This window comes from Fundulus heteroclitus, chromosome 7 (assembly GCF_011125445.2).
Source record: "Fundulus heteroclitus isolate FHET01 chromosome 7, MU-UCD_Fhet_4.1, whole genome shotgun sequence".
In the NCBI taxonomy this organism is placed as follows: domain Eukaryota; kingdom Metazoa; phylum Chordata; class Actinopteri; order Cyprinodontiformes; family Fundulidae; genus Fundulus; species Fundulus heteroclitus.
This window is the reverse complement of record NC_046367.1, coordinates 40,116,075-40,383,980: the sequence shown is the minus strand read 5'-3', so window position 1 is coordinate 40,383,980 and position 267,906 is coordinate 40,116,075. Positions and strand designations below refer to the sequence as shown.

The window sequence follows — 267,906 nt, the reverse complement described above, 5'->3', positions numbered from 1 at the left end:
ATCAATTAATAACTGCATAGTATTTTTTTGTCTTTCTGATAAGTCTTTTTGCTCTGCTGTACAGCTTAGTTTTAAACATAGCTTTTCTCACATGAATTAATCTTGTGTTTGAGTCTGCTGTCCTCTGCGTGCTCTTGCCACAGTCAAGCCTGAATTTACCCCTTGTGGGACAATAAAGGTATTTCTATTCTATTCTATTCTATTCTATTCTATTCTATTCTATTCTATTCTGTTCTATTCTATTCTATTCTGTTCTATTCTATTCTATTCTGTTCTATTCTATTCTATCCTAGCTTACTTTGTGCTAACAGACAGGTTCTGCAGGTGATTCCTTGATTCTACAGGTAGAAGAAACCTGTTTAACACAATTAAAAAAGTAGGAATCTTTAAGAGGGCGATACTTTTTCTGAGCACTTTAAATCTTTGGGAATCTCCTTAGTTTTAAACTATGATGACAATGAAAAGTGATGAAAAAGCTGCCAAAAAAAAGCTGTGAAAAACATTTAGAAAATGTGTCTAGAGTATTTTAAACTATTATCATAAAGTAGTTTTATGCAGAATCAAAGGAAAAGAAGAACAGTGCTGTATATAAAAGAGCTAGTCTGCTATCACACCACACCTATTGTTTCATTTCACTGACTGTCTAAGTGAGGGAAACAGCTTACAGGTGCGATTTCTTACACCACTGACAGCAATGGTGGCCCATGTGATCACAGGAAATGTAAAATACTCATGTTGTGAGCTACTTCTATTTTATTTTAGAAGTATTTTAAAAAAATATTGTCTTATATTTACTTGTGCACCTATTTGGTTAAACATGTATTGTTTTATAAAGTTCTTTATAATTAGTATAGTATAGTATATAATAGTATAGTATAGAATAGTATAATATAGTATGGAATATAATAGTATAGTATAGTATAGTATAGTATAGTATAGTATAGTATATTGTAGTACAGTATGGTATAGAATAGTATATCTAGAATAGTAAAGTATAGTATAATATAGTATAGAATGATGTAGTATTCTATAGTTTAGTATATTATACTATACAATATAATACTATAATATAGCATAGCATAGAATAGTATAGAATAGTAAAGATTAGTATACAATAGTATAGTATAATTTACTATAGAATACCATAATATAGTATAGTATAGTATAATATTGTATAGTATAGTATAGTATAGAATACTATAGTATAGTATAGTATAGTATAGTATAGTATAGTATACTATACTATCACTGAGCTACCACTGAGCGCCACAGGAAATCACTTCACTGGAATTCCCAAGTGAAGTGATTTCACTATTGTGATATGGTAATACCTTGTGTGGAATGTTGTAAATATATATATAACAATGTGATTATTCTGGAGCACGTAACAAAAGTAATTTCCCCCTGGGATCATTAAAGTATTTCTGAATCTGAATCTGAATATAGTATAGTATAGTATAGTATAGTATAGTATAGTATAGAATACTATAGTATAGTATAGTATATTATAGTATAGTATAGTATAGAATAGTATAGTATAACATGGTATAGTATAGTATAGTATAATATTGTATAGTATAGTATAGTATAGTATAGTATAGTATAGTATAGTATAGTATAGTATAGTATGGTAATTTTGCTTTAAAAGTCTGTTTTGATGGCTTGTGATTCCACAGTAATCCAGGCTTCACCTTCTTGCCCAGACTGGTATCTTTCACCGCCTCAGGCTTTGGTTGACAGAGACCCTCCACAGAGACTAATGGAAGCTCGGTGATAAAAGAAAAGACAGGTCTGGCTTTTCCTCTGAGCAGTGGGCTTTAAGAGAAATGCGGTTTTACGTCTCATGCTTTGAGATCAGTTGTCGACAGAAAAAGAGGCAACGGTTGTCTCTTTAAAGCTGTGGAAGCTCTCGGATGCTCATGCAGAAATGTTTTTATGTCGGTGTGACGACTCTAAGGTACTTTCATCGCCCGGGGGTCAGAAGTGAGCCAAGTGTCCCCTGTCTGCGTCTGGAAGGATTCTGCTATTGTGGCCTAATAAAACAAGGAGGGAATTAGGTAATTATGTTAAATGGATAATTGTGATTGGCCAAATGTCTTTTTTCTTGCACTTTGCAGAAAGTAAAGAAATTCTCTAGGAGCCAAAGATTGAAAAGCTGAAGCTTTTTGTGCCTGAGTAGCAGGTATTTGCATGAGAGGCTGTCTGCAGAATGATCTCAGCTTTGGAAAACCACAGGGCCGGCCCTCTGGGCGAGAAGGATGAAACTCTATCAGTCACTCTAAAACTGTCAAAAAGGGACAATTTGATTACAGCCATTAAAATAATGACAGCTCTGGACTTTCTCAAGATAACCTTCAAGCAGCGCAATCGAATAAGGAAGTGTTACAGGATATTTCAAGGCCCTTTTAAATACCACTGTTAACTTTCACCTGCTTCTTTCTTTGTCTCCTCTTATTTTACATTAAATCAAGATTTCTTGATCGGAGTAACGATCCCGGTCAAGTTTTAAAAAGCCACAGACATTACTCCGGGTTGTTGTAAAACAACACTTGAAAGTTAATTGAAGGAGCACTGTTTCCTCCTCATCCATCCCTGAGAAGAGGTGTGAGGATTTCAGGGAAGACCGGCCTGTTGCCTTGGCAGAGGATGCCAGAGACGGTGGCGATCTGGTCTCTGCTCTCGTCGTCTGGATTCTTGACTCAGAGCCAAACGGGTCCTGGTCCTCCATGGCTGCACCTCGTCACTGATCCTGTGTGGTTTCCCAGGACAGGATCACAAAGCGTAGTCAAAGGGAGGTGGCGTCTTGTTGGGAAGGCCAGGGTATGATTTCTGTTTTTTGTAAATAATGAGGCTATGTTGGCGTCTTTAAGACATGAGCTTCAGCGTGGACTGAACCACTTTTGAGCAAGTTTTAAACGGTCAAATCAAAATCTATAGCTTATTAAGACTGTGGGTGTCTCTCCGATTTCCTCACATCTTTAAACAGCTGAAAAACAAACATCCATCCGATGACTCGTCTAATGTATTTTGCGAATGTGGATTAATGCACATCGAAGCTCAGAGTGTTTTCACCTCCAGGCTTTTGGTTCCAAACAGGAAAACATCCTCAGCGGTGAAACGGTGCCTCTAACAGAGGACTTCAGTTGTCTTTGGCGATTGTTCTTTAGCGATGGAGCAGGAGATGCATGACTGGATCGGCACTTTATTTGCAGCAGAGAGGCAGGGGTCAAGTCTGCTGCGCTAAAGAAGGAGCAGAACTTAAGGGTGGAGTTCTCCATATCATCCCAAGCCTAGAACGGTTAAACTATACATGGAAACTCAAAGAACGTGGATCGTGTTCTTTGAGTTTCTGCAGCGCTTTCATCACTGTCCAACCGGATCGCCTCATTGGTCGACCGCAGTATGTAAGGAGGACACAGGGCTGTGGTTCTGACAGGTCAATCTGCCATTAAGACGTTTTTGATCCCTCCGTTAAAGATTATTTGAGCCTCTGCGACTGAAAGAAGACCTGAAGTTCTCCGTTAGGCCTGGGAGCTCCTGCGCATCCCTCAGTAGTAGCTGGAGAGTGTTGCTCTGATTTTCCTCCTGGAAATATTACCTCATGGTGGACTAAAGACAACCTAACAAAGAGCGGAGGAGTTTACAGACCTCTAAAATGTAGCAGAGAACAAAGAGAGGTGATTTAGCAGCAGTGATGAGCTGTTACTGGCAGGTTCACACCTAAATCAGCCATTTCTTGATTCACATGATCATGTTTGCCCCCCCATTTCCATCTAACACGGTGAATCCTCTCAGATGCAGCCAAAACCGAGGGAATCATCAGGGACGCCGTTATCGCTGATGACGGTAAAAACCAACCCGTTAATTCAGCAACGACAGGAAAAGAGATCAACTTTTCATACTTAGACGTGAGAAAATGTAGCAACCCGGGCATGGGTGGCCAAACATGCCTATTGTCAACTTGTCTGCAGTAATTGCCGTTTGGGAAAGAAAACACAAATTACATCGCGGGATGCTTGTACAGCCTCAGACTGAATCTTTTAGCACGTGTCATCTGCAGACATCAGACATGGAAGCCACTTTTAGAGTTTGTCAGAAATGTGTGGCTGTTTTCACCAGTTCTTTCATCTCTACTTCTGCCAATGAAGAGTCTCTATGAGGCCTGAAGAAGAAACGGCTGGAAGACTTCCTGTTTCAAAGAGACTGTTAATTACAGCACGGAGGGTTGAAAAGTTGGCCCTGTGTGTCTAAGGCTGAAAAGGAGACCAAATGAAGGGATGAGACAACCTGAAGCTTTCTAGGCCAGAGCAGGAAAAAACATGAAAATGGCGGCTTGTAAAGGTGCAGTAAACTACTGTCCTCCTAAGAGTCATGATGAGGAGGATTTACTACATGTACAGCTATAATACTTGGTTACAAGTTCTGGGGATGGTTCCTTTAAGTCGGCTTACAGCTGCTATTAAATTGTTTCCTTGTCCGGCGGTACCGACCTGCCGACCTGGTCCAGAACCAATATAAACAATCCAGGTTCTAGTTCATATTAGATATCTTAGCGCAGGCTTCCTCCAGTCCTTAAAAAGACAACGTTCAGAGGTAGCGCAGCTTCTTTTAGGTCTAACATCCCCTCTTTTCTTCTCGGATTTCCTCGCTTATGAGGACAACTTATCAGGACTACGAACTTTTGTTAATGAAACAAAATTAAACCAAGGCAGATAAAGTCCGCAGAAAAACTCTGAAAGGCTTTCAGAAAGCATTAAGATCACTTTAACAGACTAGAATAAAGCTTAGATCATTAAAAAAGGAAGACCTGGAGGAATGTGGAGTGGTTTAAAACTGTTCTATAGTAATGAATGTATTAGGTCTTTAGGTACTCCTGATGGAGCCTTTTGTGTGGCCGAAAATGGAAAAAGCAGAAGACGTCTCAAAAACCTAAGTGTAGATACCTAGACTAGAAATGTTTTCATGCTTATTGTCTCTCTCCCTTTTGCATCCAGAAGTCCACAAAAAGTGATTCAGAGCTGGAAAACAACCAGTGACAGTAAAGTCCCGTTCCTTGAACATCTGAGAAATCTTGAGATGAGATGAAATTCCAGCTCCGCCCCCCCGTGTCTGTCCTCACTAAACACAGACAAAAGGATGCAACCCTACCCCAAGAATGAGTCTGATGCCTGGGAGCATCAATGGGTAGGTGAATGATCGACTCATTCCAACACCAACAAAACCTCTTCAGAGGGCGGCGGCATCCAGTCATCCCTCCTCCGCTCAGGGGGAACGTCCTTCTGCACTCACTCCAATTCTCATATCACATTTCAGACCCTGAGGGCCGGTTTTAGCCCCTCTAAATTTAGCTTTACAGGCTAATTTAAGAATAAAACAGTTTTAAATAACAAATAAAACAAGAACAACACAAGAAAAGGCCCTTATAAGCTGGGAGGAACCATTTAAAGCAGCTAAGGGGTCCTCTGGTAGACAAGCTACCTTTGCATAATCCTTGAAAGCAGTTTCTGTGAGAGGAACTGCTACGTTCAAATACAAAATATATCTGATGGAGGTAATCAGGAAGTTACATCCTTCTGAAAATGATTCAATGGCACCGGGGCAGCATATTTAAAATCCCTTTTTCCCTCGTTCAGCTCTGACTCCAGGAACAAACATTTGAAGAACACCTTGACACCTCAGGCCATGATGGGTGCTATACACATACATTTACACAGATTTAAAGAACAACCTAAGTAGATATGTGGGTTTCAAAAATCACGTGTTGAAATAACTTTAATTTAATAATTTAAGCGTTAAATGAAATTTAATAAAAATTAAATTTAGTTAAACAGTGATGCACATCGTTTACAGAGCCAGGAAGAAAATGCAGATCTCAGTGGTAGGAAAGAATCCAATGTCCTGTCTGGCTGCCTAGCATTAAGGTTTGCTGTCTTAATGCCAAAGACAGTCCAACAGATTTTACTGTTTCGCCTGATATATATGCAAAAAAAAAATTCATTGCATCTTGTTTTGGGGTTATTTTTAATTCAAAGGACACAAAAACGGAAAGAAAGGAAGAGAAAGAGATGAGGCAAACCCTTAAAAGGCAAGTTTATTTACAAAGCAATTTTCAGTAGCCAGACGATTCAAAGTGCTGAAAAGGGAGAAAAGGCGACAGAAATGGAGCGGATGAAAACAAGAGTGTAAAGATAACATCTTTGACATCTGCTTCTATAGAGAAAGAACAGTCCTCAGTCTATGACAGACTGGTTGGAGTCCTGGCCCGTGGACCTTTGCCATGGGTCTTCCCCCTCTCTCTCAACCCTATTACCATCAAATAAAGGCCAGCAGTGCTACGAAAAGAAAACTAACCTGTAATTTCTGAATAAATTCAATGGTAGCAGGAGTCTGTACTTTCAGGATAGGTTCAAGAAAATAACTTTGAAGTTCCAATAATTTATTCTATAAAGTTTATGAAAGCAGTTTGTTCTGTAAAACCAGCCGCAGGTTCTATGAAAGTATTCTGGAAGTTTCGATACCTTTTAAGAAAGGAATATTAAAGTTTTAGGAAAGTACCTTGTAAATATAGGCAGAGTAACCTGTAAATTATAAGTTTTGAGAGCGACGATGCCTGGAGTTGTTTGTCTTTCTTTATAGTTTCAATTCAGTCTTCAACTTCTTTGAGTATTTTAGTATAAAAAAAAAGAAAAGAATGTGAGTCGGTTTAAAATAAGACGCATAAATCATGAGGTCTGATTCAGCCGTAAAGCTACGGGGAAGCAGCCGTTTTTTAGATTTATTTCGGGCATTTTCATCTTATATCGGGATTTAATTCATGTTTGGAAAAGCAGCCGAGCTTTGATCCAGCTACACGTGAATGTTTGGGTATACGTTGAAGATTGTATCTCGGTCAGAGGCGTTAAATGAAAATATTACCGTGGATCTTTTGTCTGGCAAGCAGAACACAGATCCAGCTCGTCTTGAAAAAAAAAACTTTTTCCTGGAAAGCACTGTGTAGGACCAAGGTAGAAGCCTTTACGCTTTAGGAAAATAACCTGAGAGATATGAGGAGGTGAACTCTCAGTTCTAAAAAAGTGCTTTAAATTTCCAGTAACTTACCTGTAAGTCCAGTAAAAGTATTCTATAATTCTGGGTAAACTGAATAAAGGGACAGTAACATAACCTGTGAGTTCTGGTAAAGCAGCCTGTAACGTCAGGTAACAGAAAGAAAAAGAGGAACCTTTAAATCAAAGTAACCTTCGATAAACTACAAGTTGTGGGTTAGTTTTGATGAAGAAGTTGGACGTTCACTTTAAGTCCGAACATAAGTTCTGGGCACAATAAAAAAAACATGTCATCAGTGTGAGTACCATGAAGTTGTGACTTCTCACATGGTAGCCTGTGCGTGAGCGAGCTGCGATGAATTAGTCGAATCATGAATGTCCAGTGAGACCAACGAGGACACCCACAGCTGGCCATGAAGAAGCCGATATACAGACCCATAAACACACCTGTGCTGCAGACGCCCTGCCTGTCAGACATCAACGGCAGAGTAAACAGCAAACTCTGCTGAAAACACAACTAATGTCCCCGTCCAAGCCTCCACCAGGTCCGGCTATTACCACCACCACCCCGCCCCGCCCTGCCCGTCACGTTCAAAGACCCTAATTTAAACGACATCTAGTCTTCCATCTCTCAGATCGCTGAGCAGTGAATGTGTATCGCTGAGTGTGTGAGACAGCCGGAGAATGAGGAGCGGGGGGGGGTTGTCTGACAGAATGGAGGTCACAGGGTCACAGTTATCGCGCTTGGAGGGAAAGGGTTCCTGTTTCCCACAGATTTAAGAGACTTATCAGGCCTGCAGGGGCAGGTTCTGACTGAGTGGCTCTGCCGGAGGGCTCGGTGCGGCCCGCTTAGACATTGGGCCATAAACGGTTAAAGTTTCTTAAGGAAAGTAAATGGAAGAAACGATGGAGAGAAACTCACACCAGTTCAACCCTTCATTTACCCCGGCGCACAGGACACAATGTTATAGCAGTAGTAGATGTTAAATTGTTAGAGCAAAGTGCTTTTTGCATATAAGAACCAGTTTTGTGTTTAATTTGTTAACATTGTATAAACCGCTAAGTACCGGCACTAACCACACAGGAAACACATCAATTGTGCATTACTCTCTGTAAAAGTTGGGATATTTACCACTTTCAATGTTACCTTTAATCCTCCCAAGCCTGTGATACCTTTCTGCCACTCAGGATACCGAGCCATGAAGAGTTTCAGGTGTTATTTTGGCATAAAATATTTCCTTAAACATGTCTTCAAGTGTTCATCAGCCCATTTCTGTTTTCTAAATCCTCCAATGATCTCGACTAGAGTCAGTTCAGGAGGGCAGGTAACCCAGGTGTGCAGCTCTGTCCTATTCCTGTCACACATATAATGGCCCCTTTGCCTGCTTCTCTTGAAAATATAGTGCTAAAAAGCAGGAATGGGTGAATGTTAACAAATGTTGATCACATAAAACATTCAATGTACTTTGGTTAAATCGTATAAAGGAAATACATCTAATTTTTAATGACATTTCTGTAAGCAAGTGTTTGCTTACAGAAATTGCAACAGATCAGATATAATAAAGTGTGTATAGATTTTTGAAAAACTGCAGGAAAATGCATCTGTTGCCCCTTTTAAAGTCCCCTCAGCTCCATCACTCATCCGATCGACTCAGGATCCTGCAGAAAGACGCAGACGGGCAGAGAGAGCCCTGCGGGGGTTCCTCCGTGTCGTGCTCAGGCGAGCACAAACAGCTTGGCTGTCACTCTCTATGAGACGCATTCCTGAACAACGGGGGGAAGATGTAGCCTGCGGCGCCTAAACAAAGATACAGTATCAAGACGAGCTGGATCTGTGTTCTGCACGCCAGACAAAAGATCCACGGTAATATTTTCATTTAACGCCTCTGACCGAGATACAATCTTCAACGTATACCCAAACATTCACGTGTAGCTGGATCAAAGCTCGGCTGCTTTTCCAAACATGAATTAAATCCCGATATACGATTAAAATGGCAGAAATAAATCTAAAAAAACAGCTGCTTCTTCGTAGCTTTACGGCTGAATCAGACCTCATGATTTATGGGTCTTATTTTAAACCGACTCACATTCTTTGTTTTATACTAAAATACTCAAAGAAGTTGAAGATTGAATTGAAACTTTAAAGAAAGACGAACAACTCCAGGCATCGTCGCTCTCACACATATGTTGGGTTTGCTGGATGTTTGGTTTCCATGATTTAAAATAAAAGGGATGTTCCTCTTATTTGCCTAAAGAAGAGAATAACGTGGATAATAAGGTTGCCACTCTTTCAATCTTTTACACATCAGTGTAGCGATCAGTAGGAGAGGCTGGACTTTCCCAAAACTTACAGCTTTCTTTCCAGATTGCTGTCAGTAACCTTAATCTGAAATATGCAAATTCTAGAAAATTAACCAATAAGGTCTCTGAAGGTAACTGGCAACTTCCAGTTCTATAACTTTTAGGGAATTTTGGGAAGTTGATCTGTACATTTAGTTATAGTACCCATGATTTTACTGATCCCAATCTATAAAGTGATGGTAACCTAGATTAGGGAATGCGATCAGTCAGATTCGGGACCGTAAACTGTACGTTTCCAAAAATTACCCCGTTTAGTGAATGTAAGCTACAGGTTCTGAGCAGGTTAACAAAAGAAACTTTGATTTCTGCCCTAATAATGGTCAAGTTCTTGATAAATAGGCTCTACGTTTAAGTTTAAGAAAGTAATATGTAGGTTCTGGTCAAGTTCAGGAAAGTAACCCCTTTGTTCTGTATAAATAAGAAAAATCTTCAAATCTAAAGAAAATCTTGTTACATCCGGGAACTGTGGTTTATAAACAAAGATAAACTCAGTTAACTCCTAGAAAGCACTTTTTAAATGTAGTCAGAGTAACCTGCAGGTATAGTGAATGTAATCTCTACATTTCATGAAAGTTATTTAAAATGTTTGGGCGAGTTTAGAAAAGTAGCCTTTAGGGTTCAGCTAAGTGAGCTGAATGTTCTGGAAGTTCAGGGAGACTAAACCTTAACCTACCTGTTTTGCTTTGCTTTTCATCTTTACAAAACAATTTCGCTTTTTTATTTAGATTATTAACTGCTCTTAAGTGATCAGTTTTATGTTAGATAAATGTTTTTAAGGGCTGCACAGTGATGCAGCTGGTAGCACTCCTGCCTTGCTGCAGGTCCAGGTCCTGATCCAGACCTGATGGAGCATGTTCTCCCTGTGGCTGCGTGGGTTCTCTCTGGGTACTCTGCCTTCCACCCACATTGCTAAAGCATGACTAGGAGTGCTTGGTGGTCTTTCCTGTGTGTCTCTGTGTCGCCCTGTGATGACCTGGTGACCTGTCCAGAGTGGACCCCGCCTCTTGCCCAATAACCGCTGGGGACATGAACCTTCGGACCTACCGTTGTACAATGAGATGTGCTGCAAAGACCAAAGCCAAGAGGCGATAAAAGGCAGCAGCAGCAACACATACTCTACTAATGAGCCCGATTAGAAGATCTTTAGCCGTCCTGGCTGTGATTGGCCCACAGCCTGAAAGCTGAGGAAGGATCTAATGACGTGAACGTGGCGAGGGCACCTCCTCCACCTCCTCCTGGCTGGAGGAGACGAGCTGATGCTCATCCTGCTCAGCAGAGCCTGACTTTGACAGTCAGAAAGTCGTGCTAGATGTTCTACAGAGGCCAGATGCCATCTACAGGACGTGAGCTGGAGAATGGCTCCCTCTGCTGTCTCACAACACAGCTTCACTTTGGTGCAGTAAAACGAACACCAACCAGAGCAACTTTCTGCCTTTCATCAGCTGCATTTGTAACCTAACCCACTTTTTACCTCCCATAAATACCATATCCTTCCCGTTAGCTGTGAGCTTTTCAGCACCAGCAACACGATCATGAACTAACACAACTGATCCTAAAAAAAAATCACCAAACGACATAAAGCAAACTTCCCCCCAGCAGGTGGCGCTCTGCTGACAAAAAAAAAAAAAAAAAGAAACACCTGGGGAAAATCCAACCCAGCAATCATGAAGCCTGTCAGCATCTGGGAACAGCTGCGGGGAGATAAGAGCCAATCAGGGATCCTCTGTCGGAAAACAGACGCTGTGTAGCTGGAAGGAAAGGCGGCGTGTTTATGTGTCATGTAAATGCTGGCTTATCCGATGCTCCTCCAGATAACGAAGTCATTACACGCTCCTTGTTTTCATCCGCAGCAAAGCTCTCCAAACACCGGCAGTGTTGATGCGACGGCACAACAAGGCAAACCGCAAACAGGCGCTCAGAGCGATGATGTTTCCTCGCTGATGGGATGGAAACATGTAAGCTCCGTGACGTTTACCAGCCCATAAATAGGGTTTCTACACCCTTACACCCATTATGCATGCTTTTCCAAACATCTCAGGTAACATGCTGCTCTCCATCACTAGCTGCATCATTAGCTTGACAGCGTTTGCAAGACAGACACACTTCCTGCAGCTCGGGCAGAAAACCCAAGCGATGCGAAGAACAAATTCATGCGTTGTTTAAAAACTGGGGGAAGACACGGCTTTTCTGTAAGCTTAATTTACTTTTTCTATAAAACAGAGCAAGAAAAGATGTAGAAGTTATTAAAATGATTTTATTTCCTGTACCTCTAAACATCTAAAGAATTGTTATATCTGTCCGGCTCTTGTAAAACTGCATAGGAGGCTTTAGTTGGCTTTTATGTAAGTATTTAGGAAATAGATCCTGATAGATAAATAGATCCTAATTCAGGTCTTCATTAAATCCCAGGGGGGGGTCAAAGCCCTCAGAGGTCACCTGTATGGCTGCAGCCGAGGCTGTCAGGCTGTTTATATGAATACAACTAGAGAGAAATGCCTCTTTATTTTAACAGGAGGACATAAGAATTTCCTTTAATCACAATCCTCCATTAATCATTCTAAAAAAAACTTCCATTTTCATATTTTTTAAATCCCTCAGGTCCGATAAAGACTCCAGAGAAACTCCAACCCTGCCTTCGAGTTTATTCCCTAACATCAAAACGTGCCATCAGCTTCAAAAGTTAACGTGTTAAAGGTTAAACAGAGAAACAAACGGCCAATCAAACCCAGGAGGACGTCTGGAGATGTGTGCCTGCACACATTTCCATATCAGGATCTGGTAATTGAGGTTTCCCAGAGGGGCAGCGCGGCTCGTCGTGTGTGAACTTGAAGCGGAGGGTCATCGCGCTCTGACAAATCATTTACCTGCCTTCCAGACCTGAGAAGAATGGAGAGCGGGACTCTCCCACTGCAGGAATCCAGGCCCTGCTTGTCTAAGACGGGCAGGGTTTCGGGGTCAGGGAGTTGAAAATGTCCCGCTGCCGTTTAGCTACACATTTACAGCGAAGCTGTCTGAAGCACGTTGGAACGGAACGCTGTTTGGGGGAAAAGGTTCACCGAAGCAGGTCTGTTGTAACCAGCTAAAGGCTGACCCAAATCTGCTGCCGTTCTCAGCTGCTTTATAATCTGAACTGGATTTAAAAAGGAAGGGATCAGCCGGCGGGACTAATTAATGCATTAATTAGCTGATCGTCATCAGTGTACCTCTATAATTGTGGCCGCTTTCAGCATGCAGGTTTGTGAAGACAGTGGTGTAAAAAAGAAAGTACACCCCTTATCTTTTATCTCTTTTTAGATCTTGTTCAATAGTTTTATGCCCTGATGCATGAAACTAATGAACAGGATGTAAAATTATTTCATTCTCAAATGCAGCAAAATGGGGGCTTTGACTGGGCCACTGGAGCGCTTTGATTCTTTTCTCTCTATTATCATTATATATCTATCAATCAATCAATCAATCAATCAATTTTATTGCCGACTACAATTTGCATTGCAATCGAAAATTCAGTTCCAGTACAACCGTCCATCGAATGATTGATTGAGGCCTTGCGTTGCCAAGGAACGCAAGGTAGTAGTTTGCTGCTTTGTTTGGGATTATTGTCCTGCTGATGACCCAGTTAGATGACCTCACATCAGACCCTGGAATACTTTAAATGGACCATTAACTCCTCTGCACTCCAATGACTGGAAAGTGCCCAGGTCCTTTGGCCAGAGACCGTGCTTCACAGTTATGAGGCGTCTGCACTGACCCTACTGTGCTTCGTTTTCTCCAACATGGTGCAGAGCATCATAGTCAAATATCTCCACTCACTTTGCTCTCATAAGTCCAAAGGTGCAGGAGTCCTGTGCTTCATTCAGATGCAGCTTTGCCAACCCAAGCGTTCTCCTTCAACCCCTCCTATCTTAATAATTTATATCTGTCCTGTCATGGACTTTAACGTTTAAAGTTAGAGTCTGATTTGGAGCTCTCAGATAGTTTGGAAACGGCCGTATAATCCTTCCTATGTTGATGTGCAGCAGCAGCTGCTTCTCGAAGGTCATTTCTGACCTTTACCTCATGTGAACACACACCTGTACGGTCAAAGCGGCTTCTTTCACAGAGGCTCCCACACTGCTAACGATCAGTTATTTAATGCATTAATTATCACCAGCCTTTTTAAACAGAAGCAGCATCATGGGTGCACCTTTTTCTTTTTCGCGTCATCTTAGCTTAATAAGCAACGACAGTGGCAAAAACCCCTAACATTGAGAGAGGCTGTACTTTCTACTTTACTCTGGCTGTATTTTCAACTGACAGGAAAGGTAAAGATGATGTATCGTCTTTTTCTGACACCTAAACAGCAGCTACGGTGAGTCCAGAGGTGCAGGAGTCGGCGCAGGAACTGCACATACCAGCTGTTAGCTTGTGCTCCAACAAGTCTAAACTTCTCCTTCCTCAGACATCCGACTCCCGAAAGGAGGTAAAAGGGTCCAGATGCCAAACTCTGTACTGTCACCCCATAAAACAATGTCAGGTTGCAGCCAAACTCATTTTACTTCGGGGAAAATCACCAGAACAAAAACGAACCGCTGCCGGTAGGAGATTAAAGATAGCCGCAGCGGCGGCGGCGCTAGGTTGTGCAACATCAAATCAAAGAGAAAATGCAACCGGCTGTTTGGCCACAGCGCAGAAGGTTTTCAGCAGCGGTGGCCGGCTGGAGATGACAACAATGTCACCCTCACTTCCCACAAAGACGAACCAACGTGGAGATCGGAAGCCTGGAATTAGTAGCGTTGACTCTGGGGATTAGCATCCATAAGCGAATGGGCAGGAAAGCATAAATTATCCAGACACTTATTTAAGTGAGGAAATGGAAAACGCATCAGAGATGTGGATGATTCTCCTGCTGACCTCTCAGAGTTTTTCTCTCTGAAACGTTGCAGCAACATGTCTGCTCTCGCTGTGGAGGAGCAGGGAAGCGCTCTCCTGGGGATCGGTCCCATGAGATATTTGTTTGTGTTTTTGGGTTTTAAGTCTCTTTCCCAAATGAGGAATGTTCTGGCCTTTCTTTATTGCTGCCCATAAAGTAAACTGAGAGAAGTGCCGTGTGAAGAAAAGGAAAAAAACTCAGATCCTCAACGAAGGAGTCAGACCCAAAGTTCAGCCGTGGTGATGTTTGTTGTGAAGAAATTAAATACAGGAAGCAATTATGGAAAACGAAAAAGCATAAAAATAGTTGGAGTTGCATCCTAAAATTCCCTGCCCCAGCATCCATCCATCCAACCCGTCCATCCAGCATTCATCCATCCCTTTATCAGACCATCCATCCTTCTATGAGACAAACCACCCATCTAGTCTGTGTTTACAGGTTGTTTATGGAAAATGTGACGCTGATAAAACAGAAATTCTAAAATGAAAAACCTGTGGGAACCCTCTGCAACATTAAACATGAACATGGGGATGTTTTTTTGGTGAATTAGCTCTCTTGAGAAGGAAAAAGCTGTAAAAAGATGGCAGAATGTTTAGCAGAAAAGGAAACATGTGGCAACATTAGTCACGCTCAGTGTTGAAAGAAAAGAACTGTTTATGTGGTCCTGGTTTGTCTTGAAATGGCTCATTTGCAGCTTGTTAAAGTTCTCTTGCTCTCCTGCAGCACAAACTGAAATCCGAGCCCTCCTGGTTTTATCTCTGGTAGAAATATGCAAAGCAGATCTGCTGAGACGTGACTATTCATCGGCGTTTCCTCCGCTGGCCGCGGTGCACCCGGGTTGGAGGTAGGGTTCATCGCCGTGTCGCGGCTGCAGCGGGACGACCCGGTGAAGAACCGATCCGCCTCTCAGGGCCTGGGTCGGTGTTTGTTTCCGCTCGCTGACTCACTCCCGAAGGAGCCAAAACAATGCTGCGCTGGTTTGTTACGAGCGTGAGTCAGGAACGTTTTTCTCCGACCGGCAAACAGACGGAGGGGAACTCCAGGCGCTGCGTGCCCCACAGAGAGGCTGTCTGTGCCAGAGCCGGCTGCCTTCATAAATATTTGGGTCGTTTTTTGAGGATCCGTACGAGTTCCCCGTTTTTACACAACGGGGAACTTTGAAGAGACGACACAAAGGGCATCCGACTGTTTACACCTGATAAACCTTCCAATCTCTGCACCATGTTGCATTTCCGTTTGGAGAGAAGCACAGCTGTGGTTTCTGCACTGAATAAGTCCTCCAGTGATTTAAGTCGGCGCTAAAGGGACAGAAAATGAACTGCAGGCTTCGGGAATCGCTGAGTGATTCAAAGGACATCAACCAAACAGTTTTCTTCAGCCATCCAAGCCAAAACACATGGTGCATGTGTGGTTGAGCTTTAGATGATCTGGAGTGAAAGGGTTTGTTTAACCCGGTCAACCAGGCCTGATGGGGAACAGTAAATCAGGAAGGCCACGCCCACTTCATCCTGGGTTTATTGCGGATCATCTGGGTGCAGAGCTGTGAAAAGCCGACCTGACACTATGTTAAAGTGGTTGACCAGAATTTCACGAGTCGCCACAATGCCTGATCGCTCCAAGATCTGTAAAATCAACAAACCCTTTAAACAGAACCTGTCTGACAACAGGAAGTAGGCTAAAAGACCTCAAACACTAACGCATCCTGACCCGATCTAAAGAAATCCAAGACTAGAGGAGAAAGAATCAGTCTGGAGAAGTTTTCCAACGTCCTTCATAAGGCCTTTGGACTCCAGAGAACCACAGAGAGAACCATTATCCACACATGGAGAAAGCAAAGAACTGTGGGGGAACCTTGCCAGGAGTTCTTCAATGCCAGGATTACGGCAAGAGAGCATCAATGTCTCATCCCAGAAACACAGGCCTCGTCTGTAAAATGCTTTTATTTGTCGTTTTTTCTCAGATTTTTCCTTCTTTTCTTTCTCCATTCAGCATGCAGAAGGTCAGTCTATCTATTCTGTCTGTTCATAAAAAAAAAAAACTAGGGTGTGTAGGAAGAGCTGGAATAAAGCCACGGAACATTTTTATAGGAACTTCATCTTCATAATCCGCCTGTAAGCGTTAAAGCTGCAGATGAAAGCCTCGGCGCTTCCTAAACAACAAGACGACACAGGTACGCAGGCAGACGCTGTGGAAATCTAAAGAGAAGAAAACCTTCTAAATAGTGCTGAGTCATGGATTATCAGACAGAACAGCACCAACAGCAGGATAACGTCTGTGGTTGCTGCTCCTTCAGGGACCTTCTACGCCCCCTTAATTAGCTCTTCTCATCAGCTCCGTGGAGACGGAGGCCTGGTTCTGGTGTTTTTGGTTCTCTCCTTTGTTTCCAGGCTAGAGTCTCACCACATCAATGTTCATTTCAAAGCGCATGTTGTGACATGAAGACTCATTTAATGAAAACCTCATCTAGGACTCAAAAAGATGAAAGTGTTTCCTTTATTAAATAAAAATGATCTGGATAATGAATCTGAATCTCAGCCAAAGAAGTCTTTATGACGATGCTTTGGTCTAATCCATACGGCGGGTTGTGTATTTAGGGTCGCTGCCCAGCTGGAAGAGTCGTTTAAATGTTTTTTTCCAGGATTGTCCTGCATTTAGCTCCTTCCATGACCTGCTTCTTCCTCCCTGCTGAAGAAAAGCATTCCCACAGCATGATGCTGCCACCACCATGTTTCACTGAGGGAACAGCTTGTTCAGGGCGCAGCGTCAGTTTTATATCCACTTATTTTGTTTTGCTTGTGAGCTCTGAAGTTCATTTTTAGTCTGATCTGATCAGAACACCTTCTTCCACATGTTTGCTTTGTCTCCTACATGCAGTGTCCGAAATTAACTTCCTGATTCACCGGCCAAGTTGTCAGGTAGATTTAAGAATCAACCGGCCAAGCATATTTTTTACCATCCAAAATATAAATTCTGACCCTAACCTCTGCTATATATCCCCACATAATCCCGCTACGTAATTAGCCTGAGCTAAACGCTAACTGTTAGCAAACAGGCATGACGTAGTTGCTTTAGTTCTCGAGTATGTGTGCGTATTTGTTGTCATTCAAGCTGATAGCAGAGCAAGATAAAGAAGCATTTTCCCAAAATAATGACTGAAAAACACGATTTATTTTGGTGCAAACATTTACTCGCCATGTTGCAGCTAGCTCTCTGACACCGACTGGCGTGAGAGAGCTAGCATTTGGCGTCTGGCGAGTGTTAATTTGGGACCCTGCCTACATGGTTGGTAGAAAACTGCAAACAGGACTGCCTCTGCTTCTCTTTTAACAACAACTTTCCTCTTGTCACTATTTTAAAATGATGGGATCGCTTCAGTGTGGAACTAACGACTATCTAATAGCTAGAACAGATCCAGAATGACAACTTTTATTTTAAAGATATCAGTTGCAGTGTCTAATTACTGAGGTCTTTGTGGAGGTAAACTGCAGGGAATGAAATCAAAAATCTCACAAAGTAAGGTACTGTGTCTAAGCTTCGATTTCACGCTCATCATTCCCAGCTCCGAAGCCTGACGACAAAACATTCCAAGTGAAATTATCCTGCAAGAACAAAAGAATCTGTTAACAAAAAAAAAAGGACAAAAGAGGGAAAGACGGCATTCCAGTCATGTTGGTTCAGGGTTTGCGATTACCTGCATGTGAAAGAAGAGCAGCAGGCAAAGTTTGTAGCCTCGGGGTGAGCGTTTTGTTTGGTCCTCCGGAGAGGGTGGAGCTGAAAACATGGCTGACCAACTGTTCGATCCCCGTTTTTTTTTCTTTTTAACCAAAACACGTTCTGCAAACTTCTTTCAGGCAGCCAAAGCCAAAGGAAATAGGTTCTGTCTCGCTGAGTTATGAAATCTAAAACGAAATGCAGGCCTCGGGGTGGGTGGGGGTTTTCGATCCACGAGTGATGCAGTTAACATCTGTCGGCCTTTAATGATGCTGTGTAGGAGGAGATCAACAGGCAGAAAGAGAAAGGGAGAGATTGTGGTCGAATTTGTCATCATCCCACTGGGTCGGTGTGGGCCTTGACTTCTTAAACGCTAGAGCAGGGATTTCCATCAGGATGGCTCTCCGTTTGTCCGCTCTTCAGATGGCTGCAGAATCGTTTTCTGCAGCTCCAGAAACGATTGGGAGGCAAACGAGCTGGGTCACGACTTAAATCTGAATCCTAAACTTCCTACAGCAATAAGACCGCAGAAATGTCTGAGGGTTTCTTAGCATTCATTCATTCATTAAAATGCATTAGATTCAGACCGTCTGTGTGTTTGTAAGGGGCAAAATTGGACTCTTAATGTTTTTTTCATCAATGGTAGCAAAGATCATTTGGGAAGATTTTATTGCCGTTAAAGAAATTGCATCCCTGCTGCAAAATTCTCCACGTCTTTTTAATAAAAGGGACTCACAAATGTGATATATCTGGTCTGGTTTGCAGTCAGCTTCACCTTCACCCACAGCTTCCTGTTTCCTGTGAGGTAACTTTATGATCTCCTACGCAGGGAAAACGCTGCAGGCGTGGAGGGCGCCTCCGCAGGCTGCCTGCACCCAGCAAGGCCTGAAAGGCTGCGTCCTTTCATCCCTCATCAAAGATTAGGCCGAACGCAGCGTCTCTAAAAGCGTCGCTCTTATTTACACTAGACTCGTTTAGCAGCAACAGAAGAAGGAGAGAACTGTGTTTAAACAGCGGCTGCGTTTTACTGTTGGTTTCATAAAGGCTGGCGTCCTGATAAAAAGTCCCGTTCAATATTTGGGTTTCAGCAACAGGGTTTATTTTAGAGTTAAAGCCATAGAAATAACTGAAATGGCTCACGTCAACCTAAATCAGATCACTTAAAGGCGAACGTAATGATTCAATTTAAGCAATTTAAGCAGAAAATCAATCAATAAAAAATATCTTGTACCCAAAACAACCATCAAAGTTTCAGAAACTAAATAAATAAATGTATAAAGAAGAGTAACTTTCAACAGTATATCGACACAAACACTTTCATTCATATAAGGAATTAAAGAGAAAACATGAGGCTGTTCCTTTCATTACACATTACACCAACACTCTTGTTTTTGTCTTTAAGATGCACGGCTGTCAGGAATCGTCCATCACATTCTCACTTGCTGTCGGGTTGCCAGGTCAGCAGGAAAAAATTATCAAAAATCCAGTAAATTAGCTTCTGCTTCTGGGTCTTACTTAGAGATGTGCTGTTGTAGCATTGTGTATCCGTTTGCAGCCATTTTCAGGTGTATAAAGTTTATAGGTTGAGGCAGGGGGTGTGGCCAGCTGCATCGTGTTTGCATAAAGTTGACAGAGCACAAAAACCAGCTAATTCTGAAAGGATATCAAAATAGGTGAAACTAGGGAGGTGAAATCTCACTATGTGGGAACTATTTTGTGTGAAAAATGTAATGAACATGTTTTGTATGGCCCTATCCCAAATGTTTAAAAGGAAGCATAATAAGTCCCCTTTAAAGCCCTTTAGGTTATCCACTTTCACCCAATCTGATGATCAACAAACGTGAATATTAGTACCTGATATGCAGATAGGTAGGCAGCGACATGTCACAGGAGGAAAATGGAATCAAACCCACAACTTTTGGGTTGCAAGACGGCCGATCTGCCATTGGATGCCATCAGTTACTGCTTCCTGGCTCTGTTTACCAAACCTGCATCCAAACCAGATAATTTCTCCTTCCTTTTAGAAGCTTAAACTGCTTCTTCACCGTGTTGTTGGTGAGTCTAAAGTCCTCCTCTGGATTCTGGATCCACCCTCTATGTGAGACATTTAATCGACAGGCGTCTTTATCAAATTATGAACCACTTGAAACCTGTTTGCAAAATAAGGCCAATTAAAGTCACCAACGATGCATCAGGGGTCGCTGATTTGTTCAAATCATTTTGCTGCTGCAGCCGTGCAAACAGCCTTGCACCGGGAGAGATGTGACTGAGTATGTTGCACATTTAAAGCTACACAAATACATTCTGTGAGCAGTAAGTACACCCTTGGTGCTGCTGCAGGACGTAGAAGGCTCTGCTGCTCAGAAGCAACTCATCATAATCAGTCTCACCGCTAGAAGTGGGAGATCTGTCGTTAAAATGACGCCAGGCTGTAAAGAGATTAGCGAAGACCTTAAAGAATCAAGTGTTTATGGAACCGGGAAGAATTATGAGCCCATTTTCCAAACTGTTTTGAAATCCATCTTTCTAAATAGGAACCCAAATTAAACGGTAAATGGAGACAGCAGATATGTGTCACGGCTGACTTTCTTTCCACCGACACATCCCTTCAGCATCATGTTCCCACTCCACGCACGTCACACTAAAGCACTTTGACTGAGCCGAGGAGATCTCCGGCACGGTCCTGCTGCGTTCCAGAGGGATGGCTGGAGAAGTTAAGTAAGGATACGGCGCTTTTGTCTGCGCTCAGGCATTCCCCCTGAGCTGCGACTATTCACCAGGGAGACTTCCCCTGTGTGTGTCACTCAGAGAGGGGATACCGACCCTGACTTCAGCCTCAGGGTCCACGGCTTACGGCTATTTGGACTCACTGAGGGAGAGCGCAGACAAAACTCAAGTCAGGACTCAGGGACGGGCTTAGCGAGGACGACGACGGGACCCTTTTATTGCGAATGAAATCTAGAAAGTTAGTGCAGTTGCACACATGCAGCTTAATGCTGAGGCATTCCTGGCAGCTCCTGTTAGAAAGAGGAGGAGGAAGAGGAGGAGGAGGAGGAGGTGGTGCGCCTGTTCGTATGTGTGTGGCCTCGTTTTCTCCTTCCAGACAAACAACGCACCATTCAGTGGACAACAGAAAGAACAAAAGCCTCGACAGCTGCAAACTGTTACAGGAAGGGCAATCAGAGGCTGGAGTTTATGAAATCACAGGAGATAAAAATGTATCAACGCGGATGGCGAGCTGGTTCTTCAGGCTGGTGAAGATTCTCACTCATCCAGGTCATGATCATTCCAAGTTAAAAAACAAAACAACTGGACTTTGTTACGGCTTATATATCCCTTTTTGGGCAATAATATAAAAATTTAAAGACTACTCCAGATATCTGAATCGAGAAAGCTTTCTGGATGAGAAGCGAAACGTCTTCAAAAGTCCAGTTGTTTTGTTTTTTAACTTTTTTTATCTGGTTCTTCAGGGGTTTTTTTGTGGCAGCATGTAAAGATGAACGCTGGAAGAACAAAAAGATGAAAATAAGCGGCTATAAGCAAATCCCTGTTAAGTTATAATGAGCAGTAATAATCTCGTGGCCCTGCGGCTGCATAAAGTCCAACAGCTCAGAGATTTACTTTGAAACGAATTTAAAGGTGCAGTCCCTAACAGCTTTGGGCTCCTCTGTCTGTAAACTTCAGAAAGCAAAGACGACAAATCTGTCATTTCAACTGACAAGGGAGGAAATCTTTCAGCTTTGCTGCTTTTTTAGCTCTGATCAGACCCGCTGGATACCTCAGAAGAAACTCCTTAGTGCTGAACGGCTGCATGGGGCTATGTGGTGGTGTGCAAGGCCAGAGAAAAAGCCCTACGAAGGTAAGAGGTAGGCAGAATAAAAGCAAAGCTGGGTCCCTCCAGGACCCGCCTCTCCAGCCTGTCAGCTCCCTGCTGAGTTTATCAAGGAGTAATTTGTTGCTTGTGGACTTTTCACCTCCTGCAGTGAATCTGCAGTGATATACTAAAGCTTGGAGAGCCGCCAAATTCTTCAGGTGTTTTTTTTTTTGTCCTCCTGACTTAAAGCACCCCTGAAGCCGAGGAGGTCTGACTTGACGTGCCCTCAGGTTAAACATGGAGTTGAAGGTTAAAAAGGGGGAAAAAATGAAATCATCCATCATGTCAGTGCAGCCAGAGCTCACATTTTCGCCTGTTCGACAGCTCCTGCTGCTTTTTTTCCCCCCTCTTGTACACAAAGGTAGCTCAGTATTTGAAGGCATTAGCAACCATGATAAACAGAAAACTTTGAGGATGTACGGCTCAGAGTCGGTTTCTGCAGCTGCAGGGAGCAGATGCATACCTGAAGCAGCAGAGCACTTTAACATGCACAGGTCTCTCAGTGGCTTTCAGAGCGAGTTGCAGCCTGTAAAATGACTCAGTCGGGTTATGTGTGTCTAAATGAGGTTCTGACAGGTAAAACCCTGCTCTGCTTTGTGTTTGTCTTCCAGCCTTTGCTGCTTGTTTCATCATGGTGCTGCATTAGGTCTGCCATCAGAGGATGCCAGGGAATAAACTCAAAGCTCAGTGTGTGGACAGGGTCTGATTGTAAGATAAAGCTGCATAAAGACAGAAACAGTGTTGCTTTACCATTAAAGATCTAAAGCTTTAATCTCAGGCAGGTGTTTTGAATAGGAGAGGTAAAAATTCCTTACAATTTACTGTGATTTTTTACATTGTTTACATTTCAATTGTTTACATAAACCGCTGCTGCATCTTTATCCTGAAATCTACTGCAATTCATTGTGATTTTTCAATCTGTATGCAAACGAAATTTCGTTCTGTACGCACTTTATGCATACAAAATGACAAATAAAGTTGTAAAAGTCTAAGTCTAAATAAAATCTAACTTAAATCTGAGACAGAATCGGGAACTAAAGATTAGAGGGACGGCAAAGAGGCCATCCAGCATGAAAGAATCGGAGCTCATCATCAAAGATAAATCCTCAAAATACATGAAAAAATTATCTAAAAACCTGCTCAGAATCAAGAATAATCGTTATTGTCAATAGTTGTTACCATAATGAAATTTTTAATGCACATAATAACCCATAACACGCAGACACAACCACTGTGAGGTCCTCACAATGCAAATTGGCTAACTCTGATGTTTATCTATTTTAGTATGGTGACCCTGAGTGTCCAGAAAGGCACCTTTTAAATAAAATGTATTATTATTATTATCATTATTGTTATTATTATTATTATTTAGGGCTAAGGTGTGAATTGAGTTCAGGTAAACTCCAGGGTTAGCTATGTGACCTTAGAGGCCCAAACCACATCAAATGACTCTTTTCGATGCGGAGAAGCAGCGACTCTGCTTTGAGCTCTCCAACAGGGCTCCCCCCCATCTCTACCGATGAGCCCATCATTTCAGCCGCTTCCATCCAGGATCTCGTTCTTTCAGTCCAGATCCAGACCTCATGACCACAGGTGAGGGTCGGAACGTAGACGGACAAGCCCAGGCCCGGTAATCATCACCCAGACAGGCATGCCTGGGCTTGTAGGTCAGGCATCGGTCAGACGGCGGCCCACAGCTAGGTAAAACTAAACCTTTTAACGTGGTCACCATTCAGACTGAACTGTTCTGTTAAATAAAATGCAGGTTCTCCTCTAACTTCATAAACTGCCGAACGTAAACCATGATCAGCCGAATCTGTGAGGAGACGCCGGATTTTATCGTCTAACCAAAAACCCGTTGTTGGCGGAGGAAGCAAAGAAAGCAGGAATCCTCTCCTCAGACTAACCCAAGGTGTGGCGGGCCGAGTAGCTGCTTTTATTATATGAACAGTACAAAGTCTGAGAAACTACAGGTTCAGACCTAAAACAGGTCTGGACCACTGAGCTGTGGATTGTTTGCTGCTCTTTAAAACATGACTTTGGGAGCTGCCAAAACCCTGAGAGAGGTTGGTGGATTTAATGAGCATTTCTCTTTTAAATCAGGAGCATCTGAGGAGAATAATTAGATCATCAGAGGAACAGAGACGCAATAAAAACCCAATTAAAAGCCACAACCTGACTCAGAGATGTTTAGTCAGAATGGATGCCCTGGAGTATAATTTACACATTTACAGTGAACTTCTCCACCCGACTCAGACAAGAGCTTTACTGGAGGGCTTTCTCCGTGAAGCGGCTGCACAAAGTGTTGATTAATGCGTCTGTGCAATTGTTAATCAAGTGCATCCAGCAAAGTAAGTCACCGCAGCTGCTTAAATCTGCAGCGTCGGAGCAAAACGGGGCAATTCCTGAACGTAACCATGAAAAAGGAGCAGAGGGAATGATAGCTGGGGGCTTCAGACCAACACAGACGTAACAGAACACCATGAGCCGAGAGGTAAAAAATGGCCAGATTCCAGGACCCGCTCTTATTTATTAAAACAGAGGCCCACCTCTTTTAGTCTGCGCTGTCCTTTGACAAATCTCCAAGGCATTCTTCAGATTCCCATGTGGCTTACACGGGACACTCTGATCACCAGCCTGATGTAAAGCAGTTAAAAAGGGGGATGCTAAATATTTATCGACTTTATATTTAAACGCTAAAGTCCATAACAAGTAAATTTGCTGCACAGCAACAATGTTTGAAGAATAAAAATGCTGTTAAATAATCCCCGAATAAATAAAACCAAGCGAGTTCTCATCCACCTGAAGAGTAAGAAAGGAAACATCATGGAGGGAAGATAAACTAATCACGGTTTAGTCAAGGCATGCGTCTGAGGAACGATTGGCCAGTTCCCAAACAGAAGATTCTAGCATTTTCTTCTCTGTTTCAGCTTCTGTCAAAGACCCAAAACAACTTTATTACCAGAAATGCTACCAGAAATGTTACCAGAAAGCATCACAACTAAATGGGATCAGCTAAAAAGGGAGTCGGTGTGTTAAAGCTGTGCTAAACCTGGGGATTTAAATTCTGACAGAGAATTTAATGTAGTAGCCATCAGCACAATGTCTATCAGTTAAATAATCAAACCCACTTATTCTTATTCTTGTACGCTACTACAGTGAAAACGAGGATATTTTGCTGTCATCACAATGTAGTTTCATGCTGTTGGCTTCGTCAGATCCATGTTACCATTTCTACCCAATTTTAACGTTTTATTTTTTCTGTATTGAGCCAGAAAAGACCTGCTGACATCCAGGGTGACCTGGACAAAATGGCACTAACAGACAATACACACACACAATTTTACAAATTATGAAACACCAGTGATCACCAAAATATAAAGAACAAGACAAAAACCGAATCCAATAACATATTCAGCTTTATAGCGTTAAAGTGTTAAAGGTACAGTTGCGTCATTCTGTGGTTCTGGTCTGAACTTTTACTGGCTTAGACATCTTATAAAGTCTTTGACATCTTATAAAGGTGAAAACCTTTGAAATGTTTACTCCAAGCAATAAATACCTGTCTTTGTTTTTGTTGTTGTTTTTTGACATTCAACCAGAAGGTTTCCACAGATTAGAGCCATTTCAGAGACTCACTGGAGATTTTTCTGGTTTTCGATCCATCATTCCTGCAGACGTGCTTCATGTCAACCTTCTGCCTGCCTTTACAGGCCTCTGCCTCTGCAAGCAGGGGGAAAAAATGCTGCTGCATGCACACCTGCATCTGCACAACCTCTCAGCGTTCAACTAAAGGTGCCTCTAGTTCCATTCCTGCTGCAGGAAAAGAAGATCCTGAAACCTTCATGTTTAGGGAATCAAACCTGGGGTTCTGCTTCACAAGCCATCAGGCTGTGGGATGAATGTTCTAGACCACTGCAGCATTTCTCTCCTCTCTACACATCCCTCCAGTTTCAGGTTTGAACTGCACTTGTAGTGTGAGTCCACGTCTCATCCAATCATCCATCTTTTGAAACATCCATTCATACATGATGTGGGAAATATCATGCTTCACCTTCAACTGACACCTAAATCCCCTGCAAAGAATGCAGACGCAGCTCGGAGGGGAATGATGTCATGCCTATGGCTACAATCAGCGGCCCCGAGGTGATACAGCAGATCCAGAGATATCACAAAGAAGGCTTTCATCCGCGAGACAATATCAGGGCGCTCAATTAGCGCGGGCCAGACCAGAGTCCAGGGTGCCAGCCTTTATTGTTCCCCCCACAGGCCACTTCAGCACAAAAAAGGTCCCGGGGTCACGGTTTTACTCTGCTTCAGCCGTGGCAAAGCATCCGCATTTATAATCCACGTGATGGGGATTTCGGTGAGCTGGTGCACCAGGCTGATTTCAAACTAGAGATGCCGCAGGGTAATAATCAACGTTTCCGACACCAAACTGAAATCTGATCTTTAGCAAAATAATTTGGAAACAACGCGAGAGACGAGAAAAAAACCCATCAGAGAGAATTCAGGTAATTAGGTCATCAGTACAGAGCTGCTGTCAGTTTTACAGCTGCAACAAGAAACACGTCAATTACTGAACTAAATGGGTTAATGGAAGAAAAAGTGGACTTTTCCTTTTTCCTGTAGCCTGCAGCTCAGCAGAGCCAAACGGAAAGGTCTGAAACCGAAGTCTAATCTGACTGAAACTTCTGTTTTATAATCCTGTCCTCCTTTTAGAAAATGTTCTCTAATACTGGCTCATTTCTACTGAGGGGGATTTACTGTAAAGTCCCAGTAAGTTCAGACTAAACTGCAATTATCTGCAAATAAGGCATGAGAAATTCAAATTGCTCAAAGCAAATGTGAGCAGGAACGCGGTGAAATGTTAAAGCTGAAAAGGCTTAAAGTACACCATTAAAAATACTTAGATTACAAGAAACACCAGGTATGTGGTGATGAAACCTTCCTCAATGACAAAATACACCTGCAACACCTATATGTGACAGAATATAGCCTGTGAAACTGAATTATAGTCAAATTCACTTGTGCTGCAGTGAATGTGTGCTAATTCTCACAGCATTAATTGAAACAGGGTTTCTCTGCTGTTCTCAGAGCATATTTTGCTTCTCCGTTTTTGAATTTGTTATACATTTTATCTCATGTTAGTTCCTGTTATATCAAATTGTATCTCATGTTAGTACCCAGTTAATTTTATCTCATTAGTACCTCATGTTAGTTCCTGTGAAATAGATATTTTGTTCTAGATCCCAGTCCAGAATGTCCGATATTACAAAAACCTGGGTTAATTTATCTAGTTTTTGTCCAGTTCTGTTCCAACTGGTTCGCAATTTTAGAGTTTTTGAGCCATATCAAAAAAATAAATAAAATAAGTAAACATATAAATAAATAAAAAACATCTGGAAAGGGCTTTAATGTAACTTCCAAACTATTTGAAGTCCATCGTTCTGCAGGCAGAAAAATTATTCCCAAGTGGAAAATATTTGCCAATCTTCCCAGGAGTGGAAGTCCCGGCCAAATTCACCCAAAAAAACAGGATTTTGTCCCAGGCCTCCGTTAGCAGGTTGAACATTAAAGCCAAGTCATGGAGGGACAATTAGAAAAACAGAGTGGCTGATTAGAGGGTTGAAGGAAAAAAGCCTCTTCACTCTAAAGGTCACATGATTTATGGCTGAAAAGCTGCATCTGAATCAGAATTAACTTTACTTGTGCACACCGGCTTTCACTTCCACTTTGCTCTCAGTGAAGACATTTTGAATATAAAATAGTAAAAAAGGAAATTAAATAAAAGTATTTTTTTAAATACAGTATGTATCTTTCCAGTGATTTTACTAAAGGGGAACACATAGTTGAATTAGTGCAGATATGCATGGTATTGATCTGTGTATAGTAGTGTTCCTCAGCCTGCCTGGGGAGAGACTGCCTCTCCGGTGGCTGGTTTATGCGCTCTGTACCGCCGACCTGAAGGTCAAAGTCTAAACACTTTGTATCCAGGATCTGTGGAGATTTTTTAGCTGTCCTTTTCCAGACCATAACCTCTACAAGTCCAAGATGGAAGGAAGGGAGGGAATTGGAGGGAATCAGGAATGTGAATGAAACACAAGACTTCTGGAACATGTCCCTTTGACACCTGAGACCAAAATAGACATGTTTGACTAATGTCACGTTTCCATCCACGTTTTTAAGTATACCATTAGAAGGGGTTGATGGAAACGGAAAAAATTAAATTAACTCATAAAATTTTGCAAAAAGCTGTTTTTAAGCTCGCTTCAGGTGGTTTTCGACTTTTTCGGAAAAAAAACAGTAAATACGCTAATGAGATAAAAACACATTTGTGGAATCGGTTCTGATGTAGCGAACATTTACCTCACATGACTGATCAGCTGTTTCTGCTGCCGGCGTCTTCTCGGATATTCCCATAACGCTAAAAAACTGGAAGCAACAGCAGGTACATGTGGACCGGCGAAGAGACGTGAGCATTCCTAAGTCTCATTCGTAAAAAAACAGATATATATAAAAAAAATAACTAAAACATCAGCACATTCATTAAACCGTTGCTACATTACTGATCTGTGGTTCGTAGTTAGCAACATCTACTTCCTGTTTATTGCAGCCAACATCAACGTATGATGACGTTACGCAGTGCGTCTCCTGGTTAATTCGCTACAAACTGGTAAATGGTTGCAATATTTGAAAAGTTCACTCAAAATTCACATGAAAATTGCATGGAAACACGACTTATGATGCACAGCACCATATGACATTGTATAATGTCATACTATAGTATCTGAATTGGATTTAAGTCCTGACTTTGGCTAGACCACTTCAAACATTGGATTCTTCTCATTATCCCGCAGGGTTTTCTGGTAGAGACCCATCTGTTGTGAGGGCTCCAGACCATTTCACCACCGCCATGCTTTACAGTCAGTAGGATGGTCTGTTTCTGAAACGCTGTGCTAGTTTTTGGTCAGATGCAACATGACCCACTTCCACCACTTTTGTTTTGACGGTCCACAGAATATTTTCCTTAAGTCTCGGGGTCATTTAGCTTTAAAAAATGTGAGACGGAATTGCTTTAATGGCTCAGCCTAGCAACTCCTTCATGGAGGACATTTTTGCCCAGTCTCTCTTTCTTGTTGTTGAAACATGAACTCTGCCCTTAAAAAAGGTAGTGAGGCCTGTAGAGCTTTAGATGCTAATCTGAGTTGTTTTGTGACCTCTTGGTTGAATTGCTGATGTGCTCTTGGAGTAATTTCGGTTGAGCTGTCTAACCTGTGAAGGTCCACCACTGCTCTTGTATTCTCCGGTTGTAGATTATGGCTCTCACTTTGTTTCACTGGCATTCCAAAGTCTAATATATTTTTACCCCAGACTGATACATAGCAATAATTTGGTTTCTCTACTGTTTTTTTTTTTTTTTTTCAGATGATGTGTCGCTTTCAGGGACTTTTAAGCTGTCAGAGAGGCTCTATTCAAAGTATTTATCTGTCATGGATTTGACTTTATTCACATATAATTTCTTAACAAGAGGGAATTACCTTTTTTACATAAGGTTGGTTTGGTTTGGATTGCTTTTTTGAATGTAAATTGAGAACTACGTTTTGTATTTATTCAAGGTATCATATTAATAATTTTGATCTGAAACAGCCCAATGTGACAAAAAAGGAACCATCTCTATAAGGGGGTGAATACTTTTTTCACAGAACTGCTTTTCTATCTTCTTTTCTCTATTGTAGTTATGGGGACAATATTCATAACAGGAACCCAGAGATTACAAAGATTTTCCAAAGCCCAACTAATACAGCTAAAAACTTTTTGAGACAATATGGTCCGTACTGGATTTTGCGAGTTTTTACAGACAATCAATGAGGATTCCAGCTCTGACCAATATTGGTATTGTCTGCTCAAATACTCAAGCAAATCTTTTATAGCACCTCTAAATGTTCCTAATACCATGGATAGCAAATGTTCCCCATTTCTAAGCTTGATGGCAGTGAGCCATATGAGCCACCTAGTCCAAAACAACATCACAAGCCATAAAGTGTAACCATAGGCCCTATTCCATTAGACCTCCAGAGCCCCAGGCTTTTGAAAAGCCCTCCTAGAGTTTCCACATGGGGGATTTCACTTTCCCCGCGCTTTACTTTCACAGGAAAAAGTCCCTACTTGATGTGTAGGACTTTTTAAAAAGCCCGGGGCTTTGCTCAATGGGCGGGGTTGTGTGCTGCAAGGCTAAACAGTCCGCCACAAGGGAGAGTAAGGAGCAGTAAGGAGATCACTAGTTTACGATCATATTAATTTTATAACCTTAATCTATCAGAAAATGTAGTTTTAAAATGTTTTTAGGTGAGAAAGTACACCTCCAAACTTCATCTGTGATTATGAGCCAATTTTAATTCTGCTCGGACTTGTCGGGACGGTAGAGACTTGCTGACAGGCTGGTGTCACCGGAGAGGCTGCAGGGGGAAACCCCGTTTTGGCTGCGTTTTGTCGGCCAGACTGTCTGTGATTTCCCCCCGACTGGATTTGTTCATCGCTGCTGAAAAAAGTTAATATAAAGCGTTTACTAAGTTTGTGGGGGATATGTGCATATACCAGATATCAATTGTGAAAATCTTGGCTGGATGATTTCTGCATTTTAAGTTAATTATAAACTGTTTTGCCACGGTTCTGTAATTACATTGATATTTTAGTACTAATGATAAAACAGAGCCCTTTCATTTTCCTTGTGCACACAAAACACACGTTTCCCAAAGACTGACTCTTCATCTAAACCTAAATTGATGGACTCTGAACTCTTTTATTATTTACAAACCACAGATGGGCACCCTGTATTTAATAACCTAAACCAGATCAGAACAAACTGAATCTGCCTTTCTTCAGGAGGAGTAGAGTATAACCTATCCTATAACCTATAAGGATAATTTAGCTTCCATCAAAACTCTGCGGTATTGTACTGAAAAATCCCCCTGGGTGTTCTTGCCATGATGAGGCCCCCTGGTTACTTCTCATAAAGCTATAACTTTTAACTGCGGTCCCCATGCACCCAGAGAGAAGCTGTGCTTTATTTTCATTTATTTATACCAATAGCAGAATAGGGTAGGATTAGTGTAAAAGGGGTTCAGGAGGTGTAACACCATGAGCAAAAGTTGTCCATCTTGTCTTGATGAGCAGCAGGAAGATACGGCTACAGCTTTTCAACAGCAGCCACTCACTGGTCCGGAGTGGTGCTGGAGTTTTCCTCACAATTTCTTCACACATCATTAACACGTTTTGCATAAATGGCCCTTAGCAAATAGAAAAACACAAACCCAAAAAGCCCCAGACTTTAGTTTACTCCGGAAAACTAAAAGCCTGGGGCTTTAAATCCTGGGTGTTGTAATGGAAAAGGGGCTCATTATTGTCAACGAGGCATTCATTCACACATCTATCAGCAGCTTTGAAGCTAAAAGGAACTAAATTATTGGTTTTGTGTAAAACAAGACGTAGCCAGGAGCCAAAATCCTTTCATTTAACTTTACTGTCAAGCATCGCCGAGCATGGAAATTAGAGAAGTTATCTTCACCAAGATGGTGTCTACCTGGTAAAAACCCGAAGCCCTTTCTGAGTCCGTCCTCTGTTCCATTACTTCTAAAGCTTAACACACCTGTACTAAATGCACCAGGTAGCTTCACTTCTAGTTTCCAGATGCTTACAGCGAAAACAGGTTGTGCCATTAAATTCCAAGCCCCCCAAAACCAAACCAAAGTCCAGGACTGGAGGCACGGGACTCAGCAAAATCCCCCTTTTGTCACAGGATCTCTGGCCTTGATAGTAATCTCCCTGTCCCATAGGATTCTCCTCAGTTCACACCCCCATGGTGTGAGATTTGTGAGGGTAAAAAAAGAAAGGTGCCTACAGAGACGAGATGGCAGCTCTTGAAGGACGGGTGAATGAGTGGAATTCAAGGATGTCCTGAAAAGCGGTGTGCACATCATGAGAGTCAATCAGAAGATAAGCAGACGTGGAGAGCAAAAAAAGAGGGATATAACGGCAAAGTGAGGTTGAGAATGCACAATGGCATTCCCGAGAGGGGCCTCGTGAAATGCTGAATGGTCTATTCATTCATTAAAAAGGGGAAAAAAAGGAGAAATGGGTGGTAGCTGGTGCTTGGGGTTGACAATCATCTTTTTGATAATGCTAAAAGGATCACATATCCAGAGACATAATGAAGTCTATATAACGTTGGAATCAGTCATAAATCATGGAGAGTGAAAAGCTAATGGTATACATTTCCTAGAACTGGAGAATGAAAATGCTGAGTGAAGGTGGGAGGTGGTGGGCTCTCTGGTTTCATGTCCCTCTGTGTTCAGCAGGCTGTCGAAGACTAGCGAACACGACCTGAAGCTGAAGACCGGGACAAAGTGCCAGGTACACAGATCCGGTTTCCCCCGCTGCAGCCAAATGCTTCTTTGTGGGGGAATAATCTGCACCTGGTCGCTGTGGAGACCAGTTCTCATCCAGGCTGACGATAGCAGACTAACACACCCTGCCTACATCTAATGAATCCTCAAAAGGCTGCGTGGGTTTCCACTTGGTCGGCAGCGTGCCACCCCAACTCCAGAAAAATACCTTTAACTTCTTAGAGATGATCTGTAACAGCCGATCACCCAAACATCGATAACAGGGCTCTGCAACCTGTGGCTGTAGAGCCACAAGTGGCCCCTTAATAACTTTGGTTATAAATTATACTTTTATTATGGTATTTAAATGTAATAATGATAATAAATGCAGGTTTTAGCAGTTTTTTGTCGGAATAATTGCTTTTAATTTTTTTCACAACAGAATGATGCTAAAAGTGCCAATAATATTTAATTTTAAATCAAAAATTTTTCATTATGTTGGAAACTATGATGATTTTTTTACAACATTATCCACAAATATCAATATCCCATTCATCCTCTTTTTTTAAACCCCAAAATAGACATAAAAGGGAATTTCTGTAACAATGACAATATATTTCCTACAGTAGTTCTTTCTAAAAAATTATAACCAAGCAACATTTGCGGCTCTGAACGAGTTTATTTCAAGTGGACTGTAGGCAAAATGGCTTTTTGGACTGTAAAGGTTGATCTGACCAGTCTACTCTCATTCCATTCTTGATTTTTACCGACAAAGCACGAGGAACCAGCAATTACAAATGACGGCTAGACTTCTAAGAGGTTTAACACCCCTTGTTGCAAATTCAGTTCCTACAAACCAATAGTTTCAATATGAATTTGCAAATTCATATTGAAATGATTTAAGAGTTTATTTGCATGAAATAAATGGAGGCCTGAGCAGACATTACGTTGAGTGTCTCACATCTAACGGGATTTCAGAAAAAAAATACTTTAGGAAATATAATAATTTAGGAAATTTTGCATCAATATTTTAGAGATTTAGAGATGTCAATCACTAGACATTCTCATATCTAGTGATTGGCTTTTCACAACCCTTTACAAGACAGTTTGGAAACATCCATTTTCTACACGTCTTATCCATGCAGGAGTAGGGATGGGAATCGAAAACCGGTTCCTGTTCAAAACCGGTTCCGTGTTTTCCAATTCCGTGGCACCGTTTGGCAGCTCGCTAAACGATTCTCTTTTCGATTCCGTCGTGCCGTGGCTCTTAGCAGCACAACGTTAGTACAACGTTTTTTTTTACGCAAGTTAAGTCACGTTTTATACGCAAGTTACGCACACGGCGTTCAGTAAGCACGTGTTCGTAACTTGTGCACGACGTGACCAGGCTTTAAAGCAAAACAAAAAAAATGCCGCCCCATCGGGGGAAGCGGTCGAAAGTTTGGTTTCATTTTAACGAAGAGAAAGATGTCAACGAGGCGCTTTTGCAATCATTGCAAAATGGCATATACATCCGCGGGAGGAAATAGATCCAACAGGCAGAAACACCTGCGCACACAACATGGCATACAATTTAATGAATGCCGTGTTTTTGATCCTTATCGGACAGAAGCTAAAGTTACGACCAGCAATAGTGAAAATCTTTTCAATTCCCAACCTTATGCAGGAGGGTGGGGCTGGTGTACTTATCTCCACTGGGTGAGAGGCGGGGTCCACTAACACAGAACAACCAACCATGCACACACCCTCACAGCTAAGGTAAGTTAGGAGAGAACATCTAACCTATGGGAGTAGTAACTTACCTATGGGAATAGTAAGCCTGCGTACCCAGACAGAACCCACACAGAACATGCAAACTCCTTGCAAAAAGACCCTAGGCTGGGATTCAAAACCAGGATCTTCTATCTGCAAGGCAAATGTGCTTCCAACCGCACCACAGAAACAGCTTTTAGAAATACTTCAGGTCAACTACATGTGCTGAGCGAATGAAGCTAACCGAGCAGCTCTGTTTACCAAAGCTACAGCCTTCAGCATAGAAAATGTTTTTAGGACGACGACCGACACCGAAAGGGTTTTAATGAATCTGACCGTTTTCAGTTTACAGATTACCCTTCCTATACATTTATGTGGAAAATATGAAAAGAAAAACTGATCTTCTGTTGCAGCAGGTGATTATACAATCAATAAACTACCCTGGAATACAAATGACATCTCAGATTCTTCTTCTGAGAACAACTAAAGAACTAAGGAGGAGTTAATGCAATGGCTGGATTCAGGAATGGAGCATCAGCCAAGAAGATCCAGAAAACCAAAGTAATACGTCCGATCAATCAGCATAGAACCGTGTTTAGCACAATTCCTCTGGCTATTCAGCTCTTCAATAGAAAACTTGTATATACAGAAGAGTCCTGTAAATTACAGAGCTTCACCCGGGAAAGACAAGCAAATAAGTGACGGTTTCACCTCAAACAGGAAAGAGGCGCTGAGTGGCGAGGCAGCACTCAGGGTGCCATTAGTTCTGGAGATGGTCGGTGCTCCTACAAATCCTCTTCTTTCAGTACACAGGCAGTAATTACTGTGTTCCTCTGTGTTTTACTGCTGTCAACCCAACATTTTGACAACAAGGACGACATGAGAGAAGATCTGAGAGCAGCTGAAACACCGAGTGCAGCCAGCACGTAAAATACAAATAACTGCTGTCAGCGACTTTCAAAAGGATGCTGTGAGGAGCAAGAAATAAACGAGGAGCAGAACAAATACCGACACGAGTCCTACTCTACGTACACTAGGAAAACTCCACATTCCGCTCAGGTCAGACGGTTCTTTTCCATCCAATGTGTTCATCAGTGTCATATCTGTTTTTTTTCCAGGGTGGAGGGATTATAAAACACTCAGCTGTAATGAATTTTAAAGACAAAAACTGTTTGCACGATTTTGAAAGTGTGGTGAATGTTCTCTATTCCAAGCAGAGTCAAAATCCTACATGTAGTTTCAAATATATCCACGTATTCACCTAAATAAAGCTAAACCTTTAAAGTGTTTTAGGGATTAGGGATCATGATTGACTGCAGCTGGTAGTTTCAGCAGAAAAACAATCTACTTCACAGCAGTTAATGGATCAACCAATAACGCAAGAATATGTATTTTAAGTTTTAATCTATTAAAAAATCCTATGGAGGGTTAGGATGCTTCCGAAGATCCAAAGTGTCCGGGACCACCAAAGCTGACCTTTGTGGTTCCTGGGTCTAGAGGATGCAGAGAAATAAAGAGACCCCAGCCAATGAAACAAACTCCTTCCAGCTGGACTGAAATCTGCAGCTGCCCACGTTCAACGGCCAAAGTTTTAGCTGTTTGAGCCCAATAAAAAGAATCATGTTTGGAGAAATCAAGGAGAGGCTTTTAAACCTAATAAACACAGTAGCAGCTGTCAGGCATGGCGGTGGCAGCATCATGGTGTGTGTGTGTGTGTGTGGGGGGGGGGGGTTCCACTGTGGTGGCACTGGTGCATCCCACAAACTGTGTGGAAAGATGAAGGAGAAGAACTAGCCTCAAATTCTTGAATTTCCTCTGGAATCTACAGAGGGAGCGTTGAGATGTTTGGGTGTTCCAACAGGACTACGATTCCAAAAACCCCTGAACCGTTTTAGGCGGGAATTAGGCAGAATAACAGCTGGAATCGGTTTCTCAAAGCTCCAACATCGATCCTGTTTTCTAGACAAAGTCGGATCTGAGCCAGAAAACCAAACAGTTTGTATAACCTCTTCTGCTGGGGAGACTAGTCGACCATCAGCCAGAGAGATGCCAGTGTGGTCAAGGTGCAGCTGGATAGCAGATATTTGTGAGGGCGTATGCATATATGTGATCCTATATATATGGTTTTATACGAAATCTACAATAGATTCAAACTCATCCAATCAATACTAGTTTTAAAATAGTATGTCGTAGAATCACTCCAACCCTTTTAATTATTCATCAGAAACCCAAAACTAACATGACCTTCAGGAGGAGCACAGGTGGGTGAAAGCTTGGGAGCAGAGCTGGGTGTGGGTTTATATGCAGTCGGACATAATGAAGCAGGGTTGAGTTCACGGGTAATGGACTACATGGGTGTGTTCCTTTTCGTGTAGGAGACATAACAAAAGCCTTGTGTGAAGTCATGCCCGGCTGATGGCTAGAATCCATACGGTTAACATTTTTGAATGAATGATTTGGGTCTTTCTCTGCGTGGGAGAGGACAGATCTGAGAAACTGCACTGACCTCTTACAGGAAGCACAGAAAGATAACAAAGCTATAGCCAAACTGGTTCTCGGGGCATTACAGTTCTATACTCCCCAATATTTTCAAAGAGGATGTGATCCACGACAAACATAACTAAATCAAACCAAAGGCAGCTGTGTCTACCTCATGTTTCCAGGTGTGCTAACATCGTAATACAAACAGCGTTTCCACTCCAACCAGGTCATGCCTTTTTCCATGTATGACTTGGATCTTCATATATAACTCTTCCTATGGCTTACATGACCCAGATGGGCTGAATTAGGTACTTAGAGGAGGAAATGACCCAAGTGATCCTCTTAGAAAAACATCTCCACGTGAACGTAAACTAAAGATCTACATTTCCTTTCTGGCTCTGGACTCTCCTTTGGCCTCTGAGCTCCTCATAGTTTTGCTACATTAGTACAGAGTTCCAGAAACATATACAGTTAAGTCCTAAAATATTCACACTCCTGATAGAACTAGATTTAAAGTTAACTTGCAACTTTTCTAACATGGTTTTTATCTGACTGGAAGTGATGTTAATGGTTTGGAAAGACCTAGGCACAGTCCTGACTTTTATATACATACATACACCAAGGATAAATACTCAAGGAAATACTCAGCAAAACGTGCAAAAAGTTGGTCAACAAACTAATACAACAAACAAAAGCTTTACTATTGACTGATTTTTCCCCTAAATGAGAGTCCTGAAACATTGTCTTGTGTTCTGGGAGATGCCACGTCCAATCAAAACTAAACAGCTTTAAATCTAAATCTGCCAGGCGTTTCAATCATTATGGAATTAACTGGACAAAATAGAAGACAAGATTCGTTCCAGTATGATGATCAGCTATCTGACCTTCTGTTGGTATAATACTGCTGTTTTCTAGCCACTGAAAAAGAAGATTGTGATGGTAATGGAGTGCTTTAAATAGTCTAATAGTTGTATATAAATATCAAAGGTAAAGGTAAATATCATTGGGTTTGTTCCACTTACAACACAATGCAACAACCCTCCCTGAGCAAGTTCTCTTGGGCAGCAGGAGCCATTCCTAGATACTCAAAGAACTCAACAAAACATATTTAAGAGCTAAAAAGTGAATCTTCCATTGCCGTATTTTTCAGGCACATTGGATTAAGCACCATTTAAGGATTTTAAGTGTGTCTTATAGTCCAGAAATACGGTATATGTCCCTTTTAAGGGGCACTTAATGGAACCAGTCCTTCAGGCACAAACACTTGACCTTATGCATCAAACTCCATCAGCTGGTATCGATGCTTTCCATTGCATGTAATAAGCAGCTTCTGGGTGTGTTGGCTTTCACTCAGGGTTCTGACTGACTGTCAGATGTTGCCTGTAACACCAATACTCACAATGGCCTCATTTGTTCCCTCTGGTGCCATATACTTAATCTGTCAGCTCACCTCACATCAAGTCATTTACCATCAACATAAAGACCGTCACTGCTCTGCATGTAAAGCAAATTACATTTGCTCCTTGGTGCTCAAGGATGTTTATCTGTGAGGGAATAACATCCCACCAACGTTACCACGGCATTCCAGTTCTTTGTCACGATACCTGACATTAGTGCTACCTTACTGACATGTTTTGATACCAAAAGTGCTTTGTGACATTTTACTGTGTTGATTGTCCTCTGATTGGTGTTTCCTGCACGTCTTACAACTGCAGATAATATAACTTAAAGCCTACCTCCAGATCAGTTGTAAAACAGCTGTTTTAATTAATGATGTATGAGAGATTGCTGCAAAGTTAAACAACTGTCCACTGTCATTACACGCTCGTCCAGGAGGAGGGATTGCTGCAAGACAGCGACACCATGCGGTCGACTGAGTTCCCTCTGATAGAAAGCTTTTTGCTAATTGGCTTAATAAACTGAACTTAACTGAAATGTTGCCATAAGGAAGTTTTGCTGAGACGTCGGCTCTGAATGCACCCATAACACACTGACACACGTTAAGAATGAGCATTCCTAGAGAAGGTGCTTTACACCACAAACAGATCCAAATTCTTTACAGAAACATAGTAAATACAAATTCAAAGTCATTTAAATATATTTTAATTCAGTCGTAGTTATACAGCTGCCAAATAACAATAAAGATGCTTTATTCAGATGATGTGAATCGGCTCTTTGGAAACAAAGTGAATTAAATTATAGTAAATTGAACGTCACGCGTTGGAAGCTGGCTATTACTCCCAGCTCTGACAACAAACACAGAAAAATCTGATTTTTCTTTGCTACAGTATTTTTTTCCCTTCGAGCGTCACTTGGACAAAACAAATGGGAAGAGTTTTTTTTGTAGTTGCTTAACTGTTTTAAGATTAAACACGGAATAAATAAATAAAAAGTTTAAATAAAGTGGAAAAAATCTCAAGAATGAAGTTGAAATGACTCCCTGCGTCTCGTGTAAATTATCAAATAATGCCCCTTTTCCACAGGCTCTACTTAGGCGGACTCCACTTTAGCCCGCTTTGCAAACGTTAGCCCCTTTTCTACTGCCACTCCGTACATATTTACACGGCTAATTTAACTTTCCTGGGGCTTTGGTCCTTCAAGCGACCCAGTACTTTGCTCTGCTTTCCCAGGGCTCGTTGAGGGGGTGGGGTCCAGCAAAAAAAAACTGTCTGCCACAAGGGGGAGTAATGAGCAGAAAGAAGTTGACGAACCTATCAATTTTATAAACTTCATTTATCACAAAAAGTTTGTTTAAAATGTTTTTTAGGCAAGAAAGTACATCTCCTTTCTTCCTCTGTGCATCAGGCTTATGAGCCAATTTTGCGCCCATTAAAAATCAGCGGTATTGTACTGAAAGATCCCCCTTTTATACCAACAGGAGTAGAATAGAATAAAGCCCGGCAGATCCAAGCGGGCACAATAAGGTAGGATCAGTGTAAAAGGTGCTAAAAAGGTGTAACGCCATCAGCAGAAGCGGTCCATCATTTTTTATCCAGAGTCCGGATGAGTGGCAGGATGATACTGATAACAGCTTCTCAATCTGACTTTGTCTGTTTGACTGCAGTTCTCCTCACAACTTCCCACCCATCTATCCATTTTCCGACAAGCTTATCCCTGTCGGGGTCGCGAGGGGTGCTGGTGCCTATCTTCAGCTGTCAATGGGCGAGAGGCGGGGTTCACCCTGGACAGGTCGCCAGTCTATCGCAGGGCAACACAGAGACAAACAGGGCAAACAATGATTCACACACACACTCACACCTAAGGAGAATTTACAGAGGCCAATTAACCGTCATGTTTTCTGATTGTGGGAGGAAGCCGGAGTACCCGGAGAGAACCCACGCATGCACAGGGAGAACATGCAAACTCCATGTAGAAAGACCCAGGGTTGAATTGGAACCCACAACCTTCTTGCTGCAAGGCAGCTGTTTGCATAAATGGCCCTTAGCAAATGGAAACACGAAAACCCCAGGAAACCAAAGCCTGGGGCTTTAAATGTTTTCCTTCCGGCAACTACTTTGTTTGTGCCTGCTCCTGAGCAGGTACAATGCTGACCAGATTTCCAGCTCAGATGTTATGGAAAAGTGTCACATTCACAAAGAGTTGTTTGGTTTTCTCTTCAGGTGATCACGCACCACCATCATGTCCTGGTTTTCCCAGAACTCTGGTAGATCTGGGTGGTCAGTCATCAGTGTGCAGAAGCAGACCTAAACTGCACATTTAACGTGACTCCCACCCAGAAACGCAGACAGAAATGCAGGCTTGCACCGAGTCCAGGCTACAATAAGTCCGCTGTCAGTCTGCAAACATCTACTTAGCTACAGTCTAATTAACTCTCTAAATGGCAGCAGCTGACACAATACAACAAAACAAACGCTCGACGGGACTTGAGACACTTCCAGGGAGGAAGATTACATGTAAGCAGGTCTAATGACTAGAAAATCCAGGAATTAGACATCACAAGGTTTCTCTGAGTGAACAGAATCTGAGCACACTGATCCAAACTGAAGCAGGAAATCTGCCAGAGAACCAGACATTATCCCTAAATGTGGCTGTTTTTGCTATTTAGTTTAGAACAATCTGTTTGTTTTTTTCTTTCCTAGTTACCCATTTTGATGCGACAGTGAAAGATTTACACCAGCGGGAACTGCAGCTCCAGCAATGCCAACCGTTTAAAAAGCAGATTTGTGCTCCATAATTAACAGATAAAATCCTGGATAGTTTCCCTCTTTTTCCAAACGTGCTGTCCCGCTGTTCTAGAAAAGAGAGGACACTGGGCCAGCAGGGGTTTTGTAATGTTGCATCTAATGCAGCCATTAAAAGCCACAGTTGGGGTCCCTCACAGCCGTCCCCCTCCCCCGGCGACGTCCCGCTGGGTGCATGTCAAAGAGCACATGACAATAGGGATTCCTGACCCAGCTCGGGAATGGGAAAGACTCAGACCTAATTCAAGCTGCGTCGCTCTTGAGACAGAGCTGCAGGTCTCTGCGACCCACGCAGACAGGACTGACGTTTCGCCCTGCAGGAGAGTTTCTTACACATCCAAAAGAAGCAGCCTCACCTGTTCTCATCCATACTGGAGGGAGACATTCAGATTCTGCAGTTTAAATGAGCACAAAAGATCCCAGACGTGTGGGTTTAATGTGGTTGAGTTTGCATTTTCAGAGAGGATAGTTTTTTTTTAAGGGCAGTAAAACCAATTTGTTACACTTCAAATCTTCTTTGAAAGTTCTGCCGCACCCCATCACTGATCGCAGCCAATCAAATATTAAACATATCCTCTCAGTTTCCCCCCGCTATCATCTGACAGCTACACGCTCATCAAACAGAACTTTGATGGACGTCCAACGCTTCAGGAAGAACCATTCAGAACCCTTTAAACAAGAAACGCATATATTAATATGGTTTCATCTGAAAACTGCAGCCAAGCATGCAAGTTTGGATTTCTGCTTGTTAGCAGCGCTTTGAGAGTGAGGGTCAGGGGGGTGGGGGGGAAGGGGGGGTCTGGTCAGATGCAGAGGAGGACAAAGAGGAAACACAGAACACCTGCCAGACGACCAGGACACAGTGCATGGTTTCCACAACAAGTCACGTTAAAACTGTGAAGCAGATACAACATGTTGCTGCCATTCAGGTTGCCAAAACCAAGAAGACAAGCAGCAAGCGTCCTGCTGGAGCGTAAAGGCAGCAATCCCTCAACCTGCTGCAGACTTTGAATGGAAACAAAAAGCTCTTGTTCCAGTTGCGTTTAAAACTTTGCATTGTTTAAACACACACTTTATACATATATATATATATATATATATATATATATATATATATATATATATATATATATATATATATATATATATATATATATATATATATATATATGTGTGTATATTCCATCCATCCATGTTGATTTTCTAGTAAGCATTGTTGGTGACTAAATTAAGTACAACAGTTATGCACAAACTTGATGGAGGTGCTTAAGATGCCGCCTGACGGCTCTGCATGAATGCGTCCTGCGGGTTTTCCTACCTGACCATTGGGACGCCGCCGGGAGGATGAGGATCAGGACGCAGCAGGAAAGGCGCTGCAGCCAAGGGGAACACCTGCGGAGCGTGGGGGGAAAAAAGCACATCCACAGCTTTACAACTTTTATTCTAACACCAACGGGTCAAAATGCTTTGGAGGAAACCCGGATCCAGCACCTCTGCTTCATCTTCTGTCTCAGTGCGCTCCGGTGGGGAAGCTACATGGACTTTCCTGGGGGAGGGAATGGGAGCAAAGAAGAGGCTCTGCGTCCGGCTCCGCTGCTGCACGCCGCCCGAACAGCTGATGAGGGAGAGGAGTTCTGCTGGAAGCAAAGCCTGGGAGGAGGGGGAAGTGGTGACCTGCAGGGGGCGCACATCTAGGACTTCCGCCAGGTCCTAAAGGGAACTCGGGTTGGAGCTGTGAGACACAGGAGAAAAACATTATAAATTAATAGCAGACGGTAAACAGTTTGGTAGACAGGAGGAAAAGAAAAACAATATTTCTCTGATGTTGATTTAAATATAACTGTTTAATCAATAGCAATAATATTTAAGTGAATAAACTACTGACACTAGAACTGGTACAACATTTGCTAATAATAATAATAATAATAATAATAATAATAATAATAATAATAATAATAATAATAATAATAATAATAATAATAATAATAATAAAGATGAATGTGGAAGCAGGTATAGACAGATGGATATTATCACTATTCCTGTAGCAGTAGTGTTTATAGTCGTAGTGATTGTAGTATTAACTTCATTAAAATCAAATTTTATATGGCATGTTGCAATTACAGAAGATGTCCAGCAGAGGGTGGAGTTGGTTTCCTTTTTAAAGAGTGGGTGACACATAAGCAGATTTTGTTTTCATCCATTTCAACAGAGACACTTTTAATGCTATTTCTTTTCTAAATGCTTGAACCTCTGACTGGGCTACCTGCAGAGGCCACCATTAACATCGATTTGTTGAGCAAACTGCAGCCACTAACAGTCCAAGACACCCTCTGCTGCTGTTTTGTGGTAAAACATGTGCAAAGGTGGGTCCTTGTTTCAGTGTGAGCTTTATTGAAGTTTTCACCACAACGGGCATTGCATTAGTCAGTCTGTCTGCAGGGAAGTGTCTGAACACGCACCCAGCTCTGTGGATGTCTGCTCCGCTCACATTCCAGCTTCAGGGAAAAGAAAGAGTAAGCTGCTGTTTAAGGTGGGAGGATAATCTTACACAGAGCAGGCTGCAGCTCTGTCAGCAGACACTCATATATAGTGCATGCTTCATCTCTATAAAGAGAACACAGCTTCACTAATTGCCCAGGGGTGATGTGTCACACCGGTGCGTTTGCTGTTTTAGGGCAGAAAAAAGAAGGCTTCCTGTGTAAGTTCAGACATCAGAGCCGTTTTTGTGTAATTAGGTGTGAAAGTGATTTTATTTGGGGTCTCAAGAGGTTTTGTATTACCTTGTTGTCTGAGCACAGCAACAGAAAAGAAACTGAAAGCATTAGTTGTCGAAAAAAAATTCCTCTGGGAACCTTATGGAATGCAAATTGAACATTTTGATACTATATTTGTAATGAATTAACTGTAACAGGTGCTTAATGCTAACAAAGCAGTTTAATATCTATGATTTTAAGTGTCCTATCAATTATTAACCCGTCAAAACAGCCCTAGATGGTAATCTTTGTTCAATAATTAGGAATATCCTGTCCTGGAGTGATGCAGAAAAACTGCTCCATGAATTTATTTCTAGGCTGAACTGTTGTGTCTTATAAAATCAAAATGTGTAAAAAGTTAACTAAAACACAGCAAATGTCTTCTGGTCAGATGAGGGTTCTGCCCTTCATGAAAAAGTCTATATGTGGGGGAAACTGTTGTCTCCACTGTGGAACATGGTGGTGGCAGCATCACGCTGTGGGAACAGAGAAGTTGGTCAGAGTTGATTGGAAGATGGATGAAGCTGAACTTTGACGTGGTTCTGAAGTGGAAGTTCACTTTCCAGCAGGACAATGACCCTAAACATACCACCAGAGCTACCATAGAGCAGTTTAAAGGGCCTACATCATGTAAAATCAACTTTTCTGAGCTTTTTTGATAGCATGCTGCATTGGCTCTAGGGTGACCCCACATGGGGAGAGTCGGCATTGCAGTAAAGTCAAACGTCTACAACTAATATTTGATAACACTTGAATAATTCATAATGCCAAAGGTAATATTTAACCATATAAATACCTGTAGTTGACTTTGGAAGGAATAAAACAATAGTAAAATGATATAGAACCATACAATTCAAAGCTATGCATGTGTAAGTATGGCCTAGTCAAAGTCCAGGCCTAAATACAACCGAGAATTTATTTTTTTCCTCATCTGTTCTTGAGTTTCTTTAGATTGTGGCATGATGAGTATCTTGCTTAGAAAGTCTTAGAGATGCTTTCAGCCCATAAGAACAGGAACACTGACCAACATATTTTATGTGTATTTATGTTTTCACCTGATACAATTTAATATGTGTTACTGGTCTCACAACCAGTGACTGTTTCGATGTGTTTACAATGTTTTTATGTTTTCAGGATGTAAAGCATTTTGAACTGCCTTGCTGTGGAAATGTGCTACAAATAAACTTGACTTGACTTCATGAAATCCACTAGTTTTATGAGATTAATTCCTACCTTTATTTAACCAGGTTGGACCTAGGGCTGGACAATTAATGGCATTTACAATATAATCACAATTTTAAAAGATGCAATTTCCAAATAGCAGAGGTCTGCAATTTTTGGCTATGTAACAATTAATGAATAAGACACGTCCTTTAGGTGTCAGTAATATGTTTAAAGTGGGTTTGCCTATTTGTTTTAGAGTTTATATAATCATATAAAATTGCCCTGTTGAGCACTTTATGCTCAACAAGGTTTAGATGTCCAACTCAACAAGATGCTCTCTTGAATAATAATATTCTGATGAATAACAAAAGTCAAATTTCTTGTTTTAAATAGTGCTTGTTTACAAAAATCTTCATTTACAGGCCATTTTTTTTGCTTGTGCTTAATGCAGACAAATGTCAAAGTTAAATTATGCTTGAAATAAATTGCAATTTACATCCCCAGTTTACATAATCACATTAAACAGCGACATAAAATATAATATACACTGACAATGTTAATAAATAAAGCTAATAAAGCTAAAATAAAACAATTGCACACATGTAACTTGGATATGATGGGATTCTGCTTGGTGCTCTGTGAATAAACACAACAGAATACTTTTATCTGCGTGTTTATCAGTAAAGACAACATAACAAGAAATGTTATGTCAGTTAAACACGTCTTTGAATTGCTTGTTTTTCTAAACAAGCAATTCATGACAAAGATATAGAGATGAATCACTAGTAAACACAACAGCCTTCAGTTCTGACTCAGTTCTGGGTACAAAACGTTTCCCAAGCCGTCGCAGAGGTCCGAGGCGTATCAAGTTACTTCCAACAGCTGAAATCGAGGAGGTGGGAGTGCCGAGTGTTGGGACACTAAACAGCTGAAGGGACGCTGCAGCCAGCGTTGAGGACACGGCTAACAACAGCCTTTCACAGGGAAAATCACAGGTCCGTGTTTTATACCATTGGGCCAGACAGCTACAATAATAAAGACTGGCCTGTTTATTTAACTCAGGAGTGAACTCCTCGTGTTTGTTTTAGTTTAACAACACACATTTTTCCCCCATTGAATTAAATATGTCTGGATGTCAGTGGATTCTAATGCATAAATCTAATTTTCAGGGTGGTGAAAACATATTCGATATTAGCGACAGGCTGATTTACTGTGGGACTGGGCACCGTTTGCTTTGCCCGTGTCAATCACAAAGGAAAATCTGCTGCTTGAGCTGCACTGCTGAGAAAATGGTTTATCTGCATTAAATAAGGCATTGCACATGCATTTAGAGGAATACAAGTCCAAATTCAAATGCAAGAGAGCAGAAAGATTGATTTTAAAACACCTACAGTGTTCCCGACACATCCTGAGCAGGAAATCCTACATACCGCCACCTGATAGCTGGTGGTAGGTGAACTACAGGAGAAGAATCTGGAAAAAAGCAACGTCAGTGCAGAGTTCACAAACTCTGTGAAATGGCAATTTCACAGAGTAACTCATATTCCCACCAAGTTAAAAAGTGGCCAATTAACAATGAATAAATAAATAAAAAAACAGGCCTTTCTTGGACTCAAGGTCTGGGATTTGTGTCTCATGAACAGATTTCGTATCGTGAAATCAGGTGTTAAAATTAAACGTTAAGTTGGCTTCCACCCACAGCTGTGACTGATGCACTTATTCTCCTGTGAAAGGTGCGCTTGATTTATCAGGCAGGGACGTGTGTTTAGGTGCCCCTTACTGAACCCCAAACTAAATGACATCAGATCCTTTCAGAGGAAAATAATTATAACCTGGCGATAAGACTGTTCTGCTTACCTAATGGCAAATACACAGAGGTGGGTAGAGTTGCCAGAAATTATACTTAAGTAAGAGTAGCTCTACTTCAACATGTTTTTACTCAAGTAAACGCAAAAAGTAGTCAGCCAAGAAATGACTCAAATAGGAGTAAAAACCTATTCTGTAAAAAGGGTACTCAAGTACTGAGTAACTAATCATAACAACTGATTTAATATTTAAATGTTATGTAATTGGATGGACAAAACTATAAGGTTACGTGCAAATTCTGGTATTTTAAAGACTAAAGATGCACTAACGGCATTAAAGACAAAAGAAACACTTTTTTGCAACATTAAACTTGAAAGCAATAGTTAATGTATATACAGTATGTTAAAACAGTGTAAAGTACTTCCAATGACAATATCTACTGTTTACTGTACGTTTATTTAACCTCCAAATGGCTCAATAAGCTCAGCAGATAGAAAACAGCATTAATATAACAAAGCTTGTGTACAAATAAGAAGTTTCACTTTGACATAAACTCTAGGTTTTTGCCTCTCTGGTCCATTTTTGGTTAAAACTAGTTTGTTCTTTATTCATTAATTTACTTGCAGTAAGTAGAGTAGCCAGACATTTTACTCAAGTAAGAGTAGTGATACTTGAGTAATATGACTCAAGTAAATGTAAAAACTACAGGGCAGGAAAACTACTCCTAAAAGTACATTTTGCTCAGAAAATTACTCAAGTAAATTTAACTAGTTACTACCCACCTCTGCAAGTATTCCTGGGGTTTTTCAAAACGAAAGCACTTCCTGTCACATTTCTTCAGATATTGGACATTAAAGTTGTCTATTGCCACTATTTGTCTTTGAACATAAAGTCATATCTAAATTTCTGATCAGGCAAACATTACATTTTCAAAATAAATAAAAAAGGACATAAATAAAGGAATATTTTTCTATGCTATTCTAATTAACTACAATTTATTTACGTGTGAAGAAGTGATCAGAAAAGAAAACTTTTGCGTTTTTGACCGACTGTCATCAAAGAGTGGAGACTTGAACCTGGAAAGAGGTGACTTATAAACATACGTTTGTCATTTATGTCTTAACTCTCAATGAAGATCACAAAATGGATCAGGGAGCAAATCAAACTGATGGGAGACGCCATCAGAGCAAAAGCTAAAAGAGAAAAAAAGGGAAACAAAAAATATTTCTGCCACTCTGAAGGCTTTAAGTGTAGAATGAGCTGAGGCCAACCCAGAACCTTCATTAAGGTTTGTTTGTTTTTATCCTGCAGAAGTAGATATTTTAGATTATTATTCTGCCGCATAACAGATAACAAAAAGATGACCGGACGTTCTCCTTCTGGATTTTCTGACAGAGAGCACACTACAAAAATAGAACTAAAAATAAGTCAAATTATCTTGAAATGAATGTGTTTGTCCTTTATTTGAGCACATAAATAAGATGATTTGCCAATGGAATGAGTATTTTGATCCCCAAAATAAGCTAATTAGATATTCTGCCCTCTAAATAAGATGATGGAGATGAGCCGTTCCTATTTTTTGTGCAAAAATCTCATTCCATTGGCAAATCATCTTATTTACCTACTCAAATAAAGGACAAACACATTCATTTCAAGATAATTTGACTTATTTTTAGTTCTATTTTTGCAGTGCAGAATTCAAGGATCCATCAATCACAGCATGTTGAGCGGAAGATATGGATGGATGGATGGATGGATGGATGGATGGATGGATGGATGAGAGCCAAAACACACCATTAACAGTAGCTTTTTACGTGTTTATCTATTGTTCTGAGTCCATTTGCTTTAAAAAGTAATAGCCTATAATATATTTAACAAAAAATAAATAAATTAAAAGAAAATAAACCGACTTGATTAGTCATCGTTAAAGATTGGAGCGAGCATAATTTATGAAAAGTGCATGTGTCATGGGGCGGTAAAATGTGTTAGAAAACAACTAAATGCTTGCTTCTGAAGGATTTCTTTTAATCACAGGGTTTGAAGTCAGCTAAGTGACCCGCTGTGGACTGGCCACTTAAACTAAGTTTAGCCCCTGCTGGCAACTGAATGGAAGTGCCTGACTTATCCACTCGGCTGTCATCAAGCCACGCAGTATTTTTAGGGGGCTGCAGCAGCTGCAAAAGCATTTAACAGCACTCCATGAACAATGACAGTTGCAGCGTCTCAGGCCAGAAGGTATCCAGAGACAGAAGGACGGCGCTGATCTGGTTCCCCGGGAAGCTGGAGTTTCTCTCTTAGAGTTCCTGCTGCTGGACAGAAAGTTCGGAGACAATGTAACTGAGCCTGGACCCTTCAGGATAGCATGTGCCTGAATGTAAAAGCTACTGGGGACACCGCTCAGCCTTCAGGAAACCGGTGGCCTTGCTTCCCAACTCGGGCTACGACCGCAGGCTCGGAATGTGTGCTGATGATCGTTCCCGGCGACTGAAGCGAGGTAGGGCATGCGAGGGGTGACCAGCTTCAGGGGAGAGGCCAGAGGTCATTCCAATTAAATAAGACAAGTAAACACAGGGGTTAATCTCCTCTCTTTAAATTTCCGCAGGGAATATTAAACACACTTAAAGCGCAATGCCTGAGCTTGTTGGAATGAAATAGCTTTCACTGTCATTTAAAGTCCTTTTTGAATGTTTAAGGACGCTGCCGTTTCAGGATTTCCTCATTATTTGTTCTGCTGACGCATTATTTTGTTCTGACTCCATGCACGTTTTAATGCATTTAGACTAAATGCTTCCAAAAATGAATTAATACATAAAAATCAGAACATCCACCGCATTGATCGGTGCCTGATTCATGCTCAGAGCAGGCTGCTAACAGGCTCTGTCATCCAGGGGGAGCTCGGAGTAGAGCCACTGTTTCTCCACATCGAAAGGAGTCAGTTGAGGTGGTTTGGACATCTGGTAAGGACGCCCCCTGAGCGCCTTCCTTTGGGGGTTTTCCAGGCATGTCCCAGTAGGAGGAAACCCTGAGGAGGGACTTTATATTCCGACTGGCCTGGGAACGCCGTGGGATACCCCAGAATGAGCTGGAGGATGTCATTGGGAGAGAGAATTCCACTTTTTTAGCCCTTAAATACATTTTGTTGTGTACTTGGAGTCTCTAGGAATGCAGAAAATCTGAATGTAGTCTCTCCAGGTCCTGCATAGATGTTTCTATATTTCTATCATATTTTTCTGTCATATTTTTCTAACCCTTTAGTTTTCTCTATTCTCTATTATGTTCTTTGAACAATGTCTCAGTATTTGCTCCAAAACTGTTAAACATTGTCATGGACTTTAAGCCTACCAGTTTCATGAAGCCCACATTTTTATTTCTCGCTGAGATTTTATAGTCCATGTTCAATTGTTGGGTGTATTAACCCACACAGTTCATCACACTGTTCCCTAACATACTACAAAAATGGTCGAACAGGGCGGTTGCTGAGCGTTCCTCTACTTCCTTCTTTGCATTTAAAGTGACAGAACCAACGCAAGTTGCTCTCAGACGCACCTCAAAATATAGTACGTCATTTTGGCCTTCACACCACTCAGCAACGCCAAAGGTTTCCACTCCGCGCACCTTGGAGCACTCCTAACTACATGTACAGTCCCGTGTGGAAAAACATGACGGACGAGCTAGCGTTCCTTCTGGTTTGTAAATATAGACATATTTATGATTTGACGTGATCAAAAAGATCACAGTGATCAACCAATTGTTAGTAATCCCTGGATTAAAATTGCGGTCAATCTTGGAAGAAAGTAAGAGGCTTTAAAATGTTGGAAACAACCATGTTTTCTACTTCTACGTGTAATGGGGTGTAGTATGCTTGGTGTAGGAGCACAACGCTGCCCTCTAGAGTCCAGGAGAATAGTGCTGCTTGGGGGGGAAAGCTACACTGAGCAAAAGCCGCAGGCGTTGGGTCCTCACGTCTTCGTGGAACGTACGTGCATCAAGCATAAACCAGCCTTCATGAGGGACTCAGACCAAAGTACTGCAGTTCCGCTTTATTTAGACCGCTACTGAATGAGGAGGTCATGCAATCATCTGATGCAGGTGAGGTGGAGCAGAGACACGTCTAAAACATGCAGGACAGTGGGTCGTGAGGGCCAGGTCTGAATACCCCTGCTCTAGACTGTAGATAGGATATAAAGTCAGGGAAGCCACGAGGAGAGTTAGTCCTGCAGGACTTGGTATGTTTCTGATAGAGTAGTGGACAAAACAAAACAATACAATTGGACTTTTTTCGAAGTTTGAAGACGTTTCGCTTCCTATCCAGAAAGCTTTCTCAATTCAAAATGTCTGAAAATGAAGCTTAAAGCTTCATGGATCCCAAGCTGTCCGCCTCAGACAGACAGGGAGGCATTGATTGAGGCACTGATTAAAGGCAGGAAACTGATCACTTTGGGGTGTGGTTTTAAAGAAAACAGCTGTAATCCACCAAGGATTAAAATATAAACTCACTAGCTACTTTATTACACACAAGTCTTCCTGCCCTCCGAGGTGTCAGTAACAATTCCTCAGTGATTTGTCTCCATATTAGCATAATAACTTCATGCTTTTGCTGCAAATTTGTCGGTAGCTCATAAGATTGGGACCTGGTGAGCTGCCATTACATTTTTATCGTTTGCAACCAGTCTGCCCATTCCCATCTGACCTCTGAGCCTAAGAAGGCATTTCCGTCCACACAGCTGCCACTCACTGGATGTTTAGTCTATTTGGAATGTTGTCTGTAAATCTGAGAGATGGTTCTGTGTGAAAACCCTGGTAGATCTACTGTTTCTGAAAAACTCAGACCAGCCGGTCAGGCACTAACTACCACGTCATGTTCTTAGATGCTGGGCTGTTCCACAGCTGAGCAGATGTCCTGGAAAAAAAGGGTTAATGCGTCTGATCTGACACATTAAAAGAGTCCTTGACTCAAACATTTTCAAAATATTTATAAAAAAACTGCGAGGATTTTTAAAAATGTATAGAACCAAGAAAAATAGTCTCACATTAGATTGATATCAGTAATTTACAGGCACCCAATATTAAAATCTACAGTCACTTTTCACTTTTAAGTCTTTGTTAAAAACCCACCTGTTTGCACTGGCTTTTAACTCAAGATGAGCAGATTATTTTGTCATATGTTTTTTTTTTTCTTGTAGTGGTTTTAATATTTTTAGTATTTGAACTTCATATTTTTTAACAATTCTCATTCTGTGTTGTGTATTTGTAATTGTGTATGTATATACATATTTATATGTTTTGTCGTCACTGTGTAGAGCACTTTGGACAGAGGCATAAGTATTAAACATGTCATAGAAATAAAGTTGACATTGACAAATCTAACTCATTATTACAAAATGTCAACACTGAACATGTCCAAAAAGATACATAAATAGATAAAATAAAACAGAGCTTTGAGGGATAAAATGCCAGAAATTATTACAAAGATGAAATCTATTCAATTTAGGTCAATTAAGTTTTTTTATATTGAGCTTATATATATGACAAATGTTGTCTCAAGGGATTTGAGTATACAAACAGATTCAGTTTACTTACAGAAAATATACAGTCAACTCAATCCAGCTGATTGCTATGAGTCTCTGACTTTGAAGCAATCCCTCCTACTTACAAGTCTGCAGCAATGGTGAGCTGGTGATTGCATCGAGTCGTTAACTTTGCATAAATCCTTCATGCAGAGCATAAATGTGGTGAGAGAGGATGTATTTACCTTTCAACAGGGAGAGCTGCCCTCTGCAGACACACAAAAACACAGAAACACTGTTCCATGAGTACTTTCTGTGTTAAAGCAATAGTAAAGATTTCAGGGCAGTAGAAGCTTATATGTTTGCTTCATCAAGGAGAGAAAAAGAGCTAAACATGAGCTATGAGTCTGCAAAACTAAAAAGAGATAAAAAGCAGAGAGATGCAGATGCTCCTTCCAACAGAGAAGCAAGTTTAAATGCAGAACATGAAGGGATTGGCAGCAATAGCTCAGCTGATAGCCCCCTCCAGGAAGGTGCAACAGCAAAACGAAAACACCAGGCCAGGGGTAACTTCTATGAAGAGATAAAGCAGAGAGGCTAAGCAAACTTATTTATAAAGCTTATCAAATGATTCAAAGTGCTGAGAGAGAACATAATGGTGCATGGCAGCAATAGCTGCAGATAGTGGAAAACTGGAGACACATTTTATCCACTTAAGATTCTAGAAAATTCCCCCTGAAACAAAAGATAATTTAAAAGGGCCATCGACTCTGTGCGGGAAAGCTCAACATATTTTTGTCAGGATCGGCAGGAGTTTGATGACTTATTATAGCTCCCTGGGGATCCTGCCGTCTGTTTATGTTGTTGCACGTTTGTATTGTTCATCCCTAGACTCTTGTTTTGGTCGTCTGTTTAGTTTCCTGTTCAGTTCGCATGTTAATAGTATATTCTGGTACCTGTTAGATTCTGTTCCTGCTACTCCTCCCGTTTCCCCTCCTATAAATATAGTCAGCCCAGTCGTTAGCGGCTTCATCCATCTATGCTGCCCTGTTCTGGTCTATCCCTGCGGTGTTCCTGGTTCCTGTATTCTGTAAGCCTGTTTCCTTTAACAAATTATCACTATCTTCAACATGCGCCTCTCGAGCTCTGATCTGCGTTTCGGTCCGTCCACAGCAAGCCTGACAATTCTAACAGTACGGTCTTTTTGATATTTGTTCTGGGATCTTATCTCTGCGTTAGCTTGCATGTTTCTGAGCTGTCTTTGTGATACCTGACACACACTCACGCAGGTCTTTATTTAGGGCCTTCTATATTAAGCACTTTCCCATTGAAATACAGCACCAGCTGTCCTGGCTGCGTGTTGTGGCTGCTGCTGCAACTGGACTGGGCTGTTCCTCCTCTCATTGCTGGGCTGAGTTTTCCCCCACGCAGACGGATCTAATTCAATTAACCCTAATATTCATGCCATGCGTTTGTGCTGAAACACATGCTCTTAAACGGGGCGAAGGGGGATCGCCGGAATGACAGAAGGTGTTCTTTTTATTCCAACTGATAAGCGTTCATTTCCCCTTGGGTATCTAAGATTATCCCTTGAAATACATGGCTAGTGTTTATAGGTTCTAATGTGCTTATTATTAATTATGTCTTCTAAAACCTAAGAACTGTATTCGGTCAAAGTAATCCATTCTTTTCTTTATTTCTTTAGAAACATATTGCAAAGAACTTGGATGGACTTGGTCCAGTGAATAGCCGTGCAGAACTCTCCTGAACGACCTGAAGGAAGCTGTCAAAGAAGAAATGGATGTCTTTGGTGGTGCACCGCGTTTCTTAGCCTATCCAAGACCTGTCATGGTCCAAAGCGGGACTGACGCAGTTCTTAAGTGTCAGATTGGTGGCGATCCACGACCCGCTGTTATCTGGGAGCGAAACAACGAAAAGATTGACCCTCAAGGACGATATAGGGTCTTTGAAGATGGCAATGTTTACAACCTCATCATTTCAGCTGTTACTATTGAGGACAGCGGCCAATACATTTGCAAAGCTAAGAACAGCATTGGGGAAACCTATGCCGCTGCCACCCTAAAGGTAGAAGGCGAGGCACAAGAGATGGAGCTCAGAGAGGAAAACAAGCCGCGATTCCTCATCAAGCCTCTTTCCACCCGTGTCGGTCGTGGGGAAGACGCTGTCTTCTCCTGCAAACTGTGGGGAAACCCACGACCAGAAGTGGTCTGGGAAAAGGATGGCAGAAAACTCAATGAAATATTTGAGAGCACACATTTCAGTGTGGGCTACCAGGATGGGGGATGGTTCCAGCTCAAGATCTTCAAGACTCGCGCTCCGGACGGAGGAGTGTACACGTGCAAAGCTCGAAACGAGTTTGGGGAAGCACTTGCAGGAGCAGTGTTGCTCGTCGATGCAGGTCCTGGACATGATGAGGAAGGAAACCGTAATGGCTACACTAATGGCCATTGGAAAGTCCATCAGGGAAAACAAAGGACTGGTAGACAAGTGCCACCCCGACTAAAGGATGACGCCATGACAAAGTCCACCAAAGTAAAAATGTTTGCTGTGACTGAGGGCAAACATGCCAAATTCCGCTGCTTTGTGACCGGAAAACCGAAACCAGAAATAATCTGGAGAAAAGATGGCAGACTTATACTGTCCGGAAGGCGTTACTTGTTGTACGAAGACAGGGAGGGCTACTTCACCCTCAAAGTTCTGTATTGCAAGCAAAAGGATAATGGAGTTTACGTATGTGCTGCATCAAATACCGCAGGGCAAACCCTCAGTGCTGTACATCTCTCTGTCAAGGGTAAGTCCATTATTTTTTCTTCAGTGATTTCTTTAGCCTGAAAATTAGAAAAATATAATGAAGCAGTGTTGATTAAGCAGTGTGTTGTCTGCTGTAGCAAGGAAAATAACTGAGTGGGGAGTGATGTGTCTCACATTTCTGTCCATTTGGTTCTAGGATGATGCAAGTGGGATAAATGGGTACACTGAGGTCATTTACTGGGGTAAAGCCAAAGAGTGAAAGGAAAAGTAGAAGTCAAGAAGTCTTACCAAGGCTGGCTGATGATCTGCTACACCATAAAACTAACATGACAATATCTTATTATAACTTTTGAAACCCACATATGGAACTTAATCGTTTAAATGCCTGAAATGTAGTTTTACATTAATATCGCCAGCTGCAAATTTAAAGCGCTGTCAAATTATTCAGAGTCCACTGGTGGAATCAATAAAATATATTAATAAACTGAACCCTAGCTGAGATGTCCAAACATGCTGGGTTCAGTAGCTCAGCATTAGCATAATGTCTGCAAACTTACTCAGCTTGCTCTAAGGGTGGTTGCCCATGTGGGGGGAGTCGTTTAGAGACGGTATTATGTTTCTCACGTGGCCTTAGGAACTCTAAACTAAGCGCACCACAGTATCAGTTTAAGATAGTAAATGCAACATTTGAGATCCAATTATCTGTCTGCTCTGGCAGCTAGTTAGAATGTGAAAGGCGGATAGATACATTTGCAATTGGTTTTAGCGAAGTATTAGTACGTCAAACAGTCTAAGATAAGGAAATGAAGGGCTTTGCACAAAGATGGCTAAATAAAGCCGACATTCTGCTGTTTACAACTGTCTGGTTCTGTCTGATGGTGTCAGTTGCAAACACTTTATTCCCTAACTAACACCTTAGAGTGTTTACAGCCTTCCCATTCCTCAACAAAATAAGTTCCCTGTCTTTTGATTTCTCATATGCTTGATTGGAATCTGTCGTAAAACAGATTTGAATTTATAGCGCTACTACAAGAACATAGCTGTGTTGTGAGATTCCGCTGGGTCAAATGATCAGAGAGCGGACAGTCTGACAAGAAAAGTGAAGCACTAAGTATCCAGCAGAAATTGAATTACTTTCATTAGTTGCACAGGCCAGTGATGGATATGTAAACATGGATATTTGATTTATTTGGCAGGAAACATCTACAGCATAACAGTGTCTCAAACTCAAATCCTCACAGCCAATGTCCATCTTTTAGATGTGCCTCTTGCCCGACACATCTGATTCTAATGGCTAAACTCGCTCACAAGCATCAGGCTTCACTGAGCTCTGCTAACTGAGCTAACATTTGAATCAAGGGCGCATCTAAACGTTGCAGGACATCCTTAAAGACCGGGGTTTAGGACCACTGAGGGCGTCGGAGGTGGTGTTACTTGAGCAATGTGTTAGAGGCATTTTCTAGAGCATCTGATAGTCAGGCAAAACACAGAGTGAAGGTCAGCAGACACAGACGATCCCTCACTGAAGTATTAGGCAGCGTCATTAGGCAGCACTTGATGGAGTTTGATTGGGGTCTTATTTTAGGTTTACGTGAGAGGAGGCGGTCGCATGATGCATCATCCTGGCATGTTGATGTGCAAAAGTGGCTTGACTGAAACACTTAGGCATCCAGCAGGAACGGTTCAAATTGGATGTAATTAGGTGTACAATGTGGACTGGCATGTCATGAGCACCGGTTGGTATAAGTGGACCATTCAGCAGTCAGTCAAATCACCAGATAGATGAGACCTCGTACATGTATTAAAAAGCATTAAGAGCACATAGCTTGTAGCCGTTGAACTTTGCTTCTGTGTCAGGCTTCTCTTTAGACATTATACAACTCTGTTACCTCTGACAGAGCCCGACTATCGGTCATTTCAAAGTTGCACATCGTTAGCTTTAATATTATCTGCATTGTGAAGATCACTCAACTCATTTGTAAATTGCTTTGGATAAAAGCATCTGCCAGATGCAAAAATATAAACATTTATAGGGATTGTTTCATTGCACAGTTCTGTATATGAATGTTTAAGAATATTGCACAAAATTTACTGCCTGCATGAATGTATCATCAGTTTGGAGTGAACAATTCATGCAACAACATAGTAATTCATGTCGTTCAACAAGGACTGACGTTCCCAACTCGGTATGAGCCTTAGCAGACCCTAAAGACTATTTTGTATATATGTATATATATATATATATATATATATATATATATATATATATATATATATATATATATATATATATATATATATTTCCATGTTTGTTGTGTCTACCTCAAAGCGACAATAAAAGATTCTTGATTCATAATCTTAATTGTCAGTGGGGGTTTTAAGATAGTTTTACTGCTTGTTATTTGGGAAATTGAATGCATGATACAGATTTTATACTGCATGCATAAATGTACATACAAGAGTTCATTTACAAAAACTCCGTTGTCCTGCAACTTTTAGAAGTCTCTCAGCTTCAACACACATGACTCCAATAAGAGTTCATTAGCAGAGCTCTGCAGCGTTTGATTCCATGCTAGTAGTTTATCCATTTGATTCAGGTGTGTAGGGCGTCTAAAAGGTTGAGGATACCATCCTTCAAAGATTTGAGTTTGAGACAATTAATTTAACAACTTTGTTAAACATTGCATTTTGCAAGTTGAGGACAGTTTTGCTCTAACTTGCCTTTGATTGCAGAACCTCCTGTCCGGTTTAAGCAACCTCTCTATGACCTTGAAGTTTGGGAACGGGATTTAGCTGTACTAGAGTGTGAAGTCCCAGAAGACTCTGTTCCCATCACATGGTATTTGGAGGACAGACGACTGCAGCCAGGGGCCAAATATGGGATGGAGGAGTGGGGAACGAAGCGAAGACTGACAATCAGAGACATTGGAGTTGATGACGACGGAATCTACCTCTGTGAGATGCCAGATGGGGGTAGAAGTATAGCTGAAGTAGCTGTAAAAGGTAAATACATGTTATTTTAATGACCTTACTTTGACTTACATGATACAATGTAGTGCATTGTTACAGTCTATGTGACAACCCTTTTCCTTTGATTTACATTTTCTTTTTTTTAATAAGGGACCAGGGGTACTAATTGTTTACCTGACTCCGCCAGATAGATTTGCTCCGCATATCCATCTGGAAACCTTCCGTTGAAGTAATTTTGGGAAGGGGCGAAAATACTGGTTAGCTGATTGGCCTATGTTGGTGATAGACGGGCCAAATGAACCAATCAGATTCGTCGTCGCTCTGTTACGAGCGACGACGAAAACACAACCACAAGCCAAGCTACTCTTGCTGCTGCAGGTAAAGGCTCGTTAGCTCAGCAAAGAAATACTCTGTAATTCCGATAAAACTTGCTCGATAGCCACGCTAATGCTAGTTTCATCGGCTGAAGCCGCCATGTTGTTTAGACTGAACTGACGCGCTTCCCGTTGCGTCACACCCCAAGCCGCCTCAAAGCCAACGCTGATTGGACGTTCGTTTGGTGAACGGCTCCAAATTTTCTTCAACGGAGAGTATCCAGACTGATCTGCGAGTGAAACCTTGAAAGCTCGCGAGATCAGGATGGTCTCACGAGGCTAACTAATTGTATCCTCATGCTAAAAACATCAGTATCTAATTTTGCCAATGTTGAAATTTGCATAGCCAGACAGCTGTTCTCTGATGTATCACCTGATACTGAAATGTGAAGAAAACCGACAGAACATAGTCCCAACACAAAACTCATATAAAGAGTGAATAAATATTCATTTTAGATGGATCACCATTCTTCCTCAACATGCTTCCTCAGGTACTTCAAAGCAGAAGTGGCTCTGTTATGAAGAGTGGAATTGTAGTTTCTCATGCAGCTCTTTCTACTGGTGTTAAGGTCAAACGTACTTTTAGGTTTACAGTTGGACCTAAACACAGAGCAAAATTTCCCCCTATTTCCAAATCCCTTAAACTTTCATGAGACATCTACTGTAGTTTCTGGCACAATCTGGTAAATCCCACTGCAACCTGAATCAGGAAGATTAAATGTGTAGCACACCGTGAGCAGCATTTCTCAGCACAATGTTATGAAACCAGATTACTAGAAAAGGAGTAGACAGGAACACCAGGCATTGTTAAGGTGCAGAAATTTCAGTCATGGGAAGCTAAGTTTAAAAATCCCACAATATGCCACGTTAAAATTACCTGAATACCATTACCTTTCCAATTATATTAAATTAAATTTTATTTATATAGCACCAATTCACAACATGTCATATCAATACACTGGGTGAATCATCTTTATAATGCCAAAATCCTCATAATCAGCCCATCCACAGACCCCAGCCATATCTTTAGAGTAACTTGTTGATTGCTTGAACAATAACCGAGACAACAGCATTGAAAGGATAATCTTTTAAGACAGTGACAGACAAAGAACCTATGAAAACATGCCTTTATCTATTATGCAAAGATAATATGCTCTGCTATTGTGTCAGTCTTTTCTTTATTCTTTAATAGACCACTTTGGGTTGTGAATGAAAAGTGCTGTATAAATAAACTAGCCTTGTTTTTAACTTTTACTATGTTTTTTTGAACTTATTAATTTCAGTTCAATCATACTTATGTAGCTCCAATTCACTACACATGTCATCTCAAGGCACTTGACAAAGTCAGATTCAATCAGATCCTCCAGGTTGGTGAGAAAGTTTCCTCTCTAAGGAAACCCAGCAGGTTGCATCAAGTCTCTCCACGCAGCATTCACTCCTCCTGAAAGAGCGTAGAGCCACAGTGGACAGTCGTCTGCATTGTTGATGGCTTTGCAGCAATCCCTCATACTGAGCATGCATGAAGCGACAGTGGAGAGGAAAACTCCCCTTTAACAGGGAGGAGAACCTCCACCAGAACCAGGCTCAGTGTGAACGCTCATCTGCCTCGACTCACTGGGGCTTGGAGAAGACAGAGCAGAGACACAGAAAGCTCAGAAGCTCACATTGACCCATGGGTGCTTTCTATGTTAGATGGTAATAGTGGATGATCTGCATCCCCTGGATGATGTCACAGCTAACAGAACACCAGACCAGGTGTACCTTCTATGAAGAGAAAAAAGACAAAGAGAACAAAAAGTTATGCAAACTGGAGAACCGTAGGAGAACTCAGCAGAGTGAGAAAAATAGACCCTGATGTCCTCCAGCAGCCTATAGCAGCATAACTATAGCTCAGGGTAACATAAGCCACTCTAACTATAAGCTTTGTCAAAAAGGAAAGTTTTAAGATTAGTCTTAAAAGTAGACGGGGTGTCTGCCACACGGATCAAAACTGGGAGTTGGTTCCACAGGAGAGGAGCCTGATAGCTAAAGGATCTGCCTCCCATTCTACTTTTAGAGACTCTAGGAACCACCAGCAGACCTGCAGTCTGAGAGCAAAGTGCTCTGTTAGGAACATACGGGGTAATCAGAGCTCTGATATATGATGGAGCTTGATTATTAAGGGCTTTATACGTTAGAAGAAGAATTTTAAATTCTATTCTTGATTTAACAGGAAGCCATTGAAGGGAAGCTAAAATTGTATAAATAGGATCTCTCTTGTTGATTTTCATCAGAACTCTTGTTAAGATAAGATAAGATAGTCTTTATTGATCTCACAATGGAGAAATTCACTCCATCAACAAAGCCATCAACAATGCAGACAATTGCAACAATTGCAGCATTATAGATCAGCTGAAGGCTTCAAACTGCATTTTGTGGACTTCCTGATAGTAAAGATTTACAATAGTCCAGCCTTGAAGTAACAAATGCATGGACTAGTTTTTCAGCATCACCCCTGGACAGAATATTTCTAATTTTAGCAATATTCCACAGAAGAAAACAGGAAACACTGGAAACCTATTTAATAAGGGATTTAAATGACATGTCTTGGTAAAAAATAACACCAAAGTTTTTTACTTTATTACCAGAGGCCAATTTAATGCCATCCAGATTAAGTGATTGATTAAAACGTTTTTTAAGACTTCTGTCATGTCAGAATTGAAAAGCAGAAAATTTAAGGTCATCCAGGTGTTGATTGAATCAAGACATGTCTGTAGTCAAAGTACTATATTTTTTTGTACTATAAGTCACACTTAAAATCTCTTAAGTCTTCTAAAAAATGTATGGTGCGCCTTATATATTGTTACAGTTGTTCTCAATGACCGATTTTATGTGGTACAATGGTCTCAGAAATCTGTTAAAATCAGTAAGTATGACTTTGGTTAGTAAGAAGCCTCTCCGCTCAATGAATATTTGGAGCATTATGATACACTGTCACTACCTGATTGGACCCCTGAGCATTCTACAAGACTGCCTGACTGTAATGTCAAAACTCAAAGTGCATTCATGTAAAGGCCCCCACATACTTGGGCGTACTTCACTCAGCGGAGGTCCATGCGTACTCGAGGTGTACTCAAGGCGGATTCCGCGCATACAGGTACGTGGTGTCACACTACAAACTACTCGGTAGCAAGAAGTCTTTACATCAAACTGTTTTATATGTGACACCGAGCTCGATACAATGAGCTGAAGGAAGTCGCAAAGACGTGCGGCATCACAGTCCCTCTCTGTTCTCACTGACAAGTGTGTGGTGGGATGAAAATGAAACGGCTCTAGGTGCTCAACTAGCTAATCATACATTTTACCATCCATTCCACTGCTTCGTCCCACTGGCAGAAAGTATGGCAATTGTAGGAATTTCTAGGCAATAGTACACTCGACTATGAAGGGTAAAACATCTGTGGAGAGTCAGTGTGAAGTCCGCCAAGCTCACAGTATGCCTAAGTAAGTAGGGGCCTTTAGGCAGCCCACACCCGGTGTACGCGCTAGCAACAATAAACCTAGTAAGTTAATTCAATATAAAAGTTAAATTTATTTTGCCCTTATGTTAGAAACAGGGCGGTCTAGTCCAACTACTCTGTCCTTCCAACAGAGATGGAAAGCTCTCCCACTCAGGAGAGAGCTGTGTACGTGAATGGGCAGAGTGATATTACACACTTAGGGAGAATATTTAGTGTTTGAAAAAGATTTATTATTAACTGACAAAGCTGGAATCTGTCAGACAGATGAGATTTAAACCAGCCTAATTCTTTCCCCTTAATCCCTATAGTATGTTCACGTATTTCCAGGAGAATATTATGATCAACTGTATCAAATGCAGCACTGAGATCAAACAGGACAAGTACAGACACAAGTCCATTATCTGAGGCCATGAGAATATCATTGGTGACCTTCACCAGAGCTGTTTCAGTGAGCTCTCAAGCCTGACCGAAACTTCAAATAGGTCTGTCAAAGTGAGAAAAGAGTGAGGCTAAAATGCTCAGTTTACTGATCTGTCACCATTCCTATCTTCACCTATAGTAAGGAGTTATAAATCAAGACTGAAAGAAGGTGATCCTAGACATGAGAGGTATTACAAATAGGGTGAGAAGCTGTATTCTCCAGGAGGAGCATGGAGCAGAGCTGTTGCTCTTCTCTATCCAAATGAGCTTGGCCTGGGATTGCCTGGGGAATTCTGTAATTAAACAGGAGTCTCACTGTGCTGTGACATGCCTTTGTTTCCCCCCTCCCTTCTGGATTCATTAATTAATGTGTGGATGGATGGACTGATGTCTATTTCTGTATTTTTTTTCTTCCAGGCACAATCTTGCGAAAGCTTCCAAGAAAAGTGGATGTCTTGGAAGGTGAAAATGCTGCCTTTTGTGTTGAAGTGGAGAAAGAAGAGATGGACATACATTGGTACAAGGATGGCATTGAGCTGCGTGAAACCCATCAGACCATTCTCAAGTCCTTTGGTCGAACTCATATCCTGGTTTTTGTCAATACAATGCCCCAAGACTCTGGCCTTGTGACCTTTCTTGTGGGCAGGTCCAAGACCTCATCTCAGTTAAGAGTAAAAGGTGCGTTCCAACACTGCGATTTGTTGCCACACAAGCTAGACTGTTTTAAAAAGGTCTACGTTTACTTGCCTAGTTTAAGCAAATAATGTTCCTTCCTTTTTAGCGGCCCGACATTGTCCCCCGAGTTGTCCAGTGGGAGTTCAGATCAACACAGAGCGTGCTAATGCAGCTCTTCTCTCGTGGGTTCCTGCTCCAGATTCTCGAAAGAACCCTCCATCTGGTTACGTGCTTGAACGACAAGAAGTAGGAACTGGTTCACAGGAGTGGCTGCAGTGTCTGACCACTGACTCTGCAACCTCAGTGGAGATCCTTGGCGACAGTGTCCCATGTGAAGCAGATTATCGTTTTCGCATTTGTAGTGTAAATAAATATGGAAAAAGCAATAATGTTGAGTTCCCAAGAACTGTTCACTTAGGTAAAATTGCTAAAATAAAAATCTAAACTTTTTGTCTGATCATTAAAAAGGCGTATTTCCTTTTAAAAACTTACCAAAGTTGTTTTTCATTTGCAGTTCCTGTAGCCAGAATTCAAGCTCCTTTACAGGATGCCCTGGTGCCAGAGGGACAAGATGCTCTTTTCACCATTGAGCTTTCCGCTTCAGTTATTGGTACATGGTTCCTAAATGGTACTCAGCTTCAAGACGATGAACGTTTCTCCCTCCGTAGATCAAGAACCCACCAGTCTCTTCGTATTCGAGGAGTACGTGACACAGACAATGGAGCAGAAATTACATTCATTGCTTATGGCATACGGGATTCAGCAGCACTGTACATCCAAGGTATGTATGGGTCAGTTTGCCAATTGACTGTAACGCATCAAAGGCCCTGCTAAGACTCCACAAGTACCTAATGCAATCCTGAAAATGGTAGTTAATGAGTGATTGGGAGGACAGGATTTAGGGTATTCAGGAAAAGATGGAAGAAGGAAGAAAGGGGTCTACGAAGTGTTGGAAATACCACTGACAGTAAAGCCATGGAGAGAGATTTGATGCAAGGCTAAATTTCAGGGGATTATGACTCCTTGACACCCTGGTTTATGTGAAAACAAACTGCAACAATGGTAGAAAGGAAAGTGGGGAGGCGGAAGGCCACAAGAACTGGAAAAGGCAAAATACAAAGAGGGAATTAAATGTCTATATTTGAAAAGTTGGTAATGACAAACATTTTGTTGCTCTTGAGCCTCACTCTTTCTTTAAAATTTCCAGCTCCCCTTGTCAAGTTTTCACCACTTTCCGAAATGGATCGAAACAAGTTTGTAGAGGTTGGAAACCCCATTGTGCTCTACTGTGAGCTCTCTGATAGTGCTGCTCCAGTGCACTGGTACAAGAACGGCATAGAATTACAAACCGTGGAAGGTCTTCATATTCAATCTGAGGGCACAATGAGACGAATTGTCATCCAATCGGCAGACTTCTCACATTCAGGAGTGTACTGCTGTGATGCCATTGATGATGTAATCAGGTTTAATGTGGAAGTGGAGGGTAAGATGCTTTTATAAACCCAACAATGTTTTTCGTTTTTTTGCAATCTACTCTTTCTTACACAAATATAAAAATGCACGTTTTTCTCTTTCTAAATCTGATAAAAATACAGCTTCTACCAATTAACCAATTATATCTAAATCTCCGTAGCCCCACCTGTGAGGTTTACAGCAATTCCAGATGCAGAAAGGAACAAAACCATCGAGGCTGGCCGGCCATTTGTTTTACAGTGTGAGCTCTCAGATCCTTCTGCCCAGGTGCACTGGTACAAAGACGGATCGAAGCTCAATCCTCAAAATGGAGTGGATGTCAAAGCTGAAGGCTTGGCGAGGAAACTGGTTGTCAGTTCAGCAGAAGCTGCGCACTCTGGCGTGTACTGCTGCAAGACAAAGGGTGACGCCATCACCTTCAGTGTGGAGATCACAGGTGATTTCTTTTCCTTTGGTGATGTGAAGAATTAACAAGCTCCTACTGCGCGAAGCAACTAACTGTTATGACACTCTTGTGTGTTGTCTGATGTTCTGTTGTCTCTCTTCTTGGCAGCCATTAAATGTGCAGCTACATTTTTTTCTTTCAGCATGTTACCAGTTAAGTTTTGAGGAATTAGATTATAAATAATAACCAAAATGGCAAACATGAGGTTTACTGAAGGTTGTCATGAATTCTAAACATATCTGTAGCTCCACCCAAGAAGTTCTCAGCTATTCCTGAAGATATGAAGAACAAGTTGATTGAAGCTGGCAGCCCTATAGTACTCCAGTGTGTGGTGTCGGATCCTGAGGGCCAGGTGTGCTGGTACAAGGATGAAATGAAGCTTATTCCCAGTTTTGGATTAGAAATCCACTCAGTGGGCAACACAAGAACATTAGTTATTCAGTCTGCCGAGCCGTCCCACTCTGGTTTGTACAGATGCGCCACACAGGATGATACCGTGGAATTTCAAGTGGAGATCAAAGGTGACTTTACACTTCTTTTCTTAAGTGTTAATATCGTAACCACCACCTCCTCTTTCAAGGCGCCACTAACTATCCCTGCTTAAGAATGAGATTTGATGGCTGCTTTATTCACACAAACGTAAAGAATTGCTAACGCGTTAGTTGATGACCTATTGCAACTGCTGTGGCTTTCTCTGAACTGAAAGTCTCAAAATATCTTTTCATCTTCTGCTCAGTAGTTATATATATATATTTGAAAGGTGTTTCCACAGCCTTGGGTTTATTTAGTTGTCCTGAATTCCCAATGCTAGCTCTACCTGTGGCATACTCTACTATCTTTGACGGTGAGAGAGCCGAGTCACTTGAAGTGAGGAACCCTTTGAAGCTGGAATATGAGGTTGCAGACTCTACAGTCCCAGTCTGCTGGAATAATGATGGTAAACAGATCCACCCACAAAAACGTTGGGATATACAAAGTAATGGCGCAACAACTGGACCCATTTTCCCACCCCCTGAGCTCTTGCACTCAGGAAAATACTGCAGCAAAACCATTGAGGCTACTATGCACTTCTCTGTGGATGATAAAGGTGATATTTTTCTTCTAGTTGTTTCACTATTAGAGCAAATCCTAAAGCTTCGTAGACACTGGAAATGACTAACATTAATATGCATTTCTGTAAATGTTTTGTGATGCTTTGTCTAAAGATGTGTGTCTGGAAGGTGTTGTAGAATTAATCTCTACCTAATATGTGTTTAGTACGTGAAAGCAATGGTATTTTACTTTGAGTCTGAGTTTACCCAGAGTCTTTGTGAAAGCTTCCAAAGGTCAGCCTTTTCGTTGGCGTGTAAATTTCCACTTTTTGTTCAGTCCAGTTATGTTATGTTATATTGAATCACTATCTCTAGCTCCAACATTGTCGCCCAACCGGGACGTTGGGCAGTTCCAGACACTCCAAGCAACCTGTCCAATTGAACAAGTTGGTGAAAGCCCAGACCCTGCAGACCAGGTGTCTTGGCAAAAGGATTCAGAATCCTATTCAAGCAAAAAATTTGATTTTGAAATGAGAGAGATCAAGGAGACTCTTGTGATTGAACCAACTCATCCTTCAAACTCTGGAGCATACTACTGTGCAACAGCAGATGATGTGGCCAAATTAATAGTAGAAAATCAAGGTGATTTTTTTTTCATTTGCAAATGTTTTTCTAACATGTTTCTGACTTATTATTAGCATTTGGTTCCAATTCTTTTTTGTTTATCTTTAAAAGATTGTCTTAAGGTTCATTTTCTAGAGATAAGGATGGTATGCACTGAACTTATTCCCTAACGATTGTTTGTAGTGTCCCCATCAACATATTTACCTGACCCTGACGAGAAGATCAAGTCAAGCGAAGAACCCTACCCAATTGTTCAGCAGTTTGAGATTTCAGATCCCATTGCTAAAGCTTGCTGGTACAAAGACGGAACCCAGATATATCCTAAAAGAGAAGCTGGCAGCGAAGAGCACAGCCAAATCTTGCCCCTTGAGTCCCAATACTTGTCTGATGATGGCAAGTTTGGCTGTGATGCATCTGATGGTGTACAGTTAAAAGAGGACATGAAAGGTGTTGTCCTTCGTTGTACTTGCACATTTAAGACTCAAGAATTTAGTTACATACGTGAAGCTTTCACCCACCTCATTGTTTTCTCTTTGGCTTTGTCCAAACAGCAGAGCAGTGTCACTCGGGTGATGAGATTGGTGAGATAGCTGATGCATCAGCCCAATACTCTGTGGAAGTCAAAGGTGATTTGATCTTTCAAAATCAGTCATCCATGTTAACCCAGCCCATAAATGCCACTAACAGTAGTGGTGTATTTCACTGTTAGCTCAATCATCTGAGCCATCTGTAAATCTTTTTTTTTCCTTCACAAAATAGTTTTGTATCACACTTTCATCCCTGATATCAGGTCATATTACTGATATTTTTTGCTCTTAATCAAATATGTGGTTTTTGTGCATATCTGTAGCTGCTTTTTCTACTAACGTTGTGTTATGTTTGTCACTTCATTCTTCATTTTAACAATCATCTTTGCTTAGTACTTGCAGCTCTTAAAATCCATCTTTTGTCCCATTCATCTCAAGATCCTTCCATTCACATTGCTGCCCTGAACCTCTGCCCGTTGCAATGACAACGAAGTCTTCTCCTAAGAGAATTAAATAGTTTTCTTCTAGTTTAAAGGGATTAGTATTGATGACGTCAGGAGTCATTGTAAGGGGGACATGTTGTTTACTTTAAGACCAGTCCTGGTCGATCTTCTTGATTGTCTTTGCAATGGATTGTCCCATAACTTCATGCTAACCCCCACTGCTGTAAAGTATGTTGTGAGAAGAAATAATGAGAACTCCAACAACTGAAAACCTTTCTCTGTGTACATCACAATGCTTATAGCTACATCGCCAAGGCTCTCTTCTGACCAAGAAAGGAACAAGTCTACAGAAGAGCCTCACTCTGACCAAGATATCCAGATGTCCCCACAATGCAATTCTGGCATCTTCACTGGAAATGGGAGAGATGAAGTCAATGCTGAGTATATGCCAACCTCTCAGCCAACATTTAATTTTACGGCCGACTGCAGTACCATTAAATCCCACCTCAAGTTTGTACAAACTGAACATAACTCAGACGACTCTGTTCCGTCAACACAGATAAATCACTCTCAGAAGAAGCCAACTGAGCAACTAGAGAGAGGTAACCTCCGTAAGACATTAGACACCATGACGGAGAGTTCAAGCATCTTACAGGCTTCAACGGCTGAACCACAAAGGTTTCGTGCAGCCTTAGAGAATGGAACTCATCAGCAAGAAGAATGGTTTGAACCCTTAAAAAGTTCAAACGTAACACGAGAAGAGTCCTCAAAATCCATACGGACAACTACTGTCCAGTCAGAAGGGGATTATGGGTCAATTGAAATACCAGCTGCTCTTCCAGAAAAGCTTCCAGATTGTTCGCTGTCTGGAAGCGCCCTCTTTTCAAGGCCAAATAACTGTGTAACGACATCAATTGACCAGTCAGAGGATCTAAAGCTGGCCAGGGACTCATCAGTTGCACTCTCAGGGAATTTTTCAAATGCAACATCATCACATTTATGTGCAAATAATGAGATAGAATCTCTCCAATCTGAACATCTTAAGTCAACGACCTATGTCAAATTGGATAACCTTAATTATATAGGACAGACGATATCCAAACTTCCAGAGATGCTATGTCTGTTAGATAAGGGGGAAACTGTACAACAAGTGCATCATCAGAACATGGAGCCTACAGAAGACCAAACGGACCAATCAAACGACTGTGGTGAAATTTCTACCACTTACTTTCCAGACAATTATGATGCCAAGCAGACATCTGAGGCACAATCAGAGACGATTTATCTATCAAGAACACATGACAGCCCCTGGAGTGACAGTGTTACTGCTAATAAGGTGGCTGTTGAAGGTGATTTGAATGGTTGGCATTAAACCAAAAATAGATGGATACAATGTTGACATTGTGTATGCTGACGATTGCTTTTTGCAATCTCTGAAATTTTGAAAACTTTGCATTTACTCACCTGATTTTGTCTGTACTAAAACTTAAGTAGTTAACGCTAAACAGAGCTTGGGTGATCTAGAAGGAATTGTAGAAACAGGAAAAAAAAAACTCAAATGGCTAGCTATAGTCTAACCAAGGGACGTTTCAATGACTAATATCCAAGAACAGATTTATGACTTTTTTTTAACTTCAGGTTATTTTTGGCACGACTAATCTTGTTATGAACTCATGCTCTTCATCTATTTCAAGGATATTTTGTTATAGTTGTTAATAATGATGACACTTTTTCTTGATGTTACCCCAAGCATCGCCAACTGTGCCTGTGAGAATCACAACTCTTCGTGAGGCTGAGAGGAACAAGACTGTTGAAGTTGGTGAACCCATTGAGCTACGATGTGAGATATCAGATCCTTTTGCTCCAGTAACTTGGTATAAGGATGGAATAAAACTATGCGAAGCAGCTGGGCACAATATGGTCACAGAGGGCTGCCTAAGAACACTGGCTGTCCAATCAGCGATGCTGTCTCATGCAGGGATTTACAGCTGCAAGACCTCAGATGATTCAGTAGAGTTTTATGTGGATGTTAAAGGTGAACATTCCTTTATTATGTTTATAGAGTGTTGATAGCAAGGTTACATTTGCTTTCATGTTGAATCACACCAACCTAAAAGAGCAGTCTTATTCTGTACTAGCTACATTGTTTTATATTATTATAATAGATTAATAGGAAATAATAGAACTGTGCCAATATTTTTCAACTTTTACATGCCTATTGCCTGCCACTAAAATAATATCAATAATATTATGAACAATAAATAACTGCAACAGCAGGTGAATGGGTGGCTAAGAAAAATGTTTAAAAAAAATACTGAGCAAAATATTTTGGGGTCTATATCATAAATTACATCACATATCAGTAAAACCATTTAAACAGTATGTTGAAAGTTAAAAGATGTAGGTCATTAGATAATATCATGTAATTATTAAATAAATCATCAGAAAGTTACAAGCCAGTATTTTAATACTGCAATGCAAATTTTTTGATTGCAATGCAAATTGCAGTTGACAAATAAGATTGATTGATTGATTGATTGATTGATTGATTGATTGATTGATTGATTGATTGATTGATTGATTGATTGATTGATTGATTGATTGATTGATTGACCAATCCATTAATTTTTTTACTTGTTTATATTTATTATTTGATTTTTGTAGGTCGGATGTCACCAGACACCAAAAACTATGACGTTTATTGTCCAAGCTAATTTGCCTTTCTTGTTCCAAGTTGGGCATTTGATTAACATTAAATTAATTGCAAATCGCCGTACACATAGAAGGGATCCAGGGAGATGTTAGTTCCAGATACATAAAGTCAACCTTCATCTCCCACTGTTTATTTAAAGAGATATGGAACCAGAAATGTTAACATTATTTTATTTTATAAAGAAGGAAACAGTTAGAAGTAGCTCTGATGGATGAAGTGGTAGTTATGTGCTGTAAGAGGAACCAAAAGGTCACTGAGGACCCAGTTTTACAATACAAGCATGTTAAAGTCAGTTTGAGGTATTCAATTTCCTAAGAACATGATACTGATGTGATTTAATAAGCTTCTTTTTTTGAGATCAGGTTACAAAGGTTTCAGATCCTGAAGTGTCTTCCAGACATTCCTCTGCCCAAAGGGATACGTCAGCCTATAATGGAGGATCCCTGTGGGGGCATAATTTGAGCCTTCAGTGAGTTTCCCCCTGGACCTTCTTCCAACTGGACTTGCCTGCAAAACCTCAAAAAGGGAGGTGTCCAGGGAGTGTTCTAATCAGATCCGTTTTGTTTTGGAGGAGCCGAACTTTAAGCCTCCCAACCGGATAACAGCACTCCTCACAGTTTAGCAGCCTTATGAAGGAAGCTCTTTTCAGCCACAGGAATCTGGAATGTTGTTTTTTGGATGATGATCAATAAGTAATCATCTTAGTGGCAGGTTAGAACGTAGGTGAGCCAGATCATGAAGAGTTTTGTCTTTTGGCTCAGAATCTTCTTAACCATTGTAGACCAAAGCAATACCAAAATTGGTCCTTTGTCATCTTCCAAATTCTTCCAGAATCAAAGTGGGAAAATCAACAATGTTTTTGGTCCCATACCTACACAAGAGGCAGTCATGGTTGTGTAATTTCCCTCAGCTGATTCAGGAGTCCTCAGGAAAAAACAAGCCTTAAGAACCCCCTTATTTGGCTTCAAAGATTTCATCACCAGTGGCCCTCTGATTGTTGCTGCAACAAGTGCTATTGACTGTCTGGCTGTTGGTATTCTAGTACCTAGTAAACTTACAGAGCAATTTATATCCAAACATCAAGTCACCTAAGGGGATCTGATTAGGATGCCTTCCCTGTGCATCCATTTGAGGATTTTCTGGGCCTTTACTTTTGGTACTAAACAGTTGGGAATACCAGGAACAAGCTGGAAGGATTGATTATTTCATCTGGCCTGGGGAAGACAGCTAGGGAGTGTTGCAGGGTGGAGGGATGTCTGGACTTTCCTCTGGGACCTGTTACCTCCCTGGGAAGGCATTAAATAAACAGTGAAGTATAGAGTGGTGGATCTGGATACTACAACAACTCTGATGTGTTTAAATTTGTAAATTCGATAACAATTTAATGTTTCCTTATTTTGTGAATATTATGAAACTTAACACAACTGTCACAACAATTTATGAGATTATTAGTGGTAGCAAAATCATGAATTTGATCTAATCTACTAGAAATATATTGATGGTAAAGGTAACTCTTTTCATTCGATCATGACAGTACACCATACTGATTCATTTTATTCAACATTCATTCCCGTAGCTCCTCCTCTGACATTTGCGACTCTGTCTGAGGCTGACCAGAGGATGACAGTCCTAGCTGGCTCGCCAATTGCTCTACAATGCGAACTGTCAGACCCCTCTGGACAAGTCAGTTGGTACAAGGACGGAAAGAAGCTCCTAGCTCAAAGCGGAGTAGACATCCAGTCACAGGGAAATTTGAGGAGTCTGGTAGTGCCATCGGCTGAGCGAGCTCATACCGGTGTGTACCGGTGCGAGTCAAAGGATGATGACATCCAGTTTTCTGTGGAAGTAAAAGGTGATGCATCAAAAAAACAATAAACCTTCCGCCGCTTTTGGTGTCTTGCGAAGCACTAACACCGAGTGCTTTCGTTAACTGAGACTTATCGCTTAACATAAAATTGTTTTATCATTCTGCTTCTTTAATACACATAACTTCTACACAAAAAAAGGAAGATGGCCTCATTGTTTGGTGACTAAATCTCACCTCTGTTGCATCTGATTACAAATGTATTTCTGAACTAAATGCCCATGAAATCTTCACAAAAAAACGAATAATTCAGGTGTTTTGTTTTTCTTTAATTCTTTCTAAACGTGCCACTTCTAAACAGTTTCTGAGTATGAATGCCTGCTGTATTAAAGAGGTCGCGTTTCTTGTTTCTTATTCTTTGACATTACTAAACTCACATGTGGAAGAAACGACTAAGCAGAAAACAAGTTCTTATTTGCAACTTACCTCTAATCGCTGTTGTTCTAAAAGAACTGTGTGACGTTGGAGGCTACGATGTCACATAATACGGCCTTCTTGCTTTTTCCTCTTCTTGACATTCTTTTGTTTTGTTTTTTTTGTCTCTTGCTGTGACCGATGTTTGTTCTGTCAAATATGCTGTTTGAGCCATGATGGCCTTCCCATCAACTTAAGATGAAGTTGAATGTTTAAAAAATCCTTTAATTGCTTTAGAAAAAAACATTAAGGCAGTTAGTTGAGCATTTACTCTTTTCTTTTGCAAAATCCCTGAAACATGTAGGCCTACCTGTGAAGTTCACGAAGCTGGAGGAGAAGGACAGGAACAGGTCCATCGAAAAGGGCGACCCTCTGGTCCTTTGCTGCGAACTCTCTCATGACCCTTCGGCTCATGTCGACTGGTATAAGGACGGAATGAGGCTTGGGTCTTTGGACCGGGCAGAAATTAAGTCGGATGGTCTGACAAGGACCCTACTCATCCCATCAGCTGAAAGCATCCATGCTGGAATCTATCAATGTTCAACATCAGATGACAGCATTACCTTTAAAGTGGACATAAAAGGTATTTTTTAAATTATTTATCCTTGGTAACTTTAAAGGATGTGCTTGGAAAAACTGTTTGAAATGGTCTTGAGAAAGTGACTCGCTGGAAAGTGTGTTGTCTAATGAATTTATCTCTTATTTATACTTTTCTGATTCGTCTCTAATAGACCACTCGCCAAGGATCACGGCAACCCCACTGTCAGAAAAATATGCGAAGATTAGGGTTGGTGCTCCGATAATCCTGCAGTGTGAGGTGTCAGACACTGCTGCTCAGGTTTCCTGGTTTAAAAACGAGGAGGAGCTGTTCTCCAGAACAGGCCTTGACATGAAAAGAGACGGCAGTCTGAGGAAGTTAACAATTCACTCAGCCAAGCTCTCTGATTCTGGCCTCTACAGCTGCAGCCTCGCTGATGAGGCTGTGGCCTTTCACGTGGACGTTGAAGGTGATTTTCTTGAATTTGTTTCTGACGGATTTGCCATGACGCTATTCATTTTGCCTAGTTACTTCTTTGCACAAGTTGAAGCTGATCAATTCCATCAATAAATGAACATAGTCTGCAAACAGAATGTGTGTTAAATAGCCAAGCCTTAATGTGCAAAACAACACCAAAAAAACTATGTATCTGATAATATCCACAGCTCCTCCTGTGAGGTTTTCAAAACTGCCAGAGGTTGCAAGAAACAAATGTGTAGGAGCAGGCTGCCCAATTAAGCTGCAGTGTGAAGTCTCAGAGCCCGCTGCTGAAGTTCACTGGCAAAAAGATGGAGAACGGCTTCTGCCAACAAGTGAATATGAAATCCAAACAAGTGAAAAGCTGAGAGCGCTGCTGATTCAGTCAGCTGAAGTCAGGCACTCTGGGCTGTACAGCTGTGAGGCTGCAGATAACCGTATACAATTCAAGGTGGATGTTGCAGGTGATCTAAGTATTTTCAGCTTTGTGAGAAATACTAACTCTCAGTTCTTGCCAGGACATTAGGCCAAATGGAGTTACAACTCTTCTTAACATGCACTAATGATTAATAACCCATGTTAAGAACAAAATAAAGGTTGGAACTGATTTCAGTCTAGCTTTGAGCACGATGAAGTATTTAAAGATGCAGAGGTTTGTTGCTCAGTCTGATCATTGTTCCCAAAAATGAAAACTGCTTGAATGTTATTTCAAGGCAGCTGACTAAAAAAGTTAGAATTCTGTTGTATTTTTTTCTTTTGAAATTGTTTCTACTAGTAAAAAGGATAAGCCCCAATAAGTGATGCTTCAATCTGAACATACAGCTGTAAGACCAGAAAGCTGAGTTAATTTGCAAGGAGCTGGGGTATTTAGAGGGAACACAGATGTGTCTATATATTTCTGCAGATACTGTGGTTTGGTCATGACCTTCAGAGTGCAGGGGAGTGGTTTTGTGGTTGAAGGTGAAATGGCCAGGTTGGGTCAGCTCCTCTATATCTGAAGCGATGATTTTCAACTGGGACGAGGATTGTTCCCTCCAGGCCAGGAGTGTGACTCTCTCTCAGGTGGAGGAGTTTAGATTTCCTGGTATTTTCTTCATGAATGATGTTGCTGTGCAGTGAGAGTTGGACCTCTGGGTTGGAGCAACATTAATGCGGACACGGCTCTGGTCTGCTGTGGGCGAAGACATTAAGCAAAGCTAAGTTTCAACCTCACTCATGGTTGTCAGGTACGGATCATGACAATTGAATACAAGTGACTGAAGTTAAGTTTCCTTTGCTGGGCTGCGGAGCTTGCCCTTAGGGGTACAAGGCAGGGTTCTGTCACCTAAAGGGAATATGAGTGTTGAGGTACTCCGCTGTATCGGATGGAGTAAACCGTGGAGAGGACTGCATCTGCTCAGGATGACTCCTGGGCGTCTCTTTTGGAGATTTTCTGAGCATATTCCATTCATAGGCATTTCTCTGGCACGCTCAGTAGTGCCATGGAGATACAAATATCCTCCAGGAACTTTATATCTCTTCTGGTCAAGAAACCGTTTTGGGATTGGTTCCAACATCACCCAACTGGATGGCCTGCATTCTATAGGAACACCCGGCTTCATGCAAACCCAGAATGCAAACCCTGTCAAATCTGTGCAATGCCGTCTAGAGCATCAAAGACATTTTCTATGTCTATTGACCTTCATGTCACTGTTTTTGCTGACTGTCAGTTACTGGTAACTACCGGTGGCCATGTGCTGGTGAAGATTCTCAGTCATTTAGATCATGGTCATTCCAAAAAAAGTAAAAAACAAAGCAACTGGACTTGTTTTCCGTAGTAGAAGACGTTTCGCTTCCTCTCCCGGAAGCTTTCTCAACTCAAAAAGTCCTGTTTCGATTGAATTTGCATGTTATCTAAGCCATTGCAAGGCCTTTGTTGGGCAATGGTATAAAGCTTGTTACTCCACATTACTCCAGACTTTTTGAGTTGAGAAAGCTTCCGGGAGAGGAAGCGAAACGTCTTCTACTACGGAAAACAAGTCTAGTTGCTTTGTTTTTTACTTTTTTTGGAAAACCGGTGGCCCTGTTTCCAGTATCATCCCACCACTTATAGCGCCCTGGAGCCTGTTCTAGACATGCCAGCTCCTTGCACTTTGAACAAGTTTTGTGGATATTCCTTCAGGAATGGTAAATCTGGGCACTTTACTCAATGCTTATTGTTTTGGTTGGTAGTTGATTAAATGTAAAAGGTGAATGATATGGGGAGAGAAAAGTCTGGCTCTTCAGCTGTCCTCGGATAGACCACTTGAAAATTGTAAATCAAAAATGGATAAACAGTTCCTTCCGAATGTGAGTTTGAACTTGTTGCTCTTGTTTTGAAAGAAAAAAAACTCTTTAATTTTCAGGGCGACATTTTTGATTTCCTGCATAGTAAAAACCTCCTGCAGTGCAAATGTTTAACCATTGGTTTGGTAAAAGTCAAATGTTGGGTGAATGTAAAGGTTCTGCTGTCGGTGTAGGGGATAAAAATTTTTTGTTCAAATTAAAGACTGCTGTTGCTAAAAGAAGTTAATTACATTCACATTTTACTGTCATATGTGGAAAACTGCTTTTAGACGATTGTCCTGCCCTTGACTACAGTGACAGTTGTTCATGTGGCCCTTTGGATTTGGGGCTTTTAGGATAATTATGTTTTAGTTTATGTTTCCAGTTACTTCGTGTCATCCACATTTGGCATTGTATGTAGTGCAGATTCAGTGACTTTAGTTTTTACCACTGTGATTACCTAGTAAATCTGCTGTCTGCCAGGTAGACAAGAGAAAGCTACATACCAACAAGTTTCTGAGAAGGAATTATTAACATTGGGCAATGTTGAAATAACACTTTCACTCTCTGACTTCTTACAAACCTTGTTCTCCTTGTCTTCTGATGCGTTTTACCCTTGGCCAAATAAACCCTATACGATACTTGGCCCGATAATGCACCTCAATTCTGTTTGCTATCTGGTTATTTCTCAATGGAATGAAAGTCCAATAGCATGGGTTTGATTCTCAGCTGTTCCAGAGGCTGAGAGGAGCACATCTGTTAAGGCAGGCAACCTGGTCAAAGTGCATTGTGAGATCTCAGACGATGCTGTCCAGACCTGCTGGTATGAGGACGGGATAGCACTCTTGCCACAATCGAATTTAGAGGTCCAATCAGACCCCGATAAGGGAACACGGGTGACGGAGTCGGACCCGTCGTCAGATTCTGAGGTCTATGAAAGTAAAGCTGATGACGATGATAACGATTTCAAGGTGAAAGGTGATATGCTAAGCTTTTTCTTGGCAAGTTATTTTCACTCTTCGGCTGTCTACACCTTCATGGCCTTTAATATAAAAGAAAGCAAATCATGATCATCTTCATATACACTGTAACAGTTTTTTTTCTTCTGAATGCTCTGGCGTCATTAAAGCTCTTAGGAAAAGAGTCCATGACCTTTTGGCCATTTAACCCCTCTTTTTTTACATCAATGCATTGCTTTAAAATGTGTTCAGTTTGCTTTAGAGGAAGATTAACACTCACTGATCAATACACTGTGTTATGAGCTGTTACACAGCAGGTCTTTAAATCAGCATGTTCAAGCTGTGTTAAGCTGGATTCATAGCAGTTGCATGTAAAAGAGAAACTATAGAATTTCACCTTCAAACAATAACTCACACCGCATATGTCCTGTTTTTTACAGCGCCACCAGTAACATTTGCCGAAGTCCCAGAGAAGGACCTTTTCCGTAGTGCTGTGGAACAGGAGCAGCTTGTTCTGTCGTGTGAAGTGTCAAGGGCTGACGGTGTTGTCCAGTGGTACAAAGATGGGACTGAAATACAACCAAGCAATAATGTTGTAATGGAAGCGGAGGGAGCCGAGAGAAATCTGATAATAAATTCAGCCCAACTGTCTGACACCGGCACGTACACGTGCCGTACGGGAGATAATATTTTAATATTCAAGGTCAACATAAGAGGTAACAAATGACATTGTCAGAAAAAGTGTGTTCCATTTTATTCTAGGGCAGAACACATAAACAATGACACCTTTATATCTTCTCTACATCCAAAGAGCCTCCTGTGATGATCGTCTACCCCAAGGAAGATGTCCACCTTGACCGTCATGTACCTGAGGAAATAATTCTCAGCTGTGAACTTTCTCGCCCCAACGGTGTTGTTGGCTGGTTCAAGGATGGCCAAAAGCTGCAAGAGAGTGAGAACATCAAGCTGAAGTCAGAAGGACCTTACAGAAGACTGAAGATCCTTTCTAGCAGAGTCGAAGACTCCGGGGAATACGTTTGTGACACAGCTGACGACTCGATATTCTTTCATCTTAACATCACGGGTAAATTCTTTGACTATGTACAGTTAGCAGCAGGGATGGTTGTTTCAAATTTCAGGTTGAAATGGAGCGCCATGTGGCAGAGAAGTGGAGCGTGTACCTGTTATTCCTCGATGCAGCCATCCTAATGCCCAGTTGATCTTCTATGGTTAACAACCAATTTTATTTTTATTCATTGATAATATACTTGCATAATTAACTTTTATTTATTAACATTTGGCTTTGGTAAGAGCTGGAGTCATAAAATTCCCTGTTGCTGCTTGTGTTTCCTATTGCTCGGCATCTCAGCCATTTGAGAGTCACGTACTGAACTGGAATTATACCAGTACCTTATTTTATTTAAATACTGCAGAGCACACAGTGCTTAGGATAATTCAGAGTTAATTTAAAAAAAAATGCACATACCCTGTCTGTCTCCATATACATTTCCAGAACCTCCGGTGCAAATTATATCGCCAAGTCAGTCCCAAATGGAGCTGTGTCAGCAGACCTCTGAGCGGATGGTACTGAGCTGTGAGATCTCACGGCCCAACGCAGTGGTACGGTGGTACCGAGACGGACTCGAGGTGGAGGAAAGTGAGAATCTTATACTAGAAGTGGACGGTGTCTACAGAAGACTCATTATACCCGAGACAACCGTCAAAGATTCTGCGGAATACGTTTGTGACACAGGAGATGATTCTGTGACATTTTTTGTGAACATAGCAGGTAAAGAAACGGCAAAGATCATCCTAGCGCATAGCTAGTATTAGTACCTTTCATCTTGCAGAAATGACCTGTTGTTTTTTTTTTATGCACAGAACCTCCAGTACGGTTTGTGCGCCCACGGAAGATGGCGAGCAAGGTGGAGAGAGTGGTTGGTGAGACTCTGGTTCTAGACTGCGAGGTTTCACGATCAAATGCTGAAGTGACCTGGAAGAAGAATGGAGAAGAGGTGGAGGACTCCAGAAAAGTCACAATCCTTGAAGATGGCATCACACGTCAGTTGACTATTCATTCAGTAACAGCGGAGGACGCCGGGCAGTATGTCTGTGACGCAAAAGATGATGTCATGGATTTCAACGTAAAAGTGCAAGGTGGGTAATGTTTCCGTTTCATTGTAGCAAAGTAATTAAAACCGTTTCCACTAAACATTCTCCACTTTTGTTCAAGAGACCCTATATAATAAATAAAATATAAACTCCATTTTTAAAGACGTTTTTAAAAGCCTAAGAAATAATAGATCAATTGATTTGTTTCATTTACAGAGCTGCCGGTCAAAATTCTGGGAAAAACAGACGCAAAGGCAGAAAAACAGTTTCTAGCTTCAGACGATATTATTCTAGTGTGTGAACTCTCGAAAGCCAATGCATCGGTCTGCTGGTACAAAGATGGTCAGCTTATTGATGACACCAGGAGATACTGTTGTGAAGAGCAAGACGTTTTCCGGTCCCTGGTTGTCCTAAATGCTGCACTCGAAGATTCAGGAGAGTATACCTGCGATGCAGGAGATGACAAGATGTCTTTTAACATCACTGTGAAAGGTAATCATACCAGCAGTCATCACCAAATAGATGCCGTACTTTTTTTCTAAACAGTAATTAACTCTTATTTTCAGAACCTCCTGTGCAGATTATTGGAAACTCAGGACACCCAGAGCATCACGTGATGGTAGCAGGAGATGATCTTATCCTGGAGTGTGAAGTGTCCAGACCGAACGCAGCAGTCGAGTGGATACGAAATGGCCAGATACTCAAACCAAGCGATCGGATAAATATTGACAGCTATGATGTTGTGAGGAAGCTTGTCCTCTCTGGACTTCAGGCCTCAGACTCAGGAGAATACGTCTGTGATGCCACCGATGACAAGTTAGTCACAGTTGTGGAAGTGCAAGGTAAGACTAAGATGATTGTGAAACAAACACTTCTTGAAAAAACAGAAATGAACCAGGTTAACCACCCAGATGAAGAGAGTATCACATCTATATATTGTTTCATGCATATAAAAATGCAATAAAAATCCCATCTCTGTCTATTAAGACATCATTTTTTTTCTAATCAACTCAAAACTTTTGCAAAGGTTTCCTGAGCCTTTAAACGGTCTCTCGCTCTGGGTCAGTAGACGACACCATCATGGGGAAGTCAGCTGGTTGTTCACAGAGTTCTGGATCCAAGCGTATTGACAGAAAATTAAGTGTAAGGAAAACGTGTTGCAGGAATATATGCAACAGGAAGAACAGCAGCCAGGAGAGGATTGTCAAGAGAAATCCATGCAAGAAGTTGGGGGAGCTTCACAAGGAGTTGACTGAGGCTGGAGTTGGTGCATCAAGACCTACCACGCACAGACGGATCCTTCACACGGACTACAAGCATCTTACCCGGGCTACTGAGAAAAGGAGCTGGACTGTTGCTTAATGGTCCAAAGTCCTGTCTCCAGATGAAAGTAAAGTCTGCATTTTATTTGGAAATCAAGGTCCCAGATTCTGGAGGAAGAGTGGAAAGGCAGAGAATCTGCTTATCTTAAAGTCCGGAGTGAAGTTTTCACAGTCAGTGATGGTTTGGGGTGCCATGTCATCTCCTGTTGTTGGTCCACTGGGTTTTTTTGAAGTCCACAGTCAATGCAGCCATCTACCAGGAATTTCTTGGCCACGCACTTCATGCTTCCCTCTGCTGACAAGCTGTATGGAGATGCTGGTTTTATTTTCCAGCTGGACTTGGCACCTGCCCACACTGCCAACGGTACCAAAAGCTGCTCCAATGACCATGGTGGTACTGTCCTTGATCGGTCAGCACACTCCCCTGACTTCAACTTCTTAGAAAATATCTGGGCTGTTGTCAAGAGTAAGATGAGAGACACCAGAGGCAACAAGGCAGATAATCTGAAGGCAACAATCTGGGCTTCCAGAACATCTCAGCAGAACCACAGGCTGATGGCCTCTATGCCACGGTGCACTGATGCAGTAGTTCATGAGGAGAGGCCCAACAGAGTATGGAGTGAAGAGAAATGCAAACACTTTTCACAAGCTTGACATTTGTGTTTAAAACATTCTATTTTGATTGCTCTAATGTGATAGTCATGTCACACATAATAAATTAAAACAAATAAAAGCTTGAAATATTTTTTACTCTGTGTGTAATTAATCTCTATTGAATAACAGTTTCACTTCACTTATAAATATGCTATGTTAACATAGCATATTTATTTTATATATATATATATATATATATATATATATATATATATATATATATATATATATATATATATGTGTGTGTGTGTGTGTGTGTGTGTTTGTGTGTGTGTGTGTGTGTTCATTATGATTTTCTTTCCACCTCCAGCTAATAATAAACACAGTTTTAAAGATTAAAATATTTTATCAGGCCAATAGAAAAGCAAAATTTTTCATGCAGACATTTGGGCTTAATGGAAAACATGTTTGATACTGGCTTAAAGGTTGTTAGGTTTTTTTGAAACTCTGACAGACAAGCATCTTAGAAATGCATATTATAATTCATGGAATAGTAAAAGTTTATGTGTTGTGTGTTTTTCTATCTTAAATTGAAACTTGAAACATCAAATTGTTGACAAAACGTATTTTTTCTCCTCAGACCCCCCAGCGAAGTTTCTTAATAAAAAAGCAGAGAACAACATCTCGGCTTGTGAAAATGAGAGCGTCACACTGTGTGCCATTGTGAGCGATGAAAGAGCTAATGTTCGTTGGCTGAAAGATGGCCAGCTGTTGAATAAAGACAACATTCATATCTCCAATGAGGGTAAAACTCATAAGCTCACCATTAATCCTCTGCAGCTGTCAGATTCTGGAGAATATGTCTGTGACGTGAGCACGGACGAAATGCATTTCACTCTTTTAGTCCAAGGTAAGAACAGGCTGTGCTGTGACTTTTATTCTCAAGCAGGGAATCCCTTGCTAGTTAGAAACGTACATTTTTACAATGTGTGATTCTTTATTTCCAGAAATGAAGGTGAAATTCACTAAACGTCTAGAGAGTGTGGTTTCTCAGAAAGGTAAAATTCTTACAATGCAATGTGAGGTCAACAAGCCCAAAGGAGACGTCCAGTGGCTCAAAGACGGCAAAGAGATAACGGCCAGTCGCCGCTGCACCATACGGGCACAGGGCAGAGAGCGGAGCTTGACCATCCACCACCTAGTGGACGAAGATGCTGGAGAGTACGTCTGTGAATCCACAGACGACCGAACAGTAGCCACGGTCAAGGTCGAAAGTAAGTCAACTTCATTTGCCAAACTCTGGAAGAGGAAGATATTAAAGTTATTTCCTAACAGATTCTGACTGAACGTGCCGACTTTCAGGCCCCCGTGTTGTCGAGTTCATTGCGGAGCTTCGTAACATCACCATCTGCGAAGGGGAAGATGCCGTTTTCAAGTGCATGGTCTCACCAGCCGACACCAAGTTGCTTTGGCGCTTGAACGGCAAGAAGGTGGCTCTGAACGAGCGCACGGTCATTTCCTGCAACGGACTGTGCCACATGCTCTGCATCAGCAACTGCCTGGTCTCAGATGGCGGCAGGGTGACAGCTGATGCAGAGGGGGTGGTGTCAGAAGCAGAGCTGCAGGTCCAAGGTGAGTTCTCTGTGTCTGACAAACACAACCGTCTCCTCAAACCTTTGCTTTTTCTCCTCGTATAAACTCCTCTGGCCCGTAGTGAGCAAACACGTTAGTCACAAATTATACAGTGGTGCACAATTTTGAAATCACAACTCGTTAGTTTTTCCTTCTTAGCACCCCGACCTGGTATTGTGATCGTCTGCAGTGGTCTTATTGACTATTTCTTTCTTTTTTTATTTCATGAAAGCCTTTTTATTTTGGCTTTCTATTTTTGCAGGTTTTCCCTCAGCTTTTGAACCTGACTGTGACGGTATATTGTGAAGCATGTGCTTAAAGCAACCAGAAACATTATTACGAGAGAAAAAAGCTCTATCCAGCAGGTGGCTAGCATCTGAAAGTCATTTATTTAAGAAAAAATGGGAAAAATCCAACATAGGCCTGAAACTAGGCCTGGAAGATGCATTTTAGTTCAGCTCATTTTCTACTGTGATTTTTCAGCTAGAATCTCATAAAATACTTGGGATGTAACAATAAATTCAGCTTGTGAGACAATAGATTGTACACTGGGTCCAAGAAACTATCTAAGAATGGCGGTTATTTTAATGGTTTTGACGACTGTATAGAGAATATTTCAGTCCAGCTTTAATTTCTCCAAATACATCAGCTTCCAACAAGAAGCTGAACTTTTAAATCCAATACCTTCATGTTATCTTTCTATAGTTGGTATAACTGTCCATAACTTTATGTGATTAATTTTGTCTTAATCCTAAAAAAAGCAATTGACGGAGGAGTTGCTGTGACTAACCACATCTAATTACTTTTTTTCATCCAGTTGATTTTACTGCTGGCTCTGAACTAAGATGTTTTCTCTTCTAGATGGAACTACTGCTGCCATTAACTCCTTATTTTTCTTTAACACAAAAAGTACCCCTGGATATAATATTCTGCTGTGTTCTTAAACACCCAGGCGGTCGTAGCAGATATCCACCAGAATTGAGCCAGGTTCTGCTTGAGATTTCTTCCTGTTAAAGGGGAGCTCATTCTATCATACAAAAGTAATAGTAATATAGTAATATAGTAATAGTAATACCCACATGAGAGGAGGATTGCTGCAGATACAAAGGATTGTCAATGATCATTGCATGCTTGTTCATTAGGAGGGATTGCTGCAAAGTTAACAAGTAGATACAACAGACTGTCAATGGCTATTGCACGCTTGTTCATTAGGAGGGATTGCGGTAAAGTCAGTCTCTTGATGCAATCTGCTGGGTCTCCTTGGATATCAGACATTTTACCAACTGTCAAAATATACTGAGCTTTACTGCCTTTATTATAACTACTCACACGACTAAAGCTGTCTACGTGGCAGATTGACTATATCCATCAGAGGACTCTGTGTTGTCTTTTAAAAGCCAGTTAAAACATATATTTTAAATCTGCTTTTTATTAATTTCTCTGGTTGTTTTATGCATTGTTGGCTCTCTATATTTCTGAATATAAATTGATTTGAATCAGCTCAATAAACATAACCTAAATTTAACTTGAAAAGATTAGAACGACTTCTGCCTCACAACAATAAATGATTATTTAAAAAAAAAAAGTATTTACTGCACTCATGGATTCTTGAAATAACAAGGGGCTGCTGTCTTGTAATTCTATTCTTTCTAAAGAGCAACAGGCGCTGTTCACAAAGAAAATGACAGCAGTTGTAGCTGAGGAGTACAGCGAGGCAACTCTGGAGGTGGAGGTGAGTCTAGAGGCAGCAGAGGTGCAGTGGATGAGGCAAGGGGTCCTGATCCATCCCGGCGCCAAGTACACCCTGAAACACAAGGGCCCAAAGCACACGCTCACCATTCACAAGGTGGCCCTATCCGACCGAGGCACCTACAGCTGCGAAACCCTCCACGACCGCACGCAGGCCCAGCTCGCCGTGGAGCGTGAGTGTCCGCGCGTTCTCACCATGCCCTGTTGTTGTTTGTTTACCGCCGTTACTGTCCTCTCCCCATTGGTGACGCCCGCCGTCCCGGCTTCTTGTGAGGGCAAACCTGAGTTAACTGCGTAGGAGTAATTTGAGTTTACTGGGCACGGAGGCGGTGTGGACTGGGGATGTGATGGTAACCAACAGGTGATATCATAACAAAACCCTGACGCAGAGCAGAGCAGACACACAATCAAATCCAAAGGTGCAACCATAAGTTACGACGGCTGTCAGCACCGAGACAGTAGGCTTGTGTTTTAAAGAGATCAATTTGTGAAGAAATAAATATTTTTCTACTTTTAAGATTTCTTGTTTAGTGAAGTTGAACTTCTAGTTTGATAAAACACTATTTTAGTTTGTCCTTGACTCCCCATCAAACGTCTTCAAGTAATTGAGATGTCCTGATTGTAGGGTTTCCTTTTGCTTATGTTTCTTAGCCCTGTGATCTAAAGGCAGTGGGTGAATTAAAGGCTTCTCTTTCAACACTTGTGCAGGTGGGAAGGAGAAAGTTAGGACTTCAGGCCGCTGTTGGCACATCCTGTGAATTTTGATCTTCTCTCACTGCATCTAAATTTACACCCTGGCCTTCAAAACTAAGGTTGTTGTCATCAGGTCTCCAAAATAAACACTCCTTTTTTTTTCCGCTGAGAATGTTTGTCTACGTTACAATTAGTGTGTGTGTGGGGGGGGGAGGGGGAAACTTTGCATTTTGTCTAAAGCTCAGTGCTTGAAATGGCTGAAATCAGCCTGGTATTGTTGCCAGCTTGCACTGATTAGCGTCTGCAGAACAGATTCCGGACTCGTTGCGTAAAAGAGAAGCACCACCATGGTTTTATCGAGGTTCTGCTCCAATAAAAACGTCCCGTTCTCCGAGGCATAACGTGTTTCCCATCTTTTGTGCCCTGTTGTCCCACAGCACGGAAAATCACTATCAAGAGAGGGCTAACAGACATTAAAACCACAGAGAGAGAAACGGCCTCCTTTGAAGTGGAGCTCTCCCATTCCAACGTCCCGGGAACCTGGATCAGAAACGGAATCCAGCTCAAGCCCACGAATCACTTCCGTATGAGCGCCAAGGGAGAAGTTCACAGCCTCACCATCTCCAACCTTTCAGTGGAAGACACGGGCACCTTTGTGTTCACTGTAGAGAATCTGAAAACATCTGCAAGGCTTGTTGTGAAGGGTAGGCAGCTTGGGAAAAAAAAGACAAACTAAATGCAATATTTAGATAACTAGCATTTATTTTTATCAAGCTTTTATTTACCTAGACAAAAGGGCCCATTGAGATCAAGACCTCTGGCCAAGAAAGGCAGCGACAAACGTAGCGGTGGACAAGACAGACAGCAATAACGAAACAACCACTTAAATAAATAAAGTGCGAGCAATTTGATGGAGAACTGCAGGAGTTATTGTTAAAGTAACAATAAAATAGTTTAAACAGTATCAATTTAAGATGTGAAACACAGGCACACAGGATTTCTCTTGTTGGTTTCGTAGAATCGAGCAGAAGGCTTCAGGTGAAGCAAGTTCTGGCCTCTTCGGTTCAGATTGGAGGAACTTTCCAGTATAATACACTGACAACAGAAGAGAAGAAAAGAGAGCTGCACATTTTCTTCTTTTATATAATGTTCTGATTTAGAGGTGACTTGGTTGTGGTAAAGCTGCTCAGGGTTTTGCCGGTGCTGATTTGACAGTCAGAACAGTAGATAGATGACGCCGGTAGATGCAATACAGTGTGAAGCTGAGAGGCCATCTTGCTTCTAAAGTGCGTAAATAGAAGGAAACTAGACATCTCTAGCTTCTTGAAGACAATTCATCTTCTCGGTTCTGATCATGGGGCGGGACACAAACTAAGCAGCTTGGTGTCTGCAGTTCAGTGCAGTCAGGAATGTCCAGACCTCTATACGGGCCAAACGCATGGCTCAACACAGGAGAGCGAGACTCAGCTGTGGACCCACGACTCAAGGATAAGGGACGTTCTTTTGAGGACCAAAGTGTTCAAATTCTAATAGACGGTTTGAGAGAAAAGGAAGCCAAATTTGCGCTATCAAAAACCTACAGTTCAGCGTTAAGCCCGATGCCAAGTCAGTTTCAGAAGGAGTCACACGTTTTTGCATTTGACCAGATATCTCTCAGAGAGCCAGGCTAACAGCGGGGCTAACGGCGGAGCTAACGGCGGGACTAACGGCGGGGCTAACGGCGGGGCTAACGGTGGGGCTAACGGCGGGGCTAACGGCGGGGCTAACAGCGCTCTGTTTTCAGGACAGGAAGAGCTGCACGTGACTTTAGATCTGCAGAACTTGAGCTCAGAAAACTCTTCGGATGAGAAGCAAAGCATCTGCAAGAACTGAAGTCCAGTTGTTGTTTATTAACCTTTATGGGATTCAACACATGACTTTTTCTGTTCCATGCCTCCAGGTGGTTGTAGAAACGCCCAGAGAGATGAGTCAAGGCTACACTGTAGCTAAAAGAATGCAGCAACATGGATCCTCTCTTTAATGTAGTCTTTTTTCATGTTTAATGGCTTCTTTAACTTCTCCTCCAAACCACCTGTCTTCTCTGTCCAGAATGTAGACAAGCCTGGCTGTAAAAGAGCTTCCCTTGTCCTTCAGACGTAAATGAGCCGTAGAGTCTGGACCCAACAGGCTGTCGTTCCATCGGTTTGTTTAGCTGCTGTTTTCTTTTGAGTGGTGGGTTGGGGTTAGAGCATTGCGCTTGTGTCCCGGAGGTTCTAGGTTCAACTCCCACAGACTGCGGCTCTGGGTCCCTAAACAAGATCCTCAACCCCAGACTGCTCCCCGGGCGCCGCACAGTGGCAGCCCACTGCTCCCCAAAGGGATGGGTTAAATGCAGAAAACAAATTTCATTGGAATGTATAAAGAGTATTATTATTATTTCTCAACATTCCTCACGGCACTGAACTGCATATACTACACTGCTAAGCTTGTGCTCGGGGTGAAATATTCTCTGAGAGCGTTTTTTTAGATTTAAAATATACAGTATTGTTGTGGTTGTAAAAAAACAAAACCTTCCAAGTTTCTCAGGAAAGTTATAAACTGAATGACAATCTAATTTTTTCGTGTTTTTCTTTTCTTCTCTGCTGGACTGGGTGAAGTGTTTGAGTTTTAACATTATTATTCTGAACATCAACCACAAACCTTTACTGTAAAAGGTTCTATCTCAGCACTACCTCAACCGGTGGGTAGAGCCCCTTCCATCGGTGTCTGGGGGTGGGATCATGCAGCTAACCAACATTATATCATAACCATGATTAAATCTGTGCAGCTTGTTTGCTCTTAATTTTCCAAATTCAAGTCAAATCAGCTTCTTTAAGACTGAGGCCATCATCGTCGACTGATTAAAAGTGAACTTTTCCCTCGTGCAGGGACTTTGATCCTCAAAAGAAAGTCAGAATACCACAAAGGCATGATGCAAACACGCAGCCACAGTCTGTCCAAGCAGTGCTTAACCTTTTGCTTTATGCACAATAGGTAAAACGTAACGAAAAACAAATCGTTTCACTGTAATAGTTTTGCTGTGGCCCCAGACTGGCAGCTAAAGTTGTCCACTCGATTGTGGCCAAATGGCAAGCATTGCCGGCACGATAATAGAAGCGAGTGACAGCTCTGCTACCGCTACCTTCATCCAGGCTCACGTTACAAACACAAAGAAAATAGCCTTCGGAGGCACAATGAAAAGCTTCGGTTACGCCGTCTTTCACTCAGGTACCAGTTTAAGCTCAACTGGTAGAATAATCCTCGCCATGCCTTTGTCATCCCTCCGAGCTGTCCATGAAATGCAGGGGATGACATTTGGATGAAAGCATCATCAGACCGGTCCGTATACGTTACACATAATTTGAACATAAGATCATGTCTTTGTTCTTTCCTGCAGAGCCTCCAGTCAGTATCATCAGGAAGCTGGAGGACCAGAAAGTTCCTGATGGCTCTGTTATCTCTTTTGATTGTGAGCTCTCGAGACACAACGTTGATGTGAAATGGATGAAGGTAGTGCTTTGGTTGTTTGTTTGCTATTATTCATGCTGACACTTTAGCTTATGAGAAAAGGCTTAGTTAATGTTCTGCACAACCTACAAACTTTTCAGAATATGAGGCTCCAGCCAATGGACATTAAAAAGTCTAGATGCTGTTGTGTTTCTGTGTGTGTTTGTGGGCAACCGCTTTTATTTCATGTTTTTTGGAATAAATTTAAGCTTAGAGGAGAAGTAAATGAATGCAGATAAATAACAAATAACTTGATTATAACAGCTTTTAACCTTTTCAGGATGGACTTGAAGTGAAGCCAAGCAAAGATCTACGCATTTATGCAATGGGAAGGAAGCGCTTTCTCCAGATAATGAAATGTCGCACCGCTGACTCTGGCACGTACACATGCGATGCTGGTGATGCCGTTACATCCTGCACAGTGGAGGTCTATGGTAAGCTGCAGTGTGTTTGGTTAATAATTTTCTTCTATGTACTTAAGTTTATTCTCTAACGAATGTAAACGGTGGTAGAGATTATTGAGGCAAAGAAGCAAAAAAGCCCACGTCAGAACAAAAACACAGTAGGGAATATCCTTAGCTGTGTTAAGTTGGTCAAACATTGTATTAACTACTTTAAATCAAGAGCAATATGTAAATTACTATCTAATTTTGGTGATAATTTTGGAATATATGATTGAAATGGCCTCTTAAGTCAAAACTCCAGGTTTCTAACCAATCCTGACCTCAAAATCCTGAATGGCTACAAGTGAAAACTGCAGTAATTCACTTTATGTATTTCAGTTTAAGTCGACTTGCCTCTCATTGTTATGTTATCGTAGAAATTAATATCATGCTGACATTATTTGCCAATATTCCAACGTCAGTTTGAGAAGCAATAATGTTGCCGCTCTTTCTAAGCTCGTTTCTTTCATCAGTCTTGGTGACGACTAGAACGGCACTAAAATCTGGGTGGACATCTACTGCAGTGACAGCATCCAAAAGGCTGAATATATTATTGGCATTCAAAGTGTGAATACATGACATTTGGGATATACTGCATTCCAAACAGTCCAGTGTGATATTAATATTGCAAACGATGGTATTTTAATGCTGATATATTATGTAGCCCTTCTACTACTCCAACGCTGCACTCACTGATGAAAATAGATTTTGGATTCTGGTTGAAAGGTAGGAGCGGCAGGTGTAAAAGAGAACAACCACATAGAGTGTCATTCTGCGCTGTGCTGTAAAGACGTTTGATCGCTGACTGTGTGGTCTCTGTGTGTGTGGACCTGTGTGTTGAATTGAACCATTCCTCCAGGGGGCTTTACTGGATGTTGAAAACCTTATTTTAGTGCTTTAACACATTGACTTATGGGTTCAACACTTAAAATTCAGAAAAACCCTTTGTTAGCATGGTTACTGGGGCCCCATAATCAACGAAACCCAACAGGTTCCGGACTATCCTAGGAGCAAAGTTAGCTCAGGGTTAGGGTTAGCCTAGGGTTGACACTGACCCTATCCAGATCTAAGCAGCATTCTTGTTTGTTTCTAGAACAACACAAATGCTTCAGCCTGATCAGGCCAACTGTTTAATAAGCTAACTTCTACAGAAGTCGGCCAGATCGTTATCTTGCAACCTATTTGGCCATTACATCTACGCTACCTAAGCTAAATGTAGCATCTTTCTCAAATGAGTCAATCATTTTCTGACCTTTTTTAATTTGGTCTTTACCTTGAACTAACCTGTAATACTGTGATTAAGATGATGGTAACTGTAGATTTATAAATGAGAAACTAAAGAAAATGGAAACAGTACACAAGTAACACCATTTTTTCCCATTTGTTTTAATCCCATTTTGAAAAATGCCCCGTGGTGATTGTGTGTAAGAATAGCAAAGATATATTTACTGAGATTACTTTCAAGGCATTGTGTCCTGTTGTTATTAAACTGGGTGGTTGATTTGGATTTTTAAAGCTAAGATTCATTCTTTTCTACAATGCAGCAGCAGATATATGACTTATGTAGAACTCACAATGCACTCATAATGCTCCACAAACACTGTGTTCCTTTATTGTTGCAGATTATCCATCATCAGCCACGCCTCAGTTAAACACTTCCATTATTTTCAGCTGTAGTTCAGCTTCCTCTGTTTGGGAATCTTTGATCTTACCTGTGCGAACGGTCGGCTAACATTCAGTGAACATTCAGTACTTTTCTTCACTCAGCTAGCCAGACGGAGAAAACAAAAGGAAACTGCTTTCTAAGCAGAACCCAGCTGATCCAAAAGAGACCTAGGCTTCAACAGCTGACTCCTTATAGGAGCTGAAACGTTTTTAGCCAGAATTATGTCCATGTTTCAAAGTAAATGCTGGTCAGAGCTTAACTGAAGAGCAACAGAATATTAATATCATCATCAATTTCATTTAAGAGAAAATGTGTTTGGGTTTACTTTAGTAACTTTTTTAACTGGGTAAATATATCCAATGTGAGATTATTTGAAGTTTGATATTAATTTATTATGTTAAGCACTGAAAACAGCAACAAGATAATTAAAAGCATGTTTCCTTTATTAGCTCCTACAGTAGAACAGTGAATGTTACGTTTCAATAGGGTGACTTTGAACCTTTGCATAGCACTGCCATCTACTGGCATTTATGAAGTACTGCAGCCTGAACTCATTTTTCATATCTAGAAATGTGTTTCTACCATAGAAAATGATAACAAAACTCAACCAGTAATTGTCATATATATATATATATATATATATATATATATATATATATATAGGCTTTTTTATAATATGCTTTTGAATTGTGCCTGTAGAGCGAGAGCTGTTGGTTCTGCAGGGCCTTGAAGATCTGGACATCCAGGAAGACCAGAATGCCGTCTTTGTTTGTGAGATCTCTGTAGAGGACGTTCCAGGTGAATGGTACAAAAACGGGGAACGCATACAACCCACCAGCACCGTCAAGATCCGGCAGGAAGGTACACATGAAAACCGACATTAGGTTTAATTTTTAAATGCTGTTAAAATAATATGACATCTGTAGAGGATATCTGTTAAATTTATCATGTTATCGTTGTGTTTTACTTGTTTCAGGAACAAAACATTTTCTTCTCATGTGTAATGTGCGACCAGAAGACTCCGGGGAGATCAAGTTTGTGGCAAGAAATGTTGAATCTGCTGCTTACCTGGAGGTGGAAGGTAAGAAATGAGAACGATTAATAACTTGCATAAAAGCAAATGGAAACACTTTGTCAAATAACTGTTTGCTTATTTAGTTTTTAGTTTTTGTGGCAACATATAAACAGCGCCTTAAAATGATTTTATGATAATTAAAGGAACAATAAGTAATGATGACACCTAGTGGTTAAAATCGGAACAACAGATACAAAATGCCTTTCACAGAGACCTGCCATTTACTCAACAGTCCTGCGGCTGTGAAACTCTACTGAATTTTTATTTCCACAGGACAGGTCTATAATGTTTTATTGTGTTATATTTCTGGTCCGCTTCTCTTACTGACTTCCATGTTAGTTTTTGCCAAGATAAAATACCAAATGCTGAGCTCTGTGTTGGGAACCCTGGGAACTGCCATATGATTGGCTCAGGAACCAGGAAGTAAACACGGGCTACACTCTGAACTGAAGTAGTTCTGGACCGAACCTCTAAGTTTGAAAAGAGAAAAACGTGACTAAAGACTGTTGATGGAGAGGATTGTTTTTAGGGAATGTGTTACTGCCATTCTGGCTGAGAAATGGCTGATTTTACAGTAAATATCTTACTTATAGCACCTTTAAGAAAGTCAATCCCAGAGATCCATATTATTTCCGTGTACTTGATCTGGTAATAAAAGAAGGAACCATCTGTTGAGAAATGGTGACCAAACACGACAGTGCAGGAAGTTTTAGGATGGACGTTCAACACGCATTAACACCAGATGAAGTCGGTGCTAGGTAGTAAAATAATTATTATTATTATCTTTGTCATTGCAGCAAACATTCCAATGAAATTTGTCCTTTGCTTTTAATCCATCCATCAGCGAGCAGTGGGCTCTCACTGTCCTGCTAATAGGGGACCACTGGCTCACCTTTATGCACTTGAATTTGAACACAGTGATTTCATTAAAGACCATCAACAAATCGCCAACTGACAGCAACCTTATTTCTTTTAGGTTATGATGCTTTGAATTATGAGCTCAGCTTTCTGAACGTGATTACAAAAGGCCTTTTGCATCACAGTTTAGCATAAAAGAATCTATAGGAACAACTTAGCTGATTAATATACTTATAGCAGGGAGTTGACCTAAAGAAAAGGCAGCTGATTACATAAACTAGCTGCTTCAACAAGTCCATTGGTACAGAAACTGTAGCTATAGAAATAACTTTAATGTCCCATAGTGGTGACATTCGGGACAAAGACATATGCCATGACTGATACCAAGGTTGGTTTAAATCCCATTCACCTCAAAGCAGACCCTGGGCTCAATCAGAGCCTTAATTACTGTGGTGTCTCTGCATTTGGGGCCACTGGGGTCTGACCCCACCAGATGTCGCTGTGGAGCTTTATGTTCACAATAATCAGCGAGACATGATCGTTCTTTATACAGTAATATTGTAAAAAAAGACCAATTCCCTTACTGACAAAATTATGTTATAAACATTAGTGTCTATATGTCTAAGTTCAGAAAGCTAAATCCTCTTGAGGAGCCTTGATATTGGGGCCGGCCCACCAACGTTTGTTTAAATAATGAACATCTGAAATAGCAGTAAGCATGACCAACACGCTGTCAGTAGACAGCCGTGGGGCACAAATCCTCTGGCCCCAAGCTAAGATTGTCCAATCAAAATACTGTAAATGCACACCTTACGTTTATGTTCTGCTGAAAAGTGTGCGACCATCTGGGCAAGGCAACTGTGATAGTTGTATCACAGTTCAGTACAAGAACAATGCAAAGTGCTTTACATGATTATTGTAAAATAAAGACAGAATGAAAGCAACCTAAAAAAAAAACTCTTGGAATAAAATGTTGGAAAATTTAAACTAAATAAAACAGAGGAAAATGTAAACTAAAAGCAAACATTAATCTAGTCTTGGTTGTTCTTGCTGGCTCATTGAAGGATTGCTGTGAATCTTTTCTGTTCAATAAATGAACAATATGAGTGAGCCTTTATTTATAATTTAATGTATAAAAATTAAATTACATTTAGCTAATATAAAATGGATAAAATGGATCTAGTGTGTTGGTTTATGGTCATTTATCTGTTTATTTTTATATTGATCAAAGTCAGGTTGTATGCATCACAACCAAAATTAGTTTCTTCTAATAGGTGTTGAGTTTTTGTGCCTCACTTTATTTATCATGTCTAAGATGCCACTGTTAATTACTACACATAACTTGGCATGGGTTCAAGTCTCAGTGTCACAGCTGGCTGCTTTTGTCTTGTGGGAAGAGAGAGATTCTCCAGCCTTAGAGCTGAAATATTATGGTGGTAGAAATGACATTTAATCAAATGATAATATGGCATTTTTAAAGGTTTTTCATCTGCTAAGTGCACAATAATTATGTATTTGAATACCTTTTAGTGTTGCTTGTTGTTGTAGGGTGGGGACGTCATTGATAGACAAACGTAGTCATTGAAGATCAGGATTTTATGTTATCATGAGCAGCGAAAGTGGAAAGCAGGAACACAGCAGAGCGAAGAACCGTTCATTCACTGACTGTTCCACACTTTAATCAGGAAATACACAGAAATGTGTTGAAGCAATTCACCTCCCATAAAAGGAAACATGTTTCTTAAACCAAGAATATGAAACTGGACCCACAACTAGAACATTTTGAAGCTGGTTCTGAGTTCTGAGACAATTAAAAGGAGAATGCACGTCTCTATAGAAGCAAAGCTGGGGAGCCTGATAAGTCTAACAGACTAAAAAAGCCGTTTTCTCATAACCAGAGTTATCCTGCTAGCTATAGTAGCATTAATACTGAATGTAGCCTTATCCTGAACTCACAAATTAATGAAAGGAGCCGTCAAAGATCATCTGACTGTTTTAAGGTTGTCATGGTTAAAAAAAAATCACAAATGTCATTTAGGACGGGTTCAACCATTTTCTACAAGTCATCTGCAAATGTGAACCTAAGATTGTACCGCACACTCATAAAGTACATAAATATTGACAACCATCTTTGTGTGAGACTATCCATTACTAGCCACATCTCTGAAAGATATGTCCATCATTTTAAACTGTAGGTTAACTGACTTTGTCCAGGACTTTATGATCAAGCTTATCCGAACTGCCAGTTAACATCAGTCAGTGTTTAATTAATTTCTTCACTCCATTAGCAAGATAAAAACATGAAGGTAAAAACAAGTGATAGCTCAGGAAATCCTCATCAGATACTTCATGCCTGAAGCTGAGGTTTCTTCTCTGGTGGCTGGGATCCGCTGAAACTAAAATGTTGGGTAACGATCTTCCTTTACAAGGTTTTATCTCTGCTTCTGTCAACATACATTCTTCAGCCATGTTCATGTTGATTCCTTTTCTGTCGGGACACCATGGAGACTGCGCCACACATCGTTGGAATAATCTGACGGAGCTTCTGGTGCATTTTCAACACGTGTTGGAGCCACAACAGGAGCTCTGTCTGTTGTAGCAGCAACAAGTAGAGGAGCTTTGCTGCGACACGTCTGTGAGCGAGCATGGTTGTCACAACAGACAAAGAAGAACCCCAGTGGCTGTCTACGTTTGGTTAGCTGCCAAAATAAACTGGTTTACTGTCACTTTCACAGCAGGTCCATCAGAATGGTGCCATGTCGGATGATCTGGCATCTCCAGGTTACTGCTGGATTATTTATAAAGACTGGAAAAATTAAACAAAGCCATGTGTTGTCCTACATTTTGCTTATATTATTGGGGAAAATTTTATTATTTTTAAAAAAGCTTACTGGATAATCTGCAGGATAATTTTATTATATACAACTAAAGTGTGTTTTTTTTTATCAGGGTATGGTTCAAGAAAAAAAAATAAGGTTAATCAAAATGCTAATTTTCCAGAACTGAACAGAGCTGTAGACACCTGTGGCTTGTTAAAAATGTCCATTTCTTCAGCTCTGTTTTTTTTTCTTTTCTTAAAATCTCTATATTTATTTTTGGCACCGGAGTGCAAATTGACAGCTCTAGAACCTTTGGCAAAAGTTATGAGGCAAAAAGACACAATTCAGCTAAATTTCTCTTCATTATATGGCTCTTATGTTGTGCATAATGGTACATTTTGACGATACAAATGCTTTATTATTAGCAAAAGGAGTCCTATGATGGAAATCAGCACTTTTATTTGACCAGATTCACTTTTATGAAGTGAAAAACACATTTGGCCCAGTATTGGCACATTTGGCTTAATTGTGCCAGCATCACAGCTCCACTCTGACACTCTGCCTACTAAAACCGTTATGCTTCAGCTGATTCAGTCCAGATTTGCAGCATTTATAGTTAATAAGTGAATTTATAAAGTCACATGCTTTTCCTATATTTTCAAAAGGGTTTTCATGGTGTGTTGCTATGTTTATTTGAAATTAAAATTAGGCAGTGCTCAAAAAATTGGATTTTTGCTGTGTTTAGTCACTTATCAATCAGACATATTATTGAATGCCTTGCCTTCACACAGATACCAAAAGTTTGCATTTATACTTTATAGCTGTGGAGCTGTACCTGATTTATATCATGTGTGTAATTTCAGGCGGAAATTGTTCCTAAACCCGTCTGGGCTTAAGGGGAGTTATATCTTTTCCCCCTGATCCTAAGATCCAGCAGAAATCTGAAACATCAGCCCTTCAGTAGTCAAATACCAAATTATTGTTTCGTTTTCCACAATTTCCCCTTTCAGAGCTTCCGGTCAACATCGTAAAACCCCTGCAGGATACGACCGCCCTGGAGAAAAGCCGTGTCCTCCTGGACTGCACGGTGTCTAACCCCAGATGCAGCATCCGCTGGTACAAAGGCTGTAACGTCATCCTGCCCTCTGAGCGCTTCGAGATCTGCAGCGAAGGCTGTTACCGCAAACTGATCATCCAGCAGGTGGCGCTGGAGGATGAAGGAACGTACAGTGTGCAGGTCGGAGATTATACATGCTCGGCCAAACTGAATGTGGAAGGTAGGAGTGTTTAATTTTCACTCTGTAGCACGCGTTTGTACGGAGCCCTAGAGGGATCATCGCAAAATGTTTTGCATGTTGACAGAATGTGTGCTCGTTTTACTAAATTGTGCTCTCGTTTTACTAAATGGAGCTCTCATTTTAAGCATAGTAAAACGAGGGCACAATTTATTAAACGAGTGCACTATTTACTCAAACGAGTGCACGATTTACTGAAACGTGGCCACAATATGTAAAACGTGCACTCAATATTGTATTGACACATGTAAACATGAGCACGTTATAGTATATTGGAGATCTCGATCTACCAAAACGCACCCATGAATAATTAAAACATGTGCTTGAATAAGTTGTATTAATTCGAGGACTCAATTAAAAGAAAACGTGTTCACGTTATATTAATTCGAGGGCTAAATTAAAGGAAACGTGCTTACAAATTATCACTACCTGAAAAAAAATATCACTTAAAGTGAGCTCTCTCCTGGTTTGGCTGAAATAGTTGGACATTTAAAGGAATGTTTTTCGTGTCATGTCAAATATTTTGGTCTTTGTGTAACTCATCCAATTCACAAAAACGTAGAGGTTTCATCAGTAAATGTCTCCCTTCGTCTTCTGTTCACCCACCAAGCCCAGTCTCCGCTGATGGTCCGGGAGCTGAAAGATGTGGAGGTGTCGGCCCACGGCGAAGCCTGCTTTGAGTGCGAGGTCTCGGTGCCGGTCCTCAGATCCCCGGCGTGGAGTCTGAACGGGGAGCCCCTGCAGCCGAGCTCTCGGGTTCTCCTGGAGAAGATGGGAACGGTGCACAGGCTGAGGCTGCGGCAGGCCACCCCTGACATGAGCGGCGTGGTGGAGTTCTCCTCCGGGAAAGCAAGAAGTCAAGCCCAGCTTCGAGTAGTGGGTAGGCAGAACGATTATTTCATTTCTCTTTATGTAGCTTTAGGTAAAACTACATCACCTTTCTGAGAGAGGATTTTCAGCAGACCTATACAACACGTCTTCAACCATGCCTCCTCCTTCCATTGAAGAAGCCAGACTATCTTTAAATATTTTAAAGTGATCTTAAGTCAGTAGTTCTCCAGACCTCCTGAAGGCCTCAGTTAAGTCTATGAAAAATTAATGAAACTGTTTTAATTAAACGACATGTTTTTTTTAGGGAAGGCAAAATGATTCCTCTGAGGAGGCCTGAGTTGAGTGAGAGGTCTTGATCCTGGTGCAGTCTGAACTGGGAGCCCCTGCAGCTGTTATGGGCTAAAAACTGGCATTCCTGCATAGTTTGTGGCAATGTAAAGAAATTCAGATGTTCTGGAAAGGCTTTTGGGCTGCACCGTTTCCTAGAAGGTACTGGCCCTGTGTTTGAATCCCAGCTGAGGCCGTTCTATGTGGAATAGGGATGTTCTTCTTGTACATGAAGGTTTTCTCTGGGTACTCCGTGGAGTCTCTGTGTTTCCCTGTGAAAATCTTTTGTTCATTTACTGCTGGAGATAGGTGCATTCATAGAAAATGCATGTATATACGGTAGCATTTATGAATGTCAGTACTCCTATGGACCAACAGATGTCAGCATGGCTACACAATGACTCAATGGGAAGGTCCATGACTCTTTTATGGTAAATGACCAGAGGCGCTTCCTTTTCAACAACTGTATTATAATTTAAAGAAAAAATCAACAGGATGAAAAATGTATTAAATTCCAATGCAACGTTTCTCAAAAATACAAAGTTTTCCAGCCTAAACAATGAAAACTGGAATCAACTCAAATGAGTGAAATTCAAGGTGATTTGTTGGGACTTTGCTGAATCAGCTATTTTAGATGGATTATGGCTCAGATTCTTAAACATTTTCCTTCAGTCAGATGGAGTTTTCTCTGAGGACTGAAACTCGGACAGAGGGGGTTCTCAGCTTCTAGGTTTGGCTCAGAATATGACTCCAATGACCTAGAAGCCAAGATGGGTGCTAACATCGATGATGGGGCAAAGATAATGAACTTCTTAAGCTCTTTAACTGTCATCAGTCTGTTTGTATTCTGTTTGAAGGATAACATGCAGGCCAAATGTTATGCACAACAAGCACTACAATGTTTTAGACGCATCCCTGGTTCAACACAGATTGGCATTAAGGTACATTTAAGACATTTAAGACGTGCAAGACTCTGGCTCTTGGGGACTGGAGTTCAGCAGCTCTGGTTTAGGTTTCACTATGGATGAAGACGGAGTCGGTGTGACTGGACCCAACATCCTTCTTTCTTCTTGCTCATCTTTCTTGGCCGTTGTGGTCGATGACGCAGCAGTACACCAGGATCACTGCTGCTCTGTCTTATCAAATGATGTGTTGTTAATTGACTCTGTATAAATAAACTGAATTGACTTGAATTGAGTTTGGCAGGGATAAGTGGGTATAGAGAACGGATAGACGGATGAGTTTGGCATGTACCTGATACATCGAAAGTTAAACCTGGTCATTCTTCTATGCCCTTGTCTTCACGCTCTGCCTCCATGTGTTTTAATGCCAAATTATAGACGTTGAAAGAGAACCAAAACAATGTAATTAATTAAAAGTACAGTTACAGTGATACATTTTTACTCAAATACAATTAAAGTTACCAGTATAAAATGTAACTCAAGTCAAAGTAAAAAAAAATACCCAATTACAATTTTACTTTGAGTAAAAGTTAAATTTTTACTTTTTATGAGCAAAAGAAAGTCCCTCTAAAGCAATTCCCAAAGAAGGGAAGATATTGGTCTCAAACTGTAGTTAACGAGGTTTAGCTAGCGCTACTAACGTCTGATTGACGTGCCCACTTGATGTTGGGATACGATGTTTTCTTTTACTCAATGTGGTTCAGAACGTAACTGAGTAAAACTGATAAAACCGTTTAGTGTGCTGACTTTGACGCAGTATTTAGGTGATCAACTGAAGGATGATGTGCCACTTAATGTATTAAGCCCACTTTAAAAGATTGTAAATGTCTGGTTGCTTTAAGCAGATACAGACTAAATCATGAATGCTTTAGAAATGTTGTACACTACTGTAAATTTAAGGGCATATATAAAAATGTGTTCCTACAAGTTGATCAGGTTTGATGGCAATTAAAGCTTGCTAAAAACTAAAATAATAATAATAATAATAATAATAATAATAATAATAATAATAATAATAATAATAATAATAATAATAATAATAATAACAATAATAATAATAATAATAATAATAATAGTAATAATAATAATGAAGTAAACCATTAGGTGGCGATAACAACCAAGGTTTGAGATTGCTTTCTTTGAAAGCAAAATATCTCAGGCTCAGTAAGGGGAAAAGGGAATTTTCAAGCAGCAAATGAAACAGGAACAAATTTACAGAAATATCCAACCAAATGAAAAGAATTACATAAAAATGTACTCAAACAATCAAGACAGCTTTAATCTTTCTGTCAGTGTGTTGGAGTTCAGAGCCTGACTTGGCGCTGCATGTGTAAGGCGCGTCAATAAATACATGACATGGTTAAGGGCCCAGGTGCCACATTCTGTAAATAATATAGGGTGTTTATGGTCCGACTATATCAGTGGGTATGTAGGTCAGGCAACACAGAGCAAGACGTCCAAGAAGCTGGTGTGCAGGAGAGCTGGGAACTATTTTTAGTTTTATTATGATGCCTTAAATTAAACTGAGTTGAGTTCTGTCATCTGACCCAGATCATGGAGGAGGTGATCAACCCAACCTAAAATACAAAAGGGTTAAATATTAAATTAAAACTCTGAGACGAGTAATGTGAATAAGAAGAATAGTTGTAGTTATTGGGTTTTTACCAATTAAAGCCACAAAAAAATAATTGTTTGCTGTTTTACTAAAATAAAACAGAAAATACTTCAGCTTTGCTGCTACTCAGGCAAAATGGTGAACGAATATTTTTTAAATCAATTATAAATTGATCATTTACAAAAAAAAGACATTAAAAAATTTAAAATTATTAATCAAACTTAAAAGTAAACCAGAAGGTCTAGCTATGTCATAAATGTATAAATAAATTATAAAGTCAAAGAACTGTTACGAAAAACTTACATTTAAATTGATTTATTTTGGACAAATAAACAACAAATGATTACGTTTTCTAAAGTTTTTTGTTAATGATGTCATTTATTAGAATTATTCACAAACATATTTACATTTGTAAAAGGTAAACAGGATATATATTAAAACATATATTTTTTACATCAGGGTCGATGTACTATTTTCTATTTAATCTCATGACATGCAATGAATTGTCATTCAATCAATTAACACCTTCTCAAAATCACAAGGGTCTACATTAATGATATGCATCTTGTTTGTAGTTTGGTTTTATTTCTAACAACTTCCCTTTTAAAATGTAACACTTCTGTATTTCATCTTCACAGGGAATCCCTGAAAGAGACGGCAAATCTGCACTCCTCCAAGATGGCTTGACCTACACGCTTTAACAACGCTCCGCTGACATCGCTTATTGATTGGGTGCCTTTAAAAGCAGCTTCAACAGGGTTGACTAATTGTTGAATTCAAATGTCCTGCTCTCTGAAACTTATCACAAGATTGTATTTCAAAGTGTATCTTTTATCATTGTAGAAACTCAAGCTGTCCCTGTAAATATCTCCGTTAAAGCGATTGGGCGGCAACCTGTTGGTTAAAGCTGACTCAAAATGTCTGTTATTATCCTTAAACAGCCATAAGTCTAAGAATATCTAAAAGACATGTTTATGGTTTGATTCCGGTGATCCAGCATGGGTGTGTTATCATTTTAAATGCTCAATGTTTTAATTTACAGCAGAACCGAACTTGACTGCATTGCTTAGAACTAGGATTGGAATGTATGTAATTAACTTTGGTTCTGTCAGTTTGATTGAATTGACGATACATTTCTGTATATAAACTGGATTTTCTTTCTTTCTTTTTTTTGTAAAGGGATTTGAAATGTTTGTTGTGATGTAGTGCTACTTAAACTGAAATGAACTGTATGGAATTAAATTAATATGCTATATTATATCTGAAACAAAACTAACTTAAAGCTGTTTACTGTTGTATGCGCCTGGATGTAGACACAGTGCTGTAATGTACTGACTGCTCATAATTACCCCACAAAAACCCACATCAAGAAAACGGAGGTAGGCGAAACCCTCTACAACTTTAATCCAATGTTTTTCAAACTGCTTATGAATTAAACAACCTGTGGTCTCAGACCTCATTTTTCTAAGTCCAAAACTGACATTTTTCCTCAATGTTTTATTTAATTCATTTTGTAGTAGAACTTCGGAACATAAACACATGTGCAAAATCTCTTCATATGCAACTTAGATCTTTAGACTACTACTTTGAACTATGTCTTTGCAAACAACATGGAGTCAATAAAACAAGTTTTAATTCTGTTCAAGAAAGATATTCTTAACACCCTTTTCAAGCCTCTGTGTTTATTAACAGAAGTATTACTTGTTTAAGCCATAAATCTTAGATTAATCATAAATCTTAGTATATCTTCTTACATAACAGTAAAAAAAATAGTTTATATCATGCACTTTGACATTCTGTGACTTTCTTTTGTTTAAACTAAAAGTAATACAGTTACTCAGTGATAAGATCCCACAAACAGACAAGTAAAAACATTCATTCTAGTTCCAGACTAAGTTCCAGTTCATCAGGCCTGAAACATTGCAGATCAAATAGCTTAGATTCAAGTCTCTCAACAGAAAACAACAAAAAAAAGAAATGCATTTATGGAGTTGTCAGTATCTTAGCTGCTGCAGACAGCAGAGAACAGAGAATTATTGAGAAATGTTCATACTCAGACAAAGCTAACTGCTATTCAAGCTAACAGATAATCAAAGACAAGCTAACAGCTAGTCTGCTTTCTTTGGCTAACTAGCAGTCAGAGTAAAATTAACAGCTACAAACCTAATGGCTGCTTAGAATAATGATAAATTTGACTCAGTTTAAAACTGACAACTAAATGAAGTTAACGAGGTTAGCTAACAGCAACGCAAAGTAACCTGATGGTTACTGAGAATAAATAGAAAACGCCATCTAAGCATTTCAAGTAGAGTGCTACTCAAACTAACTACTTAGACAGCATAAAAGCTGACAGGGTAAAGCTAATACCTTCTTATTTATGTAAACAGTTAAATAATAAAAAGCTAACACTTACTCAGAATAAAGCCTGTTTACTTACTACACAAGAACTGAGAAATTTGTTCTTGTCGATGTGGCAAAAATAATAAAAAAGTTTGTTTTGGCTCTAACTATTCATAAGAAACTCAGCTGCCAAACTCCTACTTTGTTCTTGTGGAGTGTGCAGTGGCCTTTAGGTTAAGGTGACCAGATTTCTAAAATCAAATCTGGGGACATTTCTTGCTCGTGGATAAAAATCAATACATCTAATCAAGATGAAATTAGGAAACGGGGACAGTAATGGTTTCATTTATTTTTACATGTTTATTAATATTTAAACAATAAAAATCAAGTGTAAAAGACAGGAATGTGCCTCTCCAGACCTTTAGTGCATCCTAAGATTAATAAAATCAATAAATAGTGTTATTAATAGAAACTAGAACTGTGTCTCTGGGTTGGGGCAAAGTGGTGGGAGTGGGAGTGGAGGGGTCCAGAGTGGTTAGCAGGGTTTTTCAATTTTGTGGGGCCCAAAGAGCTCTGCCACCCCCTAAGGGGAAAATGACATGAGGAAAAGAAAAACCAGTAAATACAAACATTTAGCCTGTGGCTGTCTGTGGAGACAGAGTCCCCCAAATTTCAAAAAACTGCAACAAATACTCATTCTGTTCACGTCTACATACCAATGAGAAATAGTTTTTTCTGCGTTAACATCAAAAAGTAGCAGTCAAGCCCGCTGGTAAAGGATGATATATGTTTCTTACTGTCAACTGACCACATAAGGGTTCTGTGCATCACAAAGCAGATTCATTTCTCCCATAATGGGCTATAAGCACATAGAGCACATAGTGCATAGAGCCTGTTTGGGACAAGACATTGTCCAATGGATTGTGGTGATGTGAGGTAAAACAAAGGCACAGACTTGGAAAACCCCTTGACATGAATGCAAGTGATTGTGTGTAGTGCAGCATGAGCATAAACTTACATAAAGTGTGTATAACTACATTATGTGTATGTGTATGGTAGTAGCTGATGTGTGAGTATATTGTTTGATCCTTTAAGGTGAGTTAACTCCGGTCAGGGAGTCAGCTAACATGAGATCATCTCTGGTTTCTTCAAGGCCTTCTGTGTCTGAAGAGCCATCAGCCACGGTATCCAAAGGTCTGGATAAAATAAGAGGAGAAGAGGATATATTATGTGCAGAACTGAAATTTTTAAAACACAAGAAAAAAAACAACAACTAAACTGCCTCTTTATTGTGCCACAGCTAGGGAAGTGCAGTGAAACTCATGTTCAGTGCAGAGACTCAGAAAGAGGCTATATCCTCAGACAATTGGGCTTCTCAGCTCAAACCTGAGTATATCATATCAGCACTTTATCACTTGAACTTTATTAATACTCTAAGTAAATATTTCTCCCTTCTCGTCAATCATTCTTTACATCAATATTCCTATTTTCCTCCACTCTCATTTAATCTCCTTTCTGTCTTCCTATTCTCTTCCTTTCACCTCTTGTATCAATCTTACATTATTCTAAAACAGAGACATTATATATTTAAAATCACTTCCAAAAACATTAGATTGTACAACATGAAAATGTCCAATTATTATTATTATTATTTCCTCTGATTAAATACAAAAAATGCTAATTACCACAATACTAGGAGATACAAGCAAAAACAACATAATAAATGAACCTTAAACAGGCAGTTATCTCTTCCTCCATCGTTCTCAGATCATGTAAATATTTTCTCATTCAGTTTTCCTGTTACTGACTCCTATTTTTTCATGAGGAACTTTCATAAATCCAAACTGAGCAGTAGAAAAGCTAAACCTAAGCCTGGAAGTCTATGCTCATAAATCACAACCATAAATCAGCAAAACAACGTGTAATAACTCTACTAATAACTAACTATCTGAAATATAAACTAATGGTCACCAATCAGTTCTAAAACATCTTTAGACGAACCCTTGTTGATCCCTGGAGAACCAGCGAACCAGATTAGCGCCTTACAAAGAGTTTCCAATCATTTTTTTACATTTTATCTGAGTGTCTTTTACTCATGTGAGCAGCAACTCGTGGTCTTGTCTTACTTTTTATTGATTATTTTTTAACCTGAACACAAACCAAACATTTATCACAGGATCAGCTTGATCCAACTAAAATGAATCGATTAACACACTTACCATAACACAGCAGCTCCCCATCAGTTGCCACCAGTTGACGACTTTTCACTTCTTCTTCTTCTGTTTTAAAAGTGTTGCGCTCGTCTTCTTCTTCTTCCTCTTCGTGTTTTAATGGCATCTGACATCCAAAAGGATCATTACCGCCATCTAGTGGTGCGCTCTGTTCCTCGTCTTTATATTATCAGCAGCGCAACCAGCTACCGCAACACATTTTCCCCCTCGGTAAAATCGGGGACATTTCCGGGGACAGCTTTAGCCGGGGACAGGTGGTCCAAAACGGGGACAGTCCCCGGAAAACGGGGACGTCTGGTCACCCTACTTTAGGTTGTGGAAATTTGGCAACACCTCAAATAAAAGAGGGCAGTTTTAAAATCGATGAAGGAAGAAGAAATGGAGAACAAAAGCGAAGCGGAAGAAGATTCCTTGTCGTTATTCATGGTTGCTGAAGGAATGGGGAGAGTTTAACAGTGCGAATACAGTGTCGTAGTGCGATAGATGTGCTTTTCCAAGTCAGCCACGGCATTCCAGATCCTGACCAAACCCGGCGAGAAAACGGTTCTACTCAGATGTGTCGAGAACAAGAAGCAAGAACACCCACAGCAGAACTGCGAGAACAAATCTCTTGCTTCTCGTGGAGTATGTAACGGCCTGTAGTCATTAGCAAACGTATTTCTCTCAAACTTAATTGACTCTCCCATGAGAATTTAGTTCTGAATCTCCAGAGATCTGACTGCTGTCTACTGCTGACAAGATCCTTACTGTGGATGCTGTGTAACTACTTTTTACAACCCAACTCAACAACGGAACTGTCCCTTTAAAGCTTCATTTTTTATTACAACAAACAGTTGACTTATTAAGAGACTACACACAGGGTTGATCATGCAGTTGTTAAGTGAGGGGTTGCTTATTCAGTTAACTATAGTCTGTGTACCAGATTGTATATAGCATAATAAAACAAATCTCTCCAGGCATGACTACAGGAACCTATAGGGGTTTAGTGGCACCATTTGCTTTTGCAAACATGTATTGAACGAGTGACATCAGTATTGGAAACAGCCAAATCAACGAGGGTCTATATTCTAAATATTATGAAGTGACTTTTTATTCTAAAGCATTAGATATTTTCTGCATATCTGTCCAAACAAAGTAAACGGAGCCTTCAACAGCAACAGATGCATTCAACGTTTGAGTGCACATTTCACAACATCTGTACCTCCACCAGAGTTATTTTTATGTACCACATTAAGACGATCACGGACACCCCTCTACGTGTTATTTTCTATGTGATGCTGTTTACAAATGCTACATTATACTGACATTAAAATGACTAATGGTAGTTCATTTGTCGAGGACTATTTGTAGGAGACTGAGCAACTGTTGACACAATCTAGTTTTGGTGCACACTTACAAAGGTCACAGCTGTCACATATTAGCGACACACACATTGCTAGCAAGTTATCTACAGAGGCCATGCCATTCCATGGTAAGTCTCTATCAGGCGTTCCGATGATAACGGGTGGATTTATTCAACACGCTGTAAGATTATGAGATTAAATAAGAGTTATGTTTTTTTTTAAGCTGGTTCTGAAGCATGGTCCTTTGTAATGGGAAGCGCGATGGAGCCTGCGGGCTCACCAGCCTCCGTGGCCCCACATCGACAGTCGCTGGTGATTTCCTACATCCAAATCTCCTGCCGCTATTAACTTGAAGTCTTCTGTTTCTTCAGAATGTCGTAGATGTCGTCCACTTTGCTGAGTCTCTCAAAGAAGGGGATAAGATCAAGAAGCTCAGTGTCCGACATGTCATTAAACCAGGACACGACGGGAACCTGAAGGTTTAAAGATGGGGGGAATAGATGGAATGAGAAGAAACTTTAGCTGATTCTAGTGAGTAATAATATCAGCTATTAGCTCTTTAATCACATAGTTGCAGAGAGGTTTATGTAAAAACCTACCGCGTTGTCCGGATGGAAGATGTAGGAGGCTGGGGAGTTGTCTATGATGATGACCCTTTTTAGGTCTCTTCCTAAACGGCTCAGGTCTTTAACGTAGTTCCCTTTGTGGTAGACACAAGCCTCACGAAACAGTCGACTCTGGAAGGCGCCGTCTTTATCCAGCAGGTCGGACACAGGATCTGCATACTGCAGAATGATGGAAAAAAAAGGCTGTCAGAATCCTTCTCAATAGAACAACCCAGAAAACTATAATTTATCCTGCTACAGTTCAGCCAGCATTAATGTAATATCTGACCTGCAGTTTTATTCCAACACACACGTATTCCTCCCTATAGCGGTGTCACTACAATACCTAGTGAAACATGTACTGATGTGCAAGTCTCACTTCTCTTTTACTTGTGGATTTTTACTGCTCTAGAATAATGCAGTTGTCAAACCGTTACGTTGGGGACAGAAAGAACTAATGTTACACATGGAGGTAAGAGGGGAATAGAAGCACGGTCGATTTTTTGACTCAGACATGGAAAATAAATCAGTCCGAGCTCAAGGTAAGCACACAAGCTAACTGAGAGGTTATTGATCTAACGGCATGTGCAGACGACAGCAGATGTTTCTTTGGACACAGGGCAAACGCAAAATACAAACATCTGGAAAAGGAATCGTTTTCTTATCTGGTAAACTTAATTCTAATAAACGACACCCACAGCCACAGTAGTTTGGCTGTGGGTAAAGCTAAAGCTGTATCTCACAGAAGATCTTCAGTAAAAGGAAGAGTGCTCACCCTGCACCTTTTTTGTCTTACTATTAAGCAAACATGTGTTTATTCATCATATACCCATTAAACGTGTTTTCTTTCATACAGCAAACAGTCTTTAGTTTATTAATATCGTGGATCCTGACGACTCCCAATCATCCATATCTACTGTACTCAAGACAAGTGGGGCAACAAATGCTTTTTGTCAAGTCAAAATGTGCCTTTAATCTCCTGTGAATAACAATGCAAAAGCTAAATATGATTTATTTATGTTTCATAATTCAATGTTAATATTTCCATGACTCAAAGCTATGATGAAATTTTAACTTTCAGATTAGGACAGTTTGAGCTAAACATTAGATGTTATACTGTAAAGGGAATTTTCCTCTTCAAGTAAGGGTAAGCTGCAATATTTTCTTTTCCAAAATGACAATATTCTTTGAAGAAGAAAGATAGCAAACCTTAGATAAGCTTGCAGTGAATAAAACGCATTCAAACATCTCCCCCATCCTCTTGAGGAACTCATCAACATGGGGTCTCTTGAGTACATGCACCTGAATACAGACACAAAAACCGTGAGATTCACTGGATTTAAACGCTAATTCAACTTTAGCAGGAGTCTGTGCAACTTTAAACACAGTTAGGCTGTTGTGTCATGTTTTTTTTTTCTTTCTTTTTACTTCCTTATGTTTAATTCTACCAAGATGCTGGCAGCCTTGTTTCTGAACCAAGTCATCCAGAATAGGCTTTCCCCACTTTTACAAGCCAATCCTGGAGTACTTGAAACAGACCCAGGCCCATTTAGTATTTTTTAGAGAAAATAAAGCATCTGTCTTCTAGAAGAACCAATCACAACAGACTGCAGCTAGCATTTAGTGCCTGCAAGGAGAAGTCCCTGCCGCTGAGCCCCTATGAGCCGGGTATAATATGCAATACAGATTGAGATTGATGGCCAGTATTTCTGAGAAGCCTCTCAGGCTCTCCTTATTTTATCGGGACACTGAAATAGAACCTGCTGCCTGGAGCCATCAAAATAAAGAGCTTCAGCTCTGCCGGACTAGTTGCACACAAACTTTCATCCCGTATTTTTTAATATATAAGGCTTTACGGAGCTCATATTAACATCTGGTAAATATCCCAGACTTAGATGTTCATCCTATAATTTAAGCAAAAATAGAAGTGGCACTCAAAATGGAGTTTAATCCATTTATTTATCTATAACCTCAAATTGTTTAACTGTTGCCATTGTGTTAAAACAGCGTGAAATGATTCAACGTCCTACCTGATGAACAATCCCTTCAATTTCCACTGGAATGATAAAATCTGCATTGTTCAAAGGCTGGTGAAACAGAAAAGAAAATACATGGTTACAAAACAATAATACAAAATACTTTACCAAAGAAATATTCAAAGGTGTAATGAAAAGAGAAATTGTAATGTACTCAATTTTAAAACATTAAAATGAAAAATTATTGTAGTCTTGTTAATAAATCAGTGAAAACACTCGTGATACAAAGTGACAAGGCTAAAAACCATGTCTGATTTACTGAGTGAGTTCTCAGAATCTGAAATATGCTTCTCAAATGTTAAATCTCTGGAAGCATGTGCTATATAAGGCTCAGGGCCTGCATTGTGATGCAGTGAGGTAATGCAAGAAAGAATGAGTTTCCGACCACTCTTAACTAGGGAAGTTCGTTATTAAGCAGGTTTTCATATTGGATGCTTTGTTGGGTTACGTTCTGCACTGCATTAAATTACTTTATCTGTTTATTACATGCTTTCCTGAATAATAACATGAACAACCTGTACACTATTTACTTCTTTCTTGTTTATTTTACTGCTGTTGCGTTTGCAAACGTGTTCAGCCATTTCATTCTTTAACATGACCCATATGTGTGACAACAGGGGTAAAAAATAACAGCATTGAATCCCAACAAACTTCCACAAACCAACCACAGATTCGACTGAACCGATACTCAAACTCCAGTTACTCAGAACAAGTTGAAATTAGTCAAAATAAATACATTAAAAAAACGTATTTTTTTTCGGTAGGTTGTTCATACCATAAAATACAGTTAATTGTTGTTTTGTCGTTAGCTTAACCTTTACACTTCCTGTCTCAAAAGTTACATATGCAAAATGTTATATTATGTAAACCTAATTAAAAAGAAACAAGTGAAAACAATTAAAATTTAGTTTTCTTTAGTTAGCGTGTGTGTGTGATTAAAAATTGGCAACAAATAAATGTTTTTTACAGAGGCACATTCCTTAATACTGCTGAGAGAAAGAAACAGCATTTTTAGAGATATAACAATATTCTGAAAACTTCTGGGTGTCAGAATTGGGTTTAAAGGAACATTTTCTGAAAGACAATCTCTGCATAAAACCACTTTGATACAAGAATCCGACTGGTGGCACTTGACTGGCCAGATCTTGGTTTATCATAAGGAGGTGAACCAAGCAACAATGTTGAGGGTCAGGAATGTAAAAAAATGGTAAACATTTCTCAATATCTTGTTAATCCAAGTGATAAAATTGAAACTTCAGTTTGCTTTTGTTTTCCAAATAAAGTCACCTGAATATTTAAATGCATAAGTAACAATTACAGAAAACAAAAATCATCATTTCTAAAATTTATATGTCCAACCTCCCTGCCATAGTCTACCATTCCAAGCAATCCTCATACTGAGGTGAGTAAATCTTCATCGGTGCAGACAGAGCGTCTGAACAATGTATCACAAAATTCCGTTAATATCGGGTCATTGCTGAGATATTTGAGCAGTTCTTACATACATTTCACAGCAATAGCTCCTTTGTGTGATTTAAATTGTGTCTATAAGTTGCATAAAAAGACGAGGCTGGAGAATATTTTGATCAAAACAGCATATCACAGAAATACTAAGCAGATATACATGAGCGTGATGCAGGCATTAAATCTTGTGTCGGCCAAGACTGGATAGATATATTTAAAAACTGCATTTGTTTCAATTCTAAGTAAAAGTAATTTATAGGATAAACTTTATAAAATATTGAACCATACAGCTGATTGTCGACACAATCTGCATCAACAATTATGACTTTTAACCAGGCTGTCTGTATGAATCGACTGAATCGACTTTGTGTAGTGCCTTGAGAAGACATCACGTCCATTTAGAACATTTTTAACACTAAAAAAAAAGCCACTCTGTACTTTCCGTGGCCCAATCTGTGGGAGTCCCTTGGTTTTGATGACTAATGATGTTTTGGATATTTTGATATTACTTTCTGACATATATCCAGGATGCCAGAACACATGCCTCCGTCAGAGAAACCTGGACAGGTAGTCCAGAAACATTGCAGCTGAGAAGGGCACATGTCATTTGGCTACTCCTCGAACTCTGCTCATGGTTGCCTGAGCTGAATTCAAGCCCTCGTGCTTACATGACGAGTGACTTTGGTTTCTGCAGACAGCCATCCGAGCTGAGTGAGACCCTCCTCTCTCCCTGCCACTGTGCTCCTTTAAGGGAGGAAGATTGATACAGTAACTGATACATGCAGGAGTGTTTCAGTCACAAGTGTTGGCAGGATGAGTTAACAGACATCTCTGTCCCTTCATGCATTCAAGAGCCAATGGGCGCCTTCTCTCTTAAATCCTTTTAAACTGCTGTGCACATCTCAGCACTCCTCTCTGGCCTCTGTTATTTAATTAGAGTCAATGAAATGCGTTTTTTTATTTCTTCGGGTTCATCTTTGACCACATTAACAAGTGTTTCTAACAGCTAGAAATATTTTTAAGTAGGTGTCTGTTGCCTTTTTTACTCACAACTAGCTCCTGTGCTGTGCCACCTGGTGCTTTTCTCGGTAACTGTGTCGAAGCAATAATGAGTTTAAATATATCTCTTCTGTTAAATGAGGACTTGGTAGAGTCTGACCTTCTCTACACACGGCTAATAGCGATATCCAGTGACACATTTTCAGGCGAGCCTTTGACTTGGCATTGAATTAACCTAGAAACATTGATTATTTAGTTAGTTTTCATTGGTTATTGTATTATTAAGTTATTTAGCTTTAAATTCTGATAGTAAGTCTATGTTTTCTCTTTTAATTAATTATATTGTTTATTAAAATTATTCCAAGAGGTTTTCTAGATTCTAATGATTTAATATTTTACAGTGAAATACAAATAGTCTATTCTGTTTTACAGTACATTACTGCATTTTATTCCACTTTGCACAATTTATTGTGGTTGCATTTATTTTTTTATTTAATTGTTTTAATGCATGACCTTATATTGCATTTTGCTTGATTTTGTATTTCATTAGTTAAACTTATGTTGTGTATTATATGTGTTTCAGTTGCATATATATTGTTACTTGAGTTTATTTTTACTTCACAGGTTTTTCTTGTAAAGCTATGCATTACTTTTAATGTTCATTTATTTAATCTAAATGCATGTTTTAACTGAAACAGCTGAAAAGAATGTGTCCCCGTTTTTGAATTCGAAATCTTAAAACAACTCCAATAAAAATTTAAAAAAAGAATCTACATCCATTCTAGCAAAAGAAGATTCAGCCGCACCGGACTACTTTAGTTCTCAGTGTGTGACTGAACTGTTTTATGGCTCAGTACGGTGTGGTAAAGTTAATACTGAGTTTTATTATCTGTCTTGTATCAAAATGGAGTTAACGGAGATTGATCTTGTTTACACATAGCTGATAGCGATATCCAATGACGTCCTGTAAGAACAGTCGGAGACCTGAGAAGGACCAGAACCACGTGGGATTCATTACATAATTTATCTCCAATACCGGAGAAATGACAACTTCCTCCGCTCACTGCTACCATTAAAGGAACAAAGCTGAGTGAAACATATCCATTTTAATTAAGTAACAGTGTAAAACCATCCTACTAATTAGTATGGCATTTACAAGATGTTGACATTATTTATTTATAGTTGAAGAACCTGTTTTTAAAATATTGAGGATCAGACTTTAGCTCTGGGGATTTCTGCTGTGTCGAATCAAAGCATCTGGATTAATAGTTCTTAAGTTTTTTTAATCCAAAATCAAACAATTATGAGGGAAATACCATATGGAACACTAGAAATAATTAAAAAAAACACAGTACAGTACGTTGCGAGTATGTACCCTGAGGCTCCCAGGTGGATCTGGTGGTTAAGACAGTTAGGTCCTTTTGCATGTGTAAAGCTGTTATTTGTGCCTTTGTTGGCCCTGTGAAGTACTGGTGACCTCTCCGGAATATACACAGCAAAAAGGGCACTAAAAGTAAGTAACATTTTCTTGAAATCACTTCATGTTCCCTTGATTTGAGCAGGTAAATAAGACCATTTAGTAATGGAATTAGTATTTTTAACTGTAAGATAAGATAATTAGATATCCTGCATTTGAAATAAGATAACAGAGATGAATTGTTCCTTTGTTAAGTTTAAAAATCTTATTCCATTAGCAAACAGTTTTATTTACCTGCTCATATCAAGGAAAAATATGCTAATTTCTAGAAATGACTTACTTACTTGTAGTTCCCTTTTTTGCAGTATGTCCTGCATCTTGTTCAGTGATTGCAGGAATAAGCACCATAATGTGATTCTGGTGCTTATTCTAATGCTTCTTCCAGGGGTGTCAAACTCAAGAGACACCCCTGGAGTGGACATAAGAAGACAGATGGTTTGAGAGACGGGTGAAGGAAGCCATTTACGTAAAGCGAGAAAAAAAAACCCAACTTTAAACAGATGTGGAGGGCTCAGGTTTCAACTTTCTAAAACTTACAACACAGCAATAGGTTTCATTTCTGCCAAGTTTCACTCCAAGTCACACCTCCATACATGTGACCACAACATTTCTCCTGGGAGCCGGGCTAACGATGAGCCTAACGACTCTCCATTGTAGGGATGATAAGTTCCAGGTGAATCTACAGGTGAATCTAAGCTCTAACGAGGCCTCGCCTGCAGGTCTATAAAGCCTGGAACTCCTCACTACTCCAGACATTTTGAACCGAAAAAGCTTCCTGGATGGGAAGCGAAAGCATCTACAGCTCTAGAATAGAAGTCCAGTTATTTATTTTTTTACCTTTTTTGAAAACATTTTTGAAAAAATGCAGAAATTTCAAGAAAGGGAACACGACTACATCCAGAAACAATATTTAAAACTCTGCAGCCTGGCTTAGAGGCACAGAAAACCCTGCAAGCCGTAGCAAACCTCTATTTTGACTAATTTTTGACATCAGTCAAAAGATGGCTGAACAACTGGTAAAACTATGATGCACCTGAGAAGAATGAAGGGATGAGGCCCAGTGGTACAAAAAATGACATAAAATATCACAATCCAATTAGATTCAATCAGTTAATTAAACAGCTGACCAGGTCGATCTGAAAATGAGACCTCGTGTGAATGAAGTGAAATAAAATACAAATGTAATGAATTACTTTGATCATTCACATTGAGTTAAACAACAAAGAGTCCATCCTGACACTAATGTGGTACAATATAAATATCAATCATAAGAATGTTCTCTATTAAACTACTACTACGACTTTAATGTGGTCCTGGGGAATCCAGATAAATGCAGAACGACCAGAGTCCTCAATAGCTTCATTCCAGACGTCATCAATCTGCTAAATTACCAATAATCCCCCCCCCACACACACACACACACACACACACACACACACACACACACATGCAACACTATTTTACATGGATACCATGAACTCTAATGCACTGAGTAACTGGACTGGCTGCACCAGTTCATAGTTGCTACACATCCTGTTTTTTGTTGTTGTTGTTGCTTGCAAACGGCAAACGGACCCTACTTATTTTTTTATAATGTTCCTTTTTTTGTTTTCTGAACGAGGAGAGACAGATGAGGGGAAAAAAAACTCTCAGACTTGTTCTCTGAATCATGAGAGCTGGAGTCTCTCTGACTCAACTCTTCCTCCTCTGAAGCTTCAGGAAAAAGTCTCACTGTTCCTGCACAGCTTCCTCAGAGCAACTTAGAGCGTTCAATGTAAACAAAACAAACAGCAAAAGGCATGTTCCAGAGTAAAAACCTCCACAGATCGCTACAGATCATTGCTTGTTCATTGTGCAGAACCTTTAGCCACCAATTTCATCAACATTTCATCAGCTAGTTGACGACCACCTGTTATAACTGGGTCACACTGGCCAGCTTACCTTAAAGGAGCTATGTACTAGTGTTTCATCCAAATCAATGACGACACAGATCTTTGCTGGATCATTGGATGCTAATTGTGAGAGCAGTGGTTTTGCTGGAACCTGCAGAGAAGCAGAAAGTTGAGGCCTAAAGCTCAAAAAATGCAAACGTGAACAAAAAGAGTTTGACTTTTAACATGGAAAAGTATCAAACAAGCATTGCTGGTGGAGCCTGTTTGGAGTACTTAATAGCCTTAGATGTGTTTTGGTGTTTTAGGTGAGTGGTTACAAGACACTGGATGCTGCAGCTGCTGCCATGTTGATGGAGAGCGTAAGTCTCATCATAACATATCTTCTCCTTCAACAAGTACTCAGTGATTCTGGATTCCTAATGTGTTTCTGCTGCTAAAAACAAACTGGTGTGACCAAACAGGCTGCCTATGACCTCATGCATGTGTTTGACCGAGCAGAGCGGCAGACTGACACACAAACACAGGGTATTTCTTTTCAAACTAAGACAGAATGAGAACGTTTGTTTCTAGAACCTTTTTTGAAAGGTTCTAGAAAGCAGTAATTGTGACACATAAGTACCTGCTCCGTTGGTGGGATGCAGTATTCACATTCACAGTGTTCAGAGGAGTCGTCGTCACTCTCCTCCTCTGAATCCCTGCTCTGTGTGGCCTCATGCTTGGAGACAACGCTGTGAATAATACCCAGAGGGGACGTCAGCTCTGAGATGTCCTCCGGCTCATGGTCAGGTTCTGAACCTTGTTCGTTGGGGAGTATTTTGACAACAGTAATTCCTAATCTGGTCGATGACTCCTCCTCTGGGTCGACTTCAGATGAAAGAGCGAGATCTTCCCTTTTATCCGCCAGATTACTTTCAACCTTTCCATCAGTAAATCTGCTATCCAGTATGAATCTGTTCAAGGGTTGTGTAGCTGAAGACTGAATGCATTTGATCTGGTATGCATAGTAATCCTCAACGCCTGAAAAGCAACACTCTCCAGTTTGCTCTTCATCGACGAGCGCCCAGTAAGGCTCCATCTCTGAACAGGCAGGAAAACCCTCCAGTTCAGGGTCTTGTTTGTCATTCTCGTCGTCTTTGAGATCAAAGGTCATCTCAGCAGCCGCTGTGGATGCAGCTTCACCAGCCGAGTCGTTGCTCTCAACGGCAGAGACTTTGTCTTCATAGACATCGCCCTCGATGGAGATTTCTCTGGCGCACGGTGCAAATGTGCCTTCCTCTGCGTATGAGTCAAGGTAGAACTCAGGTTCTTCATCGTAATAATCATAGACGTGCCCGTCAAATCCCCAGTCTTCCTCGTCATAATATTCTTCATCGTCCTCAGAGTCCTGGTAGTACTCTGGATAAGGACACGAGGTCTCAGATTCTTTGTCTTCAGCTTCATCTTTTGTTGAACTTGATTCAGATTTCAGGGTCCAGTCATCAGGCCGGTGCTCTGCACCACAAGAGCTGGAGTCTCTCTGACTTGACTCTTCCTCCTCTGAATCTTCAGAACGCTCATCACTTTCCTGGCTATTTATTCCAGCTGATTCTTCGGTGTGGACATCCTTCTCCGGTTGGTTGATGGCCTCACATGTCTCTTTCAGGTTGAGAGCTGTTTTGAAGCTTTGTTTCTGAGCCTCCTCTTCAAGATGGAGGTGGTGGTGAATATCGCCCCCGTCGAAGCAGGAGACGTAATGGCGCTCCCGTGTGAACACCTGCTTGGAGCAGTCTGCTCTGTCAAACAAATCAAAGTAATCCTCAATCACGGCTTCGACGGTGGGGGTTTTCTTTTTGTCCTCCTCGCTACTCTCGTCGACGCTCGGAGGTTGTTCCTCGCCGTTCTCTTCAAATGAGTCCCACTGCATCGGCTCATCGCTTGAATCATCCTGAGCTCCTTTGTCAGATTCCTCGGAGGAATCGAAACCGGGATCAGACGGGAAACCATTAATAACGAATTTAGAATCGTCTGAAGACAAGTCTTCCTCTACGCTGTCCTCAAGGTCGCAATGCTGACTTGGTTCTTCGTCAGAATCGTCTTCATGCAACTCCCCGGCGTCTACAGAGACGTCTGCCGCAGAAAGACGCTCACAGCTCGTTTCTGCAGCAGCGTCACGTTCGCAGGCGTCGTCAGAGGCGTCCTGCAATAACGCGGAAGACTCTTCATCACTGGCCTCCATCTCATTATGGTCATAGCGCTCATCCTCTTCATCGCCGTCATTGTCTGTGTATTCGGCTTCAGCCTGACTTTCGTCGTACTCAGAGAAGACTGCAGCGCAGGTTAGAGACTCCATCGAGTCAGAGATGGTTTGTGTGAAGTTTTGCTCTGAGTCCTCTGTTGACCGGTCCTGCTCTGAGTCCGAGTCCTCACACCGACGGTCCAGAGGTAACTCGAGGTTCTCCGCGCGCTCGGACACAAAAACAGGCATTTCTGATTCCCCAAAACTGTCGGAGGTCACTTCCAATTCATCCGGCTCATAATCAGAAGACTCTGACTGTTGATCAGAGGGCTTACATGGCTGAAATAACAACAGGTGTTCTGGAAAGTGTTCACAGCAAAGGTTACTTTTAGAGGCTAAGCTATGATTAGCACAATGCTCAGAGGACTTGCAAGCTTTAAAACACTCACAGGGTTGAAGACATTCATCATATAGTTGGCTTAACCCTGTGCACCCAGTCTCTGCCGGGGGGCAGTCCGATTCAAAAAGCCCATTGCTGGAAGAATATTCCTCAAAGCTCTCAGCGAGTCCTTTACAATCCGTGCAGGGTTCAGTCTGCTCTGTGTTCACGTTGCAACACTCCACACAAAGACGAGGAGGGTCCGCTCCTCCGCTGGCACTCTGCTCTGTGTATTCCACAAGGGCCTTTATGTCCAGCTCAGCACTTCCCTTTGAAGAGCTGCTTAAACCTGCAGCTCCCGTTACTTTAGAAACTGCACATTGTCCGGAGAGAATGGCTTCGGCGGAAAGCTCCCCCTCCCCGCCCACTTTCCCCTGCTCGGAGTTTTCCAGATACATTGCAAAATTAATTTCTCGGCCTGGACTTCGGCTCTCAAGAGTCTTTACTCCATGCAGCGCACAAACACCAGGTAGCGGTGAAGTCCATTAGGAGAGAAGATTCCCAAAGCTAATGGCACGTCTGGCTCGGCAGCGTAAGAGCAACAGGAGCAGCAGCCTTCAGGATGACATGACAGGCTGTCACAACCAAAACGGAGACTCGACCCTCCCTTTGCCAGACAGCGAGCAATTTATTTTTGGGTGCTTGGAAAGACGTGACAAATAACTTCTGGAATATCAAATCTCTATAAAAGGCTGAAGTAAGGCATAAATCTGAAACTGACACCTGAGAAGGCCTTAAGCACTTGATCTCCAGACTGAAGCTGACAGAAGGCATGTTGTTTTCCCCACAGAAAACTCGCTTCGACCAGAGCAATCGCTGCAATATGAAAGGGTCAGGGATCCATCATCGGCTCAACAAGCACCCAATCATGTCCATTTTCCAGCCAAATATCCATGCTGTGGATATTTAAGTTGCAGTTCTGTATTTCTGACTAGTTTGCAAGTATCTGCTGTCATTTCTGAAGCTGGACGACTCCTCAACAGGATCTGTTCTTAGATACCCGCACAGGTCTACCACTTCAGATATGCACCTCTGTAACATTTGTGCCATTTCCGTCCTTCTTGTAACTGCCTGATTGATGTCTGGACATGGAGTACTTTTCATCACTGCCATCCGTTACGCTCCAGGAGACATGCCTCAGGAAACATGAAAAGCTGCGAGCTGAGAAACTCATCAGACCACGGACAATCACATGCTGTTCAGAAGAGGGTGCGCAGGAAGACTCGGGAGAAAAGCTTTTCCCAAAGCAAAACTGAAACAGGATCTGGCTTTAAACAAACATGATTTTCTCCTACCTAGAGGGGGGGACGTTATTTTTGACCGAAGGAGTCTCTGTGTCTGTGACCGAGATGGCAGAGGAGACCGTTGTGAATACTTCTGCCACGACGCGTCTTTCAGGCACAGGAACCCAGCTTCGCCGAGATATCGGGAGTACAAAAAGCAGACATGGATCTAGATCGCACGTTTTAGTTTGTTAGTTTCATTCAGTTTCATCTCTAATAATAAGAGATATCTAGACAACTTTAAAAAATATATATCCAATCACATTTCCGACCCAAAATAGGAAGATGATGAAAGGATCGGTTTTATTTCACACGTAGGAGTTGTTTAAAAAAAGAGTAAACATAAACTTTCTGTGGGGGAAAAAATTAAAAAGATTAAGTGATAAATAAATGACATTGGTATAATATAGGCTTCATAAACAACATCTCAGCGCAATTATTTTAGCGGGCGTCTCCTCTGATCTCACCAACATAATACAACTGTTGTATGCATGCCACTGCAAAAAGGGAACTAAAAGTAAGTAAAATTTTCTTAAAATTAGTATATTTTTCCTTGATTTGAGCAGCTAAATAAGGCTATCTACCAATGGAATGACAATTTCCACCCCTAAAATAAGATAATTAGGCATCCTGCACTTGAAATAATATGACGAAGATGAATTGTTCTTATTTTAAGTGCAAAAATCTTATTCCATTGGCAAATAGTCTGATTTACTAACTCAAATCAATGAAAAATACACTAATTTCAAGAGGATTTTACCTACTTTGAGTTCCCTTTTTGCAGTGAATAAAATAAAAATTGTCATATGCATAACATTATGCCCTGCGATAGACTGCCGACCTGTCCTGCGTGGACCCCGTCTTTCGCTCTTTGACAGCTGGAGGTAGGCACCAGCACCCCTCACAACCCCACCAGGGATAAGCGTGTATAGATAATGGAAGGATGGATACATGGCTTTACATAATGTGTTTCAATGGTTCTTTTCAAATGTCCCGCAGATGGTTAGAGAAGATGTTCTCCCAGCACTTAAAGCAACCGTCCCAACATAAGAAGCTGAAACCACCAAGAATCAAGATAACTGAGATGTTTCCAATCTTTCAGCCTTACCAATTAGTCGCAATCACTGCATTAAAAAGCATAACTGGAAAGATGTATGAGGGAATCCACATTAAACAGAAACCTCTCTGATGTGATGTTTGTGGACAAATGTTTAGCCGGAAAGGAAATGTAAACACAGGAGAATCCATATTAAAGGCAAGGCAAGGCAAGGCAAATTTATTTATATAGCACAATTCAGTACAAAGACAATGCAAAGTGCTTTACATGATTAAAATATAGCAAAATAAAACAGAATAAAAGCAAGTAGGAATAAAATATAGATAGAAAATAGAACAAAAAAGTGGTGATTCAGTTAACTAGGACAGTTGAAGGCAATTTTAAACAAATGTGTTTTCAATCTTGATTTAAAGAAACTAAGGTTTTCCGCACCTTTACAGTTTTCTGGAAGTTTGTTCCAGATAATTGGAGCATAGGAACTAAATGCTGCTTCTCCATGTTTGGTTCTGGTTCTAGGTATGCAGAGCAGGCTGGAGCCAGAAGACCTTAGTGGTCTGGAGGGTTTATACGCTGATAACAAGTCTGTGATGTATTTAGGAGCTAAGCCATTTAAGGATTTATAGACTAACAGAAGTATTTTAAAGTCTATTCTCTGAGCTACAGGGAGCCAGTGTAAGGACTTTAGAACTGGGGTGATGTGCTCTACTTTCTTAGTCTTAGTGAGGACGTGGGCAGCAGCGTTCTGGATCAGCTGCAGCTGTCTGATCCACTTTTTAGGCAGGCCTGTGAAAACACCGTTGCAGTAATCAATTCGACTAAAAATAAACGCATGGATTAGTTTTTCTAGATCCTGCTGAGACATCAGTCCTTTAATCCTAGAAATGTTCTTCAGGTGATAGAAAGCCGACCTTGTAACTGTCTTTAGATGCAAAGAGGAAGCCAAGAGAGAGAAACAAAGACATAATACAAAATACATTTAAATACTCTTAAGCAATTATTCTTCTCTCTAGAGAAGTTAATTCCCATATTTTCCTTCACTCATCATGAGATTGAAATATGTAACGAATAGCTCTATTAATCTCTGTGAAATTGGTGGTTAAAGGTTCTGCACGATGAACAAGCCATGATCTGTAGCGATCTGTAGAGATTTTTTATTCTGGAACATGTCTTTTGCTGTTTGTTTTGTTTACATCGAATGCTCTAAGTTGCTCTGAGGAAGCTGTGCAAGAACATTGAGACTTTTTCCTGAAGATCCAGAGGAAGAAGAGTTGAGCCTCTTTGGGTTCAGAAATAAGTTTATTTTAATTAGACACAGTTAAATTTAATGTGAATCTCTATTGCAGAAACATGCCGTGCTGTTTCACTAAAAGTCATGAATTTAAGGAAACAGGAAGAGAGCCAATTCTTGTTTATTCTTGTGGTATGACAGGAATAATTATACATTCAGGCTCAAGCATGAGTAGAAAGTCCCTCTAATATTTGGTGAAAGGTCGCTGAGCAAGTTGCGCCTTCATCATTAACAGATTTTGAGCCTCCTTCCGACAGAAGTTCTCAGGTATGAAAGCCTCACCTTGACTTCTCCAAACGGGCTTCTTTCCTGCGAGGTTCAGCCTTTCAATCCTCAGACCATCAAACTTTTCTTCATTTAAGGAACTGCAAATTTTCGGTCAGATGAAAGGTGGCAGTTCACGACTTTCTTAATTGGTCTTTTTTCCGGTCAAACCATTTTAAGCTAATCAGTTTCCCTTTTATCTGAGATAGTTGCTGACTCTTCTTCCAGACCCTGCCAAAGTGATACATCTAATTGCAAAGTTGTTTGAATTGTTAGTTTTGGAATCTGCAGTCGGTCAGAAAAGGCTTTCCTGAGTTTTGGAAGGTTTTAGCTGAATGCATCGAGGTATTTGGGTCAATATGTACAATTCTGACCCTTTGAGGATAAGAGAAAATCCTCAATCAATCTAAAATTGTGCACCCAATTGTTGATTTAACAAATCCTTACAGTTTATGTTATTTCACTTCTCCAACCTGGAAAAAGAACGGCTTAAAGAAGTCGTTAAAAGCCCCACATTTCAGACATTTCTGGCAGTCATGAGTGGATGTAAAGTTCTGATCACTGCTGTAGTTAAACACATGGCCCTATGTTTAAAAAAGTGGCTTTATTTTAAACTAACAGCCATATTTGAAGCATAGCTTTGTTCACAATGCATATTCAAACCCTCGGGTAAGCATAAAATATGGGCTTAAAAGTAATAGTACTGATGACTCCCAAATTGTTTGGAAACCGTCTGACAGAATGATGCGTTTAAAGCTGTCAGGGCGGGCTTTTGCAAAATCCACAGTTACCATATTATCAACGGAAACTTCCATCTGCTTCAGCTGCAGATATAAGATACGGCCGATGTCGCGCGCGTAATTTATTACCTCCCACGTTACATCTCATACTCTGTTTGCCAACATCCCGAACACAAGTAAGAACAGCTACAGGCACGCAGCACAAAACAGCCCATCAGCTGCCGTCCGAGTGGTGAGAGCCAGTGTTTACAGAGAAAGGGAGAAAAACCGCAGACAAATTAGGTGAGCCGTGATGGCCGCTCAGAGCTGTCAACCCAAGCATTAGTGCCGCGCTCACACCGGACTAAATCTGTTTCCCTGGAACCGGGGCGGCTCATCGTGCCGGCTTGTGTTGGCGTGTAGATGTGAGAGGGGTGTGAGGGAACAGGCCGCGTTGTTGAGCTATGAATGAATGCAAACCTTTGTTGGACAGATGCTAGAAGTTTAACGTGGAAGGATGAAAGGTTAGTCCCTCGTCTCCGTATTCTGACCTACTTTGGGCGGATAAACCCGGCGGCTTCGCCTTGCTGACTGCTTCGTTCAGCCGGGGGAGGGGTCGAAGCAGCCTCCGATTATGAGGGGCGGTCATTTTGGTCAGGGCCGGCTTGTTGGGACATACCGCTGGTGTTCCTGAGATGAAAGAAATTTATGAGCATAATGCGTGTGAGGGAACCAGGCTGGGTGAAGCACGCAGCTCCAAGCTGGCGCAGGAAACATCACGATGCCCAGAGTAAGCTCGTATCTCAGATAACACTGATGAGCGCTTAAAATAGGCCGTCAGAGCAGCTCCTGAAAGTGGTGAACGATCAGATTCTATTAAAGGAAAGTGGACATCGATATACGTATAGATGTATACCTGCACCACAAACTTAGATTTGGTTGTAGTTTTGTTCTAATGCGGTGGTGGAAGTCTTTCTTTGTACCATCTGACGGCTCCTGGGTCTCGTTGATGCTTCTTCTTGCTCTTTTGGATCACTTGACTTGTGATAAGTCTGTGTAATATTCAAAACACACACTGAACAGGCATATCATTATGACCACCGACAGAAGTCACGAACATCGCACCGAAAATGGCCGATCCTGAGGATGCAGGTTCGATTTCCAGTATCAAAGATAGATACTGTTGCCAGTAGCGAACTGGCCACAGGGTCTATGAGGTGGGGAGCTGAGGCTGACCAGTGTGGTCCACTCCAGTAGATAAACCACTGGAGCTGAAATGGTTGCTGGTTGATGTGTCAGAGCATGTTTGTCGTGTAAAGAGGTGCCCATCCTGAAGATCATCCACCTAAACATACCATGTACACATGTACACCATTTACGGAAAAATGGTGCATGAAGTGATGAAAGACTATTCTGCAATCCTACGATTAGCCTCACATCGTTATCTAGTCTTCATCAAACTTTGTATGAGAAGATTTCTGCTTTACCTGGTTTCTATCTACGTTTTAAGGATTTAAGGGTTATCTCTGCCGCAGTCGTTCCTATTCAGTTCAAGATAAGTATAGTGTCTTTGAATTTATCTCACTTCATTTCCATTTGGAAAGAGTGGTTCTTTCTCTTGGGATCTCAGCTGCAACCAGGATAAATTGCTTTACCTCTCTTTACCTCTCTCAAAGCCCTTGTCACCAGTTACCGGTCTGGTTTGCTCTGAGTAAAGACAGGACTCCGTTCAACAGGCTTGAATATTTGGGTTAATTAAGTCCCTTGGATAACAGACAGGATTACGTATCCCTATAAAAGCGGGTAACAGGAAAGGGGTTCCATGCCAGCTTTTGCTACGGCACATTCCCAAAGAAGATCAAGGAAACGGTCTCTACACACAAAGGTAAATCTAACACAAGGAATGCTTGTAAAGACAAACGTTTCAGGACACTTGCAGAAATAAAATCTGGTATGACAAAGAGAAAAAGGCTCAGAAGTATTGCAGAGACGAACAGTCAGAGTAGGAACAGCTGATCGTGCTGGGCTGCGCTGATGCTCACGCATCTCTCTGACATTTTACTGCGCTGACCGGCTTTTAAGGAGCTTTCACACTTCCTGGATTTTCCTGCCGCGTCGGAAACTTTGCTGCAAAATAGAAGGGAAATAAAAAGACACACAATCACTGGCAGGCAGGCCTTCAGGTCAGATCAGGAGTGTGTTCTCAGGAAATCATTAGTGAAGCAGACAACATGATGATGGACATGTTTTAAATCCCCAATGCTGTTGAAATCAGAGAAACGGTACAGAGTTGTCCCTCATTAACAATTCAAATCAGTAAATCTGGGGAGTGGAGAAATGGCTGAATGCTAATGTTGTGGAAGATGTTCTATGATTTTTAGCTTTTTTTGTTCTGTGGTGCAGTGATGGTTTCCCTGCCCAGGAAGGATTTCTCCAAATAAAGATTCTTTACCTTCTTTAATAAAATTATGTGTAGGTCCAGAACCAGGGTGTGTTCAGGACAAGGAGGCAGAAAAATCTTCAAATCTTGCCAGTTCTGCAACATTACCAACTATAATAAACTAAAATGCTGCAAATACTCCAAATCCTTTGGCAGGCGACCAAGAAGGGGAAAAGCCATTGTTGTTAGAATGAGGGGCTCAAAGAAATCACAACAAAACAAGAGTGGGGTGCAGGGCTAAAGAATCAGACTCATTCTGTAGCCACAGGACATGGGCACCCTGCAGGCATTGAGTGGGTCATGAACTCCTCTGTTTACCAAAGTATTTTACACATGTTGCTCCACACTGGGTCATCGATGGGACAATGATCCCTAAATCAGCAGCTGATCTACAACAGAGTGACTGAAATAGAAAATGATCAAGGGGTTGGAGTGGCCTAGTCAAAGTCCAAACCTCAGTCTCATTGGTCTGGTGGGAGGGCTGAATGTCCGCACACCTTGCTGAACTGCAGGAACAAAGATTGAGATAAAATTGCTCCAAGGTTATTGACTTATTTGCACACACCTGGATATTTAAGATGGATTAAAACTCACAACCTTCCAATTTAGCGGACAATTGCTCGTCCCACTGAACCAAAGCTGCTCCACAGATATCCATATTTGCTTAACAGCTTTGAAACAACATGCTGTGGTGACTTTCAGAAATAAGATCAGTTATTTGAATCTACAGCTTATTGATTGGCCAAAACCAATTCATTTAGAGGGAACCATGAACGCCTGCGTCTACATCTTGAGCAACGCTTTTCACTAACCGCTGAAGTGTTTCATTCTGGATGAAAGCGGCTCAGGGACGTCTCAGCTGCCTGTCACTGACATCGCTAAAAATAACACGGAAACCCGATCTTTACCGACACTTCCTCGATGCATCAGAATGCCAGAGTTAACGACACTTAGAAGGACTGAAATATGCTTTTACAAAATAAGACGCAGAGTCCCTTGAACACATGAATGCCCACCCTGTTGGGAGCACAGGACAGGAGACCGGGGCTCCAACAGATTTACTAACTAATTAATACTCTCCTCCCACTAAATCTAAAAAGGATCCTGAACCTGAAGCAGATTCCAACAAAACTTGTCACGGCTGAGTGAGGTTTCCTGATCACCAGGTGGGTCAGACGTAACCTTTTCACACATGCCCAGTAAGGCTATCCTCTGCAATCATATATGAAAGGGGGAAGAAGTTTTCAGATGCCTTTCGGCTGAGCTGTTTTCCATTCATTATTAACCGCACACCTGCGAAGGCAGCTTATTTCCCTAGCGGCACCATCTCTAAATCAGCCACACATGTGCTTTAATTAGGTAGCAGGAACGCAAGAAGCAAACTCCGGAGCAACAATCCTCACACGTTCCAGTCCGGTGCTCTCAGTGACCGATAATGAGCTTACAGCATTTCCAGGAGGCAGCGGCTACCTTGCGCCATAACGGGATATTTCAGCCAGGGAGTGCAGAGAGTACAAGGGGTCCTTACGGCCGACTTTCTGCCACTCTGCCACTTGATCTTTGTTACGATCTGACAGATCTCTCCACAGCCCTTGCAGAGAAAACGCTCTGACCAATTAGAGCCAGAGTATAAACCTGTGTGTATCAGAAAGAAGTCATCTAACATCTAATTTTCTGCCCTCTGAAGTTCCAGTTAAACACGGTGAGCTGTTCTTTTGATGTAATGTGTAGCGTGTAAGGGATTATGGACAACTGGGCTCCTGATGACCTTAATAGCTGCAGCTACTTGTGAAGCTAAGCCCCCTCTTTCCTTTCTGGCCACTCACCCCTGGACGGCAGCCATGTTTGGTGCTCTCAGCTTTTCAGCTGTAAGAACATAAGCTCCTGTACTTGTTGGCTGAACCACACTGCCATCTTGTGACTTAAAGCTTGCTTTAGTTTGGTGGTTATTGTTTTTTCAAATTTAAAGCTGCAATATAAAGAAAGTACGCCCCAGAAGCCTTTTCAGTTTGACACATCCTGGACATTATGAAACCTATTTGGTCTGTTGCAGGTTCCAAAAAGATTTCAAATTAACCTAAAGACTAACCAGACATCACAACAGAACCTTTCACAGTTTAATTATTTAATAAAAAAAAAACACCAAATCTGTGTGTGAAAAACGAAGTGCATCCCTGTGATCCAGTAGCTTGCAGAACCCCCTTCAGCAGCAATAAGTCTCAGCTGTGGTTTTCTGTTTGACTGTCAGTTTGTGGAGTGATTTTGGAAATCAGTAACGTCAGTGTTGCTTTGGTGTGTAAGTTTGCTAAAACAATGTGGTAATTTTCTCTGGTCCCCTTCCTGATCTGACCAGTGATGACATGTTTAGCCGCATGTCATCCTTCAACTGCTGGTTGTCTAGGTGGTGTCCTGAAAACGACGTGGGCTACATTGATAACTGGGGAACTTTCTGGGGAAAACCCGGTCTGATCCGGAGAGACGGCATCCATCCCACTTTGGATTATTATTCATTTAATCTCACAGGAATCTGCCTGCAAGAGGACTGTGTTAGTAAAAAAAAAAAAGTAAAAAAAAAATGGTCAACTCCTTCTAATTATTTAAATTTCCACATTCCCAGAACTTCAGGATGAGGAGAAGGAGTAGCAAACATATTTTCAGTCTGAGTTATTAAATGGTCCCAACAATTAATAACAACAATTCTTTTGAACATTTAACCTTCAGTGTCCCTCATCCAAACGGCAAAGCAATAAAACCTCTTCTCTTTGTTTTGTATCATCCACCAGGTGTAATGCGCTGACAAGGAGGAGAACCTCGTATTTGAGCCAGAAACAGTGTTGCACTAAAAAAATGTTTATTAAAAAAAATTAAAAATCAAAGCCCTGGTGCAGAAAGGCAGAACATGCGCAACAGTCTGGCAAGGCCGACAGGGCTGAAGCTCCAGGCAGGTCCGCAAGGCTGGCGTGACATCTGACGGGCAGACAGATAAAGGGGCGTGGCAAAGACTGTGGTCGTGAGAACAGTCCACATTGTGTCCAAAACACAGAAGCCGATAGGATTTCCAAACGTGGGCAAGGTGAGACAAGGGGATTCCAGGAAAACAAGATCTTGGTCAAAAACAGCCTAGGCAGGCAAGGAATACTTGACGTCTACTAACAATGAAGCCTTCAATAATCTGCCAACTGCAGGAAGGGGAAGGCCCGTATATACAGGCAGAGAACAAGTGAAGGACAGGGATGTTCCTACCTCCCTGGTATAGATGTGGGACTTTTCAGATACACATTGAACTAAAGATGGAGCTTTGTTATGGGGGTTGCCAAACATCTCTTACTGGCTGAATGATCCCAGCATTTGTGGTTCAGTTTATCCTCCTAAGCAGTCTACGTTTCCTTTCAACTTTAGATGACACGGGTGTACATTTCTGTCATCATCTGGGACAGACAATAACGTCTAATACTATTCTATATACACAGTTAGTCTCTATATGTATTCATTTTCGAACAATCTCCCCTTTTTAGTGAGCCGTCTGATTTCTGCTGTTCATCAAAGTTTTGGCACCATTTGTCAGCAACTTATGAGGATGTAACAATGTAGTTAATGTCAAAGCTGACAATCACTCCCATGTTTTCCATGCTACTAATCCCTCCCCTTGTTTTGTCCTGGTTCTCTTGCTCTCCTCCCTGCTCCTGTAGTTCCGTTCATTCCCAAACTGGACCACTCCTCCCTAACCATTGCATTTCCTGTCTGAGAGTACCATCTCAGATGTCTATAGACACTGCATGAGTTAGCTCCCATAGCGTTTAGCCCCAACAACATGGCGCTGTGAATCCGCATGTTTCATCATATTTCCTTTATTTTTCGTAACTGTAACACCTGTCATGCCATTTCCATGCCAGACTCAGAGACTTCACAAATATAAAGCTGCAGCTGTGTCAACAAACACAGGCACTCGATAGATGAACAATCTTAGCCAAAACACACACGCAAAGCAGTCACGTTAAAAATAAAACAATTCATTCTTAAAACTGCAGTAATTTTACTCTCTGGGTTTAAGTTTCATAATGAGGCACTGCAACAAAATGTCTTCTGATTATACTACAAAATGTGGCAAAACCCTGTTGCTGCTTACAAACATGTGTCACTTCATCAAGGAATAAAGTTCTTGTACTGCACAGCACTTTAAATTAATGCAGACTCTTGCATGTTTTCATCCAAGCTGAAATATGTTTTCTGCATAGGAAAATGACAGCAATGAAAACAAAGAAAAGCTGAGGGGCACAATTAGCTGGCCAAAACAAACAGAATAAATAAACCAGTGGAACGACTTCACAGAATAATCAGAAACTTACTTTCTATTGGTAAACATATTTAAATACAACCAACCAGAAAACATGATGCAGCAACACCTTCCTGGTGATTTCTTAAAGTGATAGTTCTCTTCCTGAAGAGCTTTAAAATGTCCCTGATTGCAATTCATGTGGCCTCAACATCTGAAAAATGTTATGCTGCTCTTTAAATCAAATATGTGCCCAAATGGAAGAGCGAGATCCATTAAATGAAATCAGCTGATCCATTTATCTATAATTAAATGATGAAAATATGTAACTGTGAATCTACGAACTGCTGGGCTCAATGTTTTGTTACCTGTGAGTTTGAGTATGCTATATCTGGTAATGGCATTCAGCCAACAGTTTACAGTATGCTGTAAATATATGCGTTACCTTGGTGAATGTATTTTTTTTAGATGTAAGAGCTACCTGAATATGCCAGAAGAACTGTGCCTTTCAGAAACTGTATTGTACAAACAGCATTATAAAAACAGTCCCCCCCTTTCAAAGCATTGGCTGTTGGCAGTTGAAACTGAAAGCCAAAACAGGAACTAACAAACTCGGCTCTTTGTCAGCATCCTCTCTTACCAATTTATTTGTTGACTGCTGCTCCTAAAGGGCATTTAGTAGCAACCCAGACAGTCCATAAATGTATTCAGATCCAATTCCTGATCATTCGGCAACTCAGTGTCAAAACTTTGATCCAATTATGCAGTTACTGTCCTGTTCTGGTTAAATGAAACCAGTCTCAGTAGAGCTGCTTTTTGAAAAACTGTAAATATATCTGGATTAAATATTTCTCACTGGGTTGCCTGAAAGCGTTTAGATGAACTGGTGACGATAGGGCAGCTGGTTAGCTTTCTTTGTACCCAGAAGCCCTGCAGGCATTAGCATGGGCTAAGAGGGTATAGCAACTAAAAATTGTGCAGGAGGCATTGGCTAAGAAAACTTTTTTTTCACAGGTGATATGCTAACAAAAATGCTAATTGGACTAACTAATTAAAAGAAAAAAAGATAAAACTGATTGTTCACTTGTTTCTTTAACATACAAGTTAATAATGGGAAAACCACAACGTTATTAGCTTCAGGAAGTTTTAAAAATAGCAGTCGGAGTGTTTGGGACTGCAGCGATGCTAGCCTAGTCTCAGTGGGATCACTTTTATAATATTAGCTGTTAAAGAGAAGGACAGAAATAGAAAATAAAAAGCTGAATCTAAATCTCATGTTATTTCTATTTCGATACAGTTCAACATTAGCACTGTTGTGCAGCTTAGCTAGCAAGGAAGCTAAAAAAATAGCATTTCAAAACACCTTCAGTTTCACTGAAAGCAAAAACGTTGAAGACCGTTTATTATTATGTGTTATAACAGAACAATTTTTGTAAACGAGACACAAGCAAAATCCTGTTTCTGTTCCACGTATTAGCACTGCAACACAGCTAGCTAGCTGCGAAAGGAAGTTAGAGAATTAGCAGTTTAACAACTAAAAGGATTACTCCAATATTGCAACTAAGGCAGTTAGTTTATAGTGGGGGGGGTTTTAGGCATTGCTTAATATTTGCTAACTAATAGTAAGAAATGAACAAGACAATAAAAATTTGTCATACACTCCAAGTTTGAAACTAAAACTTTACCTCCTTGCTCAAAACATGTGTAGAAATGTGCTGTGGCTAATGGGCTTGTAAGTTGCTAAAGCAGCCTAAAGCCCCTCTAGATAGGTTGTTATCCTGCATTCTTGCCTGCAGGGAAACCCCTCTGCTGTCAACATCCCTGCTGGAAGAAATGAGTTTCATATGGAAGAGTAAAGATAATTACCATATCACAACAGTTTAAAAAACTAGCCAGCTTTCAAAAATTAGACAGTCAGATATATTCTTATTTGTATGATGAGCGGATGTACAGATCTACATCATTCTTTCCGTGCAGCCCTTGTGTGGAAGCCACTGATGTAACTTCTGAACTCAAGACATTGAACAAAAAAAAAACAAAAAAAAGGAAAGTAGTTAATTCTTGAACTGCTACATTCCTGATCTTCACTGAGGAGCTACAGCTATATCGGGGCACGTGTAGCACAGCAGAGACTTTCCAGAACTATATTAACCACTCTGGGTTGCTGTGAATGTGAGAAATTAAAAGAGATACGATAGAAAGGACTTTTATAGATTGTTATAAAATTAATTGTATTAATTCATTGACATCAAACCTTTTAAAATATGGATTCTGTTGCGGAGATATACTCCTTAATATGGGATTTGCTTCAGTTTAGTTTTCAATACGTCCAAACACCACCATGTTATTTACACTGACACGCTATGACTGCATCATGAAGCCGTCCATGACCAGCTAATGTGATGTGATTCTCTCATCATGGTAAATGTAATGGTAGGAAAATAAGTATTTCATTCAAAACCGATGTAAAAGTTGCTAACTTTGAGGTACTCGTTTGATGACAGCATCCTCTTCTGCCTGACGACGTTCATCCTGTAGTAATTAGCCCCTTTAAGCTTTACACAAAGTTCCCTTAGCTGTGAAGGCAAGCTTCTTAGATTCTCGCTTGGAACCACGAAAGACGGATCTCCCAGTCCAAAGTCTTGCCTCGATCCGAGAATGACCCTCTCCACCAGGAAAGTCCTGCCAGTGGATATCTGGAAGCCTGTTTTCACTGTGTGACAGGTGTGGAGGCTGGCACGGGCACAATTGGCGTGGTGGGGCTGGTGGGCGTTTGCGGCGAACTCTGGTAGGACCGAAGTAGGACTTTGTGCTTGGTCGCCGCCTCCTGCCGCCGCCGCTGCTGGTCAGCCAAGAATTCCTTGAGACGAGTGGTTGTAAAGGTGAGTGTCTGCCTGCGAAGGCGCATCAGGTAGGCATCTTGAAGCCAGGAGTTACTGAAGCAGTCCTTGATTGACGGACGGGCCCTGGTAAGGAAACACATGCACATCATTAGACGTTTAGAAATTTCATGGTCAGCTTTCTCAAGCTAATCGTTTTGCCTGCAGACAACAAATCTTGTGTTCAGCTTACCAGGGGTAGCTACAGAGGATCTTTTTTAGGAACAAGGAGGCACTTTGGGACACATTCTGGTAGAGTTTAGAGAGGTCAAACTTGGTTGCAAGGATCCTGGCTTCAGTCTCCTGAGGATCATTTTCCATGAAAGGCGACCTGCCACTCAACCTGGAAAACCAAGATGAACCGGGAGAATCAGTGTTCAGTTCTGTCACATGGCATAGACTGCGCCGTTAAGGAAGGCTGGAAATCAAGACTCTTCTAATGTAGCAAGCCATTTTAATCAGAATACTGCATTGTATCTGAGGAACGCATTTCTGTTTAAACACAGTTTACCAAGAGGAAAGCTGTGAAAGCGGTACTCACGTGATGAAAGTCAGTACTCCCACGCTCCAGATGTCAGCTGGAGGACCAACAACGTCCCCTTTCAACATCTCTGGAGCTGTGAATAGAAGTAAATTGGTCTTATCTACAAAGAACCGTGGAATTACACAAAGACTGATACATCAAAGTTAAACAAATTAGTAACAGTACAATGAGACAAAATCTAATCCTACACAGACAAACACCTGTTTGTTCATTGAGCACATATCTACGCCTGTAAAACATATTTCTTTTTTCTTTAGATGCATCAGGACATATTTTCTCTATTCATGCTTTGCTTCCAAGGAGCCAATTTGTAATCTTACTTCTAAAAGTGTTCTTGGTTTATAACCCTAAAGGTTTATTTGAAGGTCTTTTAAAGATCTTGCTTTTATAATCTGTTTCTTTTATTTCCCTGTCCAGTAGATGTTACACAAGATGTTCACATACACTTTATAAGCAGACAAGCTATTTTTCTCACTGTCAGGCAAATAGTTTTGGTAATCCTATTGGCTAAATGCCAGAATAATGAGATAAGGATTATTTTTTGACTATAATTTATTACTTTCTTCATATTCGGAAGTTTAGATGCACTAAGATCACTATGCCTTTAAACAATTTGGGAACGCCTAGATGATGATGTCATGTAGTTGGAAGCTTCTGACAGGTTAATTGACAACATTTGAGTTGATTTGAGATGCACCTGTGTATGCTTTAAAGGCAGACCTTAAACACTATTTGTGTAACATGATAAAAAAAGTCGAAAGAAATCACCAGGAAGAGAATTATGGACTTGCACAGGTCTGGTTCATCCTTGAGTATAATTTCTAAATGCCTGACGGTCCTGCATTCATCCGTTCAAACAATTATACACAAGTACAAACACCAGGAAGAAGCCGTAACTCCAAAAGAAACACATAGAAGCCAGATTACAGTTTGTAAATGCACACGGGGACAAGGAAATTTATTTTTTGTCTTAATGACCATTGTTAGGTTTGGAGAAAGAAGGGGGAAGCTTTCAAGCCTGAGAACAGCATCTCAACTGTGAAATACGGGGTCAGCAGCATCATGTTGTTGGCTGTTGAGCTGCAGGAGGGACTGGTGCACTTCACAAAATAGATGGTGTCATGAGAAACATCTCAAGATATCAGCAAGAAAGTGGAAGCTTGGGCGCAAATGAGTCTTCCAAATGGACAATGAAGCATACAGCTAAACTGGTTAAAAGTAGTTCAAGGATAACAAACCAATGTTTTGGAGTGGCCATCACACGGCCCTGATCTCAACATTACTAAACATTTATGGGCAGATCTGAAAAGGCATGAGTGAGCAAGGCAGCATACAAACTTGGCTCGGTTCCACCAGTTCTGTCAGGAGGAATGGGTCAAAGTTTCTAACAACTTATGTGAGAAACTCATGAAAAGAGATCCAAAATGTTTGACCAAGTCACAGTTTAAAGGCAAGGGCGAAAAATATTAACAAAAATGTATGCAAATGTCTGGCCTTCAACAAAGTGATAAAACAATGTCTAAAACATTATCACTCTCATTATTCTGGCATTTAGAAAATATAAATAATCCTAAAAGGACCTAAGACAGGAAATGTTTATTGAAATGTCATGCCTAGTGAGAAAGAAACACTTGTGTCTTTTTATTTGGCTGTATGTAAACTTCTGGTTTCAGCTGTATGTGCTCAAAAGGAGGGAAGTATACCAGTGGAGAAAGAAGTATCGAGCAATTCTGGGAGATAAGCGAGATATCTCTTCTGTTCTGTATAAAATATGGATTTTTGGTGTACCCAGAGAAAATATGGACTTACACATGTACTCCAATGTTCCAATAGGAGGGCTGAACTGCTTGAGGAAGAGAGGGTTGTATGATTGGGCACTTCCAAAGTCGATTATCTTAACTAGGTTCATGTGTGTGACGATGACATTCTCCGGCTTGATGTCCAGGTGCAGGATGCGGCGCGCATGGAGGTAGTCCAGACCCTGGAGGATCTGCACGATGTAAGTCACGACGTCATCCTCAGAGTACCGGAACCTGAGAGGAACCAGAAAACAGCTTATTAAAATCTCTCTGGGTGGGACGACTTAAGAAATGTCAGGTTTGATCAGGAGCCAGTTACTGGCCTTTCTATCAGGCTGTAGAGCAACTCCCTCCCACTGCAGTACTCAGAGATGAGCACCAGGTAGCGCGGTGTGACATAGGCCTCGTGTAGAGCCATTATCCTGTCATGATGAAGAGATTTGAGGATGTCGTACTCCTGAAGCACTGCCTGCTTGGTGTCTGCCTCATAGGGAACAATCTTTGCCATGAAGAGGTTGCCTGTGGCGTTCTCACGGCACTCCCTGATCACTCCAAACCGACCCCTGTGGAAGAAAGAGAGCTTATTAAAACCAGAAAGAGAAAAGCCAAAACGGCTTCGGTATGCTAGGTGCAGTTTTTCTAACATAATTTGACTCTTCATGATAAAAAGTCTTGCCTTGCTTTCTCATCCATAAAGGTGTAAGGTTTCTGTGGAACTCCCTGGCGCAAAGATCCCTCCCCAGGCTTGCCCAGCGGCGTCCTACGTCCAGAAGGCGTGAGCCGTCCGGATGGGGTGATCCGTCCAGAAGGGGTACTGCGACTGTCCCCTCCTTGTAGAACTGGGGTGAGGCTCTGCACTATCACAACGGGAGGGGAAATCGTCACAGTAGTGACCGATGGTGCTGGAGCCGCTGGAGCCGCTGGAGCGGGAGCAACTTGAGAAGGAGGGGTGGAACGAGCCGTCGCAGCTGGAACGTACATTGGCACAGAGGAAATGGGCTTTCCAATAGGAGGAGCAGATGTTGAGACAGGAGAAGGTGGTTTGTTGGTCATGGAGGGGAATGTAAGTACAGGACTCTGGGGTTTGGGTGGTACAACGGGTGGAGGTGCCAGCTTGGTCTGGGGTTTGCTCACACTGATGCTGATCGAGGTCTTGGCTTTGGGCGCTGTGACTGGGGCAGCTGTGGTCTGAACTGGAGCTGGTTCAACAGAGGCTGAGCTGATGGCCACAGTTCCTGCAGGATGACCAGCGCTTACCTGCACAACTGGCTTAACGGTTACAGGAGAGGGAGATTTAGCCACTGACGAAACAGGAGCTGGCACTGAATTCACGGTTGTGGATTTACTGGGAGCTGCTTTAATGGGAGGCACTTTCATGGACGACATCATTACCACAGCAGGTGGGGGACTTGTGGCAGGAACAGTCCTGACAACCGCAGAAGCGCTGGACTTTGCAGGTTCTAATGAAGATGATGAGAAGATGCACCTCATTAACTTGATTTATTTACAGAAAATATTTCTAAAACACCTAGAGCATGATATGGTGAGATACCTGCCAGATCCAGAGTCACAACCTCTGACAGGTTGCTGTAGGGGCCCTGACCAGCTTTGTTAACACAAGCCACCCTGAACCTGAAGGAGCCTCCTGCTGGCAGCTCCGTCACGTTGTAATAACAGTCTGCCACTCCGGTCGCAACTATTAGCCAGTTGCGCTCACCTGAAACAAGGAGCCATTGCAGTATTTAAACAACTTTAATATAATCCAAACATCTTTTTGGTAACATAGGTAACAAAGTTGGACTTATAAGTACCAAAGTAGCTAAATCTACTACTGACAGGTAGATTTTTCTTCACTTTTAAACTTACATAACATAAACATATAAATAAGGGCTTCCATGGGACTACTGTGATTCAAAATGAATTAGCTTGTTGTAAATATTTGTGAAACCTATTTCTTGAAAAATGTTAAAAACAATGTCAATCTTCAAGGAAACGTGCAAACTAGGACTAACATGGCAACCCAGGTTTCCAAAAAAGGAAATTGGCAAGGTAGCTGTATAGCAGCAGTGCTGCTGTAGTGAATGACACCAATAAAAACAGCTGAAATCAAATCTGTTGTTTCTGTTTGCAAACAAGTTGGCGGTAAAATTGCAGCACAGTTACAAGAAGTTGAAAACGTAGTAATTTCAACCTTCCCATATTTTCCCAATGTGGCGAATATTTAGGCATGAGAGTTATTCATATCTTCAGCTTAGGTATTGCTTAGGTTTTACTTCACTACTGACAACTAATACCCAGCATATTGTGAAGGCAATAGTTAGAATGACAATGGCTTTGTCTGAAAATGTCCTATTGGTAAGGACTTGTCAGCCAAAGCGGAACAGCGTCAGCGTTCGCCATGATAAGTGCTGTCTGAATAGTGCAGTCAGTAAGGAAGGAAGTAGGAAAAGGAGCCTGCATGCTTCCTATCATAGTTCCTTTACCATGGGGAGCTTGTGATGTCCCTCACTGGCGCTAAGGAGCCATAAGGAATCCCATAATCCTTTGCATAACATGACCACACGGAAATTAACAAAAATGTCCAGTGAGAAGAGAACGCATACTTTGCAGTTCTTGTTCAGAAGGCTGTAGGCCTGGATTAGACTAGAATCATTCATCTGCGTTTCCGCTACGTAATGACGTATTAAAGGCTGGCCAAACATCGGCAAAGCAGTCCAAAACTGGTCAAGGAACAGGAGTTAGGAGCTTTAATTAGAAGATTTCGGACGGAGCAGAAGACAAAGAAATGTATCATTTGGTAAAAAGGTTGTAATACTTTGCTCATATTTGTATGGTCCTGTAAAAATCAATAAAATAACTTCAGATAGGCCAATTGTTTGTTAAAGTATAAAATGGCTTCCAATATTGAACTAGGTTTTTCAGAAAAAGGTAAATTTTGTTAAGGGCCAAGCAGGTGTTGGCTTCTCAGAAGGTATCTTCTCTGTATACGTCAAGAGCAAATCTAACAAGCCTATTCCAAGACAACATTAATTTTGACTAGATTTACTATTTCTATGTTTAACAACCTTAAGAAATTGTTGTATTTATCTAAAAAATAAAAATAAGAATTTAATGAATCATGTAAGCTTAAAAAAAACCTTCTGCTCTTCTCTCAAGCGAATATGTGCAAGGGGCCACTGTGTCCGAGGGTCGCCACACCACCAAAGCCGTGTTGTTGTATTTCTGAGGAACCTCTGGGGTCCCAGGACGATTGGGTAGGCCTGTAAAGCATAAACACTGTTGTTATTATGAGATCGTGTACCAGTATGCAAGATGTACTTATGGCTGTGTCGGGTGCTCCGACTCAAATGTTGTGCATTCCTTCAGGAAGTAATCAACCGTTCTTACGAGCGAGGGATATGGTGCAAGAGCTGGACACGGAAGCCAGGGGGTTAGTAGCAACACATTCATAGACCCCGGCATCTTTTTTGGTGGTTTGCATGATCATCAGCAGCTGCCGGCCATCGGGGCAGGAAATCATATTCATTCTGGCATCGATTTCTAAAGGCTTTTTGTCTGGGAAAGAAAACGTGAAGAAATATATCAGGAGGACGATGAGGACGTGTGGTTCTGTTTTGAGTCACAAATTTACGGGAGTGTGTGGAAATATTTATTGGAATGTATATTCACATAGAGTCTAGGGTAATTACAACTTCTTATCAATGTTTTCATTGGATATTTGTGACCTTACCTTTCAACCAGGTGATGTGTGGGTGGGGGCTTCCAGCCGGCAGACAGCTGAGGGTCACAGGGTCCCCCTCCAGGAGGACATGATCTCTCAGCTTGATATGAAATACAGGAGGAAAATCTGGTCCAGAAGAAAGAACATCAATAAAATATTACCTTGACTGCAAAATGATATTCCAGCTGTAACGTGTAAGGTTCAATTTACCCTGACATTACAGGAGTCAAATCACAACTTTGAACAAAAACAAGAATTTATGCAGCGTGCAAGAAATCAAATTGTATCTTAATTGATGCTAATATAAACCAACAGGCATGCAAAATATACATATACTTGTTTTTTGACATCATAGCCATTACACAATTAGAAAACCCCTTCTACTTTTGTAACCCTGTGTATCTGTACATCTTTGCATTGTTTAATTTGGATGAAGAATGCTGTGCAACAGTTAAGTTGGCTGAAGTAACACTTTTCTCTGTCCACTCCAAGGATTTACCTTCACATATAGGAGTCTAGACTTTTAGAAACGATGGACATTTGATATTGTGGTTATCTTTTAGCCCTCAGTGCCATCTAACTGCAAAACCAGGATCTAATCTAATTGCCATTTTAATCTAGGAGCAAAGAAAGTCATTCATCTTCGAGGAAGGACATTTTAAATTTAAGGACATAGCATCCCCGTCTTACCAGAAGCTAATTTGGAGTACTGGCGTGAGCGTAAGGAACTGTTGTCTCGTGAGATTGCAGTGGGTATGTCAGGCTGTGACACGGTTTTGTCTCTTTTCCCTCTTGTCAAGCCCCATCGATCCCACCTGGATCTCCGCTCAACCTCAATGCCTTTGTTAACAACACAAATATAAAAAGCATAGATTAGCTTTGATTGATTGCTGTATGACATGATCTAATAAGTCTAAAAAAGCAACAACTACCACCCCATACCCTTAGATGTTTCTGATTTTAGGCTTGACATGGAGTCAAGTGACTCCGATGAGGCTCCGTTACTGGCCTGAGATGCCAGTTGGTTCTGAGGAACAGTGATGGGCTTCATGGCTCGACTCTCTGATGTTGACCGACGAAGCATTGAAAGAATCGGTGTCCTTTTTGTTTCCTTATCTTCCGAGGCTCGTCTCTCCTCCGAGTAGCTGCGAATTCTCGTGGAGATCCCAGCCACAGTTGATTCAATCTTCCTGCGCATCGCCAACACCGGCGATTCATTAGGCTTCTTCAGCTCCTTTTCTTCCGCAGGCCTGTCGCCTTCTCCATCCATCCTCGTCATCTCTACCTCTTTCTTCTCCTGAGAGCCCCGTCTGCCGAGAGTCCAAGAGAGCCTACGTCTTGAGCCAACCGAATCATCTTCCTTCACCACTTCATCAGTACGCTCTGTTGACGGAGTTCTCTTCAAGCGCATAGAGAGCCTTTTCATGAAGCCTTGATCCTTTTGGGCTTCACGAAGGTCCTGGACGGACTTGGACTTTTCCTCAAGTCTCCTGGATGCCAACTGTAATGGTGCACCAACAGGCCCAGGTCTGTATATCTCTTCAGAGGTATCTTCTGGAGCCTGGATGGTCACTGATCTATCTTCATCCTTTGACCTTGAGAGAAATTTCAGACTTCTTGAGAGGGAAGATTCACGTTTTTTGAAGCGGGCCTCGAAAACCTCTTCAGAGGTCATATCTTCCAAGTCAGCTCCAGCAGAAAGCTCTTGCTGGGGTGACGTTTGCGTAAAGGTCTTCGGTGGACTGGGTTCTTTGGTGATCATTTCTGGTGATGCTACCCTGGAGTAGACGGCAGGATGCTCTGTGGTGGACATGATGATCGACTTTGCTGATCCGGATGATGTGCTCTCTGGAAAAGATGTCTGAGCTGTAACTGAGGCTGAAGAGGTAACCTGAACATCAGCTGGGGTCGAGGGGGCTAGGGCTTCCTCGTTGGCAGGTTGAAGGGAAGGCACTAAGATGGTCTGCATTATACTGGCATAAGCTGACATTCTTCCATCTGGGAGGACAACTCGGGCCGGAAGTGAAGGTGTTATATATGTTGAAGCTACAGCTCCTGGAGGCTGATAAGGTTCCTGTGTTGGTTTTACCATAACCGAGCTTGTGCTTATGATCATCTCAGAAGACTTTGTCGGCGTACTTGTCTTCACCTCTCCATTTTCTTTAGCTTTTGATTCAACTGCAAACTCAACCCTTTCATCCTCTTCTTTTGCGAACTCTTCCTTTTCTTCTTGCACCTTTTTCTCTCTTTCTTTCTCCTCTTGCATTTTCTCTTCTGCTCCAGAGCTATGGGCCATATCAGGAGGTGTAGGCATTCTCTGGCCTACGTTATCTGTTTCAGTCAATGGCTCCTCTGAAATACTCATGTCCTTCTCTGAGAATCCACTTGTGCTCGACCTTTCATCAAAATTACTGTCTGCAGTCAGTCCATCCATCTTTTCATTTACAGTCTCGTCTGTTCGAATCTCTTTCTCCATCAGTGAATCCTGACTCTCTGTTTTGGATTGATTTTCTTGCACAACAGGGTCTGGGGTACGTGGCTTTGGGGAAGATTCCCTGGGAGTCTCTGGACGGGAGTCTAACCTTGTTTGCTCTGTCAGAGATGACATGGAAATGGCTTCTTTAAGCCGCCTTTCCTCTACTTGTGCAACAGGAATCTCCAGAGGTGCTCCTGACCTGCGATGTAAAGCTATTGGTTCTGAATCCCCCTGACTGAAAGAAGTGCTTTTACGTAGAACCTTAGGTTTGGGAACTTCGTCCCTTGCAAAGTCACTTGAGGCAGCTCTGGTAAGTGGAGGTGGGCCCACACGAGCTGTGCGAGAGTAGCGATCTGAGGGCATTGCTCGTTTTTCATCTCCCATCCCTAATGTTTCTAAAAGAGGTCCTCTCAGGCCACTCATCTTGTTGTCTGCAGAACCGCCACGGAGCAGTCGCTGCCTCATCAGCTCCAGTTTAAGAGCATAGTCTTCTTGGCTCATCTTTGCCGTTCCTGGACTGGCACTCCTCCTAGGTAGCTCCATGGAAACAGCTTTTTTCAGGACTCTCCGTCCTTCCTCTGGGTTTTCTTCTTCGGCTCCTTCCTCGGGTGTAATCCGGAGCAGCAAAGCGCTGTCAGCCGAACCACCGCGCCGAAGTTCCCCTCTTTTACGGCCTCCTTCTACCCTTTCAGACTCCATGCTTGATCCTCTTCGGAGGGGCTTTCTTGATAGTTCTGATTTTTGGATAGGTTCAGATGGTGATTCCTCAGAGAAACCCTTGTCGTTGTCTTCTGATGACCGTTTCCGGAGGCGGCCTTTCCCTCCTGGCTCTCCTCTTGGTGTTTCCTGCTCCTGAGAGTCGCACTCCATTGCCTCCTGGCCGTGGGTAGGTGGGCCAGACCATTGGCTTTTTTCATTCCCTTTTCCTGTTCCTTGCTCATTGGTCTGAATGTCATTCAGTGACATTCTTGATCCGGAGAAGTCCATGTTAAGTGGCATTGGAATAAAAGGAAGTTCATCGATGTCTTCGTCAGAGTCTGAAGACGACGACGGGAGAGGTGAGCCCTCTTTCTTGTGCCTCGGAACTGCAATGGAAGTGTGACTCGAGGAATCATTCAGCAACTCTGGTATGGATCTCATGACCATTTTTGATTTATAGTTGATTATGGAACGCTACAAAAGATAAGTAACAAAATATTACAACTTTAAAATATTGTCTGCAGGAAATGCAACACAAGAAAGAAAAATAACTTCCCTCACCTGCCATTTTCTGCGAGAAGCAAACTTCTTCAGCCCATCTGTGCTGATTGGTTTCCCCTTGCTTAGTATCTGTATAACCCATTGAATATAGGTTTTGAAGTAATTATTAATAAATGACAGAGGCCTAATATTGTCAGGTGGAACTCACAGGATGTATTATGGACTTTTTCTCACCTTGAACCAAGGATGTCGGAGGCATTCCTGAGTATCAGGTCTCCTAAAAGCAAATTATGTAAAATTATGTGAGAGTGCTCTATTTTCCTGCTAATTCCAATTTACTGTCTGAGCATAACATTACGTTTTAAAATAATAACAGAGCTATTTTGGTTTAGCGGTATCTGGGAAACGTGTAGGACATCTCAGAATTTGTTTATGTCAGTACCTTACCTGGAAAAAAAATTTGTTGCATGCTAGAAAACAGAAGTAAAGATTCACCAATTTGGTATTTCTAGATGGACACAGATTTCTAGTTTATTTCAAGCTCTCACCTGTCAATTCTGATTTTAGTTTTTAAAGCTTTTTAGACATTAAAAACATGCCTCATGTTTTGCTATAGAGGTAGTAGTTTTGTAACTTGCAAAAAATAAAGGAATTTTAAGACTCTGAGTAATTGGTTGTTTTGGTATTAGTATTAGTATTAGAAATAACTACAAAACTTTTGTCCTACTCTACTTGAAACATCTTTAGTTTAAGTTTGTCATCCAACTATTTTTAATATATGCTTTTAGTTTCCATTTCCCATGTTTTATTTTGTTTAATTTTTTCTAAATTTTCTTCCAACTTGCTTTTATTCTGTTTTTATTTTCCTATATTTTAATCATGTAAAGCATTGTCTTTGTACGGGAATGTGCTATACAAATATATTTGCCTTGCCTCATTTCACCTCATCGCTGGTTTAGTCGAACTCGCCTGGTGCAGCAGTCTGATTGTGAAATAAAGGTCGCTTTATCTCAACATGATCTTTTCTATCAGGATGTTTATGGTCATGTAGAGAAAATCTGAATCTCAAACAGCCTGTTAAAGTGTTATAATAGCAGTAGTACTGTTATGAGCTGCATCTCTCTTACTGTGCCAATCTACAGCTGTGGCGTGGGAACGAATGCACTTATCTTGCAGAATGTGTCTCTTGCAAAACAGCTCTCTGCTATTTATAGAACCAGAACCCAGTGACTATTTTCAACCTAACTTTAAATTATTCTGTTAAACCAGCATATCTGAGACAGCATATTTGTTAAAAAATAAGCTAGGCCAGGGGTCAAACTGTATTCCTGTCCTTAAAAACTACATACTTTAATCAGCGCCAGAACTATTTAATAGTTAAAACCTTAAATTACCTGAATGGTTAGGTTAAAGATTCACATTAAAAAGTCTTATGGATGAGAACAGCTTTTTAAAGAGCACAGCTATGTAGTGGAGTGAATTGTTAAAGGAAATAAAAAGTAATGATTAGAGTTATTTTAAACCCTTAAACCTATAAATATAGCTCTATGCCTCCAGTTGCTGAGAGTGAACTGTGGCTTTAATTTTAATATTTCTATGATTTGTGAATAACTTAAATGGTTGTTTCTATTCTTCTTACCGTTGCAATTTTCCATTACTTTTTAATCCGTATTGTTTTAGTTTTATTCTTGGATGTTAAAATTGGATGTTTGGTATCTTGATCAGAGAAGAAATAAGCTTTTGATGTTCTTGTGTTTTCATCCTCAGTGATCATACATGACTGTCGCCATGAAGTGTTCATATTGTGCTCATTCGTGAGCCATCGGCAAATAAATTCAATTCATCTGGTGTGCATGTAAACATCAAATGTGTTGTGTCTTTTTCCACATCCTCCCCATGTTTTATGACATAATCAATGCCCGTGTACATGATTCCCCTCTATTATGCATGAAAGCCCACGTCCCTCATAATTATCCAATTTTTAGTTCAGAAACACGCACCACAGTACATTCTGCTTGCTGCATTTACCAACCGAAAGAAAGGCTGGCTGAGTTAAAAAAAAATAAAAAATGGAGAAAAAACTGATGATATTTTCTATTGAACTGATCACCAGTCAGTCCTGAGCAATAGAACATTGATCTCAGCCTTGAAATAGCAGCAAAATGTTAAACTATTTTAAAATAAATGAATAACATTAAATGCTATATATAATAATAATAATTATTATTATTATTATTTTTATTATTATTATTATTATTATTATTATTATTATTATTATTATTATTATAAATTAGATTTGTTATGCACTTTATATTTATACAAATCCCAAAGTGCTACATAGTAAAACAGGTAAGTGCTAAATAAAAACACATGGAGAGCATGAAAAATAAAAAAGTGAAAAAGATAAAATAAACATACAATAAGTAAAAGGGCAAGAAATTAATTAAAAACAATTACAAGCGCCATTTATTGTTTGATAAAATATTCATGCTGCACTAAAATCAGCCTAATCTTTTTGGTGCATTCTATTAAGTTTTGCTCCTTTTTAATTGCTGCTGTACAACAATAAAGCAAAACCATAACACACAAGTATAGTTTGAGACAAAAGCTTCATCTGTTAGTGAAACTCACAGCCTGTCGGCTACCAGCAGCTTGATGATGAAGCCTCTGGCCTCTCGGCAAAGTTCAGCAAACATATTCTCCTCAAAAGCCACGTTGTAGTTCCTGATGTTCAGCACCGAGCTGCGATCGCTCTCCCCGGCAAACGGCGAGATGCCGGTCAGGCTGATAAGAGAGAAAGCTGCAGTAAATACTGGATATCAGGAGGTTGTGTGAAGAAGAGAGGCAGAAAAATAAAACCCAATTTAGTATTTACTCACCACAGGTACGTTACGACTCCTATAGGCCTGAGAAAATAAATCAAAGTTGTTGTTTTTAAAAGTCCAATGATGATAAAATAAAATGTTTTACGTTACAGAATCACTACCATATGTCAGTGGATTTTGAAACCGGCGTCTGGTTGACGATTTCAGGTGCAACAAATTCAGGTGTGCCATATTTGCAGTACTGAGCCTCATCGGGGGTGACCTCTACGGCGTTGCCGAAATCGCATAGACGGATCTGATCGCTCTGGAGGTCGGCCATGAGGATGTTATCAGGCTGAAAATAAATCACATGCATGAAATGACGCTCTGCTGGAAGAAATCAGTCAGTGAGCTCATTAAAAATGTTTTTTCTGTGGGAAGGTTGAAGATAATCTACCTTTATGTCGAGGTGAATGATGTTCAGGTGATGAAGGTAGTCCACTCCCTCCAGCAGCTGCCGTACACACGATCGCACCTGTTGGACACACACGGCTATTTATTACCTAATTCTGCTTCACACGGCCGCTGAGTGGGCAGGGCATTCAGATGCTGTCACTTCTTCATCTCTGCTCAGTTCTGCTCTTCTTTATCTTCAATGGAAAATTATCACAAAACAAGCAGCAACTGTCCAAAGACAAACTTTAAAGATTGGCAGGAAATTGCAGCCTGGTTTGGCAGGATATCAGTCTGGGCCATGATCCAGTGAGGTGGGGAATGAGTGCAAATCAGTAAATAAAAATATAATAAAAAGGAAACCTTGTCTTTTCATGACTGCTATTAAATCGGGGGTTTTTTGTTAAATGAATGGGAAAATATGAGGGAGGCAGGGAAGCTCACTGGGCGCTTTCTGCCCTCATTGTGACTCTGAGCCAAAGCTGAACGTCAGTGAATCAAATGAACAGAGTCAGGTTTAATAATGTCTGCAAATTAAGCCCCATCTGTTGGCTTGTTCTCTGACTATAAAGTTTGCATTCTGACCAATGAAAAAAAACTGAATTTTTAGACTCTGTATTCATCATCTGTTGATAAGAGAAATCCTCAGCATCAGTCGCTGTCAGTTGAGATAGAATCTAGCGTTAGTTAAATTCCTAACCCCTCAAAGTCTCTTTCTGTTGTTTCTTCTGCAAAGATAAATGACCTGCAGCTCTCATGAGATGGTAAATATTTAGTGCCAACCACACTTGCCATATTACCCTGGCCTCTCAGGATCAGAACCACTTTTTCATTGCTGTAACTCAACATAAATCCTGGTTTGCTCTGCACACATGCAGGATCGCTGGTATAAATGCTCAGAAACTCCATCAACAGGGACAGCTTTGACTTCCTGTCTGGGGATTTTGTGAAACAACCAGACTCAGAATCTCTGGTTGACAAGCTTATTGAACGGGCAGTCAGGACAATAAAGTTTTCTCACGCCTTTTTAAACAGTTAATTGCAGGAACAAATTTTAAACAGCGGTGCACTGCAAAAACAGAACGAAAAATAAGTACATTGTTCTTGAAATTAGTGTATTTGTACTTTATTGAGCAGGGAAATAAGATAATCTGCCAATGGAATAAGATTTTTGCACTTAAAAACTCATCTCCATCAACTTATTTCAAGTGCATTATATCTAATTATCTTATTTTAGGGGTAAAAATACTCTTTCCATTGGCAGATAATCTTATTTACCTGCTCAGATCAAGGAGAAATGCACTAATTTCAAGAAAATTTTATTTATTTTTAGTTCTGTTTTTGCAGTTAATGACCGACGCAGGACTTACATCTGACTCCAGGACGGTGGATTTCCTGGTAAATCGGTCCAACAGCTCCTCGTGGCATCTGTAGACATGATTTAAGGTTTGGTTGTGTTGCTCTTTGTGCCTTTTCCCATAAAGCAGATCTAACTGGCATTAAACAATCTTTGAATCTGTGTGTTTGGGCTCTTTAAAAAAAGATACAGCTCTGTGATGATGATCACTGCGTTCTTCTTCTCAAACGCGTCGTGGAAATAGAGGACCCTCTCGTGGTCCAGCTTGGACAGCAGCCTCATCTCTCGCAGAGCAGACGCCTTCTTCTTGGCTCGAGTCGAGATGAACTTCGCGGCGTACTCCGTTTTGGTCGCCTTCTGTTTCACCCTCTTCACGTAGGAAAAGGCTCCCCTGTGGCGAGAGACGGCCAGAGTGAAAACATCTCCCGCTTCGGGTCAAGACTTCTGTCTCAAACGCAGACGTGTCGTATGAAAAGCTCACTCTACCTTCCGATTTCCTTATGGATGTCATAGTAATCAGTCAGCCTGCGCATCTTCCTCAGAAGGCTCTCCTCATCATCCATGGGCTCCTCCTTCCTCTTAGCTGCAGATGCAATAATTCATGCCATCACTTCCAGACAACCTACAGGTGTGGTTTTTACAGGTGGTGTGCGTCTGGGCCGTTACCCTCATGAACTGTGAGCTCAGCTTTACAGGACACAGATCCCGCCAGGTTGCGGGCGGTACAGGTGTACACCCCCGAGTCTTCAGGGTGGGCGTTCAGGACCACCAGGGAGCATTCGTTGTCGTCATAGACGAAGGTGTAGTGACTGCTCTCCGACAGCAGGACGTCCCCCTGAAGTCAAAAGCTTTCATTTTAACGAAATCCTGAATAAAAACTAACACAGAGGAAGTATTTTTCTAGTTTAGGCTCCTATTTATCGATCAGAAATATGCAGATTCTAATATCCTGACATCACCAGCCACAATTAATGACTCCTCTGCTGAGCTGCTGTAAAAAGCTTTAAATATAACTCGACTTTTACTGCAGCAGCATCGTCTCATGCTAACAACAGGCGCGTCCAAAGTCCGGCCGACCTCAGGTCCAGAACGGTGACGATGTGGCCCTACAGATAACGAACCTGATGCATATGGACACTTTTTGTTCAGGGTCCGATTTTTAATGACAGCTTTTTATCTTTTTAAATCAGAAATGTCAGCATTTTCCATATATTAACCCTATTTTCTTTTAGTATCATAGAGGAGCCACAACCATTATGCACATTTTTACTCAAAAGCAGACTAAAAACATTTTCTATAACAAGTATTAAAAAATCAATAACGTTGTATTAAGGCTGAGATGCTTTTTCCGACCTAGAATAATTTCTACTTTTTTTTTTTTATTTAAACATTGAACGTTAAATTCATTGCTGAGCAGTTAAAAAGAAAACTTGCAATGAATTTATTTTGCATTTTTATTTGGGAAAAACACATGAGAGCTGCACAGTGGTACAGCAAGAAGTAGCAAGAAGGTCCTAGGTTCAAATCCCAGGCTGGGGTCTTGTGTACAGGGAGAACGCACCGCTTTGCTGAAATTTAAACGGATATTTCACTTTTTCAGGTGATCTCCAAGCTTCAGCACTTCTAAACAGTAACGTGTGACTTTCTATCGTATGACGGCACAAATGTCCGCTTTTCTTCACTGCCTCTAAAAACGGGAAAGCCAGAAGTAAAAACCTGCCCTGAACATCTTCTGTCGGAGCAACAAAAGAAAAGTTTAGACCAACAGGAAGCGTGACAAACTAGGCTGGATGAGGACCAAAGCTCTTCTTCCACCACGCACGGTGAGGAGGATGGTGATGGAGGTGAAAACATCTCTAAGGCTCACTGGTGGAGCTTATTTTAAGACATCTTTACCGGGAGAGCCAGCGACTGTGGAGGACGCTGTGACGGAACGAAGTTTGTCTTCATCTTCACGATCTGTTCCCAACCACTCGTGCAGCAGTTGTGCTTATTATTAACACGTTCGTTTATTAGATTATTTATATTTTACATTTTTCCAGCGTGACCTGAGAAACAGATTTACCCTACTGCTTCATTATTGTGTTAAGGCGTGATGTTTTGAGTCTTAAAAACAGGATAGTTGACCTTCAACACATTACATAACCTCATGGTAAAAACAAAATACCCCCCCCCCAGACACACTTTAAATTTTACCTACGCTGTTGCCACCAAAGGTTTTGTGATTTACTTATTATTTTATTTAAAAAAAAAAAAAACTCACGTTGGCATCATCTTTGCTTCAGAAACGATCACCATGTGGAATCTGTTGTTTTTCAACGCTGGCGGTTAGATTTAAATGAACTTTGCTGATAAAAACCAGATCATCGCTATGGGCAGACCATGAAATTAATAACATTTGCCTTTTGAAGTCTCTATTTGTAACTTAAGGCTGGACAAGTTGTGCAAATCTCTGCTGCAGTTTTTAAAGTCCAGGTCCATAAATGATCATAAATCCTCGTGGCTTGACTAAGAAAAGCCCCAAATCAAGACACTAACACCATCGACTTTCAGCAACAATAAAGGTTGTTATGTTCAGTTTCCAAATTAAAAAATAATCACATTATATACATAAATTTTACATTTTGTTGTATCCACCAAACATAAAAAATGAATGGATAAAAACCTTGAACCAGAGGATGTCAGGGACCGGTTTCCCCTCCACAACCACAGCAAAGCGAGGAGTCTCGCCTGAACAGATGTCCAGGTCCTCCATGATCGTCTCAAACGTTGGTGGAGCTGTGGACAGAGCGTCAAACTCAACGTTACAAATGACGCCGGGGGACGGAGGGCACAGAGAGCTCTACGGCCACACAGGTGGACGTCTTTCCTACCGGCCGTCTCCACGCTGAAGCTGCAGCTGTCGCTTCCAAACTCGTTGGTGGCCACGAAGGTCATCTCGCCCACGTCAGAACTCTTCACCTTCAGCAGCTTCAGGGTGTGCTGGTCGTCGTCTGGCATCCCCATCTCATACAGGCCGGGCTTGTTGGCCAGAGGCACTCCTTTCCTGGAGTCAAGTTTGTTTTCAGTCAGCATTAGGAGACTCAGACCTGCACTAGCACAGTCACTATGTATATTTTCCTGTCTGAATGACAGACGGTTTATGATTAAAAATGTGCAGAAAGCATGAAGGTGATTTCCCTGTAGTCTAAAAGAAAGTCAAGCATTAAACATTGGTTCTGGTGAAGATTTTCCTCCCTGTTAAAGGGGAGTTTTCCTCTCCACTGTCGCTTCATGCATGCTCAGTATGAGGGATTGCTGCAAAGCCATCAACAATGCAGACGACTGTCCACTGTGGCTCTACGCTCTTTCAGGAGGAGTGAATGCTGCTTGGAGAGACTTGATGCAACCTGCTGGGTTTCCTTAGAGAGGAAACTTTCTGACCAATCTAGAGGATTTGATTGAATTTGACTTTGTAAAGTGCCTTGAGATAACTGTATCATGAATTTGTGCTATATAAATAAAATGGAATTGAATTAAACTGATACCTTTTCCAGGTGACGGCAGTGTTGACATGATTCAGAGAGATGGAGATCGTCACTGACTGGTTTTCAATCGCATACACAACGTCCGGTTTGTCGATAATCACTGGAGCTTCCTGAAGGTACGGGCCTAAGAGGAACCACACAGAACATTTAAACCAGTACCGCTCACTGATGCATCAGCAGGTGCCGTGAGAGATGGACTCTACCTCTGTCCAAGAGCTGAACCGGATCGGTGGCGGGGGAGGGTTTGCTGAAGGCTTTTGAGGTGATGGTCAGGACCCTGAATGCGTAGCGCACACCCTTGGAGAGGGTAGAAATGGTGTAGGTGGTCTCCTTCAGGCCGGAGGCGATTATGATCCACTGGATGGAGCCGAGGGCTTGCTGTTGGATGGCATACATCAGGGAACCGGGATCTGGAAGTGAGCAAAACCTCAGTAGAACCTCGCTTTCTCCAGATTAAACAACAGGCACAGTTCCACCGGCTGGGATTTGCCTCGCACCGCACGGCTCCGCTCACTTTCGAGTGTTTCAGGAGCAGTTTTTGGGTTTTTTTCAGGGCCAGCCGGGGTCCCTGTGGATCTGCCGAAGAGCCGAAACAAACCGAGCTGACTCGAGAGGAGTTTTGGGTGAACACGAGGAGAAACGAGTTTTCTCTGACGAAGTCCAGAATAACTGAAGAGCGACAACATTGATATTGAGCACCACTATGGACAGAGTGGCTCAAACTGAAATATAATTTTTATTTTCAAACTATGAACCATGCCTGAAAGGTAAAAAAAGAAAAAGGACAGTTCAGTTTCCTATACCAAGACACACCACATCAGATCCGTGGCTTTATTGAGGCTTTCTCTCATTTCACACTCAAACCTGTTAAGTTTTGTCTCTGAAGTGTCCATCCATCCACCTCATGTGGCTCAAGGCGGTGGCTGTCTGCCTTTCCCTGCTGCCCGCCTCTGTTTCTGTATAAAGCACCAGGGGAGCAGCGGGGTGATTCTGCCGAGGTGGCCGCTGAAAGGAGCTCACATACGGTCGAGCTTCGCCCTCCCTCTGCTGACAGAGCAGCCTGCATCCTGGTGGTCAGCACGCAGTCAGACCGATGAAAATAATATTGGTTAAAAAACTTTTAACCGTGTACTCCTCGATCCTGCCATGGCTGAGGCAAAAAGATGACAGCCCACACCGCTGAGACTGCCAGGGAGTAAGCCCGAAAATTACAATTTCCCTGCGGTTAAAATCTTTTTGTACAAAAGAAACAAAAAAAAGAAAGAAAAAACAAAAAGAAAAAAGAAAGAAAGAAAAAAAATGAAAGAAAAAAAAAAAATAAATAAATAAATAAAATCTTTTTGTAAATACTAATTCTGTCGCTGAAAACAGCCTGAAGAAGGAGCGTTTTGCGCTCCAACACACAGTTTCAAAGCAGAGTTCAGACAGGCTTTATTTTATCATTAGATGCGTGATCCAGATATGTATCTCATTGGATTACTCCTTAAAAACATCTAAGACAATCCTGCATATGCAGCTATAGAAACAATATTTATATTTTTTCTTTTATTTATGTTTCATTTAAAATTATGTATTTTTATCATTTATCCATCTTTTACAGATTTCTTTAAAATGTCAACTGGGTGTGAGGCGTCGGGGGAACGGGGACTGAAGCAATGCCCAGCAGGCGTTACTATAATCCAGGCTTTTCTAGGCTGGTCGAATCACTAAACCGGGCGAAGATGATCCAACCAGGGAGGCGCAGAGTCAGCCGGGCGAAAACGAGTGTGCCAGTGGAACTGCGCCTAATGTAAGGTTGGCTGTAACTCAGGTCTGAAGTCATCTCATACGTACCAATGGAAGGGTCCAACCTTCTGGGTTTCTTCCAGCTCAAAGTGATGGTTCTCCCAGTGATGGACTCTATCACTGGAGTTCCATCGGGAGGATCAGGAAGAATATCTGCAAATGAAGACAGGTCAAGGCGTGGTTCCAGGGAGCAAATTACTGTGATGATAGAGGAAACCTGTCATCACAGTCTTAAGTGGTCTTCATCAACTGTTCTACACAGGTTCTGAAGGCCTGAAGGAGTTTTTCTTTAAATACCTCATGAGCGCCTTTGGTGGCTTTGGTTTGTTGAGAGACTTAATTCTGACCTCTGAACCATCCGAGTGTTTAAATTCTCCAAAGCCCCAGACATGTGCCGGCACAGTCAGCCAACTTAAAGAACTAGCATTAGATTGGAGCTTTAAAACCACAAAGACACAAAGAGTTCCTCTTTCATGACTCTATCAAACATAACATTGGATCTTTGCATCAACACATAAATTAACTGAAAATTGCACAGTATGAATCTCCATTGACTGATGAGGCATTGCCCAGATCTTAACGATAACTATTTCCTGTTTTTTTTTTTTAGATTTTACCGTGGTTTTTATCTGCTGGAGTTTTTAAGGCCTGAAACGTCTTCTGGTGGTTTGGTATGTGTCTAAAGCGCATGCAGCAAAACATAAAGTACACTGACTGGACCGACCTTCAGAAAGCCAGGACAACTATTAATGAAGACCACTTTCAAAGATCATAGAGACGTCAGGCGGCTTGGATTGAAAATATAAACCCAAGACAGTTTAGACAGGACTGTATTGAGCTCTTCCTGAGATTTCCTTCCTGAGCCAAAAGCAGAAGATGAACTTACCTGTAACATAGAGATGTGCATAACAGGTGGCCTTTCCCACTTTGTTGGAAATCACGCTCTTATAAACTCCACCGTGAGCGTGGCACACAGAGCGGATGACCAGGCTGTGCACGTCACGGACTGCAGAGGGAAGAACAAACCGGGGTGAGAAGGAGCTGAATAGTGGGTCCAGTTTCTATTGAAATGGTTCTTTAACAAAATGCATGATGCCCCAAATTAACTAGTCCTGTGTGGAGTCTCTGAAACTGCAAATTTCATATTGGGTGGCACTAATTTTCTACAAAAGCATTCACACTATTTAGCAGATTTTGTGAAATCACTATGGAGTAAATTTTGTTCCATTATTGTCGCAAGCAGAGAATACGTTTTGTAAATGGAAATTTGAAAAAAAAAAATTAAATCCAGAAATTAAACTTTGCAAAACTTCTGAATAAAAAAAAAGGTCTTCAGAGTAACTTTCATGTTTTTTTCAGATTTTATTTTTACAGATTTTATTCTTTTAAAATTTTTCTTTTTCAGATTGAATTCTGCGAATTGCATTCTTTTCAAGTCACGTTTTAAAGATTATGTTCTCTTCACTTCTCACTCTTGCTCATTAACGCTCATTAACAAAAAATGTTATTGCTAACGTCCGTGCGGACCAATAGAAATGCATCTTTGCTCCTCGCTTCAGAGGAAAGCCCGCCCCCAGAAGTGAAGAGAATGAGATCTGGAAAAGGCAATTTGAAAATACTGCAATTTGTAAAACTCAATCTGAAATAGAGGAATAAAAAAAAATTATTAATACATATTTAATCTGTAAATAAAAATGTGGTAAAATGTCATTAAAAACTTAAATGCGGAAAAAAGTATTACAATTTCATAAAATAAAATTAGAGAAAACAGTAAAGTTACTGTCAAAACCTTTTTTGTTTAAGAAGTTTTTCAAAGTTTAATTTACGAATTGCTTTTTTTTTATTCCATCTACAAAACATGCTCTTTGCTTGCAACCATATTGGAACAAACTTGACTCCATACATTACAAACTCCAGTTTAAGTTATTTAGATTTTATGAGATAAACCAACAGAATGTGGTGCGTAATGTTTGCATGAAAGGAACACGACTCAACATTTTTTCCAAATAAAAATCTGAAAAGTGCGGCTTACACTTGCATTAAGTCCTAGTTTGTTGCCACAAGCCATGGCAAACATGAGAAAGAAGGGGATCTGGTCAGATGAGACCAAAACTGCACATCACCCCTAAACTCCATCCCCAAATTAAAACATGGCAGGATCAGCATCATGTTAAGGGGACGGTTTTCTGCAGGATGGACAGGGGAGCTGGTCTGATGTGATAGCTGAGGTTGGATGGAGGTAAATGCAGGACCTTCCTTAGGCTGCAGAAGACTTGAGCCTAGGGTGGAGGTTCAGCTTCCAGCAGGACAACCATCCTGAACATGCAGCTAGAGAAACAGTGGGAGGCCTTGAATCAAAGCAGATCCATGAGTTAGAATGGCCTAGTCAAAGTCTGGACCTAAAGCCAACTGAGATTCAGTTTCACTTTTCAGCGAAAAGCGATTCTACAAAGTATTGGTTTGAGGTTTAAGACAAATGCAAGCCCCACTTTTCAGATTGCTATAACTGTAATTGTTATACTGATCAACTATTGGAAACCATTTTTCGTTTTTTCTTCACAGTAATGTCCCTTTTTGAGTTGGTCGTTCACATAAAAACCCAATGAAGGGGTTTTCCAGAAGCAACACAGCGTTGAGCCTCATGTTGGTCCGCCTACACTGTGTCATCTTCCTGTCCTCCGTGCTCTCTATCCTCTTGCCATTATGGAACCAGGCGATGGTCGGGTATGGCAACCCGGCCACTTTGCACTTCAACACGGCCTCTTTTCCCTCGATCACGTCCAGGTCGTAGAGAGGTTTGATGAAGTCGGGCATGGTGAAGCGCTCTACCTCGTTCTCTGGGACCTCAGGCTCCTCTGGGATGGACGGCATCTTCTCCAGTTTGGCCCTGAGCGGACGAAAAAACGCGTTTCACGGGAGAATATTCTCGGCTTTAAGAAAGGTTTGAATTCGAGGAAGATGTCCCCCTGTCTTACATCTGAGAGGAGATGGCTGGTCGCGGCTCTTGTATGTAGAGTTCAGCAGAGTCCTCGGCCTCTCCGTGACCGTTCCGAGCTCTGACGGTGTAGAAACCCTCGTCTTCGCTGGTCACGTGGGAAATAATGAGAGAATGGCGGCCGCCCTCCTGGACGATTCTGATGTCTTCACTTTCGATGAGCGGCTGGTCTGAAGAGAAAAGTCAGGAGGCATTCATACAAGAGATCACAGAGAGGGTTGGAAGGACAACATGGAGGCTGTGGCGGACAAAGCTATGAAAAAGTATTTACCCCCTCATAGATTCCTTCTGTTTTTGTCAAACTTAAACATTTCAGTTCACCAAACAGGTTTTATATCAGACACAGAAAACCTGAGTGAATTCAAAAATTGCTGCTGCTTTAGTTCACATCAGCCTGTTTAAGGCCATCCCACAACGTGTCAATCAAATTTAAGTCTGGACTTTGACTAGGCCACTATAAAACCTTGCTTTTTTTCAGGTGGACCTGCTGGTGTGTGCTGGATTGTTGCTGTGTTGTACAACACAAGAGAACCTTAGCTAAAGGTAACCAATTATTAGCCATTGATTCTCCATCAGCAGTTTCTGGTTGGGTCAGTTTTCCATCAAATGTAACCTTAAATGCAGACCTTAAAAAAAGTTCCGCTTGTTTCTTTTTTCTCCTAGAGGTCTTGGAGATCATCAAGATGTTTTGTTTTATTTCTTTGGGGGTTGTATAATTGAATTGACTAAGTCCATCAGAGGTCAAATTCAGGTGTACTAGCAGCAAAGAGCAGATTTACAGCACAAGAAAAAAAATGCTGTACACCTATAAGTTATAAATAATTGCATACTCAATTAAATAAGTGTAAAACTGAGTAGGGTGATTTAGAAAAGGCTTTGTAAACTATTCCAAGTGTCAGTTTCTTTATTCGACGTATGGTGTGTAACCTATGGATCAATTAGCCTACTTCATGTTGTCAGGTAGGTTCTGTTTGAGGGAATTATTATACAGTTTTCACAGAAATCATTATGGCTAAAGAGAATAACCTCAGTTTCGAAAAACCATTTTATTATTCTTTTTTTTTGTCTGATAATAAAGTTTCTTTAATGATCAGAAACATTTAAGTGTAACAAAAAAGTAAAAAGAAGTCTGGACTGGGGGGATAATGTTTCACATCACTAGTTCCTGCTATGGAGTCTGGTTGTACCAAAGTGGCTCCAGAGGACTTTAGGAGGCGGAGTCCCGCTGACTTTGCAGTCGAACCGAGCGTTTCGACCCTCGATCACTTCCAGAACATCCAGCTTCCGCGTGAACAGAGGCTCCAGTGATGGAATGACTTTCAGTTTCCCGCTTGTTGTCACTTCCTCTAAAAGAGAAAACACAACGACAGTAAGTACTTTTCTCCACCATCAGCCATTATATCATTAATATTCTTCTGATCCCCACCTTTGGCTGTGCTGAGCTTGCACGTGTACGTCCCGCTGTCGTCCTCATGCACAGAATTGAGCAGCAGTCTGCACTTCCTCCCGTCAAAGTGCATCTTACAGTTCAGCAACGCGGGCTGGATCAGTTTTCCATCCGCGAGCCAGTCTACATCAGTGTCCTTTGGTCCAATGACGTGACACTCGAATAAAACCGTCTCTCCGGCCTTTGCTGTGATGTCCCTCACCGGGCGGGTGACGGACAGACCCGGCTCAACTGGAGGAGCTGAACATAAATAAAAAAAAAGAATTTCACATGATAATCAAAGATCCAGCTGAAATCCCTGAAATCAATCTAATGATCAGACTGACCGTTGTTAAAGAAGAAATTAATTTTATTTCTATAGCACCAATTCACAACACATGTCCTCTCAAGGCTCTTTACAAAGTCAAATTCCTTAAAATCCTCCAGGTTGGTCAGAAAGTCTCCTCTCTAAGGAAACCCAGCAGGTTGCATCGAGTCTCTCCGAGCAGCGTTCTCTCCTCCTGAAAGAGCGTAGAGCCACAGTGGACAGTCGTCTGCATTGTTGATGGCTTTGCAGCAATCCCTCATACTGAGCATGCATGAAGCGACAGTGGAGAGGAAAACGCCCCTTTAACAGGGAGGAGAACCTCCAGCAGAACCAGAACCAGGCTCAGTGTGAACGCTCATCTGCCTCCACCCACTGGGGCTTAGAGAAGGCAGAGCAGAGACACAGAAAGCACAGAAGCTCACATTGACCCAGGAGTACTTTCTATGTTAGATGGTAATAGAGGATGATCTGCCTCTCCTGATGATGTCACAGCTAACAGAACACCAGACCAGGTGTACCTTCTATGAAGACAAACATGACAGAGAACAAAAAGTTAAAAGCTGAGATAACAAACAATGCAAATTGGAGAACAGTAGGAGAACTCAGCAGAGTGAGAGAAAAAGACCCTGATGACCTCCAGCAGCCTAAGCCTATAGCAGCATAACTACAGAGATAGCTCAGGGTAACATGAGCCACTCTAACTAGAAGCTTTATCAGAAAAGAAAGTTTTAAGATTAGTTTTAAAAGTAGACGGGGTGTCTGCCTCACGGACCAAAACTGGGAGTTGGTTCCACAGGAGATGAGCCTGATAGCTAAAGGATCTGCCTCCCATTCTACTTTTAGAATGGGAGGCATGGGAAATTATTTTGTTCATTTGTTACCTTTAAGAAAAGCTTCAGCTTTTCATTTCCTCCAGAGGACGGAGCTATAGAATCATGATGCCACCACTGCAGAGTTTGCTCAACAGTTGCAAACAAGAAGGGCAAGAAATCAAACCATTATGTCCAAGAAAACTATCAAGGATAGACTGAAATTCTGCAGAAAGCACATGGGTGGCCACCAGAAGAAGTCACACCTTCTCCTTCTGATTGCTTGGGACATCTAGAGAAGAAAGGCTGAGAGCTACCATGATCAATTCTGTTTGGAGTGTCTGGTTTTGGAAGGCAGGAAGTGGGGTTCCTCCCACTTCCTGCTTTATAATTCTGCCCTGGACAAAGAGAGGCTGAACTTCCAGCAGTGTGGTGGTGATCTGTGGATTTTCCAGCACGATGGAGCGAACTTAGTTTAAAGATCAGAACATTGACTTTTTGGACCTGTGGTCCCGATCAGAACCCCATTGGGAATATTTGGTTGGTTCTCTCCAAACACCCAGAAGGCAAGGATGGGTCACCACCACTCACCATCCATCACGTTCAATCCCAGCATTGTAAAAAGAAATAAAAGTTTTTGAAAGTTATCAAACGGTTTCAGTTATTGTTCAGGAAACTGGACACCATGGAAACGTTTACAAAGGATGAAAACATCGACCCTATCAAACTGCCTACAGTCTGACTCATTTTCACTTGAGCGAAATAAAAGTAACATCTAGCGCACCTTTCACATCCAGCCTCGCTTCGCACTGCTTTGTGCCGTACTCATTGATGATCCGACACGTGTAGACGCCAGAGTCCGATCTCACCGCAGACTTGATGGTCATCTCGAAGGTGCCGTCCGAGGTCTCACGTACGACGTGACGGGGGTCCGTTTTCACCGTGACTCTGTCCCTCAGCCTGCAGGGAGTCAACAGGTGGAACAAACCTTCATCTTAGAGATCAGAACCATTTTTTTCCCCCTTTTTATTAAATACATACACAGGACGTGAAAACAAGCTTCTCATATTTTCCTGATTTTGGGTTTGACAGATATGTGGTGGGTGGCATTCATTCGTCACTTCTTTATTTTCTGCCATTATGGTATTAAAATTCATGATGCGCTCTTCTGCAGAACCTACGTGCATGATTCAGCCTGTTCTGTTTATTCTGAGCACTGAGCTGATGTGACACGTTAAAAATGTTACAGCACTAATCATTACATAATGCTGGGAAAGAAGACAGAACAACGAGTGTCATTTTCTATTTGGAATCAACTTTTAGTTTCAATTTATAGTCTTTAGAGGGAAAAAAGGGCATTTGATACAATAGCTTTAATACAAAAATCTGAATATTAGTTTGTATTATTCCTCATTTGATGAAATATTGTGCAATAAATGCATTAGAAACATAAATACAGCTTCTGTAACCATGAATCCACACATTACCGAGGATGCTGTTCAGAAATTATTTGCACAAAAAACATATCAGCTAACAGCTAAGTTAGCTGATATAAAATGGTTATGTTTCCTAAACCTTTATACTGCTGTCCCCTTCTGTTAGAAAACGTTTGTAATGTTTACCATTTCTTTATAATGTTAGAACATAAAAACTGATCTATAACAGGCTCTAAAATAAATTAAAACTAACTTGAAGGGAGGAGTAACACTTTATTGCAGATTGACATCAGTTATTAAAATAGGTAAATTATTTCTGCTTCTACATGATTCAAAGGGGAAAGTATCAGCTACTGATCAGCCAATCAGATGCATTTATTAACTGATTGTCATCAGCAGGAGCTGCTCTGTAAACGAAGGTGTTTGGGAAGTTTGCTGCTGTTGGGCATGCAGCTGTGTGTTAACGCAACGCCGGAGCAGCAAAACTACAGCATTTATCTTAGAGAAGCAACTGCTGCTGCCCATCAATCTGGGAATAGTCATGGGGTCGTCTAAAAAAAAAAAACATCTGAAGACCATCATCCTGCAGGGAGGAGAACATCCCAGCCAGGAGTGGAGGTCCCGAGGTCAGAGACCTCCTACCATCTGTCAAGCATGGTGGTGGAGCAGTTATGATGTGGGGAACCTTGCAGCCATTAAGTGGACCATGAATTCCTTTCTAGAGTCTCTTGTGTCTGACAACAGAAGCTTGGCTCAAACCACATCAACAAAAATGTAATTAAAAATAAAGCTGTAGAAAGTTATGCCAGCGGCGAGTGGGTCTATAAGTTGGTGAAACATGGATCACATCTAGTTTTCCTGAAACATAATTTTGCCTTCATCTCTGTTTTACTACATAATAGTGATTTGTTTATTTCAGGTTATATTAAAAAACGTTCCCGGTAAAGGACACGGTAAAGCGTTGACCAGTTAAAGGTTAAAACTCTAGAGCTGAATGAGGGTGTACTTTCTTTTCATTATGGATCTTTGACACGGACACAAGCAAATCATCTTAATGGTACTTCTCAAATTCTGGGTCATCTGTAAAAGTTTTCAAAGGCAACAAATCATAAAAGAAACTTTCTGCCTATGTTTAGACCAGGAAGCCCAGAAAACATCTTAATCCTCCCTCTTAAAGACAATTCAAGCAAAACAAAGTATGAACTCACGTGACTCTGCGCTCTGGAGATTGTCTATGCAACCAGAGAGGATAAGTAATGTGATGAGCTTACCAGTAAAGCATGGGTTTGGGTTGTCCTGTAATGCGAACAGACATGGTGACTTCCTGTCCTTCAATCACGGCTTGATCTGTAATTGTTTCCTGTTGGAAATGTAATAAATAAATAAAATACAATGCCCATCACACAAAGACATGCTGCATTTTACGCAGTAGTTTTCCAACACGCTATTAAATGCAAATGATAAGAAATGTTTAAATTAAAAGTAAAACTAGCTTGAGTTCAGTTTCTTCCTCGATGGTCTAACCAGAAAAGCAGGAGGTTCCCTGAATCTCGTGTCGATTGTCCGTCTTGGCTCCTGAACTCCAAAGTCCATAACTTCCTCCAAAGGGCTGAGGTACTCTTCGTCAGACGTTATTGGGCTGCTGATTTCCATCGGCACACCCAGACTTCCCTTTGGCTCCTGCACAGAGTCTAAAACGTTGCAGTAAAATTGTGTTAGAATAAATTAAAGAAAATATCCATCCATCGCCTGCCTATTTGAGATCGTGCTGCAAGGGTTAAATGTCTTGGAGGGAAAATCAAACATCTCTTGCTCCTGCAACAGTTCCAAAGCTCATTCTTAAAACGTTCCCAGTGCAGAAAGGATACAAGTACATCTAAAAAAAAAAAAATCATCATCAGAATATTGAGTAAAAGTGCAATCATCTTTATCAGTCATTTCAGAAAGTGGAATTCATATTTTATATAGAATCTTTACACAAAGTGATATATCCCAGGCCTTTCTTTCTTGTAATTATGATGTTATTCCTGGTTAAATAAACATTTCCTGGCTTATTTATCCAGGAAAAGTCTCATTGAGATTAAAAACTCTCTTTTAAAAAAGAGTCCCGGGCCAAAACAGACAGGATGGTTACATGTCAGCTACAAACATTCATCCACACATACAAAACACTTCTGGAGTTCAGGAGAAAACTAAGATTGTGATTAAACTGATTAAACTTGCTTCTGCAAACAAAAGTGAAAGCTCGCTGCTTCCTGACAGACCTGTTTTATTTCCAGCCATCCAACCGGACAACAATAACCGTGCCTCATCACTTCAACACGTCCTGCTTTTCATTCTGTCTCAGTAAACATGGATTATTTGCTTTTTGCACCATTCTGTGACAACACAGGAGTTCAAGGGGTCTACAAGCTAACCCCCCCCCCCCACACACACACACACACACACACACACACACAGAGCCATAACTACCATCTGAAATAGAAAACGGTGCTGGATGAAAACAATGGCGGATTCACGGTGAGTGCAGCTACTGAGACTCGCTGGGCAATTTATAGGTTCTGCTTCCCCTCTTAGTTTCTATGGTGACTATAAGTGTGGTTGTTCAGCTGGAATATACGCCGCACACTTACACAAACACACGCACACTCATTTTGTTCAGGGCGCGAGCGTTGAGGTAGCGGCAGAGAAACACGATGTCGTGTGGGAAGACAAAGTACAGAACAATGGATTTTTATAACATCAACAGCACCGTCTGTAAACAGGTTATGTACACTGACCTGATTCACGTTTACTGTTTTTGAAAACAGTTACGGGGTTTTCTTTCATTTGTAATGAAAAACAAAAGGTCTGTATAGTGATATTTTGGAAATTGAGGAAGTTAAGTTGGCCGCAAAGTTTAGGTAAAGCTGCACCGATTTTCAGGCTAATGATCAAAACAAAACTTTTAGGGTCACGCCAATGGATTACACATAGATCCACCTATAGGGACAAAATGGATTTAGTTTAATTTTGTCTATGAATGGTAAAGATGATTGTTGGTGTTGATTTTGCTGCAGTGATTGTTTAGTTTGTCTCCCAGGTTCCCATTCCAAAGGCAAAGTTGCTTTAGTGACAAACTATCCTGGCACCTCTTAGGTCTAACAGACAAATCAAAGAAAAATAACTTGTTAAAACTTGTTTTAACTTAGTCTCCACTAAGACAACTTAGTGTCTACGGCAGGGGAAATACTGACAGCTCACAATCCAAATAAGCATCCAGTAAAATTCAAATACGGAGTTTAAACACGAGCCGTGATCAGGACACTCCTTAAAGTCTGACCGTACCTGCTTTGACTGTAAGAGTGGCGCTGCTGGTGGCTCTTCCCATCTGATTAACTGCAGTCACGCAGTATTTTCCACTGTCAGTGGTTTTTGCTGATTTTATCAGCAGACTATGTCGTTCACCCTCCACCTTGACAAGGTAGTTTGGCATGCCTGTGACGTCTGCGTTGTCTTTTGTCCAGGTAACTTGAAAAGACAAGACAGTAAGACATTTAACTCAACTGTCCCTCCTAAATTTCCCTTTGATTTAGTGATTTTTAACTCGAGACGCGACATCTTACCTTCAGGACACGGGGTTCCAGCAATTATGGTTTTTAGTAGCACATCTGCACCAGCGGATGCTGTGGTATCCTGAAGGGTAAACTCAAACATGGGCGCCTCCATTGGGTCTTCACCCGCAGACACATAAGAATCATCTGATGAATCTGCAGATTTTCAACAAGAAATATATCTGGTATTAAACATCATAATCTCCCACTCTGGAACAAACGGAACCAGCGAACTTCATGTAGCACAACGAACCTAACTCTGGAGACAGAGGACGCGGACGGCGGTTCTTTCCCTTCGTCTTCAGAGGTTTTCCCTCCTTGCCGCTTGTCTGCTTGGACTCCTTTATCTTTGGAGGGACATCCTCTTCCATTCTTTCATCTTCGACGATAATTGTGGGGACCTTTAACTTTGAGGCTGACTTGGACACCTCCGTCACGTCCTCTGTTGGAGTACTAGACGTTACTCTTGGGGATTTTGGATGAGGTTGAAGGGGAAGATCTTGCACAACGAAAGCCCTTTTCTGTACCAAAGGGCTTTCGGGTCTGTTTTCAATTTTCCTCAATGCTACCTCAACTGGTGTCTTTCTCCCTGTCTCGGGCTCTTGGATGTGTGGGGATTCTTGCATTCGAGACACTCTTTGAACAAGCGGGCTTTGGGGCCTCCGTTCCACCTTGCGCAGTGTCATTGTGACGTTGGGGGATTCTGCCCTTTGTTGTTGATGCAGTGCTGGGGAAGATGACCTTGGAGCTATTTCTGTTACTGGACTGACTCTATGTAATTCCCTGACAAACCGCTGTCCTGGCAGGTCTGACAACTGCACCGACTCTGGGGGTCCTAGGACATCTCTAACTCTCCCTGCCGTTGAACCAGTTGTTGTTTTCTTTTGAGGTTGATGCAGCTCCTGCTGTTGTTGCTGCATTTGTTGCTGACACGGTTCCTTCTCCCTCTGCTCCTTTTCCCACTGCAAGCGTTCCCTTTCCTGCAGTTTCTGCAGAACTTGGGGAGGAATTGGTTCGATCTTCCTCAGGGGCTGGCGCTGCTTGCTCTTCAGGGTGAGCTGTTCAGTGGAGAAGGACTTTTTCAGATGGGGTTTCCCGACGAGTTTCTTGATGCGCTGGAGCTCCTCCGTGAACTTGTTTTCAATGTCCTGAACTTTTTGAGAGTAGCGAGGTTTCTCCTCCAGCGAAGCGGCTCTCTGTTTGAACATGGATCTCCGTTCGGCAGCATCCTCTTTCAAAGCCTCTCTAAGATCTTCCCTTGAGCTTTCTCTAGAGATGCCCAGCCGGCTTCCACCGTCGTCCGAATCTACGGACCCAGCACGGTTGAACCCTGCCCAGGACCTTCCCGAGACAGAACCTTCTGGAATATCAAGGCTTCGTCTGCGCTCCTCTAAGCCGCGGACCTTCTCAAAAACCTTTGAGCTCGCCCGTGAAAGCTTCGGAGAAGGTCGGAGGGTAAACTCTTTCCGGGAGGACTCACTCAGAGGGGTCTGTGGTCTGGAGTCCTGCCCCCCTCCCTGAGAAACACTTTTAGGCTGCTTAGTCTTTTCCTCAAACTCCCCTGGAACTGTGTCTTGGTATTCAGTTGGCACGACAATTTTTTTACGCAAGCTGACAGGAGTGGTTGAGCCAGAGCGACTTGGCATCGGAGAAGACGGACTACGTTTGACCAGCCTCGGCGATGGCGGTGGAAGAACTTGGGGAGGAGATTCTCTGGCGAAATCTTCTGGCTGGCTTCTGATTTAAAACAAAAGCAATTAGAATCAGTGGGCAGTCATGATTCCATGCCAATACCTGCATTTTAAAATGGGGATTGATTGTAGATATTTAGTAGACACAAGAAGACATTTTAGCTGTTATAATGTGCTTCTGGCTTGCCTGGTAGAGAGATCCTTGTGTCCATGTGGTCCACCCTTTTCCTCTCCACATTTGTCCATCACTATCCATCATGTAAAAGAACAAAAAGGTGGAAATTTACGCAGGGCATTTCAAAAAACATAATGAGTGATGCATTCATCTTAATAATTCAGAATTTAGAGCTGCAACCATGCAGTGGTTTCTCAACTAATGATTATGGCACAGCCAAACCTGTAAAGCAAATTAACAGCATTCACCACAAACAGTCTCAACAACCTTGGCATCCTTCCTCTGCCATGATTTATTGCTGATCTCTTGGAAGATCCAAACAAGCAATGTCCAAATACCAATTGCTTTAGATTTGATTTATTTTCTGAACATCACCTCTACTTGAAATTTTACAACCAAAGGTGAAATTTGCATACCTTTCATTGTAAGGTAAGTTCTTTCTTGAACAATAGACATACATGATCACGAAAATGCTCAAATTTCATGTACAATCTGATCCAGTGACGTGTTATCGTCTTACAGCTTTGCAAAAAAAAGAAAAGGCCCGTTTGCTCTGAAAGATGACAGATTCTGACCGCTGGTCAAAACAAAACAACTCTGACTGACCTTCCTCTGGTTGGTATGATTTAGTTGAGTCATAAAACTACATTTCGTCACAGGAGGCTGTGTGTAGCTTATAGAAAGTCACTCAAGTTGATGGTCGTCAACGAGGGAACAAATGTCCCCCTCTGCAGGTACAAACTAATGCCTGGCTGGTAGGAACTCAAATACAAAGAGGTTGAGTGACCAGCAACCCTCATGAACCCACCACTATAAATCCACATCAGTGTGGGAAAACTGTCTGAAAAGATGCATTTTAAACAGGTATCTAATTAAGATTTGCGTATTATTTCATCAGTCAGGATTATCTTTGTTTCTGATCAAAACCGTAATGTTCCAGTAACAATACAGTTATGCAGAAAATTGATCTTTTCTTATAGGTTTTAGTCGGGTTTTTCGGCCCAGATCTTAACAACTGGTGCCTTCAATTTTTGTGTGTCAAAAAAAATAAAATAAAAAAGCTTGCCCTGATAATCAAATACTTTTATGCAAAGTCACCTAAGATGTGATGAATTTGGGGCAGTGTGAATTTAAGGTCATGGACCAGTATACTTGAAGCTGGGGATCTGACTGAGCTCCATCATTTTCCTGATATATTATTTTTTTCTTATGAAGGTATACATATGAAGGCTGCACCAATGTAATCCTCCTCACTAAAACAAAAGCGGATTCACACCAGACTTGACACAACAGACAGAAACACCAGCGGGTTACCACCATGAAAGGCCTGGTCCTCAACATCCCCGCGGTCCTCTCTGCTCTCGTACTGGTCTCCACCTTCATCTTCAGTCGTTTCAGAGTCTAAAAATGAACAATCAGCAAAAACAAAACATGAAGCGTGACGTTTTGAGAGAAGCACAAGCACAGCCTGACTCCAAGATCTGATCATTTAACATTCTGGTAACATGGAAGACGATGAAGTTGATTCAAAGCATGAGGAGAGGACACTGTTGCCATGGTGACGGGCTTACTACAGCATCATTGTCTCAGTCTTCCCAATAATATTTGGCGAAGAACAACTTCAAAACAAAAGCTTTGCTCTGTGTGGTTGTTTTGGTGCAAATTCTGATTCTGATCCAGTCTGGAAACCGGCAGAGAAACAAGCGTCATTAATTCTGTGCATATCCCTCACAAAAAACGGCCAAGTAGATGATCAGACAACTACCTTAGTGTGCTGCAAAGGTAATCTAAAATATTAGAATGTGCAAGGTAGATAGTGGAGACTAAATTTAGGGCAGCCTAACGTCAGCAGAGTCTCTCCGGACAGAAACCCGACCTAAAAGTGTTCATCCTCTGAAGATATGCCTTTTGTTTTACCGTGCACAGAAGATTCAGTCACTGGGGTGAAAATAGAGAGCATGACTGAGTCACTGACATCCAAGCGGCTCTCATGGGGTGTTGGCTTCCCAGTACGTGGAATCACCTGGAATTTTTCTTTTTAAATCATTAAAGTATGGGGAAAAGCTGCTACTTTTTTCTCATATCTAACAGTGCTTCCTTCATCCAGCCATTGGTTATAGTTATTCTTGCAGGATCACAGGGGAGGAAGGTGATACATCCTTTCTTTTTAATTTTCTCCCATCTATGTGATGCTCTGTACATCTGTGAACAGTGAAGATCTGGAAAGTAAACATTACCGCTCAAACAGCTGCGCTGCACACATTACGCTGCAGAGTCATGCAAAATGAACAGGAGCTGCCTGCATTTCCTGACTCAAGGTAAAATACTCCAAGCGTCAACTGCTGTAGACATTTTTTTCTTTTAAGAAATAATTTTTTTTTTAATTCAAGCATTTTATTGACATATAATTAATGCGAAAAAAAAGAAGAAGCTGTATTCAGGGGAAAATGTTTTATTTTAAGAGAGACGAGTTTGTGAGGGTAAAGATCTGTTCCAGTGCTCCACAGTCTGGGCAAATCTGAGGTTGTTGGAGAAGGTTTATGACCCTGTCCCCAGAGGCAGTCTGTAGGAGTGCTAGGGAATCCTAGAACAAGGTCTAGTCCCATGTAGTATAATATATAATATATAAATATATAATAGTGTGCACTTTAACTCCACAGATTAAGTGTGAAGCAGCTGGGACGACGATCAATCCCTCTGAGTGTGAGTTCTTGGATCAGAATCAGTTGAAGAAGCTCGGGGATCCGATCATGTTTCGTCCCTTTGGAGACTTTTCCAGACACTCTCCTGGGAGAAGACCATAATGTGGATCCGTAGCTTGCTGGAGTTGCTTTATATCCCTCCTGGACTTGGGAGGCATTGCAATCCCCCACCGGGAGCTAGAATATTTTCATGCAGGGTGGGATTTCTGAGCTGACGTGGAGGGATGCATTCGCACACATTCTCACACCTCAGGCCAATTTAAACTCAACAAGGAACTGAGCATGCAGCAACGCAGTAGGTAAAAAGTAAGTCATGCAACACAGAGAACGCCGCACAGAAAGAGCGGAACCAATATTCAAACCTGGCTTCTTCCGCAGCAATACCCACCGCACAAATAATTTAAGGACTGTCACAGCAGGATATCAAAACTTCTGTCTGACATTTTCCTGAAGGTCTGAAGGAATATTTTAACCAACCAAATAGTTTGTGAGTTTAAAGTTTAGAGTTTTACGTGCGATGCATTTAATGTCCATGTAAACGTGCCTATCACAGTGCGAGGTCCTGACCTCACAAGCATGTTGTTTTCATATTATGTTGTTTGTTTCACAGCTGATGGCGATAAGGAGGCGACCAATAATCTCATCATTGGCAAAGGAAGGCACTCCTCTGAAGACATGTGCTTAAATTCTCATTACCGTACATTACAAACTGTTGATATAACAATTTTTGGATGAGTATTTCATTTCGGGCATAACTTTTAAAACTGTTTTGATGTAAATCAACAAACTTGAATTTACCCAGGGTCTTAGATTACAAAATATTGCAGGTTTCTTCTTTTTTCCAAGTCTAGATGCATGATCAGGGTGTCGTGTGTCAGAAGTTAAAACGTTTTTTTGAATTTCTTTAAAATGAAATAATTAGTTTTGACATAAAACACCGCTAGTATGACTTATTTCTCAGTAATACATTTTCAATTCAAAATATATATTTTGGCTACTCCTAAGTAACTCAAATTTAGATCGTCTGCCTTTTTTTTCTCCACATTTCACATCTAGTCAAAGCTTTTCAGCACTGGTTCACAACATCACATTGGATTTTGGTTTTATGCAACAGTGTAAGATCAAATACCAAATAACAGCCTTGAGTAAACATCATACAACATATAGGAAAACTTTACTAGAACGGTTCTCATTGTTGAGGTTTTCTGCTAATCTCTGACCACCAGTTAGGCTTTGAGTTGTTTGGCTTTTATACAAAATTCACAAACTATTCTTAAAATGAGCGTATCTCAATTTAACGCCAGTATTGACCGGCAGATATTAATGCCTCGGACAATTAGGAAGAACATTTAAAAAAAGAGTTGAAATGATTAATAATTCTTCCAATACAAGAATAAAAATAAAATAATTAGCACTTGCCTGATTTTTTTCTTTGGTCTGATATGTTTTCATGGCCGTTCCTGATTTGTCATCCACAGGTATTTTTCTGCCTTGGCTTACATTCAACAGCAGGGTATTCCCCGAGATTCTCGGGGGGGTTCCGAGCTTTTACGTTGCTCCTAACTGAGGAATTTTCCACTGAAGGCATCAGCAGCGTCGGTGCACAAGACTCAGTTTGTTATGTGCTGTAACTCTGCTGACAACCAGGCAAAAAAAAAAAAAATAAATAAATAAATAAATCCTCTCAGTAAAAAGCAAAATAAAACCAGGAGAAAAAGGCACTTCGTCCGTTACATAACCAGTCAGAGTCTCTGCGGTTCCTGTGAGGGAATCCATTTGTCGAAAGCACTGAGAGCAGACCTCCATTGGCAGGTGCAGATGTCTGTTGAAGGCATCTCATCCACATTGAGGAGCCCCCCCGCCCCCGCCCGCCCCCCTCGTCCACACAGCAGCCAGCAACAGAGAGAGCATCTCTCCCCCCCACTGTGTACCCCCACCGGCCCCCCACAGGCAGAGCGAACCGATAGGCAGAGGAACCAGTGGGAGTGATCCAGCCCTCTCCAGATCAGGATTCTACCTGCAGCATCTCATTTGTCCCCCCTTTCCTCCACATGTGGCCGTGTTTTATCCTCAAACCGCTGGGATGAGCAGATGCAGCGCAGTCGGCAGAAAAGAGGAGAGCGGCTGCAAAGGGGTGCTCCTCACTCCTCTGCATGAGGCTCAGTAAATCTGTTGCAGGCTGCTCACAGAAGCTCCCTGCTCCTCACAAAGAAATGATGCTGATGCTGCGTCTATTTTTCTCATCATATTTACAGAATTTTCCTCTGTACCTATAATTATTACCACCAGATCTTCCTTCCATGTTTAATTATCAGCACTGGGCATAAATCAGACAGAGTGACGCTCGCGGTGACGTTGGGGTTCACACAGCATAACAATGTGCAAACAGCAGAGGAGCTCAGCGAGCCTGCTGGGTGAGCTCTCCTCTATAAATACATCTGTGCTTCAGAAAGTCCAGGACCAGCACCGTAAGACGACGCTCCGCTCCTCTAACAGAGAAACAACTCCCACAAAACGCCCACAGACACAGAGAACAACAGGGGAAACTAATTAGTTTTCAACAGGTTTCATTTCATGGTCTGCTGGTTGTGTAATCTCAGGTCGCACGGTGAGTCCTATTGTCTCCTTGGAAACTGTATTTCATGAGCAGGATTTCATTCCTCGTGTTGTGTTTGACACGGACGTGAGCCTCAGGAGGAAATTCTGTTTCTTGGTTATAGTAATAATTGTTTCGGGGAAAGTTTCTAACCTAAACATTACAGCAAAGCGTGAAAAAAACACAGCGGGAGGAGTTTTGGCTCCCAGAGATAGCAAAATATTAACGAGGAGAAAGAGTAAAGTCGGCGTAAATACTTTTTGAGTAAGCACGCTGGAGAACAGCTGCATATGTGCAAATATGAAACCAATTCAATTCATCTTTATTTATATAGTGCCAATTCATGAAAGACGTCATCTCAAGGAACTTTCCGAAGTCAGACTCCATCAGATCCTCCAGGTTGGTGAGAAAGTTTCCTCTCTAAGGAAACCCAGCAGGTTGCATCAAGTCTCTCCAAGCAGCATTCACTCCTCCTGAAAGAGCGTAGAGCCACAGTGGACAGTCGTCTGCATTGTTGATGGCTTTGCAGCAATCCCTCATACTGAGCATGCATGAAGCGACAGTGGAGAGGAAAACTCCCCTTTAACAGCGAGGAGAACCTCCAGCAGAACCAGAACCAGGCTCAGTGTGAACGCTCATCTGCCTCCACCCACTGGGGCTTAGAGAAGACAGAGCAGAAACCTACATATTAAAATATATTCTAAGGTACTGAGACCAGTTGCTTACATCAACTGTATAAAAACACATAAACATTTTTCCCTCACAGTGCGACACCAATCAAACTAAACTTTTTAGGTATAATTAAATGTATATAAGTAAAAAAATAACATATCTCTAGTTGTTGATTACCAGAATAATGAGAAACATTAGTATTATGTAGGAGTGGTGGTTGAATGCTAAGGGACTGGAGGTCTTGGAGACGATGGAAAAGTCACAGGTTTGAAACTCAGTCTGCCACTCTGGGTCCCTGAGCAAGACCCTCGACCGCAGCTTGTTCCCTCTGTGCCACTGAGTGTTGGAAGCACGCGGCTCCCTAAGGGATGGCTTAAACACATAGAGACAAAATCTCTTTCCTACGTTACTCATATTTGGATATTTTCCTGATTTACCCTAGGATTTATGCCTTTAAACAGTTTGGGAACACCCAGATGTTGATGTCAGGGCTTTGTGAGCTTCTAACGCCCAACATTTGTGGTAAATGTGGTAAATGAAGGCACATCTGTGGAAGTATGTTAAGGCAGCGCCTCAAACACATGGCTTTGTATCGTGACAGCATGTGAAAATCCAAAGAAATCGGCCTAGATGTAAGGAGGAGACTTGTGAAGCTGACGCCGGATCGTCAGCTTCACAGCTTCAATCAGAGTCATCTTTTCCAATGACTCTGATTGGACTCTGCCGCCATTAAACTACAAACGGGAGCTAAAGAAGTCAATGACTCCAAAAAAATAGTCAAAAATGGAAGAATAGAATAGAATAGAATAGTCAATAGTCAAAAATGGGAAAAAAATGGAAGAAAACACATGGTCCAATGGTTTTGTCAGTACTGTTTGTCCGGCACAGTTTTAGCCATGTTCAGAATGTTCTTCCATTGAAATGTGTTTCTATTTCATAGCCTGTGTGGAATAGCAACACATTTCTCATCCTCTGAGATCAGGACTACCGGTGATCGTCATCTCAAGCTATCCAGCAATCAGTTGTTTTCTGCTTATCAGGGTTCAAGTTACAGGGATCAAAGATCTCCTCTCAGTGGGAGGTCTCACTGCCTATCGGTGCAGGGTTAGAGGGGACTGGTGCTCATCTCCGGCGGTCAATGGACAAGGGGCAGGGTACACCATGGACAGGTTACCAGTCCATTACAATAACTTAAAAAGTCAATCCCTGCAACAATATAGAGCCAGTTAAAAGTATTTCTCCCCTCACACATGTTTTTTTTTTGTGCCTTTTTTTGTTACATATCAAATATTACCTGAGTAGATAAAAAATAGTTTTCAAATGACGAGTTTGTCTAAAAAGTGGATATTAGCTTCACATGACCAGCCTCAAACATGTTCAATAGCTGTCTTTAGCTATGTTTACACAGACATAAGTAATTAGAATAAAGAGCTGACTGGAATAAAAATTTGTCGTGTAAACTCGCCGATCTGAATATTGTGATCGGATTAAGCTCAATCAGTATAAAATTGAGCCATAAACAGACGTGGCGCCATCTACAGGCAGTACCGCAGAACTATCAGAAAGCCATAGGGCGACTACTAAATAATGTCGGACCGAGCCTGACCCTCTGCAATGCGAAGACCAACCGTTATTTATTAAATAAAATTATCTAACAGCAACTTTAAGAGCCTCACATCAGAACATCACAGAGGAAGAAAATTCCAGTTAATTATCGGACACAGGGACAGAGAGAATCAAGGTAAGAACCAGTCTATAAACTGATCTATTTGTAATGTTGTTTGTACTTAATACTTGATTATTATATTACTATTACTAAGACTGTAGAAGCTAAGAAGAGCATTGCTATCACCATTATCACAGTATTAATAAGGACGTTTACGCACGTCTGTCAACTCTGCGGTCACATCTGAGCCTGGGAAGCTTTAGCATCTGCTTAAATAAACACAAACATTCATACTGTATTTCTACCGTCATTCCAGTCCCTTCCCTCTTGGAATCATGTATTTTTTTGCATTTTTTTTTACAGTGGATCTTGGACCTTTCTTCACTGTTTCCATTACTTTGCTGGGAGATGCTAATAGCTGTTAGCTGCTTCCTTGTTTATCCCCTGCTGCACATGTGCAGTGGCGTACCTCTGTTGTTATTGTGAAAAACAGAGGTAACATCTAATAAGCCAGCAGGACGTGATAATCTTTCATTAACACTTTGTATGCAAACAGAGTGAGCTACTGATGTATAAATAAATAAAAAAGTCAAATAACGTGGTTATGTACCTTTTAAAACATATTCAGATGATTCTTTCTTCAATCCAAACACATTTCAATCTGATTAGGGAGTTTAGCTCAAGTTAACTTAGCTAATTAATCTTTAACATCACTGTGGAGGAATTTTGGCCCACCCTTCTGTGCAGTGTTTGCAGAGACTTTGACTAGGCCGCAGCAAAACTTTCATTTTGTTTTTTAGCTTCTTTTATTTTTGAGTCATTCAGAGGTGATCGTGCTGCTGTGCTTCAGATGGTTGTCCTGCTGCACTTGAGCTTAAATTCATGAACAAGCATGAAAGCAGTCCCAGATCATCACACTACCACCACCATGTTTGACTGTAGATAGGACGTTCTTTGTCATAAATGCTGTTTTGGTTTAATGCCAAATGCAGCAGAAGTGGCTATGAGAGACATATTAGCCATGTGAGGTGTGCAGAACTTTAGATGTTGCTCTGCGTTCTTTTACGACCTCCTGTCTGAGTCACTGATGCACTCTTGCCGTGACTTTTCTGGGCCGCACACTCCTGCCAAGGTTGGCCATTGCTTCATATTTTCTCCATTAGTGGATAATGACTCTCATTGTTGTTCACTAGCGTTCCAAAGCCTTAGAAATGGCTTTATCCAGAAAAAAGTCTATGTATCAAAACTAATGTTACATTAAATATTATAAATAATACTATTAGTATTTAGTATGTCAGATTCATTTACCAGCAGTAAGAATAACTGTTGCATTTCCGTTTTAGATTAAAGTAATGAAACAATGTAACTGTTTACAGGCTGATCTCAGAGATTAGGACAAGATGTGTTTCATTTTGAGGTCTCTAAGCCTACTTCATGCTGTCAGGTAGCTTCCATTAAAGGGATTTTGTTTTACTCTACAAGTCAAGCATTGAACGGACCTGATAGCTGCAATAAAAGTGAACCAAAAACAAGCGTCATGTGGGAATTACATTTTCACAGAGATCCAGTTTTGGTTTGATGATGTGAAAAAAAAAATAACCAGGTGTGACTAAAGACTGAAACTGAAGATGTCCATAAGAGGGGAAAACAACTGTTACCGCTTTGTGGGAAACTAACAGGGACCAAATTACTGATGTCAGTTTCTTTATCGCTCTGTTTTATCTGTTTTTCATGAGCCGTTTATTTATAAAGAGCAGACCTAGCGTGGAAACCTTTGTTTCTCCAGGACATTTAGAAGCATAGCACAGTGACTGTCATGATAATGACCCTCGGTGATTGATTTTCTAATGAACGTGGATCAGCACTTGTCGTGCATTGACAGGCTGGTGTAGGGGATTTCCACAGGACAACTCAGGGTCCACCTGTTCGCTCACGATCCAGGCAGAGGACAACGCGTTTGGGGAAAACATGCGTCCACATTGGACAGGGACCATGGTCACACTAGGTGACTCCGTCTGAAGCACCAAATATAGCTCAGGCCCGACTGCATAATCACTCCACAAGCTTCTGACGAGCGCTTTTCCTCACAAAGCCCCGCCAGTCCTTCAGCTAAGCTCCTCGCTTTCTGTTTCCTTCAGCTTTGTGACATTTTTCAGCGCTCAACGTGGATTTAAGGAACGGCTAAAAAATTCTAGGTTTATCTGAGGAAGCAGCGTTTGGAATTCGTATTGATGTCATGGCCTAAATTAGCTGCTTCAACAAATGGTATCGATTGTACCAATGCTGCGCCAAGCTTCTTGTGAAAAATCCACCTCACCTGTTCGTCAACAGCCGGTATAAAAAAGAAGAAACTAGCAAAAAAGCATGCATAGTTAATAAATATATCCCGAAAGTAGAAAATAATTTGATTTTTTTTTCCGAAATACAATGTCCATATTGGATCTTTTTGTTTATCTGGATGCATAAATATGCAGCGGTTGATCAAATGGCACCCGGCAAGGTTAGATGCAAAGCCTGTAAAAGAAACTGTTGAAAGTAAAACAGAGTTTCAGCTGAAGAATGATGCATGCTGTCGATTATTTCAGTCGGGCCCTAATCCCGAGCGTCAGAGAGCGCGCTCAGGGGTCGGGACAAATCACTGGACTGAAATTTGACTAAAATTAGCAGTGATGTCTTGCTGTGTAACAGGAGAGGCGTTGGCCTGCTAACATCACAAAAATCTGAGGCCAGGCACATTCCTGGGTATAAATAACCAGGGGGAGCTGGTGGACCAGAGGGGCGGGACAGAGAGACACACGCAGAGACGGAGAGAGAGGCTTCAGGCTGCATCCCTGAGTGATGGGACAGCTGGAGCGTACGTTGCCGGCGAAACAGCGGAGACTGAAATCAAATCAAACGTTTAAACGCAGCTTTAAAGGTTTAACCGGCCCCGAGCCGTGACAACAGAGTGGCTGCGTCGCACAGCTGTTGTGAAACTGCACTTTAAATGTACTTCTCTATTGTAGCGTGTTTCTAAATGTGGAAGGGCCCCTGATGGGAAAACGCAATCTGTTAGTCAAATCTAAACCCGAAGACTGAGCTCTAAAAGCAAAAAAAATAAAATGTTTGTTAAGACTGGACAAAAAGGTCATAAGACCACAGTGGAAGAAGATTAGGTTTATGCTTTTTTTTACTGAGGGAAAATTAAAGGGAAACTATTCATTTCTCTTCCCATTATTTACAGAATTTTGTAAAAATCTTGAGTCATCCCGAATTTTTTTCTACATTTACTTTTTAATTTTAATCCTTTGTAGTGGTCTTGGTTAGTGGTTGTCTGGGCTTTCAGAGGGTCTTTTAAAGCTTTTCTTTCTAGGTCTTTAGGTCTGGGATCAGGACCCAACAATAAACAATAAATCCTCTTTTCTTTCCTACAGCAAAAGCCTTGAGAAATGATTAATTTGTAAATAACAACCTCTCCTGTCTTATCGTTGTTGTCTGACTCTTCCCTTGGATCCATATGTGTGAGTGACGTTCACATCTGCACATCTGAGCTGCCAGGGTTGGGAATTAATCTGATTTGTTGAAGAATTACACAAAAAGCGCTGATTGGCCACAGGGTCTGAGGAGAATCTTTTGGTAACCAATTAGGGACCAGCATGAAGTCACATGGAAGCACAAACCTTAAGAACATGCACAGTCATCTGGACAATGCCACCCGCCTTTGAAGAAACGTCTTTAATTAGGCTGACACACAAAAAAGAAGTGAAATAAACCCAAATTGAAATGGGAATGCTGAAAATCAAAAGTTATCAGAGAATTTATCAGAGAACGTGTGTCTACACGCTTTATTCCAGTGATTTTGATGGGGGCGGCTATTGAGCGCCCCCTATTGACAAGCTCTTACGGCTAGTAACTGAACATTTATAGTTTGCTGAGCTGCTGGACTCTGATCCGTGAATCAGTCAGGAATATAAGGTCTCCTGACACAGCCAAAAAAAGATAACACAAACTGCAAAACAAAAACCCTAACACCCGCCCTAACCGATCCAGTGAGCGGTTCACAGCCGAGTGTCAAGGGGCCGGGATATGGATCGGTGTCTCCAAACCCGAGACCATGGTCCTCAGCCAGAAAAGGGTAGAGTGCCTTCTCCGGGTTGGGGAGGATGTCCTGCCCCTAGTGGAGGAGTTCAAGTATCTTGGGGTCTTGTTCACGAATGAGGGGAAGATGGAGCGGGAGATTGACAGGCGGGTTGCTGCAGCGTCTGCTGTGAAGCGGGCGCTGTACCGATCCGTTGTGGTGAAGAGAGAGCTGAGCCAAAAGGCGAAGCTCTCGATTTACCGGTCGATCTACGTTCCTACCCTCATCTATGGTCACGAGCTTTGGGTCGTGACCAAAAGAACGAGATCCCGGATACAAGCGGCCGAAATGAGTTTTCTCCGTAGTGTGTCTGGGCTCTCCCTCAGAGATAGGGTGAGGAGCTCAGTCATCCGGGGAGGACTCAGAGTAGAGCCGCTGCTCCTCCACGTCGAGAGGAGCCAGTTGAGGTGGCTCGGGCATCTGGTCAGGATGCCTCCTGGACGCCTCCCTGGTGAGGCTGCTACCGCCGTGACCCGACCACGGATTAACGGATGGATGGACAAAAAGTTATATTTTAGCTTTAAAAACGTTTCCCGTAGGAGCAGACGCTTTAGTATTAAAGACACGACTTCCATCTGCTAGATTTTAAGGCCATGTTCAGTTCAACTCAGGACAGGAACAGGTGGGTGTACCCGAGTCTTGTTTTGAACAAAATGTCAGTGGATGTTTGTTGCCTTACTAACTATATTAGAATTATTATGGCTAAGAAAAGAAAAACAGTTTCCATTTAAGACATTACACTTATGTGAAAAAAAAATCTTCCTGAGTAAATTCCAGAGAGTGTCCATCTACACCTGTTCTATTTGCTGAAGGACCAAATGTTGTTGAACTGCAGTCAGAGGCCACACACAATTATTCCAAGGGCCACAAATGGCCCCCGCGCCACACTTTGGACACCCCTGGACTAAATTATTCATAGATTACAGTTAATTTGACAGTCAGATGACGTGCTGGTAATTTCATTCAGTTATCCTTTCAGGGTTAGAAAAGCTCCAGCAGTACTTTTCATACCGACAAACTATCCGTTTGAAACTGCTTAGGTGATATTTCCGCACCAATTTTGAAAGACAATGAATGAAATTAATTTTCAATGATCCACCCATGTTCTACAGTAATGCATTTTGGCATTAAATAATATTTAACCACCAGAAGTTATTTTAGTTTGGTCAGGGGTCATAATCTGTCATATTTCACAAAGGTTAACTGCTTCAAATAAGAATCAGAACTACAATCAATAGAAATGAGGTGTAATTAATATAATGTAAAATTCTGAAAAAGAATCAGAACTACAATCAATAGAAATGAGGTGTAATTAATATAATGTAAAATTCTGAAAATGGTAAAATGCAATAATTTATGCACAAAATTAAGGATTCAAATTATTATTTATCCCCATGATTCTTCAGAATACCCAATAATTTGGGTCCAAATTCCAAAGAAAAGCCTATGAAGACCTTCAAAAAGACTGCAGAACAGTCAACCAAGAGCATTTTAAAAGAGGTTGATTGATTCTGACTATCTTGTAAAACTAAGATTTAAATAAAATTAAATTATATTATTGTGCATTTTTCGCAGTTTAACACACACTGGCTTCCTGCCGTTTGTAGATGCGATGTCATTGGAGCATTACTATCAGACATTAGCTGGAACGATCTGCATCTACAAGTGGTTCAAATGTAGAGCAGCAAACTCAGGCTGAGGCCCTCAGAACCATCACCTGAACTGCTGATGAATGAGCAGCGTGTTAGCTGGGAATATCATTTGTCAAAAGAAGCCCCCAGATTTTTTATTTACATCAACGCTATGAGGTGACGTGCTGATCAGAATGAATGTTGCTTTGGCCTCCAGAGCATCCTTGGTCAGACACTGAAGGATGGGGATGAATCAGGGGTTTAAAAAAATGATCTTTTTTTCCAGGACGCATCACATAAATCAAACCTTTGCACTGCATGCTAATCTCAAGCAGACATACATCCTAAACATGCAAAACATGTAGCTGAATTTAGATTTGGAAGGATAAAAAAAGTAACGTCGTATACCTGTTGTACCAAAATGGAGGAACTGAACTAGAAATCAACACAGTCAGTATGCCCCGTGCATAAATATGTGTGTAAATACGTGTCTCTATCCAACGTAGAAATACTTGCTCTGATTTAGCTAAAGATCAGGTTAAACAGCATCAAATCATTTAACGGTACTGGCAATGATTTAAGTTGATGAGTAAAATAAACAGATACACTGATTAGCACTGAATAGTAGAGATTAGTAGTCGTAGTGACTTGGACACTAGTACCGGCTCATGGATTGGTGGAGCATGTTGGAGTCTGACCAAAGACAAAGAATAAAAAGTTTAGATTAAACCGTTACCTTCACCCAGATCCAAGACAGCCAGCACGGCGCTGGTCCGAGCCTCTCCCAGGTGGTTATTGGCGATGCAGGTGTAGAGGCCAGCATCGCTGGGTTTGCAGTCCCTAATCCAAAGGCCTCCGTACTCCTGGTTCTCCATGTTGAGAAGCTCGTCGTTGTGGTACCAGTACAGCGATGGCTGGGGGTCCCCAGCCACGGTCACCTTGAGGCGGATGTCGCAGCCGGTCCCCACGGCGGCGTTCCTCATTTTGCGGAGGAAAACGGGTGGAGATGGGTTGGGGGCTTTCTGCTCCGGGCTTGTTTTGGACCGTTTGGGGGGGATGATGGGACTTGGGGGCGCCGCCGTTTCATCTGCCCCCTTCTTCAGGGTCATCGGTACGTCGGCTTTTCTCATGGTTGAACTTACAGGAGGGTTCTCCGGTTAATTATCTACCGGGATGCCCAGACTTCATGAAGAAATGGCAATATGTTGTGTTTTGAGCCAAGATCCTGGCAGGGCCTGAAAGTCCTTCGACGGGTTTAACATGCAAGTTCCAGTTATATTCAGATAATCCGTCCATTTAGCTCAGCGCAGCGAAATCAAACTCTTGGTAACATCTGTGCAGTTGTTAAATCTTCTAAAAGCAATGCTATCCGACCTCAGTTGTCTGAAAAAAGTTGATGAGCAGGTAATGAGACAGGACAGAGACAGCGACCACTCGCCTGGACGGAGGTATTTTTAGGATAAGACCCAGCAGATCGTGTTGCATTAACAGGAGCTCCTTTGGCCTCTCTTGGAACTGGCAGCTTTGATTCTCCGGCTTCTTTTTACCCCAATCTTCTCTTGATTTTACCTCTTCCCCGGAGAATGGGACTTCTTCCCAGAACAAGGTGGACAAGTCTTCATTGAGCTTCCCTGAGACTGGTTCTTGCTTGGCTTCATCCGAAGATCATCCACGGAGCAGATCCTACCCAAGTTGCAGCGTGACCCCCCTCCCCTCGCGGCTCCTCGTCCCATAAGTTAAATCAGCCCACTCATGATTTCCCCCTACCTTTGCCAGTCGGTGTGGAGGGGGAAATGACGGTCAGAGCCCTGCAAACCACACAGTGACAGCTGCTCAGTCTGTCTGCCCACTCAAAGCAAGGCTCCCGCCCCCTTTGTCATTTTTAGCCAACCTGAGGTCAGTAGAACATGGTGCAACACTTGGCAAGCTGGAAAGGGTGGAAAAAACGAGATGTTTAATTGTCGATCGTGTGTCGGGGCAAACATTGACCTCTTAGCTGTGTCAAGGAGCTCAAAAATCATTTTCCATTTAACCAGGTGCTCTAAGAACGTGCAGCAAGTTTTAATGGGGGACGGTTTTCTGCAGAATGACAATTACTATGGTTTAATAAAGTTGCCAGTTCTCCTTGCTGTCCCAATTAGACAAGGAATTAGATCAACTAGACTGCATTATTCACTTACTGGCCATGTTATTAGATACACATACTCACTTGTTGAAGCAGCCAATCACACGTTAGCAGGTCGGTGCCTGTAGGCATTGATATGTGGTGAAGACAACTAGCTGAAGCTCTAAATGAGCATCACAATGGGGAGGAAATGTTATTAAGGTGACTTATTGTTGGCCCTATTGTTGGTGTCGTAGGGCTAAACACTTTAGAAATGTCTGATCCACAGCGATTTACAGCCGTAGACCAGCAGAGATCCGCAATCGGAAGCGGATGGGCTACAGCAGCAGAAGACCGATCTGGGTCCCACTCCTGTCAGCTAAGAGCAGTAAACTGAGGCGCTTTCCACAGATTCACCAGAAGTGGACAAAAACAGATTTGCCTGATCTGATGATACTTCATTTCAACAGGAACATCCGGAAGGTCGGGTCAGAAATTGGCCCAACAAGATAAAAGTAAGATGCTTCAGGCTATAAGTGTGGCTGATATGTTCTTTTTCCCCAGAGCTACTGTAACTTTGAGCTTAAAACACCTGAGCTTACCTGCGTACTGTTGCTGGACCTTCATGAGCGCAGCGGACTCATCTTCTGATGGCTGCTTCTAGCAGGATGACGCACCATGACACAAATAATCTCAGACTGGTTTCCTGCACATTACAGTGAGTTCCAAAAAAAGGTAAAAAAACAAAGCAACTGGACTTGTTTTCCATAGTTGAAGACGTTTCGCTTCCTCTCCAGGAAGCTTTGTCAATTCAAAAAGTCTGGAGTAATGTGGAGTACCAAGCTTTATACCATTGGCAAACAAGGGTCTTGCTATGGCTTAGATAACATGCAAATTCAACAGAAACAGGTCCACCCCTTAGTAATGGGCGGTCGTTAAAGTTATTAAGCCAGCAGATTGGACCGAAACTACGGAAAACAAGTCCAGTTGCTTTGTTTTTTACCTTTTATTGGAATGACCATGACCTGGATGACTGAGAATCTTCACCAGCATTACAGTGAGTTCACTGTACACCTCTGGGATGCCCTGCTGTGTTAAAGCCCAGCTCCCGTTAGCATCTGACCAGCAGCGTCTACAGCAACATCAAGGTGAAGCAACAATAACAATGGGGATAAAAACCAGAAACAACATTTGTTCCGAACATATAACCGCGCAACACCATAATTTCCTCGTTATCCCTGGTGAGTTTTAGAAAATCCTTTTTTCTTTAAAATGATGAGGGACATATGAGGGATGAGGTGAAATCTGACCAACTGGGATTTGGATTCTTAAACTATAGAGGAAAGAGAAAAAGAAGACATTTCTTTTGCTGCTTTTAAAACATCACTTTCTCTTCTGAGGGATCAGTTTTCGGTCAAACGGGGGGAGAAAATGTTCCCGCTGATGTCTGACAGCGGCGTCGTTTTCCTCAAACAGCCACAGAATCATAACTTCTGTTTCTGGTGTCTCCGGCCGGGCCGACAGACCGAACGTCGAGGATAACGTTGCTTCTCTCAGCTGATTGATGATGTGACTCAGAGCTGCTTTTGTTGATCACATGAGCAGAAAGGGAGCCGTTGTTTTCAACTTTAATGGGAACCTTTAGCCATACACACAGTTTTTAAAATGTCAAACACTTCAGCTCAAAGTCTTACACTTTAACTACATTTTCAACGAAGAACATTTTGATCTTTAGGACATTAAAAAAATGCCTATGTTCCACAGTCACAGTAGTTATTTCACCATCTAACATCTTCTCTATCTGAAGGTGTTTTTTTTTACACCTCCAGATAGTTACAGACTAGACATTGTGACGCTGTAAGCTAGTTATGAAACATTTTCACAACTTACCCCAAATTTTGACAGACCTGTTTTTTCCACTTTCCAGTCACCTACTCAGTTCTGCTAAAAAAAATAAAAAAAACAGGCAGCACGACTGTTCCCAGCTTAACTTAAAGCCTTTTTCCTGATGGGCAAACGAGTTAAACCAATATAAATAAGATGAAAACTGGATCAATACATACAAAGAGGTATTTACAAAAGGTCGAGGAATTTTAAAAAGCAACTGGATGTACAAAAATATGCATTTCTTTCAAAGTCCACAAGATAACAGAAGTTACAAGACGCTTCTGTCTTCACATGACGGTGGAGGTGATTTCTGACGACACCGACGACCTGCTGGTTCTTGAGACCGACGCTCTGTCCATGATGCCCATCTTCCTCATTTTCTGCAGCAGCTTCCTCCTGAACTTCTCCCCCACGAAGGCGTACAGCACCGGGTTGACGCAGCTGTGCAGCAGCCCCAGGCTCTGCGTGGCGAACATGGCCTGGTCCACCGCCGTCCTCTCCAGGCACCCGTACTCCACCACCTTCAGCCGGAAAAACGTGTCCGCCATCACGGCAAGGTGGTACGGCGTCCAGCAGAGCAGGAAGGCCGCCACCACGCACACGATCACTCTCATCGCCCGCTGCCGCTGGAAGCCGCCGCGGACGTGGAGGAGGCGGCGGATGGTGACGCCGTAGCAGGGCAGCATGATGGCCAGCGGGATGACGAAGCCCAGAGCGTGGCGGAGGATCCGGGTGGCCAACCTCCACTCGTCGGCGCTCTGCGGGTCGTACCGCACGCCACACTCCACGTTGGTGGAGTTGCCGGGCGTGAAGGAGGAGCTGTAGAAGCCGGGCAGGGAGAGCAGGCCCCCGACCAGCCAGACGCCGGCGCAGACGGCCCAGCTGAGCACCTGCCGGTTGGCCCTGCGCGCCTCCATCGCCCGCACGATCACCATGTAGCGGTCCACGCTGATGCAGGTGAGGAACAGGATGCTGGAGTAGAAGCTCAGCTCCTGCAGGACGGTGACCATCTTGCACATGGCGTCGCCGAACACCCAGCCCTGCGTGACGGAGGTGGCCCAGAAGGGCAGCGTGACGGCCAGCAGCAGGTCGGCCAGCGCCAGGTGGAGCAGGTAGAGGTCGGAGGGGGTGAGCGCCTGCTTGCCCAGGCCGATCACCAAGCCCACCACCAGGTTGCCGGGAATGGCCAGCAGGAAGATGGAGACGTAGAAGACGCAGACGGCCAGCGTGACGGCGTTGGGGAGGCTGTAGGTGTTGCAGGGCTGCGTGGCCGGGTCCAGGAAGAACTCCGTGTAGTTGTACGTCAGGTTCAGCTCGTCGTAAATGGAGCTGAAGTCTCCGAAAAAGGACGACGTGTTTGGATCTGAGGGCATGATGGAAATGAGAGATCAGACCGGACAGAGTTCTGTTAGTAATAAAACAAAAAGTTTCTCCGTTAGCTGTTATTTATAGCTTAGAGAAATACTCACCAGTCATTGTGGCGTCTTCTCTGAAGGAGGCACCCCGTGTGTCACAAGGAGACCAGGAACACAGCCTGTATCTCACAACTCTCCTCCCATCAACCTAACCTTCCTGTTTACTTCACCTTCTCGTCATCTGATTTGTTCAACTCTTCTCCACACGTGTGTCACCAATCCTTCAGTGAGTCAGGCCAACGCAGATCCATTCTGTTCGCTTTTGGCACCAGAGAAAGCCGCTTTTTAAAAGCCAGCGCTGACCGCATGGCTGGGGATAAAGTCAAATAAAAAAAAAAGACCTGAGAAATAGAAACACAACCGAGACCTTAACGTAGGAACACAAATACAAATATCAGTGAGAATGACCAAACACAGACACGAGTTGTTTGGTTTTTCAGTGTTTATGAGGCGATAAAAGCTGAAAGCGAAAGGGAAATCCTTCCTCCATCAGGGCGGGGGACCAACACGGTGACACATTCAGGGGACTTTGCCGGGAGCGACCGCGGCGGCCGGGAGGAACTTCCCCGCTCATGACACGTGTCTTTGTTGACACACGGGTTTGTCACATTTCTTGCCACACAGCTCATGTGTTTCAACTGCCGGTGTCACAAGTGTCGACCTCCGGTTTACAGCATGACCAGAACGGCAGAGACAGGCTTCAGACAGAAGAGAAGCTCCATTTTTACCAACAACAACAACAAAAAGCTTCATAGATGTGCAGATGTGGGTTTATGCATTATAATAAATGACACACATGTACCTGCATGGAACATAAAAGCAGATGGGATCCAGAGACAACACTGTGACAAAGTCCTGAAAGCTCATTTTTCACCATCGTTAGGAGGTGCTTTAACCCAACGCTGACGTAATGCTGTACGCAAAGGAAAACCAGACCTGAGGAACTGGATGAAAGAAAATCACTGGAAGCCAAAGATTTGTCTTTGTTAAAGAAGCAAATGAATGGAGGCTGTTTGTGAGATACCATAGTTACAGATGTGTATCAGTGATGGGCTTTCCTGCTATTACCTGGGTTTAAACACCAAAATTAACATTAACACAATGATTGTAACGCCTCCTGCCCTTCAGTCTAAAATCAGCCTCGTTTCATTTTGTCCAGCGTCTGAAATCTTGGTGTAATTTTCAGTTTTCTCTGGGCCTGAGATCTCTGCCTCGCTCCTGGTTCTTTCATTTAAAGAACCTTCCCAGACTGAGACATGTGGTTCTCCTCGTTGGAAATTCATGCATTTGTGTATTTGTGTCATCGTGCTTAGATTGCTTTAAGGCTCGTTTTACTGGGTCGGATAAATCTTCAGTCTCACGCCTCTAAAACCCGTACAAAATGCTGCGGCCAGACTTTTGACTCCATCCAGAAAGCGAGATCACATCGTCCTAGTTTTATATTCCTTACCCTGGCTGCATAGAGTTCAGGTCCCCCTTTAAAATTCCCACACTGACACACGGAGCGCTGAACAACCAGGCCCCAGATGATTTAGGCAATCCTCTCACACAATATGCCGCGGAACCGTCTACGTCTGCAGCCTCGTCTAGTTGACTCTGTGGCCTCTTTTAAGAAGCAGTTTTTTTATTTTCAAAGAGGCCTTCAGTTGAATTTTTATTTTTACTTGGATTTTATTGTCATTTTATCTTGTTTTTAGTGTTTTAATTGTTGTTTTATTGGTTTTCTGTACAGCACCTTGTGGTTGCTTGGTCTGTGAAAGGCGCTTAATAAATTTACTTTACTTACTAACTTGCACTGCAAAAAGTGATCTGAAAATAAGTAACCATCCATCCATTTTCTTTTATTTTCGCCATCCATTTTCTGACCCGCTTAATCGCTCATGGGGTCCTGAGGGGTTGCTGGTGCCTATCTCCAACGTTCACTGGGCGAGAGGCGGGGTACACCCTGGACAGGTCAAAAATAAGTAACATTTTCTTAAAATTATTGTATTTGAGCAGGTAAAAAAAGATAATCTGCCAATGGAGTGAGTATTTTTACACCTAAAATAAGATAATTAGATATATTCACTTGAAATTAGATGATGGAGATGAGTCGTTCCTATTTTAAGTGTGAAGTCTGTATTCCACTGGCACAGATCATCTTATTTACCTGCTCAAACACACTCATTTCAGGAGAATTTTACTTATTTTTAGTTCAGTTTTTGCATTGAAAAACAACTGAAGCACCTTTCCAAGTAGAAGCTGCTGGCATAGGGACCCAGGTGGATTCTTCTATCTGAGCCACATTTATGATTTTATTTCTCTTTTTCTTTTAGGTTTTCCTGATATTACACATTAAAGCAACCACACGTTTGTATTTCTGTCCATATTGGGACTATGTACTGACTTCCATTCATCAGCAGTAGCCTACAGAGTAAACACCTACCAACCATACCCAAGCAGGTGGGACCAAGTCCTCCAAGCCTTAAACTTATTTGATCAAATCATTTTAGAAGAAAAAAAACATTGACGTTTCATCGGGATGTTGTGGATTTGACTTGATTACTTGAATCAAGTCAGACTTGAGCCACAGATTTAATGGCTTGAAACCTGACTTGGTTATTAGAAAAGACTCTACTTTGACTTAAATACTGATGACTTGGACATGAGCGTTTTAACTTGAAATTACTGGAGGATCTCTTTAAAAGTCAAAGATTTACCGGGCAACATTAAAATCAAACATTGAGCTGCATCATCTCCCGACACTAAAGTTTCAGGGACAGCTGATTATGACTTGTTAATGATTTGAAATGTAAACCTTAGGACTTACCATTCTTAACTTGAGACGTACTTGTAACTCAGGAAGTAATGACTCCTCTGTGGTGCCTTTCCTGTGACCTGGACCTTGTTATTCGGGTTGAAACGAAGGTTTTCCTGGAACTCAGAGTCATTTTGACAAAGACAACAGAACATTTTAGTATCAAGGGAACAAAGTTAGTAAAAATACTGCTTATATTTTCAGACTAGCAGAGGCCAGAGTGTTTTTTTTTTATAAACTTGCTGGGTGGTACACTGCAAAAATGGATCTAAAAATAAGTAAAATGTTCTTAAAGTTAGTGTATTTGTCCTTGATTTGAGCAGGTAAAAAAGATGATTTGCCAATGAAATAAGATTTTTGCACTTAAAATAGGAACAACTCATCTCCATCATCTTATTTCAAGTGCAGGATGTCTAATTATCTTATTTTAGGGGTTAAAATACTCATTCCATTGGCAGATAATCTTATTTACCAGCTCAAATCAAGGACAAATACACTCATTTTAAGAACATTTTACTTATTTTTAGATCCATTTTTGCAGTGTAACTGGCTTTTCTAATGACATGCAGTACGTAATGCAGGTCAAAACCAGCTTTCTGTAGCATTTAGATTAATTTAACCCAGTAATAATTATGTGTAAAGAGAAGAGTGATCAGTATCAGTGCTCCCTGTAGTCACACCACTGGTCTCGGTGTTTTGGTAAACTTAACGGCTTCTGCTGACTGAACCGCCTCTCTAACAACCTAAACCATGGAAGAGCAATGGGTTCATTCTATTGCTTCATTCTGGCTACGACTGAATGATGCGTTCAGAGAACAAAGTCAGTTCTGTCTCAGAGACAAACCCCGCTTATCAGTTTCTCACCAGGGAGCAGTTTTGTATTTCATTCCTCCAAGCATCGTAGTCTTGATCGCATTTGACTGTTTTTTGCCTCAGCACTTTGGTCCTGCTGGTGTTTAAAGTGCTTTATAAATAAAAGTGGTATGGTGTGGTATGGTAGTGGAGCAGAACCAGATCTAAAGCAAGATGCATTTGTGCACAGACGTGCCAAAGAGGATGCTGGACTTCCTTAAAAAGAGGCCGACGGAGCTCTGTGGCCCTCTGAGGAAGTGAAAGCTGCTTCCTGAAATACAAAAAAAACAAAAAAACTAAAAAAACAGCAGTACATAAATAACCGGTGCAAGGATAACACTTTTAGCAACAATTATGCAAGATACTAAAAGTAAACATGTAACATCTCACAATAATTTCATAAAACAGGTGACAAAATGCTTATTCCAACCAATCTTTGTGTTCTTTTTGTTTATGAAGCTTTTAGAAGAACAACCAGAGGCTTGATTAAGATTACAGTTAAAGTGGTCACAGTTCTGTCTTCTTGTATTTAAAGCTACATTTACATTTATGTTAGCAGCGTAATGCAGCAGCATCAGAAACATGTCGGTTCCTGGTGTCTAAACTTGTAGATTTGGTTTTATTTGCCTGCTTAGTTCAAACATTAATAGTGGATTTAAGGCTATTTTCACCCTCTTCAAAGCAGAGCAGCTGCAGAGACGTTCTCTGTGGATAACGTTTAACAATGAACTGAGCGTCGTTATAATAAATCATTTTCACACAACAGTTTGAGAACTTTAGATTGATTTGAACAGAGATGAAGTAATATTTGTGGGCCGAGACGAAGTGGATTTTATGTGAGCGACAGGCTGCTTGTGGTTTATGTCTAGTGAGAGTTTCTCTCAGGCCCCACATCACAACAAACGACCATTTATGAGATTTTAGACCTCTGAGGTTTATTTTTACCGGCTTGATAAAACTCGATAAAACTAAACATGGAACATTTCTGCTTTTTTTCTCTGAAAAGGCAAATTCATCTCCTACATTTTGGGCTTGATTTGTTTTTTTTATAGCCTATATTTTTGTTTCATCTCTTGCTCAGCAGTAAGAATCTGGATGGAAAACACAGTTTATCCAGGTTTAAGATGCGCCTGAGTCTGGGTGAAAGCTGCTGTATGTTTACAGTCCGGTTCCCCTGAAGAGGAACAGGAGAGCAAACACTAAAAGCAGCTGCTTTGTGCTGGACCCAACTTTTCTCATGTTAAAAATCATTTTTGAGACACTTAACCAGCCACCGGTGCTGCAGCTCCAGACTTTGGTCTAAGTTGTGGTTGGGGGCCACATTTGTGACACAATAGTCTGTTTTCATGTGTTGCTCAGACCCAAACAGCTTTATGTGGCTGTTTCACTGTTACTTTTCATGAATATTCATAATATGCTCTGCTTTAATAACACTTTTACTTGTTTTTTAAAGGAGGCAATCCTAGTTTAAATTAACATTTATCAGTTCTATTTCAGGTCATCCTTTTTCTAATCAGTTACTGCTCGTAAGACGAAAAAAAAAAGTGCATCAGAGTGTTTAGGGGAACTGAGGGCCAAAGGTTTAGGTGCTTGGTGCAACAAAGGATGTTTGGAAACTTGGGGGTTTTAAGCAACGTGTTCCTTCGAAACGGAGCAGCTGTAGCAGATCCTCCCAGAGAAAAACACGTTTTCATTCCGCTGGACACGTCTTCGCTTTGTGCTCAAACCACAGCTAGTGGAAAACAACGCAGTTTCTCTTCTAAACACCAGGGGGAGCTGGAGAGCGCACAGCCAATCAGGTTCATTTATGGCTCCAGAGGAAGTCAGGAGCATTTACCAAATGCTTCTCACCTCAGTAAATAGTCTTAAGATACGTCATTCTTGGATGAAAAAATAAAAATAAAGATTTCACATTTAAGAGAAAAACTGTCTAAATTAGGATGGACAGAAACATTTAATCAACTGCAATTTGTGAAGAAGATGCAAGCTGTTAAGAGCCAGTGAACCCAACATGTCAGAATTTATTGATACCAATAGTTTATGGATCCAAAAGAACAAATATGGCAGCATAATTACTCTAAAACTGAGTCGGTGAACCGTTGTTGGCAGGCGGTCGTCACCAGGATAAAAAAGGTACAATTCACGGCGAACATGTTTTAATGGAGCGATGGTCACCAGTCCACATAATTCTGCTTTAAACCGCTGACTGGCCTGTTTTTAGTCACTTTTTGCTGCAGCATCCAGTCCCAGAACGCTTCTCACCCGCTTAAGGCCGTTTTTCCACTTAAATAAAAAAAAAAAAAAAAAAAAGGAGGAATGCCTTTTCCTGACATGAACGACAGCCGAGCGTCGACATAAATTAAGAGAAGAAAGTGCATCGAGTGTTCAAGTAGGATGTGTTCTCTGCAAGAATAGGAGGGGGGGGGGGGGGTAACACTGGCACAGAGCTGGTCATTCACAGGAGCGGAGCAGAACCCAACCATCAGGTCTGAGTCAGAGTTCTGATGGCGTAGGTGGTGGACCGGGACCTGGAGGCAACCAAGACAAAAATGATGCGTCTGACTACTTTGGACTGTAGAAAAATGATTCATTGTTGTGAAGGCCGTCACAGGCAGTGTGGGGGGGGGGGGGGGGGACACGAGGACAACCCGGGTTTGTCTTCTCCTCCAGCTTCATCTCTTGGCACGTCGTGGGTCCCTGCCGTTGCTGATGGTGACGGAGGACTTTGTGGTTGGCGGGGGTCCGGCGGCGTTGACGGGCGGAGCGCCGTTGCCCGTCGACCGGCCGTTTGGGCGCCCGACGGCGCCGAACGTCGGGTCCCGGGGCGCGCCGCCTGTTGGGTTGTTGCCAAAAGGCGGCATCGCACCATTACCTGTGGGCGGGGGGGAGAGAAGGAAATCACTGAGGTATTAGAAATATTACGGTATTTCAGGACCCAAAGAGTAGGTGGCGTCTAACAACGAACCGCTGGACCCATTTACTGCCGTAGAATCTACAACAGGAAGTTCTGTTGACCCACTGGGTCAATAGAAAGAACTCAGAACCGCTGGTGATGCTACGTTATTAAAACAAACCACTGCGGCTCTACGTCCCGTTAGAAATACTGCAGCACATGATTGTACCGTCTACAGCAGAACCCCAGAACCAAGGCAGAGACACTGACCTGGTGGAGCAGGTGTACCTGAGTTCTGATTGGGTGGAGAGTTTCCTCTCTGGTTCTGGTCAGGTTTCCCCTGTTTGGACACAAAGAAAATTAAAAAACAGTAAATCTTAGAATAACCTGTACAGATCAGAGCAGCTGGGGGGGTTTAGCATTTCCGTATTTGTGAAACAGATATATAATTAGAACTTTTAATTCTCCACATTCCTCATTTTGATACAGGGGAGGGCAGCAGCTTTTCTTAGACTTCTTATAATAATCTAGCTTTATTCTTGTAATTTTATGACTACTCAGAATTATCTAAAAATAAAGGAAAAGATTCCCTGTCGCCAAACTGGAGGCCCCAGTCTGTTACTTTGGGGGTGGCGGCTGAAAAGTTGGGGAAACCCTGTAGTCACAGTAAAAGCTGCCAAGTAGAAGCAACTAAGTGTTCAGAACCTGGTGCGATTAAAGCAGTTACTTCGTCTCTGGTGTTTGTAGGAAAGAGACACTTTATAAACAGAGTTCTTCTCACTGGAACAGAACCAACATGGGAGAAGAAGACCGCAAAAAGGCAGCGGTGACCCCCGGCAGCGTTTCCTACTCACAGACTTGTTCTGCTGGTTGGCTTGGGCCAGAAGTTCTGGGTTGGGTTCACTGAAGTTGGGCACCTCGGAGTAAACCATGCAGAACCTGCAGGAGGAAAAGTCAGAGTTAAAAAAATAAATAAAAATAAATAAATAAAATGTAGAAACGTCCAAAGCTGTGGTTGTGATGGACATCGGGTCGGTTTGCTCCCCGGTCTCAGCCTTTTTTCCTTCATACCAATAAATCTACTGTAACCTGGTCTGGTCACTTCTCCTGGACATTTCAGATATTTAAACAAAGCGCTCAAAGCAGATTTAAACTAACGCCTGGTTCACATTTCATTGCCATCTCCATGGTTTGTGGGCCACCGCTTCATGTCACTGCCCTTATAAATAGTTAACTTATTAAGGCGTAAACTATGGAACGTTTTAGTAAATGAGAGAAGTTTACCTGAGCGCAACTCTTCAGTGTATGAAGTCGCTTATAGCTGATTAATAATTTATAAGTAGGCCTTTCACGATAAATCTTGCTGGAAGATCATTTTTTCTAAAACTTCTTGCCATAAATCAGTCATTTGGAGACTTTTTTCAAATATGATAACGGCATAATAAAACAAGTATATCCTCTCTACCTACCGGCTCGGGTAGGTAGCTAGACATACCCAAACTGAGACAGAGCCCTGTTATTGGGCTGTATGTGAAGCTAACAGCAGCTAGCGCTAGCTTACAGCTCTGTTGTCTGGGCGAGTTACAACTTTACCGATGCACTGAACTTAATGTTGCTCTCAAACATCTGTGTCGTACTGTTAGCTTAGCATGTAGCATCATTACACTCACGGTCTAATTTAGCCTTAATTTTGACAACTTTCAGCGCAATGTTACACTGAAATTTGCTGTTTAAACCTGCTAGCTGGAGCTGCTAATTTGCCCAATTCATCCTCCCAGGTATACTCAATGTTATTCAGCTGTTTGTTTTTTTTATAACTTTTATAAAACACATTTATATAGCACACAACTGAACGTTTACTGTATTTTTGCACTGCCCCGAACTTTTTCATATTAATGCCTTTTGCACCATTATTATTTTCACCATAAACATGGTTGAACATTCTGCAATTTTCTTCCTGCATTGTTACATTCTGATCACTGCTGCACTTTATATTGTAATATCTTATTCCAACTGCAATCTCATTACACTGCCGTAAGCTTTATGCAACGAAATTTCATTCTGTATGCACTCTGTACATACAAAATGTCTATTCATAAGGGTTAGAACTAAAGGAAACTGACATTACATCTAAATATTGGAGAAACAAAAGCTTTTGAAAAATAGATACTTCAATTTTTTAATGATCAAAATGCTGACCTAAGGTTGTGTGGCAGAGCTTTGTCCCCGTCTCCCAGAGTCTAACCCTGTTTCCCTCCTAGAAAGCTACTGGCTGAGTTTTTCCTGCCACCAACTGTGTCTGCTCTCCTTCAGCCTCTAGACCTGAAAACTGGATCAGAGCGTATCCGCTTAGCTTCGTTTCTCTACTAGATGAAGCCACTAAAGGAGCTCCTGCTGCAAAAACCCATTTATTGTTATCCCTCATAGAAAGTACTCATGGATCAGTGCTTCCGTGTCTCTGCTCTGTCTTAAACGGTCTTCTTTGTTGTGGCGGAAGGCCGTTCACACCCAGCCTGGTTCTGCTGCAGGTTTCTTCCTGTTAAAGGGCAGTTTTCCTCTCCACTGTCACTACATGGAGAGCATACTGAGCACATACTTATGCTCAATATGAGGGATTGCTGCAGAGTCAACAAAAATGCAGGCAGCTGGGTTTTCAGAGATAGAAAACCTTCCTAGAGTCTCTAAAAGTAGAATGGGAGGCAGATCCTTTAGCTATCAGGCTCCTCTCCTGTGGAACCAACTCCCAGTTTTGGTCCGTGAGGCAGACACCCTGTCTACTTTTAAGACTAGGCTTAAAACTTTTCTTTTTGACAAAAATTATAACTAGAGTGGCTCATGTTACTCTCAGCTACCTTTATAGTTTTACTGCTATAGGCTTAGGCTACTGGAGTATATCAGGATCTAATTTTCTCACTCTATTGAGTTCTACTGTTCTTCAATTATGCATTATGTGTTGTCATTTCAGCTTTTAACTTTTTGCTCTCTCTCTTTTTCTTCATAGTAGGTACACCTGGTCTGGCGTTCTGTTAACTGTGACATCATCCAGAGAAGACGGCTCACCCGCTACTACCATCTAATGTAGAACAGATTACTAGATCAATGTGTGCTTCTGTGCTTTTTTGTTTCTCTTGTTGTGTCTCTGTTCTGTCTTCTGTAACCCCAGTCGGTCGAGGCAGATGACCGTTCATACTGAGCCCGGTTCTGCCGGAGGTTTTTCCTTCCCGCTAATGGGTGGTTTTTCTTCCCACTGTCGCTTCATGCTTGCTCAGTATGAGGGATTGCAGCAAAGCCATGTACAATGCAGACAACTCTACCTGTAGCTCTACGCTTCCCCAGGAGTGAATGCTGCTTGTCGGGACATTGATGCAATCAACTGGTTTCCTTATATAGGAAATTTTTGACCAACCTGTATAATCTGACCCAATCTGTATAATATGATTGAACTTGACTTTGTAAAGTGCCTTGAGATGACATGTTTCATGATTTGGGCGCTATATAAATAAAATTGAATTGAATTAACCCTTTCTGTCTGAATGATTTGAGTTTGTAAAGTGTCTGGAGATGATGTGTTGTGAGTTTGAACTACATATACACATTTTGGTGGGCTATAGTGTAAATGGGTGTTGCATATTAAAACTGGTTGTCAATTACAGATTTAGCCACTTGGATGGGTGCCATTGCCATCTTTTGGTTAAAATTCATAGTATAAAATGAAATGTATAAATGTAGTTTGTATTGAGGTAAAAATATTTAATACTTGAAGTCATTTTAAAGTTATTTTTATTTTGCTGAGCATAGAGTGTTTTTAATCATATTTTGTCTCGTCAATGTAGACATTTCTCCAACAACATACTTTTTATTTAACCTTTGATATGCATACATACACATTTCTATTTTTTTATTATTTGTATATTTTGTACTGTTTGCTTTTGTTCCAAATGTTTTAAAAAAAATAAGCCAGTGATCATGATTTTTTTTTTTACCCCGTTTGATATGTATCGATAATGGAACCGATAATACACCGGATTGCTAAGGAGTATTGTTAAGAGTAGTAGTAGTATCTCCTCATGCCACAGGAAACCCCGCCCCCAGAAGTAAAGAAATTGTGATCTGTAAAATGCAATTTGAAAATAATGCAATTTGCAAAATGAAATCTGAAAAAGATACATTTTAAAATGTAAAATATGAATGAAAAAAAAGTAAATATGAAAAATATTTAAAAATGTTATTTGATCAAATCAAATCTTAGAAAACAGCAAAGTTACTCTAAAAACCCTTTTTTGCTTAAGTTTGTCAAAAGTAACTTTTGTTTGCATTTCCAAATTTACAAAACACCTTCTTTGCTACAATATTGGAACAAAATTCACTCTATATGAGCACATAAACTTACTCTCCAATCTTCTGAAGATCTCCTCCTCTTCCAGTGTACAGGGTCAGGCATCCTTTCCATATGGATGCATAGCTAAAAAAAGAAAAAATATATATAACTCTGCAGAAATGCCCATCCAGACAAATCTCAGCGTAAAAAGTTAAATTAATTTGAGCTGGACTAGATATGAATAGCAGCTGGGGGCCGGTCCTACCCTCTGGTGAGCTTGATGATGTCCCCAGGCTGGATGAGGCTCCCCAGTTCGTCCCAGACAGAGATGGCTATGCTCCCGCTCTTGTCGGCCACCTTACAGGACCTCACCTCATGGCCGTCTTTCGTTTTGGTCACTCGCCCTGAATGGGGAAACAAAAAAAAAAAAAGACCAAACACACAAAACAAAACCAGGTCAGAACTCGGTGGGACCCCCGCAGGGTTCCCGGGACGGTGACCGGGCTTAGCTCGGACAGAACCCCGCCGCCGGTCCCTTTAAGAGACACGAACACGAGTGGACGTGGAGCAATGGAGGCTGCTTCGGCCTCGCAACTCACCGATCTCCAGCACGATGAACACAATATTTAGGTTTTTAGAGCCGGGTTTCACGTCCTTTATCAGGAACAAGGCCTCGTTAGAAGGTGCTGCCATCCTGGGCTCGCGGCTGTTAGCTTCCTCTCCGCCAACCAGCCGTTACTTTTAGCTTTAGCCTGCTAGCTAACTAGCAGCTAACTAGTTAGCCTGCTAGCTAACTAGCTGCGGTTCGGAACGGTTGAGGCGGTTTGTATCGCTTCAGGTTCGGGTCGGTTCTATGCGTCCGTCCAGGTTAAGCGGTCATTGAACCCACAAAGAACACCAGGAGGTGAATATCGTCTCCAGCAGCACCAAAAGTTAGCGGGATGCCTGTTAGCTCGCAGCTAGCTACCGTCGGCTAGTCCCAGAATGCATCATACCAGCAGCTTTTCCGTCTCGCTATGCCCGTAACAACGGTTTCATTTTCCACAAAAAACACCGGCGGCCAACAGCTCAGTCCGGAATAAGAAGTTGTTACGGTAGCAGCTTTGGCAGGCTGTAGTGTCTCCCTGCAGGCGGAACAAGCTGGACTCACTGATCTGAAGTTATTTGAGACATCTTAAAACCACAGCCTGCTGCCAGACTTGGGGAGAAACCACCTCTGAAACAGAACCTGGACTTCGGTTCAGATGTTTAACCCACGGTGGTTTCCTTTGTAAGGCTCGGAATGTGAGAAGCTGCTTTAGCCCCCTTTTTTTCAAAGTCGTATCCGGACCAGCTGCTTTTATATATAACTAACGAGTATATGTCTGGTAGAAATTACTCAAAAAGACCAGGAGTTGGATGTTCTGAATGTCAGCCCCTCCCAGGCCAAACTAACAAAGCTAATTATGAAAGCTAGAGCCGGCTGCTCACGGTACCGGCTCCTCTCTTAACTCTACAAAGCCCCAAAACTACGTCGGCGTAGACTGCCTCTGATTTTTATACAGCCTGGACTGTACCATTACCAAGCCAACAGGAGGGGGTACAGTTCACTTATCCTGCCGGTCCGCGTCGCTCAAGAAGCGCGAGACTCCTGGGGGTTGTACGCACTGATCTCTATCTATTCACTGATTGGCCGTTGGTAGTACACGTCGCTGTGAAGCCACCGGCCGCCATATTGGTACTCCCGATTTTCCTCCAGTAACAAGGGAATACGTGTGCTACAGCATCGAACAACGGATGATTTTCTCATGTTCAGGGGGGCTTAAGACTTTTAAAATGTCAAATGTAGTACACTGTTATGCTGTGTCTGTGCAATAGCCTTTAAATCTGATATAGATTTACAATAGAGCTAAATAAACGAATTAATTTAAGCACTCCACAGAGGTTCAGTTTCTACACTAGGAAAATCACACAAATTTGCTAAATACACACTCAAGTGTACATGTATATCTATACATTACATACACAGCGTGTGTATGCACACACACATTGTGTGTATGCACACACACATTTCTGCATTATAATAATGATAATAATAATAATGTTGAAAGTAACAGTAAATAAATGACCAAAAATATCTTCAATGGTGTAATGATATACAGAGTTGCAGTTCTAGTTGAGAATCTGCATATACTACACTTACAAGTATGTATCTACATACGTGCACCCATTGCACCCTTCTCACATTCTGCACCCATTGTTTTATCCGCGCAGCATTACCGTGTGGAAATCTGCAATCAACCAAACCTATATATATATATATATATATATATATATATATATATATATATATATATATATATATATATATAAAGGTGTCAGTCAATGGCTATATATTAGCCATTGACTGACACCTTTGTCAGTCAATGGCTTTTCCTTATTTATGTGACTTTCTACTTTTCAGATGCATTGCAAAGCCATCAAAAACATAGAAATATGTCTTGAATACAAAATTCTTAAATAATTAAAAACATCTTGCATATTTTAGCTTTTTCTAAATTGTAATTGTATCGTTGTAATAAACATGACATTTATCCGGGCACTCTGTCAGCTGACAGCTAGTTACTAAACAAACAGCTTGCCAGCTCACATGGTGTAAATACACCAACATGTTCTCACTGTGGGACCATACAAGATTATTATAAAATTTTCTATTCTATATTTTAAACTGAAATTTGAAAAACGGGATTAAAATATTGATTCCCCCAATATGTCTGACCAACAAAATCCCTGGAGTAAATATAGTTTATTTATTATTATTTAAACCGATTAAGTTCTCAGTTGAACTATGTTAATTTAAGTTATTTTTAAGCACATAATAAATATGTAATATTGGAGATGGGTTGTTCATTTTTGTCTTGATGGCCTCTGCTAAAATTATTTACATTAATTTATGTATAGCAAGGGTTAATCTAGAACAAGCAAGCAAACCAAGCAAATCTTGCCACTCACAATATGGTTCACAGCGCCGTTAAGGGAAGAATAAATTGGTTTGTTCTGGTGCCATGCGCACTGTAGTTTTCAACGCGAGAAAATGTTGACCTTGCGAGATTTAAGCATCAGCGACGTTTGTAAACGTAATCATTAATGTAATTTGTGTAAGAAATGACCCAATCATGCGCGCAGTCATCCAGGTTAATTTATTTGTTGATTGATTTCGTGCTCTCACAGGTTTCTGTTTTTCTATTTAAGATTAGGTCGAGGGACCATTGGCCTAAAAGCTCAAATATATGGTCGAAACTCACAGTAGGTTAACAAACCCGATTATATTTTAACGCTACGCTTGAAATCTGAGCTGAACAAAAGGAAAATCGTCACGAACAGGATTCGGACCTGTGCGGGGAAACCCCATTGGATTTCGAGTCCAACGCCCTGTAATAAGTCTAGTAGAACTGTGTGTAAACAATGTTCAGAAGATAAAAGAGTAGATACAAATTTATTTAGTGTACGTTTTCCTAATTTTTTCTCTGTTTTCCCTTGCGCGGGCAGTACTGGACTGCTTCTGAGGTCCTAACACGTTACAACAGGTCCGAACGAAGGTCCGAAAACAGAACTGTCACGTGCGGACCAGTGATTGGTTGAGCTCGTTAGGAATGTGTTCGGATCTTTTGTAATGTGTTAGGACCTCAGATACCGTCCAGTAACTGGCGGGTGGACAAAAGGGAAATCGTCACGAACAGGATTCGAACCTGTGCGGGGAAACCCCATTGGATTTCGAGTCCAACGCCTTAACCTCTCGGCCACCGTGACAATACCACCGTGCATGGTGCAAGTGTCGTTTATATACGACTGAATGCCGTGCCACGGTGTCTGCAGGATTCATTTTCCTTTTTCCGCTTCTAATTCTCTCGTTATTATCTGTTGAAGAACTAATTAATGAGGGGAAACGTGAGGAAGATGCACAGAATATGTAGTGTTGTTTTTGGACACTAGAGGGAGACAAACACCACCAGACTCCTCCTGGGCTTGGCGCTTTTCCTCCACGTGTTCAGTTTTTTTCACGGTGTCAAAGTATTTAGGTTATGTTTCTCCACAGTCTGTCACGCTAAAACTCAGGAACCTCAATGAGTTTTATCAAGACTGAGAAATGAAGACAAAGCAGGTCGTAGTGGGAAGTGGAAGGAGAATAGTAGATGCTTTTCTGTGTTTTTCTCTTTTGTTCTTCTCTTTCTTTCTTATTTTTTTTTTCTTTTCTTTATTTTTTTTTCTTTCTTTATTTTTTTTAAAAACAAAAACGTGCAATGTAGTTGGGCTGCACAGTGGCGCAGCAAGAAGGTCCTGGGTTCGACTCTACCCTGGGTCTTTCTGCATGGAGTTTGCATGTTCTCCCTGTGCATGTGTGGGTTCTCCCTGGGTACTCTGGCTTCCTCCCACAGTCCAAAGACATGACTGTTAGGTTAACTGGCCTGACTAAATTCTCCTTAGGTGTGAGTGTGTGCAAGAATGGTTGTTTGTCCAGTTTGTCTCTGTGTTGCCCTGCAACAGACTGGCTACCTTTCCAGGGTGAACCCCGCCTCTCACCCTCAGAATCAGAATCAGACATACTTTAATAATCCCAGAGGGAAATTACTTTTGTTACATGCTCCAGATATACACACATTTTTATATATACATTTACAACATTCCACACAAGGTAATATAAATATATACACGTAGAAGTCAATATATATATATATATATATATATATATATATATATATATATATATATATATATATATATATATATAAATACATGACCCCATAAGGGATAGACATGTTAGAAAATGGATGGATGGATGGATGGATGGATGGTAGTTAAGGGTTGGAAAAGAGTAAACAGGCATAAATGCACAGATAAGTTGGTAAAGAGTGTTTGTAGATATCAGTTTTCACGTTTTTCCATAGATTCTCAATTGTTTCCATGTGGGGATAATTTTCCAATTTTTACCCCCACATGTGTTTTTTTTTTTTTTCTATCTCAGTCACCAAGCAGTTTCGGTGTCATCCCACTAGATCACCTTTTCTACATATTTGTTGTCTCCCTGTAAAAAATTGGAAACCGTTTTATTTTCCTAATAGCTTTTTTTTTTGTGCCACTCCTTCATTAATACCAGAAGTATAGAACAGTTGTCCTGTCAACAGAGACTCCCACCTGTAGATCTCTGCACCTCCTTCAGAGAAGAGACCTTTTGGCTGCTCCTCTGATGCCTGTCAGTCTAGGTGGACGTCCATGTCCTGGTAGGTCTGCAGGAGGTCTGTCTTCTCTCCAGGTCCCCTCAGAGCTCTGGGAGATGTTCAAAGCTTGTGCGATTGTTGTAGAACCTGACCCTGCTTTAAACTGGACCAGAACTTTTCCTGACCTGTCTGCTGTGTTCCTTATGTGAAACAACATGGAAGAATTCAAGGGCTAGAAATATTTTTGCAAGGCAAGGTAATGAAATGAATTTACAAACAGTAGCATGTCCAATTTTAACGTCAAGTGCACCTCCAGTTTGGAAATTTATTGTTTGATTTATATTTTCACTTTAGCAGACATGAAAAACAAGTTTTTAGCATATTGAAAAGACGTATTTTGCGGTCTTCCAATTGTGTAACTCTCTACTTTGTACTTGTATAGCAGTCTTTATTTGAGGAAGCGTAGTTCCTCCTTGGGACTGCATCTGACGGAGCCCTGTAGCAGTCAACGTTGTTCCTTTTAGAGTTCATCTAATGACAAACCATGACTGCATGCATCAGAAGGAGGACGACCATAATATTTGGCTTTTATAGGATCAAACACCATCTGAGAGGTGCTGGGAACAGAGCAAAGATCTGCTCCCTGTGTGGATCCCAGCTTTCACATCTTGATTTCCTCCGGACAGACCAGCAGATGCTGCTCAATGAGCCACAATGACGATACGCAGAACATGGCAGACAGAGATGGACACGGTGTTACCCTCCACAGAAAGATCTGGAAGAATGAGCATAATAAGTTGGAGCAGAGTCCCAGTTATTCCCTCTAATAATTTTATTAAGTTTGCTTTTCCTAAGATGATTTTTAAATGCACAAACAATATAGCTCCAGCCGTACTCTGTCCTTTTGTGACAAAAATAAATACACGGACAGTTAACACTAGGAGAGCAGCAGGTGGCAACTGTATAGCAGAGGGGCGCAAAACCACTTTTGGACAGTCAAGTTTCTCAGTGATAGGGATCCGTCTTTGGAATGATTTACCAACGGAAATAAAAATAGAAACTGACCTGAAAACATTTAATAGAAAGGGGAAAAATTGGCTGAAAGAAAATCAAATATGTGAACACTGAGTCATTATGATTATGTTGGATATGAGGTGTTGTTTTGTGTAATGTTGTTAGGATTGTGTAAAATGTTAATGGTTGTCTTTTATAATGTATTTTATATATGATTATGCAATGTGAGCTACGTTTTAGGAAAATGGATTTTATAAAGGCCTGACTGGGGACTGGGGTTGCAAATTAGCCTATAGGCTAGAAACCTTTCATGCAACACATCTACACATTTGTTATGGCTCTGCCTATTACAATTATGAATGTAATAATGTGCGCTGCATTGTCCCTGACAAATAAACTAATAAAAAAAATTAAAAAAAAGACAGCCCCCCATAGCTCAAACCGCTTGGGCATTCCCCATTAGGCAATTTGCCTGATGAAATTAGGACTTAGGTGTAGTTCAAAATGTGGCCAGTGGTGGTGAATGATTCAGTGCTTGAGAAGCAAGAAGCATCGTGTTATCAGGCAGTTGCCAGAGCACCTGTCAGTCAAACCAGTGTATGGAGTTCCCCGGACACAGAGGAACCTCCCATAGAGCCGCTAGACCAGCCGCCCCAGACGCCTGGTCCTCAGAGCCTGGTTCCCTGTGGCCACACAGCAGATTTAAATCCACTGTGACATGCCGTGAAGGTGATGCAACCATAGTAATCAGACTTTGGGCCCTGAGGAGCAAGCTTTACTTGAACGGGTCACAGTTTTGGGTTTTGCACCGTTGTGCAACCTACCCCTTAGATGACCACTTATGCCTCCCGGGGCTCGTCTTAGACACGCCGGCTAACTTTGCACTGGAATATTTACCTCCCAATCACTGGTCTGCAGGCAGAGCAAATTATATTCATACCAGACCGGTCCGGTTTGTCAGGGTATATTTTAGTGAAGCAACTCATTATCACGGCCTTACCCAAGCACTCATCTAATGCTAATTTCACATTGTGAAGGAGTGCTGCATAAAGCAGTTGAGCAACCGAGCCGCTCCCTGGACTGTGACTCATCATGGCCACACCTCTGAGCGAGGATCTGTGGGTTAGCACAGCCACCTGCAGACGCTCTCTGCCTCACTGGGCTGAGCGGCACACACTTAAACTGCATGTTCTACATCCTGCTACACAATCGGCTACAAATAAACAACAAAACCACAACTTCAGTGTTATAAAATCTTTATTGATGTATGCAATACTTAACTTTCCAAAGAAACGGCATGTTTGCAGGGCGCAGAAACACTCGAGTGGCGAGGAAGCGTCTGTGACGGAAACGTTCTTTGGTTTAAGGGGCTAACAGAAAAAACAAGGAGTGACCTGCAGTAACAGCCTCTAACAGAGCCGCTTTCCCTTTAAGCAAACAAAGCTAACATGATTTAGACAGAGAAGGATTGTTTCAAAAGCACATAAAAGCAAAACCATGCCAGCAAACACAGAATAGTGAACAAGCAGAAAAAAAATCTGAAGGAATTCAAACAAAACAGATTAAAACAGTTTCAATCAGTGTTTAGAAGAAACTACATCTAATTATTTTGACTTTTGTCCTGTTACAGATTGTTTCCTATAGTACAAAAAGCACAAGAGATGTTACGCCTGTGCTGTATTTCCCCAGTTTCCCAGCTTTTATTTGTCATATTTAAATCCCGCCATGAATAAAGGAATAGAATGACAGCAGTTTCATTAAATGCAGCAGTGTATAAAAAAGGATCTACTAAAATAACACAACCAGGCGGAACACCCAAGAACTAAAAGAGTTAGTATATATTACAAGTATTATTAAAATGTTTCATTTTTGTTTTCTTTATTACTATTTTTTGTAAACAAGCAGCAATACCTCTGCAATTTCAATTTTTGTCTTTCTTAAATATATGCAAATATATCTAAAGTGTGTGAACTAAAAAGATTTCTCATTGGAAAATATGCCAACAATTTTACACCTACAAAAGTTTCATATTTTTTAAATCAAATATGCATAACTCAAGTAAAAGCGAACCATAAAATGAACGTTAATCTTCTACAAAGACTTGAGGGCTAGGTGGGGATCGAGGCGATGACTGAATGCGCGTTTTTGTTCAGTCACAAAACACGGCTTGCACAGTTGATGTGGAGCTAAGGTGTGGTTGCTGCAGGTTGAAATGAGGCCAGAGGCTTTATCAACGTTTTAGACATTTCTAAAGAAAGATTTATTGTCTGTTGGAGATTTATTTCTTTCAGAATAAGCAGAGTTTATTTGCATTTAAGCTGAAACACACGCTGCCCACTTCTTCTCTGCCAGATATCGGATTGCCTATCCCATAAAACATGTCGATTCCCAGGGTTAAAGGCATCACACTCTCCCAGTTTCAGTGCCTTTCTGCAAGAAATGCTGCATGAAACCACCAAGGGCAACTTTATCATCCCTTCCAGAAACTGAAGTACTTTCCCATCGTTTCCAGCACACTTTGCTCTCCTTCTCCAACATGCTCGGAGCACCTCCAGGAGCAGAACACCTGTGGCCCCTCCAGAACCTCCACCACTTTCAAGCAGGAGGCCAGGAGAATGAAAAACGGGCTGAGCAAGGAGTCATCCATCAAAGCTGGGAATGCTGCCTCCGCTTTTATCTGCTCCCGTTTAACCGATCTACAGTCTGGATACCTGGCATTTCTTTTGAGAAACTTATGGCATTACTCATAGGCTGGTCAAATGTCTTTTTCTTCTGGAAACTGGATGGTTAACTGATTTTAATGTAAAATTACCTACAGGGTGATGGGAGCAATGAATTAATTTAAAAAGAGGCATTCCTGGTATGCTTTATGCTGTCCTTCTCTTCTAGCCAAAAACCATTTGGAATCCATCCCTACAGGAGAGCAATTACTCTGACCAGCTTGTGCAAGTTAAAGGCAGCGTAGCAGGATGCCTGAGCATGCATTAGGCATAAAGGGTGCTAAAGTCACGGGGTCCTGGAAAACGTTAAAGTTTAATATGCAGAAATAAACACTGAACCTTGAAATCTATAGATTTTATGACAGAACAGAAACGTTTAATGCCTTATGAGCCAAACAAAAAAGGCTTTAATAAAATCAGACATTTTGTTTTAGATGTAAATACATATTAAAATAAATCGAGCATGTCACAAAAGAAATAAGGATTTTCAGCCGTCCACAGCAAAGCAATGCAAGAACGGGGCGGTAATGATGGCACACAGGAGCTTAAAGGTCCACCTGCTTGTTTTCTGAGCAGCAGTGAGAAAAGGTTCAGGTTCCTGGTGATCTACGGTGGCAGTGACGAGCAAGAGGTCAGAATACGGAGAGACACGACTTTCAAATAAATAAATTCTGTTAATTAGACTACAAAGACTTGGTGCTACACCCATACTAGAAATTATTATATTCTATGTCCTTTTTATTTGCTTTACATTAAATCTAGGGTCGGCGATTTTATCCAGAACTTTTCCTCAAGTCCCTTTTTGAATAACAAGACTGTCTGCACAAGACTGTCTTACCTGCTCTTTAGGGGAATCATGTGATAAAAATCTCCTAAACCATCTCTGGTCTTATTTCTTTCTACTGGCCTTCCTCTTCTTCTCATAAACATGAGCGCGGTTCACTTCTTGTGACTCTCAGCCATGTTCAAGGTGTACAGTGAGAGCAGTGGAGCTGCAATGAACAGCTAACTGCTAAGCTAACTGCTAAGCTAACCGCTAAGCTAATGGACATAAACACTAGAAGAGCGCATGTGCAGCTAGCAAGCAGAAACTAGGAAGGAACGAGCACGTACACCGGCGTTATGTGAGCGTGTTACACATGATTGGCATGTAGGACAACCAATAGATAACATTATACCCCCAGAACCTGAGGGACAGAGGGGGGTGAGTATATAATGTCTATGGGTAAGACCAGGAACAAAACTCTAACCAATCGCTGCTCTTCAGACTGAATGACAGAGATTGGTTAGACTTTTTACAGGCCTGCAGCTCCCACAGAGAATGATTTTTTTTAACCTCCTTTTTCTGAATACATAATTTTTTTTACAATTTTTTTAACCTCCTTTTTCTGAATACATAATTTTTTTACAATTTATTTATAAAGAGCAGTATCTTTTTATTTTCATACCCAATTAATCTTATTGTGGGGCATATTACCTGTAGGGCACCATTTAGCCATGATTATGTTCCCGAAGGAAGATTATGCTTCGTTTTCTCTAGTTTTTTGAAGGTTATTTTCTGCTTTTTCATACCTTATGCTGCTGAACCAAACCCGTACAGAATGGAGATCCCTAAAACCAGTAGCAATACAGAGCTGCGACTTCAGTGTACAGGTACATCCATGCTAATTACATCCCAGAGTAATGCCACACAACTTTTGACGTTATCTGCCTTCTAACACATATTGTTAATATTCTTTTACAATTCCTAAGCTAACTGTTTCCCATGATATTAGAATACTTTACAGTTGTTCTAGTTTTGATAGCATTAATATATTACTACAACAAACAGCTCATATGATGTTCTTAATAGGTTATCAGTTAAAAAGATCAGGAACAAAGGAAACCGGATCTGACCAAAGGGACTATCGTACAGTTACTCGGTTGTAACAGAAGACGGTTTAAAGGCACATGGATTACCAAATTCACCTGTTAGGTTGGATCTGGTCTTCCTCGGTTCGGGGAAGAAGAAGAAGAAGAAAAAAAAAAAACAGTAAACAACCTCAACCCACCCACATAAAAGAAGAAGAAAAAAACCCACCCAAGTGCTGTTGTGCTGAAAACACAAAAACACCTCATTCCAGCTCCAGCACAACCTGGCAACCCGCTGCTTGACTGGTTGTGGTCGCGTTGCCAGGTTTTATTTTTGTTGTAGTTTTTTTTTTTAACTATCCAGAAAACTCGAAACAAAAGAGGCTGTTTTTCCATCAAGGAACGGAGAATCCGAGGCAGAAGGAGACGACAGGAGGAAGATGGTTACTCCAGCACCCTGGAGATGTGCACCCATGCTGGCAAAGGGCACAAAGTCAAAGAGTTCTGGTGGATTATTGGTGGATCACAACCTGGCAACTAGGACCTGCAGCGGGACGTTCAATCTGAGCTCTTCAGGAGCTTCCACCATGTGAACATATTTACACTCAGAGGCAGAAGTTCAGACTAGGGAAGCAAAAGGTTGTGGGGGTCAGGAAAAGCACACGCGTGTTTACAGAGGAAGGATCATTGTGTCTGTTAGGCTTTCTGTAATTTTAGAAACTCAAAAGAAGAATAAGAAGCAAAACTGGAGCCGGAGCTTTAAGACACTTGTTCCACAGCGATCGTTTCTGTGGTGATCTGGACTTCAGCTGCCACCTCAACAGGACTTTTCTGTTTCCCGACGTCCTCTTCCTCCTCCTCTTCCTCCTCGCCAACATCTTCATCGTGCTCTGGAACCGCCAGGCCAGCCAACCCCTCGCCGTTGATCTCCTGCTCAACACTGGAGGACTTTCCGTTGACGGACACCTCTGCCTTGACGCGCTCCGGTTTAGACGGAACCACGATCTCCCGGACCTCCGTCACAACCTCCCGGACCTCCGTCACCACCTCCTCCTGGACGTGCACCTCCCCTGAGGAAATCTTCCCATCCAGACTTCCCAGAGTAGGAATCTCCACATGGGCTTCCTCAGGTGATCGCATCTCCTGAACAGACGTCGCGTCCCCATCTCTGACCTTCTTGACATTGAAGGTCATTGGTGAAATCTTAAAAGAGGAGGCCTTGGCGGTTGGGGACTTTGGGTGGCTGGGGGTGAAGCTCTTCTTGAGTTTCTCGCGCTTCTCTGGAGGCACAATCTTGGAGGTGATCTGGGTCACCCTCTCTCCGATCTTCTCTCGTGTGAAGGCCTTCTTTAAGCTGTCGACCTTCTTCAGGCTGGAGCGTTTGAACTTGTCAGACCTTCGTTCAAATTTGATGGGAGCAACCTCGTAATCCAGCTCATCCTCGTTATATTTGTGGGACGCAGCACCTTGAAGGTCGGCGTCCTCATCCGAGGACAGGCTGACTTTCTGGAGCCCCTCGTTTTGAGCATGAAGGGCTTCGACAGATCCCGTCATAGACGGAGCCGGCTGGATGCTGGATTCTGCGTCGTACTGGCTTGGTACGGGGGTCTTGGCGAAGTCCCTGGCCACCACGCTGGTGGGGATCTCGTTGTCTTCCTAATGGGAGACAGAAGAAAAAGGACGACGGCTGTTAAAGGAGGCAAAGCTGGTAACGGACAAACTGTCTACTGAAGATTTCTACATGATTTTAGGCTCTTGCAAAATAACAATGATGGTAGGAAGAAACACACTTTTTTTATTCAAGGGTTCATGAATCATAGCCCCACCAGGAGCTGAAATTACTCAAATTAAACCTCAACCTGCTGGGACTTCCGCTCCTGGGGAGATCGGCAGCTATTTAAGAGGTTTCCCCAACTGTAAATGATCTTTTTCTCTGAAGAATGACGGACAGATTATCTGGAAGTTGCAGTAAAAGTTGCTTCTCTCCGGTCGTTGCAGTGCTCTTGTAATAACGGACCTTTACCCACCAGAGCAGCTTCCAGAATTTACTACTAATTTACTACTACTACGTACTTGTAGAGAAACTCACTCAAAGCATCGGATTAATAAAAAACTTGCAGCTACCTTTTCTCTTACATGCCGTGGAAGCAGAGGAGGGGCGCTTCATTTTTCAAACACCTTTTTCCATCTTTGTTGAATAAATGATGACCGTGTGGAATATAATCTCAGTTTTTGTAGATACTTGAGCATGACCCTTTGAATTTCTCATGCACGTAAAGCCAAATATTCACATATTTAAAGGTGAGTAATCCTTTAAGATGAAGACAGCGTTTAATATAGTTTGGCATCCAGGCTTGGATTGCTCGCAACAAACCAGTCTCTGCTTGCCTTTCAGATTTTCTTCCCATGAATTCGGAGGAATTTCACCCGTTTTTTTTTTTTCTCTTCTTCCTTGAGAGATCCAAACACGTCTCCATATCACTCCCCGCTTCCACAAACACACTGACAGCCAAAAATAGAGGGGAAGGAGTTTCATATTAGTATCTTTTTTTTTTCTGCCCACGCTTTGACTTACTGCCCGCTCATCTGTGCACAATCAAGCAATCAGAGCCAAGCAGGCAGACGCACCACAATGTTCTTCTCCACCGGGGATTTATGAGCTCCCACTCCTCTATCGGCCTCTTTTTTTTCCCTGCCCATCCTGGACTGAGCGAGGGGTGGAGCTGCAGACATACTCCACCGAACCTGTGAAACGATCGTAAACCACCCGTCCACGCAGGCGGCTCACAGGGTCACCTGAGTTTTCAGTCCGGTTAATGTCTTCCTCTGTATTGTAAATTCCACTGTTTAACAGCCCACATCACATGGCTCTCTGTATGGGCCAGTTATCTCGCACTGAGTCATCTTTTTGACTGCCAGACCTCAACGTGACTCCTGAATGTAAGATTTCTGAGTAGATGGAGAAAACGTTTAAGTTTAATCAGGGGGTCCTAAACATTTCCCACGCTAATGTCCCAAACTCTTCCTGAGTGAAATTTCCAGACTGCTCTGTCCTTTTAATCCATTTTATGGTAAAGATTTCTACAAAAAGGTCCATCTTAAAATATAAAACCTGAATAAATGGATAAATAACAGAATGGAGAGATGAATGGGGAAAAAAATTGATGGACAAATGCATGGATGACTGGAGAGATGGATGAGCGGACAAACAAACAAAGAGTGGGTCGAGGCAGATGAGCGTTCACACTGAGCCTGGTTCTGGTGCTGCTGGAGGTTCTCCTCCCTGTTAAAGGGGAGTTTTCCTCTCCACTGTCGCTTCATGCATGCTCAGTATGAGGGATTGCTGCAAAGCCATCAACAATGCAGACGACTGTCCACTGTGGCTCTACGCTCTTTCAGGAGGAGTGAATGCTGCTTGGAGAGACTTGATGCAACCTGCTGGGTTTCCTTAGAGAGGAAACCTTCTGACCAATCTATATAATCTGACTCAATCTGTATAATCTGATTGAATTTGACTTTGGAAAGTGCCTTGAGATGACATGCTGGCGCTATATTAATAACATTTAATTAAACTGAATGGATGTAGGGATGAAGGGAGAAATGGATGGATTGATGGAGGAACAGACAGTGAGACAAATGAGTGGATGGATGACAGACTGACGGACATAAATGAATGGATCTTTTAGATCTTATAAAACACAGATAAAACTGAAACTGTTTTCCATACTTATCCAGACAAAATATTTAAATTCCACAGTACTCCATGCTGTGTGGGAAACCCGAGTAATGGACAGACATTATTGGGTTCATGTCACTGCAGTATCATCATTTTATCAGATTCCCTGATGCTTCCGGTCTGATTTTTTGTGTAAAACAAACAAAAAAAGGAGTCAAATAACAAAGAGGAACCTTGAAAAGACCTTTAGAAAGCCTGAAAACTGTTGCTCATCTAAATTTTTGATTATATTTTTAAGAGAAATCTTGCTGCTTGAAAGGAAAATCTAACAACGTGAGGCAGGACGGATGCAGAGTACGTTCTGTACCTCCCAGAGACCGGTTTTAGTTTAGTATCCAGTGAAGTGATGCAACTTGCATGAACGAATGCATACAAACAAAACTATGAGTGCATTTCAAAGAATCCCTGGCAGCTCCTCAGACATTATAGGAGTGCTTCCAGCAACAGCATGCCAGAAGTAGCAGAAGGTCTAAGCATTCCATGTTTCCTGAGGTGCAATCAGCATATTTACAAACCGGGATGACCAGATGGTCAAGCAGCACCTTTTTACAGCTTTCTTCCTTTTTATTTATGTGTATTCAGAAAAACAGACAGAAGTTTCAGTCTACTCTACACCGATTGATCCAGCTACATGTTAGAGAAATTGTTTAATTGCTGTTCTGTCCTAACGTGCACCGTACAAGTGTTCAGCATGCCGTTTTTAAGGCTTGCAGAATATCTTGATCTGACAAAAAAAATGCATCTATAAATCACGGCTCGAGTGAGAGCCAAGCATGTGAGATATCTCCCAGGTAAGGAGATAAATCTGTCAGCGTGTTCTGAAAGAGGACCAACCTTGAGAACAGCGATTATTATAAAGAACAATAACAGCTTCAGGGAACGATGAGGTGGAGTGGATGATCTACCCAAAACAGCCAGATAGCCCCTGCAAAACATTTGCATTTTTTTTGTAAATTACAAACCGAGCCAGTTAGCAACATCAATTCCTGGGTTTGCGCCAATAGATCTCTTGGTTCATTTTGACTGAAGTGTTTTGAGATAAGACAGATCTTCAGATTCAACGATTGTAAACAAACAGCTGAGCCTAACGGTGGCATTTTCAGTTTCTAGCGATCTACATTTAATTTTGGATTATTGGCAAAAAACAAAAGTTAGATCTGCAACAAAAGAGAGCCGAAATGAGCCTCCTCCAACGGGTTATTGAAACAGCTGTTACACTGTTCCCTGTCTTGTCTTGCTCTCTCAGTGTGTTCTTGGATCTAAAGATGAGGAAATGAAAGCGAAACATCAAGTCCAATCACATCTTTGAAGTGTGTGTGTCATTCCTAAAAGGTGCTCCTGTCTGAATAGTGCGCCCATATTGGGATAAAGAGTGTGGAAATAACAGCGTTACTTCAGTCAGGGTAGCGTATGTTACTTTTGACAAAGTCCAGTGTTATTTTTCTATTTATATTTTAAGGAATACCGTTCTCAGTAGAAATGTCTGGTGCTCTATGAGAAGTTGTCGGATAATCATCAGTATAAACTCAATAAGTACCTCAAGCTGTCAGTTTTGCATTCAGTTTCAAGCAGGGGTGCCATATAGAGTGGAAAAGTTAGGACAATTCAAAGGGCCCCTGACTGATAAAGAGTTTTATATATAAATGAGCTTTTGGGATGATTTTTTATTTTTGCCCCAAAATTCATGACGACACGCTTGGTTTCGAGCATTGTCAATGCAGAGGAGAGGGAATCTTCACCATCGCAGAAAAGGCAATGTGTGGGATTATTAAGTAATGTTATCGAGTCATTGTGGGCCGAGTAGGCCCGGGGCGATAAACCGAAAATCTACAGACACCGAGACTTAAGACAATAACCAATGTCATTTTGCCCATGTCGGTATTTTCAGTATTAGAATAAATTAAAGAAAAGGTTGTTTTTATAGGTAAAGGTAGGCTATGCTGCTGTCCCTTTAAGACGCTGCACTACCTGTACAGTCTGTAGTCACATGACTCCACCCCATCCAGTCTGAAAAAAGAAGCGAAAGGTCGAGAAAATGGAGGAAATTTCAAACGTTTAGTGTTATTGTTCATTTATTGTTATTGAGGTGAACTGCTCAATATTTCGCAATATTGATTTTAGGCCATATCAGCCAACCTTAGTTCTGAGCTGCAGTTTTAATTCTTATTAGTGATGCTTCTGTCTCATAAACTTAAGGATTTTGTTAGTTTTTTTGTAGATTTTCAGTGATGCAGAGAGACACAGACAGCTCTGTAACTTTGGTTTCTTTTTTTCTAGGAAAATCTGTTTATTTTACTGCAAACATTTCTGTGTTTAGACATTTACACTTTAGACTTTAGACGTTCTTTTCAGTGCTTAAATTATTCCCTAGATTTCCAGAGACGGGTAGAGATACCTTGTAACTTGGTGCCGATCAGAGAAACTGTTTTTTTAATCCTTTCAGTTAGAAGCCTAAATAAATAGAATTACAGTTCTTTCAGACAGAAATAAGATACAATCTGTCTATCTGTACTTTCTGCAGTCAGACCCGAGGGAAGCTCCAGGCACACAGCGGATATGTGAGATAGCTATAAAAAAACAAACCAATCACTTAAATAAAAGTCAGGATATTTTTAGGCTTTAATCAGAAAGCAGGAAACTTGCTTGTAGGACAATATTTGTTTTATTTTTACAGTTCATACAATAAGTATTGGACACTTTCGTGTTTTCCTCAGTAAATATATTTCTATTGTCATAAAATTGACTGCACATGTCATTAACAACCAAAGTAATCCACACTTAAAGAAAAATTACATTTAAATCACATATTAAACAGGTTTCCAGGGTTTCCTTTTTTTCACCTCCAGAATATTTCCAAAATTAGACATATTAGAAATATTCAAAATTTGGCAGTAGTAATGCTGAAAAACTAGTCCATGCATTGTTACTTTAAGGCTGAACTATTGTAATTCTTTACTATCAGGAAGTCCACAAAATGCTGTTCAAAGTCTTCAGCTGATCCAAAATGCTGCAGCAAGAGTTCTGATGAAAATCAACAAGAGGGATCATATTTGTATAATTTTAGCTTCCCTTCATTGGCTTCCAGTTAAATCAAGAATAGAATTTAAAATTATCCTTTTTTCCCCGCTAATAATCAAGCTCCATCATATATCAGAGCCCTGATTACCCCGTATGTTCCTAACAGAGCACTTCGCTCTCAGACTGCAGGTCTGCTGGTGGTTCCTAGAGTCTCTAAAAGTAGAATGGGAGGCAGATCCTTTAGCTATCAGAGAAACTGGGTAGTTTGTTGGTACCCAGGCGCCTGGGGGTTCAGTGTGGAGGAAACCTCTGTTCCCGCCGGAACACGCTCTGATTTGGCTCAGGCATGTTTCTGTAAACCCGGAGCAGGAAGGACGGTCTGTGGGAGGCAGAAACTGAAACTCAGATCAGGCAAACAGATCCAAACTGCGTCCTCTTAAAGGTTGACTTACTGTAGAAAACCTGCTGGATTACCAAATGGTTTCCGGTTAGTATAAGTGGCTCCTGCTTCACCTTACTGACTCCTGCAGGTCTTACTTTATTGTGTTTTTGGTGGCTTGAAAATGAACATGACCCCAACAGTCTTGGAAAGCACGCCACAATCAAACCGTTTTCCCCCCTCACAACCACTTGACCCAGAACCGTCGGGTTTGTGTGCACGGACCTCCGTGTCTGGCATGTTCTCTTGGGAACCTCATTAATTAACGTACCCTCAGAGGACAGGACTCATTAGCGATGAGGACGTGGTGCAGTTTGTGTGCTGTTCCTACGTTTCTGTGCCAGCACGTATTCGTCGGCCGTCAGGTCGGACACTGGGTTTTGTTTAAAGAAAGAAACTTTTCAAAAAGAACAAAAAAACAAAGATAATTCAATCTGACAGCAGAAAGTAGTGCACATTAGAGGGTGCGTGCTTCAAAGCTACTGGTGCATAGTGATGGAGTGCCGGTGAACATGGTATTTATCAGCTGCATGGTAGAACAAGCATCTAATTGCAAGCTCTGAAGCAAAGCTTGTGCAAGGAGGCTCAGTTCTCTGCAGCTCAGCTCAAAGAGATCAGGGTGTGGCTCGGCGGACTGAAACCGAGTCTAGGAGCAGGGGTGGCTTCACGTTACCAGTGAATGAATACACATGTAACCGTATACCTTTTATTCTGATTTTTTTTAGCTCATCGTTGTTTGTACACAGCACCTACATCCATTTTAAATGAGCAGGAGTGTCTTAAGGTTACGCTCGGGTTCATTTTCCTTCAAACCTGCTGACAGCTGGCATTACGTGTTGATTAGTAACCAATTTGTTTGTTATTCAGAAGTAAAAAAAAACAAATAATAATCAAACTCCAACATAAACTTAGAAAATGAGTCTCAACTTTCTGCAAATACTGGTGGCACTTCTAAACCCTGCTCCCACTGCAACAAATGAACAAAAATGTAATAAAATTATCCTGTAAATGATGATTACAAAAACTGAAATTATAATATTTAAACCTGCAGCTTTTCTGCAGTCTGGGACTTTTACAACAGATCGTTAAATAAATAGATTTTAATTATTATTTTGGAGTAACAAAAGATAAATGTTGGGTTGACGTTAACAAAAAACAAGGTTGCAAAAATCTTAAACTAAGGAATTTTATTAGTTTTTTTAGTATTTTATGTGGTGTTCTGTTTGTAATCAGAAACCAGGAATATGAACTAGAACTTCTCCTGAAGGTGGAAATTCTTTTGGTCAAGGGTTTCTCACCATCCCTAAAACACAAAATCCAACATGGCCGCCGCACTTCGGATACAGCCAAACCCAAAATGATTCGTACCGCTGGCAGATTCAGGTTTAAAGAAATCCTTTAATTGTACCAACATGTTGTTTCTGGTTGGCAGTAATGTTAGCTTTCAGTTGCGGTCCTACGGTCCAGACTGACGGAGAGTCTGTGACGGGCTGAAGATTAGGGTGATGGTAAAGAGGTCTTTCAACCTCAAAGACTTGGAGTGCATCACCAGAGGTCTGTCTTCAGAATATTAGTGGAAACATGCAGAAAAGCTGCTCAGCAATTATAAAAAGGCCTTAATTGCTCTAATGCCGATACATTGATTATTGAGAAGGGGATAAATAAGTAAAATCATGAACATTATTTTAGTCTAATTTGATTCTCCTTTTAGATTTTTTCTTCTTTTCTCAAGCCCCAGTTTCATTTACAAGAAAAAAAATTAATTCTTGGTTGAATGAAAGTATTGCATCTAAATTTTCCAGGGGGGTTGAATAATTTTAGGTTTAACTGTAAACACAAAAAGAATTGCTTCTTCACTCACATCATTCCAAAAACAGTTACCGATTAAAAACCAGCCATTTCCATGTTTAATCACGTAACCCATTCACTCTCAAGGATCTTAAACTGCTGTGCTGTTAATGTTTAGTTTATTCTGCTGGGTTTCCTGGACCCGTCTGAGGATCAATGAGGATTTTCTTAATCCCACAAAGCCAAGTTGGTCCAGTGAGTCAGGCTCCACACAGATGCCTCTCAAACATCAACAACCATTTATTATTCAATTCATAAAGTGAGTCAAATACACTGCAAAAACAGGTCTAAAAATAAGTAAAATGTTCTTAAATTAAGTTTATTTATCCTTGATTTTGGCAGGTTAATAAGATTATCTGCCAATGGAACGAGTATTTTTACCCCTAAAATAAGATAATCAGACATCCTGCCCTTGAAATAAGATGGAGACGAATTGTTCTTATTTTAAGTGCAAAAATCTTATTCCATTGGCAAATAGTCTTATTTACCTGCTCAAATCAAGGACAAATACACTCATTTTAAGAACATTTTACTTATTTCTAGTTCCGTTGTTTGCAGTGTATTACATAGATATATTAAAAACAGTTATGTATTTCCAGCAATAATTTCTGATAACTATTTTCTCCTGATTATGGCTCAAACATGGAGAAAACCACAGATTTTCTTCTTCAGAAGATGGGAATACTACATCAAAGCAATGAATGATGTTTTTAAATACAGAAATGTTGTTGCTGAGGTCTGTTCTGGCTCATATAAACTTAAGGAAGCCTTCTGACTAAAGAGTTGTCCAGAGACAGACATGTTGATGGAAGGAAACATTTAAATGTGTACCTGGACTACTACAGCTGGTCAGTTCCTTGTGTTAAGGCGGCTCTAGACCAGACACAGATATGTTTTGTTTTGTTTTCTAGCAGCAGCATAGTAAGCTGTATTTAGGCCTCACTGTGTTTGATTGACCAGAAAACAGGCCTGACCAGAACCCCAAAGAGAACCGATGGACTGCGGTCCAGAGGAAGATGAGACACCAGAACCGACAATGCAGATGACCTTAATGCTGCTAATCAAAGCAACCTGGGCCTCCTGAACGCCTCAGCAGAACCACAGGCTGATCCCCGCCATGCCACGCCGCATGGATGCAGGAATTCATACAAAATGAGGTCCGGTCGAGTACTGAGTGCAGACACTTTCCTGTAAGCCCCTGTTTCTGTTATAAAGGTTATATGTCTGATGTGATGTTTCTGAATCTAAAATGTTGGGGTTTCCTCAGCTGTGACCAAAAATCATAAAAAATAAACTTGTACTAAAATTATTCTGTCTAAATAATCTGCGTTACACATCAGTTTCACCGTTTCAGTTCAAACAGTAAAATGAATAAACTTTCTGTACTCCAGGTCACTGAGGTGTGCGAGCGGCTTTGTTACTGAAAAGTTTCTTCAAGCTCTTTGATTGGAACCAGACAGACGGGAAGCTTTTAAATGAAATGATAATAAACAAAGAAAAAAACAACAACTGGGTGTACATCTTTCCTTCCCTTCAGCCTAAGCTGCTCTCTGAATCGTCTGGTAACAGAAGCCGGCCTATTCAAAGCTTTAAGCAAAACAGTTTCTGTCGCTCTGCAGCCCATCGAACAATGCCTGCAGCCTCTCTACCTGAAACCCAACGCATTGTGCAAATCCTCCTTCATCTGCATATGTTTAATCGGCGCCCACCCCTCCCTCTGCAGAGGAGAGGTTGTTTCACAGTCCACCCCCCCCACCCAAACTTGATGAGCCATCTGTGGACACGGGAAGGAAAGAGGAAGGAACGGAAATGGAAATCTGTGAGCTGTCATTGGACGGCGCAGAGCAAACATGATAAGCTCTTTGCAAACTGAAATCCAAGAACCGACATGTGCAAAAGTTTTAACACCAACCACCATTTCTTTAATATCTCACTTCCAAGCAAGGAAAGTTTATTCATTTAGCACATTTCAGTACCAAGACAATTCAAAGTGCCGCATATGAACAAAACATGAGGCAAAACACACAGAGGAAAGTTTAGATTAAAAGTTATCCATGATTATCTCATTTTACACAAAAACTCCCCAAATACAATTTCTTTTCTTTTCCTTCCTTCCTTTCTATCATTCTCAGGTTTTTTGGCTCATCCCTACCTACGCTACACACCCAGAACCAAACAAGAAGAAGCCGCATTTAGCTCTTATGCTCCACCCACACTCCTAAAAAGATTATAAAAGGTGCTTAAATCCTAAATTCCTTTATATCAATGTTAAAAAGCCATTTGTTTAAAGATGCCTTTAAATGTTAATATTGAAGTCTGTAGTCCAGCTTGTCTTACATATCTGACCTGCTGCTATGATTCCTCTGTAACGTTTTCTTTGTCCTGTTCATGTTCAGCACTTTAAGTCGTTTGGTTACAGAAATGAGCCACAGATGAACTTGCACTGCCTCGACTGCAGTTATTGACTGATTATATATATATTTATTTTATATAATCAAGCAGCCCTGCCCTGGCAGCAGAGAAACAGGAACAGTAGGACAAAACAAGAATTATCAGGTCTTAAAATCTCAACACAGATTAACTTTCTCAAAGTCTTAAATAGTAAAAGAGTCCTAAAACGCTGGCACGCTGCCACCCAACGCCGTCCGCCATTTTGAATCTCTGCATTATAAACATTTCTTCAGCCGCCACTCTTTGCAAAACAAGTTTGGGATTGCTCCATACTCACACCCCTCCCTCTGGCGTCGCTACGGCAGAACACCGCCGTGTTTACTGGCCTCTGAGCGGGTGGAATCAGCAACACAATGACCCATTGAAGCGCCGTGTCACCGTGACGTGCGTCTCATCCGGGGGCCAACCCATATTTTACACACTTTGGATCATAATGTGTTTAACTTTCTATGACACACGCTCTCTAATTTGCACATGAGACAGGAGTCATGGCGATAGCGTCCAGCGTGGCTGCACCTGTTTGCGTCTGCGCCTCCTCTTCATCAAACAGCCCGCATCAGGAAACGTTCTCGGCTCGTTTCCATCCGTTCCTCAGCCAGGATTGATGGAGACGCCGTCTTTTTAGGGTTTCAGCCCCAGTCGGTCCGGTTCTGACCAAGCGACCCATTCTTTCTCATATCTGCACCATTGTCTGATAGCGGCAAGGAGGAGGTAATGCTGGACAATGTTTAATCTGCACAGAGGTCTAAGGCCAAGTGAGAAAACAGGAAGTCATTATTGTCCCTTCTTGACGTTTCAGAGAAAAAGCAAAAGAAAAAAACAGCAGAAAGAACAAAATGCTGATTGTTTCTTCCTCTTCCTGACATGAACGTCAAGGCCCGGCCAAAGGAGTCGGATGGGTGTGAGAAGTCCAGACACGCACACACACAGAAACTGACTGAGATTGTTAAATGTTTTCTTCACATTCACTGGAAAACAGCTTGCAGAACCAGAATCAGCAGCAATAACACTCAGCAGTGGCGTTCTGACTTCATCAGCTTCTCCCATCGCCGTGGGGGAATCATGGTCCACGTCTTTCTGCTTCACAGGACGTTCGTTTCTGCACACCTTCCTCCCAGTTCAAGGTTTGGACTTTGACTAGGCCACAGCGACACCTGTTCTAGATCCGCTTGAGATCATTGTCCTGATGGGTGACCCTAGAAAGGCTTTGGTACCAGGAGGAGTTCTGGTTAAGTGCTCCATCAGCCCTTTAACGTCGTGTTTGATCTGACGCGCTTTATTTAGACTCCTAAGCCCTTCTGCCATGTTGTTTTTAGTGAGAGGATCCATATTTCTTCAGTTCCTAATCAACCTGTGAGGACCTGTAACCTGCCAACAGGTCTGTAGAGTCTGAGGTGGAGCTCCTGGGTTTCTGAACCTGCTGGGACGTCCTGGGAAGGTTGTCAGCTGCTGAGATGTTCTCCTCCTGGGAATAATCTTCCCCTCTGCAGGATGACTGACTTTAGATGGTTTGAAGGAGACCTGATTACCTTTGCCATGTTGATGGGCAGCAACAGTTGCTCCTCTGAGGTAATTGAATTATTTCAACTCACATTTACAAAGCTGCCAAAACTCCTGCTTTTATCTGGTCTTGCATCAGCTTGTCTCAACGTTCTCTTTGAAATCCAGTAGAACCAGCAAGGGTGCACTTTCCATTCTGGGTTTATTTTGGTTACATTTCTTTGAATATTTTTTAGGTTTTAATACGGTTGAGGTTAGAATTAAATCCATTTTTAGGACCTGGTAAAAAATAACTAATCATCTTAATGTCCACAAACTGAAAGAGGGTGAACTTCCTTCCTTACGTAACTGTATAATATGATACGGAGCCAAGTGTTTTTAATTAATTTTTTTTCTGTTGAGATGTAGCTTGTGCTTTGAACACAGCAACGGCGGAAGCAACTTGGCGTTGGAAGAGCGTGCGCGTCGAGCCTCGTTAACTCATTAATGCCGAGGCTAAAACGAAAGACATGCAAACTATGAGCTGCTGGCCCGTCTAAAACAAAGAAGCTCTGTGCCTCAATGGAACAAGCTGGTTCTCAGCTTTAATGCATCTCTCTCTCTTAACTTTAAAAATACAAATGGAACAGTCGAAGACAGCGGGACTATTCTCCGTAGAACGGTTTCTGTTCCACAGCGGGCCCGCAGTGGAAGTTCATCATCAGCTCTTCGCTGTGCAATTAAAGCCGAGCTGGTATTTTACTAGAAGAATCTACAGTTACAAACTTGCATTTGCCTCCAAGACAGAAACAGTTCGGCCGACTCGTCAAACCTGAATGCAGGCAGGCGGAGGAGCCAGGTCTGCACGCACGCAGTCAGCAAACTTTAGCCTCACATCCCACCCAAAGCTCTCTCTTCTGCGCCTGTCATCGGATGAGAAATGCAGCTCACACTCAATATATTTGTTTTTTCTTCCGCTGCTCATCATTTTTCTTCTCTATATTTATCCTCCGCTTTGCGTTGTGCCGTAAGCCCAGAGGATTATCCGAGGAATGAACGCCAAAGGGAAAGTAAGAATGATAACAAAGCAGGAACGCAGGCTGTAAACAAACTCCATTTTTCATTTAGAGAGCACGCCTTAACAGGCTGCAAAGTCCCACTATCGTAGAGAACAGCTTTCTTCTTCCTGCATCTGACAGCAGCTCGCTGAAAATACACTAATACGTTTAGAAAAGTGCTTGAAAGTCACATTTTGTGCTCCGGTGGCACATTTACAACTCCCTTCGCCTCCGTTCTGCAACCTTAACACAAGTCAAATCAAAGTAACTAAACAGGTGAAAGTTTTACTTTACTAAAAACGTCAGGCTGAAGCTTGTAACGCATGGGAAAACCCTGAAACACAGCTGTACATGTGGGTTAAAGATCACCGTCAGGAACATAAAGCAGACTGTAGCCTACAGCCAGCTGCCTGCCACAACCTGCGGAGGTGGCTCCAATTCCCAGTAACACGCACAGCAGGAGAGCAGAAAGCAGCTCAGCAGCACAAACTGTTACGATATGAAGGCGTCCTAAGTATTGTAGATACAAATGCATGAATTTTATGCAAGGTCAAATTGCTATGAAGGTCGATTAAAGAATAAAACTGCTTGTTAAAGCCTCACAGGCCAAGTGCAACAAGAACACACTGTTGTTTATTTATATTAGCACCCCCTAGAGGACAAACCAACCAATCTTTGTCCTTTGATTCATAAGAAGGAAATAATCTTTATCCTCTGATCTGCATTTTTTCCTCCTACCATTTTCAGTCTGTAAATGAATCATCTAACTGAAAAGAATAAAGATCAGATAAAACCGTAAGGGTTGATGCTTCCCGTGCAGAAATGACGAGAACGTTTTAATCGTTCCTTTATGTGTTGGATTTAAAACTACTCTGCAGCAGCTTTTTATTTTATTTTATGGTCAACGCTTGTTACATGTTATTAAAACAAGGTTTACACAGACGAACATCTTCATTCATAACCCACAGATTTCACGCCCAGAGAAAAACATTTGCATGTCTAATAAAAACTAATGAATTTTCAAGATTTGCCCTAAATTTAAATTTTTCTGGAAAAAAAATGATCAATCATTTCCACAAACTTGAATCCACCTTCATCTTTCCTTTAGTGTTTGCCACACGTCAATCGAGTCATAAAGAGGGTCTGTGGAAAAGGAAGTACTGGTTCTGCCCCACAGTTTCTCTTACACAAGTTGGGATTTTGTGACGTTAAAATTTCTGAACATAAAAGCTTACGACTGACAACACCGAACCGAATTAAAAACATTCAAAAGGGTAAAGTCGATGGAAGTCGAGATCGGGTCAAAGGTCAGAAAACCGTCACCTCAGTGTTACTTTCCAGGCTTTAAGGGGGATGTAAATGTGTTCCTAAACCCAGAAGGGATAAATTGTCCCTCTGATCTGATAAACTCCCTTATCAACTCTACTAGAAGGGCCAACAATACCCCAACCCTTCTATCCAGCCTAGCAAGACCCAGAGGGGCGGTTTAACGTCTATAGTTCATTTATTTTGGTCTGAATCAGTTGATTATATATGGAATTTTTGACCAATCTGTATAATCTGACCCAATCTGTATAATATGATTGAATTTGACTTTGTAAAGTGCCTTGAAATGACATGTTTCATGAATTGGCGCTATATAAATAAAATAAAATTGAAAATTGAAGGGAAGGCGGTTGGCTCAAGTCTGCAGAGTACACCTGGTAGCTGTGTGTGAGTCTCATTCACACCATAGATGCCTCTCTAGGGTTGGGACGAAAACAACATCTTCTAAATGGTCTCAGTATGGTTATAAACCAACTCTAGAGCGTCGTCTGCGTTCACACCTAGACAAATAAACCGCTGCAAGGGGGGGTGGGGGGGGGCGAATCAGAGTCTGTCTTAAACAGGGCGTGAAAAATCCTTAAGAAAGCCTAAACCCTGAGCTTGAGGAAGAGACCCAACCCTACAAAGACATCAAACTTCACCTCTATGGTATAAATCTATTAAAATAAATAAATAAATAAAGCAGACTTGTTATGTTACCGCCTAAGAATTTTATTTTCTGCCAGGAAACGCGACTAAAAACTCACTATTATGCAGTCAAGCATGCGGCACCATCATGCTAGGTCCTTAAGTCAAAAAGGGACGAGTAAACCTTGGGCTGAAGGGCAGGATTCTCTATGTAATCAAATATTTAACCTGTAGAGCAGGAGGTGTCAGAGATCTAGGTGGATTGTTTTTCACCTTCTTATTGACATACAAGGAAACAATCGTGAAACCTTACAAACACCAGGAAGTAAAGTTAAAAGCCTGGGGAGCGACGATGACTTGGATCTGCGAGTTTCTTCCTCCATATTAGAGCGAAACGATTAAACAAAGGGGGAAAAAACAGGCTTTACTTCCTGCTGTCTGAAGCTGGATTAAGTGGCAACCTTTGGTTAAGAGTTGTAGCACGAAGCTTCATGACGGTTGGTAACAAAGCAAACAACGGTGACAGGAGCTTTACCCGTCACTGCGAACCTCCACAGGCTCGTTCACGACTTGGATCAGAGCAGCAGACGCTGATCCTGCCCGTCCCGCCCCAGGAGGCGCTGCTCTTAGCCCCAACTGTGCCGTACGTGCAAACGGTGACAGACCAACTCTCGTTTTGCTCGAATTTAATGCGACGTCTCGGTTCACTGAGGTTCTTGTGAGAGAAACGTTATGATCTGCTCAGGGAATAAAAGACTTCTGCCACTGGAAATAAAGGCGTACGCCGCCATGAAGCGTCTCAAATGAATCCCCGACGTTTTAACTCTGCAAACAAGTCTGAAAGCTCTGCGTGCCCGGTGGTTGGGGGGATTCGGCACATTTGGGCAGGAGGAGACGAAAAAAAGCACCATAAAACAAACAGAACAGCCGCGATTAAGGCCTCATCGACCATCTTGCAGAGCGGCACACATCGCTGTCTTCTCTGGCCGACCGTGGTCAAAAACCCCGGAGCGTACGGACCTCTGCCCCGGCTCAACACCGGGAGGCCCTCAGCGTTTCCACCTCAGCTGTCACACACAGGAACACGGCTGTCTGGGACCAATCAGGGAGGGGGCCCTCGGTTTGGCAGCGGACGCCCGTTATCAAAGTTCTGAGGGAATCGGGACAGGTGGCTCGACCAAACAAGGGGAGGGGACTGAGTTACCTGGACGCAGAAGCTAAAGTGAAGCAGCACAAACAGATTAGGCGAAGCAGGCGGTGACGTTTGCTGATAAGAGTCAATTAAAACAAAAAAAAAGAAAGAAAGGAAAAGAGGGACGCGCTCAGTTCCTCCCTCCCCTTTTGGCACAGACGGGCGCTTTTAAAAACGGCAGTAATTGCATCCACCTGACCATCAAACGGCAGCGCTGCATGCACGCACACGCAGACAAGGCCGCCCATCAGGTTCATACCTGGCCGTCCTGCACACACCTGCAGAGGATGAACGCTCGCTGTGAGGAATGCACCGTCAGGCCGCGCCAAGGCAGCCCGACAGAGCCAGGCTCACAGAAACAGCCAGCCGGCGAGTATTCAGAGGGAGCCAATGGGACGGCAGCTCCTCACCTGCAGACCGGCTCAAACAGGTTACGGTCCTGCATGGCGCCCGCTGCTTTTAAAACAGCAGCGCCTCAGTACCTGGGAAACCAGATAACGACGGCGGTAAAGAGCTCTCTGTGGCTCTGCCTGAGTCAACAATGCCCCCCCCGTCTTCTTTTACAGGACACACACTCAGCAGGACGAAAACACACACTTAGTCCTGCAGGACGACTCCTAGTAAACTGGGCCCCGTCAGGTTTTATGGCTCTGATTGGGACAACTGCGCGCGGACATCGACGTTCAGATCATTTATTCTTCAGACCAGTGAGTTTTTCCTCCGTAACTTTAGAGGAGGCCGTTGTAGCTCAACATCCAATCTGTGTGTGAACGGCTGCTGCAGCCTGTAAACAGATCCAGTCAGCGTCTGAAGCCCGGCTCCATTCTCCCCTGCAGCTCCAGGCTCAGACACACCCATCTTCTGGAGGCCGAGCCCTCTGTGTGTGTGTGTGTGTGTGTGTGTGTGTGTGTGTGTGTGTGAAGCTTTTAACCCGCTGGACTTACATGTCCTAAACACACCCCACTATTCCAGGCAAATTAGGATGCAAATAAGACCCAAATGGGCCTGAGGGTGTCCCAACGAGGAGCAGATTGCTCTGAAGTAATTCAGATAGTAGTTATAGTTCAGGAAATGTTTTTTTCTATTGTTTAAACAAATGTATAACTTTTTATATGTGAATTTTTTTTGTACCAAACTCACTTGTATCAGATCATTTCAAGTGTTGAGGTCTCTCTTTTCTAAGAAAGCTATTTTTTTTTTCTTTATCTTTATTGTCATTGCAGTTGTACATTGTAGTGAGATCTGTCTTCTGCGTTTAACCCATCCCTTAAAGAGCAGTGGGCAGCTATCACAGCGCCCAGGGAGAGAGTCTTGCTCGGGGGCCCACAGTGTCAGTGTGTGGGGATCAAACCGGGAACTCCCAGCCTTCTCTAACCACTAGGCCACCACTCCCAGTCCTGCTGAGTTTGCACCTCAGACCAACTCTGAAACCAGCTGAACTTCTGGAGCACCTTCTAGTAACCTGATGTTCTGCAGATAAATAGGACAAATGAAGAGAGGAGCAGAAAACCTGAGCTACGGTTGTTTTTGGGGGGAAACCTTTAGCCCGGTGCAGCTTTAGCCATGCTGCCGCTGGATTTTAATTAGCCGTTTCAGCTGTTTGTGCAGAGCCATGCTCGTTTAAAACAGATCTGCTGCAGAACACATTTGCATGTTTGGATCTTAAGTGTCATTTAGTCAATAAAGTTGTTGTTTTTTTCTTCCTTTTTTGCGTACAGGCAGTACAGATCCATAATAGAATGTTTGACGACTATGAAACAGGCGTAGGTCAACCAACTGGGAGCAACCTGCAGGTGGAGGTGTGGACCGAACCGAAGCCGTAGGTGTGGATTCAGAAGCTGCTGAGGAAAATCAGCAGCGAGAATAAAATGAAACTGGCAGCAATAAATAAATAAATAAATCACAATTTCAAATCCTAGACTTTTTAAACGAAGTTCAAAGGATCTCTAATGCTGCATAAATTAATAATAACCTGTTTTTTTTTCTTGTGTCCTAAAATCATACTGGCCTAACAGGCCAATTTTCTTCACAAAATATCTAAATAACATCACTTTTTTTTTTAAATTAAAGCAAAAAATAACAAGAAAGCAAAACGTAATGAGGTTATGAGTCACACAACCTTGTGAAAACTGAGCAGAGGCGAGCAATTCAATGATTTAGGATTTCCCGGGTTAATGTCTGGCCGGACATTTTGAAATTGGCTGATTTTAACTGTTTGTCCATTTTACTTATTCTTTCAACAAAGTAAGAAAAGTTGGAGATATCCACTGCTTCAGCGCAGAGGATCAAAACTGGGTGAAGAAACTTGATAAAAAACACTTTTCCAGTGAAATAAGGGTTGTTTATGTGGAATAAAGGTTTTTCTAAATGTGGCCCATGGGCATCAGCTCAGCTCCAGTGGCACTGCGGCCTCAGACTAAAACCCAACCCGCCTCCTGCTGCACCTCCTGCTGCACCTCCACACCTGCATGCAGGAATCTGCTGTTTTTCGGCTCCTCACCTGGAAGATGTGCACTTTGAAGTTGTTCCTCTTCAGCAGGCGGCTGTGGTTGGCCTCCAGCTTCTTCACCTGCACCGCCTGCCAGTCCAGACGCTCCTTCACCTCCTTCACGTTGCCGTTGACTTTGCGGGAGCGCTCCAGCAGCTTGTTGACGCTGTTTGCGGTCAGCAGGTGCGCCTTGGACAGCCGCGTCACGTCGCCCTGCACCGTGCGCACGGCGCCCTCCAGGTCGGACTGCCGCTGCTCCATCCTCTGCTGGTTCTCCTGCACCACCTCCATCATGGTCTTCAGCTTGTCCAGCAGCGCCACCACCGTGATGGCGCTCACCTGGCCGGGGCTCGAGGGGCCCGGGGCCGCCGGGGGACTGCTGGGGCTCCTCGGGCCGTGCCGGGTGAGGGTCCCGGTGGGGGTCGGGGAGCACGGGGCCGAGGACGGGCTGATGTGCAGCTCCGCGGTCTCGAGCTGCAGCTGTGGGAGGGTGTGGGTGCTTCCAGACACGCTGGCGGGCTCTGCGTGGGGCCCTTCTTCTTCCATGGCTCGCAGGTGGTCTGAGGGGGGGGGTCTTTCACCTGAACTCGAACAGTTCCTCTGCCAGGTGGTCCTCGGTGGAGCTGTGCGCTGGCGCTGTCCCTCTGGCAGGCTCCGCGGTGACTGACAGCGCACCGGGGAGCTGCGTGGAGTGGGTTCGGCCTCCACGCCCCTTTCAGACACGCACGAACACGCCGTGAACTTTCCAAACACCTCCCCTGCAGGCCGGAGGGAGGGGCCGCGTTGCCACGGGAGACGCGCAGGAGCCCCGCCGAGGGAGGATTTCTGGACTCACCGGCGGGACTTCCGGCTCTTTTAGGGATCCTGCTCCTTCGGCTCGGCTCACCGGAAAGAATCACGTCTCTTGACTCTCAAACAGCTCTTCAGTCAGCGTTGAGCGATTTGTTAATGTCTCTGTTGACAACAGGAGAACATTCAGTTAGTATAAATAGAGAATAAAACATTAAGAAAGGACCATTTATCATTTCAGAAAATGTAAGAAAAGTGCAAATTCTGTGGAGGAATGGGGTAGGTCTGCTCCCTTATAAAACAAGTAAAATCACACACAGCCACAGGTGTCTCACATCAGGAGCTCTTTATTAGGAGATTATTTTAAAGGAAGTCTGTCCTGTTTAAACCCTCAGACATTTAGTTTGGTCCTCTTGACTGGAAGTGATTGTGAAAACATGATAAGGTCCAAAAAGCTGTCTGAGGCCTTCAGAAAGAAAGTCGTTGCAGCTTTAGGGGAGCCTGGCCAGCCAAGACTAACTTTTGCCTCTCTTCCATATGGCTGAAGTTAGTCTGGAACTGCTCCCATAGAGAGCTTTTTTTTCTGCCGTTAGGTTAAGGCGCAAAGTAAACCAATCAGAGAAACTATAGAAATAGGAATTATTGTCTCAATGCCAAAAAGAGCCCAACAGATTTTTAAAAAAGAAAAAGAATGTGGATGTGTCGTAAAAAAGGCACAATCAGACTTCCACTGTCAACTTTTCACTATATTTCAACCGCGGTCGAGCAGAGACTATGATGAATGATTCTTTTAAAAACACACTAGCAAACTAATGCTCCGTAGCGGCGTGTAAAATATTACACACCGGTTTTGAGAATGTTCACCAAAATAACAGATTTAGAAATAAAATAATTTGTAATATGTGCAACATATTGATACAGCTACACACGTCAATCAACATATATAGCCCGCCCACGCCTGTGATTGGTCGGTATCAGGAAAAGAGAGCTCTATGGGACCAGTTCCAGACTCAGTCGCTGTATTAGCAAAGCAAAAGTCTGCCAGGCTAAACTAGTTTTGTGGAGATTGTGGACAATCTGGAATCGGGCAAGTTCACTGTATGGAAAATAATCTTCCAGCAGAGGACTGCCAACATGACTGGGTCTGGCTGTTCAAAGAAAGTCACCCTGAAAGCGGACCGCAAGATGCTAAAAGAAGTCACCAACAGCCCTAAAATGCCCTCATTGGACCCGCAGGAGGAGATGCTGCAGGGTGACGTGAAACAGGCGATCGATGTCAGAGACAAGTAGAGGGTAAAAGCATTATTTAATCCAAAGGGGTAGGAATGGCTATTAGTGGATAGGGTGTCCCACCTTTTTCCTGAGCTAAAAAAGATATATTTTGTTTGAGAAAAAGCTTTACTTTCAGTGATTAGACCTCGGTATGTAAACACTTCCTAATAAAGGAATGAATGTTTTGACATGACAGACAGAAAGGCAGACACCTGAATGATTCCTGTAAGTGAGCCGGCACGTTCAGGCGGATCGGTCTGCGTCGGCACACAGCTAGAGTCAGTGAATGTGAGCTCTTCCTTGTATTTCTGCCTGCTGTGTGTCCATTCCACATTGAGCATGCCTGGCTGCATCGGTTAAATAAAAGTGAGGGCTACCTTTGTTTACGGCGCTGGCTGCGGTTCGTTTGCACCGTGCCAAACTGTCCCAGACTGTCCGGAACAAAACAACGCCGAGGCTTCTCCTTCACAACATGCCCGTCCAGCCTTTCTCTCCACAGTGTTTCTCCAGAAACCCAGCAGGACGCTGTGAGAACCTCTGTGCTCCTCCTTCACCAGACAACTCGTTTAAATCTGTAGGTGTTTGTGCGCTTGTTGCCCCTCGCTCTTGTTTTTGAGTTTGCATCGTTGGAAATGTGGAAATCCCTGTTTCAACAATGAGCTCATCTGCAGGCTGGCATTCTGCCCTGGCCTCTGCTCTCCCTCCCTTTTCTCAATCATCCTCTCTGTCACTGTAAATCTTTTATTCATAGTGACCTGATCACATGCTCAAAGGGCAACAAAAAAAAAAAACTGGAATGTGTCGCAATCAGAGCGAGTGGAAGTCAGAGCGTGTTGCACGGCAGCAGATAAGGTGTGTTTTCATCTGAGGAATTGATTTTCTCACAGAAACAAAACAATATGACTCTGTTATCAGTTCACACCAGCACTGGAGCCGGGGCCGGAGCGGGATTGGGTCGGTTAAAGCTAAACCAGCATTGTCTCTGCTAATATCAATACATTCACACCCATAAACTGGGATTATGCTTCCTGTAAATGTCGGTGAAAAACACACAGAGCAGCCACACCTTAGGACAAGAGTAAAAAACTGCTGCAGGAGGCGTCGGTCCCGCTCAAATCCAAACCTGAAACAAGAACCAACGCTGCAAATCCTAAAATTAACCGAAAGATTTGTTTGTGCACCTTAGTGTCACTTAGAAGGGCCTTTCCTCTCCTATCAGTGTTTTAGCCGAAGGAATCAGGAGTCGATCTGGAGGAACATATTTTAGTTTATTTCAGGATTCCACTGCCAAGTGGTTGTCTTTTTTATGTGTGGATTTTGCTTTTTAAATATTTGGTTAACATTTTTCAGTGTTTACAAGTTTTTAATATTTGTTTTTGCATGACGTTTTACCCGTTCAGGTTCCCCACTGATGGAAAAGGTGTCCCTGTCCAGATTCAGGTCAAAGAGCAACGTTGGATCCCAAAAAATGTCGTCTTAAAATAACAAATCCATCACTTCTGTGGTTGCATTGCCTGTTGACCTCAGTTGTTGCCTGTCTGGCCCTCTGCCACCCACATGTCGCCTTCTCCTGCCTTTCATTCTGGTAGTTTATGTTTCTCTGCAGCACATGAATGTTATCAACGGATGATCTCAGCTCGACTGATTTCAGGTGAACGCTCCTCTTACCTTTGTCCTCCACGTCCAATCAGCAGCTCATCAATGTCTCTAATTGGCTCATTAGCTGACTGAATGATAAGGAACACACTCACAGCGGCTATAAACCAGATAGGGCAGCGACGTGTCCAGTAGCAGAGACCATGTCATGAGCTGGATCAGCCAGCTTAGACACCGGAGGCCCCGCTCACATCCAGCAACCCCATTCAGCAATATCGGACACAAACTCGGCCTGAGCTGGTACGAGTTTCTCACTGCATGATAACCTTAAGTAAAAATATCATAATATCAAAACAATTCAGATTCAGATCTATTTATTGCTCCATGGCAAAAATCATAAAAAAAAAACAGTCACTTATTATCATACATGACAATTCTCACAGTTCCAATCACATGTATAACATTGACTTCTTTCAATTCATATTATTATTATTTTAGATTTTTTTCAGAGATAGTCTTAAGATCTAGAACAAAAACAGCTGCTAAATTTAATGGTCCATTAACAGTACGTAGGTTTTATTTACACAACATTTTTCACATATAAAATCACAAAGTGCTTTTCAAACAGAGCATAAAAGTTAAACATCATTAAAAATGAAAACAACAATATCATTAAAATTAAAATATCACTTAAAAAGATTTTAAAGAAAAGCACATTTAGATAAGAATTTCTTCAGCTCCTTTTAAAATGAGTCAGAACTAGGACTAGATCTTGGTTTGAGGACATGTGGGTTCAAGTTGAACAATTCAGCCACAAAGGAAGGAACTTGACCCAAAAAGTTAAAGTCAGGATTTTAAAAAGAAATCTAAAATGAGCCGAATATTAAAGCAGGAGTGATGGAAACGCTTCTGTTTGTTCGGGTTAAGAGTCTTGCTGCTGCTAAAGGCAGCCAGGGGCTTTTTTTTTTTGTTTCTACGCGAGAAAAAGAGCCTTAAAATACTCATAAATGAAAAAAACAACCATGTTGAGTTCCAGTGCAGCTGAATATCATCTGCATAAAATTGATTAAACATTATGCAATTCATTGACAATCTCTTCAAAGGTGAATATATAGCAAAAAAGGAAGCCTTGGGGGGCCCCACATATTAGATCAATAAAATTTAACATGCTTTGTTTCTGGAAAAAAAAGGGGGGACAAAAGAATTGGTCAGCCACAAGATCTTAAAGTAAAAAGGTAATTTAGAAGCTGTGAGGAGTCCAGGGTGAGTTTCTTAATAACAGCAGCATGTTCCAAAGGGGCAGAGGAAGAGCCGGTCTGGAGCGACGGATTAATCATATCCACCACGCAGGAGCCAGGGAGGTCAAAAGCTTCCAGAGACAAAGCAAGGAGAATATCGAAGGGCTCTGAGGAAGGTTCCCTGTTTTTTTTTTAGAACAAAGTACTAAAAACGTGTGGAGGAAGACTATGACAGAGAAGAAGATGGATCAGCAGAGGAGCAGGGATTGCTCTGAGAACAGGCATGAGAGAAGCTCAAAGAGAAACAATCTTATTAACTGTATCAAACAAAAGTTGAGTTGTCTGAGGAAATGATGTTTGCAAAGTAAGCAGTTCTGAAACTACATCATTTATGCTAGAACCGTTCATTTGGGGAGCTGAGTTGCTTATTTCCAGTGTGAGAACGTTATTGGAACCACCGTGAGAATGTCTTCTATCCAATGATATGTGTAACAGACTAATAGCACATCATGATACCAATTATGACTTTTTTCCTACCATTCAGCAGGTAATTGTAATCTTTAATTAGAAACAGCCGTTATCCAGACCAGGTTTGGCAGAATGCAGGTCGTGTCTGGTCTGGGCCCTGGTGTCAGGAGGGAACACCAGTCACTGACATGAGAGCCACCCTTTACCATGTTTCTGTCACAGCTCCATCTTTTCACAGCCCGTCCAGTCAGCGGCGCTCCCGGCAGATACCTCTGTGTCAACCTCCTCAACGGGGCTCTCACTCAATAAGCATCAAAGCTGTGAAAGTCGAACGGCAGAGCGAGATGTCCACTTACCAAAACAGAAACGTCCTTCCTACTCCAAGTCTGAACCCTAGTGTCCGTCTCCACTGTCCCCAGGAGACACACACGTTTGTTGACACACAGGTTCGACCTCTCGTTCCTCAACCCTGACTTTTCCCACTTTCAACCATGGGATGCGGAGTGAAGGGAACGACCATCCCATCCGGTCTTTTTGCTCCACTTTGCTGTCCTTTCCTGCATCCCACTTTCTTTCCATTTATCCTCCCTCTTTTCAGCCTTTTCCTGAGAGTCCCGAGGTTTTTCAGTTTTCCTGCTGGTATGCAGGAAAGTTTCCCAGTGGTATGTAAAGGAATGTTAACTTTCCCTGCCTGTTTTGTAGTATTTAACATTGAATTAAACACTTTTTAACATCATATGGCTGGATGTGATGAAGTTTACCATGACAACAATGCATCACCAGCTTTACACGGGAGCTGGTGGAGGATCATCTCTGCTAGCCAGCATGAGAAAAGCCACCTAGAGGCTGAGAAAGGCAAATATGATCTAACTCTGACACATTTTCCTCTTTTATCTCACGTTTGCAAAACAATCACATAACATGTGCTCGTCATAACTTGAAACATAACTTTCCACTGTATTATGATCATTCTGGTAATCTTCCGTAACTCTCCCGTGATTCAGTGTTCAGTGATAGAGACTATCTAGGTAAAAGCTGAAGCTGAAACTGTTGCAGCAGAGACTCCTTCCCTCTGCAGACATGCCGCGGCACGCTGGACGGACTTAGCTGAGCGTTTCCTCCTGGGAAACCTTCCTTGATCCGCGTCAGAAACCCTCAGCAGGGCGGGGCTTTTATGTAAACGTTTGGCCTCAGTCACAGCTCATTTTCTTGGAAATGTTCAACAGCGAGTTCCTCTTAATATCACTTGAAATATGCATTCCTAGATCGTTTACAGGTTTTTCCTTAGGCCAAACGCAACCTAAGTAGAATGATTGAATTTCTTCATTAAGAAGACATTTTGTCTGTTTCTTGCACACTCCGTGTCCATGGATGGAGGCTGTGGATCTTCTCTTTGTTGGCCCGGGGTTAACATTCATGATGGTATAACAGCAACTTTAATACTTTGAGTGAGACTTTATGAGAGTTAGTAACATCTTGTAGAGAGAGTCAGGTGCCCAGGTGCTGGGTTGGCTAGCATGTCTCCAGCTCTGTATGAAAATTACCCCTTAAACCTAAAAACTGGTTGCGCCAGTCTTGGCAGCAACAACTGCCAACAAGTGAATTCTGGCGATAAATCATCACTGTAGAGGATTTTTGGACTGCTCAGTTTTAAACAATTGTTTTAATTCAGCCACATGTGGATTTTACAGCATGCATGACCTGTTCAAAGTCATAATACAGGATCTCAATTGGACTAAAGTCCAGACTTTGACTAGGTGACTGGTAAAGTTGGATATTATCGAGCTATTCAGAGATGCACATGTCGGTGGGCTTTGGGTAATTGTTTTTTGCTGGACAACCCAAAACATTCCACTAAACAGTACATTTCAGGTTAAAGTCAAGAAGTGACCGACAGAGATTCTTCTTCAGGTGCAGAAAATAATTAGTGGTTCAATCGGTTATGGGAAGTTGTCCAGGTCATGAAGCAGCAAAGCAACACCAGCTCATCATACTACCACTACCATGTTTGACGTTCCTATTATTTCAAAACCCTTTTTATATTAATGCAGAACTTAACAGGAAACAGACTTTCCAGAATGCTCTTGGTTTGTCTTCGTCGGTCCACAGAACATTTCCCCAGAAGTCCTGGGAAACACAGAGACGTTTCTGGCAAACGTGAGTCGGGTGTTGGCGCTCTGAAAAGAGAATGCAGCTCCAAATTAAATTAATTGCTATAATTGGTAACAAGTAATTAACTTAAGTTGATCCGTCTTAATTTATTTAGTTTATAAGTTGACAATCTAAACAACCAGAGATGAATGTTATGGGTTCTTCTGGGACCTCCTGGGTGAGTTGTTGATGCACTCTTGGGGTAATTTTAGCAGCTTGGCCACTCCCAGGAATGTTCACCACTGTTCCATATTTTCTATATTTGATTATAATGTTTCTAACTGTTGTTTGCTGAAGTCTTAAAGACCAAGAAATAGCTTGGTAACATGTTTAATTTATATAAAAATACAAGCACACATTTTTTTCTAAATCCAAAACCACATCAAAGTAAGATAAAATGCGAGGTGAACCAGGTGACACAGGCATGTTTCTGCCTGCTAGCTTTTTTACTTCATCCTTAATTTAAGCTGGTTTTGTGATATCTGCAGAAAACACATTTCCTGATCAGTGCTTAAATGGCCCCCCTGATGTTCGTGATTACCTGCAACAATTGCGGACAGATGGGCCAACCTGTGATGATACGATGGATGCCCGGCAGTGTTTGATTTGTATGAGCAGCGCAGGCTGGATGTCTGGTCGCGCGGTGGGAGGCCAGTAAAGGCACCTTTTTGTCGCTAAATCAAAGACTCCTGCAGAGAAGAAAATGGCATGCTGGGACCAAAACAGATGGTGATGGATCTTTAAATGACCCTTTTCCACAGAGCGCCGTGTGTTGGACACGCGCTCACATAAACGTGGCCTTGTACACCAGAATAGTGTCTGTATTTCTGTTATGTGCTTTTGCAGTGCTATAAGTATGGGAACTAATGGTGCGATTTTCGAAGCAATGAGCGTGACACTCCCTCACTAAGACTGTGAGGAAACGGTTTCTGCACGTGTGTCTCTGAGCAGGCAGGAGTGCATTTGTTTTCAGGTGAACACCACCATCCATTTTTGAACCAATGGGCCGATCCCTCTGGGCGAAGCAGCAGTTTGTTCATTGTGAACCAGTGTGAGGGCTCGCTGGGCTGTTCCCCCCCCGATGGTTCCCAAAGTGAAGATCTCTGACAGAGAGCCCCACGCCTCCGGGCAGAGTTGCTTTTTTTCCACAGACATTGTCTTGATCCCCTGTGTTCCACATCACCGCTCACTTCCACACAGGTGATCGGTCCTGCAGAGGAAATTATCTGATCGACTAGCGTGTAAATGATCTACATTTGGATGTCCTCGGGTTGGATGCAGTGCGAGTTCACACAGGTTTTAAAAACGGTTGAAGGAACAGAGAAGAATGGAGAACCTCCGAGTTCTGACACAGCTTTGAGAAAATCCAGAAACGAACCGGCTATAAATGTGTGTGGCTTGCTAAAGCAGTTACTAATACTACACCTGCAGCTAGAGGCAGTGTTGAGTAGCAAACCTCTGACCTTTGATCTACAGATGTAAATTCGCACAAACAAGCCAGAGGACATTGTATGCTGTTAAGCACGGAATTTGTAAGCTAAACAACTCAGACTATAGAGGTAGTACTAAAGTAAATATGTGTGACGGTAAAAGGAATGGAGCAAAAGATACACTAGGCAAGACTTGCTCTGCAGTGCTATGAAAATAAGTTGGAACTGAGCTTGACTCTGCTGTTGGTGTAGCTTTACCCTCACAGTTTCAGAGACATTCATGATTGATGGTCACTCAAAACCCTCTGTCTTCTCCAACCTCCAGTGGGTCGAGGCAGATGAGCGTTCACACTGAGCCTGGTTCTGGTTCTGCTGGAGGTTCTCCTCCCTGTTAAAGGGGAGTTTTCCTCTCCACTGTCGCTTCATGCATGCTCAGTATGAGGGATTGCTGCAAAGCCATCAACAATGCAGACGACTGTCCACTGTGGCTCTACGCTCTTTCAGGAGGAGTGAATGCTGCTTGGAGAGACTTGATGCAACCTGCTGGGTTTCCTTAGAGAGGAAACTTTCTCACCAACCTGGAGGATCTGATTGAATTTGACTTTGGAAAGTGTCTTGAGACGACATGTATCATGAATTGGCGCTATATAAATAAAATTTAAATGAATTGAATGATTGATCTTCTAAAGGTAAAACAGATCAGCTCTTCAGTTTTTCTTCACCCAACTCCACTTATAGAATAATCCTTAATTTGTGCGTTAGTAAGGACGTTTCTTGGGGACAGCACCAAAAAAGATGGGCTAACAGAAGCATACAGAGACATATATTAGTAAACCAAGACAATAATTCTCTGGATTCTATCACAATAAATAGGAATGCCAACTGGATAAATTGTAGTGATAATTAAAACTGAGCCAACAATCCAGTTTATGGGTTGTATATGAATGGTTCATGTAATAAAAATGCAATAACTACACACGTCGGGTGGAAACACCTCTGCATGAGCGATCTCTCCTCGACACGGAGGTGATGTTTTCCACACTAAGGTCAGCGGCTGTAAAGACTGCTTGAACTTCACAGCTGGGTCTGCACAAAAGCTTTTTTATTCTCTTCGCACTGGTCAGAGCTACATTTGGCTTGATGTCGTTTTCCAGCGTGTAGGATGTTGCATTTTTTCATCAGGTGAAGCCTTCACATGAACACTATGACTATGGATGAAAAAATGCAGTATAGATATGCTCCCCCGCAGAAGAAAAGTGAAGCACTCCAAAGGAATGATTCAAGCTGGACATAATTTCTAACACACGACGCAGACTCTGCGTGAGTATATAAATTATTTGATCTACTTAAAATGAAAACGTGCATGTGAAGAGCTTCATAAATCTCGCCATGAGATCTCTGCCCGTGAACTCCTGATGAAGAACAACCTGCGAGGCTTTTCCACCAAAACCGCCAAAGGATGAATGCGTGATCTAATGGTGCTTAATTCCACCTTTATCATCCTCCCCTGTTCCTCCTCCAAATGATGAAAATACTGGAAACTTGCCCTCATATTTCAACTAACACTCCCCCGTGTGTGTGTGTGTGTGTGGCCTGGCAGACACAACCAGCATGTCTCTGACAGTTTCCGTTCTTCTCCTGCTGGTTTCGGTAAAAACTGGTGGGCTCGGTCTGCAGATGTCTGGGCGTCTGCTTCCATTTCAGATGTAAGAATCCAGTAAATGCTGCTGGTGAAGGCCACAGGGTCAACAGGAGAATTGCTTTCCTTTTTTTTTTTTTTTGCCTTTTGTTTGCAGACTAAAAAAAAGTCTTTGATCTTCCATTCTAACCAGAAACTGAAACAGTCAGCAGTGTCAAATGTTTTGAGACTGGCTGTAATCTGCAGGGAAAAAGGAAATCCTGTTAAAAATAAAATCATTTCAAAGGCAAGTGGAATATATACATCAATCGGAGTTTTTCCACACATAATTTTTTTTTCTAAATCCAAGTCAATTCTCAAGTCTTTCTCCCAAATTACCACATTTCATCATTATGTAATGACTACTTTAACATCTAATTCACTAACAAAAAACAACTGAAAGTGGATATATATTTTTTAACAATTTTACAAGTAATATTTAAGCCGTTAGAAATATGAAGTTGTGTTCTAAATAATGGAATAAAACCTGTTAATGTGGAGCTTCTGGCTTTTTGTTTAGGGAATGTCTAAGTTATCAGCTGTTTACTCTTCATTTTGTCCTCCCCTTCAGATATTCTTTCTGAAGCTTTTCTTCTTAGTTTGAATAATATTAGAAAACAATTTTCTAAATCCACATTTAAAACCGTTGTTCGCAATTATAAACAGTTAAGATGTTAAATTTGAAGATAAATTACGACATAATGAACGAGGCAAATTGTAGGACGGAAATAAAGTGTTAAACGTTTGACTAAAGGGAACCGGAAGTGCTATTATTTTGATAATCCCAACCGGAAATGTTCCTGAAACGCAGCTAGTTTAGCAGCGAGAGAACTTGGAGGTAAGCAGCTCATTTCTGAAATGATTAAATTCCTTCAATGCAGCGTCCAGCTGGAGAAACGTAACGTCCCTGTGGTTTTTATCACAAGCTGCGGGTAATATAAACAGGTTAATCCACCAACGTCACTAATTAGCTAATAATCTCATCGTTTCACGGGAAAACGTGCAGCAGCTCCTGCAGACTGGAGTTCAGACTTTTTATCATTCAAATAAATAGTTATTTCAATCAGAAAACATATTTTGATCAAAACTTTTTAAACTGCAACGAAATTATTAATTTCTTAAATCAATTTTTTTTAACAAAAACTGCTTTTTTAAAATTTTAAATCACTTAAAAACAGACTTGTTTGCTCATGTCAGAAAGAGTATATCCTCATTAATTATGTTAGGATATTATGACAAAGCATTCAACCAGCAGGTATGAAATATCCATGAGGTGGATATGAAAGGATGCATGATTGGGACAAGACGTTGCATGAAAAAAAAAGAAGCTAATTTCTACCTGAATAACTTCCAAAAATGCAAAGATGTGACATGAGCAGCGCCTCCTGATGTAGAAAGCACAGAATAGAGCCTTGCTTGGTGACCTAAGGCAGAGTAAGTGCATAGATCTCCAGTGAGATCATAGTTTCTGTTGCTGAAAAGAAAGAAAAACAGACGCTTCTGGATGGCAGCGCGGCCTGATAAGTACCTGGAGAACAGAGAAACCCTGGAAAAGAAGTCACATTTTCTGATATTGTTCCGGTATAGAAACAGCAGAAAACTGAGCGCGTTTGTGTCTCTACATCACATGTCCAACAAAGCTGTGCGTGCCAACTGTTCGTAGGAGCAACAAGTAATGTGCTCCTAGGCGCGCTATGTAGATAATGTGATAATTAGCCCTGTGGTTTGGTCAAAACACCCTCAGATACTGGTTTTACTTTATCTCCACACACCTGCCAACTGAGGGGTTAAAACTCCTTCCTGTCAGTTCTGTACCGGCCATTTTTTAAAGCATCAGTATAATAACAATAATATATATTTGTTTCTTTCTTTTCATTTAAATGTACAGAAAACACAGTGAACAATGATTTTAAAATCAAACTGCCTACTGAACCATGACTTCATGTACCATTGTGATTAAATATCCAAACTGCTAGACGTGCATTGCATGAACAGATATTTTTGGTGGAAAAACTGCAATAAAGCAAGATGTTTTACAGGAATTTCAACCCTAGATGATAATAATAATAATAATAATAATAATAATAATAATAATAATAATAATATTAGTTATGGAAAATAAATCAAATTGCAATGGTTGTGTTTTCAGAAAATAAATAAACAGGGATGGAAATAAGCTTCACAAAACATTATCAAGATACATAAACTGTTTGATTTAGTTTAGAAGGAATATGAAAAAAAAAATAACAATTGAAATTCAACCCAAAATAAACCAAGTATTGTCATTTCCATGAGCACAACTAAAGTTATGCTAATAAAAAAACTGAAAATGTAAGTAAAATTAAACGAGTAGACTGAGCACTGAGACTGATCAGGTTCAAATATCGATTTCATCGTTCCATATAGTTTCCCTGTCACTGATGTGTGTAATCAAAGCAGGGATTTTAAAGAGAAGTGAAGTTTTTGCCTATTTTATAGTGAACGTAACACATTTTTCCATATACTCATATGAAGATGACATTTACTTTGTTTTTTGAAAGAGAAAATATACTTCAAATGAAATGCAGATTGCTGTATTTTGAATTAGCACAGGAGACTCATTCAACAATACAGAAAACTGTCAGACTTTAGAAACTGTCTAACCTCTACCACAGAACTGGTCTACATCCACCGGTCAACACTTGAAATGCCGAAACATACACTTTATATTATATAGATACATACTGTAGTTATTCATATTACTATTGTTGCAATTATTATACGCTGTACTATTATTATTATCATCAGAGGGCAGGAATATTGTTATTTCCGTGTCGACAATTACATGTGAAAGTAGAAGAAAAAAAAAATTGATCGTTGTCGGCAGGATTCGAACCTGCGCGGGGAGACCCCAATGGATTTCTAGTCCATCGCCTTAACCACTCGGCCACGACAACTGTATATCCGTATGCGGCCGTGACGTCATATATCACATGGTAGACCACGCAGGTGGTTCCGTTCAGGTCGTATTCCAATTCGCTGCATCTGAAGATGTTCGGACCATGGTTCGGACGTTTTCGAAGCGCCGGGAAACACATTTAGGCCGAACGCTGCCCTGTGAACGGATCCGCGGACAATAGCACCATCTAGCGGCGGTTGATGCCTGTTGCTTTGACACGTTTCAATATACGTAAAGCTTGCTTTATGTGCAAATTCTGGTATTTAAATAAAATGTAAGAAGTAAAGATAGGTACCATTATTAAAAATAAATTTAGACAGAAGAAACGTTCCCAAAATTAGGCTTTTTAAACCAAGACTTATCATAGTTAAATTATCTATAACAGAGCAAAGTACTCAGTAGGTAGAAAATGAACAGTGAAGATTGTACACACTCGCTGTGCACGTAAATAATTACTTGTTTGCGTGCATAAAATCATGAAAATAATACCCACCTAAATAAAATGCTTTCATTTAGGTCAAAACTATTTTTTGAGTGACCTAAATGTAAATATGTGAACATTATGTATTTGAATTACTCTTATGTAATTACCTAGGTTCAAGTTAGCATGGTGGTAGTGGTGTTTGGTGTCTGTGTGAAAGCTTCCCAACTAACATTGGGTTTCTGGAGAAGATGTGTAAAGTTTTATCCTAATGAGTAAAGCAGTTGGAGGTTTAACTATACAGGCAGAATTATACTTTTATGGTCACTTCAAAACAGGAAACAACCTGACCTGTTGTTGAGGTTTCTGGAAACGTATTGCTCTTTCCCACATCAATTTCAATTCATCCTCATGCAAACAATATTAAAGGTGATAAAATATGGAATTTCAGAGCCTGTTTTAGAAAATATATCTAAAGGAATAAAGCTTTGGTCTCAGATTGTGTAATTACTCAGTTCTGGGCCCCTTTTAGACATCTAGGAGCTGGAAATAAAGCAAAGTGAATCAAGCAGTTGTGCAGATTTTGTGCTTTATATGCATGCCCCAAACACCATGAAACACCCAGTCAGTGCATATTTAATCCAAGCTGTTACCTGAGGCACCGTTACTTTGGTTTATCAACAACCTAAACTTCTGATGACTAAATCTTTTAATTTGGACAGATGAAAGCAGAAATTCATTAAATTTTCTGTTAGTATGAAAATACTTTGTTTTAGACTCTTGTTTTTGAAAAATCAAAAGTTCTCTTTTAAAAGGGGGAAAATGCAAAAGTTAATATTTCACCATTCTAGATTACCTTTCTCAAGATTTATTTACAGCTGGAACCAGCTAGAAGTAAATATGATATTTTACTATACTGTGTGGGAAACATCCAGGTTCTCAATGGAAAATGACTATTTTCATAAACGGCTGAGGATGTGGACTGTACTTAAAGGCCTAGGCTCTGCCCTCAGTTCTTGGTATTTATAGAAGTCAGAACCTCTTGTTATCTGTATCAGTCCTTCCAATATGAACGTTTGAAGATGTTTTTCTTTGGCTTTTTATTCACACAAAGATCACTTATGATCTGACCCAATCTGTATAATATGATTGAACTTGACTTTGTAAAGTGCCTTGAGATGACATGTTAATAATTGAATTGAATTGAATTATGATGAGCGTGAAAACTATTTCTATTTACTAAATACCAGAAAAGTGAGAAATTTGTGCATGGCTTTTTAAATTTGATAGTTTACACATTTGCTCATTCACAACCTTGGCTCTCTCCACATGACCCTGAACCAACTAGAGCCACAGGAAAATTATGTAAAGATGTTGTTTGTGGTTTGCAGCTCGGCATTCTACATCATTATCCCCAACATCCTGGTGAAGAAGCTTGGTGACCAAGACTTTCCTTCCCGACAGGCTGCCGGATCAAAGAGTTCCCGACCAACCAATTGCAGATTATGAGCGTGGGACAGCCCTGAAGCTCAGCACTGGCTCCCCCAGGGTGTGCTGAGCCCCCTCCTGTAGGCCTCTGTTCATATGACTGTTGTCTCATTCATTCCTCGGACTCCATCATCAACTTTTCAGATTACAGCACTGTGGTTGGGCTGATTACTTGGGAATACAAGTTGGCCTACAGAGGAAGTACAGGAGTGATTTTCCATCAACAACCTGAAGTTGAACATCACAAATTAGAGAAGGGAATCGACTCCATTCACAATCAACGGACCTTGTGTGGAAAGGTTAAGTTCTGGGGATCTACATTTCTGAGCACCTCACCTAAACAGTCAATACCTCAGCCCTGGTCAAAAAGATCAGACAGAGACTCCATTTCCTGAGAGTGCTCCAGAGAAGTTATTTTGAGGAGACAGTGTTGGTGTCATTCTAACCGGGCTACCATAGAACCAGGGCTGATGAGCTGTGTGACACTGTAGTTTATATCTGCCTGCTCTGCTGTAAACAGGAAGGCTCTGCAGAGGGTAACAAGAACTGCAGAAAAGATCTCTAGTAGCCCTCTGCTCCTCTTGATATGGTCAGGTGCCTGAGCAGAGCACAGAGTTGCAGACACATTTCACCCTGGTCATCAACTATTTACCCTGCTCCCCTCGAGGGAGTGTTTTAGGTCACTGGAATGCAGGACCCACAGGCTAAGAAACAGGTTTTATCTGTGGGCTGTCAGAATCCTGAATTCTATTTAAATGTATGTGCATGTTTCATATGTGTGGCATCTATAGTTTTGTATATTTTTCTCAGTTTGTTCTTATTTATTACATCTGACAGTGGCAGCTGCCATAATATTCTATTCTATTCTTACAGTAATTCTGCATTGGTGGTCCTCGGTGTCCGTGGCTGGGTGCTCGGGTGTGTGCTGACTCACTCCTGGTGGCTGCTGTGCGGGGCCTGGGCCCCGTGACTCTGTCAGGGCCTTAGGTCTCTGGGCCCATGGCTGGATCTACTCTGGAATAGCTGGCTGCTGACGGAGCCAGTGGGCTTGTCACAGCAACTCCAGGGGGCTTCGGCACTGTGGCTGTTTGGTGGGGGGTGTCCTGGGGCTCCTCTCTGCTCTTCCCTGGGATGGGGGGAGGCAGCTTTCCCTGTGTTAATCCCTCTTGGGCACCTTTGCTCTGGGGGTCCTTTCAGGCGACTGGGGTTCTGGTTTCCCCCGGGGTCTTTCTCTACGCTATGGGGGTCTTTGGATCCTCACAACCACTATTGAGTATTTTTCTCATGGATAATCCCTACTTACACAAGTGCTGTTCTTGGTTGCTCTCGTCCAACACTACCATCACTCATGAACTAGACACCAAGATACTTAACCTCCTCCACTTGTAGAAGACTCCAAAATGACCCATGTCAAACAGTTTATAGGCAATTCCTCCCAAATAGGAAATGTGTGTAAACCTCTGAATCATGTGTAAATAAAAAAATTCTAAGTAGAAATAATTTTGCAATCATAATTGATGTAAAAGAATGAAAAAGAAAATCTCATACAGTACAGTACAGTAATAGTACAATAGGGAAGCACTTTTTACAGAGATGACAAGTGCATGTTGTTAGGGTGAGGTACACATCATGACTCAAAGACACAACAGACTGAGGCAGCATTTAAGATTTCGTGATATAAATTATTTATTTACATTTACAGAAAAAACGGACCCCATCAAGACAATGTCGTAATAACTATTGGAAATAGAACTCAACATACAGTAGCTGACGTCGTAGTCACAACCGAACAGAGAGCTCTATAATAACGTTGTGCCCTCTGTCAAAGGTCTCCTATAACACAAGGTGCAAGGCATCACGTGTAGCCCCGAAACCCCTCCCTCCCCCCTCCCAGACTAAACACACACTGCGATTATTAAAGCCCGGTACCCTGCTTTGCACTACCCCCAGTTTGCTTTTACCCCTCGTCTACAAAGAACAGACGCCAGCTAGTCGGCCTCTACCAAAGCGCACACATCTAATAAGACACTCACACACTCACATTCAGTGTCCTGGACGCCTCCCCCCTCTCTCCTTCCTTCCAGTTCAGTTTTTCAGAAAAAAAATCCTCAGAAAAAAGGAGACACGCCGGCAACTGGAAGGTAGGCAGCGACGGCGTCCGATGATCAGAACATCATCTCAACGTGCAAGTCTCACTGCTTACTGCTGTGCCAGCTCTGATTTTGTAATGCCACCGTCCTCTGTGGTCGTTAGTAGGTAGGAGAGGGGGAGTCAAGTGAAGGGAGGCGGACGCTAACTGTCAGGGTTGGCCTACGAGGGGAACATCTAACGCCACGGCGCGCCGCTGCGTGAGGGGGGCGCTCTGTCCGGCGAATCTGGGCTCAGATAAGACGAGTGGAGGCGCGCATGGTGTTCTCAGAACTGAAGTGGACATTGTTCTGCTTCTGCCGGTTGATCCTGTTGGTCCGTGGGCACTTCCTGCAGAAGGAGGAGAAAGGGATGACAAAATAAAAGCCATTAATGCCAGGGTTTTGTAAGGGAATAATACAAATGTGTGTAGGGTTGTACGGATGGGATTTGGTCCGACTGCCATGTTTCATTGCATTTGTGTTGTTGTCATACCCATAGGACCATATGGTTCAGCTGACACTGGTAAATTAAACACCCCATCTACCAGGCTGCACAAACACAAAGATTTTCTTCACTGAGAACAGAGAACCTATGTATTTTCTGTGGGGGTTAATCGAGAGGCAAAGCCAAAGCTAAGCAACCTTCAGGTCAGATTTTAGAGTCTTTACTGAAAGTTATTTTCTGTACTGGTCCCAAATGTCTAAATAGTGGTTATACTGTTTTAAAACATGCTTGGGGCCATAAACTGTGCCCCAAGCAATCTTAAAGTCAGTGTGCCAGTTTTGACGTTTCATGAGCTTTTACACTCCTTTAGGGATGCCACGGTAAATCTCAAAAATTTGTATTAAACTTTCAGAGGCAGATTTAACAATTTCATTTCATGTCAGTAACTGGGACACTGATCTATCTACCGGCACATATTTCAGCTATTAAAGCAAAATATGCACAAGACTTTTAGAATGACCCAAACATCGACCACCAGCCTATCCAAAATCCCCCATAGTTCACACTATAGGGGACAAAGGAAGTTCTAAATGTGCGTTTCACAGACGTGCATGTCCAAACTGCATGGGACAGTTGTCTGATGACTATCTACATGCTCTCTGGCGCTGCCTGTTTGTCTCAGACAGTATGTGAGGACCAATGAGGATGCCGGCAGTACACACTCGTAGGCGGCCCAGTGCCTGGTTGGTGTCGTCACAAATGTTGACATGGAAACAAATAGACCCCACGGTCCTCAGCATATTAAAAAACAACACAATACTACATTTTTTTTCATCAGATTATGTTTCTATGGAGAGAATGTCATGTGCTGTGACTACAGAATAACTCCAAATCATCAGTTGTCCATCACAACGCTTGATAATTGGTTGAAGGGTTTATCCTTATTTTACAAACATGGTGCTTTACATTGTGGTCTAAAATTTCTACTTTGGTTTCATTTGCCCAAATAAATTGCACTTCACTCAGATCCAGAGTGGAAACCATGCTGCCACATTGCTTTTAGAGAGAATAAGCTTTCTAATGCAACACGTTAAATTGGGCATACTTATTCAGACATCTCTCTAATTGTTGTCTGATAACCTTTAACAGTCAACAGGCTATATGACTCTAGTAAAGTCTGAGATGGAGCTCTTGCTTTTTTTGTCAGCTCTTTGAGTTGCATGCTTGGGCTGGACATGCGGGGAACACCATCCCTGAAAAAATGGCCCCTGTGTTAGATTTCTCTCAGACTGGGAATGATCTTTCTGTTTGTGAATGATGGACTTCAGATAGTATGACAGTTACCTCATCCCTTCCCAGATTGATAGGCTACAGTTGCTTCTCTAAGTTCAATACCAGTATTGTTCCACCTTGATACCGTGTTCACACAAAGAGTCTTGTTTTTTCCAGGAGTGATCCTAGGGATGATGCTCAGTTAATCGTTGAATCTCATGATACTTTTTTCACTTAAATCTGACGGAAGCAGACGTTGAGCCTAAATAATTTAATGCCTTCTCTTCATTAAGCATATATAGTATAATTCTCATGAATTACGATGATGGCACAAAGAGCATCTGAAATATTTTATTTATTAAATAGTTGGATTTGAATAGTACAAAGGAAGCAAGCAGCCTGGCATTAACTTTTCCTTGTTTTGTCCTTTTCAGAAGATAGAGGGAAGTTTACAATGATGTGGTAACAGCGTGGTATTTTGCAGAACAGCGTTTTCTCCAGCAGACCTTTTCCTTGATAAGAAAGAATGTCAGACACAAGAATCAAAGCGCAGAAGTGACCTTTTCTGCTCCCACATGTTTGTCCTTTACGTGAATGGGAAATAAACAGAAATCCTATAGAGACCCTGACAATAGGAGCAGTGCTCGGGTGGAGCACGGCGGGGGGTCGCCTGCTGCATCCAGATTCAATCACGTGAGCGCCACCTGTTGTACTGGAAGCTGCTGCAGGGTTGCGTTTTTAAAGGTTCTGTTAAATGGGTGTCGAAGAGCTGCAGTCACTGTTATAAATTCTCTCTGTGCTTCTTTATCTTCCCTCCTTACCCTCTCACCCTGCTCCTTTATACCTGCCCACTGTCTCATTCAGCGCCCACCGCTCCTCCTCCGCCCCCCTCTGCTCAGAGGAGCAGTTCTGTCTCGGCCAAAACTCTTAAAATCTTTTATTAAATGTCATAAATTGCTAAGGTCAGCCAGAGGCAGTAACGCTCGGGGCTAACACTGTATGTATTTGTGTGTGTGTGTGAGTATTTTACAGTGATTACATAATGCCTTAGCTCACACCGATATCTCACCTCGTTTCCTCGCACATCTGAGCGTTTTCTTCAGATATGTGCGGCTTCGGGGGAAACTGACAGGACGTTCTCCCTGCGGGGAGGAACTCTGGGACCTTTCTGAATTTTCCTCCAGGCTTAGGAGCTTTTTATCCACAATTACTCAGCTGATCAAAATCACTGTTCTATGGGTTTCTCTGGGGTTCATTGCCATGCGTGTATATACGTTGGTGTAGTTCAGGAACGGCTCATATTGTGCCGACCTAAATCAGTTTACCTACTACTGAAAAGGACATGCCGTTACCTAATTGGCCTGACAGGGTGGGTCCAAATGCAAGGTAGTACAGGTCAAGCTTAGCCCCAAGTGGGATTATTAAGGCCTCAACTGTAATATTTTTGTTTCTTCATTCGAAGCTCAATCTCGATTCCAGGGGTCTGCAACCCGTGGCTCCAGAAACACGAGCTCTTTAGAACCGGCACTGTGGCTCTTATTGTGTCTTCTCTAAGCCCCAGTGGGTGGAGGCCGATGAGCGTTCACACTGAGCCTGGTTCTGGTTCTGCTGGAGGTTCTCCTCCCTGTTAAAGGGGAGTTTTCCTCTCCACTGTCGCTTCATGCATGCTCAGTATGAGGGATTGCTGCAAAGCCATCAACAATGCAGACGACTGTCCACTGTGGCTCTACGCTCTTTCAGGAGGAGTGAATGCTGCTTGGAGAGACTTGATGCAACCTGCTGGGTTTCCTTAGAGAGGAAACTTTCTCACCAACCTGGAGGATTTGATGGAATTTGACTTGAGATGACATGTTTCATGAGTTGGCGCTATATAAATAAAATTTTAATAGAATTGCATAACTTTGACTCAGGAAAAGTTGAAAACACTGAAATAAAGCAAACATGAACGGTTAGATATCATCCGACTGAATTATATCCAATCAGGGGTGAAACGCGGGAGTTTGAAAACAAGTTGCCAGGGATGGGGGGCTCTCTCTGGGCGTAGCGGGAGGTGTGTGTGCACGTGTAGGTGTGTGTTTTCAGACCACGACTCACCTGGTAATGCAGAGCACCACCACGCAGATGATGACCACCTGCAGGGCTCCAATGATAGAGGCGATCAGGACGTAGTGCAGTTTTCCAGAGCCTGGCACCACATACAGCACGTTGTACTCTTTGATGTCACACTTGGGGCCCATGAAGCCTGAGTGACATCTGAGAACACACACACACAAAAACACACACACAAAAGTGAGAGGAAACAGGCAGAGCAGAAAAGTCAGTGAGCGACAGATTAATAATTTTCTGCCTTTCTAATTGACACGACGGGACGTTTTCCATGAATTCAGTGCGGTGCCTGTTGTGTTTTTTTCTCTGTGCTGTGACTGTTTTGATGAAAGTGACTGACGGGGCTTCGACTGGGAGATAAGGGGGGGCCGATCTGTTCACACACAGAGTGTAGACGTGCATGATCCCCCCTTTGTTCTGGGCTCCTCGTCCTGATAAAGGAGCTGCAGCCCTACTTCACAGATAAAAGTAGCGCTGAGTATTTCATGAGTACGAGAGTGACACTGATTACACAGACGGTGTGTAGCTGACAGCAAACCTTCCTCCTGATCCGTCCCCCTCTGTCGCCTCTAACAGAAGTCTGTTAGGAATTCAAAATGTCCAGAGTAAGACTGCTTTTAAAGCATTTTACGGAGCGTTTGGAGAAGTTATTCTTTTCTGATCCATATTTGTCACTTCTAACGTATCTGCTGTGGCTTCTCCAAACGTGTTATGATTGGTTCATCACGGTGTAGATATGAACCCCCTCTCGCTCCGACCGAAGCATATGAACTCGCAGACTAATGGAGGCGATCTCTGTCGTCACACATGAGCTAAAATGGTCCTTCTTTTAATGCCTCTCCCCAGCTCCTCTGCTCTGGCTGCTCCTGCTGTCTCCGGGGAGGTTGTTACCCACCAACACCTGCACAGCCTTGTTTAGCACAAACACGCGCTCTCCTTTACGTTCTCCATCCGCTCCCCCTGACAGCGCGGGAGACGCGCAGCGCAGCCTTGTTCTGTGTGGAGGATGTGCTTTTGTCTCTGCAGCGATGCTCACACACACACACACACACACACTCATCATTCCCAATCCAGACCGCTCTGCTTCTGGTGTCTTTAGGGAAAAAAAACAAAACAAAAAAAACTACTGCTTTGCTAAAAGCAGCAGGGGGCAGCAGAGATCCTCCCCACTCCCTCAGATAACAGCTGCTCTGTATGCAAGCAGAAGGTCTGTCTGGGCGAGCTGGGACCACGGAGGTTACAGAGAGGGGCTGAGACTCGTCAGGACCCCCGACTGCTGCCTTATCTGGCTGTAAATGATGGTAAAGGTGGTTCCTCTCTGATTTCTGTGTGCGGTGTTTTAAAAGGTCAATGATAAGGTGTTTACATCCCTGCTGTACATGGATAAAATGTATGCATTGTATGTGCTCTGCTTTGCAGTCAAGTGCAGTTTCCCCAAGTGTCTGAATGTGTCTGTTTGTGACATGGCAAAGGGCTTTAACCCACAACCTGTGTCTAAGAGTCCATTCACATTAAAACCGGTCTGGTTAACACACCGTGCCAATCTAGTTGAGTTATTTCTTTCCATCCACTCAAAACAGCAGAAAGTAGCAGCAGTTTAACCACAGATTACCCTGACATGAACTTTATCACCAACAATCTGCACAAACAAAAAGAAGTGGAGGGGGGTAGGCCATCTTATTGCTCCAAAAAAAAAACAACAGGAATGACAATGATCCCACTTCTGAACTACAGTAATAGGCACCGGAACAATAGAGCAAGCATTTTTAAAAAGTGGGGATGCAAATTTATGCTTCTGCACCCATTTTTTTTATTTGACCCAAAGGAATCTCTGCGATGCGACAAATCTACAAAGTTTCTGGTTATCCTTACTGCACTTCTCTGAATAAGCAAGCAAAATATAATGTATAGTTAGACATAACTGCAAAATCTGTTTCACCTCCTTTACCTCTTGGGTGGTTCAGTTCACTGCATAAAAAAAAAAATCGCTTAGTTTTACCATTCCAGAAATCCAGAGGAAAGGTAAAACGAGCAGAACGTCAATCCGATTTTTTAACTGTAACATAGCGATGCATCTCTCTCACTCATCATAAATCTGCAGGAAACCTTTCGTGCCGTTGCAAGTTTTGGTTGTAGAAACCTTAGACCGGGGACCAGCCTGTCACAGAACTTCCTGCCAACAACATGCAACCTTCTCCACTCGTAGAAGTTGAGAAGCTAAATCTCTAGCTGGAAACCCTTCAAGCGGAATTTATTATTCAGCATGTATTAAAACTCAGTCAATAAATAAATGAGGTTCGAACTAAGTTGCCCATGCGCCACTGGTCCCACACATGGCAGCCAGGGGCTGTAGAGAGTGGCGGTTTTTATTAGGAGTTTCAAGTCAACTTTAGGCAGAGTACTTGGACTCCTTTTAGTTGACGGGGGGCGGGGGGGCTAGCAATCGGCTACCCAGAGGAAGTGTAAGGCACTGCATTTTCCCAAAAATGCTCTCCTGTTCTACAACATAAGCTGACACCCATGACTACAGTAATCATCCACTTTTTAACAGGGAATAAAAAATTATGAAGCACATCATCTAATAGTTTCAAAACCAGGCCCCTGTTGGTCAGATCAGACCCCAGGACATGGTTACAGTAATCCAGACGACATTATGTAGATTTTCAGCCATACTGATCAAATATCAATGAGAGAAGTTAGCAGGAATATACAAACGATCCTCCTGTTCTGGTAACAGAACATTTTTTGCTGCTACTTGTTAAGTTTTATTGACAAGTGCAGATTAGATACTTAGAGCCAATAAGCTGAATGATGCGTTGAAGATAAGGAATCCCCTCCATGCGGCAGCAGATGAATTTAAATGAGCATCAGTATGAATATTTAAAGTGAGCGAGGTGAAAAAGCAGGTAAACCGCTCTGCTTTCATCCACGGCTGCAGGTAAGTGATTCTTACGTTATCTGTGATCAGCCGTCTGAACGGCTTCATTAAATCCTCCAGCCGATCGGAGGCCAGCAGGACAGATATGTTGATTAATGTGATTGGAGGAGATTAGCACCGCCGCGCGGAGTCATTATGCGCGGTTGTTCGCTGTGTTTGCCTTGGCTGCACCGGGGGAAAAATGACGCCCTGCTTCCACACGGCGACCGCGCTCACGTTGCTCCAAGCATCAGACGACTTGCCGGTTCACAGCAGCCAATGAAAGAACCCTCCCTGGTTCTCTAAAAGCAGAAACGCTGTGTCATTGCTTCACTCTCGGAATGCAAAACAGTTGTTTCCATTTTACAATCTGATGTGAGCCTATACGACAGGAAATAAAGAAGTACTAAACCCCGGAATGGCATAATTTAACTGCTAATTAATTCTGCCGCATAAGCTATTTTACCAACATTTGGTTATTAGACGCTACCATCCAGAACTAATCCAGTAAAAACAACGTGGATCTATGGTTGCTTCCTGCAGAAGCTGCTCAGCCGTCAGCGTCAGGCTTCTTGGGGAACATTTTCAGAGCGAGGAAACCCTGACAGAGACCTCGCTCATGATTCATCACACCTGATTGATTTGCAAGGAGAGTAAAAGCACCTGGCTGAACTCTGCAGGTAAGAACAGCTGGAACCCATCGGAGCAGGGAAAACACGAGTTTCTGTCATGTCCGGCACTTAGAATGCAGCACCAGAACCTTAGATGGCCTTGGATACACGGTCGGGCCTGAGTGGATCTGGTTTTGCTTCAAACGATCCTTGCGAGGCGGGATCAGTGCCTCAGACTCCAGTTTTATGATGTGACGGGACACGTTGTCCAGCTCAGGAGGGAAGGCACCGAGGCGGAAAGCCAAGGTCCAAGGAGTTTCATTTAACGTCGATGTTTCTGGTGCTCAGTGCCGCGCTAAAGAATTCAAACTCCATGAACATTTGATCACTTTGTCCCAGAACAACCGCAGACGTTGGTGTGTTTTATTAGGGTTTCATGTGAGAAACCCACACAAAGCGGTGCATCGCTGTGAAGCGGAAGGAAACAATTCATTGTTTTAAACACATGAATCTATTTTCTTTGAAATCTCTAAATTTAATCAAGTCCAATCAAAAATATCTGGATCGCCAGGATTATAATATGAATTCATTTATTTTAATTTCAGTTTAATAAAACCACATAATCTGGCTACTGAACCTCTAACTCACTCAACATTTGACTCGGCCAGCTACAGTGTGGTCCACCGGATCGAGATGCCGATGCAGCGGAGGCCACTGCAGTCCACTTCAAGAAACCAGTTTGAAACGACCCGATCTTTGTGATGTAGTGCCTTATCCGGGTGGTTGTAGCCCTCAGAAGATGGGTCCACTAAGGTTATAAAGTGTTGGCAACAATACTCAGGTTTACTTTGGTCTTTAAACCATAAGCAAACAGGCGTAAATCGGAGGCAACCGGACTTTGGCTCAGTTCTTTCTGAAAAACGTTTCAGGTGACCAAGTACTCCACTTACATCTAGCAATAGCTTCTAACGACCCAGGACAGTAACAGGTAGGCCATTAATCTGCATCTGACTTAGAATGTGCCTAGGAGGATGGACCTCCATGTCCTTTAAAACAGCAGCGCTCCAACTACAAGTTGCTCAGAGCGAGCCACCCAAACTGACAAAGACTCCTGGATAGGTGTCAAAACGTCTTCAGAAAGAACTGAGCGAAAGTCTGGTTGCCTCTGATTTAAGCCTGTTTGCTGTTGCGACGACCCGGAAATCTGGGAATTTGCACAGACATCTTTAAACCATGCTTAGTTGGTACTGAATGGCAAACGGAGGGCCAAAGAAATATCCCCCAACCATAATACCACCGCCAACACCAGCCAACCAGAACCACTGATACATGCATGGGGGATCAGTGCTTTTATGCTGTTTGCACCAATTCTGACCCGACCATCTGAATGTTGCAGCTGAAATCAAGATTCCTTGGACCAGGCAACGACTGGCAACATAAGGTACAGAAAAGTTTCTATCTTCCACTACCAGCCTATTCTCCTCTGACCTCAGCAAAGCTTTTTCATCCACATAACCGCTGCTCACTGGATCATTTATCTTTTTCAGACCATTCACCAACAAGAACTCCACATTCAAACTCACTTACATTGTGTTTGTTCAACATTTTCAGGCTCACTTTGCTTCATCTTGACCAGGCTTGGACGCCTTGTTAAAAATGGGGCCTAGCTCTCCTTGAGTTTAGCGGTTATTGGACAATCTCTGTGGGGGAGCGTTTAATCTACACTGTTTACCTCATGAGGCCACTTTAAAAATGTTCCTGCAGACCCGAATGTGCCCCAGCAGAACCCTTCACTGTATTAGTTGTAGGCTTTAATTTAGATTGTGGCTGATCAGCGTCTCTGCAGCGTCTGCTCCGCGTCACTTTTTTCCACTCGCCGCTGCACATATGCAAACCAAAAACGGGAGCTGTGATTGCTGACGCCCCCTCGGCCTGCCGTGCAGACGGGCAAACAGAACCCCAGATAATAATGCGTGGGTGCCGGGGAACACCAGCGTCGTTATTGAGCTGTGAGAACTCCAATATGGGATTAAATTGGAGCAGAGCGGCACGTCTGACTGGTCAGCAGCTCGTCTTCGCGGTATCGCCTCAGCAGGGGGGGATCTCCGACGTTTGCTTCTCTCAGCACACTGTTGCCTTACACTCAGGATAAACAAGCCTGATTAACGGAGTAAATGGGTTCCAGCATTTTCGAGCAATTGTACAATTTTACACCTTATTAGCCGTGTTACATTTCAGGCTTTTATATCAGTTTGCAGATGAAGGCGAGGAGAGCAGCCAGCCTGTGATGACAGAATGCTGTTGACTCCCAGATAAATATATCATCTGATTGTTGCACAAGAATAACTGTACAATCTGTAATAGCAACATCAATATCACATCCCACATAAAAAGCTGGGAACATTCAGTCATTTCACAACAAATTAATAATCAGTACTGTCTGTATTAGGCTGTCGTTGCTCTACTGTTACGTATCAGAATGGAGGAATGAAGAAAATAAAGATCTTCAGCACCGCGGAACGCTGCTGCATCAGTTTATGGGGACGCTGGGGTGGAAGGTGATAAATCTGCCTCTGAACTGAGAAATCAGGGTTTTAACGGCCGGATAGGTCTATAGTTTACCGATACTGTACGGCTGAAGAGTCTGACATAGAATTAAAGAACAATATGAGCACCTTACATGAGTCTGCAAAGATGTTAAACTATTGGATGTCTTAGTAACAGTGATTCCAGTCAGGATTTGGACTGAACGGTGAGTCAGTCCAGACCCAGTCTACACTTTATTTCTGGTTTCCGCACAGCAGAGGATCCACCAGCAGCTGTGTAGGCGGACCTGACTCCAGGTTACCAATAATTTACCCGCTGATCAATGATCAACGCAGAAAGGAAACCAGCAACAAGAAAGGGTTGAAAATGAATGAAGGTCAAATGTGTGTGTGTATGTGTGTGTGTGTACCTGCAGGACGGCTGGGAGAGCATGTTGAGGAACTGACAGTCCCCGTGGACGCAGTAGTTCTTGTAGTGATCTGGACAGGGGGTGTAAATGCGGGCCACTCCTTTCCCTGAGTCCTCTGTGCACACGGACACACACACACAGACAGCATTCCTACATGCACATATGCTCCTGGCCACCTGTGTGCATACATTACTGTGCTCTGCCGGGCAGATTATGATTATTCTGACAAGAAAAGAGGCGCTGAATGATAAAAAGGATGTGGGAGAAAAATAAAATGGAACAAAAGAGAGAAAGTCCTGACAGAACAAGTAACCCCCCCCCCACCCCCCTTACCATCACCAGTGGGGCCGCTTTGTGCAAAGTGTCCATCTCCTTTGTTCCCGGTTGTGATGTCACCTGGAAAGGCCAAAGACACAGTAAAGCACAGCTCAGGTCACTGCAACCTCTCCTGAAGCTGCAGCCACATCCATTACAGCTTCCACGCTCAAACTGACGGCGCTGCAAGCGAAGGAGGCTGGATGGGAATCATCATCCCTAACAAAGGGCTCGCACGGTGTGCACCTTTTGCACCTAATGCGTATAAATGCAAACCATTCTCCTGAAACGTCAGGAGCGCTCTGCTCTAATGCATTACAACTGAGCAGAGAGGAGCCCAGTGTGCTGCGCATATCAGGGGGAATAATGCATTTCTGCTGGGGTTATTGATGCTGCATTGAATTCCTCGTTCCTGAATGGCTTTAGAAAATCTCCCTCCAATCATCATCACCATAATATTCCAATGGATTTTTATTCTCGGGTCAGAATATATGGGACCTGAATTTAAAGCGGTGGAAGCATGTTTCTGCAGATTGATGGTGCCATCAGTGAGCCTCCTTCATTCACTGGGAGCTCATTATTTCCCCTTTTTTGTTTCCATTTTGCCAGTTTTCCGGGATTGAGGTAAATCCAGAATCAGGGTGTGTGTTTCTCACTCCCTTTGAAACTGTAGCATCTGCTCATACCACTCGGTCTCTTTTTTGCACCTCTTACTGTGAAAGCATGCATGAATTTGTGCGTGAGGGGTCGCACCTTGGCAGCGGCCCAGGTACTTGACTTCGATGCGCTCCTGCTTCTGACAGGACGCCTCTTTCACCTGGCAGGGGTTGTCGTAGGAGCGCCCGTCAGAGGCACACACCGGGTTGAAGCTGATATGAGAGCAGTCGATGTTGCAGACGCACCTGTGGAGCAAGAAATCACATTACAGCTCTCCATGTCCTGCTCTTTAACACGCTGATGCAACTTTACGAGGATGAATGCCGAAACGCCAATGAGAGCATCTAGATTCTGCATCGTGTTTGAGTGTGAAAGACACACACACACCCGGTGCACCGGAGGATTAAAGGCACAAGAAGAAAAATCAGCACAGCTTGCACTCAGTCAGGACTTCGGAGCAGGGAAGCAATCCTGAACAAATTGTGTTTCAGCTCATTTACTTTTACACGATACACAAAAATGAATTTAGCTTTGCAAAGAGGGAACCGGTTGCTCTGGAGGGCTGATGGACAAATGATGTTCCGGTTCTGAGGCTGGAAGCAATTAATGGTGAAAGGGCCGCAGATAACAGGACCGTACAGTTTGACTTTGGGACAAAGAGTGGCCACTCCACTTCAAACTTTTTATTTTAGATAACATTATAAAAAAGTCTGAATGGAAAATAGCATAAAAAAGACGATGAGGTAATGGTGTGCGGTAAAAAAGGTTTGTGCAGAAAAACCGATAAAGACCAACCAGGTTCGCCGTCCAAAACAAACTGGGCCGAGAAATCACTGAAGAGCTGCGGAGATGGAATGGGGCTGGAAGTTTGTGAGGCCAGTTTTCTTCCAGGAGGGAATATTTAATTACACCCCCAAAGGCTTATTTATAGGCCCAATATCAACAACAGCCTTACACATAAAATAAACATCGAGCATAAACCCTTCATTATGTAGCATCAAACCTTTTTAAAAAGGATGGAGTGAGCTGTTTTGCTCCAAAAGTATCTGTGCAGTAAACGTAGATGAGCCCTGTGGAAGTAAACGGGTTGATGAAGGACGGCTTTCTCCTCAAACACCAAAAATGGTCCGTGTATCAGAAACAGTCTCCTCCCCAGGGTAGTGAAAGAATTTAAATGAATTATTTCATTTAAGGACCAACTCAAGCCTGAGGAAGCAACACTGACAGCCTGAGCAGGGAGTTAGCAGACAGACCATTGAGATTACCATTAATTTACTTAAACTTAACCATGCCCCACTTTTAAACAGGATAGAAGAGGACCTTGAAAGATAGAAATCGCTTCCAATCACACTTATAGGTAGGGTAGCTTCAATAAAAATGATGGTCCTACCTAGAATTAATTATTTATTTTCAATGGTCCCCAATAAACCATCATCTGACTGGTTTAAATCTCTAGACTCTGCCATTTCTAAATTTCTTTGGAAAGATAAACCCCCACGTATTAGCTTAAAGACAATACAGAAGACTAAAGACAGAGGAGGATTAGATCTGCCTAACTTCCATAACTATTACTTAGCAAATAGGCTACAATACATCTCTAAATGGATAAAAAATAGTCTTTTAGATGAGCCTTGGTTAGATATAGAACAGGAAATGTGCAATAATATCATGATTTCAGATCTGCCGTTTATTAGCTCAAATATAAAACGGCATACATGCTTCAAAAATATCAACATTAGTTCTACTCTGACAGCATGGTGGGAGTTCCTCAAAATGACAAAGTCATCCCTTATCCCATGCAGTCGTACACCTATCTGGAATAACCCTGATATCCTACAAAATAATAAAATGATAAACTTTACATACTGGAAGAATAAAGGTATTAAATATCTGGAACATCTACTTGACGGAACCGAGTTCATCAATTTTGCTAAACTAAATATGCAATATGGCATTAGTAAAAATAAATTCTTGGAATATGAACAACTTAAATCTATAATTAAAAATAAATATAAGCATATTAATGGTGGTTTACAAGTCCCAACTAATATAATAGAGTTCTTAGATCTAACCCCCCCCAAACTACTGTCTAAATCATACAGGACACTGACTAAAATAGATGATTCGATATCTCTTCCTATAATGAAGTGGGAAAAGGATTTATCAGGCACCTTTGAACAAAATTTCTGGGCTCAGACATGTCTAAGAACTTCTTCAAAAGTTGACGTTCTGGTGGGCTTGTGTCCGGCCCCCTGTCCCGGTCCTGGTCCGTGTCGTCTTCCGGTGCGGGTTTCACCTGGGGGGTGGGGTTTGGGATGGCTCGTGGGGGCCGGCCGGCCAGGGTCCCCCCCTCTTATTATTATTATTATTATTATTATTATTATTATTATTATTATTATTTATTTATTTATTTATTTATTTATTTATTTATTTAGTTTAAGTAGGCTTGGTGGGTGGGCTGGGGGGGGTTGAGGTGTTGGTCCTGGTGGGTGGTTGGCTGGCGGGCCCTGCGGCCTCTCCCTGGCCCCCGGGCTACGGTGGTGCCGCTGGCGAGGCCCCCTTCTCTAGGTGGGGCTTTCGGGGAGCGGGGGTGCCTATTGGAGTCAATAGGGGAGCTGGCTCCCTGGGTTGGCTTCCCAGTCATTTGCTCCCCATCCCCAGACTCCTCCCTCTGCCTGCTCCATCACGCCGCCACACATGTAGGTCCTGAGGGAGGGGGCGTTACTGGAGGTTGCCACTTTCTGGTGACGCCCCTCTCCCCAATTTTATCATGCATCTTAGACACTTTCACTTCAAACATTTTTCACATCGCACACTCATATAGGCCATGGTAGGGGGGGGGGTGGGGGGAAGACGTCTGGGGGGGGGGCTTATGTTGTGTGGGCCTCACCTCGGACGGCTCCCTTCACCTCCTCTCCCACTTAGACATTGAGGGTTCTGGGCAGTCGCCCGGAGGGGGTGCGCTGGCAACAGCTACCTTCCGGAAGGGGGGTGGGCTGTGCCGTGCATCCCCTTCGGCGCTCCCAGTTTTTAAACGCACTTGAGAACAACATGCAAAAACACAACATTTGAGCAGGCGTAGGGAGGATCGGGGTCTTTGCACACCCCCGTTCTCCGATGGCGGCAAGGAGTCTGGGGCCTGGAGGAGGTGCGGGCCACTGTGTCCGGGGTCTTGGCGGGGGGCTGCGGTGGGTAGTCAGCGGCTTGCCAGGTCTGGGGCTGATGCCTCCGCTCCCCCCAGGAGGGGCGGAGGGCAGGGATGGCAAGGCTAAGGTGGGGGAGGGAGGGGGTTTATTAGGTATTTAGGGGGAGGGGGGGGCTCTGGCCGGGTGGCTCGTGCGGGTCGTGTTGGCCCGCCCTCTTGGGGGGGCCCGGTCCGGGGGGCGTCTGGTCTGGGGCCGGGGCCGGGGGTCGGGCACAAGCAGTCGTATAGTCAGTGTTGGATGTGAGTGTTATGTAAGAATGTGTGTACAGCGTCTTTTTTTTTTTTTTTTTTTTTTCTCTGTGTGTGGTGAGTGGGGCAAAAGGGAGGGATGGGGTGAATGAGTTTTCCTTTTTTTTTTTCCAGGTATGGGTGTGGTCCGCTCCCTCTCCCAAGAACATCTCAAGTCTCCGCTAGGTGCGGAGCCCATCCCCCCACGTCCTGCCCTCCTCCACTTCGTTGGCGGGCGTCTTGGCCCCCTGGCGCATTGCTTGGCTTCGGGTTTGGGGCGGGCTCCCGGGCGTGCGCCGGCCCACTCCCGGCGGCCTCTTCGCGGGGCCTGGCCCCCCGGGGGGCGGCCGGGGCCCCCGTCCCGGGGGCGGGGCGCCCCTGGGGCCTCTGGCCCTCAGGGCCCATGGCCGGGACCACTTCAGCGGGGCTAGCTGCCGGCGGAGCCCACGGGCTCGTCTCCGCGGCTCTTGAGGGCGTCGGCATTGCGGTGGCTGGGGGATTTCCTCGGGGTCGTCTCTGCTCCTTCCTTGGGGGGGGGTTGCAGATATCCTGTGTCGGCCCCTCCTGGGCGACCTGCTTTAGGGACCCCTTTGGGAGTCCGGGGTTACGGGTCCCCTGACGCCTGCCTCTGTGCTCGGGGAAGGTGGGTCTTCAGTTCTCCACAATCACTATCAAGCTATTTCTGGATAATCTTCACCTAAACTAGTGCACTTTCACATCTCCCACAGGTGCTGGGTCCCAGGTATTAAGTGTTCACTTATATACAGTAATCTTATAATTTATTTATTTATTTATTTATTTATGTTCTTTCACTTTCTTTTTTCAAATATCACATTACACATGTCAGCTTACATAATAATATATATGATTTAGCAATGGCATCTAGGTGTTATTCGAGTGTATCTGTTGCTTTATGTCTGTTGGTTGTGCTGTTCTTTTTGTGTCTCTTTCCAGGTGATGGAGCAGACAAAGAAGGTTTTATCATTCTCTCCCTTTTATCTCCTCTTTCTTTCACCTCTACTCTTTTTTTTCTTTTCTTTCACTTTTTGTTCTTCCTTTACTCTCCCATTGTCATGTCCATATAATTTGAAATTCTCCTTGCAGGAATCATAATAAAGCTATTTACAAGCATAAATCAAGTGGAGCACTATGGCGAAAGCCGTTTGCTCCACTTGTAAAAGCAAAATCTGTCGAGCTCTATCTGGCATTGAGACATCAATTCCTATTGCCATATTGCTAGACAGGACACTGGGAAAAAAAAAAGAAAAGAGATTACCATTAGTGTTGTTTGTGAGCATAACATTTATACAGCTTAAGAGAATCTATTCTTTCACAGATTTTTACTTTTTTACCCGTGTCTCAGTTCAAAATGTGCTGATCTCTTAAAATCATATTAAATCAATGAACGCTTTCTCCATACGATCTTTCTGCATGTTTAGCCACAAGAACTAGCTGCAGCCGCTGCTCACTCCACGTCTTTGACTGCAGCCACTCTCTTACTGTATTTCAGTATTGAAGGGATTTTATGAAGGCAAAACAAGATGCTTGAGAAAATAACCCCAGATGGACTGGCAGAGTTTGAGCGGTGCGACAGACGGCGTCCACAGAACAAGGATTCAACATCACCGTCAGAGCCGGCAAACCTTCAGGAGGGAAGCCCGGACAGCTTATGTGGAGAAAAGTGAGAATGGCAGCAGCCTGTTGTTTTACCTGCCACTGACTGGTAGACGGATTTCTCTCTTGATCTTTCAGTTATAGCTGAAAATGACTTAAAATCAGCATCATGGGTAAATGAAATATTCAAATTTGCATGTCATTTTGTGTCTGAGCTCCTGATAATGTTTACCTTTTTGTTCCCACCATGATTTTACTGAAACCTCAGTGTATCCAAACCTCACAGTGGCTTGTAGGAACTTGTGATCCTTTTAAAATGCATGGATCGCCACCATCTTTTACTCAGACCTGGTTGAAAAAGCAATTGTTCATCACTTACATCCTGAAAAGTTTTAAATGAACAAAGTTTTGATCTTCCTGCCTGGTGGATAAGTTATGTCCTTTCATGGAAGTGCTGAATACTTGTAAACTCCAACGATTTCTTCATTTTTTTAAAATATCAATTTTGAGCGCGCCACCCGGTGCCACACCATAGTTTTCACTGACGCCTCAGAGAGGAACCCTCCATGTCTCAGGGTGCGGCACATGTGACATCTCTATGAGGGCCAATGAGACGCAGCCATGCGCATTTATGAGAGACTCTTGAGTCTGTGTTGGACCCGATCAGCAGAAAGTACACCCGTCCCCAGACATCACGCCTGATTCTGTAATTATAACTCTGTCGCTGCTCTCTGAGCTCCCCGGTAAAAGCCACGTTTCCCTACACGCCCCCGTGGGCGTGCACCTACACGTAAACGCACGAGCGGGCCTCACACACACACAAACACACACTCAGACAAACACGGCGGCGACCGCCTTCACAATCAGCTGTGATGATTCGTATCTGCTGACACCGATAACGTCTGATGGAGCGGCTGTGCAGCAAAGTGTGGCGCCGCAGCACAAACAGAGGATGCTGCCATGGAAATGTTGGCGATAGGCCTCAAATCCTGCGTGACGCTGCGGCAGCCCGTCAGCACAGCTTTTCACTCAAACCACAGAGATTTCTTCCTTTGCTCCTGCTGTAATTAGTAGCCTCGATAACAGGAATCTAGATTAATGCGGCGACACAGAGAAACTGTGTCTTTTCCAGCCACCGCTGTGAGTGTGAAGAGAAGGTAACGCTGTGATGGAGACACCCCAGCCGCTGCTTCTGAAGGTGGCTTCATCAGATGCCTGTCGCTTTTGGCTTCCTGGTGATTAACTCTGAAGAACCTTCAGGAAGTCCTCAACGTTGAGCCGTTTTTCTGTTTTGGCGTCATTTCATCACCACGTGTCACCCTTCCTGTAAAAGTTTGGGGATTTTCTCAGATTCCTTCAAGGAAAAACAAGCTTTTTTCATTAAGTGGCGGCTTTATCGATTTGAAAGTGTTTCCGAAGGACGAGCCAATCAGTGTAGCTCCTTCAGGGTTACCTTTAACCATCGTGGCTGATTTTACCCACACAAACTAATCATTTGCTAAGTTTCTCCTCTCTGCCTTTGTAGTTGCACATCTGGAAATGTAGAAGTTGTAGTGCTTTGATTTAAGGAACGTTTCGAGGTGAGATCAGTCGCATCAAGCATTTCTGTTTGTTTGATAACTTGTATTCCCTCCTTTCCGTCCTGTGTTGTTCCCACAAGTCTGTATCCTCTAGCCGTTCAGCCTTTAAATGGTCCCACATGAGACTTAAACTATCAAACAGAGAACAGCAATAAAAGCTTCATGGCTCATTGTTTGGCTGCAGTTTTGGTTGAATGTACAGATAAAAAGCAGGGAGATGTGTAACATAACAGATATTTCCCTCGTTCAGCCGGAGAAAACGCTTCACACTTCAAATGGCTTCATTTCCACATGTCCCCTGTGGCTGAAAGACCCGTTAGAACCGGGTCTGGTGTGATGTTTCATCACAGTGAAACTTTAAATACAGAAGTTCCCTCTTTGCTTGAAGCCCTTCTTGGTTTGGTTTGTAGGTCATCGTTGGTCTGATTCCTCCAGCCAGGTTGGTTTAGTTTCCACTTTCAAATACTGGGATTTATGATGCTCTGTTGGCTATTCAGAGCTATTCAGTATTCATTTATCTTAAACGTTTTCCTTGGTCTTCCACTTCCCCCCTCCATGTTTGAAGCTTTAAGCTCTGAGACCATTTTTTTTTTAGCTCAAACTGATTTTAAACACCAACTAAACTGTCCAAATGCATCTGGGGTCAAATCTCAGCTAACACTGGTATAAATTTTATATCTTAGACTTTCATATTTAGCCCGGATCAGGAAGACGACTGAAACGCTGCCATGGTCAGAGCTCAAACTTGCTATCAACTCTTTACCCATCAGCTCCATGAGTGGACGTGGTCCAGAATGTGTTTTTTCCTCCAAGCACAGACCTGATCAGCAGAGATTCTGCCAGATTTCATCAAGTCGTATCCACGTTTCATCCCAACCTACTGTCCTGTTTATACCCTGTGGTTTTATCAGGTTTCCGTTGTCTTATTTTTCTCTCAAGTGCTTTGAGGAATTCGCAACATAAATATTCAGCATATGAATTTTTCAAGATTTAAAATTTCTTCCTATCTCCATTGACGTTGGCTCTGATCCACTCTGGTCATCCAAAAAACTATGATAAATGATTGGCTGCTAATGTGGGAATGCTATGTCCCCCAACACGAGTCCAACCTGACACATTCAATTAAATCCAGTTTATTTATATGGTGCCAATTCAAAAAGTATAGACAAAAGTCAATTATATGGAATATGGACATGTTGGTCAAAACGTTTCCTGTCTAAGGAAACCCAGCAGGTTGCATTGAGTCTTTAAGAGCAGGATGAACTCCTCCTGGATGAGCGTAGAGAACCGTGGACCGTCGCTGGCATGGTGTTGCTGGCTTTGCAGCAATCCCTCATACGGAGCATACATGTAGTGAGAGAGGAAAACTCCCCTTTACCAGGAAGAAACCTCCAGCAGAACCAGAACCAGGCTCAGTGTTAACGGCCATTTGCCACAACCCTCTGGGGGGTTAGAGAAGACAGAGCAGAGATAAAAACAGACCACAGCAGCACTGAGCCAGGAGTAATTTCTGTGTGAGAGAAAAGTAAAAACATAATGGCCGACGATCTCCATTAGTGGCTTCATCAAGGAGAGAAACAAGCTAAACAAATGAGCTATGAAGCATTATTCAAGTCTAGAGGATGGCGGGGAGCACAGACAGTTAGAGGCAGGAAAAGCTCAGCCAAAAGTCCTGGAGAGAAACCGGTTAAAGACTGGAAGACTGGGCCAAGTGGGCCGTCTATAGACTGAGAACGGGGAGGACAGAAAAATCAAAATGACCAGAAAATTTATTGTTTCAATCCTTTAGGGCCAAAAATAAATAAAAAAATAAAGTTCAACATCTTCAGTCATGTATGTTGTAGTTTTTTTAAACATCTTTCTGTAAATCGGCTGTTGTCTTTCTTCTATTTTAACTTGAATATGTTGTATATATTATCTATTAATAATTGCACAGTATTTTTTTCTTTTTGATTAATAATCAATCTTCTGCTCAACAGCTTAACTCTAAATTTAGCTTTCTATTGATATTATTTAATTTAGTGTCTAAGTCTGGTTTATTTTGTCTGCCTGTTTTCACCACCATCACACTGGATAAATAAATGTATTTATATTATATTCTATTGTATTCTATTCCATTATTAAAAGTATTTTCTCTCCTTTGAGCTCTCAGCCAGACACAGATATTGCCTGAAAGGAAAACAGCTCTTAGACATTCAGAGCAGGAATCAGGCTGGGGTTAAATGTTCATTTGTGCTTTCTGGTGGAGCGAGTTATAAGAGTGAAAGAGCTCGGTCTAAATGGGCTCCTGACTTAGATGAAACTCTTCAGACTGAAACCCAGGAATTGAATGGTAGCTAAATGAGTTAACCATTTATTTTCCCATTTGCTAAAATTAGTTAAAAAAAAGCCTTCAAATAAATTCATCTTTAAGTTGATCAAAATGACTTCCTGTTTACTGAGGCGTGAATATGACACGACACAGGCCTATTGCTTCTAGCTACTCTTCAAATTGTGAAAGACAAGAGAATATGCCATGCAAGTAAGGTAGATGAGTTTTGAACTTCAAAAATCAACAAATGGATAAGAGAATATAAGCCCTGGCCTAAACCTGCCGACATCTGCAGGTAGGCCCTTCGTATGACACAACACCAGTGAAGTATGCTGGTGAAGATTCTCAGTCATCCAGGTCACGATCATTCCAAAAATAAGTTAAAAAACAAAACAACTGGACTTTTTTTCAAAGTTTGAAGACGTTTTGCTTCCCATCCAAGAAGCTTTTTCAATTCAAAATGTCCGGAGTAGTGTGGAGTTCCAAGTTTTTATACCATAAGCAATTTCTCATACTCGCGCACTACTCCAAGGGTGTCCTTCCCAAAATGGCTTGCAATATGTTGGTGAAGATTCTCAGTCCTCCAGGTCATGATCATTCCAAAAAAAGTTTGAGTTTGATTCCTCCCAGTTTTCACCTCAACCCTCACCTCCATGCAGGTGATAACATATTCCCTGTAAGCCAGGCCAACAACGACCCTAACGTCTCTCCATTACTAAGGGGTGGACTTGTTTCGGTTTACTGTATTTTCCGGACTATAAGTCGCTCCGGAGTACAAGTCGCACCAGCCATAAAATGCATAATAAAGAAGGAAAAAACATATATAAGTCGCACTGGAGTATAAGTCGCATTTTTGGGGGAAATTTATTTGATAATATACAACATCAAGAACAGACACGTCATCTTGAAAGGCAATTTTAAATAAAAATAGAACGGAGGCAACAACAGGCTAAATAATTGTACAGTTGGCTTACGCTACACGACACAACTGAGAACGTGCCTGGTATGTTAACATAACATATTAAAAGCTATTCAGATAACTATAGCATAAATAACATGCGAAGAAGTTAACCAAAGCGCCCGTGTCACTCCAAATAACTAAAATCCAGTGAAATCTTCATCCTCGGTGTCACTTTCAAATAACTCTGTTAACTCCGGAAGTCGAAGATGCGGTACTTCCGCTTCTACGTCGCTTACGTCTGATTCAACACAGGCCTAGAGCGCCCTCTTGCGGTTTGGTGTGAAAATAACAGGTGTAATGATATACCAGTAAAAATGTGTAATAATTTCACACATAAGTCGCTCCAGAGTATAAGTCGCACCCCTGGCCAAACTATGAAAAAAAATGCAACTTATTGTCTGGAAAATACGGTAATTTGCATGCTATCTAAGCCATACGAGTTCTTTTTTGGGCAATAGTATAAAAACTTGGAACTCCAAACTACTCCAGACATTTGAATTGAGAAAGCTTCTTGGATGGGAAGCGAAACGCCTTCAAACTTCAAAAAAAGTCCAGGTGTTTTGTTTTTTAACTTTTTTTGGAATCACCAGTGAAGTAACTCTCAGTTTCAGAAAGGTTGGTGATCCCTCCTTTAGAGCCTATCTGCACAACAACTGGTTTGGTTCCAGGAAAACGCCTTTTCTGTCCCACCGTCACAAACGTGAATGCATCTTTCAGCAAAATGATGATCCGAAGGATGAAGCCAAATCACACAGAAACACAAAATCAAGCTTCTTCTTTAATCACAACTGGCAGCTGAAAGACGCCCTCAGGCTTTTAGTGTTCCAGTTTTCTTTAAACGTTTTCCTTCAGGTTGATTTTAAGGAGGACTTTGTGTTAATCTACTGCATTAAAAAAAACAAAAAATGCATTATTCAAAATGTTACCGCATTGGAACAAAAAATTAAACAGCACAAACAATTTCCATATTACATTAGAACAGAATTTCATTCTTATCTTTTGTCAAAAAAAAGAAAAGCTCACATAACTCCTGACTTAAATCTTTTCTTTACATTCAGACAAATGTCACAGACACGACAAAGGATGGATTGCAGACTCAGAGATTCTACAATTATTCCTGTTTTATTGTAGGTGAAATGATTCATGTGGAGGATTCCTAACTACCGTCTATTGAAGTAGAAATTATCTACATTGGGGAACATTTCTGGAGGCAAGAGATTGGAAATATTTTTGTAATATGGGTTAACCTTTAAAGATTACGCAACGCAGATTTTAAATTAGAAAAAGCCACCCTTAAGACAAGATTAGGCGCACAATCAAAGCGTCCGCGTTATCAACAAAAGTCTCCAAACTGGAGCAGTTTGAACATGAGAGGAGGGAGCAGCAAGAGCCGAGAAGGCAGATCAATGCAACTAACTTCAGCTTCTGCACCAAAAACAAATTTCTGCACATCAACAAATTAAAAATAGAAGACATGATACAGACACACACACACACATATATATGTATTCATACACAGTAATCCCATCACAGAGGAGGCTTCCATCCTGAGAGGCTGCTGCTGTTTGGTTGGTGGCTCCATACATTTTTAATCAGGCCTCTCACTTTCTCCACAATAGGCAGCGTACCACCTGACTGCAGTGCGCCAACACATCCTCCAGCAACCCGCAGACGTCTGTGCACAAACACTCCACGCACAGACGCGCGCGCTGGGGAAAACAAATCGCCTCGTTATAATCCGTGTTTCAGCGGCGCCTTCGCTCACACATGCCAAATCGTTCCTCCGCATGTTCGGCGAGCGCTACGGAGGGGTGGGGAAGTGTTAAATGGAAGTTATCAGTGCGTGGATGTGTATAAAAGCACCTCGGTGGGAGCTCCGGGTGAGTGTGAGAACACTTTCTTAGCAGGATGTGTCGTATTGATTAGTTCCCTGTGATTTCCCTCCAATCAAAGCCTCCCCACATCCCCGCAGGCTGCAGGCTCCCAGCTAAAAAAGGCCGCTTCACGTGCATTTCAACGGCGTTTCCCACACACACACACATACACACACACTGAGCGGCTGAGGCCATCCACTAACTGCCTCATGTTGTGTACAAATCCCCAGCAGCAAGCCTCGTTGCAACTGAACATAGCATTGATTTTTCATAATCCTCAGCCTCACATTTCACCGTAATCCTGCGAAAAAAAAAAACTGGGCGAGAGAAGGAGGCAGCGGCGGTGACACGCGGCGCCAAAACAGGAGGAAAAAGCAGGAAAAGGTGAATAGAAAGTATCCGATAAACACCCACCATCACAGAGGGGTGAATAACGTTGCTGTGCTGCGTGACGTTAAACGGTAATAGTCCCGGGATTATCGAGGCGCAAAAATGCACGGGGTGTAGCAGGCACAGAAAAAAAAAAAAAGACGTTTAAAAGGAGCTTGGATGAAAGAAAAGAGACAAATATCAGACAAAAGCAGAAAAGGCTACGAAATAATTAAGCGTGTCCAAAGTGAAACCGGGGCGTGGTTGTTGTTTGGGATCAAGTCGCTCTGTATTCAGCGCTTTAACGCCAGGAAACTGGTTTCATCTCAGCCACGATTCACTTCAGGTGATTCATAGAGCGCCGGTTCACAGCAAATGTCATCTCCAGCCACTTTATGAGACCAACAGGTTGATAAATATACAATCAATCCAATCATAGTCAGATTCTATCTCGATTCTATTCAATGTAATTCAGGCCCAATCATAACCGTGCTGTCACATTGGAGAAAAAGAGAGCACAGCGTAGCTGGCTGGTGATAAGCCACTGCTTAGGGCCACCAACAGCCTTCCATTAATGCTTCAAATTTAACACATAAATAACAAAAGACATGTTAAAAGAGAATTAAATGAATTGGCAAGTTTACTTTGTAAAAGTGCAAAGAAAAGTCTTCATTGTTTTAGTGTTGGTATCAGAATTACAGTTTGACGCTACAAGTTTAATCTTTTCCTTCTGTTTGCCTTCAGTTTGTTCACAAATACGTATTAAATATTAACCAATTAGGTGTGATTGCCTTTAAGCTCAGCCAATTAAACTGTGCCAGATCTGTGTAGAAATACTGTTATTAGTGGAGATGTGCTTAACAGGCAGAGGGGCCCCAAATCAAACTCTGCTTAAGGCCCCGTATAACCTAGGGCCAGCCCTGGTCTGGCGAAACTGAATGAACCCAAAAATGAATTCAAGAACCTGAACCAGTACGAGAAGAAAAAATAATTTATAATAACATTAATACTGAAACATATTGACTGATTGAATGGACTTTAAATATTTCAGTTAGAAATCCACACCAGATGACAAACACAACCCAAGTAATCCACACAAACCACAAATACGTTTACGCTGCAAAAGGGAACTCAAACATTTTCTTGGAGATTAATTAGTCTTATTTTAAGTGCAAAAATCTTATTCCATAGGCAAATAGTCTTATTTAGTCGCTCAAATCAAGGAAAAATACACAAATTTCATCATCTTATTTCAAGTGCATGATATCTAATTATCTTATTTTAGGGCCAATGGAAAATATTCATTCCATTGGCAAATAGTCTTATTTAGCTGCTCAAATTAAGGAAAAATACACAAATTTAAAGAAAATTTCACTTCCTTTGAATTTCCTTTTTGCAGTCTACAAATGGAGTTATGAAAGTAATTTGCAGGGATTTTGTTTGTATTTTTGAATTAACTGGCTAGTCCCCAACGTCTGGTGTATATCTATCTATCTATCTATCTATCTATCTATCTATCTATCTATCTATCTATCTATCTATCTATCTATCTATCTATCTATCTATCTATCTATCTATCTATCTATCTATCTATCTATCTATCTATCTACCTACCTACCTACCTACCTACCTACAAACAACAGTGGCGTAGGAATTAGGGAGTTTGTCTTGCTATTGGTGGTTGCTGGTTCAATCCCCCGCTCACCACCGTCAGGGTGTGAATGACTGTAGTGTAAAGGGCTTTGGGGGACTAGTTAACACGCTGTACTAGTACAGGCTATTTACCAAATATATAAAATATGACTATATCTTTTACCTACTGTATGTACAGGTTCTAATTTGTTTCTTTGAGGCATAGTTTGTGGTTCGATAATTAATTGATTCCAACTAATTAGTCCCAAAAATGTAAACAGAAAGCTCTTTGCGTGCAAACAGTTACATAGAAAAGTTTAGAAACTCTTTCATTAATTAACAATGAGACATCATGTCGCTGAACGGTATTTTAGACCTTTTTGCATTCTCATTTTTTTGGGTACAAAATATCGTTGCATCACTGCTAAAAATAATTTCTCCCATACTCTATCACCAGAGGGACACCTTCATCATGTTCTGCAGCGTCTTCCTCATGTTTCCAATTATAGTAGGGAGTAAGATAGCTACACTGGATCAATTCAATATACTGTGCATATTTTAGAATAGGGATAATTATTGTTTCCCCCCAGGAAGGACTGTAATCAGTATAAGACTGAATTTTAATGCCATCAGGGACACAACACTGTTTACCGTAGTTAGAAAAAAAGCAAATAAAGCAGCAATTTTGCTCTAGTAGCTGCTGGATGATCAACAAACAAAGCAAAAGTACGTATGAGTAAAGTGACAAAACACAGTCTCTCAAATCTGAATCTCGTAACCAACATCTCAGGAAGAGATGTAAAAAGTTTATTTCCCGGGGAAAAAGGCCTCGGACTCTCATGTTTGTGAAGGAATTATCTCTCTCAGTGAAAACTCAAAGGAGGCAAAAAAAAAAAAAAAGGATCTGAAGTTGTTTGAGAGCCACCAGGTAGCGTCACATGCTCTCCGGTTCAAAGCAACGCAGAAATAAGGAGATCAGTCGGGAGCTTTCAGCTTTTCACGTAGATGAAGCTTCTGAAGCAACAAAGATGCGGCATGACTTCAGGCTCTGGTAAGATGTATGTTTATCTGCAGCAGCGGGGTGGGGAGGGGGGATAACGCCTCCTTCGTCTCAGAGCGGGGGGGGGGGACTGCCTGGTGAGCACCTCCAAATATAGAAATTCAATTTGTAGTAAGCAAAGTTTTATTGTAGCTGCAGAAAGAAAGAAATGGATGCGTGGGGATGTTTGCTGTGCTCCAGCTGGGTTGGTTTAAACAACGTCCCGCCTTGTTCTCTGTCATCATCTCTCCTCCATAGATCTTCTCCGTATCGCTGTTTTCATTTCTGCCTCACCTGAGGGCTGTCTGCTGAGAGAAGCTTGATTTTAGTTCGCTCCCTTTGCTTATCCTGAAAAAAAAAAAACAGCAATCTGCCCAGAATCCTGCCATCAAGAATCGTTTTTTTGTTGCTCTACCTGTCTGGAGAATTTTAAAACATCCTGCTCTGATGCTGGACCCTCCAACTGGTCTTACAGTTAATTAGCTGTCCAGGAGGACTGAGTCTACAACCGGCTTTTATTATCAGCGGGAACGCAGCCAGTTTGCCAACAAATTAAACGTAGCATTCAGCTGACCTGCAAGACAGACACAATCGGCCAGAATGCGCTACGCTGGAGTAACCTGAATAAAGCAGCGGTGGTTCCAGCGTCAGGTAAATGTGCCGTTAGTTTGTCCCACATGGTTGGCAGCTTCAGGACCACCAGGATAAATGAATGCAAACCCTGTTAAACTCCACATTTCCCTGGATTTCCTGACTGCTGGATGTTTAACCA

General features: G+C 41.9%; 7 protein-coding genes and 2 non-coding genes across 36 annotated transcripts in view; 1 reads left to right on the top strand and 8 right to left on the bottom strand.

The window, feature by feature from the left end:
• Positions 1-48,613: 48,613 nt before the first annotated feature.
• On the top strand, positions 48,614-101,654 carry LOC105938020 (obscurin-like protein 1). 21 transcript variants are annotated; one of them, XM_036139626.1, is made up of 38 exons: positions 48,616-48,935; positions 53,654-54,760; positions 57,454-57,723; positions 62,402-62,662; positions 62,766-63,077; positions 63,174-63,440; positions 63,867-64,142; positions 64,293-64,568; positions 64,823-65,098; positions 65,389-65,664; positions 65,984-66,250; positions 66,416-66,679; positions 66,784-66,858; positions 67,505-68,551; positions 68,953-69,042; positions 71,492-71,767; positions 72,498-72,776; positions 72,925-73,200; positions 73,397-73,672; positions 76,242-76,490; positions 76,912-77,187; positions 77,283-77,555; positions 77,985-78,260; positions 78,353-78,628; positions 78,800-79,075; positions 79,150-79,425; positions 81,140-81,409; positions 81,507-81,773; positions 81,862-82,131; positions 83,787-84,053; positions 85,011-85,277; positions 87,989-88,101; positions 88,379-88,532; positions 90,907-91,068; positions 91,184-91,288; positions 95,970-96,236; positions 96,865-97,134; positions 100,628-101,654. In XM_036139626.1, exons 2-38 carry the CDS (start codon positions 53,746-53,748, stop codon positions 100,636-100,638), a joined length of 10,404 nt encoding a protein of 3,467 aa, XP_035995519.1. In that variant the 5' UTR covers positions 48,616-48,935; positions 53,654-53,745; the 3' UTR covers positions 100,639-101,654. The 21 variants fall into 21 exon arrangements, with proteins under 21 accessions (XP_021180735.2, XP_021180741.2, XP_035995519.1 ...); XM_021325058.2 differs by having other exon boundaries at positions 68,953-69,237; XM_021325059.2 differs by lacking the exon at positions 48,616-48,935 and adding an exon at positions 53,330-53,478 and having other exon boundaries at positions 68,953-69,237.
• Positions 101,655-105,357: 3,703 nt separating this feature from the next.
• On the bottom strand, positions 105,358-118,448 carry LOC105938025. Of its 4 annotated transcripts, XM_012879630.3 has the most exons (6): positions 114,996-117,998; positions 114,426-114,527; positions 108,539-108,595; positions 107,718-107,810; positions 106,503-106,688; positions 105,358-106,376 (listed from the first exon to the last, which is right to left on the bottom strand). In XM_012879630.3, exons 1-6 carry the CDS (start codon positions 117,426-117,428, stop codon positions 106,248-106,250), a joined length of 3,000 nt encoding a protein of 999 aa, XP_012735084.3. In that variant the 5' UTR covers positions 117,429-117,998; the 3' UTR covers positions 105,358-106,247. The 4 variants fall into 4 exon arrangements, with proteins under 4 accessions (XP_012735084.3, XP_021180750.2, XP_021180751.2 ...); XM_021325075.2 differs by lacking the exon at positions 107,718-107,810 and having other exon boundaries at positions 114,996-118,442; XM_021325076.2 differs by lacking the exon at positions 114,426-114,527 and having other exon boundaries at positions 114,996-118,440.
• A 9,465-nt stretch (positions 118,449-127,913) lies between these two features.
• On the bottom strand, positions 127,914-178,563 carry spegb (striated muscle enriched protein kinase b). Of its 4 annotated transcripts, none has more exons than XM_012879623.3 (41): positions 177,473-178,563; positions 164,667-164,753; positions 163,365-163,425; positions 161,740-163,220; positions 161,499-161,642; positions 161,221-161,403; positions 159,418-159,584; positions 159,165-159,253; positions 157,242-157,417; positions 155,321-155,581; positions 155,082-155,240; positions 153,875-154,064; positions 153,557-153,786; positions 151,786-151,905; positions 150,948-151,052; positions 149,318-149,524; positions 149,115-149,238; positions 148,461-148,633; positions 148,253-148,365; positions 146,254-146,422; positions 146,074-146,170; positions 145,778-145,978; positions 145,601-145,658; positions 144,235-144,312; positions 143,960-144,132; positions 143,853-143,879; positions 143,605-143,757; positions 141,208-141,250; positions 141,034-141,102; positions 138,240-140,946; positions 137,988-138,137; positions 137,307-137,423; positions 136,964-137,131; positions 136,714-136,836; positions 135,129-135,293; positions 134,253-135,036; positions 133,900-134,139; positions 133,587-133,810; positions 131,775-131,850; positions 131,427-131,576; positions 127,914-131,320 (listed from the first exon to the last, which is right to left on the bottom strand). In XM_012879623.3, the coding sequence occupies exons 1-41, from the start codon at positions 177,864-177,866 to the stop codon at positions 131,065-131,067; spliced, it is 10,692 nt and encodes a 3,563-aa protein (XP_012735077.3). In that variant the 5' UTR covers positions 177,867-178,563; the 3' UTR covers positions 127,914-131,064. The 4 variants fall into 4 exon arrangements, with proteins under 4 accessions (XP_012735077.3, XP_021180754.2, XP_021180755.2 ...); XM_021325079.2 differs by having other exon boundaries at positions 161,740-163,223; positions 177,473-178,562; XM_021325080.2 differs by having other exon boundaries at positions 161,740-163,223; positions 164,670-164,753; positions 177,473-178,562.
• A 1,888-nt stretch (positions 178,564-180,451) lies between these two features.
• LOC105938015 (C-X-C chemokine receptor type 2) lies at positions 180,452-182,790 on the bottom strand. Its single transcript, XM_012879614.3, has 2 exons — positions 182,197-182,790; positions 180,452-182,090 (listed from the first exon to the last, which is right to left on the bottom strand). Exons 1-2 carry the CDS (start codon positions 182,201-182,203, stop codon positions 181,015-181,017), a joined length of 1,083 nt encoding a protein of 360 aa, XP_012735068.2. The 5' UTR covers positions 182,204-182,790; the 3' UTR covers positions 180,452-181,014.
• Positions 182,791-187,781: 4,991 nt separating this feature from the next.
• nabp1a (nucleic acid binding protein 1a) lies at positions 187,782-194,533 on the bottom strand. 2 transcript variants are annotated; one of them, XM_012879621.3, is made up of 6 exons: positions 193,602-194,533; positions 193,268-193,406; positions 193,075-193,146; positions 189,539-189,623; positions 188,973-189,024; positions 187,782-188,663 (listed from the first exon to the last, which is right to left on the bottom strand). In XM_012879621.3, the coding sequence occupies exons 1-6, from the start codon at positions 193,693-193,695 to the stop codon at positions 188,464-188,466; spliced, it is 642 nt and encodes a 213-aa protein (XP_012735075.1). In that variant the 5' UTR covers positions 193,696-194,533; the 3' UTR covers positions 187,782-188,463. The 2 variants fall into 2 exon arrangements, with proteins under 2 accessions (XP_012735075.1, XP_012735074.1); XM_012879620.3 differs by having other exon boundaries at positions 188,955-189,024; positions 193,602-194,531.
• A 2,176-nt stretch (positions 194,534-196,709) lies between these two features.
• On the bottom strand, positions 196,710-196,791 carry trnas-cga. The gene has a single exon. It is a non-coding gene; the product is annotated as a tRNA-Ser (tRNA).
• Positions 196,792-203,345: 6,554 nt separating this feature from the next.
• On the bottom strand, positions 203,346-224,138 carry cavin2a (caveolae associated protein 2a). The gene is made up of 2 exons (XM_012879617.3): positions 223,457-224,138; positions 203,346-205,438 (listed from the first exon to the last, which is right to left on the bottom strand). Exons 1-2 carry the CDS (start codon positions 223,988-223,990, stop codon positions 204,542-204,544), a joined length of 1,431 nt encoding a protein of 476 aa, XP_012735071.2. The 5' UTR covers positions 223,991-224,138; the 3' UTR covers positions 203,346-204,541.
• A 12,782-nt stretch (positions 224,139-236,920) lies between these two features.
• trnas-aga lies at positions 236,921-237,002 on the bottom strand. The gene has a single exon. It is a non-coding gene; the product is annotated as a tRNA-Ser (tRNA).
• A 3,572-nt stretch (positions 237,003-240,574) lies between these two features.
• Positions 240,575-267,906, bottom strand: part of tmeff2a (transmembrane protein with EGF-like and two follistatin-like domains 2a) — a 197,304-nt gene continuing 169,972 nt past the window's right edge. Inside the window, exons 6-10 of the mRNA XM_012879613.3 lie at positions 252,418-252,566; positions 251,683-251,745; positions 251,350-251,464; positions 244,854-245,012; positions 240,575-241,391 (exon numbers count right to left, since the gene is read on the bottom strand). Coding sequence (XP_012735067.2) covers positions 241,295-241,391; positions 244,854-245,012; positions 251,350-251,464; positions 251,683-251,745; positions 252,418-252,566 — 583 coding nt within the window. The 3' untranslated portion in view covers positions 240,575-241,294. The remainder of the gene's footprint in view (positions 241,392-244,853; positions 245,013-251,349; positions 251,465-251,682; positions 251,746-252,417; positions 252,567-267,906) is intronic.

Coding starts and splice junctions, on each gene's coding strand:
- LOC105938020 (XM_021325058.2), top strand. CDS start 53,746: ATGGATGTCTTTGGTGGTGCACCGCGTTTCTTAGCCTATCCAAGACCT. Junction 64,569..64,822: donor CTTCAGTGTGGAGATCACAG/GTGATTTCTTTT, acceptor ACATATCTGTAG/CTCCACCCAAGAAGTTCTCA. Junction 77,188..77,282: donor ATTCAAGGTCAACATAAGAG/GTAACAAATGAC, acceptor CTACATCCAAAG/AGCCTCCTGTGATGATCGTC.
- LOC105938025 (XM_012879630.3), bottom strand. CDS start 117,428: ATGTATCTGGAAAACTCCGAGCAGGGGAAAGTGGGCGGGGAGGGGGAG. Junction 114,528..114,995: donor GCATCCCACCAACGGAGCAG/GTACTTATGTGT, acceptor GCTTCTCTGCAG/GTTCCAGCAAAACCACTGCT. Junction 106,377..106,502: donor TCTTCCATCCGGACAACGCG/GTAGGTTTTTAC, acceptor TTAAACCTTCAG/GTTCCCGTCGTGTCCTGGTT.
- spegb (XM_021325079.2), bottom strand. CDS start 177,866: ATGAGAAAAGCCGACGTACCGATGACCCTGAAGAAGGGGGCAGATGAA. Junction 154,065..155,081: donor AGTCCTCTGGAGCCACTTTG/GTACAACCAGAC, acceptor TTTTCTCTTCAG/ACCAGCCGCTCATCGAAAGT. Junction 136,837..136,963: donor TTGCACCATATCCCTCGCTC/GTAAGAACGGTT, acceptor TATGCTTTACAG/GCCTACCCAATCGTCCTGGG.
- nabp1a (XM_012879620.3), bottom strand. CDS start 193,695: ATGGCAGCACCTTCTAACGAGGCCTTGTTCCTGATAAAGGACGTGAAA. Junction 189,624..193,074: donor GATCTTCAGAAGATTGGAGA/GTAAGTTTATGT, acceptor TTCCTCCTGCAG/GTTCTGCATGGTTTACTCCG. Junction 188,664..188,954: donor AGGTACACCTGCTCCACCAG/GTCAGTGTCTCT, acceptor CCCCGCCCACAG/GTAATGGTGCGATGCCGCCT.
- cavin2a (XM_012879617.3), bottom strand. CDS start 223,990: ATGGAAGAAGAAGGGCCCCACGCAGAGCCCGCCAGCGTGTCTGGAAGC. Junction 205,439..223,456: donor TCAAAGTGCACATCTTCCAG/GTGAGGAGCCGA, acceptor GTCTCCCATTAG/GAAGACAACGAGATCCCCAC.